Source organism: Dermacentor andersoni, chromosome 4 (genome assembly GCF_023375885.2).
Source record: "Dermacentor andersoni chromosome 4, qqDerAnde1_hic_scaffold, whole genome shotgun sequence".
Lineage (NCBI taxonomy): Eukaryota > Metazoa > Arthropoda > Arachnida > Ixodida > Ixodidae > Dermacentor > Dermacentor andersoni.
In genome coordinates this window covers 217,704,223-217,992,580 of record NC_092817.1, presented here as the reverse complement: position 1 = coordinate 217,992,580, position 288,358 = coordinate 217,704,223, and the positions used below count along the sequence as shown (strand labels likewise).

General features: G+C 47.5%; 3 protein-coding genes across 3 annotated transcripts; 1 reads left to right on the top strand and 2 right to left on the bottom strand.

The window, feature by feature from the left end:
- Window positions 1-47,929: 47,929 nt before the first annotated feature.
- LOC129386665 (uncharacterized) lies at window positions 47,930-230,133 on the bottom strand. The gene is made up of 5 exons (XM_055074785.2): window positions 229,933-230,133; window positions 209,205-209,248; window positions 150,312-150,635; window positions 76,004-76,095; window positions 47,930-48,098 (listed from the first exon to the last, which is right to left on the bottom strand). The coding sequence occupies exons 1-4, from the start codon at window positions 229,933-229,935 to the stop codon at window positions 76,038-76,040; spliced, it is 429 nt and encodes a 142-aa protein (XP_054930760.1). The 5' UTR covers window positions 229,936-230,133; the 3' UTR covers window positions 47,930-48,098; window positions 76,004-76,037.
- A 48,275-nt stretch (window positions 230,134-278,408) lies between these two features.
- On the top strand, window positions 278,409-280,606 carry LOC140212808 (uncharacterized). Its single transcript, XM_072288033.1, has 2 exons — window positions 278,409-278,641; window positions 278,724-280,606. The coding sequence occupies exons 1-2, from the start codon at window positions 278,576-278,578 to the stop codon at window positions 280,413-280,415; spliced, it is 1,758 nt and encodes a 585-aa protein (XP_072144134.1). The 5' UTR covers window positions 278,409-278,575; the 3' UTR covers window positions 280,416-280,606.
- Window positions 280,562-282,348, bottom strand: LOC126530496 (uncharacterized). Its single transcript, XM_050177773.3, has 2 exons — window positions 281,574-282,348; window positions 280,562-281,124 (listed from the first exon to the last, which is right to left on the bottom strand). Exons 1-2 carry the CDS (start codon window positions 281,780-281,782, stop codon window positions 280,629-280,631), a joined length of 705 nt encoding a protein of 234 aa, XP_050033730.1. The 5' UTR covers window positions 281,783-282,348; the 3' UTR covers window positions 280,562-280,628.
- Window positions 282,349-288,358: the final 6,010 nt, after the last annotated feature.

The window sequence follows — 288,358 nt, the reverse complement described above, 5'->3', positions numbered from 1 at the left end:
CACCAGATGCCATTCAAATAATAGACAGCTTTAGTCGGGCGTACGCAACAGCTCTGCGTACGCAAGAAATCGGCGGAGGTGACAATGCGCATGCGCAATACACAGGAGCACGCACTGTCTCTTGCTTGCGCCCGCCGGTATTCAACGCTGCGTCTGCTGCGGACTCTGCGGGCTTTGCGGGACCTTCTCGCGTATCCTCGCGTGTGCACGAGAGTACATTTTTCGATATGGCTCTTGCCGAAGATATGACTCCGGCTTGTGGTTTCACTTCGTGGCGGATGATATTACCTACACGCTTTTAGAAGATGGCATTTGGTGGCGCTGAGTAGCGCACTACCGGCTCCTGCGCCTGCAAGCCAGCAATGCCCCTCCCAACTTTTGCGTCCCGCCAACTATTGCCGTGTCGTGGCCGCGCGCTTCGCTACGTACGCACGACCTCGCGCGCTGCGTACGTGGCTGATTGCGGACGCCCAACTAAAGCTGTCTAATAAGTCGCAAGCTTTAGCTGTAACAGCAGCAGAGCACTTGTACAGCGCGCGTCTGTACCAGATGTATCGCGAGGACTGTACTCAGGCTACGAGGTAACGGGGGCGCAGCCACAAACACGTCAAATTACTTCTACATCCTTGTGCAGTACTGCAATAACGCTGCAGGACAAGAGGGGTACTGATTTCTGCATAATACTGATCGATGCGATAGGTACGCAGTGCCCCGAGAACCCCGATTGCCGATGACATATGTGCACTTAGTAGGCGAAAGTCGGCGACACTACACGACCACGTCGAATTTAATAAGTGCCCTACGATGAAATGCTGACGTTGTATAAAGGCACAGAATATAAAAATTGCGAAACCCTACTGTTAGCGTGCAGTTGGTCCCCATTATAAGGTATGATTAGAAGGAAACACACCGGTTTTAGGAACTTCGCGCTTCTCTTCTCACCATTACTTCTCCACTACCGCTTCATGCTAACCTAGAATTTTTTGAGCTCCTGAAGGTCTCTAGGTGTTACCCCATGAGTAAAGTTGCATTCCTTGCAGAGATCCACCCACGTCTATGTCTTCTTATTGAGCAAGGCGACGTTTGTTCTTTTTTTTTTTTTGCATTCCAGGATGTGTTTCAGTATCTCCACGAGGCCTATTAAAATAGTATTTTCGTCCTTAGTAAAGCACGGCGCTGGTTTCCGAGCACATGTCGACTCCGTATGCGGCATCTCCGAAAAAGGAAAACGCGTACATGCTTGCTCATATACACACAAAAATAGAAAAGTTAAAAACACAGTGGGCTCGTTGCGGCGAAACAGGAGCAACAAGCTCGACTCACTGAATGGATAGATTGCTGTGGATTCGCATGGATTGCTGCGGCTATGCTAGTTTTCAGTGCGGCGGCAATATTACGTGTATGTGGAAGCAAGCAGTCATTTATAAACCTGTAAGAAATGATTCCATCAAATAATTTGCCTATATTGATGCCGTAAAACTGATATAGGAACAAAATATGGCATGACTCTCATCTCCAGGCGCACTTCGCTTCCTATTATAAGGAGCAACGCTCGTTCTGATCTATGTGCCAAAATCCTGCAGTTGCTTGTCCAGCAAATTTTATAATTTTTTCCTTGCTTTTTAACCGTGCCATCCGAAAGAGGTCTCGGTTCTCAGGAGTTAAATTGTCATTCAAATACAGGCGTAGAAGCAGTCCCACCTGCGGGAAACCAGACAGAGCCTCGCGTGCCTAGAACCCTTCCCGCTTCGCAGAGATGTGCAATTGCACACCAGAGGGCGGGGGGGGGGGGGGGGGGGTGACTGCCTGTACGGCGACGCCGTGTGCGGCTTCGAAATCGGATATTATCACGTGGTGGTGACGTTGAAGAACACAGTAGCAATACTGTGAAAGACAAAACTAGCTTTTATTGGCCGAACCTGTGCCCCACAAAACAGGCTACACTTATAGCACAACGATAGCGGCGAACACGGTCGGCGATCGTCGAAAAGCTGATCAGCGGTTCAAGGGCGTCGGCTTTTATACAGCAGCCACCGAACGTTCCAGACTAATCGCTCGGACCCACGTGTCTTTCACAAAGTTCTACGCTATTCGTGTCACGCCATGAAATCAGATAACACAAGGTTCGACGACAACAGACAGCCGGATAGAAGCATCGATAACTTTCCAGAAACTTCGGATGCATGCAGGCGCGTCCCGCGCTGTGCGATAACATTTGTTAGACGGCGAAACGTGGTCGCCCGATAAAGATAGGCAAGTGCACGTGTCAATACCGCCCTCTTAAAAAGCATCGACCCGATGCTGCAAACAAACGAAAGTAATAAGGAAGAGCACTCGTAGCAAGGAAAACAACTAAAATAAGGAAGTTCTTCAGCCTGCGTAAAAGGGCTTCAGACGCACCACGTGGACCACTTCAGATCGCTTCCGGCGCCGCTGCGACTGCGAAATGCCGTCTGGCACGACCTCATAGTCCAGTTCGCCAACACGACGGATGATCTTGTAGGGTCCGAAATAGCGTTGCAATAGTTTCTCACAAAGTCCTCGTCGACGTATTGGGGTCCAAACCCAAACACGGTCACCGGGCTGGTACTCGACGAAGCGTCGTCGGAGGTTGTAGTGTCGGCTGTCGGTACGCGGCTGGTTCTTGATCCGTAGGCGGGCGAGCTGTCAGGCTTTTTCGGTGCGCTGGAGATAGGTAGCGACGTCAAGATTCTCTTCGTCAGTGACGTGCGGCAGCATAGCGTCGAGCGTCGTCGTCGGGTTCCTGCCGTAAACCAGCTTGAACGGCGTGATCTGTGTTGTTTTTTTCACCACCGTTTGTACGCGAAGGTTACGTACGGCAGGACGGCATCCCAGGTCTTGTGTTCGACGTCGACGTACATTGATAGCATGTCGGCGAGGGTTTTATTCAGCCGCTCCGTAACACTTCGTCTGTGGGTGGTATACAGTTGTCCTCCTGTGCCTTGTCTGACTGTACTGAAGAATGTCTTGGGTGAGCTCCGCTGTAAAGGCCGTTCATCTGTCGGCGATGAGGACTTCTGGGGCGCCATGTCACAGCAGAATGCTTTCGATGAAAACTTTTGCAACTTCGGCTGCGCTACCTTTCGGCACAGCTTTAGTTTCAGCGAAGCGGGTGAGGTAGTCTGTCGCCATGACGATCCACCTATTTCCGGATGTTGACGTCGGAAACGGTCCCAACAAGTCCATACCGATCTGCTGAAAAGGTCGGCAAGGAGGCTTGATCGGCTGTAGTAATCCGGTTGGCCTTGTGGGTGGTGTCTTGCGTCGCTGACAGTCTCGGCATGTCTTGACGTAACGGGCGACGTCGGCGGTTAGGTGTGGCCAGTAATACCTTTCTTGTATCCTCGATAGCGTCCGGGAGAAGCCGAGGTGCCCGGCGGTCGGATTGTCATGTAGGGCGCGCAGTACTTCTGGACGCAGCGTCGACGGAACAACAAGAAGGTAGTTGGCGCGGACTGGTGAAAAGTTCTTCACGAGCAGATTGTTTTGAAGCGTGAAGGAAGATAATCCGCGTTTAAATGCCCTAGGGACAACGTCGGTGTGCCCTTTCAAATACTCGACGAGGCCTTTTAGCTCAGGGTCTGCCCTTTGTTGCTCAGCGATGTCTTCCGCCCTTATCATTCCAAGGAAGGCGTCGTCATTGTCGTCGTCTTGCGGAGGCGTGTCAATGGGGGCACGTGATAGGCAATCGGCATCAGAGTGCTTTCGTCCGGACTTGTAGGTTACAGTGATGTCGTATCCTTGTAGTCTGAGGCTCTGCTGCGCCAGTCGTCCTGAAGGAACCTTTATATTCGCTAGCCAACACAAGGCGTGATGGTCGCTGACGACTTTGAATGGCCTGCGATATAGATAAGGGCGAAATTTATCTGTAGCCCAAACGATGGCGAGGCATTTCTTTTCGGTCGTAGAATAGTTGCCTTCCGCTTTTGACAACGACCGGCTAGCGTAAGCTATCACCTGTTCGACTTCGTTTCTCCTCTGGACTAGAACGGCACCGAGGCCTAAGCTACCGGCGTTAGTATGGATTTCTGTATCGGCCTACTCGTCGAAGTGCGCAAGTACCGGCGGCGACTGCATGCGTCCTTTGAGTTCTTCAAATGCGTCGGCCTGCGGCGTTTCCCGCTTGAACTCAACATCACATTTAGTTAGACGTGTCAACGGCTCAGCGATGCGTGAAAAGTCCTTGACAAAGCGCCTGTAGTAGGAACACATGCCACAGAATCTACGCACTGCCCTCTTGTCGATGGGTTGCGGGAACTTTGCCATGGCAGCTGTCTTTTGTGGGTCTGGGCGGGCACCAGATTTGCCGATTACGTGGCCTAGGAACAGAAGCTCATCGTAAGCGAAGCGGCACTTTTCCGGCTTCAGAATGAGCCCTGATAACTTGATGGCCTCTAGTACTGTCGCAAGCCGCCTGAGGTGATCGTCTAAATTTCCGGCGAAGATGACGACGTCATCCAGGTAAACGAGACAGGTCTGCCACTTCAATCCTGCTAACACTAACACCATGTCCATCACGCGCTGGAACGTTGCAGGCGCCGAACACAGTCCGAATGGCATAACCTTGAACTCGTAGAGGCCGCCTTTTCGCGATCTCTTTCGTCGACTTCTATTTGCCAATAGCCAGACTTGAGGTCCATCGACGAGAAGTATTTAGCGTTGCAGAGCCGATCCAATGCGTCGTCTATTCGTGGGAGGGGGGTATACGTCCTCCTTCGTGATCTTCTTCAGGCGACGATAATCGACGCAGAAACGTAAGGTTCCGTCCTTTTCCTTCACCAAGACTACAGGAGACGCCCAAGGGCTTTTGGATGGCTGGATGATGTCGTCGCGCAGCATTTCGTCGACTTCGTACCTTATAGCTTCACGTTCTCGCGTCAAAACTCGGTAAGGGCTCTGGCAGAGAGGTCGAGTGCCCTCCGGTTATTATGGGATGCTTTTCGACTGGTGTTGGTCGAATTCTTGATGACGTCGAAAAGCACTCTTTGTATCGTCGAAGCAGACTTCTGAGCTGCTGCTGCGTAATCACGGGTAGAATTGGATTTATGTCCAAGTCTGGCTCGGGAACTACGGTCGTCGGGGTAGATGCGGCAGAATCCGAGAGGACAAACGCATTGCTGGTTTCCAGAATTTCCTCGATGTATGCGATCGTCGTGCCCTTGTTGATGTGCTTGAACTCCTGGCTGAAGTTTGACAGCAACACTTAAGTGTTTCCTCCGTGCAGTCGAGCTATCCCTCTTGCGACGCAAATTTCACGATCGAGCAGTAGACGTTGTCGCCTTCGATGACGCCTTCTGCGTCAGCGGGTGTTTCGGTGCCGACCGAAATAACAATGCTCGAGTGAGGCGGGATGCTCACTTGATCTTTGAGCACACTAAAGGCGCGGTGACTAGGAAGGCTCTCCGGCTATATCGCATGATCTTCCGACAGCGTTATTGACTTCGACTTCAGGTCGATGATTGCGCCGTGTTGGTTCAGGAAGTCCATGCCGAAAATGACGTCCCGTGAACACTGTTGGAGGATAACGAGGGTGGCAGGGTAAGTCCGGTCGTGAATGGTAATTCTTGCCGTGCACATTCCAGTCGGAGTTATGAGGTGTCCTCCAGCGGTCCGAATTTGAGGGCCTTCCCACATAGTCTTAACTTTCTTCAACTGGGCGGCGATGTGTCCACTCATGACGGAGTAATCAGCCCCTGTGTCGAATAAGGCGGTGACTGCGTGGCCGTCGAGAAGCACGTCGAGATCGGTGGTTCTTTGTTTTGCATTACAGTTCGGTCTTGGCGTCGGATCACGGCTGCGTCGTGTTGACCTGTGGCTGGTATGGGACGTCTTCAGGTCGTCTTTCGTCGTCGTGTTCTTTGCTTCCAGACTTCGTCGGGACGGCGGCGTGTTGCTATGTCGTCGAGGTAGTTTCTTCGGAGTCTTCGTCGGCGGCGGAGGATCTTCATCAGTTCGACAAACAGCAACCGCACCTCCATCGGTTGCTGCTTTTAGTTTTCCGGATATGGGCTCGCTGACCGGCCCCGGGCTGGGCCAGTGTATGGTCGGCGCTGCGGCGACAGGTAGGGGCCTGGTGATGGCGAACACGACGGTCGTCGAGAGCTCCACTGAGTGGAGGCGAGGTAGTCGGCGATATCGCGAGGGCGTTCACCTTGCTGCATGCGCGGAGCGTTGACGGCGAACCCTCGCAGTCCCATCTCCCGGTACAGGCATCGTCGGTAGACGTGACACGCTTCTTCGCAGTGGTAGCAGAGCGGGCGAGGGTCAGGAGTGCGCCAAACGTCTGTCTTCCTCGGGTAGCTGCGCAGGGCGGCGGGTGGGCGTGCTGGCGGCGGCGGCGGTGGTCGACCAATTGCAGCGTTACAGGGCCCTGGCGCCGTTGTGGAGGGGGACCTCGACAGCGGGCGACGGCGGCGTATGTCATCGCTTGTGGCTGAGGCTGCGGCGATTCCGGGGCTACTCCGAGTTGTTGTTGGAGCTGCTCACGTACGGCGTCGGCAATCGAAGCCACTTGAGGCTGTGATGATGGGAACAGCTTCTGTAGCTCCTCCCGCACGACCGCTTGGATAGTCTCGCGCAGGTCGTCGGTGGCCAGTGACTGAACTCCCGCGTAGTTTGTCGAGTTCGTGCGGCGGTCGAATTGCTGGTTTCGCATCTCAAGTGTCTTCTCGATGCTGGTGGCCTCGCGAAGAAACTCGTCGACGGTCTTCGGTGGGCTTCGTACCATTTCGGTAAAAAGTTCCTCTTTTAGACCACGCATCAGTAGGCGGGCTTTCTTCTCCTTGGACATTTCCGGCTCGGCGTGGCGGAACAGACGGCTCATTTCCTCTGTGAACATCGCGGTCGTCTTATTAGGTAGCTGCACCCGGGTTTCTAATAGCGCTTGGGCTCGTTCTCGGCGTACGACGCTTGCGAATGTCTGCAGGAAGCCGCTGTGCCCCCAGAAACAGGCTACACTTATAGCACAACGATAGCGCCCAACACGGTCGGCGATCGTCGAAAAGCTTATCAGCGGGTCAAGCGCGTCGGCTTTTATACAGCAGCTGTCAAACATTCCAGACTAATCGCTGGGACCCACCTGTCTTCCACAAAGTTCTACACTATTCGCGTCACGCGATGAAATCGGATAACACAAGGTGCAGCGACAAAGACTGTGGATAGAAGCATCGACAACATTCCAGAAACTTCCAATACATGCACGCGCGTTCCGCGCTGTGCGATAACATTTGTTAGGCGGCGAAACGTGGTCGCCCGATAAAGATAGGCAAATGCACGTGTCAATATTTTTAATTTCACTGCAAGTTCCGAAATACCACTGCCTGCCAAAGGATTCCCATGGCTCTAAAAAACTCGCAGCAAGAATATTGTAACTCAAACGTCTATAAGGTAGTGCATTTCACTGCCCTGTTCGAGCATTCTAAAAATTGCACCATGATCTCTATGAACTTACGTTAAGAAAAGAAAAACAATTGAGGAGCCAATCGAACTAGGAATATGGCTCACTAGCGAAGCAGCTATGGTTGTCTAAATTAGGTTGATATAGAGTTTTGTTGGCGTTCAACTCTTCAGGCGTACGGATCACGGGTGGTGGTGCGAAATGGTGCAAAAATTCCTCTTGACCGCATTATCAGGCACCCTCTACGTCGCGCACTACGTGATACAGTCAAATCTCGATATAACGAACACGCATATAACGAATTATTGAATATGTCGAACTCTTCCGAAATATTTTTGTCAAACACATGTATTTTTAACTTCCTATAGCGAACGCGGTTTGGCATAAAACGGGTATAACGAACTTCGCGACGCCATGCCCTACCTCACTTTAGTAGCAGGCGGCAGGCTTCGTTGCACGACAACTGTTGTGCGGCGCAGCAAACGTTCAGGACACCTCGCAGGCGCTGACAGCGCCACAGATGCCTCGTCGTCATCGAGAGTTGACTTCACAAGAAGCACTTGCTGCGTTGGATTTACTGCGCCGCCACTGCAGTGCTATTGAGGGCAGTGGGTTTGCCCTTGTTGAGTGTTTGCAAACTGTGGAACAGGGCGTGATACGGAATGCGATCAACACCAAGAAGCAGGCCGCGATAACGCAGTTCTTTGTGCGTAAATAAATGAACGTGACCCAAGTAAGCATCGTTGGAGTTGCTGTGCCTTCTCTGATTGAATTTTGCTCCTCTTGGATGTATTTTTTACGAAATTTTATATTACGAATTATGGATATAGCGAACTAATTTTCGACTTTTTAACTGTTCGTTATAACGAGGTTTCACTGTAAATACACAGAGGTATCGCCAAAGAACTTTCACGACGCCGCTCCAAAGATGCAGGTGTTGTCGAGGCAGCTGCGACGGATCGCCGCTTAGGCCCAGGTGGCCGTTAAACCGAGCCTCGACCCGAGCGATGATATGCGTTGACCGAGGGGCAGTCCAAAAGAGTGCAAGAAACAAAACACGTTTCTTGGTAATTTGCGATTGAACATACTTCCTAGTATGCTCAATCCGAATGAAACTTGGAAGGACTAGACTTACTTTAGGCGACAAACATGGGGCTGTCCGTTTTTCTCCAGTAGAAGCCCATGTATGAACACCAGACGAGAATTGCACAATATCTACAACTTCTCTGTCAACTATGTAATTTTGAAAAGTAGAAGAACCTCGGAGTAATGTTATAGTCGTCTTAGCGGTTAATTGTTAGATAACGTGTTTCGGGATAGTTTACACCCGCCGTGGTTGCTCAGTGGCTATGGTGTTAGGCTGCTGAGCACGAGGTCGCGGGATCGAATCCCGGCCACGGCGGCCGCATTTCTATGGGGGCGAAATGCGAAAACACCCGTGTACTTAGATTTAGGTGCACGTTAAAGAACCCCAGGTGGTCGACATTTCCGGAGTCCTCCACTACGGCGTGCCTCATAATCAGAAAGTGGTTTTGCCACGTAAAACCCCATAATTTTTTCGGGATAGTTTCTATAAAGCAAGAGTTAAAGCCGTTTTCTGTAACCATACTCTCTCCGTAGACAGCCATGTATTGGCAGCAGGCGGAAATTCTGTAACGTTTAAAACTTCACTGTGAACTAATTATGACAAGTAAATGAATCTCGGCGTAATGATAGAGTCGTCTTAGCGGCCAATTTCAGTATATCTTTTCCAAGATACCCACATTAGATTGAGAGCCACACAGATATTTCGCGAGAAAGTTGGCTTTGCCGCAAGGCGTCTTTTGTTTGCCGCCAAGATTTTTCCGGAGGGTAGCCATAGACAGCTTCGCTGTAAAAATACACAGTGAAAAATAAATGGGGGGGATCGTGCTTTCGGAAGATTAGAACTGAAAACGCATGACGACTAGATAAATCATCATATAATAACCTGCGATTATCAGAGCTTGAATATTCAGACTCTTCTCTTTGACGTATACCAAACATGAATCCCATTACGAGTTTAGGAGAGCCAACTTCATCAAGTTTAAATTTAGGACGAATTACGGGACACAGCTGTTAAGTTGGCAAATTCCTAATCAGTTAAGCCTTTATACTATTCTGATTGACATCATGGAAAACTGTTCCTCTTTGCCTGCTTTCCGAAACCAGGCAAATAGATTTTTCTTAGATCGTGTATAAACCAGTTAGCAATTGTTTTCGTTTTTTTTTTTTTTGTCAATTGAACATATTTGTCATGTGAACATTTTTTTTATTGTCGTATAGGAGATCCAGTTGGATTCCTTGCTTTGTTTTCTTGTGGTCAATTGAACATGTTTTTAGTTATTATACAGCCTTAATTAGATTGATTGGAATGTGCAATTTATGTATATTGCTGTATGTGAATTGTTCTGGTCTTCCTGTAAAAAAAAATTGTTTGTACTTCGTAACTTACCATGTCGAAACTGTGCCTGCGTGAATTCAGGGTGTATAGGGCCTAGTCAGGTGACCACGTGTGTCACCTTTAGCCCTCTTCACTCGGACAACTGTATATCGTCTAAATTTCAATAAAGTACAAGTCGAAGTCAAAGAATTATAATAACGTGGTTGATGAGGACCATGTGAAATAAATGTAATACGTGATCATGAAATCGCATGGCTCGAAAAAAATCCTGCGAAAATATTGTACCACAAGCGTGTGGACGGGAGTGTAGACTTCACTGCCCTTTTAGAGAATTCTAAAACAGTGCACCATAATCTGTATGAACTAACATGAAGAAAGGAAAAAAAGAAGTGTACAAGAAATGGCGGCATCTTGCATTCTCGAGACTATGTATCAATACGTCAGCAAAGCACTGAACGCTCATGATGACTCGATCAATCATCATGAAATCAGTAGAATAACAATAGCGGGGTTGATGAGGAACACATGAATTAAACATAACACTTGATTGCTGATTCTCATGGTTTCACAGCAAAGATTGCATCGAGTAAAGTGATGAAAGAGGCTAGTTCGTGAACGTCGACGATTACGGCGCACTGAGTTGTACCCTGGCAAATAGATGACAAGAAGGGAAGAATGGCGAGGCCAGACGAAGGACAAGGTACCAATTTTCTATTTTAACTGGATAGCGTTAAGGGCCCCGTGTCGCAGAAAATCCAGCGTCAGAATAGCTTCAGTTTGGCCTAGTTCGTGTTTACTGCGTATCATATTTACCACATAGAAAGACGGGGACAGCGGAAGAGAACACAATAAATATCGCCCGTGTTGTTTTTCTATTCTCTTACGCTGTCCTCGTTTTTTATTTGCAGTCAATATGATATGCAATCCGGCGTCGGCGTCCGCATGCCGCGTCCAGCGTCAGCGTCCGGCGTCAGACGTCGTGTCCGCAAAACGATTTTCGAACCAGCCATACCCAGGCGCTCCACGTGGCGCGAGGAATTTATTGAAATAATTTAATTTCTGAAGCTCAACTACGTGGAAAAATTGTAAAGTACGACTTACACACAACTTACAGACACGATAGCATCGGATTGTAATTTGACTATACGAGAAAACATTATCTTCTTACGCGAAAACTCAAATAAATCCCTTTTCCAGCGTTTATACCATACCTAGACCGGCCACGGAGTCCGAAATTTGCGGGCAGCGCGTGGGTATCTTGCGGGCTGCGGAGCGGCGCGCCAGGTTCCTTGAAACACCTGCAACTGGCGCCCGCCTCCGCCACATCGCCACCCACGGAAGAGGCAGTGTTTCTACCAGAAAGCCCACCTTCGTGTACAGTGTTCGCGGTCTACTTTTCCCGGTAAACATTATGGTTAGATGCGCTTCAGTTGCCGGGAAGCGTGAGAAGCTGTCGGGGATCTTTGAATGCTATTGCATTTCACTCTTAAAGGTGATGCTTACGCATGCTCTACATTTTTTTGTTGGAGGACATGTTAATATGCAAAATGAAAGGGGACATGCATACACATACACACTAATGTGACCACGCTATAGGCAGAACGTGACATCCCCAGTCATGTGACAACGCGGGTAGCAGTAACCACAGTGTACAATTGCTCCTATTCCGTCCTGCGAACTCGATTTTGGCTTCTGTAAGCCTGATAGAGTGAGTGCTTATGCATGTCTCTTTTTGTATTACGAGAGCTTGCCATATTTCTCTTTCCATTTTTGTTTTCCCTTTCCGCTAACTAAGGTCTTCTCTAGTAGAGGCGAGCATTTATACTACTTACAGTGAGCCGACAAGTTGCTAGGTGCTGTTATTAGCTGACACGTGTGCTTGTGCTCCCTTAATCTGGCGTTTATACACCGATGTACACTTTCCCGTATTTGAGTGGAATTTTATGCACGACACAGCTCTGCCATTCGACGTATTCGGTCATGATGTCACAGTCTGCAATGTAGGAAGTAGAGGACGCTGATCGTGGCCTTGAAGACGAAGAATAAAAGTTTAGGTTCTTGCACTAATCTACGCATGTTCGCTCCGCCATTAAAAGCCATCTGTAAATAGACGTACGCTTCTTCCCATTCTTCCCGTAACATCAATGGTGGAGCTGCGGGGTAATCACTTGGCAAGACTGAGCTCCACAGCGGACGTAACCTGGCCGCCATGTCATCCGAAGGAAAGTCTTCAACCACGGCCCCGTCGTTGCCACCGACGGTCATCCTGGCCCATGCTCGCGACCCTGGCATGTTTTCCGGGATTGACAACATTGACGTCGATGTCTGGTTTCAGAATTAAGAACGGGTCAGCGTACACAATAGGTAGGATAATACGCTTATGCTGGCTAATATAATATTCTGCCTAAAGAAAACACCACAGCTCTGGTTCCGGACGCATGAAGAAAAGATTACAGGTTGGGATCAGTGCTAACAAAAGCTTAGAGAGTTGTTCGGCGAACCTGTCGGCTGCCACCATGCTGCTAAGAATGATCTTGGGACCCGTGCACAGATGTGCACTGAATCTGTCGTGGCGTACATCCAGGACGTCCTCGCTCTTTGCCGCGAGGTGGATAATAATATGGCCCAGGCAGACAACGTCAGCCAAGCTTTAAAGCCATCTCGGAAGACGCGTTTAACCTTCTTGTTTACAAGAATGTAGGAACTGTCAATAAGGTTATTAACAAATGTCGCCGCTTTCAAGAGACGAAGGGCCGCCGCATAGTGCAACAGTTTAAGCGTCAAATCAATACATTCCTCCTTATACTTTCCACCACCAACTATTTACACATTTCACTGACGCCATCGTTTAGCATGTTTCATATTCATGTTTCAGCTCATGTTTATTCAAATTTCATATTAAGGTTTCAGTTCATATTTTGAAGTTAACCACTTTGTTTTCTTTTTTTTTCTTTTTTTCTTTTATTACATTTGCTATAACACGCTTGATGAATTGCGCACTTATTCATGCGCCATGGGCTTTTTATGTTATCGCGTGCTTTTAACTATGTGCCATATTTATTGTCGCTATTTACGCATTGCTTAGTTCCTTCTTTTATGTGCACAAATTTTATTTGCCACGTATTATACATTTTTCTTCTGGTTGTGTATGCACTGTTGATATTTTTTTCCCTCTCTGCCTTACACAATGCCCTGCGGGCCTGTAACACACTTCAAATAAATAAATAAATACCGCAACTTCATCAACGTGCGAAGACATTTGTCCACTGCGTGAGCCCACCTCCTCCAAGAACGTCGTACGCATCGTTTAGTGAGAAATTGGCGTGACAGCGTCTGCTGTCACGCCAGTGCCGCAGTGCTTTGACGATTCCCGGCCGTTCGTGGCTCTTATTCAGTCGGTCATTCGGCAAGAACTTGCCTATGTTGGTCTTCCGTCCATCTGCTCCGCCAATCATCCTGACTTTGCTTCGTCTGCTGCCTCTGGCCCTGCTCACCGGAGCCAATATGGTCCATATCCGTGCTATCGCAACTCTACCGAATGGCGCACACATGATGAAAGACCCACCTGCTTTCTTTGTTGACGGGTTGGCCACATCTCTCGCCACTGTCGGAGCTCCTGGCCAGCCCACTATCGACCAAGATTTCTCGCCTACAGCCGCTCCCCACTGAATCCTCGCCCGCCTGCACACTCCATAGAGGTTGAAGGCGTACCTGACAAGGCTCGAGCCACTACGACTAGCCTCTCGCCATCACCACACGGTCGCCGCATACCACATACATCACCACACTATCACCACATACATCCTTCTTGGTGATCGTGTTTAGATGACGATAGTCAAAGCAGAATCACTAGCTGTCATCCTACTTTTTGACGAGAACAAGAAGGGAAGCTCACGGGTTGGAAGAGTGTTCAATAATCTCTTTAGCAAGAATTTTGTCAACCTCGCTCTGGATAACTTGTCGCTCAGAGAGGGCGACACCCGGCATGGGCGTCGGCAAACAGGTGCTGCATCGCCGGTATTTATACGATGCTTCACGACCGTAGTTTGAACCAAAGGGCGATCGTTCGAAGCTGTCCATGGCTACGGTCCAGAAAAAATATGGGGGCGAACAGAAAACACCTTGCGCCAATGCCAGCTTTCTTGTGAATGCTCTGTGGTTCTCGACAATGTAATGTACGTATCTTGGACAGCCCCATGTTTGTCCGCTAGAATACAACTCTAGTCCTTCTAAATTTCATTGAGCTAATTAACTAGGAAGTATGCTCAATCGCGAATTACAAGCAAACGTGTTTTGTTTCGTGCCCTCCTATGGACTGCACCTCGGACAACGCATATTGTCAGTCGCGTCGAGGCTCGGTTTACCGGCCACCCGCGTCTAAACGGCGCTCCGTCGCAGCTGCGTCGACAACACCTGCATCTTTAGAGCGGCGTCGTAAAAGTCCTTCGGCGGTAGCTGTTTCGTATGTAAGAGGTAGCGTGTGACGTAGTGCGCATGTTATATTTTTTTTTATTTCGCAATAATGACATATACATAATTATATGTATAGTTATGTGCCAACGTAACTTGTAGCATTATAGACGCTTCACTGGTCAAGCACCTCCACAGGGTGCAATGGCTGCACAATTTCTTCTGTTCTCTTTCATTTTGCGTGCTTTTTGCTGCTTGCCCTTATTTCCAGCCGCATCTGCACGCATACTTGCGGCAGTCAACTGCTGGGGTAGCCACTGTTTTGAAGGTGCCTGACTTGCGTTTCGATGCTCTCCCCCATGGCATGGTGACAAAATTTGGCGACGGCTTGGCTGTTACATACCATGCCAATACCTCTTTGTATAATTTCAGTGGCAGGAGTCGTACCAAATAATTTTTTTTCTCTCCTCGAATCTCGCACTATCAGCACGTATGGGAGTCAGTTAGCCTTAGGTCATTCAGCCTTATATTCAGGTCCAGATATTTCAATCACTCTTCGATTGGCATCTTCTGTGTGAATTCGAGGCCTTCATGAGCAGTTGCGAACATGTCAATGATAGTTTCTTCAGTCACTGTTTCATTGCTTTCACGCTTCAGACAAGCTAAGTAATCGCCTACGTATGTACGAGCAGATAATGTCGGTCACCTGGAACAGGGCATGCCAGTTTTCGGTCACCAACACACAAAAACGACTAGGAAAGGATAGGAACAATGCAGGGACAGTCCTTTCATTCATACGTGTGATAGCTGGAAGAAGTTCACAAAAGTAATGGCACTGCACTTGTACAAGTTCTGGAAGTTCGTGTAACCGCATTCGTCGATGGCTTCCTAGACCGGTTGTGTGACTCCAACTCTCAGAACACATTAAAAGAAGTCCTTATCATCGATTGACGTACAAGGTCCAGCCTCTCCTTGACGGTGTGGACGTTCCGCGCCACTTGGGTGAGGTCGCCGAGTTCTTCAGCGATCTTTAGCCACATCGCGGAGTCGCTGAAAGGATTGAGAGATAGAACCTCTCCTGGCATCATCATCAACTTCTTCTGGAATGTCGTCATTTCGCACGTATTGCATACGCGAGTACATGATGCGTGGGGTAGCCATTGTGTTTCTTTTTTTTGGCTTGTCCTGTCATTGCCTATTCGGCCGTCGGGCTGTAGCCTGGCCGGAACTACGTAGGTGTAGAGCGGAGGAGCACAGGGTGGATCGGGCAATTCAATATCTGGTAAACAGTCGGGAAAGGCACGCGCATGTGCAGTTCACACCCGGCAAAACCCCCAAACGCTAACGGGGCGGCTTACCGGCACAAGCTAAATTTCTCTGCTCTCTCCACTTGCCCCGTCTAGGTTAAAACACGTTGGCGGGCTAGTTGGTTAGAATCCACGGTAGAGTGTATAAGCGCGACTGGACGAGGACGAAGAAAGAAACAGATACACAGACACAGCGCTTCACTTTCAACTATAGATGTTATTTTCGCACGCGTCGATAAATATATACCGTGCGAGCGGAAACAAACGTAACAGCAAAAAGAACATTGAGTGGTACATTTCGTTGAACCGGACACGTGTGCAAGGCAAGGGAAAAAAAAGAAAAAACATGTACTACAATCGTCACAAAGACAGACCAAGGAATCGTATCTCCTTTTCCGATAGTGACACCGAAGGCTTGCTTACGCACTTTTGCTCTAATTTTGCAATCTCGTAGGCCTCTACAATCTCCCTCGTTATCCTGCTATGAGCCTTATACAGAACGGAAGTGCTTTCAAACATGGGCTTGCAGGAACAATCTCGGCAGTGAATACCCAAATTACCCGAGACCTGAGCGTCTACAGAAGCTATGCAAACAGGTTAACACAGAAAATAACAAACGGCACTCATGTTCTACCCAACATCGCAAACAATTTGTAACCTGTACTCATAACGTTGTCTATGTCATCCCACTTTCATGCGGAAGTACGTATATTGATCAAACCGGCAGATGCATCAACGAGAGATTAAAGGAGCATCAATATAACGTCACTAAGGTAATCTCGGGTCATTTGGGTATTCACTGCCGAGATTGTTCCTGCAAGCCCATGTTTGAAAGCACTTCTGTTCTGTATAAGGCTCATAGCAGGATGACGAGGGAGATTGTAGAGGCCTACGAGATAGCAAAATTAGAGCACAAGTGCGTAAGCAAGCCTTTGGTGTCACTATCGGAATAGGAGATACGATTCCTTGGTCTGTCTTTGTGACGATTCTAGTACATGTTATTTCTTTTTTTTCCCTTGCCTTGCACACGTGTCCGGTTCAACGAAATGTACCACTCAATGTTCTTTTTGCTGTGACGTTTGTTTCCGCTCGTACGGTATATATTTATCGACGCGTGCGAAAATAAAATCTATAGTTGAAAGTAAAGCGCCGTGTCTGTGTATCTGTTTCTTTCTTCGTCCTCGTCCACTCGCGCTTATACACTCTACCATGGCCCCGTCTAGCCTCCGCAAGCGAAATTCCTTCCTTGCGTTCTCCCATACCGGAGCTTGAGGATGGCGTGGCGCATACGTCGCGGACCACGCCTTCGTGTTTTTCGTCACTATTTTGCTGCGCGGCGCCCTTGTGCTGACGGCATCCCGCGCGGGCTGTTGCGTTTGTCTGGTTTCTCGCAGAGCAGGATTTCGCGCGCTGTGCACGAGAACACCAAGCTAGCAGTATAAGTCAGCGCTGCGCCAATACTGGTGAAGACGCAAGCAGATCAAAGAGAACGGCCGCGCGCTGAAACACGGTAGAAAATTACATAGTGTAAGGGAGATGACGAACGTGCGCACAGAGTCAGCAGCATCGGCAGCATCAAGCGCGCAGTAGAGGCTCGAGCTCGGGAACTGCTCGGTGCATCCCAGGACCGGCGGTCGCTACGAACCCCAATAAATCTCCTTCATAAGCGGTGGAGCCGTGTGGGATAACGTTACATTCTACCATCCTGGAACTCCGTTCTCGGACGCTACCCTCTGCCATGCCGGACGCCGACCAGCAGATTCTTCTATCGCCACCCGCCCCTTGCGCTGGCACCGTTCGCCAGCGGGAGCCTCCTATCTTCAGCGGAACCGACGACAACGACGTTGAAGAGTGGCGGTCGTCCTACGAACAGGTGAGCGTTCACAACAAATGGAATGACTCGGACAAACTGGCTTACGTATCACTCTACCTCGCGGGCGTGGCCAGTCTCTGGTTCAGAAATCATGAGAAGGATATCCGAACGTGGTCGGCGTTCAAGACGTCGATTACGGAAGTATTTGACCGACCCGCCGTCAGGAAACTACGAGCCGAGCAGCGTTTGCGTACACGCGCACAGGACACGGGTGAGACATTCACCAGCTATATAGAAGACGTGCTAGATTTGTGCAGGCGCGTGAACGCTGCCATGACGGAAGCGGAAAAGATCAAGCACGTCATGAAGGGAATCGATGATGACGCGTTCCAGATGCTTCTGGCCAAGGACCCGCGCACTGTTGGGGACGTCATCAGCTTGTGCCAGAGCTATGATGAATTCCGTAAGCAGCGAGCTCTAACAAGGCGACATCCCACACCAAATGCGGCGTCACTCTGCAGCCTGACCACCGGCCCAGAACAAGCCTCCCTGATAACCCAAATAAAGGACTTCGTCCGCGAAGAAGTCGCACGACAGCTATTTCTGGTGTCCGCCACTCAGGAGTCTGCCATCACTTTACCGTCTCATCTCCGTAACGTGATCCATGAAGAGGTCGCAGAAGCGCTGCCGGCTGTTCACCAGCAGGATGTCGTGACTACACCAGTCACTTATGCTACAGTTGCTGCAATGGTCCCTCGCGCTGTGCCCGTGCGTCACTTCCAGCAGCCTGTGCACCGCCCTCCCCCTCCCAACCCCTGGAACACCACTGCCATCGCTAACCTGTGGCGTACGCCGAACAATCGCCCTATATGCTTCGCATGTAGATGTCCCGGTCATGTCGCAAGGTTCTGCCGCCGCCGATCGCAGGCGTTCGATGACGATCGCCGAGCGCCTTATGTGCCGCCTGATTCAAATGAGCCTTACGGACCCTTCGACCCATCACCAGCTCGCTCCCAAACTGATCGCCGTCCTCGCTTCGAACGCCTCAGATCACCCTCTCCACGTCGCCGATCGCTTTCCCCTTTGCGTCGACGACCCGTCTCTAACAAAGAGGGAAACTAGACGACGCAGTTCCTGAGGCAAGAACTGCGTTAGTGTCGACATGCCGAAGTCCTCCTCCTTTACCTGCCAATTTCATTGATGTGTTTATCGAAAATGTCGCCACAGTCGCCCTCGTCGATACCGGTGCCGCTATTTCAGTTATGGATTCCAGGTTTCGCCATTCGCTTCGTAAAGTGACGACGTCTCTGTCTGGATTGTCGCTACGAACGGCGAGTGCTCAACCCATTTGCCCTACCGCTGCTTGTACTGCCCATGTGACCATACAGGACGTTTTGTACACGATTGAATTCATAGTTCCTTCATCGTGCTCCCACGCCGTTATTCTAGGATGGGATTTTCTCTCACGCCACAATGCCATCATCAATTGCGCTCGGGCTGAGATTGAACTTTTCCACTTTGGTGACCTGGTCTCCATTTGGTGACCTGGCTCATCCTGCCGCTAAAATTCTCGTGAAAGAAGACACCTGTATTCCCCCGTGCTCTTCAGCATTCGTACCACTCTTCTGTAGTACCATATCTGACGGGACGCTCTTCTTCATGCCCTCTGATCACTTTGTTACCAGAAAAGCGCTTCCTTTGCCCTTTGCAGCTCTTGACCTTGCCGCCGTTGTCAGCACGATGCCCGTTTCCAATCATCTTTCGTCGCCGCTATCACTGCTCCGCCGCGAATGCCTTGGTTACGTCGGGTCGTTCGATTCAAAACGCATTGTCTCCGTTCTCGACGAAGTGCCTTCTACTGCCGACCATGAACTGAGTGCCCTCTCCATACCCGACTCAACATGGACTGGTGTGTTCAGCCCATTCATCGCCGAAGATCTGACGCACTCGCAGTGATCTCAACTTCTCGCAGTCCTTCAGCACTTCCGCCGTTCTTTCGACGTTGCGCAAACATCCCTTGGCCGTGCATCGACGGTCGAGCATTACATCAACACTGACTCTCACTCACCGCTGCGACAAAGACCATATCGCGTGTCCGCTACGGAACGTCGCGTTATTGCAGACCAGGTCGATGACATGCTCCGTCGAGGCGTCATTAAACCTTCCCAAAGCCCATTGGCCTCTCCCGTGGTCCTCGTCACAAAAAAAGACGGTTCCATCCGCTTCCGTGTTGATTTTCGACGGTTGAACAAGATCGCGCTGAAGGACGTCAACCCCTTACCACGCATCGATGATGCTCTGGGGTGCTATGCAGGATGCGCCGAGTTTGGCGAAACTCGGGATCTTCACGAGCTCTGGCGACACCCCAAGATGAAAGCACAAATGGTACCGAGACACAGTTTATCTTTCGAGAAGCCTCCAGTTTCATTGGTTTATCTAGATTCACTCTGGGTGGCTATCATTCCTTGGGCGTTGCCTTCTGGGCGGTCGACAAACTGGGGCTCACGTGATCATACTGTCAGTGCATGGTCGCGCCTTCTTTCACTTGTTTGTCGTTCCACCGAGTGCATTACACGCACAAGTGAGTTATAAAACAAATGCATTTAATACAATATTATTAGTTAGTTTAACGTGGTTTAAAAGCATTTTAAAGCTTACAAGATGTACACTGAATGTGTATTCGACTAATTTGTAATTTAGTACGCTTCACATTATACCACGAGGGAACGCTGTGGTGGCGTCATCACATACATTCATCGGGTGAGCATGGCGGCTAAACATCGAAGAGGCCCAGTGTAAACAAACTCGTACAACGAGCTTGCAGTGCGCGACGTAGTGATCAGGCTCGACGATGACCAATATTTCTTGGATAGTTCTGTTCCTCCGTGAGCAATCTTTCCGTGCACCCCGAAAGACTGCGAATAGCTTAGGCGATTTTACAGATCGCAACGCGTACTTACAGTTCACGGCACAATCCTGAACAAACAACTTATCCGGTGCTGCTTCTGTGAGTGCGCTGAGTTCCTCCACTCTACTTGACTGCGAGTGTCACTAATATTGCATAGTGTGTGCAAAAGGAAGACAGCCGATATAGCTACGATGCGACAAGGAGGTGATGCCGACGATGGATCTCGCAACCAACACAGTGACGGAGGCATCGACAAACTGCAGATAAGTATATTTCTACTGTTTCATATTTAGCATAATAATAGTGCACAGATTAAGTCACTTTCGTAGTAACGAACTGAATGTCCTGCAGTTTAAAAAAGGCATTGAGAGCCAATGAGTGTTCGTGCTTTTACATGTACGTGGGCCCGCGAAAATATGGAAAAGATAAAGGTAACCTTCACTAACTTAGTGATATAACAGAAGTTCACCAGTGACATTCAGCCCGCAGAATCTATGGAAGAGTATCTTTATCCAGGTGAAATATCAATAGCAGGTGCTGATATAAAGCAGCAAACTTATACAAAAATTTTATGGGTTGAACAGCACATGGGAGGCATTACCGAATCGTGATCGCCACGTTACCGATATCCTTGAAAAATGTTTAGAATCGTTGCATTCTACCGGTTACGCAATATGGGACATAAACCTGGAGGTTAACAAGGAAACTTGAGAAGTCGAGGACTGTGCAGAAAGCGAAGTAACAAAAATTGTTGGAGATAGCATTAAGGCAGGAAGATAGTGGCGTAGTAAACCGTAGCAACTGATATGCTAGTTGAGATTAAGAAAAAAAAATGGAATCGGTGGGCAGGCCATGCAAATCTTCAATCACTTGTTGCCAATTTATAACAGGTGATTACATAAGCGTGACAGAATGGATGTCAAGGAGAGAGAACTGCAGCCGAGGATGGTAGAAAATTGCGTAATGGGACAAAATATGATGTTTGTAGGCATAGGATGCAATCAGCTCGCATAAGACGGGATTGTAGGGAGCGCCATTGATTTTGCAGTGAACAAAAATAGGTTTGTGGTGCTGACAGTAGAGACTCGTGAAGGTTCGAGGACACGTCAGCTGTTGGCACACAAATAAACATTACAATTGGCTCTGAAAAATACAACCCGTTATGAAAAATAAAGCAATGTTGTCCCGACAAATTGTTTTATTATGCATACACTAAAGGCTTCCACAGTCAAGGGCAGTTAGTACCAATAGTGAAATAGTGCAATAGTGCAATAATGGTTTATATGCGGTTGATTCATTCCAACAATCCACTTTTTTTGCAGCAAAACATTCTGCTGCTGGAGGCACACAACCGCCTGGTGGCAGTAGGCGAGCGCCAGGCGCATGCTCTTGAGAGTGTGCCAAGGTCCAGAGGGCTGCTCTGCAACAGTAGGATCAGTGCACTCACTGCTTTCCAGACGAGCCCCCAGAACACACCTTATAATGGAGCTTTCAGTTTATTATTTTGTTTATTATTCAAGAGCATGAATAAAATTATTGCAGTAAACATTCTGCTGTGCATATTGGGACACTTGTAACATGCACTTGATGTCTCTTCAAAATGGGCAAACACATAAGACAACCTGGATCGTGTAAATGAAAAAGACACTAATGCAGCATATACGTCATTGTGCTGTTTGTTCTTTCTATGTGCAAGAATACAGTGGGTATGATTAGCCACAAGATGAACGGTGTGTGTATTTCACAATGAGAAGACAGGAAACGGCATGACCTTAATAATGCTATCACCTATGGACTGTGCACATGAATGCAACACTCCCCGATTTAAACGTGCCATTACATGCACGTTCGATACCACATATTCTTTAACAATGTCATATATTTGCATGCACTAATTTTCACACAGCTTAAGCGCATGCATAGCTCACTTGTGATGTATCCATTTCATAGGCCAAATAATTGTACACTTTGTCCTTTTGTGTTGTATGAAAAGCGGCATCCTCTAGTCGGATACAACTTCACAAGACAGGAGAGGCCCCGCCCAGATGACCAAAGCGCAGCAGCCGATTGCCTCCACGTCTAAAGAAATAGTCCCTCTCCAATGAGCGGGTATTAGTGCTTCCAGCGGCATGACGTCAGTGTAGAGTGTGTGCCCATTGGTGCAGGCTTGTGTTCACCTGCCGTTGAAGTGCAGATTCTGCGGCCTCCTAAAGTTGTATCCGACTATAGAATCACGTAATGCCTTGCACTGGTTGCATAGACTTTAGCAACTTGATAGCACACAATGATCAGGTACATAAATCTATAAAGGCACCCAAGCAAAGCTGGCTGGCCACACTTCCATTATGAGGGGCTGTAAACAGTTCTCACCAAATATTCCCATGACATCCTTGAAAAAGAGGTGGTGTTTGGCACTTTAGAATCAAAAACAGATTACAGTGAATGTTGTGTACCACGGTAAAACAAACTGAGCTTGGTTATCTGCACAGCATGTAATGAAAGCTTGTGCTTCACATAGGAAACGAAGTGCTCTGTCCAGTAGAACTGTCGAGTTTGCTGTGGCACCTATTATGTCATTAGTGTCAACATACAAATTTTCAAAGGCCATTCGTTTCACCATTATTTTTGTATGATGGTTCTTTCAATTAGTGCTTGTATTACATGAGCAGGTGGATTTGAAAGCAAAGCTTTAATTGCAAACCTTCAGACTTCCATAATTGTGTGGCAAGGCACTGGCATGGTGTCGAATAGCTCACACTTCCTCGGTCCTGCACCAAAGAGGCCCAATGCTCTATTTGAAGATGGATCGCACAACAATTCGACGGCACACAAAGAAGAATAACACACACAGCAGTGCGTTCTGCTGTGTGTATTTCTCTTCCTCAGTCCTGCACCGAAGAGGCCCAATGCTCTACTTGAAGTTGGACCGCGCAACAATTCGACGGCACACAAAGAAGAGTAACACACACAGCAGAGCGTTCGGCTGTGTATTTCTCTTTGTGTCCCGTCGACTTGTGGTGCAATTCAGCTTCAAGCTTCTATACCGATACGAGTCTTCAACCTCACCAATGATCTAGTTATTAAGCCACAATGGCGCACATCTTTGAAATGTCCCAACACGAATTAGCTCTCCAACAAATCACCACAAGCATAAAATTTTGCTGCACAGGTGTATGCACGTGCCATATTCTGTACCACTCAACTCGCAGGAATCAAAGGGGCAAGCATTAACCAGCCTTACTGCTGCCGTTACAATCATCATCATGACACCAATAGAAAGACAGTGCTGCGTTTCAGTAAAGGGAGTGCAGGAGGGAAAGGCGTGACAGCGAGGCTTGAGGCTTACAATAAAAATAGCATTTACAAGACATGTTCAATGCCAAAATATGCTGCATATTGCTCATCCTACTTTCGCATTGCGGCAAGCTTTTACACGTTTGAGCATGTCACAGTTTCTGTAATCATTGCTCTAAAGCTGTACAAATGGTCTATTCGCTCTGCAATCTTTATTTTTATCATGGCGGGTTAAAGACCCACTTTTCATTGGCATCTGCACCACATTTCTCCCGATATGTAATTTCGCCTTGGTGGTTCACAACATCTTCACGCACACCGAGTTCTGCAGAGCATTGGATCTGCATTGTTCTACTGCTGAAGAATTAGAGCCCTATTATGAGACGAAAATATACGATTTGTCCATACAGAATGACGCTGCCCCCCCCCCCCCCAAAAGAAATACACTGAACCACTGGCACATGCACCAACAGTGAACACAGCAAACACTCTGAAGTATTTTCTTCATGCAAGCCAGCACACTAAGATTCTCAATGCATTTTCATTTTGCCATAAATGCATAGGCACAACCGGCTTGGCGCGACATCCGCATCTCGCACTGCAACAAATTGTGCAATGCCTTGCTGTTTCATAGTGTGGCCGATAGATGACGCATGACCAAAATTCAGCATTATGCATACTAAGTAACTTGTACTAAGTAATCTCATAAAAAAACCAAGTTCTTTATGAGATTAGCATTCACAGGGTACTTCACACAATTTGTGATATCCATTTATCTATTTATACTTCAGCACAATGCGTTGGCGGGCTAGTTGGTGCGAATCCTTGTCCTGTCGTCTTTCTTGTCTCTGTCGTTTTGCGCTAAACAAAGTATTTATACTTCATTAACCTCTTTCCCCAAAAAAGTGAGCCATTTGGAAGGCACCCTGATAGACAAGTAGAACAATCGGTAAAAAGTCAGCAACCAGCGAAAAAGTCAGTATCATAGGCTGCCGCATGTGTGACGTCAGAAACACAAACTTTAAGTCGGCTACAGAGAAGTGACAAATTTGGCAATATGGTGCGTCTAGACATTGCTTCAACGCTAATCACAGGAACGCTGACATCGAAGGCACCTTAATTCCTACGTACGTTGCGTCGACACACCCGACTACGTTCATAATGTTTCCGCGAAGAAGCGTTTTTATATAAATGCCCGCTCAGCCGCATTCTTCGGGAAAGCCAGCTACCGCTTCCGCACAGCCGCATCAATAAGCGCATCAGACATCTCTGACACAGAGGCTCACAATAGTTTGATGACGTCCAATGTAACGCTCGGCGCCGACGCTTCCCTGAAAACTCCCAGTCCCGTAGAAACGGAGGGCGCAGAGGACTTGCTCTTCAACGGTGAGCGAATGAAGCCCGCCACGCTGTCTCCACAGACGAGAGTTTTCGCCTAGCTCGTCACACAGCCAGCGCAATGATGTCTTCGACAGGCCACAATGACGCTGAAACTCCACGGCGGTCATGTACGCGAACGGGTCCAGATGGTCATACTGACGCTTGCTGCCGCTGGCTGCAATAACACAGGCTGCTGCTGCCGCCGCCATGTTCCCGAGTTGAACTCGGAGGGGGTTTCGCGATGTACGAGTTTAGCATGAGTTCGCCTGTCAATCAAAGCCAGAGGTCACGCCCCGCGCGAGGCATGTAACTCTTGTGCGCGCACCCACCACGGTTGGGCCATGCCCAACTTATCTTTCGGCAACAGCGACGCGGTGCCGAGCTGAGAGGCATCAACAATATTCACCACCGACATAAAACACGCACAACACACTGTCATCGGTGATGTACTGCGCACTACTATCAAAAACAAAGCGTTGACTGTCGCTGGCTTCTCGGGCTGAGATGGCCCCACAGCACGGTTTCATTGCCTGCATTGTGGCGACGTAGCGCACAGTAAATAATTATCGGCACGTCACTGTGGCTGCTTGCAAAGCGTCGATGCGCCGAGTGTGACGACGATGCTGAGGAGTGCGTATCGCAGCAGTCGTTTGAGATGGCTGCTCTGTCATCGGTGACATATCGGAGCCACAACGTCGTAAACACGATCAGCGTCCGAGAATCGCTCGCTCTTCTAGACCCAGTGCAATGGCATTTCTTCATCACAAGCACTGCGCACTCAACAGTTCCACCACCTTCCTCAGTTCGAAGTCTCATTTCATAACCGCACACAAGAGCCCTCACCTGCCAAAATGCGATTGCTGCGGTGTCGTTACGATATCCTTCTGCGATCGCTGCTGGCTCCAGCATAAGTAATCCGCAAGCACCTTGGTGCGCACAAAACACTCTAATACTGCGTACATGCGCTCAGAGGCACTTTCACTGGGCAAGCGATGACAAGCGATGAATTGTGTCGATGGGAAGCACGCACTTCTTCGCAATGCATCGCCGAGGTTTCACGCACAAAGACAAACTGGTACATTTTCACTAAACTGCGTCACTACGGGCACTACGGACCACCATTTTGCATCGACAGCCGTTGCTCCCGTATTTATGACTAGTATATCGTCTTTAGTTGGTAAAGCGGGGGCCTTAAGGCGCCTGCGATGAACAGCCGTACCACAGCGCTGCGTTTCTATTCCCCTAATAGAGAAAGAGTGGTGATCACTGACATTATTGAGAATAGCACTGTAGCGCCCCTAGGCGACTTCTCACCGTATGAACTGCCTCGTGCGTGCGACCCGCTTCAATGTATCCGCTTCTAAGCTTTCGCCTCACTGTCGCCACTCGCGGCAAGAAGTGCAAAATTTAATAATTTGCTCGATCTCCGTTTGTCATCAGACATTTCTAGCATTCAAAACTAAAAACAGACACTTAAAGAAATAAATATGTTCGTTATTTTATTTGTTGTATTTTAACGTATTCGTTTGAGCGAAAGCGTAGGTGCAAGAATGCGCCGCATGTACCCTGTTCGCATTCGATCGAGGATATAAAGATAGTTGCCGAAAGAGGAGGCACGCCCTTGACGCGCCCGGGAAAGGCGTGGCAAGCGGCTCACGGCAAGTCTGCAGACAGACAGCGGGACAGTCACGGTATTGCTAAGTTGCGATAAGCCGTTGATAACAATACGCGGCGCTGGCGAGTTTCGTTGTGCAGCCAGGGGTAGCACACTCTCAAGTTCAACAAATGGCCACAGAGGGCGAAAAAATCGACCGCGCGCCGCTGCTAACAAAGCCGACGTAGTAGCATCACTTCGGGATGCGTTCGTTAGTTCCAGCATTTCCCGGTAGAGGCGTCGCAGTAAGCGCAATTTTATCTTACAAACTTTCTCTTACAATTACCGAAGCATTTTCTTTTACATAAAAACAGGGCAAAATTATCATTGCTAATTAGATATTGTACTCTTTGTTAGTAAGTTTATTGTTTCTTCGCCATTATAAACGCAAATAGCGTTCAGCATCATCGATCTTTCACGTGACCTCTGGCCTGGATTTAAAATTTTTACCGGTATTTCCGAGTGCACGGCGGCACGGATTCATTCGTTCGTACACTCAAGACTGGTTGCTTCTTTGTTTCTAAAACTAGTTTCTTGCGCTTCGATGTCTCGCGTTATTTAACTTGGGGTGAAGTTACGTGTTTGCAAGCGGACATGTAAGCCCGGCAGTTGGGTTTCGGTCGTGAGCCATTCGGAACAGGTCTGCATCGAAACGGGAGCTGGATTTTGCTGCGGCTGACAACGGCAATAACGGTGAGTCGTTTAACACCGCTGCTTGAATCGTTATATAATATCCGTCTCATTACCTTCCAGGCGGGCACAAGTTAACGAACTAGATCCTGCATTACATATGGGCAGTGAGGATCTCAGTTGCTGTTTCCTAAATAAACCTTTTCTTGCGAGGCTGTCGTTTGGTTTACACACACAACCAGGAAAGAAAGAGCGATATTGGAACGCGCGTCTCATTTTTCATGTTATTGTAGCCGTGGTTGTAGGTGACTGAGTAGCCTTATCAATATACATATTAAACTTTGTTTTCGAGTCGGCCGCAACGTCTTTCGTCCACAAAACCGAATAATCCGTTGGTAAAATGAAGTGAAAGTACAGAATTTAATGTATTAAACAATTGCAAGCATGATAATTCACCCATATTTCGTACTTGTTGGTTCCAAATGTTCTTGCTGTTCAGATTGGTTTACCGTAGGGCATTTATTTTTGCAGTAGTGAAGCGGTGCATCACGTTCGTGCAGAAAAATAATGCATCAGTTCTAATAGCTTCATGACTTTCATGCATTTGCTTGTGGAACTAGCAGTGTGATCACTTCTAGTGTATAAATGAACCCACAAATGTTCTCATTTGTGATCTTAATAGTACTTGCGCTGTTGACATGCATTGTAGTTAGGCAGACATGAATTTTATGGACAATAGCAATATTTATTTAACATGCTGCTTAAGCACCCTAGAACAGACAGTACATTTGCATGTGTTCTGTAGTCGCAAATCATTACAACATATATGTCACACCTTTTTGCATTTCATATTGCAAAACTTTGCATTTTCAATTTCTGATTCAGTCAAAATTTCTGTTCCAGACATGCAGTAATGAGGACGGCACCAGTATAAAGCAACACACTCCACGCACTAAACAGAAGCTGCTGCCTGCTACAACAAGGTCATTGTGTGGACATTAGCTACTACTACAAGGTAAACAACACATGGTTCAGAAATAAATATGTTTGATATATGCTGTATTGGCTTGCTGTTTGCAGCAGATATGAATGTTTGTTCATATTTATGGTTCAGTATAATTGGTTCGAACATATAAAACACACATAAATTTGGCTAATCTGTGCTGTATCTCATGTGTCACCGTTTTGCCCCAACAGAGTGTATGCCAAGCACATCTTGGTCATCACAGGAGCGCCTATCTGCGCCAACAGGAAGGGGCTGGAGTCGAATTTGCAAGGCTTTTACACCAAGAACAAAGAAGCACATGCAGAAGGATATGAATGAGATATCAAGTCTGCAGAGGACTGTGTCAAGACTGAAAAGAGCTTCAGCCACCATTCCACCAACACGGACATTTGGCTGAGTCATCCAGGTAACTCAAAAAGGACTTTCTAGAAATTCTTCGTCTTCAGATGCACCTGCAACATCTGACCAAGCACGGACGACGCTGGCCAAAAGATTGAGTTCCCTCAGTTTGCCCTTAGTCAGCTTCCTAGCCATGTTAATTCCGTTTGTGCCAAGTGTGATTTTTCTTCTATAAATGCAAGCTTTCTCATTGCCCATTTTTGTTAGAGGTCATTCATCCTCATCCAAATATAAAGGTCAACCGATTCTTCGCTGATACTTAATACCAGTCACTGTCTAGCAGCCTAACATATCTGTAGCAGTATCTTCTAGTGTATGTTGTCATGCGCAATTCCTCTCCTGAAATAGCGGATGCAGCATCGGCATGCGTCTTGCATTAACCTATGCACATGTGCTATGCACCATTTTACTTTTCTTGATGTTTTTAGCCTTCAATGCTTGCAGAGCAGAGTGGCTTCTCTCTTGAATGCAAGCTTTCTCATTTTCCATATTCCTAGTCTCGTTGATGATTGCTCCTCTTCCTTGATAGCCTGGGTCTTTGTGCAAGCTACAGTGAAGTGATTGATTGCAGAATCTGGTTTTGCTGCCACACTTGGTTGTGGTAACTGTGTTACGTTTCTCAGATGTGGGGGCCTGGTCAGTTGCATTGGTAAGCAGTCCCTCGAGGTAAGCATTTGCTCCTGCAGTCCGCAAAGCGACATAGACTCCCAGTATACACACACCGTAACTGGTGCGCCCCGTTCGTTCTGGCCTGCTGCAGCCATGGGCAAATTGTGCTTGTGGCCTACCTCGGCCACGATTTGCTCAAAACGGAGACCAGCATATGTGCTTACATGGTTCGAAGTGTATGAAGTTGATAGCCGTATCGGTGGAAAGGCCCGCAAGAATGGCTGCCGAAGGTGATGCCCACAAGAGCGACTCGTCCACATTGCGACAAAGTGGGACACAAAGTGTGAGCCACACATAGCGGCCCCCGAATGAAAATAAATGTGCAGGTTGGAAAGGAGTTAACGCTAAAATGCCGGGTAGTCCATGTCGCTGTGTTAGTTGCGGCAGCAGATGCCTGCGTCACCTGATTGCTTCGCAATGGAAGTTGCTCATCTTGAACGGCAACTGTTGGTTCAAACAGGTGCGAGGCTCTGTCCGATCTGTTTGTACCGCAGGTTGTCGCTCGTTACCAGACCACCACATGTGACAAAGGCAAGCATTATGCATGTAAGATGGTTCGTAGCCAATGTATAATGTATTGTCTGAACCTCATGCGGTGACTGATTGCTGTTTAATTTTGCTGTTATGTCACTTGGTTATGGTCGCAGTGTTATGTTTTTCGAATATTGCGGCCTGGTCGGTTGCACTGGGAAGCAGCCTCTCGAAGCAAGAATTTGATCCTGCAGTCTGCACAGCGACATAGACTCCCAATTTACGCACACCGTGATTCGTGCTCCCCGTTCACCCTTTCCTGCTGCAGCCATGGGCAAATTGTGCCTCTGGCCTTTCTCGGCCGCGATTAGGCATGAACGGAGACCAGCATAAGTGCTTACATGGTCGGACGTGTATGAAGTTGGGTGGAAAGACCCGCAAAAGTGGCTGATGAAGGTGATGCCCACGAAAGCGACTTGTCCATATTGAGACGATGTGGGACACCAAGTGTGAGCCACACATTAGCGGCCTCCAAAAGAAAAGAAACATGCAGGCTGGAAAGGAGTCAATGCTAAAATTATGGGTAGTCCATGTCGCTGTGCAGGCTGCGGCAACAGATGCCTGCGTCACCCGATTGCTTTGCACTGCAAGTTTGCTCATCTTTAACAGCGACTGTCGCCGCAAACAGGTGGGACACTCTGTCCAATCTGTTTCTGCTGCTGGTTGTTGCTCGTTAGTAGACCACCACGTGCGACGAAGGCAGGCACTACGCCTGTAGGTAGGCAGCTCAATGTACCCTAAGAGACCCGTGTATGTGAATGCTCACTGTTGCCATATGGTTCGTCACCAATGTATAATGTATTGTCTGAACCTCATGCGGTGACTGATTGCTGTTTAATTTTGCTGTTATGTCACTTGGTTATGGTCGCAGTGTTATGTTTTTCGAATATTGCGGCCTGGTCGGTTGCACTGGGAAGCAGTCTCTCGAAGTAAGCATTCGCTCCTGCAGCCTGCACAGCGACATAGACTCCCAATTTTCATGCACCGTGATTCGTGCTCCCCGTTCGCGCTTTCCTGCTGCAGCAATGGGCATATTGTGCCTCCGGCCTTTCTCGGCCGCGATTAGGCATGAACGGAGACCAGCATACGTGCTTACATAGTCCGATGCGTATGAAGTTGATAGCCAGATGGTTGGAGAGGCCCGCAAAAGTAGCTGATGGAGGCGATGCCCACGAAAGCGACTTGTCCATAGTCAGACAATGTGAGACACCAAGTGTGAGCCACACATTAGCGGCCCCCGAAAGAAAAGAAACGTGCAGGTTGGAAAGGAGTGAACGGCTAAAATCTGGGGTAGCCCATGTCGCTGTGTAGGCTGCGGCAGCAGATGCCTGCGTCTCCCGATTGCTTCGCAATGCAATTTGGGCATTATTAACGGCGACTGTCGCTGCAAACAAGTGGCACACTCTGTCCAATATGTTTCCGCTGTTGGTTGTTGCTCGTTAACCTGACCACCACGTGCGACGACGACGGTGAGCCGTTTACGAGCTTGCGTCAATGATTCCAGCGTATCTCGACATGCAAATTTTACTTCTGGCATTGCACGAGAATGTACACTGCTTGACTTCTGCCAATAAAGTCGCGCGTTCTGTTCACTCACTTGTGGCTTGTTTGTAAGGGCGTCAGTAGAGGCTCTTGGCAATTAGAACGCACCAGCTACGCGGCAGAGAAGGCATTGAGGCATGCCGCATAGCCTGCAGGGCAAGCACGGCGCGTACCAGCGTACGCGACCGGCAAAAAACGGCCATATTGAATTTTGCTCTAAAAAAAAAAACAAATTTGCACTTCCGCTTCCGGATTGAGTAACGTCATCTGGCGTCCGCCAAAGTAAGTTCCATGCGCTGCCGCTGCTTATTTTCGAACCACGGTGGAAGGTACAGTTTCCCTTCTCTAAGTTTGTTTTTTATTCTATGGTGCAGCCGTCTGCGCTTGAAACGTGGAAGCAGCGTGCCGCGCAGGGTGCGCTCATGTTGTCATACGCGGCTTTTTCTCTACATATTTTTTTGCCTGCAGCCTTTGCGCGTTTCACGCTATCTCTGTTCACTGACTGCCGTCGAGCAAACTCGGGTAAAACTCGGGTGAACGAGAAACTCGGCGCATCCTGCATAGCACCCCTGGACTGTTTGCAGGGAGCCGAGCTGTTTTCTTCACTGGATTTGCGATCAGGCTATTGGCAGGTTCCGATGGCAGAGGCCGAGCGCCCAAGAACTGCCTTTGTTACACCTGACGGCTTGTATGAATTCACTGTCATGCCTTTCGGACTTTGCAACGCACCTGCTACGTTCGAAAGAATGATGGATTATGTTCTGCGTGGCCTCAAATGGAAAATCTGTCTTTGCTATCTTGACGACGTTGTGGTGTTCGCCCCTGATTTCGCAACGCACCTGCTCCGCCTCCAGCACGTACTAACTTGCTTGACCAACGCCGGGTTGCAACTTAACCTGAAGAAGTGTCGATTTGCTGTTCGTCAGCTCACAATTTTAGGCCATGTCGTGTCAAAGGAGGGCATTCGCCCGGATCCCGAGAAACAACGTGCTGTTACTGCGTTCCCAAAACCTACCACTATGAAAGAGCTACGCAGTTTTATCGTCCTCTGCTCTTACTTCCAGCGATTCGTTCAAAATTTTGCGTCAATTATATATCGCCTCTCACGCAGCTCCTTGGCGGCGCTAGAGATGTCTCATCATGGTCTCCAGCGTGTGACGACGCCTTCAAAACCTTGCACCGCCTTCTCACGACGCCACCCATTCTTCGCCATTTTGACCCTCAAGCGCCAACTGAACTCCATACCGATGCAAACGGTGTAGGCCTTGGCACTGCGTTGGCACAGCGTCAACCTGGCCACACAGAATACTTCGTCGCATACGCGAGTCGCACGTTAACCAAGGCGGAGACGAATTACAGCGTTACAGGAAAGGAGTGTTTGGCCATTGTGTGGGCGCTTGGCGAGTTTCGCCCATATTTATACGGCCGACCGTTTGACGTAGTGACCGACCACCACGCACTATGTTGGCTGTCGACGCTCAAAAATCCATCGGGCCGCCTTGCCCACTGAACATTGCGAATCCAAGAATATGACATCCGCGTGGTTTACCGTTCCGGGCGAAAGCGCTCCGATGCTGACGCACTATCCCGATCGCCGCTTCCCCTGAAGGCCAGTGGCGACTCCGCCTGCGAGTGTACATTATCCTCTCTAGACTTTGGCACTATCGCTGCTGCACAGCGTAATGATCCCTGGACTGCATCTCTGCTAGACCTTCTCTCGGATACGTCGAAAGTTCGGGCGTCACGTACGCTTCGGCGCCAAGTTCCTCATTTTGCGATTTGCGACCAGCTACTACATCGACGCAACTATGCCCCAGACGGACGCACCTGGTTACTCGTCATTACGAGAATCTTGCGATCAGAGCTCTGCTCCTCGTTCCACGTCGACCCTCAGTGTGGCCACGCGGGAGTCTTCAAGAGCTACGAAAGACTTCGACACCGCTATTACTGGCGGGGAATGTACAATTTCGTTCGAAAGTTCGTCTGCTCTTGTCATGAGTGCCAACGCCGCAAAGCGCCACCGCACAACTCCGCCGGTGAACTCCAGCCTTTACAATGCCCATCCCGACCCTTTGATCGCATGGGCATAGATCTCTACGGGCCACTTCCGTTGACTCCTACCGGCAACAGGTGGATAATCGTTGCGGTAGACCACTTAACCCGTTATGCGCAGACTGCTGCTCTACCAAATGCTACAGCGCAGGAGGTCACCAATTTCATACTTCGTCGTTTTCTCCTTCGTCACGGAGGTCCACGTGAACTTTTAAGCGACAGAGGCCGCACCTTCTTATCTGAAGTCATCGAACGACTGCTTGCTGAATGCGCCATTATTCATCGTAAATGCACTGCTTATCACCCACAGACTAAAGGTACCACGCAACGCTTTAATCGAACTCTTGGTGACATGCTCGCCATGTATGTCTCACCTAATCACTCTAATTGGGACCTAGTTCTTCCGTTTGTCACCTACGCCTACAACACCGCTACCCAGGCCACTACCGGATTCTCACCCTTTTACCTTCTTTACGGCCGTCATCCTTCGCACACAATTGACACCATTCTACCCTACCGGCCTGACCCATCTGAATGCATGCCGATCTCGGAAGCCGCCAGACACGCCGAGGAATGTCGCCAGCTGGCCCGCCCATTGACCTCGGACGACCCGAACAGTCAAAAAGCCGTTCACGATGCCCAGAACTCGACTCCCAGTTTTCTCCCGGGCGCTCTCGTTTGGTTGTTAGTGCCACACCGCACGCCTGGGCTCGCTTCAAAACTCCTTCCGAAGTATGACGGCCCATATCGCGTTCTCGAGAGAACATCACCCGTCAATTACCCGGCTGAGCCGCTAACGCCGCCGTCCGGCCTACGACGTCGTAACCGCGAAGTCGTTCACGTTCAGCGTCTCAAGCCGTATCACCATTCTACCGTCCTTCCAGAAAACAAAGTCGCCAGGATGGCTACTTTATTTCCGCGGGGCCATTGTAAGGAAGATGACGAACGTGCGCACAGAGTCAGCAGCATCGGCAGCATCAAGCGCGCAGCAGAGGCTCAAGCTCGGGAACTGCTCGGTGCATCCCAGGACCGGCGGTCGCTACGAACCCCCATAAATCTCCTTTATAATAGTTTCGCTGTCTAAGCACACGAATGCACGACGTGTCGACAAGCAGATGAAACGGAAGATCTTTCTTGCTGCGATGCGAAGTAAAACAAGAAAACGCAGACATTCGGTTTGGGTGTTTTATTGTTTCTCTAAATTTTATTTTGTCTATTGAAGCACAAGCATACACAAATAACAGATGTTGGCCTGAATAATTCTCGAATTCACGTGCCACTATGAGCGACGTCACAGCACTGCCATGTACGTAAGCACACTAGTGCGATATGCGGAGACACTCCTACTGGGAGCACGGCGCAGTAGGCACGGCGCTTCTCAGTTCAAAATGTCCAGACCTGGTAAGGGGGCCCTTTAACGCGATTTATTTACCTCGTTATATGAACCAATTCATATAAGGCGCATTTATGACTCTTCTTAATTCTTTACAGAAAAAAAAAAGAAGCCAATGAAATGTTGCGCACATACACGCTGATGCCTTTAAGGAACTCCTCACAAAAGCTTTTTTGTGCCCGTTTTCCCAAATTTTAGGCTTACGAAGGACTTGTTCAGTCTGTCCACAGATCTGAGAAGACGTCGGAGTAACTCACGGCCTGTCAACAATCGTACAGCAGCATGCAAGTGGATGCCACTTGAGAAACTTGCTGACAACCTAATATTAGCAATATTATGAGCCCTCAAGACAGATTTCTACTTCAAGTATTCACGAAACAATAGCTAAATAGATGCCTGAAAGAAATACGAACATCAACGCTACACATACTGGGGTGGCACTGGTAAAAATACATTGTCAGGCTAGTTGGTGCAGAGCTTTCAAAAAATGAAGCGCCAACGGTAACGGCCCACTAAGATGGAACAAAAGACAGGACAAGGCGCTAGACGGACAAAGCACCTTGTCCTGTCTTTTGTTCCTTCTTAGTGTGCCGTTACCATCAGCGTTTCATTTTTTGAAAGCGTGACACTGGTAGCGAATGAATGCTACCGTTTGCACCACTTTTCATCATTTACGGCTATAAGCACGAGTAACAGCATCTCTGGCAACTGCTCCCAAATTGGTATGCCTGCTAACAGCTAGCAACAACGAATTCACCACATACCGGCCACCACGGAAAGCGCAGAATGCACACGTTGTTACAAGTTCTTTTGTCCGCTCAACCTATTTGGCAATATTACGGACAGCACGCAAGCAGCTTTTTTGTTTCCCTGTTTCAACGAGAATCTTCACACACGACCTCCAACAGCAAGCTTCTGTGTGCAGCTAGCGCTCTCGAACGAAGACTGCCCTCTTTCGGCTCCGGCCGCAATTATCTTCGGGATCCATGCATGACCACCTCTGCTGCTATTGCTCGCTCTTACGCAAATACCGTATATAACTATTTTAAACCATTTTTGGTGGGTGTCCAGACCTCTTCCTTTTAAGTATGCACCATCCCGACCAGACGGGCTGCCGTCATACTCTCAACTTGACCTCTTCCGGATGAAAATATTGAAAAGTACCATCTGAAAAAAATCTCGCAGAACGAATCTCATGATGAATGTCGACGTTAATGCAATTATCATTAAACGCCCTACGTGTTACCGCAGAGACATAAAGTGGCAATCTCGCCGCCAACAAAAATACCAAATGATAACACGGGGCAGCATATCTTGTAGTTATTGCACCCCAATTCTAACACCATAGTAGGCTGCAAACTCCATAGGCTGCAAATTCATTGCAATGGTTCTGCCAGCGGCCATGCTCAACGCAGAGGCGTCTGTTGTGCATGTCCCTAGAAAAACTTGTTATGTTAGTTTTATACGTCTGTTAACCTAATAGGCTCTATCAATATATTATACCCCAGTCACACAGACACTCTCAAAGTCCTTTGAGCCAAAGATACTTCACGAGAAGACACGAGCGGTCAAATGGGCGCATAAAAGAAGGCCTAGTCAAGGGAGTCAAAGGAGTTCACGTTGTCCTTTGAAATCTCGAGGGAATACTTTTCAGGCTAGAGGACGTCCGACAGAAGAAAAAAAATTCTAGAAATATGGAAGTTCAATTTTTAACAATTTAAGCAAGTTTGACTGCATCACAGAAGTTTCTAAGCACTGAAGATTCTCCTCACACCCGCAGCCTCAATCATGAAAGCACCGGTACACCAGTGCCGGTACGGCCAGTCGCCATCAGCTTCATTCAGCAAGAGCGGGGCGCGACACCGCCGGACGCACTATGTGCTCACCTCTTCTTGTAACACAGGTTGCTCTCGTTGTCTGGCTCGGCCCGCTTGGAATGCTCGTCAAAGGTGCTCCGGGAATAAGCGCAACGGATGAAGAAGCATCGACACACGGGCCTTCCATCCAGCCGGGCGTTCTTCAAGCCGAAATCGTCTCCCCGCCAAAACTGGGGCTCCTCGGATTCCTCGTCTGGCAACCCGGAACCACAGCAACAGTATTTAACCACCCACCTATGTCGCATTCACCGGGGCGCGACACCGCCGGACGCACTATGTGCTCACCCTCTTCTTGTAACACAGGTTGGTTACATGAGCCATTGCGCATGCAGGCGAACTTCATACCCATTTTTATTTGAGGTGTCGTGCCGCAGTGACACCAAGCAATGGCCAGAGCTGGGGAAGTTCGCGATACGCTGGCCGTGCGTTGCATGGGCTCCGCATTTTTCGACCAATTCGGACTGCTACCCATCAACGAGCCATCAACCACTGGTTGTGTCTGATACCGGTCAAGTTTCCGACCACCTGGATACCGGTTTCAAGCCGAGAGGCCCGTTTTTTTGGTTTTTATCGGACTTTTGAGGCCTCCCACGTGACCGAGCGGAGCGCAGGCGCTGGGCCTGATGTTAGGTCCAGTGCTTTGACGGCGCTTCCGGGCAGCAAGACCGACACCATGGCATCGACGCAGCCTGAAATCGGTCTCCGCCACACGAATTTGCCGAATTCTGAATCAACACTGAGCGGAGTCGCCGAAAATCCGCTCGAAGCTCAAGAAATGGAAGCCGACCACCTCGAGGCCACCTCCGACCTTGAGGCAGCGGGAACCGAGGACTACGAAGGCGCCTTTATGCTTCATGAAGCAGCGGACCCAACAAATCATCCGAAGAGTGAGTACGATTGGACACTCTTCCTGACCAAGCGCCAAATTAAGGCCCAAAAACGCGGTTTACGGAACGCCGCCATATTGAAGAACGGAGAGCCCCAGGCAGGGGCAAACAATGGCAAGATGGCGCCGGCGAGTGCCGTCACAACGAGTGACGCAGCTGCCTGCGCGCAAAGCGCGAGCGCGCCAAACTCAATCGGAGGGAGAGCAACGCAGCGGCCTAGGCAAAGGGCGCCACCGCTCCCGAAAAATGACGCGAAGATTATTATTAGACCGAAGGATGGATTGCCGGTGAAGGCACTACAAGGAGCCGATGTAGCGAAAGCTATCGGTGTGGCCTGCGAAAACAAGATTAGAGGCGGCAAGGACTTTATCATCAGATTGCGACTAGGCTCCAACATCATAATAGCGAGCACACCAAGCGACGAGACCGCGAAGATAATTCGAGGAATCACCAGCTTGAGTTTCGGACGACGCTCCTTTCAAGTCAACACCTACGTCGACACCTGAAGATTGCAAGCGTGCCGTGATCCACGGGATAGACGCCGGGACCACGGAAGAATTGATGGTAAACCTGACACTGCGCACCCAGGGTGTAACCATACTGGGGGCCAGAATGCTGGGGAAGTCGAAGACAGCCCTCATTACCTTCGACGGACCCTTCATTCCCAGGATGGTCAACTGGTGGGGAGGCGAATACAAATGCCACCCATACCGACCGACGAGGCAAGTGTGCTACAACTGCGGACAGCAAGGCCACAGATCTGACGTATGTCCGACGCCGGATGCCAAGGCCTGCAGGCAGTGCGAAGCACGGAACCCGCCGGAAGGACATCAATGCCAGCCAAAGTGCCTGGTATGTGAAGGCGACCATGCCCCCGGGTCCAGGGACTGCAAGGAGCGCCTGAAGCAGTTCAAGGAGCTTCGCGGGCCGGCCTATGGCGGGTGGCAAAGCCGCCAAAAGAGCCGGAGTGGGCAGCAGCAGCAGCAGCAGCATCGGAAGAGATGGCTCTGCTCAGAGGGCGACCAGAGCCAATCCCGGAACCAGAGCCCAACAGTTCACGAAGCCGATCACGGACCAACGCTCCCCAGTCGTCCCAAGGCATCAGGGGAGGCAAGCAACCGCCGCAGCAGCAGCGGCACCAGAAGAAACAGAAGCCCACAGAAGCCCAACAACAACATTAACAACGGCAAGGTGAGCTGGGATGCAGGCCCTCCCAATCGCTTGTTCCGCACTCGGGTAACAATAGTCGAAATAACATCAGTACACACGAGACTCAGTTAGAAAAAGAAAATAAGGTCCTCAGACAGAAGGTAGAGGAGCAGAATAAAAAGATTGAAGAGCTAATGAGAGCAGTTAGGGACCTCCAATCGGAAGTGCCTCACAGGGCATCGCATCCACAAGAACAGGCATCAGAAGCACCCGAATACTTTGTCAAGTTGATGGCAGAGATGAGACAGAAATTCAACATAATAGAGCAACGAATAGAGATGCCAAATACAGACATACGCAACATGCGTAAACAAGAAAGAACACAAGTGGTCAAAGACAAATTTGACCAGCGACGTCCAACATTAGGCCTGTATTCAGATAACTAATCATGGCCAGAGCCAATAAAGGAAAAGGCAAAAACGAAAAACTTGAAATCTGGCAGTGGAATTGCAGAGGCTACCGAAGAAAACAAGGACAATTACAACAGTTCATCAACAAGCAGTTAATTCCGCCCGACGTCACTGCTCTGCAAGAGACCTGGGGCTTCACGCCAAAATTACAGGGGTATACATGCCAAGCAAACGAGGTCACTTGTCGAACAGCCATTCTGATCAGCAACATCCTTGCCGCCATAGCACACGACAAGATTGCTGACGCAGACATAGATCATGAGATTACCGAAATTATACCGAAAAAGAAGAACGGGGGAAGTACTTTTATTGTAAACGTATACAGTCCTCCAAAGCAGAAGAAGGGCAAATTCACGCACCTCTTCCACGGTGTGAGCAGGTTGGCTAAAAACAACACGCTCGTAATCGTTGGAGATTTCAACGCCAAGGATCCTAGCTGGGGATACAAAACCACGGATAAAAAGGGTACGCCAGTCAAGGAGGCGGCTGACAACAAACTGCGAACTCTTAACGGACCCAGAGGTCCCCACCAGGATGGGAAACAGCGTCCAGGAGGACACCAGCCCTGACCTCACCTTCGTAAGAAGAGCGAGACAGGCGGTCTGGGAAAATATGCTGGAAAGCCTGGGTAGTGATCATTACATCTTCAAGACGCAAATCGGAGTGGCTCACGTAAAGCGTCAGATAGGTACAGCAAAAATAACGGATTGGGATGCCTTTAGACAAGCCTGTGATGGACATCCGCTGGGCGCGATACTGTCAATCGAGGAATGGGGGAATATGCTGAAGGAAAGGCAAAGCGAGTACACCAAGGAGATTGACCGCACAAAGCAAATACCGGAGGTTGACTCTAGACTGCTTCGGCTATGGGAGGCAAGACAGAGCCTGACCAAAAGGTGGAGGAGACAGAAGCTTAATAAGAAGCTAAAGCTGAAGATTGCGGAAATTACGCAAAAGACAGAAGAGTATGCGGAACAATTGGCGAGAGGAAATTGGCAGCAATTTAGCAATTCCTTAAGCGGAACCCTGAGTACCGCCCGAACGTGGAGCATACTCAAAGCACTCCTGGACCCGACTAAAACGAAGTCGGAGAACAAGGCCATACAGAGGCTGGTTCACCAGTTTCAGGGCTCAGAGTATGAGCTCATAGAAAGAGTAAAGCACAAGTGCTTCGGGGACGGTGACCCAGCAGCCTACACGGAGTGCTACAAGGGGAAAGGAAATTCTGATCTGGACAGGCCTATAACCAAAGAGGAAGTATACGCAGCAACAAGAAATACCACTAGGAATACGGCTGCAGGCGCAGACAAGATAAATAACGCGCTGATTCACAACCTCAGTGATGAGCTGGTAGTCGAACTTACTGACTATCTCAACAAGCACTGGGCGGAGGAGACAGTACCCGAGGAGTGGAAGCATTCGGAGGTAGTGATGATTCCAAAACCTGGCAAAAAACTGCAAGTAGAAAATCTTAGACCAATCTCTCTCACGTCATGCTTAGGCAAGCTGCACGAGCGGGTGGTTACAATGAGGCTACAAAATTATATGGAGGACAACGAGCTGTACCCCCCCAGCATGTTTGGATTCCGCGCTAAATTATCGACGCAAGACGTGCTCCTCCAGGTCAAGGAGGAGGTGCTCAGCAACGTCCCACGAAACAGCGAACACGTCATCATGGCACTGGACATTAAAGGAGCCTTCGACAATGTCAACCACGAAGCCATACTCACAGGAATGAATAGCCTGAACTGTGGCAGAAGGATTCATGGCTACGTCAAGGCCTTCCTATCTAACCGGACAGCAACAATCGGCCTGGGAGCAGTCAGATCACAGCCGTTTCGCACCCCAAACAAGGGAACTCTTCAAGGGTCGGTCATCTCCCCCATCCTCTTCAACGTCGCAATGATCGGGCTAGCAAGACAACTTGAAGGCATACGGCACGCCATATACGCTGACGACATCACGGTATGGGTGAACCGGGGATCGCTCAGCGAAAAAGAAGAGTGCCTGCAAAAAGCGGCCACCTGCGTAGAAACCTACGTTAGGGCCAGGGGCCTCACCTGCTCGACGGAGAAGTCCGAGCTCCTAAGGGTGTGGCGAGGCAAACAAAATCGAACGGTCCCTACAAGCGATGAGCTCAGCCTCAACGTTTACCTCGCGGGACAACGCATTCCGGAGAAGACCACCATTCGGATCCTGGGGATGTGGCTTCAGTCCAATCAACGGTGTAATCATACTCTGACACTGCTGAAGACTGCCACCATGCAGGTAGCCCGTATGATCAACAGAGTATCTAGCAAGAGACACGGTATGAAGGACAGCGACACACTTAGGCTAGTCACGAGCCTCGTGGTTAGCAGAGTGGTGTATAGCCTTCCCTACCACAAATGCATCAACCAAGAAGAAGAACAAGCAGACGCCATACTGCGAAAGGCGTACAAAACTGCGCTTCACCTGCCGCAGCGCACGTCGACCGAGAAACTGCTGGCCCTGGGACTGCACAATACCTTCAGTGAACTAAGAGAAGCACTACTATGCTCTCAGGCACGTAGGTTGATGCAGACCCCCACGGGAAGGGTGCTCCTGCGAAGATATGGCGGCGGCAACATGATCCTAGAGATCGAACGTACCGAGGCCATTCCGGACAAGTATCGCAGTACACTGCGAGTCGCACCGATACCCAAGAATATGGACCGGAACCTGCACAAGGCCCGTAGAGAAGCAAGAGCGGAGTACGTGCAGAGAACCTTGGCGAACAAGGACAACACAAGGTATACGGACGCGGCAACGTTCGTCAAAGACGGAAGACACAACAGCAGAGCAGTGGCGTCGTTGGTTAATTCGGACCTCAAGGAGATCACCAGCGCATCACTACAGGACTGCACGGTAGTTGAGGCCGAAGAGGCAGCTGTGGCTCTGGCAGCACTAGAGGGCTATCGATCTGGCAGGTCCCTAACAATAATAATTGACTCTCAAGCAGCATGCCGTAATTATACAAACGGCAGAATTGGGCGCAGAGCACGCCGCATACTCTGCTCAAGCGACCCGGGAAACAAAGTTCAGCATACCATAATCTGGGTACCAGGGCACACTGGCATAACAGGGAACCAAGAGGCGGATAGGATAGCTCGAGGGCATACCAACCGGGCGTCCGACACATCCAGCCTTGAGGAACCCGAGTCAGTACCCTTGGGCTACTCAGATATCCTAAATTATTATAAAGGGGTCAGACTGAAGTACCCACCCCCGGATAAGGATCTAAGCAGAGAGGATGCTGTTGCATGGCGATAACTGCAGACGGGTACTTTCCCGAATCTAAACCTTCTGAATAAAATTTTCTCTACACAATATGAGGCTAAGTGCCCATGGTGCGGAGAGAAACCAGATCTGTACCACATATCATGGGCCTGTCAAAATATTGAGTCCCCAACTATCTATAAAATTAAAAACCCGAGTGCGGAACAGTGGGAGAGTATGCTTTCCAGCGTAAGCTTGAACGGCCAAAAGCGCCTAGTAGAGCGAGCTCGCGGGTTGGCCATACTCAGTGGAGCCTTGGACTAGGGCACCAACCCTGTGATTTCAGACAGAAGAATCCATCAGAAGATGGAAGAGGCCGTCTGAAGCCGCGAAGATCTCTTTTCTAGAGCCCAATAAATGTTTTCCGATCCGATGGCTATTTTTGTTTGTTAACAGTTGTACGTCCGCGGTGTGCCATGTTGCGTTGTCACAATTGCCGTTAGCTTTGTCAGGCGACGTGGAGTCGAACCTAGGCCCTGACAGCATTCAGGAATCTAGTACGCAGACTGACGCAGGGGATATATCTGCTGTCTTGCAGATGCTTACCAAGCTTCAGTCAGGTCAAGAAAAAATTTTGTCGGATTTAGCGGACATACGGACTAAACAATATGCGACTGACGAAAAAGTGAACTTGACGGAACGTGTCGACCTTCTAGAGCAAGGTCGCTCGCAGTCCAGTAACTCTTCGGCCGCTTCGAAAGCCCCGTCTGCAGAAATAGCTGCTTTGAAAGCTTCCATGGATGATTCCAAAAATAGGATACGAAGGAACAACTTTCTCTTTTTTGGTTTTGAGGATACCCCGTTGGAAACCTGGAAGCAAGCCGAAGAAACTGTTGTTGCGTTCTGCTCTACTAAGCTAGGTGTATCGCTTGACCCAGTAAACATTGATCGAGTGCATAGACTGGGCACTTGCAGTGAAGATAAAAACCGCCCCTAATTGTTCGCTTTGTTAGATTCAAAGATAAAGATGCGGTATTGGGGGCGGGTCCGAAGTTGAAGACAAGTGACATTTCCATCAGGGAAGACTTCTCTCGTTCAGTGCGCTTAGCCCACAGGAAACTTTCCGAATTTGCAGACTCGGTCCTCCTCGTACAAAATAAGGCACGATAAGCTTCGTATGGACGGACGAAACTTCATTTACGACGCTGATAGTGATAATATTGTGCTGCAAAAAAGTGAACTTGAAACGGCGTCGAACAACCCCTGGTACTGAAGTTAACGGTTCCGTCAGCGTTTTCCGATGCCGCTCCGTTGAGCATGTGCCGTGCCGTCCTTCATTCGTAAACGTTATGCTTATCAATTGCCGAAGCGTCAAGAACAAAACCGACGAGTTAACAGGGCTCGTATCATATTTTGGCCCTGACTTTGTTATCGGATCTGAACCTTGGTTGGATGAATCGATTTCCAGCTCTGAAATATTTCCTGCGGAATACGTGGCCTATCGCAAAGACCGCAATACGCAGAGCGGGCCGTTTTTGTTCTAGTCAAGCACAGCTTGCCAAGTTTCGTAATTGACTTGGGGGATAACAGCTGTGAATCTGTTTGGTGCAAAGTTGTTCTAGAACATGGCAAACAGCTTACAGTTGGAGCATTTTATCGTCCGCCTAATGACAACAGCAGTCGTACCTTTAATACCCTTTCTCATTTATTACTTACGGTCTCAACTGATTACTTTCTCTCCGGTGGTGACTTTAATATGCCAGATGCGCAGTGGATTAATAAGCTGCCAGTACTTCCTTCGTGCTCATCCCTGTCGTCGGCTTTTAACGATCTTTTCGCAACGCATGGTCTTTATCAATTCGTGAAGGGACCAACACGGCGCCATGGCAATGCCGCTTCCACCTTAGATCTTCTGATTTCAAACTCTCCTTCGTTGCTGCAATCTGTTTCCATAGTTCCCAGAATAAGCGACTCTGATGCAGTGGTTGCCCGTCTCGTTGCTCGCAAGCCGTACATGCCGCCACCGAAACCCAGAAAAGTTTATTTCTTTGATAGCGAAAATTACTCTCGTATTTCTGAAACGCTTGAGTCAAACTTCGATACTTTCTCAGAACCAAGCAGCACTGTATCTGTCTCCGAGTTGTGCTTGCTGTTCAAGGAACAACTTTTACAGCTCATTGACTTGCACATTCTATCTAAGCTTCTTTCTGTGAAACACCGAAAAAATAAACCTTGGTTTGATAAACCCATAAAGGGGCTACTTAATAAGAGGAATCGTATGTTGAAACGGTATAGAGAAAAGCCCGATCCACTGCAATTTTCTAAGCTTCGACAACTTGGTTTTGAAATCCAGATAAAAATCACAGAAGGAAAAAAGAGGTATTTTGACTCTCTTGGTTCTAGAATTAAAGAAAATCCAAAGGAACTTTGGAAACTAGTGAAATCAAACAGCAAAGACAATGTTGGTATCCCTCAGTTAATGCACAATAGTGCAGCTGTTACTAATGATAGAGATAAATCAAGCTGTTTTAATGATTACTTTGTTTCTGTGTATTCCACGCTAGTACCTCAACATCTTCCCGTCTTCTTGAGCCACGCGCTTGATGATATGCCGGATATTGATATTCACTACTTCGGAATAGTTAGCCTTCTCCAAAAATTTAAACCACACTCGGCACCAGGTCCAGATAGGATACCCAATTTTGTTTTGAAATCCTGCGCACATATCATATCAAGGTATCTAGAAGTACTGTATCACAACTCTCTTGAAACCTCAGAATTACCTGAAGACTGGAAAATGGGCGACATTGTTCCGATTCACAAAAGCAGGCCCCGTGACAGTGTCATGAATTATAGACCTATATCCTTAACATCTGTGTGGTGCAAAACCTTGGAGCACATAATTTACACTAACATCTTTACCCACCTTCAAAACAACAGTTTCTTTGTTCCTTACCAACACGGGTTTAGAGCTGGTCACTCATGCATAACTCAGTTAGTGGAATTTACCCATGACATATTCACATCATTTGACAAAAGTTTACAAACAGACTGCATACTGTTAGATTTCCAGAAAGCGTTTGACAAAGTGTCCCATGTTCTCTTACTTCATAAGCTTTCAATTCTTGGTTTACCAGAAAAAATCCTTTATTGGCTCAAAAACTACTTGACAGGTCGTTTACAAAGAGTGGTAATTAATGGCAGAGAATCAGAATATGCATGCGTATCTTCTGGCGTTCCGCAGGGTTCCGTCTTAGATCCTCTTTTATTTCTTATATATATAAATGACATTGGCACAGGAATCACCTCGAAAATCCGGCTGTACGCAGACGATTGCGTCCTTTACAGAGAAATTAATAATTATTCCGATCGAGTAGCAATACAGACAGACATAAATAAAATTCCTTCATGGTGTGACAGGTGGCTGATGTCTCTCAACATCTCAAAATGTAAGCACATTTGTTTCACCCGCAAGCGGTAACCAATCCGTACACAGTATTATTTGAACGGCTCCCCTTTATCAAAAACACTCGAAGCTAAATACTTAGGTGTGACATTTTCCGCCGATCTGACATGGAATCGTCACATTCAAAGCATCACTTTAAAAGCAGGGCGAGTACTTAATTTTATCAAACGGAACTTTAGGCACGCGCCACTAGATGGCAAAAGAACACTTTACCTAAGCAACGTTCGCCCGATCCTCGAATACGCGTCTGTTGTATGGGACCCGCATACACAAGTTGTTGTCAATAGCTTAGAAGCGACACAGAAACGTGCGCCTCGTTTCATAACCGGCATTTACTCATTTCCAAGCAGTATCACAGAAATAAAACAGCATATATGTTTGGAAGATCTTTCACTACGCCGTGTTGTTTCCCGCCTCTCTTTCCTTCGAGATATTGTCTTCAATCGCACACCACTAAACAAAGAGACTTATCTACAACCACCAACATACATATCCGGGCGCCGCGACCACTTACTTAAGATAAAAAAAAATATGCGCGCGCACAACAATATACCAAAACTCCTTCTTTCCCCGTACAATACACGAATGGAACCTGCTGCCTCCTGAACTAATTGAAGTTGCTTCTGATGTCACATTCCCCGCTGCTCTCCAAGCATATGTTTGCAGATAAGAATGCACTCGCCATTTGAAATCTTCTTTGATGTTTATGTTTTGCAATGTTAGCCAGCGTGCTGTGTCAATGAGTGTATCTTGTTACCTGGGCGAAACTTGTTCTTAGTGCTGTCTGAAGTGTTTAACCTTTTTAAGAGTGTGCAATCTTGTATTTTATATTGATTATCTGTCCTCCCTACTGTAATGCCCAATGGGCGAAGTAGGTATGTAAATAAATAAAAATAAATAAATCGACGCAGCATGGGTGGCATTTGGTTATCGGTTGTTACGCATCGAAAGGTCCACGTTCTTTTCTTCCCATCGTCAGCTTTCTGGTTTCCTTGTCACTTTTGGGTTTTAGAATACGTTACGGTTTCTGTTAATAGCTTCAGCGGAGACCACCTGGAAACCGTGTAGCATGGGCACATATGCCTTGAAATAATGTTTGTTTGAAAGCTCTATGCTTCTAACTTCCAAGTATCGTTGCATGCCCCTGCGACTGGGGTATAAGCCTAATAACTCTATCGGTCTGTCATTGTGAAAGTCAATGTTTAATTTGTGACATTTATCCTCAGACCTATACACTAATAGTCCTATGTGGAAATATGAGGGTCTGTAACCATTTAAAAAATTAAATTATGGTGTTTTACGCGCCAAAACCACTTTCTGATTATGAGGTTCGCCGTAGCGGGGGACTCCGGAAATTTGAACCACGTGGGGTTCTTCAACGTGCACCCAAGTCTAAGAACACGGGGTTTTTTTTTCTCGCATTTCGCACCCATCGAAATGCGGCCGTCGTGGCCGGAATTCGATCCCGCGACCTCGTGTTTAGGAGCTCAACACCATAGCAATAAGCACCCAGGGCGGGTACGTAGCCTCTTAGACTGCGTTAACATCAACTGCGGAGCAAAAGCACCTCAGCATTACACTGTAAAATTTTTTCACCCGTAACGGTGTTTTCTTGTTGCACTAGTAGCACCCCTACCGTTAGGGCCTTACGAAAATTTATAAAGGACGACAAAGAGGAAGTCTAACTAGACGTGCGATGACAAAACACGTAGTTGAAAACTATGTAATCATTCTGACAGCATTGGGCGCAGACAAATATCCGGCAGGAGAATTTCATATGGATAGATATGAAACTCTTCTGTCGGATATTTCTCTGTGCGCAATGCTTTCAGAGCAATTACACAGTTTTCAACTACTTCTTTTGTCACCACACGTCTAGTTAAATCTCCTGTTTGTCGTCGCCTATACATTTTTGTAAGGCCCTAAAGGTGGGGGTGTGGCCTGTCCGAAAAGAAAACACCCTTAAGGGTGCAAATATGTTCTTGCTGTGTAGATTCTGGTATACTGGACGCACCAGATACATAAAAACACACACAAAAAAAAAACAAGACAACTGCAAAACATTCCTAGAAGAATTTATTAGCTGAGAATGTATTATTGCACATTCCCTTTCGAGATCGTCAGCAATCTTGATTGTCAGAGGCCTTGGACCCGAGGATGTCCTTTTTAGCAAGTTGTGAGATCACTGCGCATAGAAATTAACACCTATAGATTCATTTAAAAGCAGGAGTGCTAGCCCTACCACTAAAGTCGTGCTGAGAAAATAGTGAGCTGGAAGTATTTGCTTCCAAATTGGAATAATGTGGCTGCGCCTCTGCCAAACTAATTTAGGACAAAGAGCCAAATCGTACCTCAAAATGTTTCACCACTGAAAAGTGACGGCTCCTGACATGAAGAACAAACAGAAAGCACACAAAAACTGCAAAAGATGTTCCGCGTATTACATCAGAACTGCGTGCAGATAAGGAAAAACTATAAGCGGAAATTTTGTACGGCATTGCCTGAGACAGGTATGCCATTGCTGCAACACGCGCAACAAACGGGTCGATGACAAAGTACTCCACTAGAAGCATACATAAGTAGACTACCTCCCAGTGGTAGAATCGGCGCAGTGAAAACACCGTACCTCGATGCGCACTAATGGATCGACATAGCCACAAGGGTAAAAAAAAATTGCCTTGCATTCTTTTGAAGTGGCAACAGCATCCACAGATGCATCCACAGTGCGCAGACACCACGGCGCCTTAAAAACGCATCGTTCATTCACAAACAAACTGGCACGCCTCGCCTTGACGCAGCGCACGCGTGCTGTGCGCAACTATGGCTACAACTACGGTTACAGTTCTTCCCGCCGGCCGTGTTTTCTTTGATGCTGCTTTTGATGTTCATAAATATTACGGCCTTTGCTATACAACAGTAAGTTAGCAGTTTAACTCATATGTGCATGCAGCATTAATATATGCTCATTTCCCAAAAGAATATACAGGACTAATGAAACTTCAGCTGTAAACCATGGCCGCAAGTATTACGCTGTCATAATAACAGGGTTGCCGCTACTGCGCCATTGTTCGTAAGCTTACCGTGCACTATAACTGTGCATTCAGAATATGACTGCTTTCTTTAAAAGGCGAAAGCCTTAAGTGGCGTACTGCAATGGCTCCTAGCCGAAAAATGCGGCGTCTTGTACAGTGATACAAAAAAGTAGACGAGTAGTACAAACTATATCATCATCAGCAATGGCTCATACCCCCCACAAAGAAATAACAATCTGGAATGGAAAATAACCCCGTAAGCAAGCAAAGGTGGAATGGCTGCATATGAATGAAGAAGCGAAAAAAAAAATGAAGGAAGAAAAGAAGAAATATCAACATCAAGATTCGCTCATACGATTGCAAAGATGCAATTACTGAATATGAATGAAGAAACGAAATAAATAAATAACGAATGAAAGAACGAAACAGCGAACGACAAAAAGAACGAAACAAGGAACGAAAGAAAGAACGAGAGAACATGTAAGATAGAACAAATAAAGACAGAAAAGAGGGGAGAAAGAGAACGAAACAAAACGAAAGCGCGATACGTTTACTTCACAATACAGCTCGTTATATCTTGCAATAAGTCTGACCCCTCCGATCGAATAACTTTATGCATTACCATGTGTGCAGGGGGCTTTCTCCTTTGCGTGTTACAGGAGAGTAACAATCTGCGGATTTTTTATTTTTTTTAAGTGGGGAAGAATTCACTGAGCTGTAAACAGTACCTGTTTCTTGGACGATTTATCAGGACGAGGTCGTCCTGAAACGTCGTCAGTGATAAAAAATTGGCAAGACCATGTAGGAGCACGTCGCTTTCGTGCATGTCGCTGACAAATAGGGGCCAATTTCACTAGCTTAGTAAAGCTAATTTCAACCCACGAATGAAGTGGGCTGCACCTTTGCGCCGCAGACTTCATGATTCAGCGATAAATTATAAACACTCCTCATGCAAGCAAGCAGTCCCCAAGTCTAATTTTTCATCAACTTTCCACCTTGCATTAAAGAAGAGCAGCAGGCGGAGCATGCAGCTTGCGTGCGCGGCTGACGTTACGCTGTGCGCCGCGCGTGCGAACAGCGCCCGAGGAGCGGGCCCCTCTCGCCCTCTTTCGGCAACTCTCCCCTTCAGTAGGCGGCCGCCTTCACCCGAAAGGTTCACCGTCGGTTCTCTTGGCTCTCGGACGCGCTTTGTTCCGCGCCCCTTTGAACCCCTTTTGTGTGGCGAATCTAGCTCGGAAGAGCCTGTGTGGAGGCGCCGCGGGCTTCCCCGGAGCTTTCACCCGTATCCTGCTACTGCCAGCCTAGTGCCTAATCTGTGTATCGTACACGAATTTTGTACATAACAGGGAATGAATTCTATTCGTTTGTACCACGGCTGGAGTCATCTCTACGTCTTGCCGCTGAGTCAGCAAACTCGCCACGGCGCGTTTTTGCAGGCGCTGTGGAGTGGGGACAAGCTACGTGTCTCCTTAGACCTTACCTAGATGTTTCCGGGTGCGTTAGCATCAACACCCACACATATCTGGCACCCAACTAGGTTTAGGCATGGCGTCGGAGCAGTCCCCTTTGCGGCCCGCGTCGAAGCCTGAGTCCTCCGTTGCGGAGGTTCAGTCGTTTGAGGCGGCACACAATTGTGCAAGCTCTACGAATGCTCTTCGTGGCAGCGCTATTTGCGCTGTCAGATGCCCAACCGCAGTGCAATCCTCCGGCCCGAGCTGCGCGATCCCTCTAACTGCGGAGCTGCTTCGTCGGGGCTGGAGGCATTCCACTCCATCGGCGGCTGCGATCCGCTATCCGGCCTCAGTGGGCCTGGCAAGCAACCTTTTCGCAGTTTTGCATGATGTCTCTCCGCCGGTCCCTTCGGGCCACAAGCATGCACGTCCCGGCAGGCACTCTGTGAGTGCCGCTCAGAGCCACCACCACTGCACACCGCAGCCGCGCTGCTGCTGTTGTCGCTCACGAAAATGGCGCAATGTCAGGCTAGTGTGAGGCCTCCCGTGGTGGACGCTAGTCGCCCTAGGCCTGCCTGCCCTGCCGAGTGATCGCTACGTCGACGGAGTGCCTTTTGTTGTTGAAACGAATCACATGGCGCGCACATCGCTAAAGCATTTGCGCGAGCCCTCAGACCGCCACCCTCGCAGGGCATTGACGTTACAGCGCTACCGTTACCGCTACTTCCGTTACAGCGTAACCGGGCCAGACCCGGACGCTTTTGACCGGCACCCCTCCGAGCCGACAGTTCCGAACGAAGCCGGGGCCCTTGTCTCCCATGGCATGGCAGGCGGAATTGAGTCACATAAGCCGGCGTCGCCACGCAAAAGCGTGTACCTGCTGGACCCTATAACGCCCATGGGTATCGCATTCAGCAGGCTTGAGCTCCTGAAATCCAAGAGGAACGATATATTCTGTCAGCAAATTTCTGAGCACCAGCTCCTTTTCCTTCTGGTTCCCTTTCATGTTCTTTTTTTACTCGTGTACAACGTCGTCATTGCCTTGGAAAGATACGGCTGTTATTTTACGGATGTAATTTAATGTCGCATCCCCTTCCAGTTTATTTCCATCTTCGTCTAGGATATGTTGCATTATTGTTCAAGACTTCCTGACTAACAAGTTTACGCGTCCCAAAGTACTCTATGCACAGCCTTCTTTTTCTCACGTCTTTCTGACAACCAACGTTCCCTTTCACCTTTTATCTTGGCCTGCACCACTATATGAACCACAGATTTTTTTCCCGGGAATCTCCCAATTTCTGGCTACATTATACTGTGGCAACAGCGCTATTTTTTTATCTACCTATGCTCTAGGGATGCTTTCTCCCGTTTGGCGATCGCTCCTCGTACCTCCGTCTTCGACCAGTATTTCGGTTTCTTTCTTTCCAATGAGCATGTTCTTTCTTTTTCCTTATTTTTGTCGTTATTACACTTTGAAGCTCACTATATTCCCACTCTTTACTCGGACATTAGCCGCGTTCTTCCTCGACTGTCGTTGCTGTATTTGGTATCTGCTAAGCGTTCGAGGAAGATGCAGCGTAGAGGTAGAACATCCACCTCGCGTGCAAGAGGACCCTGGTTCGAATCCCGGTACCACGTAATTTTCCACCAGATTAAAAAAAATCCGCGTGTTGATAAAATTGCATAAACAGTCCTGGATTGCGACCTGATCCCTGTGACCAGAACCGGTAACGCACTCCCTCACCGGAGCAGGATTGGCCACCCTAGTGTACTATATGGCCACAACCTCCTATATGAACACAACAATCAAACCCCAATCAGTCAGTCAGTCAAACAATCAGTCCCCAGCAGCTGCGAAGCAACTGACCACGGCGGCGGTCAGACATGCGACGCAGCAGAGGGTGCTAAGAATCCCTGGTTCCGGACAGGCCGCCATTGGAATTTGAACCTGGCGCTAGAACGTTATCTAGTGAGGCGAATCTAGCAGTGCTATTGGAGGAATTAGAGGGCAGTAAATGGGATATAATAGGGCTCAGTGACGTTAGGAGGACAAAAGAAGCATATACAGTGCTAAAAAGCGGGCACGTCCTGTGCTACCAGGGCTTAGCGGAGAGACCAGAACTAGGAGTCGGATTCCTGATTAATAAGACTATAGCTGGTAACATACAGGAATTCTATAGCATTAACGAGAGGGTGGCAGGTCTTGTTGTGAAACTTAATAACAGGTACAAATTGAAGGTCGTACAGGTCTACGCCCGTACATCCAGTAATGATGACCAGAAAGTCGAAAGCGTCTATGAAGACGTCGAATCGGCGATGGGCAAAGTGAAAACAAAATGCACTATACTGATGGGTGACTTCAGTGCCAGGGTAGGCAAAAAGCAGGCGGGAGACAAGTCAGTGGGGGAATATGGCATAGACACTAGGAACAGCAGGGGAGAGTTATGAGTAGAGTTTGCAGAACAGTATAATATGCGGATGATGAATACCTTCTTCCGCAAGCGGGATAGGCGAAAGTGGAAGTGGAGGAGCCCGAATGGCGAGACTGGAAATGAAATAGATCTTATACTCTGCACTGACCCTGGCATCATACAATATCTGAATGTGATCGGCAAGGTGCGCTGTGCTGACCGTAGGATGGTAAGAACTCGAATTAGCCTAGACTTGAGGAGGGAACGGAAGAAACTGGTACATAAGAAGCCGATCAATGAGTTAGCGGTAAGAGGAAAAATAGAGGAATTCCAGACCAAGCTACAGAACAGGTATTCGGCCTTAACTCAGGAAGAGGACCTCAGTGCTAAAGATATGAACGACAATCTTATGGGCATCATTAAGAAGTGTGCAATAGAAGTAGGCGGTAACTCCGTTAGACAGGATGCCAGTAAGCTATCGCAGGAGACGAAAGATCTGATTAAGAAACGCCAATGCATGAAAGCCTGTAACCCTACAGCTAGAATAGAACTGGCAGACTTTCTAAATTAATAAACAAACGTAAGACAGCTGACATAAGGAAGTATAATATGGATAGAATTGAATGTGCTCTCAGGAACGGAGGAAGCAAAAGCAGTGAAGAAAGAAACTAGGAATAGGCAAGAATCAGATGTATGCGGGAAGAGACAAAGCCCGCAGTATCATTACTAATATGGATGAGATAGTTCAAGGGGCTGACGAGTTTTGTAGAGATATATACAGTACCAGTGGCACCCACGCCGATAATGGAAGACGGAATACTCTAGAGGAATTTGAAATCCCACAAGTAACGCCCGAAGAAGTAAACAAATCCTTGGGAGCTATGCAAAGGGGGAAGGCAGCTGAGGAGGATCAGGTAACAGCAGATTTGTTGAAGGATGGTGGGCAAATTGTTCTAGAAAAACTGCCCGCCCTGTATACGCAATGTCTCATGACTTAGAGCGTACCGGAATCTCGGAAGAACACTAACATAATCCTAGTCCATAAGAAAGGGGACACCAAAGACAAAATATTATAGACCGATCAGCTTACTGTCCGTTACCTACAAAGTAGTTACTAAGGTAACCGCCAATAGAATCAGGAACACCTTAGAATTCTCTTAGCCAAATGACCAGGCAGGATTCCGTAAAGGCTACTCAACAATAGACAATATTCACACTATCAATCAGGTGATAGAAAAATGTGCGGAATATAACCAAGCCTTCTAATAGCTTTCATTGATTACGAGAACGCGTTTCATTCAGCCGAAACCTCAGAAGTCATGGAGGCATTACGGAATCAGGGTGTAGACGAGCCGTATGTAAAAATACTGAAAGATACCTATAGCAGCTTCACAGCCACCGTAGTCTTCTTTAAAAAGCAACAAAATCCCAATAAAAAAGGCGTCAAGCAGGGAGATACGATCTCTCCAATACTATTCACAGCGTGTTTACAGGACGTATTCAGAGACCTGGATTGGGAAAAATTCGGTATAACAGTTAATGGAGAATGCCTTAGTAACTTGCGATTCGCTGATGATGATATTGCCTTGCTTAGTAACTCAGGGGAGCAACTGCAATGCATGCTCACTGACCTGGAGAGGCAAAGCAGAAGGCTGGGTCTAAAATTTATTCTGCAGAAAACTAAAGTAATGTTTAACGGTCTCGGGAGAGAACAGCAGTTTACGATAGTAGCGAGGCACTTGAAGTGGTAACGGAATACATCTACTGAGGACTGGTCGTGACCGCGGATCCGGATCATGAGACTGAAATAATCAGAAGAATAAGAATGGGCTGGGGCTCGTTTGGCAGGCATTCTCAGAGCATTAACCGCAGGTTGCCATTATCCCTCAAGAGAAAAGTGTATAACAGCAGTGTCTTACCAGTAATCACGAACGGGGCAGAAACCTGGAGGCTTACGAAAAGGGTTCTACTTAAATTGAGGACGACGCAACGAGCTATGTAAAGAAGAATGATAGGTGTAACATTAAGGGATAAGAAAAGAGCAGATTGGGTGAGGGAACAAACGCGAGTTAATGACATCTTCATTGAAATCAAGAAAAAGAAATGGGCATGGGCAGGGAATGCAATGAGGAGCGAAGATAATCGATGGTGATTAAGGGTTGCGGACAGGATTCCAAGGGAAGGGAAGCGTAGCAGGGGGCGGAAGAAAGTTAGGTGGGCAGATGAGATTAAGAACTTTGCAGGGACAACATGGCTACAATTAGTACATGACCGGGGTAGTTGGAGAAGTATGGGAGAGGCCTTTGCCCTGCAGTGGGCGTAACCAGGCTGATGATGAAGCGTTAAAATGTGCGCTGTCCATTTTGGGCGTCTTGCTCTTTTTCCTAACTACAAATCTTATTTTCAGAATGATGCGTTTATGGTAACTCCCTATGCTACTATAGAATTCTTAGTCAATAACAATTTCTCTCAACTTATCATAAATTCCTTCGGTCATCATACACAATGGTCGATTGCCAGTTTCTCACTTGCCACGTGGTCTGCCCGTCCCACTATGGCCTTGCATTCGCGATAGCGAGGTAATGCTGCTCGCAAAGATCTTGCATTGACTTGCCGTTGTTGTCGGTATAGCCAATAGATCCTGTATGTGGGCATTCGTGTGACATAATAGGATAATTTCGGCGCCATTCTCGAAATCCTTTGTGTCGGCACTAAGTGTCGGCACATTCCACTTACTCTTGATTCTTTTTTCTGCAGTCATTTCCGGTCCACAAATACGCAACGCCCAGCCAAGTTTTCTTTCCACTCGTTGCACATGATAACCAAGTATGCTCTTGACATTTTGAATTTATTCTTTTCCATTTCGCTCCCTTATTGATGAGCATTCCGACTCCCCCTCCCTTTCTTTCCGACTTAGTTCTGCTGCACCCTTCCCAAACATAATTCTCAATCACTGGCGGCTCTTCCGAGTCTCTATTGTGCGCTTCTGTAACGGCCTACACCCCTATTTGTTCTCTAATTGACTGCTACTGAATCTCTACCCACATTTCCTTTCTTCCACCGCCCTGCATGTCTATGTACCCTATTGCATGACGAGTTCTCATTCTCGTTGTTCTCCTTTTTCTCCTATTGATGGCGATGCTATTCCGAGGTTGCCCTAGGGGAATTCCTCAATTACTACCTACATTGGCCTCCTGATCACCCGTGGGCCCGACAAAAAAGCAACCAAGCAATGAGCAAGTCGCCAGCCCACTTCTTGTCCAGGCCTGTCATTGAAGTCGATTAGGTCTCGTTGGAAACCACCACACCTTCCCACTTCACTCTTTATTTCTACAACATCGAAACCTTTCTCTCGGCTCATTATCCTTTTCGCCTCATTCGCAAGCACTAGGGCTCTTTCTGTTTTTCTGTCACGTACAGGCACCTCAGGCACCGTGCGCATCCCAATCTGCACCTAAGAGAACAGCTAGCGCAAGTCGTCTACCCACTTCGCCAAGTGCCGGGCTAGTCCTATTCTTTTTCTGTTCCGCACGTAATTTAGCCCATCTGCTACTTCGACAAGGTTGTGTGCGTGGGCATTTTCAGCGAGCTTTGCTTTTGGTCACTCCATAACAGCGGCCAATTTTGGTCCTGAAATGTCCCTACCGCCACTCTTTTGTCACTTTCGCCCTCTCCACAGTTGCCTCTGAGCACCTAGCTAGGTTTGAGTCACCGACGATAAGCCGTCTTACACTCTTTACTACTGCCGAGGCCTCTCCCTGCAGACCTTTGCCATCCTTTTCAGTGTGATTTCTACTTGTCAAGTGGTATTGCCCCCTGCGTTCTTGCTTTCTCTTTGTGGCCACATCAAGATAGGTGCAGCTCTTTCCCGCCAACCCCTCCCCCCATTGCGCGCATTCCACGGGCTTTGTTGGCACGCTCTGTCTTCCCACAAAGATGACTCGCGTCGAGATACTACGTTCCATTTTCACGACCTGTTTCGTTCCCGATGCCGGCCCAGTTCAGCTTTTCCCCTGCTGCCTGAAGTTATTTTTCACGGCCTTCCATGTATCAAGCTCCCTATTTAGCTCATTTTTGAACTGTTCGACCTGTTTGACAATGTCATCCTGGAACGCCTGCATTTTCTTCAGCCCAGCATCGACATCGACATCACAGTGTGTGCCGATTGCCTCTATTTCCACTCCATTCTCATCCTTCCCATCATATACCTTGAGGGACCCCCCCGCACACTGCACCCTTTACCGTCTTTTTTGGCATGTACTGCACTTGGCTTTTTCAAATACAAACACCGACGCTTTCAGAGCACGTGCCCTCTAGCAAAGCCCGATACACACAGAATGTATATCCTAAAAATCCCTAAACAAGCCTTTTCCGTTGGTTGACTTAAGTCCAGTGTTGCCCTCATTATACTGCAGATTATCTTGATGAATGTTTTATATAACACTGTATGTAAGCTAATGGGCCTACATTTTTTTTTCAATTCTTCAACGTCTCCTGTCACGATCCGCCTGGGTTCGTGAACAAAGGGGGACTCGAGGCAACCTCCGTTAGACGGACGTTCGGCAGCGTGGTGGTGATGAACGATGACTGACCACTGAGCAGCTGTGCTCGTCGGTGTTTATTGCGGTGCGGTGACCAATGTTGCCTACCGAGCCTGGCGTGCCAACGAAAATTACGCCCAAGGGGGCGTCACATGCTTGCTACACCCCTTTGCCCCCAGTTTGTTCGTCGCCAAAAAAAAAGCTTCTAAGTTCAAAGTACGCGGCTCTGCCTCCGCCCTGGCCGGGTCGACAATGCCTGCTAACCACGCGAGTAACGGTCCCATGGCCTCCGCCATCGAGTTCTGCGCCTGGGCACCGGTGTTGACGGGCCGGGGGTGTGGCAACGCCGGGTGCTGCTTGAGAGAGCCTCGCTCCATCCGGAGGGTCCGCAGTGGTCGGCCTTGTGAGTAATGCCGTGCTCGACACCGGCCCAACGGGCGCCGCACCACTGGCAACGCTTGCCGCCTCCCAGGTGGGCGGTGCTCCACTGGAAGCGACTGGTGTTGCCGCCGGTCCTCGTGCGGGCTGGAACTCTGAAGTGGCAGTTCAGGGTGCTGGCCAGGACCCGAGGCGAGGCCTCACTTGGTCGGCGTTGTCTGTGCCATGTGGCAGCTCCCGACTCTAGCAAAGGCCCAGGACGGCGCCCTTGGTCAGCAGCCAGCTTCTGCTTCAGCTACTTCAGGAGCACAGTGGATCGGAGGTCCGGATGCAAGACGTGCAAGGGTGTCTTGACCATCCTACCCAGCGGGAGCTCACAGTGGGCACGGCCAGTTACATCGTGAGGCGTGGTCCAGTACTAAAACAGTATCTGGGTGATCTGCGTCGGGGAAATCCCCAGCCTGGCTCTTCTTGAGCTTGTCCTTCATGGTTTGCACCACCCGGTCGGCTGCCCCATTTGAAGCAGGGTAGTACGACGGAAGCATCATCCGGCGGATTCCGTTATTTGTCAGCCAGGCCAGGTACTCTGTGCTGGTGAAAGCAGGACCATTGTCGGGCACGATGACGTCCGGCGACGCTGGGGCGGCGAAGACCTGTCGTAGCACTGCAATGGTCGCGCCTACTGATAAAGTGGTGACAGGTAGAACCTCCACCCACTTCGAAAAGGCCTCCACCACCACCAGGAAGTAATGGCACTTGAAAGGTCCCCCAAAATCCACATGTAGCCGGTACCAGGGTCTCTGAGGGAACGTGCAGGGGGTGATTTCTACATGACGTGAGGCCCGCTGATGCTCCTGGCAGGTTTGGCAGCTCTGCACCATGTGAGCGATGCCTTGGTTCAGGCCACGCCAGCAAGCATGGGACCAGGCCACCAGCTTGTTTTTTTCCACGCCAGGATGACCCGTGTGCAGCAATTGCAGGACTCTGGACCGGAGACTTTGTGGGATCACCACCCTGGAACCGCACAGTAGGCAGCCCTGCTGCAAGCTCAGCTCAGCGACCTTGTGGCTATAGGCCTGCTGAACCAATTCCTCCCCACGGGACACCGCCTTGACCCCCTGAGACAGGACTGGGTCCCGGCTGGTCGCTTGCAATACTGCAGATCTGGAGAGCACCTCCGGGTACGCGTGCTCCAGCATGAACACTTCAGCAGGTTCTGGAACAGCATCAGGCACCTCTGACAGGGGCAGGCGGCTCAGTGCATTAGCAGGTCCCAGGTCCCCTTTCCCGGTGGTAAACAAGCTGGTAACTGTGAGCTGCCAGCCTGAAGGCCAAGCGTACCACTCGAGGTAATGCCTGCACGGGAACTGCCTTGTCAGGCCCCAGCAGACCCAACAGCGGCTTGTGGTCCGTGACCGCCTCGAACTGCCGGCCCCACAGATACTGGTGGAAGCGTTCAACACCGAACATGAGGGCCAAGCCTTCCTTGTCCAGCTGGCTGTAGCGTTGCTCTGCAGCATGAAGCAGATGAGAAGCAAACGAAACAGGGCTTTCTTGGTCATCTTTGTCGCTGTGAGCCAGCATGGCTCCCACGCCGTGCGGCGACGCATCTATGGTCAGGACGACAGGCTTGGCAGGATCGAAGTGTACCAGCACTCGAGCCTTAATGATTAGCTCCTTGCTGCACTGGAAGGCCCGGTCCTGCTCCTTCTTCCTGACCCATTGCTGACCATGTCGAAGCAGAAGATGGAGCGGCTGTAGATGCTACGACAGGTTCGGCTGAAAACTCCTGCAGAAGTTGATGAGGCCGAGGTATCTCTGAAGCTCCTTCTTGTTCTGGGGCTTAGGCGCCTTGAGCACAGCATCAACTTTGCGGGGAGACGGGGCTAGGCAGCCTGAGAAATGACATGTCCCATGTACTCAACACTAGGTGCCAGGAAAATGCACTTTTCCAGCTTGAGCTTGACACCGGCGTCCTGCAGTCGTGCCAGGACGTTGTGCAGGTTTTGCAGGTGGTCCCCGTCGTCGCTGCCAGTAACCAGGATGTCATCCAAATACACCGCCACGTGCCTCATGCCCCTGAAGAGGTTGTCCATCTCCCTCTGAAATATGACTGGTGATGAGGCCACGCCAAGCGTCAAGCGCTTGTACTGCAAGATCCCCAAAGTTGTCGATATTGTGACATACTTGCGAGAGGCATCCTGGAGCACCAGCTTCTGGTAAGCATCTCTGAGGTTATTACGATGGTTGACGGTCGGAGGCAACGCCCCTCCCGTAGTGAACGAGACAGTCATACCAGCCGAAGAATGCCGGATTTATTCACGCTCGGAAATATAAAGAAAAGGTAAGGGGAGAGGGAAGGTGTGACAGAAAGAGTGTGCACATGCGCACTGAACGAAATAGCTTGCATGTCACGTTCATGGGTTACCGCATTTCTTCAGCCTTAGTAACCAAAACGCACAGCAGGTTTCTTTGATCGTGTGGAGCGATGTAGCTCCTGAGGTTGCGCTTCTGGTATTCTCTCAGATGTTTCAGAGGTCCTTGGTTCCTTTAATACCGGGGAACCTGTTGTTGGAACCCTCGACAGGTCGACGGCTGCTGTGGTCTCATCTGTGCTCGGCTTACGAACTTGATCCAAGTGGCGGCGGACAAGCCCTTCCGCAGTCTTAACATCCAGGAGGCGAGTGCCGGAAGTAGCTTCAACAGTGCCTGGGACCCACTTATCGCCGACGCCGTAATTTCATACGTACACATAGTCTCCCGTTGCTAAGTTCCAGCTCGAGTCATTCGCAGCTTTGGCAGGGAGGCTCTGGAAGGAAAAGACATGTCTAGTCTTGTGCGCAACCGGTAACCCAATAGCATATTTTGAATGAGAAGGGCCTCCTTGGTGTGGGGCATTTCGGTAATTGCACAACAGCCGGGCCAACGCCGTTCTGATGCAACCGCCTCCTGTCTTCTTCAAGCCTGCTTTGACGGTGCGCACGGCTCGCTCGGCTAGGCCATTACTCTGAGGGGTGATAAGGGGGCGCCCTAATATGCGCGATTCCGTTTCCCTTCATAAACTGCTCGAACTCCGATGCTGTGAATGGTGTCATGTTGTCTGACACGACCGTGCGCAGTATACCAAAACGGCTAAATAATGTTCTCAAGGCATTAATGGTGCTGTGTGCGTTCGCCTGCGACATGGGAACCGCCTCAATCCACTTTGTGTGAATCGACGACTACCAGAATCATTTTCCCTTTGATTGGTCCCGCATAGTCGATATGCAAGCACGACCACCTTACGCGCTTATGGGGCCAACTTACTGGTTCTTTCGCCTGAGGCATCGGTAACGTTTGCACGCTGTTGTGGCATGTCGCTGCAATGCGCTCGATGTGGTTGTCTAAGCTGGGCCACCAAAATAAAGACTTGGCTTTTGCCTTCATAGCAAACACGCGTTGGTGGGCTGCATGTAGCAGCTTCAGCAGCTTCCCTCGCGCATTTGTCGGCACTACAAGGCAATGACTCCAGTAGAGCACTGTCAGCAACAGACATCTCATGCCGCTTTTTGTATAACTCTGCCATTTCTTTTGTTTCCATGTCAAAACTGCGCGGCCAACCTTCCCGTGTGTACTTTCGTACCTGTGAGAGTACCTCATCAGCGACAGCGAGTGCTTTGAGTTCCTTTAACGGCACGGCAGGCTGATCCCACTGGTCCAGGGTCAGTACAATTTGGGCCTCATCCTCCTGGTCAGCTTCGCCCTATAACGGTTGAGGTAGGCGGCTCAGAGCATCGGAATTGCACATGAATTTTCCAGGCTTATGTTGCGATCGATATCGGTAGGCCCCAAGTATGAGTGCCCATCGCTGAACGCGGGCAGCGGCCATAACCGGCGTTTGCCTGTCCGCTCTTAGGAGACCCAGCAATGGCTGGTGGTCAGTTATTGGTGTGAACTGCCTGCCCAGCAGATAATCTCGGAACCTCGTGACACCGTAGACGAGAGCTAATGCCTCACGCTCGATTTGCGAATAATTCTTTTCTGCGGCATTGAGCTTCCGAGATCGGAATCCTAAGGGCTGATACCGTCCTGCAATGCGATGGAATAAGGCCGCTCCAACGCCATAGGGTGGTGCATCAGCCTCCAAAAATAACTCTCTTGCAGAGTCGAAGTGAGTCAGCACCGGAGCGGAACACAAAATGGCTTTAGCCTTCCCGAATGCCTCACCCTCAGGCCCTTCCCAAGACCATTTCGATTTCTTTTCCAGAAGTCGGTATAAGGGGCTGAGGAGCGTGGACAGATTAGGCAAGAATTTGTTATAAAAAGTGAGCATGCCCAAAAAGTACCGAAGCTCCGTAACGTTTCGAGGAGTCGGAGCCAGCTTAATTGCCTAGATGGTCTTCTCTGACGGTTGCAGCCCTGCGGCGTCGATTCTATGTCCTAGATACGAAACGGGCGGTTCGCCTAGTCAGCACTTGTCCGCCCGGAGCTTGATGCCGTATTCCCTGAAACGCTGCAGAACTACTTGCAGATTCGTATTTGGCTGATCCTTCGCATCTGCTATTAAGACATTATGTAAGTACGATTGAGCCCCTGGAAGACCTTGCAGAACATACTCAATCGTTCTTTGAAAAATCGCAGGTGCGGACGCGATTCCAAATGGCCGTCGATTATAGCAGAAGAGGCCCTTGTGTGTGTTTATAACAGCTAATTTACATGAATCTTTGTCTAGAAAAATTTGGTTGTAGGCATCGCGTAAATCCAAGATGCTGAACTGCTGTCCCCCGCGAAGCGTAGTGAAAATGTCGTCTATTACGGGTAGAGGATGCCTTTCCATTTCACAAACTGGGCTCAGTGTTAGTTTAAAATCTCCGCAGATGCGAACTGTCCCATCGCTTTTCAATGCGGGAACCACCGGGGTGGTCCTTTCTGCATAGGAAACAGGCGAGATAATGCCTAGGGCCACGAGTCGGTCTAACTCGGCAGAGACCTTGTCTAACAGAGGGAACAGAACGTTTCTTGCCTTGCAGAACCTTGGTGTTGCTGTGTATTTTATATGCAGCCGCGCGGGGGGCCCCTTGATGAGTCCCAAGCCCTCCGTGAAAAGATCAGTGTACTGCTTCATCACGGGTGCTGCTCCTTGGCTCTCGAGCTTTACTTCGGCTGACTGCGACATGATCTGAAGAAGCGGTGCCCCTTTTATTTCGAGTTTCTGCAATAAGTCGCGGCCACAAAGGCTAGGGACTTCGCCGTTCAACACTACGAGATTGCAGTCAACTGTCGCAGACTTATAGGAAGCTTGCATTTGCAGAACGCCCAGCACCAGTAGCTTTCCAAGGTAACATGAAAGAGTTAGCGCAGCCTCGCAAAACGCGGGCCACTTATGACGATGAGCTTCGTATATTGCTTTAGGCACCACGCAGACAGGCGAACCGTTGCCGATTATCATCTTCAGTGGAATTCCATTCCACGTGACAAGTTTCTGTATGGGCGGAACCAGACATTCATTACTTTTTACTGACCATATTTGCAACGCATTGCTGCCGTTGTCTTCAACTTCAGCTAAACATTCGGTTATCGCCAAGGTATCAAGGACGCGAACTGTTCCCGAGCATACTCGCGCCAACTGAGCTTGTCGCCCGCATTTGTAACACCGGCGCCTTCGCAGCGAGCACGCAATGACTGATGCCCCTGTCTGCCACAGCAGCTACATTGTTGCACTGATATACTCGGTTCATTCCTTGATATGGCGGGTTCCCCTTTCCGCTGAAAGTTGAGCTCATTGCCGGCGTCACCTTCACTGTTCATCTGTTGCGAACCTCGCTCAGCGCTTTGTGCTGCTAGAGCAAGTGCTTCGGTTTCCGCAAGAGTCAAATCCTTTTTCGCTAGTAGCTGCTTCTGCAAGTTTTTCGACCGCAATCCACAAGCGATGCGATCCCTCAGCATTCGCTGCAACTTCGAAGAGAAATTGCAGTTATGGGCTATTCTACGAATCTCTGCGATAAACGCCTGCATAGCCTCTCCTTCTTGTTGGCTTCGATGAAAGAACCTGAAACTTTCCGATATCTGGTTAGGAGACGCATCATAGTGCTCATTCAAGGTTGAAACGACTTCTTCATAGCTTAGCGAGCTTGGTTTTCTAGGTCCTACTCTGCCACAAAGAATCTCCATGGTCCTAGATCCTAACGCCGCAACCAACAAGGCTCTCTTCTTGGCGTCGTCTGTAACCTCGTTTGCTTCAAAGTAAGCGTCAACTTTTACGAGATATGCGTGCCACTTATCTGTGTCCTCTAAAAAATCCGGAAGCTTGAGAGCCATGGCCGCGGCTGGGCTGATGGGCGTCTTCGTGTCGTGGCTGGTGCCCGGCCGCTGTTGCGTATCCGTGGGGGTTTTCGTCGCCACTGTTACGATGGTTGACGGGCGGAGGCAACACCCCTCCCGTAGTGAACGAGACAGTCGTACCAGCCGAAGAACGCCGGGTTTATTCACGCTCGGAAATATAAAGAAAATGTAAGGGGAGAGGGAAGGTGTGACAGAAAGAGTGCGCACATGCGCACTGAAGGAAATAGCTTGCTTGTCATGTTCATGGGTTACCGCAGAGGTCCAAGCTTGGTAAACTTCTGTCCACCGGACAACGCTGACCAGAGATCTTCAATCCGGGGCAACGGGTACTTCTCGACGGAAGCGACGCGGTTGATGCTAACCTTGAAATCTCCGCAGATCTTGACACTGCCGTCTCGCTTGAGGACTGGTGCGATAGGAGCGGCCCATTCTGGCGTCTTGGCGGGCAGGATGCCCTCTCGCTGTAACCGTTGCAGCTCCTGGGTGACGCTATCCTTCGAGTTGAACGGCAGTGGGCGAGGCTTAAAAAACGTGGCCGGGCTCCCTCAGGTACATAGGTGCCAGCCGTCGTGCCGGTAAATGTGCCCATCCCTGGCTGGAACAGGTACTTGAACTCGGTCAGGAGCCTGGGGACGTATTTCACCATATGTAGGCTGGCTTCCTGGTACTCTGGCAGATGAACGCCCAGTGCGAAAATCCAGTTTCGGCCCAGCAGCGTCGGCGACGACCCCTTGGTTAAGTAGAGGGGAAGGGCTTCCTCCCTGTCGCCAAAGCGAACGCTGACCTGTGCCTGACCCTGGACCTGGGAGAGCTGTCCGGAGTAGTTGCGCAGCATCGCGCCCGAAGCCTCGACGAACACGCCGGGGAAGGTACGCTTGAACCGTTTCCCGGCCATGACAGACACGCTGACCCCTGTGTCCAGCTCCATGGAAATGGGGTGCCCGCAGATTTCAGCGGACAGCATGTAGGCCGGTACAGACGACAGTACAAGGCCTGTGTACCACATGTCGAAAATCGGTGGGTCCTCAGCCACGACGAGGAGCCTGGCCGAGGAAGACCTTGAGCCTGCTGCCGCACGCCCCCGCAGCGTACCCTTGCGACGGCTACCGTGGCCGCCCGCCTGTGTGGTACCTGGGCTTGAACCAGGCTGCTACTGTTGCTCTGTGCTGTTCGTCCTCCCTCTTTGGCATACACGCGCAAGGTGCCCAGTTTTCCCGCACGTAAAGCATTGTGTTTGAGAGAAGTGGCACTGTGAGGGGTAGTGGGCACCACCACAGCGACCGAAGGTACTGCCTTTTGTCGCCAACTTGTTGACCGCCGCTTCCGCCGACAGTGAACCAGTCGCACGGGAAATCTCGCCGGCGTCCTTGGCGGCAGCTTCCATTGCGAACGCTGCCTTCACGGCGTCGTCCAGCGAGGGGTCGGGAAGCTCCAGGAGTCGCGTCTGCGTGGCGGGGTTGTTGATGCCGCAGACAAAACGGTCCCGGAGCAGCGAGTCCAGTGAGTGCCCCGAAAACGCAGGCACTCGCTAACCCGCGTAGCACAGCAACGAACTGCCTGAGGGTCTCTCCTTCTCGGCGGCTCAGGTTGTTGAAGCGGAAACCCTCTATTAGTGTGGACGGTGCTGGATTGAAATGCAAGCACAGTATGGCGTAGAGCCCACCCAGCGTCTTAACATGTGGCACGGCTGGCTTGAGAAGGTCGAGCAGGAGACTAAAGGCGTGGGTCCCGCAGCTGACCAGGGAAATGTCCCGCTGTTTGTCCTCGGGTGTGTCGTCAGTCCGGAAGGACACGTGGACTTGTTCCTCGTAAATTGCCAAGGCGGACCCATCTCCCTCGAACGGCTCGAGTCTTCCGTATGGCGGCAGCAACGGGGTCTGTGCTTCGCCGCTCGCGGCGGCTTGGGACGATCCATGGGTACACGATCTCATCCTCGTTGCCAGTGTCACGATCCGCCCGAGTTCGTTAACAAGGGAGGGCTCGAGGCCCCCTCCGTTAGACGGACGCTCCGCAGCGTGGTGGCGATGAGCGATGACGGACCGTCGAGCAGCTGTGCTCGTCGGTGTTTATTGCGGTGCGGTGACCAGTGTTGCCTACCGAACCTGGCAGGCCACCGAGCCTGGCGTGCCAACGAAGATTATGCCCGAGGGCGCGTCACATGCTTGCTTCATGTCCCTTTTTGTGGATTAGTATTTATATTGGCCTTCTTCCAGTTCTTTGGGACTCTTAAAGTCGATAGACAGTTCGTATAAAGGGCGGAAGTTTTTCAAGCATAATGTCTCCTCCATCTTCGATTAAATGAACCGTTATTCCATCTTCTCCTGCCGCTTTTCCCCGTTTCATGTCTTGCAATGCCCTTCTAACTTCATTGCTCGTTATAAAAGGAGCCTCTATAACCTGTTCACTGCTACTTCGAATGGAGATAGCGTGGCTGCTCTGGGTACTGAACACGTCAATATAAAGTTCTTCCGCTGCCTTTACTATATCTTCGGTATTGCTGATGTTACTACCCTGCTTATCGTTCAGTACATACATCTTGGTTTGTCCTATGCCAAGTTTGCCTCTGACTGATCACATGCTGCGTTCATTTTTTACTGCTTCCTCATTCTTTCTCACGTTATAATTTCGAATATCACTTATCTTCTCCTCGTTGATCAGTGCTGACAGTTCGGCAAATTATATTTGACCTCTTGAGTTCGACGCCTTCATCTTTTGTCGTTTCTTTATTTGGTCCTTTTTTACATGGGAGAGTTTACCTACTGGCTGCCTTAGTGCTTTATCATCATCATCATCATCATCATCATCATCATCAGCCTGGTTACGCCCACTGCAGGGCAAACGGCTCTTCCATACTTCTCGAACAAACCCGGTCATGTACTAATTGTGGCCATGTTGTCCCTGCAAACTTCTTAATCTCATCCGCCCACCTAACTTTCTGCCGCTCCCTGCTACGCTTCCCTTCCCTTGGAATCCAGTCCGTAACCCTTAATGACCATCGGTTATCTTCCCTCCTCATTACATGTCCTGTCCATGCCCATTTCCTTTTCTTGATTTCAACTAAGATGTCTTTAGTCGCGTTTCTTCCCTCACCCAATCTGCTCTTTTCGTACCCCTTAGCGTTACACCCATCATTCTTCTTTTCATCGCTCGTTGCGTCGTCCTCAATTTAAGTACAACCCTTTTCGTAAGCCTCCAGGTTTCTACCTTGTACGTGAGTACTGCTAAGACACACGCGTCTTACACTTTTCTCTGGAGGGATAATGGCAACCTGCTGTTCATGATCTGAGAATACCTGCCAAACGCACCCCAGCCCAGTCTTATTTTTCTGAATATTTATATCTCCAGATCCGGATCCGCGATCACTACCTGCCCTAAGTAGATGTATTCCCTTACCACTTCCAGTGCCTCGCTACTTATCACCGGCTTCCTCCGTTCCTGAGAGCATGTTCAATTCTATTCATATTATACTTCCTTATGTCTCCTGTCTTACGCTTCTTGATTAACTTCGAAAGTTTTGCCAGTTCTATTCAAACTGTAGGGTTAGAGGTTTTCATACATTGGCGTTTCTTAATCAGATCTTTCGTCTCCTGCGATAGCTTACTGGTATCCTGTCTAACGGAGTTACCACCGACTTCTATTGCACACTCCTTAATGATACCCAGAAGATTGTCGTTCATTGCTTCAACACTAAGGTCCTCTTGCTGAGTTAAAGCCAAATACCTGTTCTGTAGCGTGATCTGGAATTCCTCTATTTTCCCTCTTACCGCTAACTCATTGATTGGCTTCTTATATACCAGTTTCTTCCGTTCCCTCCTCAGGTCTAGGCTAATTAGAGTTCTTACCATCGTATGGTCACTGCAGCGCACCTTGCTGAGCCCGTCCACATCTTGTATGACGCCAGTACGAAGTCTATTTCATTTCTAGTCTCGCCGTTCGGGCTCCTCCATGTCCACTTTCGGCTATCCCGCTTGCGGAAGAAGGTATTCATTATCCGCATATTATTTTGCTCCGCAAACTCTACTAATAACTCTCCCCTGCTATTCCTAGTGCCTATGCAACATTCTCCCCACTGCCTTGTCTCCAGCCTGCTTCTTGCCCACCTTGGCATTGAAGTCGCCCATCAGTATAGTGTATTTTGTTTTCGCTCTACCCATCGCCGATTCCACGTCTTCGTAGAAGCTTTCGACGCTCTGGTCATTATGAGTGGATGTAGGGCCGTATACCTGTACAGCCTTCATTTTGTACCTCTTATTAAGTTTCACAACAAGACCTGCCACCCTCTCGTTAATGCTATAGAATTCCTGTATGTTACAAGCTATAGTCTTATTAATCAGGAATCCGACTCCTAGTTCTCGTCTCTCCGCTAAGCCCCGGTAGCGCAGGACGCGCCCACTTTTTAGCACTGTATATGCTTCTTTCGTCTTCCTAACTTCACTGAGCCCTATTATATCCCATTTACTGCCCTCTCATTCCTCCAATAGCACTGCTAGATTCGCCTCACTAGATAACGTTCTAGCGTTAAACGTTGCCAGGTTCATGTTCCAATGGCGGCCTGTCCGGAGCCAGGGATTCTAGCACCCTCTGCAGCGTCGCAGGTCTGACCGTCGCCGGGGTCAGTTGCTTCGCAGCTGCTGGGAACTGAGGGCCGGGGTTTCATTGTTGTGTTCATATGGGAGGTTGTGGCCAAGTAATGCACCAGGGTGGCCAATCCTGCTCTGGTGAGGGAGTGCGTTACCGGTTCTGGTCCCCGGGATCAGGCCACACTCCTGGTCTGTTTATGCAATTTTATCAGAGCGCGGATTTTTCTTTTTTTAATCCGGTGGAAGATTGCGCAAGTGCCTTATCTCCCACTTCAATTGCCGCTTTTGAAGCCAGCCAAGATACGCTTTCATTAATTATCTCTATGTCATCTTCATCTCTCTGTTCTAAGGCTTCATATTTGTTCGCAAGTGCCAGCCTGAATTGGTCTTCTTTTACTCTTACTGCGTCTAGGTTGGCCTGCTTTTTCTTGACCGATTTTACTCATTCTCTCTTCAAACTGCCGTGAATCTTAGACCTCACTAACCAACGATCAGTACACCTTTACCATAGCTAACACTTCTACATTCTGCACTATGTTGGGATAGGCAGAGAGTATGAAAACAATTTCATTTCTTGTTTCACCATTAGTGCTTTTCCAGGTCCACTTTTTGTTCCTACGCTTCCCGAAGAAGGTGTTCATTATTTGCAGCTTATTCCTTTCCGCGAATTGCACCAATATCTCTCTTCGAGTCTTCCTGGAATCGATGCCGCAGTTGCCAAACGCTTGTTCACCAGCCTGCTTTCCCCTACTTTTGCGTTGAAGTCACTCATTACTACACTATACTGAGTTTGTACTTTTCCCATCGATAATTCGACATCTTCATAAGACTGACCTAGTTCATCATCATTGTGACTAGAAGTCACAGCGTAGGGTTGTACTACATTTAATTTATACATCTTATTAGGTTGCATTATGACTACTGCTTCCTCCTCATTATTGCTGTAGAATTCGTCAACGATACCCGGTATGTCCTAGTGGATTAGGAATCTTACTACGTACTGCTCCTTATCTGGAAATCTTTTATGGCAGAGAACGTGCCATTTTTAAGCCCTGCATAAGCCTGACCAGTTGTAACCTAAAAGCTATGATATCCCAAACAAGAGCTGATAATTCCTCAAAGAGGGCTGCTAAGCTTCGGATTTTTAAATGTCGCCAGGGTCAGTCTCCATTGGCGTGGCCTGTCCGGATCCCGAGATTCTCAGCATCCTCTGCTGCGATACAGGTCTCACCGTCGAATTGATCATCTGCTCCGCAGCTGCTGAGGACTGAGAAGCCATTCGTTTACGAAATGTGTCCTTTTTGAGGGAGTGACCGAATACGGCACCACGGAAGCCAATTACTGTTCTGGTGATGGAGTGGGTTTTGTTGGAGGTTAGTGGGTCTCCTCATTTGTTGCTATCTGGATTAGTATAGTGCCACTTGCCCTCGGCATGTTTTGTCGGTGTCGGGCGCCACTCCAAGCCTGGAGATGTTTTGCACTGTAAGAGGTGAATTCAAGCTTCCCACCATCAGATGAAAAAAAACGAGGATTTTAACTTGTGACTATGGCAAACGACCGTCCAAGCTAGCCAAGTCAGTTAGCCATTTTCGTAAATCTCACATGCCTTAAAACATGCTCGAATTACCCGCGATGGACGAGTGTTGCTGATCGCGATAGGTAGCGAAAGTTAATATTTCACAATGGCTCTAAAATCGTGGTTTTGCAATCTCCCGTATGCATGCGGCCATGAACCTGTTGGGCACACGATATATTTTCGGCGAATTTGAACAGCACTTAAAACGCGTGTGAAAAGGTTTCAGTGCTTAGCCGCGATCCACGAGTCGCTTATGCATGGAGATGTACCCATCAGCTTAGTCTCGCGTCTGCGTGCCTCTCGCATCGGAGAAGTCCTTTCAGAACGAGTCAGAAGTGCTACGCCCTTGTCTTTTAAACCACCGAAGGCCGAGCCATCGGGTTTGAGACGGGTGCACTAGCGTATACATATACCGAAATATATACCGAAACTATCGCTCACGGGCTAACCCTAAGAGTGGCGGTCCGCCAGAACAATATGGTTCTGAGCGGCGCGTAAGACAGGTGACCTTGAAAGCGTCTTTTCTGTATGCTTGGACAGCGCTTATACGATGCCTCCTTTAAGCTACAGCAAACGCGTCTGCGAACAGTGAGACATGGTTTGTACACTTAACACGGGGAAGCAAATGACGTCCCTCTTGCCATCGCACGAAAGACGATGTCATAATTCTCTAAACAGCACTAAACAATGTATCTAGAGAGGAGAGGAATAATTGTGTTATACACCGCTTTGAAATATACGACTCATTTGCTAGTAGGACATTTGCAAAACCCTCGTAGACATTGTAGCTTATTGATAGAAGATGTCAAGTCACACACCAGATTTGTCAGCTTTAAATGCTACAATGGATGCTCTTGACAAGACTGCGATATCTCTTTTCGCCTCACAGTAAGCGGTTTATCAACTTGATGCTTCTATTGTAAAGTAAAGCTTACCAATTTTCCGGAATTTCTATAAAACATTTCATGTCGTAAATCAAAATATTGCTTCCCACATTCAGTCGTTTTTACCTTTCTCTCTCAAATGCAGTAAATTTCTTTCAAATTTGAGCTGAGGGTTGCCTCACAAAAGCATTTCTGCGTTTCGTACATATCTGAATAGGTTGCGTCTGAGCTGGTCCCTAGCTTCCTCTGTCTGATTGAAAACGAGTGCTAGGTCCTACAGCCTCACCACCATTCCTCCGCCTAGAACAGAGCTCGCGGTGTTTCAGCCTTGATTGATCTTGCTAAGGCTGCAGTACCCCGTTCTTCGCCTGCTTTGAACGGCTTTATTACGGCTTAAGAACTCTCTGCACGTACCTCTCAGCGTGCTTGTGCATATTTTAGCCGTAGCCCAAGCGTGTTCGGCTTTTTCTCTTCTCAGCCAAGTATGGTTGCACAGCGAACAGCAAGTGAGTGAGTTATGGTTACGTTCGGCTGGTCGAAATCGAGTACTCTGAACGCATTCGACTGGTTCTTTGACAGCGCTCCGAGGCGCGCTGATTTTCGACCTGGTATGGCCACCGAAATCTGCCAAAGGTCTGTCACGTGGCTCCTGCGGCTTCCATGGTTCGTGTAGCGTTGGACGCGGCGGCATGCGAGTGCCTCAGCGTCTGCGTGCCTTATTTGTTTAGTGTATTGTATTCTATTGTATTGTAGTGCAGCGGTGGCGTAGAGGCAGAGCATCCGCCTCGCGTGCGAGAGGACCGTCGTTCGAATCCCGGTGCCGCGAAATTTTCCACCGGATAAAAAAGGAAAAAACAGTCCGCGTGTTGATAAAATCGCATAGACAGGCCTAGAGTGCGGCGTGATCCCGGTGACAAGAACCTTTAACGCACTCCCTCACCAGAGCAGGGTTGGCCACCCTGGTGCAGTACTTGACCACTACCTCTTATATGAATACAACAATCAAACCCCGGTCCTCAGTCCCCAGCAGCTGCGAAGCAACTGACCACGGCAGCGGTCAGACATGTGACGCAGCAGAGGGTGCTAAGAATCCCTGGATCCGGACAGGCTGCCATTGGAATCGGAATCTGACAATGTTTAACGCTAGAACGTTATCTAGTGAAGCGAGTCTAGCAGTGCTATTGGAGGAATTAGAGGGCAGTAAATCGGATATAAGGGGCTCAGTGAAGTTAGGAGGAGAAATGAAGCGTATACAGTGCTAAAAAGCGGGCACGTCCTGTGCTACCGGGGCTTAGCGGAGAGACGAGAGCTAGGAGTCGGATTCCTGATTAATAAGAATATAGCTGGTAATATAGCTGGAATTCTATAGCTATAACGAGCGGTAGCAGATCTTCTTGTGAAACTTAATAAGAGGTACAAATTGAAGGTCGCACAGTTCTACGCCCCTACATCCACTCATAATGACCAGAGCGTCGAAAGCTTCTACGAAGACGTGGAATCGGCGATGGGTAGAGCGAAAACAAAATACACTATACTGATGGGCGACTTCAATGCCAAGGTGGGCAAGAAGCAGGCTGGAGACAAGGCAGTGGGGAGAATGTTGCATAGGCACTAGGAATAGCAGGGGAGAGTTATTAGTAGAGTTTGCGGAGCAAAATAATATGCGGATAATGAATACCTTCTTCCGCAAGCGGGATAGCCGAAAGTGGACGTGGAGGAGCCCGAACGGCGAGACTAGAAATGAAATAGACTTCGTACTGGCGTCATACAAGATGTCATGGCGTCATACAAGATGTGGACGGGCTCAGCAAGGTGCGCTGCAGTGACCATACGATGGTGAGAACTCTAATTAGCCTAGACCTGAGGAGGGAACGGAAGAAACTGGTATATAAGAAGCCGATCAATGAGTTAGCGGTAAGAGGGAAAATAGAGGAATTCCAGATCACGCTACAGAACAGGTATTTGGCTTTAACTCAGCAAGAGAACCTTAGCGTTGAAGCAATGAACGACAATCTTCTGGGCATCATTAAGGAGTGTGCAATAGAAGTCGGTGGTAACTCCGTTAGACAGGATACCAGTAAGCTATCGCAGGAGACGAAAGATCTGATTAAGAAACGCCAATGTATGAAAACCTCTAACCGTACAGCTAGAATAGAACTGGTAGAACTTTCAAAGTTAATCAACAAGTGTAAGACAGCTGACATAAGGAAGTACAATATGGATAGAATTGAACATGGTCTCAGGAATGGAGGAAGTGTAAGAGCCCTGAAGAAGAAACTAGGAATTGGCATGAATCAGATGTGTGTGTTTAGAAAGAAAGCCGGCAATATTATTAAATATGGATGAGATAGTTCAAGTGGCAGAGGACTTCTACAGAGATTTACGCAATACCAGTGGCACCCACGACGATAATGGAAGACACAATAGTCTAGAGGAGTTTGAAATCCCACAAGTAACGCCGGCAAAAGTAAAAAAAGCCTTGGGAGCTATGCAAAGGGGTAACATCAGCTGGGGAGGATCAGGTAACAGCAGATTTCTTGAAGGGTGGTGGGCAGATTGTTAAAACTGGCCACCCAGTATGCGCAATGCTTCATGACCTCGAGCTAACCGGAATCTTGGAAGAACGCTAACATAATCCTAATTCATAAGAAAGGGGACGGGAAAGACTTGAAAAATTATAGACCGATCAGCTTACTGTCTGTTGCCTACAAACTATTTACTAAAGTAATCGCAAATAGAATCAGGAACACTTTAGACTTCTGTCAAGCAAAGGACGAGGCAGGATTCAGCAAAGGCTACTCAACAATAGACCGTATTCACACCATCAATCAGGTAATAGAGAAATGTGCGGAATATAACCAACCCTTATATTTAGCTTTCATTGATTACGAGAAAGCGTTTGATTCAGTCGAAACCTCAGCAGTGATGGAGGCATTACGGAAACAGGGTGTATATTAGCCGTATGTAAAAATACTGAAAGATATCTATAGCGGCTCTACAGCCACCGCAGTCCTCCATAAAGAAAGCAACAAAATCCCACTAAAGAAAGGTGTCAGGCAGGGAGATACGATCTCTCCAATGCTATTCACAGCGTGTTTACAAGAAGTATTCAGAGACCTGGATTCGGAAGATTTGGGGATAAGAGTTAATGCAGAATACTTCAGTGACTTGCGATTCGCCGATGATATTCCCTTGCTTAGTAACTCAGGGGACCAATTGCAATGCATGCTCCCTGATCTCGAGATGCAAAGCAGAAGGGTGGGTCTAAAGATTATTCTGCTGAAAACTAAATTGATGTTTAACAGTCTCGGTAGAGCACAGCAGTTTACGATAGGTACCCAAGCACTGGAAGTGGTAAGGGAATACATCTACTTAGGGCACGTAGTGACCGCGGATCCGGATCATGCGACTGAAATAATCTGAAAATTAAGAATGGGCTGGGGTGCGTTTGACAGCCATTCTCACATCACGAACAGCAGGTTGCCATTATCCCTCAAGAGAAAAGTGTATACCAGCCGTACTCACGTACGGGGCAGAAACCTGGGGGCTTACGAAAAGGGTTCTGCTTAAGTTGAGGACAACGCGACGAGCTATGGAAAGAAGGATGATGGGTGTAGCGTTAAGGGATAAGAAAAGAGCAGTTTGGGTGAAGGAACAAACGCGAGTTAATGACATCTTAGTTGAAATCAAGAAGAAGAAATGTGCATGGGCAGGACATCTATTGAGGAGGGACCTGCCGCCCTCTCGTTAATGCTATAGAATTCCTGTATGTTACCAGCTATAGTCTTATTAATCAGGAATCCGACTCCTAGTTCTGGTCTCTCCGCTATGCCCCGGTAGCACACGACGTGCCCGCTATTTAGCACTGTATATGCTTCTTTCGTCCTCCTAACTTCACTAAGCCCTATAATATCCCATTTACTGCCCTCTAATTCCTCCAATAGCACTGCTAGACTCACTTCACTAGATAACGTTCTAGCGTTAAACGTTGCCAGGTTCATATTCCAATGGCGGCCTGTCCGGAGCCAGGGATTCTTAGCACCCTCTGCAGCGTCACAGGTCTGACCGCCGCCGGGGTCAGTTGCTTCGCAGCTGCTGGGGACTGAGGGCCTGGGTTTGTTGTGTTCATATAGGAGGTTTTGGCCAAGTATTGCACCAGGGTGGCCAATCCTGCTCTGGTGAGGGAGTGCGTTACCGGTTCTGGTCACCGGGATCAGGCCACACTCCAGGCCTGTTTATGCAATTTTATCAACACGCGGATTTTTTTTTTAATCCGGTTAGACTCATGTTAGACTGATATAAATACTGTAAATAAACCCATATTCCTCGTTCTCGATGAGAAGCAGTCCTTCACTTCATCAACGTCCTCAGCGTGGATAAGTTGGACGACAGCATGGGCCAGCTACCTTCGAATTCATGCCGGACTCCAATCTTGACAACGGATCACGAGCGATGGGATTGAGCCCCCAATCATGACAGTACGGACTGGATTCCAAGGAAAGGGAAGCGTAGCAGGGGGCGGCAGAAAGTTAGGTGGGCGGATGGGATTAAGAAGCTTGCAGGGACGACATGGCCACAATTACTACATGACCGGGGTAGTTAGAGAAGTATGGGAGAGGCCTTTGCCCTCCAGTGAACGTAAGCAGGCTGCTGCTGCTGCTGCTGCTGATGATGATGATGATGGTTTTATTGTATTGTATTTCCTATTAGCGCCTGCGATTGTTCTGGCGAGTGGCTGCACGTTCAGTTCAGGTACGCTGTTTCTAGCTCTCATCGAGAGCGCGTTCCGCACCGTTGCAAACCTAGTTTGAGCGCGGTCAGAGCCAGCTGAATGTCAATGAACGAATACTAATTTTATGTAGGTACAAGGGTTGTTCGTCCTTCATTTCCCGTAATGACAAAGGCATTAAACTTACTGTCCCACGACCAACATCGGGCCTTGTACAGTGCCTAACGACGTGCTCCAATTGGGCGCCCCGCTTTTGGTCCCTGGTGATCGGAACTGTTTCTGCAACAGTGGCAGAAAAAAAGAGAATAAACCCGAGTTATTTCGCTGTTTTTTTTGTGTGTTATGTCGTGACCTTTGTCGTAAAATTGCTTCAGTTAGATATTTCAAGTAGCCAGTATGCCACATCTTAACTGACGACTAATCCGGGCGCGACATGCGACACAGAGAGAGCGAGAGCTCGCATGGAATGCATCGCGCTGTCGCGTGTTAAACTGGTATTAAGTACATTGCACCATCTGCCTCAATGTATCTTAGTGCCAATGCAGAAACAGCAGCAGCAAGGTAGTACCAAATGTATGTTCCGCTCGCAGGCGAAGCAATGAAAACCGTGCCAAGGCTTAGCGCATCTTGTTCTAACACTGAGAAGACATGGCGCGAGACAACCAAGACGCGTCACTTGGAGGAACACGTACCCAAGCGTGTCACAACGCTCATGCGATGACGAGCAGCATTAGTGACATCGCACGTAGTTGCTGCACGAGATGAGAGTGGCCAAGAACCATCGGCGTTTGTTAGTGCGCAATACAAGCATTATATAGATTGACGTTTACACAGAGGTCTATTGCTTCTCTATTGCCCCTATATTGCTCCCAATTTTTGTTAATGACCTCCTTATCATAAACATTTCCGCAATAAAAAGACGACGCACACAGGAAGGGAAGACAAAGACGCTCCCTCCCCATGAACTTCTTTCATATAACTTTTCTACGGTGACTGCGCAGTTTATTGTGTCTTCACTAACACGTCTGATCAGGCCACCATGCAAACCGACATTAACTCCATATCTTAGGGTGCTCCGATTGGTTAACAACCCTTAATATTGTTACGGAGATCTTCGGAGCAAAGACAGAGCCACTGCCTCGGGTGCCAGGCGCACATATTGAAGCGAGCACAAGTGCGGTTGGGTGGTGCTCGGAGCAACGGTGAATTGACGCAGTTCCAACTGAAGAACGCCGGTTGCGCAGTTGATGAGAGCAGAATGATTAGATAAAAAGTCCAATCCAAGGATACCGTCGTGAGGGCAGTTCTCGATCACAACAAAGGTAACAGAAGTAGGGCGGCGGGCTATATGTAAACGCGCAGTACACATTCCAAGCACAACAAGCGCGCCGCCGTCGGCCACACGAAGCACTTGTGCAGCTGCTGGGAGAGGAACTTCTTTAAACGTCTACGTAGACTAGCACTCAGCACAGGTACGTGGGCTCCAGTATCGACGAGTGCTTGGACGATTGTTTGGACTTTAGTCGGCCTAGCGCCCAGGGTTTTCTCTACCTTTTCACCAGTACTTGGACAGTACAAAGAAAGACGTACACCGACCAAGTAAAACTTATTTAAAAGACAAGGCGTTTAAGCTCCCGTACGGGAGCCTTGTTCACAATTGGGGGAAAAAGTTGAAGTGCCTGCTTAAATAGGTTTTACCATGTGGCGCAAGCACCGCGCGTAAGACGCAGGAAGGGTTCCTTCGTTTCGATTGAGCATGTGTTCTGTAGATTTTATCTCGAGAGACTTCAGGGGCAGACATGACTTCCAGTTTCTTTTCTGGCAGATTAGACTATATTTCATCCAGTCAACACTGTGCGTAGTCGTTGCCGCGTGCTCTGCCAATGCATTTGAAGCCACTCTTCTCTTACCGACATTGTTTTGATGTTGCCGCAGCCGCTGTTTAAGGTTACCCGTCTCCCCTATGTAGACGCAATCGCAATCCGCACAGGGAATCCTGTAAACAACGCCAGGAAAGGCTTCCTTCGGTAACTTGTCCTTCCCACTAACGAGTGCGTGACTCAGTTTGCTCACAGGAACGTGAGCCACCTCAACGTCATATATACGCAGCACGTGCGATAAGGTCTCGCTTATCCCGTGCACGTAAGGAATGGAAGCGCGTTTCTTCAGACGGGCACTGCTCCCTTGGAAAGGGTTTAATAAACGGTGCTCCATAGCATTCACAAGTGCAGGGGGTAAACCGCTCGACGAAACATCTTTCCGTGTTGTCTGCATGTCGGAATTTATGTCTCCAGGTTTCGTGCAAATGCGGCTCGTACGGCCCAACAGAGAAGCAACTACTGACCTCTTGTGAGGGTCGAGGTGCACAGATACGAAGTTCAGGTACCGGACAGTGTGTGCACTGTTTCTGAAAACGTTGAAAGAAAGTGCACCATTGCTTCCTTTCACCGAAACGTCCAAAAAAGGCAGTTTCCGGTTTGTCTCCATCTCAAACATGAACTGAATGGAATCTGCTTGATTGTTTAGATGCGTGGTGCAAGCTTCCAACGCACAGCGCTTGATTACGCAAAAATAGTCATCAACGTAGCGTAGAAACATTCTTGGTGATGTGCTGAAAGAAGCGAGAGCGCGACTTTCCAGCCATTCGACTGTCAGATTCGCAGCGGTCACCGAGACAGATGCACCCATTGGTGCGCCGTGAACTTGCTTGTAGATGGCCTTACTCAAACAGACGTACGTGTTTCCCACGCAGAATTTGAAGAGACTCTTCAAGTCGAGGACCTCCAACGGCGAGCGTTCCGGTAGACACTCGCCGTTTCGACATGCTTCCATGTTGGACACGCTTTCATGAACATTTCAGTGGGAATGGAAGTAAACAGAGACACAATGTCAAATGAAACCATCACCTCGTCGTCGTCGAGGACGATCCCGAACTTTTTCAACTAGTTCGCTGGAGTCTCGCATATGTATTATGCCTTTTCCGACGAGAGGGGACAAAATTCTGTGCAGGAAGCCGGATAGGTTCTACAGGGGCAAACAAGTAAACTTAATTATGGGTCGCAAAGGGACATCCGGTTTGCGCATCTTCGTTAAGCCATAAAACGCAGGGGGCGCACCATTATGGCAAAGAAGCGATTAGTAGAGGGACTTGTGCTCGGGAGCACCAAAGTGGAACACCTCCGCTAGGAGTTTCTGTAGTTCTTTCTGTACCTTCAATGTAGGGGCCCGGGTGAGCCGGGACTCTACAAGCAAATCCATCATTCTTCTTTTGTGCACGGCCGTACCCAGGAGAACTGTGGCATTCCCCTTGTCAGCAGGGAGAATAACGATTTCGGAGTTCTCACGAAGCCGCTTGAGTGCACTGCGTTCCTCAGCAGAAAGTGGTGACGCAAATATCCGCTGATGCAACCGAGAGAAGACACCGATAACGCGGGTGCGGGCCTTATACCGGTGGAACTGATGAACTTGGCTGACGGCTTGGTCCACAGCGCAAACCGCCTTCCTCACGTCCAGGGGAGGACCAACATTGAAGTTCAGGCCTAGCTCAAGAACAGGAGACTCAGCAGGATCAAATCTGTGCGAAGACAGATTGTGTGCCGCGGCAGTCGCGCCGTGCGGACGATGTGTTTTGGCTGCGTCAGAGAGTCTGTGAAGTTTGACTTTGTGCGTAAACTCGGCATGGCGTATCCGTATCTTGACCTGGTCGGTGTATTTGGTCGGTGCACGTCTTTCTTTGTCATGTCTCATCCAGACCAGACGGGTTTCCGTCAAACTATCGATTAGAATGCTTGGAGAGGTACGCGGTCTATTTTAATATCAACTACACTTCTCTTTGTGGGTACAGACAGAGCATTTGCTGTAGTAGTAGGCTATGCAGCACCGCCTCCGAGCGCTACAACTTTATTTTTCCGAATTAGTGCGCCCGAAAGCCCCAGGGGACGAAAGGCGACGTGGCTGTGGCGAACGGGAAGATGGGCAACGTGTTTGCGGTGAATTAGATTGGTGACCGCGCGGTGATGTTGAGCGACTGTACCACGTGTTCCAAGCAGAGTTGTTGGCAGTGTTAGACTCAGCGCGGGCGAAACATTGTGGGCACTTCGATCAAAACGGCTCAGGCTGGTCGGCTTGACAGGGGTTGAGGGCCATGAGTTGCGACAGTATCGGAAGACATCACCAATGCGGTGACATGTGAAACTTTTCGACTCGTCGTCCACAGTCCTCCACTCAGTCGGTTTGCGATAACGGGGAGAGAAGCGTCGCGGTGGAGCGAAAATAGCAGAAGGGCGTTCCTTGGCTTTGGAACTGGTGACAGGACTTACAGAATGTATACCAACGATTTCAAGTTCCTGGCGAACGATGGCTCGTACGAGGGGAACTGAAAAGAGGTAGCACCAGGGCTACGAAAACAGAAAGCTGTGAGTGCCGCCGCATCGAGTTCACGTCAAACAGTTCGCACCACGTCCTCTGATGGCGACGCATGCAGCTGTGCAGGCTGATCTCCACACGTCGACGTCGCGGCAGTATTGGGAAGTCTGGCGAATGTTTGAAGGATGCGTCGGCTTTTGGCCTGTTCGAATTGTCGGCACTCTTTGATAATAGCATCAACTGTCGAGCAGCTTTTGCACATAAGCAGATTAAAGGTGTCTGTAAGGTCGCTCTGATTGTTCGTGTTCTTAAGTGTCACGAATCGGCCACGTGCGGTGTGTATAGAGAGGGGGTTCACTCCCCCCCCCCCCCCATGTCAGCGGGGCAACCGTTTCTGTATTATGTGGGGTCACGGACCACGCGGTGTTGGATGACGCGTCGCGGCAGGCGCCAGGCGGGCGAGTGCCGATTCCGGAAAGTCGGTATTGTGCGCAGGGCGTTGGCAGTCTGCCGACGGTCACACGAGCCGCACCGACCTGCCTTGAAAGGGACAGCTGTACACGGTATCGTGGGCCTGGCGCCCGAGTGCCTGACTAATTGGAGGCGCCGGCGAGGTTAAGAAGGGCTTAGCAAACTTGACCCCGTGCCGCATATACGGAGAAGGAATCTATTCTTCTACGCGTCCGGAACGCAATCGCCAGCCGTGTTGTTGGGTGCGACTGCCTGTGGGGTGTCGAAGGTCAGCTTACAGTGCACGCTGTAGGGGTGCGGTGTACACGTGAAGAGTGCATTCGGACGGCGGCGTCTTGTAAACACGCACCCGGAGAACTTTGTCTTGTAGACAATAAGTTTGAAGGACAAGGAGGGCCATCCGTCTCCCACACGACCAAACTTTGAGTACAGCGGCACTACGTGGTGTCGATGCCCCTGCTTCCGAGACATTTGCGGCCTAGACGCCGTTGGGATTTGAAGCGGTCTAGCGATAACTTGTTCGGGCCTGGCGTGTTTTGCTGAGCCCGTCACTAACTACGTAGAAACGAGAGGGCAACGGAGTTTTGGGGAAAAAGGAAAAGAGCTTTGTTTTCCAATATGTTTATTTTTAAGAGCAAGCCCATCCCTCTGGGTTGTGGCGTAACAAACGGTTGACTCTGATTGACAACTGAACCTGTGGGACGGGCCAACGGCCCTACCGCCTTTTTTTTCTTTGTATATTTGGGCTATAAAAATCGGGACGACATGCTGTCCCTCAGACTTGGCTGAAATCAGGATTGCTGATAGATCAGTGAGCCTCCGTACTATGTACGTTAAAACGAGTCTGGGCTCTAACAGTCATTGAGACAGTCGATGAGTGAGACTTTGTTTCTCAATTGTTCATGTTTGTAATGTATTTGTTTTACCTGCCATGTATATAGAAAAGTTCAACTATAAATATTTCTTGTACATCTGATCTGCATCGTTTCCTGCCTGCGTTTGATCAACAACTGCCGATCATCGTCCGAGAAGCTTCAAGTTCCAGCGGTGAAGCGAGGACAGAGAACGAACGAAACCTTACTGTGTCGTCAGCGATTCCTTTAAGCACATGCGCGACCTTCTCCGCTTCTGTCATGTCGTGATCGGCTTTACGACAAAGCGCCAGCACGTCCTAGATGTACGAGACATAAGAATCCACGACGATTGGGCCTGGGATACCAGTTCCTGCTTTGCGGCAATACTTACGGCCAGCTGGTTTGTCAAGCAGCTCCGGTAACTAATCTTTCCGTAAGTCCCAGCTGGTTAGCTCCTCTTCGTGATTTTCGTACCACACATTTGCCGTGCCTAATGGGTAGAACAACAGGTTAGCTAGCATAAGTGCAGGGTCGTATCCGTTGATTCTACTCACGCGTTTGTACATAGCCACCCACTTTTCAACGCCGGCGCCATCGGTCCAGCTGAAATTTCCGGATCCCTTGGGTTGCACAACCACAAGCGAAGGGCACAGCGACGTACCTCGCGACGGTAATGTTGGAGGCGGCCACAACTGTGATCCTGCGTGCTCACCGTCATTCATGGTGGGGACGGTGATGCCACGTCCACCACGGAGCTCCGTTTCCAGCCGTGCTACCCAGCACTTCCCACCAATATGCTACGGGAATGTTAGTAATGTAGACAGGCTGTATTTACAATATACATACAACCAGAGTCAATGTGATTCAGATGGCAGACCAGCCACAACGCGCCGCAGCCAGCGTCTCGCGATCTTCTTCCTTTCTCTTCTTTTATCCTTCCATAACAATGATGTTACTGGAAGGAAGAAGCGTGCGGCTATTCACAGATGTATTTTAATGGCGGAGCCAACAAGCATAGAACAGCGAAAGAACAACTCTTCTTCTTCATCTACAAGGCCACCATCAGCGTCCTCTTGTTCCCGCATTACAGACTGTGGCATCACCCCCGTCGCAAAAGCACCTTATTGGTGCGGCTCATCGGCCCGAGAAAGGTATGATTTGAGGCGGCTCGCGTGGATTATGTCAGAGAGAGGTGAAGGCACGGTGACATCTAGCGGAGACACGGTATATGTGACCTGGGTCACCTGGCGAAGGATGCGATAAGGACACTTGTATCGCGAGAGGAGTTTCTCCGAAAAACCAACGCGCCGAGTTAGATACAAAACTAGCACAATAGCACCTGGTTCGTACTTTACGCCTTCATAGCGCGGGTTGTAACGGCACTTCTGGCCTCTCTGTGAAGCAGAAAGATGAATGCGGGCGATCCGGTGTGCTTGGGTCGATGTGGCTATGCCATCGTGAGTGTACTCTGTCGGCGAGTCGAGTGTGGTCGAAAGGACAGCCTCGAAGGGCAAATTCGGCTTCGACGGCCTGCCCCTGTTGTTCAGCAACCCATGTCCTCAGCTCAGCGCCCTCTAGGCCTAACTGTTTGGCTTGTTCTATCCACTTGTGAAACTCCATTCCTTCCAAAATGCAGCTACACCTCCAAAACTTGCGCGCTCACCATTCGCATGCACGGGCATTCGACATTTAGCAATATAGTGTCAGTAGCACTGATCGATCAATCTGCAGGATTCTCGTTCTTCGTTCACTGTGCTGCTTTTGAACAGAACGTGCTGTCTGCAGGCGCCAGTTTAATGTCACGGCTTCTCACCCGTTCGCCGCCGGAGCGAAGTCGTCGACGGGGCATTTAGGCTGGTTGGTCGTTCTGTACTCAAGTGAACACAGCAGAGAAGTCAGAGTCGGGAGAAAGAGAGAAAAAATATTTATCGAATGATAATGAGACAAATCAAAAGAAAAACAAAAAAAAAACAGAACACAAACACACATGCACTTAATCTAAATGAATGATGAATACAAGAGAAATACAACGAACAGTTAACAGCAAATATAGAAATTAACACTACACAAAACATACTTAACGGTGATCAACTAAACAGTGTTCAAAAGAAATGAAATGATGGCACCCGTATGGGAAGGCAGCAGCAGCAAATCCATAGAGCGTGGAGTCCGCGGCCGAGCTTTCCCGAAGAACGCTGGCAAGCCGATCTCGTTGCGGTGGAGGCGATTACTGGGCTGGGTTTCCCGGGAGTCTAAGTCTGACGTCTCCCCTCGAGCAGGTTGAGCTAGCTTCTGGGGAACTACCGGGAGCTTCGTTGTAGACGATGGTTTGTCGTATTTTACGTCAACTAGTACTTCGCAGTTCAGACGCGGCTAGGCGACCCAAGCGATACTGGACGGCACTAGCTCTTTGACGCTTTTCAGCAGATTGTAGGCTCAGCTTCTAGACTGCTTAGCTCGGTCTAAAACCTGCGGTTATGTAACGTGTCCTTACCCTAGTTCCCTGTGTTGGGGAAGGGCAGATATCGGTGACGATTCAATCTAGTTCACCCAATTGTTGTCCCGCCTCCTCTCAAGGTCTTGGCCGCGTCCCTTTTAATCAGGGGCGAGGGAACGGGTGATCCCCCCCTGCTGCTAGGGGTCGCGCACTTGTATTGCCCCACACACGCACACTCTTGAATCTACGGCGGGCTTGTGTTGTTCGTTCAAAAACACAGGAGAAACGACGGCAGGGGGCAATACAGCGCGGTCGGCAGACACACTGTCCGCAATTCATGGACACAGGATTGCGCAGAGATACCACACATTTCGGAGTATTCGCGCCCCTGCTTTCTTAGTAGGCTTCTCAATGCACGCGTGGGGCAGAGAATACACAGGAGTTCCTACAAAAAGGTGTCGGGGCGTCACGGTCGCGCCCACGACAAGAAGACAACAATCTCTAAACCTGCCTTTGGCTTCGCTCGGCCGCTTGCCCGGGTGATCTGCAATAAACCGCCTTGCTTGTCGGTCTCTATTTCCACGGCCTTTTGTCGACCGTTGGTCGGTGCTTCGCCGAATCGAATAATGCCGCACCGTGACATCGGCTCACGGCCGAAGAGGAGATAGAAGGGTGAGTACCCAGCTGTGTCGTGGCACGATGAATTGTATGCGAACGTGACAAATGGTTGAGCAGTGTCCCAGTCGCGATGATCAGAGGAAACATACATTGCTAGCATGTGAGTTAATCTGCGCTTCAGGTGTTCGGTAAGACCGTTAGTTTGAGGATGGTACCCGGTAGTATGCTTGTGTTTAGTAGCACATGATCGAAGTAAGTCGTTTACGACTTTGGCAAGAAAGTATCTTCCGCGATCGGTGAGAAGTTGACGACGTGCACCATGGTGTAAGGTAATGCCGTGAAGCATAAAGTCAGCGACGTCTGTAGCGCAACTGGTCGGTAGGGCTCTATTAATGGCATAGTGGGTTCTAGCTATTTCCGTCATTTGGTATTAGGAATGGTCCGAGAAGATCAACGCCAGCGCGAAAAAAAGTGTTTTTCGGTATATCCAAAGGCTGCATCAGCCCAGCAGGATACACAGCTGCTCTACCGACAGACGCAGCGGTTGAGACGGGGCCAGAAAAACCGTCGCTGAATTCGGCGATAGGTCCGAGTCACGCCAAGGTGTGCAACGGTGGGAACTTCGTGCAGTTGCTGGAGTACAATCTGTCGAAGATCAGACTGAATGACGGTTAGGAGCTGCGGCCCGTCGGGGTGCGTGTTGCAACCATACAGGTTGCCTTTTTGTAGCACGAACATGGGAAGGGATGGGTCAGATGGGTCAGACGGATCAGAGAGCAGGCGTTCGATAATGTGCCCTAACGATTCATCGCGTCGTTGTTCAGCACCAATGTCTTTCAAGGTGGAGAGCGAAAGAACACAGATCGGTGCGTCATTCACTAAACCGTTAAGTGCATCAACGAGATGACGACGCAGGCAGTCAGCGTCCTGATGGAGACGACCCGACTCGTAGACCACAGGGCATGTGTATTCCTGCAGCCGTAGGGCCCAGCGACCGAGGGTATCCGGCGGGATCCTTGAGGGAAGAAAGCCAACAAAGCGCGTAGTGATCGGCTGTAACTGTAAATGGTCGACCATATATGTTGGGTTGGAACTAGCCCAGCGCCCAAATGAGGGCGATACACTTGCGCTCTGTAATCGACTAATTGCGCTCAGCTGGAGAGAGGAAGCAGCTGGCGTAGGCGATAACGTGGTTGTGCCCACATTGGCGTTGAGCTAAAATTGCTCCGATGCCGTAGCCACTGGCGTCAGTGCGGATTTTTGTCGGAGCGGAGGAGTCAAATACGCGAGACCAGGAGGTGTGGCGAGCAGCGTGATGAGCTGCGCGAAAGGAGACGCTTATTCAGAGCCCCAGCAGAAAGTCACGTCTTTCTTGATGAGGTCAGTCAGGGGACGGGCAACATGGGCGAAATTTTCCGCCGACCTGCAAAAGTAAGAGCAAACGCCAAGAAATCTTCGAACATCTTTGGCACAAGTTGGTACGGGGAAATTCTGCACAGCACGAACTTTAGCGGAGTCGGGGCGGATGTCTGACAAATCGACGAGATGTCCGAGCATGGTTATTTGGCGGTGACCAAAGGGGCACTTGGACGAGTTGAGCTGCAAGCCAGCGGTGCGAAATACAGAAAGTGCAGATGAAACTCTTTCAGGATGGGCCGAAAAAGTTGAAGAGAATATGATGACGTCCTCCAAGCAGCACAAACAGATGGACCATTTCAAGCCGCGCAAGAGTATGTCGATCATCCGTTCAAAGTTCGCCGGGGCATTGCACAAGCCAAAAGGCACTACCCTTCACTGATATAGGCTATCTGGTGTGACGAAAGCGGTCTTCTCACGGTGCATTTCATCCACGGCAATTTGCCAATATCTAGAGTGAAGGTCTATCGATAAAAAGTAAGTGGCACCGTGGAGACAATTCAGAGCATCGTCAATACGCTAAAGTGGATATGCATCTTTTTTCATGATCGTGTTTAGATGACGATAGTCAACGCAGAATCGTCAGCTGTTATCCTTTTTTTTTTTGACGAGAACAACAGCGAGAATGTTCTAGTACCACCTTTCAATGTTGACGAATACGACTGAAGCAAAAAAAAATCAATTACGTAGAAGTCACAGCTTGCGTTTTCAATTACGAGAAGAAGTTCGAGTTAGGAGGGACGTTCCGAAACTAGCTTCGATATGCTCTGTCCTTTTTGCAAAAGAGAAAAGGGCACCCTGCCGCACATCTCGGCAGAGTGCACAGAACTAAGACCCCCCATCCTCCCCTTCCCACCAACACCCCCAATCCCCAACCCCTTGAGAGATGGGAGACCTGTTCTCGGCGAATGTAAGGAAACAAGTTATTAGTGCTTGCGAATCTGTGCTTCTGTGGTTCATTATTTTCGTACAGAAATGAATTGACAGGGTGCGGCGCGAGTACCATAACTACGGCGAGCGCTCTCTTTTCCACGTCGGCTGCTGCGGTGCCTGGTGTCATGTTGGGTTACGCAGGGAAATTCGCGCCGCGTGCACCAAGAGACCGCGTGCTTGTCAGTTTCTCTTTGTCGCCTGCTATGTGGTGTGCTATGCCCTCGATTGTCGAACAGTTTTCGCTGGCGCTGAGCGAATTAACGTTCCCCGATAGTCACGTCGAGTTTGGCTCTACAGCACGCGATACGGCGAAGCCAGTTGCGGCACTCCCAAAGCTTCGCTTACAGCTGTGCAGCAGCAATTTGTCTGAGCAAGAAATTCCACTGCTTAGTTGCCCAGCAGCTTTAAACCGTTGGAAGTTAGCTTTCCTTTAATGGATATTTTCTAGAAAATGAAGCAAAAGTAAATAAAACCCTAAATTAGCCAATTCTTAACAAGGTTAAAAAAACTTTCATCGATCAAGAAAACTAGCTCTAAAAACTGATGCCTAGTATTCTCCGCCAGCTATTGAAAAACCAGCGATGCTTAACAATCAAGTTCGAATCTTTAGTGCTCCGATATATTCGTCTAAATGTGCTTATTAAATTTTGGAAGCAGGTTTCTAGTTGAAATCCTGCAACCAAGTTCATGATTATTTTGCGCTTAGTGTTAAACTGACGATTTATTTATATGTACGTACGTCCATGTCCTGTCCTTCACTTAAATCGTCAGAGTAACACTAAGCGCAATATAATCATGAACGTCCCCCAACTAGCCCCCTTCATTGCTTTACTAACTGCAACCAAGTATATTAAGAACTGACCATCACGGATTAAATGTCCTATTTCCTAGCAGTGCTCAGCATGGCGTCACGATAGGCACAGCGCATAGCATGACGCAGCCTGATGCACGATAAGAAAAAGTCTGCCCTCCAACCTTCCGCCAATAAATGCCGTGCGCAAGGTGGCGCGAATTTGATCCGAAGTGCACACCACACTTTGAACAAACACGCGAGGAACACAAATGCTGGCTCTCCCGTAGTCGATAGTAGACGTAAGCATGAAATGGATACCGCCCAAGCAGATTGGTGGCAGCTGACACTAGCCACGATCGCAACGGCGCAGACCACCCCACGCCATACTGTGCACTGCTCCACATGGACGCAATAGTTTCCTGTCACAGACAGACCCTCATTGCAAGTAACGTCGCGGTCAAACAGCCATTCGCGGCGCTTGACGTGCCCCAGAACTGGCAGACCTCTCTCGTTGAAAAAGATGGCAATCAAGCGCCCTGTATCTGCCTTTTGAACGTCGCTATTGCAAATTAGAAATGACGCATAAGCGTACTAGAAGTTACAACTTGAGTGATATCGTAAACAAACATAATTGGGGAACTCGGAAGCAATATTTTTGTAACTTTCGTTTTTCATTTCATTTTATTACCTTAAGAACGCGCGAAGGGTGTTACATTATATGGGTGGGAACAAATATACCGATGAGTTATAGTGTTCAATAGAATGAAAATTGATTTGTAATAATGTTCACGAACGTGGATGAGGACGTAAAGACAACGCTGTCGTTGGATAGGTCATTCCAGTTTGCTGCAACACGGGAAAGAAATGAGGTGTCAAGAGGGACAGTGCATGCATGTGGCCGGGAAACTTGAAATGGATGACGCATGCGGTGAGATATGCGGGCTGGTTGGACAATGTAGGGTTCGCAGAGTAGTGAACCGCGGAAAGACTTGCGAAATAAGACTGGCAATACGGTGACGGAGTGACAGTTGCAATAAACCCGATTCCGCTTTCAAAGATGTAACACTGATGTCGTATGAATATTGACACGTGTACTTATCTTTATCGGGCAACCACGTTTCGCCGCTTAACAACAGTTATCGCACAGCGCGGGACGCGCCTGCATGTATCCGACGTTTCTGGAAAGTTGTCGACGCTTCTATCCGCGTGTCTGTTGTCGCCGAACCTTGTGTTATCAGATTTCATCGCGTGACACGAATGGTGTAGAACTTTGTGGAAGACACGCGGGTCCCATCAGTTAATCTGGAACATTCGACGACTGATCTATAAAAGCCGACGCGCTTGACCCGCTAATCAGTTTTCCGACGATCGCCGACCCTGCTCGCCGCTATCGTTGTGCTATAAGTGTAGCCGGTTTTTGTGGGCACAGGTTCGCCCAATAAAAGCTAGTTTTGTATTCCACCGTATTGCTTCTTTCTTCACCGTCACTACCACGTGACATCTGGTGGAGGTGCTTTTCGTCCATGTACAGGACGCCCCCGACAAGCCGTGATCCCAGCCCAGACCACAAACAGAACACCAACGTAGTCCCGGACCACCGAGCAAGCTGCCGTCTTCAACAGCTGCCCCCGGAGCACGGACTTCTACCTGAGAAGACCAAGAAGATTGTGGCCAAGGCAACCGCAATGGCAGCCCCAGCGTCCCCCATCGTGCTGCAGCAGCCCAGGGAACCACCAACGTTCCGCGGTTCCACATTTGAGGACCCGGAAACCTGGCTGGAAACGTATGAGAGGGTCGCTACGTTTAACAACTGGGCAAGCGACGACAAGCTACGACATGTCTATTTCGCATTGGAGGACGCCGCCAAGACGTGGTTCGAGAATCGAGAAGCCACCTTGACGACGTGGGACCTCTTCCGAAGCGGCTTCCTGCAAACATTTCAAAGCGTCGTGCGAAAAGAGCGAGCCCAAGCTCTACTGGAGACAAGAGCGCAGCTGCCGAATGAGACGATCGCGACTTTCACTGAGGAAATGAGCCGTCTGTTCCGCCACGCCGACCCAGAAATGTCCGAGGAGAAGAAAGTACGTCTACTGATGCGTGGTGTAAAGGAGGAACTTTTCGCCGGTATGGTAAGAAGCCCACCGAAGACCGTCGACGAGTTTCTTCGTGAGGCGACGAGCATCGAGAAGACACTGGAATTGCGGAACCGGCAATTTGACCGACGCACCAAGCCAACAAGCTACTCCGGAATTCAATCACTGGCCACGGACGATTTATGCGAGACCATCAGGGCCCTCGTGCGCGAAGAACTGCGCAAGGTCTTGCCATCGTCGCAGCCTCAAGTGGCCTCGATCGCCGACATCGTGAAAGAAGAGGTGCACCGATCGCTAGGAGTTCCTGAGGTGCAACCACAATTACCGCAGCCCCAGCCAGAAGCGATGACTTACGCCGCCGTCGCACGCCGTCAAGCTCCCCCTCCGCGACAACGCCAGGGCCCTGTAACGCCACAATTCCGTCGTCCACCGCCGCCGCCGCCAGCACGCCAACCCGTCGCCCAGCGCACCTACGCGAGAAAGACGGACACTTGGCGCGCCCCCGACCACCGCCCGCTCTGCTACCACTGCGGCGAAGCCGGCCACGTGTACCGCCGATGCCCATACCGCGACCTGGGATTGCGAGGCTTCGCCGTGAACGCACAGCGCCCGAGGGAAGGTGAACGCCCTCGTGACATCGCCGACTACCTCGCCGCTACTCAGTGGAGCCCTCGACGACCGTCCCGTTCGCCGTCACCAGGCCGCTACCTGTCGCCGCAGCACCGACCATACACCGGCCCAGCCCGGGGCCGCTCTGCGAGCCCATATCCGGAAAACTAAAAGCAGCAACCGATGGAGGTGCGGTTGCTGTTCGTCGAACTGACGAAGATCCTCCGCCGCCGACGAAGACGACGAAGAAACCATCTCGACGACCTAATGACGACACGCCGCCGTCCCGACGAAGTCAGGAAGCCAAGACTACACCGACGAAAGACGACTTGACGAAGCGACGTTCCAGCTTCAGTTCAACACGACGCAGCCGTGATCCGACGCCACGACCTAACTGCAACGCCAGACAAAGAACCACCGACCTTGACGTGCTTCTCGACGGCCACGCAGTCACTGCCTTAGTCGACACAGGGGCCGATTACTCCGTAATGAGTGGACACATCGCCGCCCAGTTGAAGAAGGTTAAGACTGTATGGGAGGGCCCCCAAATTCGGACCGCTGGAGGGCACCTCATTACGCCGACTGGAATCTGCACGGCAAGAATTACCATTCATGACCGGACTTACCCTGCCACCTTCGTTATCCTGCAACGGTGTTCACGAGACGTCATTCTCGGCATGGACTTCCTGAACCAACACGGCGCAATCATCGACCTGAAGTCGCAGTCAATAACGCTGTCGGAAGATCAAGCGATACCATCGGAGAGCCCTTGTAGTCACCACGCCTTGAGTGTGCTCGAAGATCAAGTGAGCATCCCGCCTCGCTCCAGCATCGTTATTTCGGTCGCCACCGAAGCACCCGCTGACGTAGAAGGCGTCATCGAAGGCGACCAACGTCTACTACTCGACCGTGAAATTTGCGTCGCAAGAGGGATCGCTCGACTGCATGGAGGAAACACGAGAGTGTTGCTGACAAACTTCAGCCAGGAGTTCAAGCACATCAACAAGGGCACGACGATCGCATTCATCGAGGAAATACAGGAAACCAGCGATGCCTTTCTCCTCTCGGATTCTGTTGCATCTACCCCGACGACCGCAGTTCCCGAGCCAGACTTTAACATAAATCCAAGTCTCCCCGTGGTTAAGCAGCAACAGCTCAGAAGTCTGCTTCGACGATACAAAGACTGCTTTTCGACGTCATCAAGGATTCGACAAACACCAGTCGCAAAGCATCGCATAATCACCGAAGAGAGCGCTCGACCACTACGCCAGAGCCCTTACCGAGTTTCGACGCGAGAACGCGAAGCTATAAGACAACAAGTCGACGAAATGCTGCGCGACGACATCATCCAGCCGTCGAAAAGCCCGTGGGCGTCTCCAGTTGTTTTAGTGAAGAAAAAGGACGGAACCCTACGTTTCTGCGTCGATTATCGTCGACTGAACAAAATCACGAAGAAAGACGTATACCCCCTCCCACGGATAGACGACGCATTAGATCGGCTCTGCAATGCTAAATACTTCTCATCCATGGACCTCAAATCTGGCTACTGGCAAATAGAAGTCGACGAAAGGGATCGCGAAAAGACCGCCTTCATCACGCCAGACGGCCTCTATGAATTCAAGGTTATGCCATTTGGACTGTGCTCGGCGCCTGCAACGTTCCAGCGCGTGATGGACACAGTTTTAGCAGGATTGAAGTGGCAGACCTGTCTTGTTTACTTGGATGACGTCGTGGTCTTCGCCGGAAATTTCGACGATCACCTTAAGCGGCTTGCGACAGTATTAGAGGCCATCAAGTCATCAGGGCTCACCCTGAAGCCGGAAAAGTGTCGCTTCGCTTACGATGAGCTTCTATTCCTAGGCCATGTCATCAGCAAATCTGGAGTGCGCCCCGACCCGCAGAAGACAGCTGCCATCGCAAAGTTCCCGCAGCCAATCGACAAGAAGGCAGTGCGCAGATTCCTTGGCATGTGTGCCTACTATAGGCGCTTTGTCAAGGACTTTTCGCTCATCGCGGAGCCGCTAACACATCTACCGAAATTTGATGTCGAGTTCAATTGGGAAACGCCGCAGGCCGACGCATTTCAAGAACTCAAACGACGCATGCAGTCGCCGCCGGTACTTGCACACTTCGACGAGGACGCCGATACTGAAATCCACACTGACGCCAGTAGCCTAGGCCTCGGTGCCGTCCTAGTCCAGAGGAAAGAAGGACTTGAACGGGTGATATCGTATGCTAGCCGGTCGCTGTCAAAAGCGGAAAGCAATTATTCTACGACTGAAGAGGAATGCCTCGCCATCATTTGGGCTACAGCTAAATTCCGCCCTTACCTCTATGGCAGGCCATTCAAAGTCGTCAGCGACCACCACGCGTTGTGTTGGCTAGCTAACTTAAAGGACCCTTCAGGACGGCTGGCGCGGTGGAGCCTCAGACTACAAGAATATGACGTAACGGTAATATACAAGTCCGGAAGAAAACACTCCGACGCCGACTGCTTATCACGCGCCCCAATCGATCCCCCGCCGCAAGACGACGTGGACGACGACGCCTTCCTTGGGATAATAAGCGCGGAAGACTTCACTAAACAGCAACGAGCAGACCCGGAGCTAAAAGGCCTCGTCGAGTATTTGAAAGGGAACACCGATGTTGTCCCTAGGGCATTTAAGCGCGTGTTGTCTTCGTTCACGCTACGAAACAACCTGCTCGTGAAGAAGAACTTCTCACCAGTCCACGCCAGCTACCTTCTTGTGGTGCCGTCAGCGCTCCGTCCAGAAATACTGCACGCCCTACACGACGATCCAACCGCTGGGCACCTCGGATTCTCCCGGACGCTGTCGAGGATACAGGAAAAGTATTACTGGCCGCGTCTGACCGCCGACGTCGCCCGTTACGTCAAGACATGCAGAGACTGTCAACGACGCAAGACACCACCGACAAGGCCAGCAGGATTACTACAGCCTATCGAACCTCCTCGTCGACCATTCCAGCAGATTGGGATGGATTTGTTGGGGCCGTTTCCGATGTCAACATCCAGGAATAAGTGGATCATCGTGGCGACGGACTATCTCACCCGCTTTGCTGAAACCAAAGCTCTACCAAAAGGCAGCGCAGCCGAAGTGGCGAAATTTTTCGTCGAGAACATTCTGCTGCGACATGGTGCCCCAGAAGTCCTCATCACCGACAGAGGAACGGCTTTTACAGCAGAGCTCACCGAAGCCATTCTGCAGTACAGCCAGACGAGCCACAGGAGGACAACTGCCTACCATCCGCAGATGAATGGTCTCACGGAGCGCCTGAACAAGACCCTCGCCGACATGTTAGCAATGTACGTCGACGTCGAGCACAAGACGTGGGACGCGGTCCTGCCGTATGTCACCTTCGCCTACAACACGGCGGTGCAAGAAACAACACAGATCACGCCATTCAAGTTGGTTTACGGCAGGAACCCGACGATGACGCTCGACGCCATGCTGCCGCACGTCACTGACGAGGAGAATCTTGACGTCGCTACCTATCTCCAGCGCGCCGAAGAAGCCCGACAGCTCACCCGCCTACGGATCAAGACCCAGCAGCGTACCGACAGCCGACACTACAACCTCCGACGACGCTTCGTCGAGTACCAGCCCGGCGACCGTGTTTGGGTATGGACCCCGATACGCCGGCGAGGACTCAGTGAGAAGCTGCTGCGACGCTATTTCGGACCCTACAAGGTCATCCGACGTATTGGCGCACTAGACTATGAGGTCGTGCCAGACGGCATTTCGCACTCACAGCGGCGCCGCGCACGATCTGAAGTGGTCCACGTGGTGCGCCTTAAACCATTTTACGGACGCTGATGAACTTCCTTTGTTTGTTGTTTTCTTTGCTACGAGTGCTTTTCTTTGTTACTTTCGTTTGTTAGCAGCATCGGGTCGATGCTCTTTAAGAGGGGGGTAATGACACGTGTACTTATCTTTATCGGGCAACCACGTTTCGCCGCTTAACAACTGTTATCGCACAGCGCGGGACGCGCCTGCATGTATCCGACGTTTCTGGAAAGTTGTCGACGCTTCTATCCGCGTGTCTGTTGTCGCCGAACCTTGTGTTATGAGATTTCATCGCGTGACACGAATGGTGTAGAACTTTGTGGAAGACACGCGGGTCCCATCAGTTAATCTGGAACATTCGACGACTGATCTATAAAAGCCGACGCGCTTGACCCGCTAATCAGTTTTCCGACGATCGCCGACCGTGCTCGCCGCTATCGTTGTGCTATAAGTGTAGCCTGTTTTTGTGGGCACAGGTTCGCCCAATAAAAGCTAGTTTTGTATTCCACCGTATTGCTTCTTTCTTCACCGTCACTACCACGTGACAATATGAAGAGCGAATAAATCGGGCTGCTCTGTTTTGAAGTGATTCAAGTGCGTTAATAAAGAAGGCGTTACGTCGGTTTCCAATGATGCGTGTTCTAACTTCGATAAGTATAACTTCGACAAGCGTTTTGTATGCTGGTAATTTTACGGGTTGGAGGGGCATGGCGGAGATGACGATGCAAGAATCGAAGTGTCTTATTAGCAGAAGAAATTACATTCGTAATGTGCCGGGCCCAGGACAAATCGTTAAATAGGGTGACATCTACGTATTTATATGATAGGACAGACTGTACATGGATATTGGCTATTGTGTTTGGGAAATCAAGCGAATGATGGTGGCGGTGGAAAGACAGACGTTTACATTTATCAGGATTAGGTTACATTAACCAATCGTCGCACCATTCCTAAATGCTGTTAACGTTGTCCTGAAGCATTTCTGGGTCAGCGGTATTAGTAACAGTTTGATAAGTCACGCGGTCGTCGGCGAACATGCGTATATTAGAAGATACTTTGGTCGGTAAATCATTGATGAAAATGAAAAATAGGAGCGGACCTAGTACTGACACCTGGGGGACGCCGGATGTTGCAGGTATGGCGGGGGAATTGCGATTGTTAACAGCAATAAACTGTAAGCGAGTAGTCAAATATTCTTCGATAAATTTTAAGATACCGGGCGAGATATTCAAAAAAGGAAGTTTTAGAAGTAAGCGCTAATATGGAACCTTGTCGAACGATATTGCAAAATCTATAAAATGGCGTTGGTCTGTCGGTTAGAGTCGATATTAGTATGTAAATCATGAACAAAGATATCCAGTTCCGTTTGACATGAGAAACCTTTCTGAAAGGCGTGGTGTGAAGAATGGAAAATGTTGTTCAGGACGAGGAAGCTTATATTATGTGTGTAGATGACGTGCTCTGTGAGCTAGCAGAGCACGCTATAGTAAGAGAAATGGGATGGTAATTAAGGGCTGAATTTTGTTACCTGATTTGAAGACTGGAATGACCTTTCTGGTTTTCGAGTCATGTGGCAGTTGGTTAAATGAAAGTGACTGTGTGAGAAGTAGACGTAGAAATTCAGCACAAACATCGCTACTGTTCCTAAGAACATTAAAGTTAATACTATCAACGCCAGAAGCGAATAAAACTTTTACGTTTTCGATTAGTAATTTAGTGTATTAGTAATACCACTCGCATTCCAGCCAGATGGTTGGAATGGTGTCATTGCATGCCCGATCCTTGAAGATGGCGTAGAAAGTGGCGTGTCTTCTTCGTTAGCAAAAACGGACGAAAAAGCGGCGTTGAATACGGCAGCGCACTCAGCGTCAGTCATGAATGCACCTGTTTCATCTGTAATGGTTATCTCGGGTGTGTGATGCTGGGTTACGATTTGCCAAAATTTCTCGGGGTTACTGGTAAGCATATTAGGTAGCTCCAAAAAAACTACGCTTGGCGTCACGAATTTCAGTCAGACATGTTTGTTCGGCCTCCAGGTATTTCGCCCGTGCGTCACCCGTTCCCCGAGTCTTGCCTAGACGGTACAATTGTTTCTTCTTGTTTCCCAAACTTTTCAATGTGTTTTTAAGCCAGGGCTTCTGTGAAACGCGAAAGCTCTACTCGGGAATAAATTTCCGCGAATGCTTCTACAATGAAAACTAGGAGCAAGAACTTCATTAAATTGCAATGAGTTCATTATTTATCGTCACATAATTTCCCTTGTCATGCAGACGGAGAGTTCTGTTATATTTCCGGCGCAGGATCGGTGTCAGTTCAAAGAGAGAGAGAGAAAATGATAAATGAAAGGTAGGGAGGTTAAAAAGCTAGCATGAATTACTTTGTGGTAGCTAATCTAAGAGAGGTAAGGAATGGACTGAACGTTTTTTCGTAGATTAGTTAGAAGAAGGTCTAAAATATCTAAAAAGGTCTAAACGCTTAAAACATGTACACTTTAAGTGGGAGAAAAAACGAATTGAAAAGGAAAAACAAAACTGGGACGTCGGAAGCAAAACAAAGCAAAATTTGGGACGATGATTCATGCGATGATCAATTATTTTATTTACGCACTGCAGCTTCTACTTGTAACGTAAGTTCGGACAACTATTCGATGGCATTTATAGCAGGATTAAGTCGGTTCCACAAGCTACTCTGAGGGGGAAGAATGAATACTTACACGTGCCGTTGGTTACGTGTCTTGGAGCCTCAGAAAATGAAATGTACCTGGACACATCTATCTTATAGTTATTTTTTAGAAGCTGAAACAATAACTTCAGGCTAGCGTGTTTTGCTCTGTTAGATAGCGTTTGCAATCCAGACTGCCTTAGAAGATTAGTCGGTGAGTCAGCTAGTTTATATCGGTTGTGAATGAACCTCATAGCCTTTCTTTGTACTGCCTCTAATTTTATTTCAGTCGTTGTATGAGGAAATAAAACTGTTTTTGCATATTCGAGAACTGGCCTAGCGAACGTTGTGTAGGCCAGTAGCTTCGTTGATCTCGTAGGTAGAGCAAGGCTTCTTTTGAGGAAGAATAATTTGCGTAATGCTCCTGCGGTGATATTCAAAATATGCTTATCCCACCTGAGGTCTGAGGTTAATGTAACTCCCAGGTAATTATGTTTTTTAACTTTAGTTAGTGATATGCCATTAATCTCATGTGTAAAGTTAGACGGTCTTGTTTTCATTGTTATGGTCATGGCCACAGACTTTTTTACGTTAATTGACAACTGCCAATTAGAGTACCAAATAGCTAGAGTGCTGAGGGATGTATTAAGTGCGATGTGGTCGCAATAATTAGTGATTTCGCTATAAATAACACAGTCATCGGCAAACACTTTTATATTACAATCAATGTTAGCTGTGATGTCATTAATATAGATTAGGAAGAGTAATGGGCCAAGAACTGACCCTTGGGGAACTCCGGAAGTAACGGCAACAGTGTCAGATAGCATTTTTTCGTAGATCACAAATTGTGAACGATTGCCTAGAAATTCTTTTATCCAGGCTGAAAGGAGCCCTATCCCAACAACACTTTCAAGGTTAGCGATTAATTTGTTATGGCATACTCAATCAAACGCCTTAGATAGCTCAAGTAAAATCATGCCAGTCTGGCCGCGGTGATTGGCAGTAAATGCAAAAATGCGGACCAGTTCTGTCAGTAAAGGGTTACTGTTGCTAAACCACGGCGAAAGCCATGTTGATAGGGAGACAAGAAGCCAATGCTCTCTAGAAAAACCGTTACGTGCTTTAAAATTATGTGCTCTAGAAGCTTACAGGATGCACTAGTTAATGAAATGGGTCTAAAATTTGAAATTTATGCTGTGTCGCCTGATTTATGTATACGTATTATCTTTGCAATTTTCCATTCGTTCGGTAGTTGTGAAGTCGCGAGTCATTTACGAAAAATTATGCCGAGGTATCTACTACACCATTCTGCATACCTTTTCGGAAAGTCGTTATATATATTGCTACAAGCCTGTGGTGTTTGATTGATTGAACGAGGCGCGTGGGCGCCATCACTCGAGAAAAGAGGAGGAAGGACGAACTGGGCTCGGCGCTGCGAATCTAACCGGTCAGCGCTACAATCACTGTTGTAAATATAACCTGTAAATAGTTGCTCGTCTTACGACTCGTCTTTCGCGTAACACTGTGGTAGAGTTGGAACGCTCCCCGTTCTCGCCACGGGGCTCCGAAGCAGCCGCACCGTCATCTTCTCAGCCATGGGTTCCGATGGAACCACCCCGTCGCCTCCTACACCTGCGGTGCCAACCACAACGTACGCTACGGTTACTAGTCTCCGTGATCCTGGGACATTCTCCGCCCAAAATGACGTTGACGTCAACGACTGGCTCAGCATGTATGAGCGTGTTCGCCAACGCCACCACTGGGACCCTACCACCATGTATGCCAATGTGATCTTTTATCTGGACGGGACATCGCGTGTCTGGTTTCACACCCATGAGATCAACCTCTCCAGCTTGGACATTTTCAAGGAGCGACTTCGCGACCTATTTGGCAACTCGTCAGGTCGCCAACAGGCTGCCGGAAGAGAGCTTGCCACCCGTGTCCAGTCGTCGACCGAATCGTATGTCTCCTACATACAGGCAGTGCTCGCGGTTTGGCGGAAAGTCGACGAGCACGTGATCGAGGTTGAGAAGGTGGACCATATCCTAAAAGGCATCGCGGACGACGCCTTCAATTTGCTCGTCTATAACGACATTTCTACCATCGACGCCATCGTCAAAGAATACCGCCGCTTCGAGCTAGCCAAAAGCCGCTGCGTCGTCCCACAGTTTTCCCGGCTCCCAAACACCAGTGCCACGTCCTCTTGCTCCACTCTTACCGCCACTCGACCATTTCACGAGAACGTCACACGTATCGTTCACCGTGTGATTGAAGCGGCAAATCTGGCCCCCCTTCATCCACGACCCCCTGACGGTACCTTTGACCAAGTGGCCCCCACTGTTTCCGTTATTCAAGCAGTTGTGCGGCAAGAAATTGCAAACATTGGCATGCCTACCGCCTGCCCTGTCTCCCGACCTGATTCGGCCCCAATTCCCATGTCCACAACCTGTAATGACCAGCATTTCGCTCCCAGACCACGCAATACTGCTGATTGGCGAACCCCAGACGACAAACTGATCTGCTTCCGCTGCCACCGCGTTGCTCATATATCCCGCCACTGCCGCACCACCTGGTTGCCGCCGTACTGGAGCTCCTTCCCTGCTCCTCGCCCATACGCCAACGCTCGCCGTTATTCACCTCGCTGTCTGTACCCTACTCCGTGCCATCGCCGTCGCCTCAACGCCGTCGCTTCCCGTCACCCCAAACTCGCCGCTTTTCCTCGCCAAACCGACGGATGGAAAACTAGGCCATGCATCTTTTGGAGGTAGTGCTGAGTCACGTTCGTCCTGTCGAAATCCTCCGTTGACGCCCCTCACCAACACGAACCTAATTGTAGTAGACGTAGATGGCGTTCCGTTGACGGCATTAATTGATACTGGAGCCCAAGTTTCCACAAGGAGCCCTAACCTATGTCGTGGCCTCAAAAAAGTTCGTACACCTGCCATCACTCGAGCCGTACGCGTCGCCAATGGCGCCACTGTTGCCGTCAGGGGTATGTACACTGCTGCCATAGCAATTTCTGGCCGCCACGTTCACGTCCTGTTCACCGCGCGGACCAGTTGCCATCACGACCTAATCTTCGGGCTCGACTTTCTGACGACGCATTCTGCCCTCATTGACTGTTGGACCGCTACGCTGTGCCTCGAGCTTCCTATTCTTTAGACGTTCGCCCCAATCAACCGAACACACTCTGCACAACAGCGTTTGTTCGCTTACCTCCAAAAGCTCTAATCTTCGTCGAATTGGCCTCAACGGCAACCGTGCGTGATGGCGACTATGTCGTCGCACCCATTCGTGATGTCCTCCTGGCGCGCGACATCTCTGTGCCACAATCCGTCGTAACTCTTGCCACTAATTGAATGTTTCTCCCCGTTATCAATTTTGGCTTGACGAAGCAAGTGTTACCTGAAGGCATAGCGGTGGCAACACTCCGGTCAGTGACAGACGACCACGTCACTGCTTTTGCAGCCGACGCGTCTCCAGATCCTCCTGATTACCCGCAGGATGCCTTGAACCTCGACGGCCCATTATGTCCCATGGTCGCTCCGGACCTCGCACTTGATCAAGCAGCCGCCCTATATCGCATTTTGCTTTCTCATCGCGACATATTTGACACTGAAAATCGACCACTTGGTCAGACGTCCCTTGTTAAGCACCGGATAAGCACTGGTGACACTGTTCCCATTCACCGCCGACCGAATCGCGTGTCCGCGGCAGAGCGGCAAGTTATTCTGCAGGAAGTAAACAAGATGGCTCGCCAGAGACATTGTTGAACCCTCGTCGAATCCTTGGTCGTCACTGGTCGTGCTCGTCAAAAAGAAAGATGGCACGTGGCGTTTCTGCGTTGATTACCACCCCCTAAACCAAATTACTGAAAAGGACATTTACCCTTTACCACGAATCGACGACGCTCTTGATTGTCTTCCTGGTGCCAAATACTTTTCCTCCATCGACCTTCGATCTGGTGATTGGAAGATTTCCATCGATGAGCAAGACCAAGAAAAGACTGCTTTCGTCACTCCAGATGGCTTCTACCAATTCAAGGTTATGCCGTTCGGTTTTTGCAATGCCCCCACCACATTTGAACGAATGACCGACTCTGTGCTTTAAGGTTTCAAGTAGTTAACTTGCCTTTGTTACCTCGACGAAGTCCTTGTTTTTACTCTTAGATTTCAGACGCACCTTTAGCACGGGGCAGCTATCCTTGATGTCTTCCGCAAGGCTGGGCTCCAATTAAACTAATCGAAGTGCGACTTCGGGCGCCGACAGATTATGCGTGCTGGGCCATCTCGTCGATGCTTCCGGAGTACATCGCGACCCGGAGAAGGTTCGAGCAGTAAATGCTTTTTCTGTGCTTCAGTCTGTCAAAGACATCCGGAGTTTTCTGGGGCTCTGTTCTTATTTCCTACGGTTCGTGAAAAATTTCGCAGCAATCGCTCAACCGCTCACTGAACTTCTGAAGAAAGCCGTGCCTTTTACGTGGGGTTCCCCTCAGGCCTTATCATCGTGATAAGGTCTTATCCTGATAAGGCTTTATCGCTATTCTCGCCAATCGACCGGTCTTGGTCCAATTTGACTCGTCCACACCTACAGAAGTCTGAACCAACGCCAGTGGTTATGGGATCGGTGCCGTCTTATCGCAACGCCAACACGGACACGACCGCGTTATAGCTTGCGCTAGCCGGATCCTGACAACTGCAGAGCGCAACTATTTGAATACTGAGCGCGAATGTCTTGCTCTCGTCTGGGCTGTTTCAAAGTTCCGCCCATATTTATATGGCGAGCCCTTCACAATAATCACAGACCATAAAGCGCTCTATTGGCTTTCGTCGCTCAAGGATCCTACTGGCCGTCTCGATTGTTGGTCTCTCCGACTACAAGAATATCCCTACACAGTGACTTACAAGTCGGAACGCCAACACCAGGACGCAGGTTGCCTCTCTCGCTACCCAGTCGAAGACGCGACCTCTACGTCTGATACTGACATTGACGCCTGTGTTCACTGCGTTTTTCCATTGCTCCATGTCGCTGACGAGCAGCGCCGTGATCCGTTCTTGCGTATCATCATTGACCGCCAGGAATCGTCCCTTGCTGACAGTTCCCTTAGCTCATTCACACTTCAAGATTGCGTACTCTACCGCCACAACATTCACCCCGATGGCCCTGCATTACCCCTTGTGATCCCTAAACACCTTCGCTTGGCTGTTCACCCCGAACTTCACGACCCCCCCACTGCTGGTCACCTGGGTGTGTCATGTACCTACGACCAGATCCGGCGATCCTTCTTTTTGCCAGGGCTTTCTCCCTCCGTTCGAAGATACGTAGCTGCGTGCGAGAAAGGCCAGCGACGTGAGACACCATCGACGCTCCCTGCTGGATCCCTTCAACCACTCTACATTGCCGCGCAACCATTCGTTCGGGTTGGTTTGGACTTGGCCCTTTTCCTCTTTCTATCTCTGGGAACAGGTGCATCGCTGTGGCCACGGATTACGCCACGCGCTACGCCATCACCCGAGCGCTTCATACAAGCTGCGCCACAGATGTCACCGATTTTCTTCTACGCGACGTGATTTTATTACGTGGAGCTCCGCGACAACTTCTCATAGAGCATGGCCGGACATTCCTATCAAAAGTTATCGTGCACCTCCTACAGTCATGTGCTAAACACGTCATACCACCCCCAAAGAAATAGACTTATGGAGCGTCTCAATCGCACTCTCACAGACATGCTCGCGAAATATGTCTCTTCAGACCACACTGACTGGGGCCTCGCTGTGCCGTTTGTCACATTTGCTTATAATTCCACACGCCACGACACAGCCGGTTAATCCCCATTTTCCTTCTGTTCGGCCGAGAACCAGCACTGCCCCTCCCCACAACCCTCCCTGTTCACGCGGCACCGACCAGTAAATGTGCAATCGACGCGATCGCCCGCTATGCCCACGCAACGGAACTCGCCCGTGACCGCCTTCTGGAATCCCAACAGACCCAAAGGCACTTTTACGACTAGTGACACCGAGACGTGCACTTTCCGCCTGGTTCATTGGTGCTTCTATTGTCTCCGTAGCGTAAATCAGCCTGTCAGAAAATCTGCTGTCTCGTTACAATGGCCCATACTGAGTGCTTCATGCCGTGACTACCGTCACCAACGAGATCGCCCTGACGCCCCATCTGCTCCCCAGTCCTGTGATATCGTGCAACTTACGCGACTGAATCAGTATCGCCCTCCCAGTGGTTACATTCAGACGCTCCGGGACGTCGCTTCTGCCGCCGGGGATTATGCTACACGCGTGTGATATTTGATTGTTTGAAAGAGGCGCGTGGGCGCCATCACTCGAGAAAAGAGGACGAAGAACGAACACGGCTTGCGCTGTGAGCCAAAACGGTGAGAACTGCAACCGAAGTTGTAAATATAACCTGTAAATTGTTGCTCGTCTTACTGAATCGTCCTTCGCGTAACAATATGTTATATAAGTAGTTCATATATGTGAATTAGAATGTTTGTAATAAGTCCGCTTAGAAAGTTATTGAGCTGATGGCGAAAAACTTGATTGTGATATGGCGGCCTGTAGCAGACGCCGAATAAAGCTGTGTTTGGTGTAGCTTTAATGTAAAGCTTTAGCATTTAGAGTTCAGATCAAGTGCTAACTAGTGAACATGATAGCTCGATGTCGTATCGGGGCCAAGGTTCAGAAGAGCCGATAACATGGCATTCGCAAGGCTGATAAACACTTGCATGATGAAAAGGAAAGGACTAGTCGCCTGCGCTGATGCGCAGACACCGAGCCCACAGAGTGCTGCTAATGGTTGCTGTACTTTTATATCCACAGTTGAGGATGATTGCAGCGATGAGGCCAAGCAGGTTAACTCGGGGGACTGGTATATTGGTAGGAACGTTTTAAAATAGTAAGTGTTGAATTCGGGGGGATTGCAGGCCAGCGTGATACCGCCGCTGTAGTGAACTGCAGTGGGCGATGTCGTAGCGGGCAAAGGGCCAGCAGACCCAGTAACATGACGTGCGCAAGCACGTTAAACACTTGCAAGATGAAAACGAAAGGACTAGTGGCCTGGGTTGATGCACAGCCACCGAGCCCTAAGAGTGTTGGAAATGGTTGGTGCACTTTTATATCCACAGTTGAGGATGACTGTAGCGATGAGGCCAAACAGGTTCCTCGGGGGACTGGTATATCGGTAGGACCGTTTTTAAATGTTAAGTGTTGTATTCGGGTGAATTGCAGGCCAGGGTGACACCGTCACTCCAGTGATATGCAGCGGGCGATGTCGTAGCGGGTAAAGGGTCAGCAGAGCCGGTAACATGGTATGCGCAAGTGTGATAAACACTTCCATGATGAAAACGAAAGGGCTAGTGGCATGCTTTGATGTGCAGCCACCGAGCTCACAGAGTGGTGGTAATGGTTGGTCATCTTTCATATCCACAGTTGTCGATGACTGTAGCGATGAGGCCAACCAGGTTACCTCTGGGGACAGGTATATTGGTAGGAACGTTGTTAAATATGAAGTGCTAAATTCGGTAGGATTGCCGGCCAGGGTTCGCTGTAGTTCACTGTAGTGAACTGTAGCGGGTGATGTCGTAGCGGGAGCAAGGGTCAGTAGAGCCGGTAACATGGCATTCGCAGGCTGACAAAGTGCATGATGAAAACGAAAGAACTAATGGCCTGCGCTGATGCGCTGCCACAGAGCCCATAGAGGGTGGTAATGCTTGCTGCGCTTTTATATCCACAGTTGAGGATGACTTCAGCGAAAAGGCCAAACAGGTTACTCGGGCGACTGGCATATCGGTAGGAACACTTTAAAATGTTTAGTGTTGAATTCGGCTCGATTGCAGGCCAGGGTGATACCGTCACTGCAGTGATTTGCAGCGGGCGATGTCGTAGCAGGGTCAAGAGTCAGTAGAGCCGGTAACGTCACATTCGCAAGGCTAATAAACATTTGCATGAGGAAAAAGAAAGGACTAGTGCCCTGCGCTGATGCGCAGCCACGGAGTCCACAGAGTGGTGGTTATGGTTGGTGCGCTTTTTTATCCACAGCCGTTGATGACTGTAGCGATGAGGCCGACCAGGTTCCTCGGGGGACTGGTATATCGGTAGGAACGTTGTTCAATATAATGTGTTGAATTCGGGTTGATTGCAGGCCAAGGTGATAGCGCCGCTGTAGTGAACTGCAGCTGGCGATGTATTAGCGCGAGCAAGGGTTAGTAGAGCCGGTAACATGGCATTCGCAAGGCTGATAAACACTTGCATGGTGAAAACGAAAGAACTAGTGGCCTGCGCTGATGCATATCCACCGAGCCCACGGAGTGGTGGTAAGCTTGGTGCACTATAATATTCCCAGTTGAGGATGACTGTAGCGATGAGGCCAACCAGGTTCCTCGTAGGACTGGTATATGGGTAGGAACGTTTTTAAATGTTAAGTGTTGAAATCGGGTGGATTGCAGGCCAGGGTGATACTGTCGCTGCAGTGATGTACAGCGGGCGATTTCGTACCGGAGGAAAGGGTCAGCAGAGCCGCTAACATTGCCTGCGCAAGGATTATAAACACATGCATGACGAAAACGAAAGGACTAGTGGCATGCGCTGATGCGCAGCCACCGAGCCCACAGAGTGTTCGTAATGGCAGGTGCACTTTTATATCCGCATATGAGGATGACTGTGGCGATGAGGCCAACCAGGTTCCTCGGGAGACTGGTATATCGGTAGGAACGTTTTTGAATGTTAAGAGTTGAATTCCGGTGGATTACCGGCCAGGGAAATACCGCCGTTGTAGTGAACTCCGTCTGGCGATGTCGTACCGGGGAAAGGGTCAGCAGAGCCGGTAACATGGCATGTGCAAATATGATAAACGCTTGCATGACGAAAACGAAAGGACTAGTGGTCTGCGCTGATGCACAGCCACCGAGGCCACAGAGCGGTGGTAATAGTTGGTGCACATATATATATATATACAGTTGAGGATGACTGTAGCGATGAGGCCAACCAGATTCCTCGTTGGACTGGTATATCGGTAGGAACGTTTTTAAATGTTAAGTGCTGAATTCGGGTGGATTGCAGGCCAGGGTGATACCGTCACTGTAGTGAACTGCAGCGGACGATGTCGTAGCGGGGTCAAGAGCCAGTAGAGCCGGTAACATGGCATTCGCAAGGCTGATAAACATTTGCATGATGAAAATGAAAGGACTAGTGGCCTGCGCTGATGCGCAGCCACCGAGCCCACAGATTGGTAGTTATGGTTGCTGCACTTTTTTATCCACAGAAGTTGGTGACTGTAGTGATGAGGCCAACCAGGTTCCCTGGGGGAATGGTATATCGGAAGGAACGTTGTTCGATATGAAGTGTTGAATTCGGGTTGATTGCAGGCCAAGGTGATGGCGCCGCTGTAGTGAACTGCAGCTGGCGATGTCGTAGCTGGCGAAAGGGTCAGTAGAGCCGGTAACGTGGCATTCGCAAGGATGATATACACTTGCATGATGAAAAGGAAAGCACTAGTGGCCTGCGCTGATGCGCAGCCACCGAGCCCACAGAGTGGTGGTAATGGTTGGTGCGCTTTCATATCCACAGTTCTCGATGACTGTAGCGATGAGGCCAACCAGGTTACCTCGGGGGACAGGCATATCGGTAGGCACGTTGTCAAGTGTGGAGTGTTGAATTCGAGTGAATCTCAGCACAGGGGGATGCCGTCACTGCAGTGAAGTGAAGCGCGCGATTTCGCAGCGGCGGAAAGGGTGAGCAGAGCCCGTAATATGGCCTGCGGATGTATGATAAACACTACTATGATGAAAATGCAAGGACTAGTGGCCTGCGTTGATGCGCAGCCACCGAGCCCACAGAGTAGTGGTAATGGTTGGTGCACTTTTATATCCACAGTTGAGGATGACTGTAGTGATGAGGCCAACCAGGTTCCTCGTGGGACTGGTGTATCGGTAAGAACATTTTTAACTATTAAGTGTTGAATTCGGGTGGATTGCAGGCCATGGTGATACCGTCGCTGTAGTGAACTGCAGCGGGCGATGTCGTAGCGGGGGAAAGTGTCAGTAGAATGGTAACATGGCATTCGCAAGGATTATAAATACTTGCATGATGAAAACGATAGGACTAGTGGTCTGCGGTGAAGCGCAGCCACCGAGGTTACACAGTGGTGGTAATGGCTGGTGCACTTCTATATCCACAGTTGAGGATGTCTGTAGCGATGAGGCCAACCAAGTTTCTCGTGGGACTGGTATATGGGTAGGACAGTTTTTAACTTTTAAGTGTTGAATTCTGCTCGATTGCAATCCACGGTGATACCGTCACTGCAGTGATGTGCAGCGGGAGATGTCGTAGAGGGGTCAAGAGTCAGTAGAGCCGTTAACATGACATTGGAAAGGCTAATAAACATTTGCATGATGAAAACGAAAGGATTAGTGCCCTGCGCTGATGCGCAGCACCGAGTCCACAGAGTGGTTGTTATGGTTGATGCGCTTTTTTATCCACAGCCATTGATGACTGTAGCGATGAGGCCAACCAGGTTCCTCGGGGGACTGGTATATCTGTAGGAAAGTTGTTCAATATGAACTGTCGAATTCGGGTTGATTTCAGGCCAAGGTGAACGCGCCGCTGTGGTGAACTGCAGCTGGCGATGACTTAGGTGGAGCAAGGGTCAGTATTGCCGGTAACATGGCATCCCCAAGGCTGATAAACACTTGCATGCTGAAAACGAAAGAACTAGTTGCTTGCGCTTATGCGGAGCCAGCGAGCCCACGAAGTGGTTGTAATGGTTGGTGCACTTTTATATCCACAGTTGAGGATGGCTGTAGCGATGAGGCCAACCAGGTTTCTCGGGGGATTGGTATATGGGTAGGAACGTTTTTAAATGCTAAGTGTTGAATTCGGTTCGATTGCAGGCTAGGGTGATACCGTCACTGCAGTGATGTGCAGCGGGCGATGTCGTAGCCGGGTGAAGAGTCAATAGAGCCGGTAACATGACATTCGAAAGGCTAATAAACATTTGCATGATGAAAACGAAAGGATTAGTGCCCTGCGCTGATGCGCAGCCACCGAGTCCACAGAGTGGTTGTTATGGTTGGTACGCTTTTTTATCCACAGCCGTTGATGACTGTAGCGATGAGGCCAACCAGGTTCCTCGGGGGACTGGTATATCGGTAGGAAAGTTGTTCAATATGAACTGTCGAATTCGGGTTGATTTCAGGCCAAGGTGAACGCGCCGCTGTGGTGAACTGCAGCTGGCGATGACTTAGGTGGAGCAAGGGTCAGTAGAGCCGGTAACATGGCATTCGCAAGGCTGATAAACACTTGCCTGGAGAAAACGAAAGAACTAGTGGCCTGCGCTGAAGCGCAGCCACCGAGCCCACGGAGTGGTGGTAATGGTTGGTGCACTTTTATATCCACAGTTGAGGATGACTGTAGCGATGAGGCCAACGAGGTTTCTCTGGGGACTGGTATATGGTATATTTATTTATTCATTTATACAATACTGCAGGCCGAAATGAGGGCCCAAGCAGGAGGGGCAGAATACATAAATATTTACGTATGCTCGGAACAGCCCAATGCCCAATGTTCGGAACAGCCCAAAGAAAATGTTGCGGGGAAAAAAGTTGTCATGCCTTATGAGCACGCGTTGTGACATCGTTTTAAGAAGGTAGGGGCCAAGTATGGTGTGAGGGTCGTCTTTTCTGCTCCGACGAAGCTGGGTAAATTAGGGGCAGCAGTTCACAAGAAGCAGGAAGGCTTTAAAGGGATGCTGCATGCAAGGTAAATCATGTCAATAAGTACATCAGTTGCAAGAAGGGCGCTGTCTGCCAAATTCCTTTATCTTGTGGTCAAACTTACATACGCCAGACAGGCTGTTGCATCAATATTAGACTAATGGAGCATGCCAATTCATTGGTCAAAAAAGACACTAACTTGGCAAAGCATTGCAGTATTTGAAAATGCGTACCTTTCTTTGACGATACACAATTGTTATTTTTTCGTAGTGACAAGTCTACCAGAGAAGTCGCTGAAGCATTCCATATCATGAGAAAATCTAATAGTTGCGTCAGCAAAACATCTTTAATCTTGTCAGCGAAAGAAATTACATTGCTGCATAAAGGGTAGATTGAAAGCAGGTACATCGCGCGCGTATGTTGGCTGTCCGGAGTTTGTATCTGATCATCGATGTATGACCGGGCGCATGCGTGCCCAGTTTTGTACGTATAAGTTGACTTCTTACTTCGAATAAATCAGTTGTAAGTTCAGCGCCCTGTTTGTCTCTTCCTCTTTCTGGTCCTGTCGTCTAGCGCTGTTCGAATTTTATTGTTAACAAGTTCAAGTTTTTCAGCAACGTGAGTTTGGCACAGGGACTATACTTTTTTGCAGTATTCAGCCGTGGCAGAATGACAGACGTGTAGAGTGCTCAGAAAACCTCAGGTCCACAGGGAAGGGAGACACGGGACACAAACCCAAGAATGCGATGACCCTTAGATGTAGTCCTGGTGACATCTGCAGAAAAGTCTAGAGAAGGGCTGAATGTTACACCCAGAAAAGGAAGGACCCGAACAGGCCTTATAGGGCTGCCTCTGAGGAAGTAGGTTGCACAGGCATCAGTCTTGTTGTGGCTGATACTCACGGCAGCAATTTTTGCAGTGTTACTACATAGTTTGTTATCATAGGCCAAGTCGTTCACCTTTACGGAATGTATTCATTTCAAGCGCGTATGCTGTACACCGGCATAGTGTTGCAGTGGAACTGTTAGCTTGTGAATCAAACACATACTGCGAAAATGCATTAGGAATTTGGTTTTGAGTTTATCTTTTTTCTGACTACAGTTTATAATGTCGCGGCGAGAAACATTTTAGCGGAAGCTGTTGAGATTTGGGCAGCTTAAGCATACCGACTGCACAAAGCACTGATGACACCTTTTCACCTTCCCCGCAGTGCACTCGCACCATCTTCTCTCTCCGTAAGCAAAAAATGAGATCACTAGCCAATTACAGTTTCATAGATTCCGTAGACGTTACTTCTTAAGCAGGCATCGAAGCAATCCTGGCATACGCGGCTACATGCATAGGTCTTGCATGATGCAGGTCCTCCTATGCGTTGCACATGGTGCGCATATTGCTAACAAATCATTTCTTTTTACTGTGCTTAAGTATAAGGACACACTTACTGGAACATGACTGCGCTGTGTCCTGTTTCATTCTCAACTAGTCCATGCACTTGAAAAAAGTGAGTGAAGTAGAACTGTGGACTTGTACCGAACTGGATTCGCATGCCGAATAGAATAGCGTACTGTCATGTGAAACCGATGGCGTGGCTGATGACGGACCTACTTCCAATTGTACGGCGACTAGTGCCTTTCGCTTTCGAAAGTTATCTTTGCCACTGGAAACAGCACAGAGTTGACCCGTTAAACTTGAGTCAGCTGAGACGACATAGAACACGCGGCGGTTCACCACCCAAAGTTCCACACAGTTGATTCATCACATCGTACATCGCACACCCCAACAAAATCAGGAGCGCAATATTTGAGATCGCTGCAGCGCCAAACGGAAATGAAAATTAATTTCCTTCGACAGAGTTTTTCAACTGGCCTCGTCCACTCGCCCTTGTTGTGCCATACTACGAGCACCACGTGGCTACCCCGAGGTGACGAGAGCTCCCACTTCTCCGCGACGATCAAGAATTCGACACGGGAGGCGACTTCAAGAAGCGCCCAGCCACCTCCACGACGAATTAAGAATTCGACGCGGGCAAGATCATCACCCTGCCCCGCCTAGTTCCTGCCAACAAGGTGTCGCCGAAGGGATTTAAGGGAGAACTGGCCAACTGTGACGTCAGAGAGAGTCGCTTGCAGCCGCCCAGTCGGTCTGATGCGCCCCTACTGCTACCTGTACGCTATCATTCACTATCTGCAAATATTGTATAAAGTTTTCCTTTTCTTCTTCGTCTGCGGAAAGAGTCCATCTTTCGTCCTCCACCACGAAGTCACAACACCAGTTACGAACTCGATGGACGCGCTAGGCCTACGCGTATCGTAAGCAACATCGTAGGTAGGCGAGTGCTGATTATCCAGACTGCCGAGTTCGGAAGCCTGTTTCCATTCGTTTCGAGCACGGCAAACTACACCTACACCAAGCACAGATGCTGCGACAATCATGATTTGATTGGATGTTTTAGCAGACGATGACACTAAGACCGGTGGAACCCAGTGGGCAGGCTGGATTTGTCGGCGTCGTTCGAAGTCGGTTCGGATCCAAGTCGCACTGTCGCAACCTACAGAGGTCGGTCGTGTTGTTGTCGGCCTACTATCATAACACTGCCTTTCAGGAACACTGTGGCACACGTGGTGCCTCCAAAGAAGTCTGACGAAATATTAGTGCCGGCGTCTCCGTATCGGCGGTCACCAAAGGCAGAGCAGCCGGAGGCCTCACAGCCTCTGATTGGTTGACGGCGGTGACGCATCGCAGTCTCTGATTGGTGCACGCCGGTGAAGCGTCGCCGCGCGTCGGCGCATTTCTAGCATTGCTGTTCGACAAAATCTCTGCGCGTCGCCACGCTTCGCCGTGTTCCTCCTGACCAACGCTTTTGACGCATTGGCGCGCGCCGAAGCTTGCCGACGCGTGCCAGTGGTTGAGCCTTTAGACTCTGCCGGACGCTAGAGGCAATGCCGGGGCACCAGAAGAGCCGGTACGCTTGACAAAAGACGCTTGACAATATATTTACGAGATATATACAATGGGCCAGGCATACAAGATGGAGACCGCGCGTACGACTATCGGCGGTCGTGGTCCCTTTATCAGTTCTTTCATCACCTTTCGCTCCTCCTCGTAGCAATATGTTTGGGCACGCTTTTGGCTCCAAGCTTCACGACATAATTAATGGACTTTGGTGTCGCCATCGTGGTCCAAGTTCGTTACGTTAGGAATCTATTCAACGCCACTAAGCAGTGCTATCGCTTAGCCGATGTGTGCCCTGCGGACATACTCGCATGAATTAACATACACGTGACGTCTTGTTTGACGCTCAGTAATTTTGTGTCTGCCGCCGAGATATGCGCGAAAGGAAACGTGCCACTCGGCGAGAGAAAACGCAGCCGCGCGTTACGATGTCCAGTACGCTGAAGCGAAGGGACGCGAGACACCGTGAGCCGAATCGTTCGCCGAGTTTGGCGCGGCGTAGGCCGGAAGCAGTCGCGCCTATGTGAGCACCCAAAATTAAATTTGTACTGCGAGCCATGGTGACGTTCAATAGGCGAAATGTTGTGAGTGCCGCCCCGCTGCGCTATAGCCTTCGCAGCGTAAAACATTGAAGAAGGAGCGGAAGTACCATGAATGAGATCTGATTGCCAATACCTCCGCTTCCGTTGAACGCATTCAAATACTTTTGCTGCAATGTATCTATGAAATGATGTGTTTTAAAATCAGTAGCATTTGTCGAATTCGACAGAAAAGTTGCAGTTTCGCGCGAAAGGCGAAACATCGATTACGAAAGCAAGTTAGTGGACGAAGTAAGGATGGTAGTTTTATCGGTCTTATAAAATTGCAAACGTAGGCATACTAACTAAATAAACAAGCCCGACGCCACAGCGGTGAAGGAAACATGAACACATCTCACGCACTGACCGCGAAAACTCGCTTTCAAAACAGTAGAGCATGAAGAAAAAAAAATTTAGAGAGAGGACACTCGGACAAATCTGACCTGAGGAAATGCGCCATGATGACGTGAGAGCCTGATCTTCCACACTGCCGCTAGCTGGCGCAAGTGGTAACAAAATTTGTTTAAAATTAAGTTTACACACAACGTTACATTTTTGAAATTTTGTTCCTAATCAGGGTACAGACTTTTACTTATGTAACAAGTTGAATAGTTGTGACTGTACGTTTTAGTGGATTTTTAATGCACAATATAAAGCACGAAATAATGCACGACTTGTCCAGCCGCAAGGCATTTGCATTTCAGTGCGCTTCAGCAGCGTGTAGCCTCGTGCGAACTTGAATTCCTCTCGGCCTCGTTCTAACTTCACTCTCTCGCGCGGAGGAACTCTCTGCCGCTTCCGCATCGGCATCGTTCTTGAATCTCGAACGAAAGGTAGGACGTTCTTTTTTTACCTTTCTTTGTACTTCAAACGCTGCGTAGCTTCAACGAAATTATTTATTAATTAAGTTGGTGCATGGGAATCTCCCGGCCTGGTTCTTGCCCTTTACTGGGAATACAGCGGTTCGGGAAGCTAACCCGTCCACTTGGAAAATTGCACCAATGGCAGGGGCCAATTGGAAATGATTTTTTAAGAGTTCTGCTTTAACTCTCCGCACAAACGCAATTTCTGTTCAAACAATCGGCACTACTGATTAGTAGTTGTTGAGGAAGACTAGAGCTGATTGTACATCATCAGTTAAGCAACTCCATTTATATGAAAGCCTTTTTGGCAAAGGGGCGCGAGTGTTTCTGTAATCTGCAAAAATTGTGGTAGTAGACCCTACCAATTATCTATATTTTGCTATGTTTGACATTTGTGTATGAGACTGCAATTGCATGTACAACTGCAAATTATCTGTTCTTTGGATTTCTTTTAGTTTACCATGGAGTATAAATTTGTTGTGTGGTTGTTGTACCATTACTTGTTCTGCGTTTTTTTTTATGCCTGGCAACATGTCCTTTCCCTGCAAACAATCTGTATTGTATTGCTTTCCTGTTGTGTTATATTTGTCAGTGTTCATTAATGTGCTTGTAACCTGCAAGAGTTAGAGTCACATTGAACTTATTACGTTTAGAGCCATGGAAGAAATATTTCTTCATTTATAAGGTGTCTCTTTTAGATGGCTCCACAAGAAGTTCAGCAGAAAGCAGAACCGCTAGTATTACCTAGCCTCTAACGGTACTGGTAAGTACAGTGTAACACTTTAAAGAATTACATTTTTGCCTTTAAAAGCATGCAGTCAACTAGCTGAGGACAATATAATACAATAGACGCTCTAACAAATGTATGTAAGCATCGTAATACTGTGCGGATTTCCGTTACCGCGAACAACGCATTCCAGCATTCAAACTGCAAGCTCATATCGGTGTCCAAGAAACCGAAACCGGACGTGAGGGGTAGTGTTCCGTCTAGCGGCTTGGTGTGCTACAGTCAATTAGGCCACTGGTTTCTCTGGGACTATCCTCTCTTTGAAAGTATTGCCTTTCCCTATGGCTAGAGTGAGGAAGCACGGCAGCAGCAGCGAGCGAACTGACCTTCGTGCTGCCGCTCGCATAAAAACGAACTAAGCGGCGAAAAACAGCCCACGGTGGACTGTGTACCCGTCGCAGACGGCTTTCAACATATCGGGACGGGCGCGCTCCGCTGCCTCGGCCTACCGGAGTTGAACGCGGCCCATCCGTGCGCCCCAGAGCCTTGCTTCGTGACTAGAGTGGCACGAGCGGCTGCGGCGGCGCATGCTTTGCAGTGAGGCGCGCGTCAAGGTCACTCCGTCGGAAAATGTTGGCGATAAATCTCGGAAGGGTCATTCGTGCTACTTCGCGCGCTTCTATATGCGTTCAGACCTCTGAAGCGGTGTTTATAATTGAATATGACATGCACTTATGCGTTAAGAATATATCTCTTTATTTCACTTTTTTTAATGCCACTCGGCGATCGCGGGTGCATCGCGGCCCCATTGTCCGCTTTCATTCTACTATGTTATTGCACGGTTCCCTTGGGAGAACAAATATTTTTGTTTTTCTTCAAGCAGTATGTATCTCCTGTGTGTGTTTTTGCGCACGCAGCTTTTCATTAGTAGACCTTGCGAAGCACAGACGGAAAACATATACGTGAAATTCCTGCTTGCCACTTCAAACAAATAAAACATACCTGCCCCATCCGGTGCCCTCTACAAAGATTTACAGGAAGTATTCTTAGGGAAATAGAGAAAAGAAACTGCAGTGCGAAATTCTGTTCATGTTTCTGTCTTCCTCGTGTAACAGAATGCGAAGTAATTGGCACGGGTTCTTTTATTTGGCCGGACCTGGGGCGCCGAAAACAGTTTTAGGTAGCCATTATATATTATTTATTATTTATTTATTTACAGGATACTACCCGCCTTAGTCTTAGGCCTTGGGCAGGAATGGACAGTGTGATATACAGATGAACAAAAAATTAACAGCAAAAATAATTACGAGAATTCAATACATTGAAATAGACATATTCCCTGATCCGCAAAAGCTGTACAGAGCATGTTGATAACAACGCGATATTTATAACAAGGAGTCGCATTCATACTGGTATGCTGAAAGACATCGCGCATGCTCGGTAGGTTGAGCAGCAAAAAATCTACAAATAGTAATGACAAGCAAGTGTAAATAGCACTTGCATATATTGTAAATCAAAAACGAAAAAGAAAAATTACATTCATACCTACATATACATACATATAACATCAAGTCTAAATGCTATTCAGCTGGTTGCAAAATGACTGGACGGTCGGGCATTCCACTGTACTGGCAGAGAACGCATTCCACTCACCTATCGTCCGAGGAAAACACGTGTATTTAAATACGTTTGTTCTGCAAGAAAATTCCTTTATTTTCTTCGAATGATTAGATCGTGTTACACGCCTAGTGACTAAAGTTATATACATATCCTTATTTATCCCCAGCATATCATGGTAAAGCAAATACATGTATTTCCGACGGTCCCTATATCGCCTTACTTTTGATGTTTCCAGGTTGGTTATGTTAATAAGAACAGTTGGAGATACGTGCTAGATATATGCTAATCTTTGGCCCGTAAGGCGTGTGAAATTTTTCATGCCGTCCATACTCAACAACGACAACAACAACAACAACAACAAAACGAGGCGCAGAAGCTTAATTAGTGGCTACACAGTGGATATGGCGTTGCGCTGCTGAAATCGAGCTCACGGGTACAAACCATGTCGCGGAAATCGATGAGAAGCAAATGGAAAAACACTCGTGTACTTCTGTTTAGGTCGCATTCAAGAACCCCATGCATTGAGAACTGAACAGGGTTCCTCATAATGCCATCAGACCTAAAAAGCCACACTTTGTTTTATAATAATAATAGTAATAATAATAATAATAATAATAATAATAATAATAATAATAATAATAATAGTATAGCTGCGTGCTTCGGATTTTTTTCTAGGGGTGTAAACGAAAGAAATTATTGTCGAGTCTGATTTCTGACAATAACGTATCTTTTACGCTTATCTTATATTTCATACCTAAATGTAATGCCGTTCCCAACTGTACCTCCGCTGAACTATAAGCAGCTTCTGCATTATAAAAGGCTGCTTTCAGTTATCCGGTCCACTATCATAAGGACAACAATGAAGCAAAAGAAGGATTGGCATGCCTCACACACACGTAGACATATTTGTAGATCTACTGTGCTCATTGAAGAAGATAAGTGTGGTACAAGATTGGGCACTCAGTTTTACTGTTGCCGACATGGTGAGACTGGCACAGAGATCTTTTGCTTGCCTGAATCAAGTTAGCAGATTTACAGGCTGCCCCAAAACGGTGGGCGTTTACATTGAGCGACAGCTAGGGACTTATTCAGCAGAACCGATTAGCAGCCGTGCGTTAATTCTCTCAGGAACTGGTGCGCCTCTGCGCAACAGCCACGCTGTTCCAGCAACTCAGTCATTAGGAACAAGGGTCCTCACTTGCATCGGTCCCTCACCTCCGAGGCTTCGAAAGTGCTGTTATGCGTTCCATTCGAACGGGAAAGGCTATTGGACATTTTTTATTGTGAATTCCGAAGTCGAATGCGATCGGAATAGCAAGCACCATACGATTAGACTAGTATGTATTTCTACTTCATTTCGCCTGCGGACACGTTGAAGGAGATCGCCAGACGAGCCACAGAGATTACATTGGTAAAGACTTTCCGCTCTCCCCTATTCAGTCTGTGTACAAAGGCAATATCTTTCCCTAACACTGCTGTTCTTATTAACGTCTAAAAAATTGCCTTGAGTCCTTTTCTCGGAAAGTCGATTGGTTCACCTGGGGCTGGTGCAGCTTCTAAAGGAAACACGCTTATTCCGGTCGGGAGTTCTCACTTTTTCAATCAGTGCATTTAGAATATTTGATAATTTTTCTCTCACGAATATGTCATGGATATATGTGTCTGTGTACCCTTAGATTCACCTAGAGATGCATTCGTCATATGCATCTCTTCGCGCCACGGTGTACCTGGTTTACTTCTCTAAAATATTCTTTTCTTTCATCATCATCATCATCATCATCATCATCATCCTATTTGATAGGCACGGCAGGACGAAGACCTCTCCCTGAGATATCGAATTACCCCTGTGCTGCGCCAACCGATTCCGACTAGCGCCCACGAATTTGCTAATCTCCTAGCACCACCTAATCTCTGCCGTCCACGACTGCGCTTCCCTTCTCTTGGCACCCATTCTGTAACTCTAATGATCCACCGGTTATCTAACCTACGCATTACATGACGTGCCACCTTAATATTCCGCCAACAAGAAGCGCGCGTAAAAGAGCACGATATCAATAAAATTTTTTTATGCAGCTTTATGTTGCAGATAGGCGGCTTCTGTTGCAGAAATTACGTTTTCCTTTAAGACACCTTTGTTGAAAATAGCAGTCAACTTGGCTAAAACTACAATTGGTAACGGCCGGCAAGAGTGGCGGGCGCACCAAGGCAAGTAAAAGCATCAAAAAAATTTACTGCACAGACTTTCTTGCAGAAAAACTGGGCGTCTGCCACTGTCCGCGCGACGAATGCGCGCTTGCTAGCAGACGACGCACTTGACAACGACAGCAAAATTGAAGACGTCATGTTGTATAAGCTGAAATATGTATACATAGCAAAAAGGTGCCAATATAAATTTCCACTTGAAATAAAATTTCATTATAAGAGCGTACACGCGCAATCGGTCTCAGCGCCAGCAGCGCACTGACGTTGCGAAGTGCGTCTTCGCCCCAATCCATTTAATATCCAGTTCGCTCGCAGCGCCCTCGCACAATTTTTCCACACGTGGCGCCTCAGCGGGAGAGCGCCATTTGTTCCACTCGACCATTGTCTAGTATACTCTAGAGTGACGGAAGACAGCGCGCTTCCTCTCTGCTTTCCTGTTTTGCGTGCGCGAGACTGAGCCGCGGTTGTCGGCTCACCCTCGCACACTTTCATTCGCAGATACAGCATACGGCGCGCGGCGACGATTTCATCTCTCTTGTCAAGAGGGAAAAATGGGCGAGTTGGTTTGGAAGCACGGCTAAATTCAGAGCGCAAACTACTGGTGGACAAGGTAAGGCACAAGACAGGACACGGCGCTTGTGTCCTGTCTTGTGGTTTTGCTTGCGTCCCATAGTGCACGCTCTGAATTTGACCATATCCCTCTGGACTTTATGCGGAACGGCAGATATCTGCCTGGGGTGTCCATGTAATTGCTATCACAATAAAAGTGTCGCACGGACGTATCCTTTCAAGCTGGCAAGAATCATCATATTCATTGAACTGCTGCCAACGCTCTGCTAGCTTCCTTCGAAGTCCCTAAAAGGAATGATGCTGTGACCATTAGTTGCTTGAAGCCAACCAGACACAGAGTGACACCCTGTGCCCTCCGTCGTACCTGTTTAATTTTAACGCGACAGCGTTAAGGAGCTCGTGTCGCAGAAAAGTCGGTGTCGTCGGTGTCGGCGTCCGCGGCGTTGGCCGTGAGCGAAAAATCCAGACAGGCAATTCATAAATAAAAACAACTTGCATCATGGGGTGCGTGGGAACCGAACCAGGGTCTCCGGAGTGTGAGGCGGAGACGCTACTACTCAGCCACGAGTTCGATGCTTCAAAGCAGTACAAAAGCGCCTCTAGTGAATGCGGTGGTATCTCAGAAGCGTGCCGTAGAAAGTTATACTGCGGTGTATATCGGTAATTATGAGCATGTAACTTACAGAAGTTGCAGTTACACGAGTAGCGGAGTACGTTCCCGCTACATTTCTTCTGCGCTTTCCGCACACGCAGAGCCATCTTACGGCAAACACAGAAGACCCCCTCCTCTCATTGTACGGCGCTGCCCCGACAGGTGGCGCGCCACGCGCGCATTGGGGCTGTGCGGGGACCGCTGCGAGGCGCGTCGCGGCCCCGACTCCCTCTCCCCTGACGACGCTTCGCCGTGCTCCCTCGCGGGTTGCAGAATCAGGCGTCCTTCCTTTCTTTAGATCACTATCTATATATCTCTCTGCCCGTGCCGATCACGACGTTTGGCTGGCGTAGATCGTTTCCCCCTCCGAGACACCGAGTTCTTTGGTTCGTTCCGCTTGCTCAGGCGCACGTTTCGCTGCCGCGCCGAACGCTGCGTTGCTCCACGCTCACCGCGTGATTGGTGGGTGCAAAGTCCTATGCGGGGCGCCTCGTAAGTGATCGCTGCGCCGTAGCGCATCGTCTTACGCCCCTTGGCGGGTCGACGGGAACGCTGTCGCGTTTCACTCTTGAAGGCGAATCTTAAGCATCCTCCAATTTTCGGGCTCATTCTCACTGTGTAAGCATGAAGCAAGCCGCCATTTGTTTACCTCGCCAAATGAGCAACGCATAGTGCATGGAATGGCGCTTCAGTCTCTCCCTGCCATAGAGTTTGGCGCTAGTGTCTACGGGGGCACACCTGAGCGTTGTCTCAGCCTACAATGGAATGATGGGAATGAGAGCTTCAGATTGACTTTCGCCTTTGCTTGCGGCGCAGTAAACGAAGCGATACTAAAATATTTTCGCGTAAAATGTAATTTTATTTCTGCTATATCTTATATCATGGAAATAATATTACATAAACATTGTATGACTTTGAGATTGAAGCATGGTTGACCACCAGGGCACATCAGGGTAGATAGAGCGTACTAGAATGGGGGAGTGGGTTGAACGGAGGCCACTGCATGCGGCGAGAGTGAAGCAAAAAAAAACATTGGAATTTGTGGCGCCGCCGCCTTCTTTTGAATTTCCGGCCAAACCGGTGCCTCGGCGGCGATGCAGCGGCGGCGGTTACGGCAGCGCCGAGCTGTCGTCTAATCGGCGCACCATTGTGCTAACGTTTTTTACGTCATTTTCTAATTAATTTCGGTACCTATGATGTGCGAAAAGAAATGGAACAAAATTACTGCTTTGCCATGGATGAAGATTGGAAGACGGCATCGTCAAACCATACCGTCTGCACGATGGATACGCGAGAAGACGGTACGTGCATATGCCTAGATTTGACCGCTCGGTAGAGTGTTCCAAGGATGAGCACACGTGGTACACACCTCTGTGAAAGAAATACTGTTGTGTTGTCTGTTGCGAAACCGCATACAGTAGATTGAAAGGTCAGGCCAAGCTTTCGCTCTTCGAAGTTCCTAAAGATAAAGGAAGGCGCCGCATTCGGGAGCAGAATCTGCACTGTATACATCAATCGGCCTTTTGGAAGCCACCGACTCCTTTTGGGAGTTGCACATTGAGGCAAAGTACGTACTGAGGCATTATGGAGATATCATTGAAGGCCAGGTAGTATCTACACAGCGCGGAAAGCATGCTCTTCGGTCTGGTGTGGTACAAATAATATTACCGTATCTTCGGAAGTATATCTACAAGCGGCCCACACGCGAGCAGCCCACACGAACGAGAAAGGTCTCACAAGCAACAGATGAATGCCGGTCATCAAAGAGAACGCCCCCGCTATCAGTTGAACATTGACATTTGAGGCATGTGACAACGGAAAGTTGCGCGAGCTCGAAGACAGACAACCTATAACACGCTTCTTAATTCGAGCAAATACAAAGAATGTGTTTTGCTTTATTCACCCAGGAGACCTGGAAAACCAACTACGTCTCAGGCGTGTGACGCATAAAAAGAGGGAAATAAACTGCTATTCCGTAAATGTTTTCAATACAGATAATTAACCTACAAAACGATTTGCCGCACCTAACGAATAATGTGGCTTACATTCTCCCTAAACGTCAAATCGCTGTCGTTAAGGCATGGAGTAAATTTGGTCAGGATTCCATATATTGCCTTGAGGAAGGCTTTACTGGCCGCGAACTTCCGATTTCGCTGTGGCGGTGCTCAGAGGAGGCACATGACGTCACAACGCGCGCCTCGCCGCGAATATTTCTCTCTCTCTCGCTCCCTAGTCACTACTGCGCATGCGCCACTAGTAGCACCGAGCCACGTGCAATAAACTTTTTTTAGACAAATGTTACTAGAACCGAGCAACAGTCTATTGAATTTTTTATACCGTTTTCAAACTTCTTATATACTTCAAACGAACATCCTGTCGACTACTGACCACCTATATTGAATTGAAACCTTTTTTACAAACTTTGTTTAGACAATGAATTAACATGCTTTGGACACTAAAAGCAGGATTTACTGACAATTTTCATACTTCTTGGAAACATTTTAGTAACTTTTTGTTGCTCGATCTAGGAACATATTAGTAACATTTTGCTAACTTTCTTTCCTTGATCTATAAGCATCCTAGCAACTTTCTATCACGGCCTAGTAACATTCTGCCACCTTTCTGTGGCTCACCCTAGAAACAGTCTAGCAACCATTTTAGTATGCTTTAACTGTGCTAGTGACATTTAAGCAAACTTCTCCGGCATTTTTTTTTTATATATTCTAGTGCTATTCCAGTGTAACCTTCAACATGGGTAGTATATATAAATGTATTTGTCTATGAACAAAACACACCAATCTTTTTGAAAACTAACATTTATTTAGCACATTTCAAAAACCGCGTGCGAGCATCGATGACGTGTTTTTGATCTCCCCTGTCGCAGCGTCGAAGTGCCTTGCTGTGTAGCCTAAGGAAAGAGAAAAAGTAATAAGAGTTAGTTTAGCCTTATGTCTCTGTTGATGTATCGGGGCAGGACCGCACACAGGAGTCATCCAGAAGATTTTAACTTCAAATTACGAGTTGAAGCGAAAATTTTAGTTGTCTGCGCTGTCACACATACTCAGAATGGCGTTCACACGCCTTGGGTACAAAGCCTCTTTTTGGGTGACATCCTTGTGGGCATTGGAACGCCGCCCAAATAGAGACTTGTGCTCTAACTCTTCTGGGCTGAAAGGAACCTTCAGGAGGCCCCGGGCCAATCTTGAGCCTGAGTTTTTTGCGTCTCGCTGCAGTCGTGCCAGCCTGGCCTTATGAAGGAGGATTCCTTCACCGAGGTCTACCTGAAAACAGAAAGCAAACATTAGTTCTGGTTTTCATGCTTTGTAACTAAAACATTTCTCTTTCCACTGCTATAATATTCGACAAATGATAATCTCTTATTCATGCTTTAATACAGTAACATAGGTGACTTTGCAAGAAAAGCTGTGGTTTATATCTTTAGGTCTCTCAAACACTTCCAGTGAGTCAGGATGCAATAGAAATGTAATGGCTTCATTTGGCATTGCTGCATCTAGCCATTCCAGTTCCCATAAAACTTGCAGCAATTGCTGCCCCATTTCACTATTCAGAAGTGAAGTGTGTTTCATGTTTTCACTTTATTTTAAGTGACCTCAGCTGCGAATTCTAGCAATTATGTAAGCTTTGTCACCAGCTCACCTTTCGTCCTAATTAGCCAGTTTTTCATTTGGGGCACTTCAGCTCTTTCAGCCAGGCACATTAGGATAACTCCTGCTCCTGGCCGCAGCCCATTTGTTCGTACGTCTCCTGCTCTCCCAATCATGCACTGCTGCAGCAGATTGCGCGCTAGCCTTTACAGCATCATCATCAGAGGCAGCTCACCATGCTAGTGGCTTGAATGGGTAAGGTGTCGGAAGGGTATGCCAGAGGGAGTGTCAGGCTGAAATTATCTTACAGCCTTTGAAATTATGACGTTGAATTTGACTAGGTGAACATCATTCAGGACTATACAAGATCTCTGCAACAACATAATGCACCGCACTGGTTAGTGCCAACAGCGTTTCATCAACATATCAGTGCACTTTCTGCATGTGCAGCATCTGCTTACAATCCCGTCACAAATGTTCTAGGCTCGTGCAGAATAGCTAGTTCAGATGCCACACTCAGGTGGTTGGCAACAGCCAATTTTGCATGTGTATGTGCAGTACTGCTATGGCAGATCAGCCTTACAATTTGGCGATTGGCATGTAATAGAGTACATGCCATTTTCAGACGAGAATTCCTATACAAAATAGGCTTGTGCGTGGGGTTGTTGAAGCCCAATTTGACAAGCGCTTTGAACACAGTGACTTTCGGCATACGCCTTCATATATTAAGGAGGAGCACTAAATTGTGACCGAACATCATGTTTGTTTCTCCATATATGAAATAAGCAATTTCTGTCATACGATGAAGGTTGTGAAACCAAAGAGAACGTAAAGTGTGCGGCGATGCCACCAACTTTGATTGCGGTTAGCCACATGCACTGAGCTGTTGATCACTATAGGAGGGTTACGTTGTCTTCAAAGGACAGTATTCGACCTAGAAAAAACAGGACCCTTCGTTTGCAGAATAAGCAACCAAAACAGGCAAAAATGGAGCAGCGGGGAACACTTTACTTGCCCTCTTTACCATGGCCATAATGAGGTGTAAAGTTTAAAACAAAGAAATTTGGTCTCATATTCTTTCCCCAACGTTTTTCTACAAATAAATGAAGAAAAGAGTTTTGAAGGAATAACTTATATGGCTAAGATGTCTTAATGTTTCCATTTAGTGTCCGTTTTGTGACGTGGGCCAGGAGCTCCTGAAAGTCGTGCTGCTTGTTTCAGAAATGAAGTAGCTCTAATTTTTAATAGAACCAGAATTAAATGCATCTGCAATCAATGTAATGGAATTGTTGAAGCAGTACTGCTGCACAGAATGTGAACTGTTATATGTAGGAATTCTGCAGTTGTGAGAACTGACCTAAAAGAAGGAAAGTAGCCAAAAATCAGTTGCAGTAGGGATATAGGAAGTTTAGGACAACCAGAGCCACACTAATTGCCAATAAATGTGGTGACATCACTTAAGCTTTACACCCACCTTTAAAGGCAAACTTGGAAGATCCTTCAGTCTTCTTTGTGAGAATGATTTTATATATAACAAAATTGAAGTGATTCGCACTAGACCTAGCTGCGCGGGCTGCTCGCCTATAGAATATTAATCTCAATAGTGTCTTACAAATAGTCTACTGCTCTGTATTTTATAGATAACTTCTGAACAGGTTCTTAGAACAAAGTCTTCTTATTGGGTAAAGTCATTGACAAATTTCGAGAAAATTTGCCAAATTCTATATTTTCTGGCTAGTACAGTGGAGAGAGAGAAATTAGATGCGAAAGGGAGGGAGGTTAACTGGAAGACAGATATTCAGTTTGCTACCCTACACTGGAGAACGAACAAAGGCAGACAAAAAATAATGCACATTGTGCATTACAAATGAAGGCTATGTGTATTTCACAGGAATGTTCCACATCCACACTTGCACTACACTTAAGAGTACAACATGTGAGAGTTTGCAGTAGCTGCTCCATGCAGAAGGCTTTCCTAATAAATGAACAGCAAAGTTTTGTGCATTTTCTACTAGATAAGAATAGTTTTGATAAGATAAAATGACAGAAGACAACTAATATATGATGTGTTGACTGTAGAAAAAAGGAAATTGATTGACCTTTTAAGTTCTCGCTATATCGCAATTTCCACGGGTCAATTACCCCCACAACAGTCTGCCCCAAAAAATTGCATCAGCTTCTTACTTTTGGTGCGGACACGACGGCGACGGGTTCAGCGCCGCCGGTACCACTTGGTTTATCAAGAATGTGTTTCAACCTCCTTACCATCCTTGAGGAGTCTGCAAAAAAGAAAACCAAACTGTGAACAAGTGAATTGTATCTTGGTTGGAAGTGCACATATTGATCTGACTACGCCAGCCAATTCTTAACGCGATTCAGGTGTTGGTGATGATGTTCCTAGTGATTACTGCTGCAATGCCCTTTTCTATCTCAACAATTTTTGACACAGGTTATTTACGCACTAGCGCAGAAGCACATGGACGAAAGAAAAAAACGGGACACAGTGCTAACTATCAACTGAGTGGTTGTTGCACGAGAGGAAATATATATATATATATATATATATATATATATATATATATATATATATATATATATATATATATATATATACATATATATATACATATATATATATGTATATATATATATATATATATATATATATATATATATATATATATATGTATATATGTATATATCATTGCACAAGAAAGGAAGGGAGAAGGAAGACACAAACAAATCAACTCAGCAAGATGAACTCACAAAGGCAGTTATTGTGACAAAAACATTTCTTTCTCCGATAAGGAGACTGATGGGCAACTAACACAATCCCTATTCCTAATCTCTGCAGCTTCTACTATTTCTCTCGTGAACTGGTCAGGATGTCTGGCCAGCGATTGAATGCGATAAAACCGGAGGCTTGCATCTGCAGCGTGCGCAATGTCCGGCAAGGTGGCCTGATAGGGGTAGTCTTTCAACGTTGTTCCCGTGTTCACGTAATCGCTCATTGATGCATCTACTTGTTTGTCCCACCCACTCTTTGCGACAATCCAACGGGTTGCAGTAAACCACCCCTTCAACACAAGAAATGGTTTTTGGTGGGTCTTGCTGCACCCACGTGGCTTGCGCGTATCCGCGTTTACCCTTGTGCACAAACTAGACAGCTTCGAAGGAGCAGGGACGCTGATATCTACACGGACAAATTTCCAGAACTTTTTCAGGTTGTCACTAATCTCATGTAGGTAGGGCAAGACGATTACTTTCTTTTTTAACTGTGTCACCTTGTCAGTGGCATTGCGAATGCTGCCAGCCACGGTGGTCAATATATGCAACGGGTAACCTGCATTTAACAGATGTGAGACCTTGTACTGAAAACTTCTCTGAACAAAGTGCAGGCTGGACTTCGAAAGGGCGTTTTTGAAGCATAAATTGACATTACCTCATTTCACTAGCTTTGAATGAGGTGAGTATGCAAGAATGAGTTTTTTGCCTCTAGGCTCGTAAAACCAACAAGAGGCAAAAAACCCATCCTTGCATACTCATCAGCTCATTCATGTCCATAACCATAGCGTATTACAAAGAGTATTCTATATTATATTTGACAGTTTACTGCTGAACAGGAATTTAGAAGAAATGCTCCATACTAAATAGAGTTATGAACAAATTTCAAAAAGAGTAATTGCCAAGTTCTATATCTTCTTGCTTGTACATTGAAAAAAACTAAATGCACAGAATGCACCATGAAAGAAATCTATATGCACATTTATAGCAACGTTCCAGAATTACTTGCCCTATACTCAAAAGTATAATGAGCATGTAAATTTCTTTTTTCTCGGCCAGATTGAACTTTGGCAGACATGCAGCTGAAAAGCACTTTGCTTGATGCAAATGGAAACTCGTGGGATCAAATGCTTTGGCAGAGCACGCAGCAATGATGAAGTACAACAGTGAGTGCATGAACTCAAGTGCGATTGGCCAGGAAACAAACTGAAAGCCACACCTGTACCTGTGAGGTCCCTAGAGATGCAATCGACAGGACACACGCTTATCGAAACGAAGGAACCCTCTCCGTGTTATGCGCGACGCTTGCGTCACATGCTAAAACCTGCCTAAATAGGCACTTCTACTTTTTTGCCCCGTTGTGAATAAGGCTTTCGAATGGAAACCAAACTGTCTATCTTTTAAAGTTTTATTTGATTAGTCTATGTCATTCTTGGTCATGTTTCATCTCGACTAGACAAGCTTCCATCAAATTCTCGATGATAGAACTTGTGTGCGAAAGCATTCAGCCATTTTTGCTTAAACCATGTATTTGGGTGGTAGAACACATTTTTCTAGGTGCTCTAGATTGCATTATTCGGAGTCTGAAACCTCAATTCGCTAAGAGTGCAACAAATAATTACACTATATAAAAGAGTAAATAGTTCTAAAATTAAGTGCAGGGCAGCTTGAGCTTGAAGCAAGCCTCCTTGCGACATCTTGGTAAATACGAGGGAAAGTAAAATCAATTCTTCGTATTACACATAAGTAATTACAAAGAACAAGCCTTGCCAACTGAAAAGGGGCAAAGAATTGAAGAAAAATTATGGATATGTAACAGTGAATTGTCAGCATTCAGCTGTGCTGTCATGATATGGCTTGCAACTACTGCACTGGGCTAGTTGTTATATGATTCAGCAGTTTCCTATACCACGTTACCAACTCAACTTTCTGTAATGTATAAAGGAGACCAGCTTCTAGCCTGAAAGGAACCTGCACTTGGGACTCATAGTGAGCTTCTAACATTAAAATGTTAATGCTAAGTTTGACGAATTGAACTTTCTTACTGACTAGGAATGCAGCAGCTACATAATAAAGCAAGAAAATATATTGTTTTATGCAAATGTTTTTAGGGTGTGAAGTATGGCATGCAATACATAAGTGTGACCGACTGCAGGGAAGAATATAGGCACGCAGGCAATAGTGTGAGAATTTAACTCCATATTACTGCATAATGAAAAGATAAAAATGATACACGTCTGGACACCTCATGCATCTGAATGATGTACATAGAAAGGCAATTTGGCTAGATAATTATAGAGCCTGTATGGAGTGGAGTATAGGATACATAATTACTTGGGCCCCCCAATTATATGCAACTCAGAGGAGGCTACTTTGGTAACTTGATTGAAATAGAGGCGTTCCAGATCACCAAAGGTAAAATTCAAGTAATCGGCCACTAGAAATTCCGAAAATGGCACATATAGTAAAATGATTGCATATTACACAAACGTGTGTTACAACTCACAAGGTAGTGACAGTCTTGTACGCACCTTTGTGAAAGCATGCAGATCAGGTGCTTTGTCGTTGTACTGCCCAGCTTTCAGCAGTGCAGCGGGTTCCTGTGGGGTGTAGGGATGCCTCCAGAATCCGCATAGACTTCAACAGTAAGAAATGTTTGTTTATTGCACTGTGAAGGTGGAAATTTGTGATTTACCAGTGCCATGTGGAATTGCAAAGAGTGTCTTACATAGCCAGCTGCATCAATCTGCGTCTGGTTGTACAAATCTATCTTCGTTATATCTCAGGAGGTTATACTCCTATTTTGTAACAAGTAAAATTTAGCCATAATCATCAATATTTATTTATTTATTTATTTTAAAATACTGCAGGCAGCAATGCTGCCCTAGCAGGAGAAGGTTACATCAAGTGCAATGACAAAGATTTCACAAAGGAATCTACATTTGCACAATCAACAACAGACGCTGGCAGGCAATTCCACTCTTCAATTGTGAGCGGAAGAAAAGACTTCTGAAACATTTTCGTCCTCGTAAAGTACGGGCGGATAACATTCGCGTGATTAATTCTAGAAGACCTGTGTTGTGAGCGGGAAAGATAAGTTTCGCGGGGGAGACCGATTTTGTTCTGATATATCAAATAAAGCATTTTTAGTCTCGCAATCTTTCGGCGTACACGGAGGGGTTCCCGATTCAGTCGCTGCAACATGTCAGTTACAGATGAAGATACCGATAGTCGGATACAATAAATCGGACAGCGAGGCGCTGAATTCGTTCTACTTGTGCGATATCTTTAACGTAGTATGGGTCCCATACTGCGGAAGCGTACTCAAGGACTGGTCGAACCAAACAAAGTGCGATATGCCTCGAGTTTAACACTTGACGGCGAGTCTTTTAGTTTCCTGCGCAAAAAGCAAAGTTTATTGAACGCTGTTGTACAAACGTTCTTTAAATGTTTGTCCCATTTTAAGTTGCTTGTGATAGTTAGTCCTAAATATTTGACAGACTTTGCCGATTTAATAGCTTTATTAGCAATGTGGTACGTATCAGACAGTGGCCTTTTCTTTGTGGTTATTCTCATGGCAACTGTTTTATCGAAATTTATTTGCATAGCGTTTCGTTCGCACCAGTCCGCGAGTGTACAGAGGCTATTGTTCAGTAGTGGTTGGCAAGAGGAGCTATTGACAGCACTATACATCACTCAGCCATCAGCGAACAATGTTATTGTAACAGAATTATCGATGTTAGAAGCAATGCCGTTTATATAAATTGAAAACAACAGAGGACCAAGCACTGAACCTTGTGGGACCCCAGACAATACCGGCAGATCAGTAGACCTAACACCCGCACACTCCACAAACTGTATAAGCGACTACTCAGATAAGCCTGCAACCACAATATCAATCTCTCAGGAAGCCCAGCATCCCTTAATCTGTCAATGAGTAAAGTGTGTGGCATACGATCAAAAGCTTTTGACATGTCAAGAAAAACCGCATCTATCTGCCTACAATTATCTAGAGCTGAAGCAAAATCATGTATAACCGAAATTGTGTAGTTGCTGAGACAGTCCTCCGGAAACCATGCTGATACTCAACGAAGAATTTTTTTTATTCAAGGTGCTGAGATATATGGTGAGCTATTACATGTTCCAGCAATTTACAACATGTACTTATTAGAGAAATCGGTCTGTAGTTACGAGCTTCTAGCCTGTTTCCCGATTTAAATAGAGGAACTACTCTTGCCGTGAGCCAATCTGCGGGAAAGGAGCATTGGTTAAGTGATGCGTTAAACAGAACATAAAGGTAATGGGACACAATCTCCGAGTACCGTACAAGGAAGGCGTTCGGTATGCCGTCAGCGCCACTTGACTTCTTCATTTTTATATTTAAAAGAAGAGAAAGTATTCCTTCGCGACCAAGAACTAGGTCAGGCAATGAGTTTGCAACGGGCGGTAGGTCAGAGAATTGCGTTCGTAAATATTGAACATTTGGTCTTGTAAACGCTTGGTGAAAAGTAGTGTTAAGTTCATTTACAACAAAAGTAAGGTTTGTACACATATTACCATTATTCTTTAGATAATTCACGCACGGTTGGGAACCTGAGGAGTAGTGCCAGAATTTCTCAGGATATTCCTTCAAGAAAGCTGTAAGAGTTTGGCCGTAAAAATTACCACGCGCAAGCTTCAATTTAGTAACCAGCTGTCCTTGAAGGGCGGTTAATGCTGACGTAGTTTTACCCTTCCTTTTTCGTTTAATACGCCGCTTTAGATGGATTATGTCCCGACTAATCCATGGGTTCCGACGGTTTGTGATCGTTCTACGCAAAGGAACAAACCTGTCAATGCATGACGACACTAATTTCTGGAACTCGTTCCAAAGATGAGAAACATCGGCACCATGCTCAAAATCAAAAAGTGAGAGATGCACTGCATCTAGGACAGATTCATCATCTGGAGATGAAAAGTCATGAAAAGTTGCTACCGAGGGAGGCGTTATCGTGCTATTGATTTTTAGAGTAACTTGAACAATCTTGTAGTCACAGATACCATCGGAAGTAATAACTGAGTAATCTTCAGGAAAATTTTTCAGAAAGACAAGGTCAAGAATCGATTGCACAGTTGCAGTGGTGCGAGTCGGAATAGTGACTGTTTGTTTCAAGTCAAGAAAAAATTCTTGACTTGTTCGTTCTCCACTGGAGAACGAACAAAGGCAGACAAAAAATAATGCACATTGTGCATTACAAATGAAGGCTATGTGTATTTCACAGGAATGTTCCACATCCACACTTGCACTACACTTAAGAGTACAACATGTGAGAGTTTGCAGTAGCTGCTCCATGCAGAAGGCTTTCCTAATAAATGAACAGCAAAGTTTTGTGCATTTTCTACTAGATAAGAATAGTTTTGATAAGATAAAATGACAGAAGACAACTAATATATGATGTGTTGACTGTAGAAAAAAGGAAATTGATTGACCTTTTAAGTTCTCGCTATATCGCAATTTCCACGGGTCAATTACCCCCACAACAGTCTGCCCCAAAAAATTGCATCAGCTTCTTACTTTTGGTGCTGACACGACGGCGACGGGTTCAGCGCCGCCGGTACCACTTGGTTTATCAAGAATGTGTTTCAACCTCCTTACCATCCTTGAGGAGTCTGCAAAAAAGAAAACCAAACTGTGAACAAGTGAATTGTATCTTGGTTGGAAGTGCACATATTGATCTGACTACGCCAGCCAATTCTTAACGCGATTCAGGTGTTGGTGATGATGTTCCTAGTGATTACTGCTGCAATGCCCTTTTCTATCTCAACAATTTTTGACACAGGTTATTTACGCACTAGCGCAGAAGCACATGGACGAAAGAAAAAAACGGGACACAGTGCTAACTATCAACTGAGTGGTTGTTGCACGAGAGGAAATATATATATACATATATATATATATATATATATATATATATATATATATATATATATATATATATATATATATATATATATGTATATATCATTGCACAAGAAAGGAAGGGAGAAGGAAGACACAAACAAATCAACTCAGCAAGATGAACTCACAAAGGCAGTTATTGTGACAAAAACATTTCTTTCTCCGATAAGGAGACTGATGGGCAACTAACACAATCCCTATTCCTAATCTCTGCAGCTTCTACTATTTCTCTCGTGAACTGGTCAGGATGTCTGGCCAGCGATTGAATGCGATAAAACCGGAGGCTTGCATCTGCAGCGTGCGCAATGTCCGGCAAGGTGGCCTGATAGGGGTAGTCTTTCAACGTTGTTCCCGTGTTCACGTAATCGCTCATTGATGCATCTACTTGTTTGTCCCACCCACTCTTTGCGACAATCCAACGGGTTGCAGTAAACCACCCCTTCAACACAAGAAATGGTTTTTGGTGGGTCTTGCTGCACCCACGTGGCTTGCGCGTATCCGCGTTTACCCTTGTGCACAAACTAGACAGCTTCGAAGGAGCAGGGACGCTGATATCTACACGGACAAATTTCCAGAACTTTTTCAGGTTGTCACTAATCTCATGTAGGTAGGGCAAGACGATTACTTTCTTTTTTAACTGTGTCACCTTGTCAGTGGCATTGCGAATGCTGCCAGCCACGGTGGTCAATATATGCAACGGGTAACCTGCATTTAACAGATGTGAGACCTTGTACTGAAAACTTCTCTGAACAAAGTGCAGGCTGGACTTCGAAAGGGCGTTTTTGAAGCATAAATTGACATTACCTCATTTCACTAGCTTTGAATGAGGTGAGTATGCAAGAATGAGTTTTTTGCCTCTAGGCTCGTAAAACCAACAAGAGGCAAAAAACCCATCCTTGCATACTCATCAGCTCATTCATGTCCATAACCATAGCGTATTACAAAGAGTATTCTATATTATATTTGACAGTTTACTGCTGAACAGGAATTTAGAAGAAATGCTCCATACTAAATAGAGTTATGAACAAATTTCAAAAAGAGTAATTGCCAAGTTCTATATCTTCTTGCTTGTACATTGAAAAAAACTAAATGCACAGAATGCACCATGAAAGAAATCTATATGCACATTTATAGCAACGTTCCAGAATTACTTGCCCTATACTCAAAAGTATAATGAGCATGTAAATTTCTTTTTTCTCGGCCAGATTGAACTTTGGCAGACATGCAGCTGAAAAGCACTTTGCTTGATGCAAATGGAAACTCGTGGGATCAAATGCTTTGGCAGAGCACGCAGCAATGATGAAGTACAACAGTGAGTGCATGAACTCAAGTGCGATTGGCCAGGAAACAAACTGAAAGCCACACCTGTACCTGTGAGGTCCCTAGAGATGCAATCGACAGGACACACGCTTATCGAAACGAAGGAACCCTCTCCGTGTTATGCGCGACGCTTGCGTCACATGCTAAAACCTGCCTAAATAGGCACTTCTACTTTTTTGCCCCGTTGTGAATAAGGCTTTCGAATGGAAACCAAACTGTCTATCTTTTAAAGTTTTATTTGATTAGTCTATGTCATTCTTGGTCATGTTTCATCTCGACTAGACAAGCTTCCATCAAATTCTCGATGATAGAACTTGTGTGCGAAAGCATTCAGCCATTTTTGCTTAAACCATGTATTTGGGTGGTAGAACACATTTTTCTAGGTGCTCTAGATTGCATTATTCGGAGTCTGAAACCTCAATTCGCTAAGAGTGCAACAAATAATTACACTATATAAAAGAGTAAATAGTTCTAAAATTAAGTGCAGGGCAGCTTGAGCTTGAAGCAAGCCTCCTTGCGACATCTTGGTAAATACGAGGGAAAGTAAAATCAATTCTTCGTATTACACATAAGTAATTACAAAGAACAAGCCTTGCCAACTGAAAAGGGGCAAAGAATTGAAGAAAAATTATGGATATGTAACAGTGAATTGTCAGCATTCAGCTGTGCTGTCATGATATGGCTTGCAACTACTGCACTGGGCTAGTTGTTATATGATTCAGCAGTTTCCTATACCACGTTACCAACTCAACTTTCTGTAATGTATAAAGGAGACCAGCTTCTAGCCTGAAAGGAACCTGCACTTGGGACTCATAGTGAGCTTCTAACATTAAAATGTTAATGCTAAGTTTGACGAATTGAACTTTCTTACTGACTAGGAATGCAGCAGCTACATAATAAAGCAAGAAAATATATTGTTTTATGCAAATGTTTTTAGGGTGTGAAGTATGGCATGCAATACATAAGTGTGACCGACTGCAGGGAAGAATATAGGCACGCAGGCAATAGTGTGAGAATTTAACTCCATATTACTGCATAATGAAAAGATAAAAATGATACACGTCTGGACACCTCATGCATCTGAATGATGTACATAGAAAGGCAATTTGGCTAGATAATTATAGAGCCTGTATGGAGTGGAGTATAGGATACATAATTACTTGGGCCCCCCAATTATATGCAACTCAGAGGAGGCTACTTTGGTAACTTGATTGAAATGGAGGCGTTCCAGATCACCAAAGGTAAAATTCAAGTAATCGGCCACTAGAAATTCCGAAAATGGCACATATAGTAAAATGATTGCATATTACACAAACGTGTGTTACAACTCACAAGGTAGTGACAGTCTTGTACGCACCTTTGTGAAAGCATGCAGATCAGGTGCTTTGTCGTTGTACTGCCCAGCTTTCAGCAGTGCAGCGGGTTCCTGTGGGGTGTAGGGATGCCTCCAGAATCCGCATAGACTTCAACAGTAAGAAATGTTTGTTTATTGCACTGTGAAGGTGGAAATTTGTGATTTACCAGTGCCATGTGGAATTGCAAAGAGTGTCTTACATAGCCAGCTGCATCAATCTGCGTCTGGTTGTACAAATCTATCTTCGTTATATCTCAGGAGGTTATACTCCTATTTTGTAACAAGTAAAATTTAGCCATAATCATCAATATTTATTTATTTATTTATTTTAAAATACTGCAGGCAGCAATGCTGCCCTAGCAGGAGAAGGTTACATCAAGTGCAATGACAAAGATTTCACAAAGGAATCTACATTTGCACAATCAACAACAGACGCTGGCAGGCAATTCCACTCTTCAATTGTGAGCGGAAGAAAAGACTTCTGAAACATTTTCGTCCTCGTAAAGTACGGGCGGATAACATTCGCGTGATTAATTCTAGAAGACCTGTGTTGTGAGCGGGAAAGATAAGTTTCGCGGGGGAGACCGATTTTGTTCTGATATATCAAATAAAGCATTTTTAGTCTCGCAATCTTTTGGCGTACACGGAGGGGTTCCCGATTCAGTCGCTGCAACATGTCAGTTACAGATGAAGATACCGATAGTCGGATACAATAAATCGGACAGCGAGGCGCTGAATTCGTTCTACTTGTGCGATATCTTTAACGTAGTATGGGTCCCATACTGCGGAAGCGTACTCAAGGACTGGTCGAACCAAACAAAGTGCGATATGCCTCGAGTTTAACACTTGACGGCGAGTCTTTTAGTTTCCTGCGCAAAAAGCAAAGTTTATTGAACGCTGTTGTACAAACGTTCTTTAAATGTTTGTCCCATTTTAAGTTGCTTGTGATAGTTAGTCCTAAATATTTGACAGACTTTGCCGATTTAATAGCTTTATTAGCAATGTGGTACGTATGAGACAGTGGCCTTTTCTTTGTGGTTATTCTCATGGCAACTGTTTTATCGAAATTTATTTGCATAGCGTTTCGTTCGCACCAGTCCGCGAGTGTACAGAGGCTATTGTTCAGTAGTGGTTGGCAAGAGGAGCTATTGACAGCACTATACATCACTCAGTCATCAGCGAACAATGTTATTGTAACAGAATTATCGATGTTAGAAGCAATGCCGTTTATATAAATTGAAAACAACAGAGGACCAAGCACTGAACCTTGTGGGACCCCAGACAATACCGGCAGATCAGTAGACCTAACACCCGCACACTCCACAAACTGTATAAGCGACTACTCAGATAAGCCTGCAACCACAATATGAATCTCTCAGGAAGCCCAGCATCCCTTAATCTGTCAATGAGTAAAGTGTGTGGCATACGATCAAAAGCTTTTGACATGTCAAGAAAAACCGCATCTATCTGCCTACAATTATCTAGAGCTGAAGCAAAATCATGTATAACCGAAATTGTGTAGTTGCTGAGACAGTCCTCCGGAAACCATGCTGATACTCAACGAAGAATTTTTTTTATTCAAGGTGCTGAGATATATGGTGAGCTATTACATGTTCCAGCAATTTACAACATGTACTTATTAGAGAAATCGGTCTGTAGTTACGAGCTTCTAGCCTGTTTCCCGATTTAAATAGAGGAACTACTCTTGCCGTGAGCCAATCTGCGGGAAAGGAGCATTGGTTAAGTGATGCGTTAAACAGAACATAAAGGTAATGGGACACAATCTCCGAGTACCGTACAAGGAAGGCGTTCGGTATGCCGTCAGCGCCACTTGACTTCTTCATTTTTATATTTAAAAGAAGAGAAAGTATTCCTTCGCGACCAAGAACTAGGTCAGGCAATGAGTTTGCAACGGGTGGTAGGTCAGAGAATTGCGTTCGTAAATATTGAACATTTGGTCTTGTAAACGCTTGGTGAAAAGTAGTGTTAAGTTCATTTACAACAAAAGTAAGGTTTGTACACATATTACCATTATTCTTTAGATAATTCACGCACGGTTGGGAACCTGAGGAGTAGTGCCAGAATTTCTCAGGATATTCCTTCAAGAAAGCTGTAAGAGTTTGGCCGTAAAAATTACCACGCGCAAGCTTCAATTTAGTAACCAGCTGTCCTTGAAGGGCGGTTAATGCTGACGTAGTTTTACCCTTCCTTTTTCGTTTAATACGCCGCTTTAGATGGATTATGTCCCGACTAATCCATGGGTTCCGACGGTTTGTGATCGTTCTACGCAAAGGAACAAACCTGTCAATGCATGACGACACTAATTTCTGGAACTCGTTCCAAAGATGAGAAACATCGGCACCATGCTCAAAATCAAAAAGTGAGAGATGCACTGCATCTAGGACAGATTCATCATCTGGAGATGAAAAGTCATGAAAAGTTGCTACCGAGGGAGGCGTTATCGTGCTATTGATTTTTAGAGTAACTTGAACAATCTTGTAGTCACAGATACCATCGGAAGTAATAACTGAGTAATCTTCAGGAAAATTTTTCAGAAAGACAAGGTCAAGAATCGATTGCACAGTTGCAGTGGTGCGAGTCGGAATAGTGACTGTTTGTTTCAAGTCAAGAAAAAATGAATAATCGAGAAGTAGGCGTGCATTGTCAGCATCATCGGGCCCCGAGATAGCGAGTACATTCCAGTCTATGCCTGGGAAGTTGAAATCGCCAGTGAGCACCTGCTTGTGATTTGGTTTGAGCATGCGCTCTAGGTAAGCGGCCAGTGCTTCCAGGTATGACACATTGCTTTTTGGTGGCCGGTAAACCAGGCCAAACAAGGTAGAAATATTTATGTAATTAATTTAGCACCAGACACTTTCATGGTTTCGAATGCCCTCAAGCTCGACACATTGTACTTCATCTTTTGCTATTATAGTCACGCCCCCTCCTCGTCCTTCGCGATCGCGTCTTATTATTTTGTGGGAAGGCGGAATAATTTCGTAATCATTATTATTAGGTGTAAGCCACGTTTCAGTTGCGGCAAGTATATAAGGGTTGTGAAGAAAAACAATGTCTTCAAGCTGATTAGACTTATTGTCAAGACTTCTTGCATTAAGCAAGACCATTCAGAGTTCTTTCGTTTCGGGTCAATTAAATGTCCGTGTAGATCGGGATTTATGAAGCGCGACAACCTGCGAGCTTACTTCGTCCCATTCGTATATCTTGTCGTCTACACGTAGCCAGTCATAGTCCAGTGAAAGTTTTCGCGCCTCATCTTTAAATTGCTTACCATACCGCCAAAGATGAGAACGCTTAGTCAGCGTAGCCTTACAGTAATCGTGACAGACCGATATACCTGTTTTCTTGAGCTTAAAGCAATTATTCAATACAAACACTTTTTCATTGTAGTCAAAGAAATTAAGCAAGACAGGCCTAGGTTTATCACCGATTCTACCTATTCTGTGTATCCGTTCGACTGTGTTGGTGGTGACACCTAGTTTTGCAAAAATATGTCATCAAGAACCCGCTTTCTCAAGTCACCAGGGCTCTCATTTGTTGGTTCTTCAAGGCCAAAAATTATTAGGTTCCTTCGTCGACTTCGGTCTGCCAAGTCATTTAACTTCTTCTGTTGATTGTTCTGTATGTAAAAATACTGAAAGATATCAATAGCGGCTCCACAGCCACCGTAGTCCTCCATAAAGAAAGCAACAAAATCCCAATAAAGAAAGGCGTCAGGCAGGGAAATACGATCTCTCCGATGCTACTCACAGCGTGTTTACAGGAGGTATTCAGAGACCTGGATTGGGAAGAATTGGGGATAAGAGTTAATGAAGAATACCTTAGTAACTTGCGATTCGCTGATGATATTGCCTTGCTTAGTAACTCAGGGGACCAATTGCAATGCGTGCTCCCTGATCTGGAGATGCAAAGCAGAAGGGTGGGTCTAAAAATTAATCTGCAGAAAACTAAAGTAACGTTTAGCAGCCTTGGAAGAGAGCAGCAGTTTACGATAGGTAGCGAGGCACTGGAAGTGGTAGGGGAATACATCTACTTAGGGCAGGTAGTGACTGCGGATCCGGATCATGAGACTGAAATAATCAGAAGAATAAGAATGGGCTGGTGTGCGTTTGGCAGGCGTTCTCAGATCATGAACAGCAGGTTGCCATTTTCCCTCAAGAGAAAAGTTTACAACAGCTGTGTCTGACCAGTACTCACGTACGGGGCAGAAACCTGGAGGCTTACGAAAAGGGTTCTACTTAAATTGAGGACGACGCAACGAGCTATGGATAGAAGAATGATAGGTGTAACGTTAAGGGATAACAAAATAGCAGATTGGGTGAGGGAACAAACGCGAGTTAATGATATCTTAGTTGAAATCAAGAAAAAGAAATGGGCATGGACAGGACACGTAATGAGGAGGGAAGACAACCGATGGTCATTAAGAGTTACGGAATGGATTCCAAGGGAAGGAAAGCGTAGCAGAGGGCGGCAGAAAGTTATGTGGGTGGATGAGATTAAGAAGTTTGCAGAGACAACACGGCCACAATTAGTACATGACCGGGGTAGTTGGAGAAGTATGGGAGAGGCCTTTGCCCTGCAGGGGGCAGAACCAGGCTGATGATGATTATGAATGAAGGATGTTGATTGTTTATAGTTTCTTTCAAAGAGTTGACCTCTGACCGTAACTGAGCCAGTTGTTCTGTGTGTTTTGCAATAACAGTGAGTACGTCGTTTAGTTTATCAAACCTATCGTTCATTGTTTTTTCAAGAGATGTTTGTGAAACAGAAACGCTGGTTATCGAGGCCTGCAAGGTTTCTTGCATGTTTTTATACATTAGCGCAATACCAGAAGGTCCGGGATTCACTTCTACATCCCCAACCAGCAATAGCAAAAGTACATTCCACGCTTCATCAATCAGTGACAAACATACAGCCGGGCACGGCAGGACAATAATGAACCTACTATCGCTACGAAGACATAGATGAGCGTTGCACACCAACCTGTACAAAAAGGAGCAACGGATTCATCGTTGTGCTCACGAAGGTCCCGCCATGCCCTCTGATGTGATCCCCGTCGGCGTGGTTTATATATCCCAGTGGCGGCGCTGTTGTCATGTCTGACTGGTCTGGCCTCGTCATAAAAGCCCGTCTTCCGTAGGTGAGCACGTAGTCTTGAGCGTCGGCGATCATTGTCGTGATATCCGATGAATTGCGAACTGGTATGGACGCAGTCCACAGCGTGACCTGTACATAAAGGAGCAACGGATTCATCGTTGTGCTCACGAAGGTCCCGCCGTGCCCTCTTACGCCTAGTTAGCCTGGTTACGCCCACTGCAGGGCAAAGGCCTCTCCCATACTTCTCCAACTACCCGGTCATGTACTAAATGTGGCCATGTTGTCCCTGCAAACATCTTAATCTAATCCACCCACCTTACTTTCTGCCGCCCCCTGCTACGCTTCCCTTCCCTTGGAATCCAGTCCGTAACTCTTAATGACCATCGGTTATCTTCCCTCCTCATTACATGACCTGCCCATGCCCAATTCTTTTTCTTGGTTTCAACTACGATGTCCTTAACTCGCGTTTGTTCCCTCACCCAATCTGCTCTTTTCTTATCCCTTAACGTTACACCCATCATTCTCTTTTCCATAGCTCCTTGCGTAGTCCTCAATTTAACTAGAACCATTTTCGGAAGCCTCCAGGGTTCTGCCCCGTACGTGAGTACTGGTAAGACACAGCCGCTATACACTTTTCTCTTGAGGGATAATGGCAACCTGCTGTTCATGATCTGAAAATGCCTGCCGAAAGCACCCCAGCCCATTCTTATTTTTCTGATTCTTTCAGTCTCATGATCCGAATCCGCAGTCACTACCTGCCCTAAGTAGATGTATTTCCTTACCACTTCCAGTGCCTCGCTACCTATCGTAAACTGCTGTTCTCTCAGGAGATGCAGTGGTGGCGTGCAGGTAGAGTGTCCGCCTAGGGTGCAAGAGGACAATGGTTCAAATCCCTATGCCGCACAATTTTCCACCGGATTAAAAAAAATCCGCGTATTGATAAAATTGCATAAACAGACCTCGAGTGCAGCCTGATCCCGGTGACCAGAACCGGTAACGCACTCCCTCACCAGAGCAGGATTGGCCACCCTGGTGCAGCACTAGCCACAACCTCCTATATGAATGCCAGGATATACATAGCTAAGGCATAGCATGGTGAGCCTTAGTTAATCTCGCTTGCAAGTCCAGGTTAGTCTGGTTGTCTAGTTATGTTGCGGCGTTTAGCCAGTCATGCGGCGCGTTGTTCGTCTGTTTCCTGAGCGATTCGTTTCCTCTTCATCTTGTTCCGATGTCGATTCCAGGCCTCCTCCTGCTTATCAGAATTGTCGCCGCCCATATTAATTGTCGCCTCAACTGTGGTTGCGGCGCACGCGAGCTCTCCTTTTAAATCTTCCGACATGTTATCAGGCATGCGACGCAGCTGGCGAAGCGAGCGGAGGGGAGCGCAACGAGGAACGTGGTCTGACGTTATACCAAACGGCGGCGGCAGAAAGCGCGGCGCTGCGCAGCGGCGGGCACCTGTGGCTCGGTGCTACTAGTGGCGCATGCGCAGTAGTGACTAGGCAGCGAGAGAGAGAGTGAAATATCCGCAGCGAGGCACGTGTTGTGACGTCGTGTGCCCTCCTCGGAGCACCACCACAGCAAAATCGCAAGTTCGCGGCCAGTAAAGCTATCGCTTTGAAAGGGAAGCAGACTACAAGCGTGATCCATATGATTGCGTGGGTAAGCCTGCTCCAGGTACGATCATGCTCGAATGCCACTGCAACGCTGCATTCGAGCGTGGCTGTGCTGCTCTTCGGCGAGCTCCGACGCTACCTGCCGGCGCCTACGGCGCCCGCGGCCGTGGCGTTCCGGAGACGTAAAGTCCCTTGGTAATTTGAAAGTACCGCCACCCTTTGAACTTTCTCGCCGCCGCCCGACCTCCTCACCTTCTCCTCGCCCCTTGCCCGTCCCCCCCTCCCCGCGGCAACGCGCCTTGCTCCCGTTTTTCTGCACGACGATTGGTCTGCCTGCCCTTGCTCTTGGAAACGCGCGGATCTTGAGTTTTGATTGTGTTTTTCGTTCCCGACATATTTCTCCTCAGCTCGGCTTGGTCGGCGTTTTAGCTTGGCGTAGCGAACGTTGTGCGCGGTGTTTGCTGCTCTATGTGCTAGCACTATGCCGTGATGTTGTGCATATAACCGCAGCAAGAAGCCTGAAGATGATTATGCCGTTTTTATGATACCACAAGGAAAGCATGACAGCTTGCACAGAAAGCAGTGACAGCATAACATTGACCGAAGGAACTTTGTTCCAACAAAGAACAGCGTTGTTTGGGAGAGGTGAGGCGTCTTTCTTATTGCTCGTAGCAAAGCACCCCGTAATGCTGCCATTTTTGTCATTCTACCGGCCTGCTCACCAGCGTTCTTGTTGGGGCAATTTGTACGTTGCATAAAATGCCTTTGTCTTCAGTATGGTTAATATTTCTTTGCGGCTCCATCACCTCGCACGTCTCCAACTGTTGTTATTCAGTCGGAAACGCAGCACTATAGATTCTGCTTTCCGTTTCGAACAATTATGTGCGAACCTACAGCCTCTCGATCGCACTTTTCGCGATTGTTAGGATCATTGCCTGTTTTACTGAAAATTGAAATAGCGGCTTGTAGAGGAGCTCATATTTCTAGCTTACGTCAATCCGTGCGTCAGTCAGATACGATGAATACAAGCCCTGAAAAAGTTAGTGGCAAGTATATCCGTGGTATTGCAGCTGATGAGCGTTAGCAAGACCACATTGCGTTGTTTTCAATTTTAAGGCAAAAGCCTTTAGATCTCTATTTTTCCAGGTCCCGTTGTGAACAGAAAATATCACGTGACTCAAGAAAGGCCAGAGGTGACGCAAAGCATGTCCACCCTTTTATAAGATGATGATTAGCCAAGTTAGTGATTTATTAGTGATCGAATTAAGGTAGCTTACGGAGGATAAAGGTGAATTAGGGTGGATTATGGGGGATTGAGGCGGATTAGGGTATATTAAGGTGGATTAGGGTGTAGTAAGCAGGATTAAGATGTATGAAAGACGATGAAGGTGTATGAAGGAGCATTAGGATGTATTAGGGTTGGTTAAGGTGAATTAGGGTTGATGAAGGAGTAATAAAATGAATTAGGGTGGATTACGGTTAAGGAGGATTACGGTGCATGAAAAAGGACTAGGGAGGATTAGGGTGAATTAAGGTGTTTGAAGGATTAAGGTTGCTAAACATACTCTAATAAACCTTAATCCATTCTAATACTTCATCCACCTTAATTTTATTTTTATTTTATTTTCAATACTGCCAGTCTCTTTATCGAGACCATAGCAAGTGGGCATATTGTTACAATGTAAGCGCTGATACAACATTATTCATAGAACATGTGAATACAAAGTACAATAAACTGGATACGCTACAGTAGCTTCACAGTACAGTCTGGAAAAATACAAAATGCAAAAAAAAGATAGACATCGTTTCATGCATACAATTTGTGAAGCCAGCTATAACAATAAAACATGTTATAAATACAATAAATTGTCATTCAATACAATCTCATGAAATATAAATGCAACACAACCATTTACAACTTAACAGTGCATAACTTAATACAATCTAACATAACATAACATAAGAGATAGATCTAAACAATGCAAAAAAGAAATTTGCATAAGAGTAAGATATTTCTAGCAGTCATTCCTTATTCTTTTCTATCGTGTTACTAAAAATTGAAGGCGAGTCTATATCAGCTATTGCTGAGTCGAGGTGGTTCCACTCCCTAACAGCAGTAGGGAAAAAAGAGTATCTGAATGTGTCCGTTTTACAAGGGTACTCAACTAACATTTTATTATGCTTATGGCGTGAAATACGGGACGTAGAGAAAGTGATGTATTTTGAAGAATTTATGTTAAAGCGGTTGTGCAACAGGTTGTGTATGAATTTTAGCCGAGCTTGTTGTGCTCTGTTTACCAGTGTGTCCATTCCGGATGAAGCCAGGAGTTCTGTGGGCGAGTCAGTGGTTTTGTACTTGTTGTGAATAAACCGTATTGCTTTCCTTTGAACTTTTTCCAATTCGGCTATGTTTGTCTTTGTGTGAGGAAACCAAACCGTGTTGGCGTATTCTAGTACTGGCCGCACAAAGGTTTTATAGCATAGCAGTTTGATATGACTGGGAGCAGATTTCAGGGACATTTTAAGGAGGAAAAGCTTACGGGTGGCTGCTGAAGTGATGTTGGCAACGTGCTTATTCCACTTCAAGTCTGATGCTAGAGTCAGTCCTAGATACTTGTGTTGCTGAACATTAGTGAGGGATGTACCATTGAGAAGGTAGGTGAATCCTGACTTAATCTTCTTTGTTGTTACTACCATTGTCACTGATTTCTTAATGTTGATAGACATTTGCCATTGTTCACACCAGGCATTTATCTCGTTAAGGCATCTGTTCAAAGTAAGGTGATCTTCATAACTTCTTATTTCTTTATATATAATGCAATCATCTGCAAAAAGCTTTATGCTGCATGCTATGTTATTGACGATATCATTGATGTAAATTAAAAATAGTAAGAGCACCAAGACCGAGCCCTGGGGAACGCCAGATGTGACAGGAACTGCATCAGATGATGCTTCATCATGGAAAACGAACTGTGAACGTTGTGATAAAAAATCCCTAGTCCAGGCTGTAATGCTTCCATTTCCAATAATTGACTCCAATTTTGCAATTAGCTTGTTGTGACACACACAGTCGAATGCTTTGCTAAAATCTAGAAATATTATATCTGTTTGACCGCGGTTGTCAATAGTCTGTGCTAGGTCATGTATAACTTCAGTCAATTGTGTTACTGTTGACATCCCGTGCCGAAATCTATGCTGGTTGGCTGTTAGTATGCCATTCTCTTCAAAATATGTTGTTAGGTGTTTTAAAATTATATGCTCTAGTATCTTGCACGATGTACTGGTTAGTGATATCGGTCTGTAGTTGGAAGGAGAGTTTGTGTCACCTTATTTATGGATTGGTATTATCTTTGCTTTTTTCCAGTCATCTGGCACACGTCCGGTTGAAAGTGATATGCGATAGATAATGCCAAGATACCTGCTGCACCATTCTGCGTATCGCTTTAAGAATTTGTTCGGCACGTCGTCAGGGCCACTAGATTTTTTCGTGTCTAATCCGAGTAGGAGGTTAAAGATTCCTGAGTCAGTTATGTTTAGTGAGTCGATGGTGAAACCTGTAGGAATTATTGGGGGGACAAACCCGTTATCTGCAGTAAATACCGATTGGAAGTACTTGTTGTATGCATTAGCTTGAGAAACTTTCTCATCGTGGGGTCGTTCTGGCGTGATTACTTTGCGTGCACGGAAGTGATTACAAAATCTGTGGGGATTACATTTTACGAAGTTAGGCAGGGTAGCATTAAAATATTCTTTTCTGGAGTGGCTTAGTTTAACTTTATGTTCTGCCTTGGCGGTAATCAATTTTGATGTCTCAAGTAATTGATTTTTAGTCTTCTTCAAAGACCGACCTAACCTTTTCACTTTTCGTTTGGCATGAATTACCTCACGCGTTACCCATGGGTTCTATTTGCGCGATTTTCTTGTTTTTAACGGTATAAATTGTTCAATGCAGTCATGTATTACTCTCTTAAACTTAATCCAGAGGGAATTTGCGTCTGCCGAAGGTTTGCAAGCCATTTCCGCAAAATCCGTGAATTGATGTGTCATGTACGTCAAAATACTGGCGTCGTCCGACTTCGCAAAGTCGATAACGGTGCTTTCTAAAGACCTTTTTTGTATGCTAAACGACAGAGGTAGGTGACATATTGGAATATCGTGGTCGGATATACCTTCAACAATACTAGTGTGTATTTTGTTTACAAAGAAGTGGTCAGAGAGTGATCGGCCCTTTTTCTCGTTAATGTACCTTAATCCATATTAATTAACCTCAATCCTCCTTCACACTCCTTCATCGACCTTTATCCACCCTAATCTTCCTTAATGCAACTTAATCCTCCCTAATTCTCCCTAATGTTCATTCATTGGCTTTAATCCACCCTAATCCACAATAATCCTCTTTAGTGACCCTAATCAACCTTCATCGACCTTAATCCACCCTAATCCTCATGAATGCTCCTTAATCCACCTTCATCCACCCTTATTTTCCTTAATGCACCTTAATCCATGTTCATTCACACTTATCTACCTTCATCGACAATAATCCACCTTAATTCTCCTTAATACACCTTAATCCTGAATTCTCGGTAATACAATCACTACTCAATCATTCCTTTGCTATCAGTAACCATCTCTTATACACGGCTGCACATGCTTTGGTTCGCTTCTGGCCTTCGTTCGGTCACGTGATATTTCCTGTCGCTCAAAACGCGACCTTGAAAAGGGATGTGCCAAAAGCAATAGTAGATCCGACGCACAAAGTAAAATATCTTATCATGTGGCAGAAAAAATGTCTGGAGTATAGAACTCGCCTCAAATCTCCTTTTACATCTCTATACCTGGCTCATACGGCGTTAAGAAAAAATTGGCAGAGGCTTAGCTTGGCTAAGCCTAGTGGATTGCGAAAGCAATCTTCTGTTCAGGCTGTAGAGTTCCATAGTGCTCATCGTACGTGTAGACGCAGTCTCGTCGCCATTTAAAGCATCTATAAGGTTTGCTGTCGAACGATCAGGTGTCGCCAAAGTCGCGTCAGCATTGAGAGCATGCATGATACTTGTAGATGCACCCAGATCAAGAGCTGTTGAACGCATTCGCCTGGCTGCATAATATTGTCACGTGGTCGTGACGTCCAGGAACACAGTAGAAATACTGTGAACGACAAAACAAACTTTTATTGGGCGAACCTGTGCCCACAAAACAGGCTATACTTATAGCACAACGATAGCGGCGAACACGCTCGGCGATCGTCGAAAATCTGATCAGCGGGTCAAGCGTGTCGGCTTTTATAGAGCAGTCGTCGAATGTTCCAGACTAATCGTTCGGACCCGCGTGCCTTCCACAATGTTCTACACCATTCGCGTCACGCGATGAAATCAGATAACACAACGTTCGGCGACAACAGACAGCCGGGTAGAAGCATCGATAAATTTCCAGAAACTTCGGATACATGCAGGCGCGTCCCGCACTGTGCGATTACAATTGTTAGGTGGCGAAACGTGGTCGCCCGATAAAGATAAGTACACGTGTCATTACCCCCCTCTTAAAAAGCATCGACCCGATGCTGCAAACAAACGAAAGTAATAAATAAGCACTCGTAGCAAAGAAAACAACAAAATAAGGGAACTTCGTTAGCGTCCGTAAAACGGTTTAAGACGCACCACGTGGACCACTTCAGGTCGTGCGCGGCGCCGCTGTGAATGCGAAATGCCGTCTGGCACGACCTCATAGTCTAGTGCGCCAATACGTCGGATGACCTTGTAGGGTCCGAAATAGCGTCGCAGTAGTTTCTCACTCAGTCCTCGTCGGCGTATCGGGGTCCATACCCAAACACGGTCGCCGGGCTGGTACTCGACGAAGCGTCGTCGGAGGTTCCAGACTAATCGTTCGGACCCGCGTGCCTTCCACAATGTTCTACACCATTCGCGTCACGCGATGAAATCAGATAACACAACGTTCGGCGACAACAGACAGCCGGGTAGAAGCATCGATAAATTTCCAGAAACTTCGGATACATGCAGGCGCGTCCCGCACTGTGCGATTACAATTGTTAGGTGGCGAAACGTGGTCGCCCGATAAAGATAAGTACACGTGTCAATATGCACGCCGTTAAGATAAACGTTGTTCCCGCTCTTCATGCGTTTCTTCCGCACGCCGCCGCTTCTTAGCAGCCGCACATCGTTGCAGCTTCACCTTATACACATCATCCGACATACCGCGGAGACTTCGCTGGGATGAGACGAGCCGAGATGGAGGGCCGCTTTTCCGTAGCTGGCATGACGTCACGTAGAGCGAGCGCCTCCCCCACGGCAGCGGCGCGTGGAGGATTCACTGGGACGATCGCGACGAGCCGAGTTGGAGGGGCCGCTTTTCCACAGCTGGCATGACGTCACACATAGGTCACGCTAAAGGTCAGTGGTGGATTCTCCGGGACGACGGCCAAGAGCGGAAACCTCGAGCAGCATTGCTTTCGCAATAAAAACCAGCCTCCTCATAAACGTTCCCTCCAGCATCATAGATGCTCTTATCAGCATTTCTCAAAATCCTTCAACATCACTGGGGCGCGCAACTGGCCCAAAATAACATGCCTCCATAGAATGCTGCTGCCCGTCCGCGAGAGCCCAGGAGAAAAAGCGTGCCGTGCGCAGCCGGCGGGCAAGGAGAATTGAGGAGGAATGCGCCGCAAGGAGGAGAGCGTCGCTACTTTCAAATTATCAAGGGGCTTTAAGGAGAAGGCAACCGTGGCGCCACCTGGATTTTCAATAAAAAATGCCTCAGCGTGGGAGCCCTCGTTGGACCCGCAACCCCATTCACGGAGGAAAGAAACAAACTAGGAGGGAGCGTCACGGAATTCTGCTAGCCTCGCGAAGCCGTGACACCATCTGAAGCCGTCCCTCCTGCTCGCCGGGGCCTTGTGCGCGGTGCTTTCGGTTAAGAATAGGCCCACGTTGTTGCTGGACCATTCGCGTTTGTTTGGTACATGATCAAGACTAGTGGCTTAGTGGTGCCTGCCGTCGAAGGCACGGAGGCGCGAAGGAAGTATAACGCCCTCGGGTGCTACCACGGGCGTCGTCCTTCGCTTCAAACGAGTTGCCTTGAAACGCGGAGAAAGACTGGGGAGTCACACTCGTGGCGACATAACTTTCAAAGCATCACTTGCGCTTACCACCGCAGCTAGTCGGTGCTGTCATCTCTAAAACCGTGCAGGGTATGCCGGCCCAAGCGTGGTCTACGGCTTCGTGAAATCAGCTGTCGTGTACCTGAAACTCCGGTGCGTATTTTCTTGCAAATTTTTGTTCCGCGGTCTAGCGCCTATATAGTATGAAATAATATATTTCGCGAGATAATATTTGGCGTGCGTTTGCTTAGTAAAGGGTTCTGCTTTGCGTCTTTCGTTGTGAAAGAAATAAATAGCATTACCCTGCAATCTACACGCCGAAGTATAGCCCTTTCTTGAGATTTATGTGCACTATTTTGTAAGATTGTATGACGCGACGTCCTTAGCTGGTTGGGACGTGCCTGTTGAGTTCTCGTCGGACTGTTGAGAGGCAGAAGGCATTGAGCAGAACGACAGCGTCGACTGGGACCGTCTACCATAAGAGTGGGCCGGCACAGCCTCAACTATGGTCGGAGTCCCCGGCTCGCCCTGCCATCGTTCGGAACAAGATGGGGCGAATTCTTTTTCACATAGATAAGCAGTCGCTGGGAAACCTGGACGCTCACTTGAGCGCCTGCCAGGAAAGATTGTTCCCCAGAAAGATCAGATTGTTCTCCAGGAGATGCCCCCAAACACGACGAATCGCCTTCCGAAGGGCGGCTTGGTTGCTTTCACACGTTTGCAGGGCGAAAGGTTTCCTTGTTTCCTTGAAAGCGTCGCGAAACGCGGCCAGCCTTGCTTGAGGTGGTCGTCCCGGGTTGTTAGGCCTAATGCCGATGCCTTCGTTCGCTACTGCATTGGCGCCTGTCTGCTGCTTGCTTAAGCGGCGAGCCATGTGGTGCTTCGGCGGTTTACATGATTGACATAACACAGACTCGACGGCTTCACACACTTGAATTTCTTCACTAAACTTCGGCGTGCGTTTTCCACGCCGACTATGTGCGCATATTCCAAAAGCCCCGTAGCAGACGCAACCAAAGTGAGCCGACCAAAGCTACCGCTTGCCTATCACGTGAGGGCCTACGACCCATCATCCCATTCCTCTAAATTTTTTGAGTAAGCTTCAAGATTGTCACGTGACACTCCCTCCTAGTATTTTCCTTCCTCCATGGCCCCAATCTAGTACACTCTAATCAGGGTATGCCTTGTTCTGGAATTCTGTTCCCGGTTTAGCGCCAGTGAATAATTATTTATTTATTTTTACAACAGCAACAACAACCATGCATGTACGTATATAAAACTACTCATCAGGTATCTACAGAAATAAAAAAAAATTGTATTATGAGAAAGTGTTGCGCCTTGAGAGGAATGCTACAAGTGTCGTCTGCTACGACGCCTGCTCGCTGCGAACGCGAGACTTTTCACGCAGACGAGAGGCACTTGCAAACTCTCTCGCTCTTTCGAAAGGTTGCGTAGGCTGTCACGATTGCTGAACGTGTTCAAGTATTTTTAAGTACATCTTCTGCAGTGTCTGTAGTCTGCAGTGTCTGTAGTCTTCTGTAGTCTGCTGTGACGCTTGCGGCTTCGTACGAGTATGCTCCATTAAATTCTATACAGACGTACTGCTTCTTCTGAAGCGTGCAGCAGCATCTGGTATGGCGTGGCTTTGCGCTTACCCATTTTGCGACAGCAGACTACAGCCAGAGACCACCAACCTTTTCTACCACAAGTAAGTTTTTGTTCTCAAATGTCCTGACACACATTTCAATGAGCACATAAACGAGCAATGCGTAATGAAGCCCTCAATTATACAACTAAGTACAACTGTCTATGTAGTAAACAAAGTGCGTTTTAGAAGCAGTCAGCGTTCTGTCTATTGCACTCTACATCATTGGCAGTTACTGGCAGGCTATTATAAACCCAGCATATGTGTGCAGCTAAACTTTACAGCTTTACAGCTAAACCACGCTAAGAGCGACTGAACGAAAGATGTAAAGTGCAATGGTAAGGGATAGGAAGAGAGCAGTGTGGATGCCAACGAGGAAAGCCGATATTCCGCTTGACATTAAGAGAAAATAATCGGGCTGGGCAGGCCATGTAATGCATAGGGCATATAACCGGTGGACCGGTAAACACGGGCCCAATCAGTCATCCCCCACGAAAGCACCAGTAGAAGCACAGTCGCGACACATTTTAATAAAAGCCCCACTTAAGCTTATTAGTAGGCACGCCACATTTTCCACGTGCTTTAAAGGTTCTAAGCATGGAACATATATGTAGTATCGTGCTTATATCAGTGGTGCCTTCTTCCTGCTTTACTGAAATTTGATAAAGCACGTAACGCTACAGCGCCAACCTAACACACGTAACAAACCAATGTCGAAACGATCAAACACGTTCTTTCATATTTTACGATGCCGTCGCTTTCCCGTCAGGGCTTCGACGCCACACCACGACACAAACATCGTCCCAGTCGCTGGCCCTGCGCATTATCGCCACTTGGAGCAACAGAACAAAAGCAGAGAGCTTTGCGTTGCCCTGCTTCAATGCGGGTCATAACAAGTGCGCTTGGGGCGACACCAAAACTGCCAATACATACCTGTACACTAGTTCGCCAATCAAGAGAATATCAGTTCGTAGCCTGTGCTTCCCATGATGGTCGAACGATCGCAGCACCAGAGTTTCCTCTAGTTATAGTAATATGAAACTGCATACTCGACGCTTTCGACCGCACCTCGCAGAGGCAGGCCTGTACAAGCTCTCGGCGTCAGTGACCAGCTCCTCCTGGATGAGGCGCATCAGCGCCACCAGCGACAGCGGACTGGCCGCGTCCTCCGGCTCTTCGACACCAGCGGCCTGGAACGCCGCCGTTCGGAAAGCAGCCGCTGCACGGCGCTCCAGTGCTTCGTCCTCGGGCGCTCGACCGCTCGACGAGCGCGTTGACTGGCGGGTGTTCTCGGCGGACATGGCGTCCAGGATGGCATTCTTTACGAAGTCCAGCACTTCCTCCACGCTGTCCTCGGGCACCGTGAGGCTCATCAGCTGCCGCACTACGGCACTGCAGCGCAACGAAGACCCTCGGGTAAGAGAATATGGAAAAACGAAGGCAATGGAAACACAGAAAAAAAAACAATAACAGTGAAGGGGAAGGGAAATGGCAGCCATAATGGAGCAGAGAGCGCTATGGGGATACAATAGGTACGAGGTGCTCCGGGGTATGTGTAAAGGTGTAATGGTTCCAGGACTTACTTTTAAAACTGCGGTTATTTGCTTTAAAGCAGGGATACAATCAGGCCTTGATGGGAACCAAAGGTCAGTGGGACGCCTCGCAATGGGCGCTCACGGGAAGACTACAAATGAAGCTGCGCAGAGTGATATGGGCTGGACTAGTCTTGAAGTGAGGGAAGCTCGCAGTAAGATTGATTAAGAAGAATGACTGAGGAATATGGAAGAAAGTGAATGGGCTGAGAGAGTGTTCAGGTATCTGTACAGGAAAAGCATTGATTCACAGCAGAGGAATATAACTAGGAAGCTTACCAGCAAGTATGTGGCCTGTACGATGGGCAACACAACCAAAAAGAACGTTAAGCGGAAAGTCCGAGAGGCTGAAACGATATCATGGCTGGCGGCAATTGAGAGAAGCCTGCCGTGAGTAACTACTTAAAGGCTCCTCCTAGGTCTGGCCATTTTAGCTGACAAGCGCAGAGCATACATTGCGCGATAACAATCTTGTCTGCAACATCGCTACGCGCCGCGGAAAGATCTGAAATTTCAATCCGAACGCCATTTCCCTTTTCACTCACGGCCGCCGCACTTCAAGCCGGATGGTGACGTCCCTGCGCCCCTGCGGCTACGCAATCGTGTCCGCAGTATGACGTCGCTCGTGGTGACACGTGACTTCGAAAATTATTGAAGACAACATCTGTTATCTGTGCGATGTGTTGTTGAATTAACGAATTGAAATTTAGAGAATTAATAAAACACACAAACGGAATGTCTGCGTGTTCTTTTGTTTTACTTCGCACCGAAGCAAGAGAGATGTACTTCCGCTTCGTCTGCTTGTTTCCATGGTCGTGCTGTCACGCGCGCAGGTACCAAAACGATGCCATTTTCTACCGGGTTCCAGCGCGTGATCACGCTCTGCGATCGGCTTGTTTAGCCTCAGTATTCGTGTAGCACTGAATTATACTGCTAGCCATGTTTCCTTGTGCACAGCTCACAAAAGCGTGCGCTGCGCGAACAAGAAAACAGCTCGCGCGCAGCCCGGTCAGCGGAAATGCGTAGCGCAGGGGAAAAAAAGCGAGGAGAAAAAATAATGAAGGCGGGGCCTGTGATGTATGTGTCACGTGATCCTCGAGGTCTGGTATGGGAGAACGCAGGGAAGGAATTTCGTTTGCGAAGGCTACACGGGGTGAGTGGAGAGAGTGTCTTGCTTGGCAGTGGAGCCCGCCTGCTGAAATCGTGGGTTCGCGGCACTGAAATATGTATCTCGGCTAATAATGAGCCGATTTGAAAAATTTTTGCGGCACAACGCTCCCTAGGGGACACATAATAACTTCCAGCGTATAACCGAAATTTGCTGTGGGGCCTGGACAGGGGCTCATTAAGAGGAGAAAACGAAATCAGGAAAGAAACAATTTATGATAACTCAAAGGAAGCTCATTACTTTTCGAAGCGACATGGGGATGCGTTACAACACGCATCTAAAAAGCGAGATGTCAGAAGGAATAAGAAGCATGTGCTCGCTGCGGTAAAGCTAGGGAAATGATGGAGCATTTTTCATTAAAATGTGAAGACGTCTGACCAGCGGTCGATTTAGGCCCCACTGGCCTCCTTGAAGCCTTTGGGTTCAGCGAGAGCAGTGGAAAAGTAAACATGTCCGCAATAGAGATTAATAAGAGGCGATTGGAAGATTGCTGGAAGAAAAGTAGGGAAACGACAAAAAGCGGCGAGCTACAAACGCAAAGTTCGCAATAGAGGGTCAGAAAATTTGGTTTTGGTAGTTCATAGGTTTTTTCTTTCTTTTCTTCTTTTTTTTTATGGGGTTTTACGTGCCAAAACCACTTTCTGATTATGAGGCACACCGTAGTGGAGGACTCCGGAAATTTCGACCACCTGGGGTTCTTTAACGTGCACCTAAATCTAAGTACACGGGTGTTTTCGCATTTCGCCACCATCGAAATGTTCTTTTCTGCTTTAACCTAGGTAGGATATTAGGCAGTATAATAGCAAGAGCTTGGTGGCGCAACCGACCGCCCCGTTCCAAAAGGGACGCTCATAACATCCATCCATCCATCCGTCCGTCCGTCCGTCCGTCCGTCCAAATTCACGTCGTCATGCTCGTTTATGTCACCAAGTATTTTAACTTTTTCACTGCCATAAATATCCTAATTTCAGGTAGCCTTTCGATTCATTGTTCTTCTTGCATGTCTAGTACAACTAGATGCAATTTATATTATGAATCATGAAATTCTGACTGAACCACTTATCTTTGAAATGAAGTAGGTAAACAGACGATAACGTAAATCGCTTAAAAGATGTGGTCCATAGGTAAGACGAGACACAAATAGCGCAATTTCAAATTGTTCTTTGAAACAAGTTATTTTTTCTATTTGTTCACATATCGACTTCGCCAAATTTGATAGCTGCACTGTCATAGCCCGGAATTGTAATGATGGGCAAGGCCTATTATCAAGGTAAGTCGATGTGGGAAGAAATAGAAAAATTTGTGAGTGCAGCGTACCCACGGTTGACAGAAAAGGAACTTTGGTTTTTGGATACGCAATGGGTGCAGTGGGCACGCCAAGTCTGTAAGCGCATGTAAGTGACGACGGGAGTTTCGAATAAACAAGTTGGAATTTGCGCAATGTGTGTCTCGTCGCACAGCTATTTGAAGCGCATTTACATCATCGTCATGTCAAACCAACTCGCCCATCTAGGTCTACTGACTAGTTGAACAGAGCAACAGCGCATTCTACAGGCAAATGGAATGAATACGCCGTCAGTGTCGTATACTCTCGAAAAAAATCGCGCGTGTTCCACGTGCGGAATTGGCGGCCATGCATGTTTTCATTTGATTTGTACGCTCTATGTTTCACATACTTCTATAACCTCTATCCTTGCGCCACCCTTATACAGGTTTTGTAGAGAGATTAAAAATATGCCGATGCACTCTAAGACGACGTGACCAAATGCATGTTGCTCACTTTTGTATGTAATGTGTACCGCTATATTTAGTATGTTGCTTATTAGATAATTAGTCAAGATTATTTACCAACTGCAGAAGCAACGAAGTTAAGCAAGAAATTTAAATTAGAAAGTTGTACAGCGCTTTGTGAAACGTCCGTTTATACAGTTTCTAACTTTCTATCTATTCAATATTGGTGCTTTTCAGCTTATTGCAGTTGCCCGCGAAACACAAAAAAATACCACACGACATTTAAAAAAATTAAATTACGGGGTTTTACGCGCCACAACCACTTTCTGATTACGAGGCACGCCGTTGTGGAGGACTCCAGAAATTTCGACCACCAGGGATTCTGTAATGTGCGCCTAAATCTAATTACACGGGTGTTTTCGCATTTCGCCACCATCGAAATGCGGTCGCCATGGCCGGGATTCGATCCCGCAACCTCGTGCTCAGCAACCCAGCATCATAGCCACTGAGTAACCACGGCTGGTACCACATGACATACCCGCTTGTGTGCCCTGATTGCAGTGCTTCCAAACTGTCCGCGCACAAACGAACATAGCATTTAGTAGGGCGCGCAGCCGCTAAAAAGGGGACAGGGAAATGCGCAGAGCGCAGGTAAGTGCACCAATTCTTCGTTAACTTTTGTTCATGTTCCCTGGCTCGATCATTCAGGTACCGTCCCGTCTGCCCTACGTAAGATTTTCCACACAAAATTTCATGCATTTTTTAGACCTAAGCATGTTGTTTGCTAAAGGCCACGAATGCTGGCAGTACTTCCCTCGCGCACAGAAGGGTTCGGTGCCATGTGGCTCCTCGCAGTCAAACATTGTCAAACGAGGGGTAGCGATGCTCTGCTTAGAACCCGCTCTCTGCAAGTCGTGTGGGCACAGGATGCAGCTTGCCTTTGACGATCAGGTTTCCCGGCTTAAGACGACAGGGATCCCTGACTCGATGGTAATGCCAGTGATGGAAACCCTCCTGCAGAAGCTAAAAGGATCTCGGGGCAAAGCAAGACGACTACTATGGCCGTAACACATGAAGTGGTACCGCACGTTCACAGGGTCACTCACAACCTAAGCAAGATGGCAGGCTGATTTGGAGTCCCCCTTTGCTTTTCAGCCCCTTTTAAGCTGTCGCGGTTCTGCCCTCGCTCCTCGGGAGATCCTAAAGGAAGGCAAGGCTGTGACATTAACGATTAGCATTATGAAACATCGTTCCAGCGCACAATTGAACACGGACGAGAAGAGAAAGGCATCCACGAACCGGTGTTCTTGTGTCTTTCTCTTCTGTCCGTGTTGAATTGTGCGCTGGAACGATGTTTCATAATGCTAATCACAACCAACTAGCCCGGCTGTCCATACTTAGTGGCATTAACCATACCAAGCCGTGTGCAAACAGCAATGTAGGAGTTGTCTATGAAATCCCCCTGGCGTGTGGCAAGTCTTACATAGGGCAGACGGGACGGTGCCTGAATGATCGAGTAAGAGAGCTTAAACAAAACTTAACGAAACAGGAATTGGCGCACTTGCTTGCCCACTGCAATGCCTGCCCCTGTGAACAACTTTTCAAGGAGATAAAGATTCTGGGGAGGAGTCAGGACTAGACTGCACGCGAACTGATGGAGGCATATCACATACAAAAGAAAGGCCAATACTGTGTTAGTGATACTTCTTAGGTTGTTTCAATCGGTGATATATTTTTTTGATAATTGGTTTCCTCGTTATGCTGATGAGTGTTCTTGTTGCTGCATTCTGCGCATGTTCTATTTGTCTATATATTGCCACGGGTTGCCGTGAATAAACCAGTTGAAAGTTACCGCCCGTGTCGTTTTTGTGTTCTCTTGCGTTGTACCAGTTTCTATTTGTGGTCAATATAACATGCAGTAAACACGAACTAGGCCATACTGAAGTTCTTCTGAAGCATACGTCTCATATAAGGAGAGCTAAGGACGATTACAAGTTACCCTCCTCCATAGCCATGGATTTTCTCTTCAACTCGTTCGCCGAGGGATCGGGGCTAACTCCGGCTTCACTGGCTCTATGTCACGATGGCATGTCGTGTCGTCTACTTCACGGTTGACTAGGAGCAAGCGCGCGAAGCCTCTCCAGCCTCTGTGCCAGCTGCATGACAGTTGACCCCAAGCGAGTACTAACGAAGCAGCCTGCGTTGCGAGCATTCTGTCGCATCGCCGAACGTGTCTGGTGTTCCGGTAACCACAGGTGAGCTGGGCGTTTCCACGTATCGGTGGAGGCATAAACTCAAGCTGATGAAGGAACTTCGCGTAGACCTACGTGAGTGGCCTGATCGGTCTGCACGGTCCCAACACCTGTTGAGGCAGAGATTAAACGGTCGCAGAAAGAGATACTGTAGCTCTAAACAAGTGCAAACCATTTTAAACATTTGTAAAAATAACGTGCTGACGATCACGCTCCCCCGAAAGACTTACACCAGCAGCAAAGAAGAACACACTTCGTTGCTGCTCCGGTGTTAGGCTGGTAAGTAAGTAAGTACTTACCACTTACTTACTTACTTACCAAGCAAAGCAAAGCAAAGAAAGCAAACAAGCAAGCAAGCAAGCAAGCAAGCAAGCAAGCAAAGCAACCAAGCAAAGCAAGCAAACAAAGTAAGAAAGCAAGCAAAGCAAGCAAAGCAAGCAAAGCAAGCAAGCAAAGCAAGCAAGCAAGCAAGCAAGCAAAGCAAGCAAGCAAGCAAGCAAGCAAGCAAGCAAGCAAGCAAGCAAGCAAGCAAGCAAAGCAAGCAAAGCAAGCAAAGCAAGCAAAGCAAGCAAAGCAAGCACGCAAAGCAAGCAAGCAAGCAAAGCAAGCAAGCAAAGCAAGTAAGTAAAGCAAGTAAGTAAAGTAAGTAAGCAAGTCAGTAAGTAGGTAAGTAAGTAAAGTAAGTAAGTAAGTAAGTAAATAAAGTAAGTAAGTAAGTAAAAGTAAGTAAGTAAGTAAGTAAGCAAGTTTGTCCCTAGTCCCTTTTAACACAGGGCAGGCGATTTAGGAACCACAGGAAAAATACCGCTTTTTACTGTCTCTCACAGTTTATTCATTTATTTATTTATTTATTTACTTACTTATTTAGTTTGGGCCGAATTTTGCTTCGATAGAGGCGAGTCGTTGCACCCAGATGGTCTTTATGCCCTTCTACCGCAGGTGTAAGTATATTCGGCGGCTGTAATTGGCTTCGGGCATAAATTTCAACCTACCCATGTATTGTAATTTTGACCTTGCTTCTCGAATTTCAAACGGTGATCACTCCATTTCGCCTGTTATTGCGGTATCGGCTGTGAAGATGTTTCCTCCCAGCAGCCATCGTCCAAGTTCGTTCTGGTGCCGGTTTAGACATTTTATTGCCTGTGTCGAGTATGTTAGTGAATCAGTTGCGTATGTTGTTGCTGGGACTGCGAGTGCCTTCCACAGTGTGCTACCAACTGAATAAGGGTTGTACGAGTATCGGGCCAGGTGCCATACTCGACCTTTCAGACGGTTCGATTTCTTTATTATGAAATCAGTTTGTTGAGGTTACGCTTTTTTGTCTGATGTTTCAATTCCAAGATACTTATAAGTTGCTGTCTTTGTTATAGAATTTCCTTCTAGGGTGAATGTCAATCTTTCAGATTTTGTGTTTAGGCACATCCATTGCGATTTTTCTGCGTTGAACTTGAGGTAGGTCTCAGCCGCAACTCGGGAGATATCTAGGAAGTCCTGTAGGTCTGCTGAAGACTCAGCCAGAAGCATAATATCATCAGCGAATGCTAAGCATGAGATATTCGTGTAGACCTCTTGGTGGACTGTTGTTGTTGCGGAGAGCCTCACTCCATATAACTCGTCATTTAGTGCTTTCCGGAGGTCGTTTATATAGATGTTAGATAAGGTCGGTGATAAAGGACATCCCTGCTTTAATCCGGCCTTTAGTTTCACTTTCCGAGATTTTAGTCCATGGACTTCATAAACTACTGTGCATTCTTTTAAAGTACTTTCAGTAATTCAATAATTCCTGGTCCAATTTGATGATTTTAAGCTTTTCCCATAGTTTAATATGTGATACAGAGTCGTAGGCTTTTTCGACATCTAGGAAGGCCATATACAGTTGCGATTTTTCCGTGTACTTCGTCTCGATTATTTGCGTGAGAGTGAAAAAGGACATAGATGAGATGAATATATATATATATATATATATATATATATATATATATATATATATATATATATATATATACCAGAAGGACAGCAGTTCTGGGTCCGGGTAAATATTCACAGTGAAGCAGACGTGCATATGCAGCGGTTTATTGACGATATGGCCGGGGTCCGGCCTTCATCAGAATCCTATGGGTATATATATATATATATATATATATATATATATATATATATATATATATAGAAAATTATCAGTCATTGCTCTCGTAGTATATATAGCCCTCTGGGCCGTTCTTTTTTTTTCGAAAGTGGTCCTATAGTGTTATTATAATTACACGAAGGTATTTCGCCCTCGTCAGCAGCAGTCCTTGAGATAGTTACTCTGGCTAGCTTCCCACGCTATGCGTGCCGCCCTCGCACCTGTTTAAGCTTTTCCTAGATGCTAGAGTTATACTATGTCCGCGCCACCTTGAGCGATCGTAAAGCACGTTTTCTGCTCTTGGCCGGCAGAAAAGGGAGGCATTGTTCCGGCCGCAAAGACCTCAACGTCTCAGTATGGTGCCTGGTGGTGGTCTCGTGTGGACGCTGCCCTCTCGGTGAGCGCATATTCCCCCTCATCTTTTAAAAGGTTCAATACTCACAAGCATTTGTCTCGCAAACAATACTTATTTCAAGGGAATTTTCCACGTCTCAATAATTTCTCTCGTCGTATTCCAGTGCTGATTGCCGTGTTATCGTTTGTTAACGAAGCTTTCCCTCAAGTCTAAATATTTTAAGGCAGTTTGTCGTGTGCGTATCACGGCCACGTACGCTTATATCGCCTTCCGTTTCTCTACCACGCGTATGCTTTAAAACCACGGCGCTGCAATTTTGCTTCAGAGACTTTCCTTTCGTTCCTTCTTCTCCTCCCTTAGACTGGCTCTCTGAACTACTACACGCAGAGACAAAGGAACAGCGCTCGCATTCGATCCCATAGATGAGATGAATATATATATATAGAAAATTATCAGTCATAGCTCTGTTAGTATATGTAGCCCTCTGAGCCGTTTCTTTTTTTTCGAAAGTAGTCCTATTAGCGTTATTATAAATACACGAAAGTATTTCGCCCTCGTCAGGAGCAGTCCTTCAGATAGTTACTCTGGCTAGATTCCCACGCTATGCGTGCCGCCCTCGCACCTGTTTAGGCTTTTCCTAGACGCTAGAGTTATACTATGTCCGCTCTACCTTGAGCGATCGCAAAGCACGTTTTCTGCTCTTGGCCGGCAGAGAAGGGAGGCTTTGTTCCTGCCGCAAAGCCCTCCGCGTCTCAGTAAGGTGCCTGGTGGTGGTCTCGTGCGGATGCTGCCCTCTCGGTGAGCGCATATTCCCTCTCATCTTTTAAAAGGTTCAATACTTACAAGCATTTGTGTCGCAAACAATACTTATTTCAAGGGAATTTTCCACGTCTCAATAATTTCAGTTGTATTCGAGTGCTGATTGCCGTGTTATCGTTTGTTAACGAAGCTTTCCCTCAAGTCTAAATATTTTAAGGCAGTTTGTCGTGTGCGTATCATGGCCACGTACGCTTATATCGCCTTCCGTTTCTCTACCACGGGTGCGCTTTAAAACCATGGCGCTCCAATTTGGCTTCAGAGACTTTCCTTTCCTTCCTTCCTTCTCCCTTAGACTGGCTCTCTTAACTACTACACGCAGAGACAAATCAACACCGCTCGCATTCGATCGCATAGATGAGAATATATATATATATATATATATGTATATATATATTGTCACGTGGTGGTGACGTTGAATAACACAGTAGCCATACTGTAAACGACAAAACTAACTTTTATTGGGCGAACCTGTGCCCACAAGACAGGCTACACTTATAGCACAACGGTAGTGGCGAACACGCTCGGCGATCGTCGAAAATCTGATCAGCGGGTCAAGCGCGTCGGCTTTTAAAGAATAGCCGTCGAATGTTCAAGACTAATCGTTCGGACCCGCGTGCCTTCCACAAAGTTCTACATCATTCGCGTCAGGTGATGAAATCAGATAACATAAGGTTCGGCGACAACAGACAGCGGATAGAAGCATCGATAACTTTCCAGAAACTTCGGATATATGCAGGCGCGTCCCACGCTGTTCGATTACATTTGTTAGACGGCGAGACGTGGTTGCCCGATAAAGATAAGTACACGTGTCAATACCCCCCTCTTAAAAAGCATCGTCCCGATGCTACAAATATAAGAGAGCGAAACACAAAAGGACACTTATTAAACATAAGCAACAAAACAACGAAAAGAAACAAAGTTCAAAGGTCAGTTACGCGAAGTCCCAAAGTTCATCAGCGCTGGTAGTACGGCTTGAGTCGCACAACGTGGACAATTTCAGGTAGTGAGCGGCGCCGCTGCGGTAGCGAAATGCCGTCTGGCACGACCTCATAGTCCACTGCGCCAATACGTCGGATGATCTTGTACGGTCCGAAATAGCGACGCAAAAGCTTCTCGCTAAGTCCCCGTCGGCGTATAGGGGTCCAAACCCAAACACGGTCACCGGGCTGGTACTCGACGAAGCGTCGTCGGAGGTTGTAGTGGCGGCTGTCGGTACGCTGCTGGTTCTTGATGCGTAGGCGGGCGAGTTGTCGGGCTTCTTCGGCGCGCTGGAGATAGGTAGCGACGTCAAGGTTCTCCTCGCCAGTGACGTGCGGCAGCATGGCGTCGAGCGTCGTCGTCGGGTTCCTGCCGTAGCAAGGTCTGACTACGGGCTAGTTGGAATTCCATGGTATAACTCGTCACTTACAGCGCAAACATAGACGGAGGACAAAAAGGACGACGTAGACAAGCGCTGTCTGCCAACTGATTTTTATTTTTCAGAACCAAACATATATACCCTAAAACACCAAGACAAAAGCGCCCTCTAGAAGCAACACCCGACATGAGAATGCATTCAGAATTTTACCTAAGATGAACGAGAGCGCATGTGCGATCTCAGGAAACCCAGTTCTTTTTCTGTTAGTGCGATAGATGGCTTACTAACCGAGTCGTCATCGGCAATCGCTGCTGCTTCAATGATAATTCTAGTAGTTTCATTGGGATGCCTAGCCAAGATGGTCGTCTCCTCAAAAATTGGGACGCAGCCGCATTGTGCGCAGTGAACCCCCAGGAAGCCTTCCCGCCCTTTGCGAACTTTATTGCTGTGTTCTTGTAACCTAACGTTGATACATCTACCAGTCTGTCCTATATAAGACCTACCACATTTCAGGGGAATCTTATGCACTATACCTTTCGAACAACCTGTAAACTTCTTCCTATGATTAATGCTGCAAATACTACGTTTCTTAGCCGCAGGATTGGTTCTGACGCAAAGCTGGGCCAGTTTTTTTTTGGAGCAGAGAAGACAACGTCGATACCTGCTCTTTGTCCTATTTTCTTAAGTTTGTGGGATATTCCATGGACATACGGGATAACAGCTGTTTTTTTACTTCGTTCATGTACCTGAGACTCAAAGCTGTGAGGCTCGCTGTTAAACTTATTACGCAAGCTTTCCGAAACTGAGACCAGAAGGTTGCTCGGGTACCCTGCAGCCCTCAACCGAGCTACCTGTGCACTGAAACTGGGATCTATCAAATGATAACATGATTTCGTTAGTGCATTATGCAAGCAGGCCTGAACGATACCTCTCTTAACGATTTTTGAATGGGCAGAGTGAGGAGAGCTTTGTAGCCGCCTCTGTTCGCCAAGTGTTAGACCTGTTCGAAGAATGCTTATCTCCCCTCACAATCACTCATGAGCTTCAGGATAATGGGTCTCTTAGGTTTTTAGATTTGAAGTTGTCTTTTACCGAGCAACATGTATGCTGGATGTACGAGCCGCGAGCTAACAAGCCTCTGTTATCGTATGCATCTGCCCATTCAAAAATCGTTAAGAGAGGTATCGTTCAGGCCTGCTTGCATAATGCACTAACGAAATCATGTTATCATTTGATAGATCCCAGTTTCAGTGCACAGGTAGCTCGGTTGAGGGCTGCAGTGTACCCGAGCAACCTTCTGGTCTCAGTTTCGGAAAGCTTGCGTAATAAGTTTAACAGCGAGCCTCACAGCTTTGAGTCTCAGGTACATGAACGAAGTAAAAAAACAGCTGTTATCCCGTATGTCCATGGAATATCCCACAAACTTAAGAAAATAGGACAAAGAGCAGGTATCGACGTTGTCTTCTCTGCTCCAAAAAAACTGGCCCAGCTTTGCGTCAGAACCAATCCTGCGGCTAAGAAACGTAGTATTTGCAGCATTAATCATAGGAAGAAGTTTACAGGTTGTTCGAAAGGTATAGTGTATAAGATTCCCCTGAAATGTGGTAGGTCTTATATAGGACAGACTGGTAGATGTATCAACGTTAGGTTACAAGAACACAGCAATAAAGTTCGCAAAGGGCGGGAAGGCTTCCTGGGGTTTCACTGCGCACAATGCGGCTGCGTCCCAATTTTTGAGGAGACGACCATCTTGGCTAGGCATCCCAATGAAACTACTAGAATTATCATTGAAGCAGCAGCGATTGCCGATGACGACTCGGTTAGTAAGCCATCTATCGCACTAACAGAAAAAGAACTGGGTTTCCTGAGATCGCACATGTGCTCTCGTTCATCTTAGGTAAAATTCTGAATGCATTCTCATGTCGGGTGTTGCTTCTAGAGGGCGCTTTTGTCTTGGTGTTTTAGGGTATATATGTTTGGTTCTGAAAAATAAAAATCAGTTGGCAGACAGCGCTTGTCTACGTCGTCCTTTTTGTCCTCCGTCTATGTTTGCGCTGTAAGTGACGAGTTATATCCTGCCGTAGACCAGCTTGAACGGCGTGATCTGTGTTGTTTCTTGCACCGCCGTGGTGTAAGTGAATGTTACGTACGGCAGGATGGCATCCCAGGTCTTGTGTTCGACGTCGACGTACATCGCTAGCATGTCGGCGAGGGTCTTATTCAGCCGTTCTGTAAGACCATTCGTCTGCGGGTGGTAGGCCGTTGTCCTCCTGTGCCTTGTCTGACTGTATTTCAGGATAGCTTGGGTGAGCTCCGCTGTAAAGGCCGTTCCTCTGTCGGTGATGAGGACTTCTGGGGCGCCATGTCGCCGCAGGATGTTTTCGTCAAAGAATTTCCCCACTTCGGCTGCGGTACCATTGGGCAGTGCCAATGGTACCAACGGAGTCGAACAGGTGATAGCTTACGCTAGCCGGTTGCTGTCAAAAGCGGAAGGCAACTATTCTACGACCGAAAAGGAATGCCTCGCCATCGTTTGGGCTACAGCTAAATTTCGCCCTTATCTTTATGGCACGCCATTCAAAGTCGTCAGTGACCGTCACGCGTTGTGTTGGCTAGCGAATATAAAGGATCCTTCAGGACGACTGGCGCGGTGGAGCCTCAGACTACAAGAATGCGCACTCCGATGCCGGTTGCCTATCACGCGCACCCATTGACCCGCCGCCGCAAGATGACGAGAATGACGACGCCTTCCCTGGAATGATAAGCGCGGAAGACTTCGCTGAACAGCAACGGGCAGACCCGGAGCTAAAAGGCCTCGTCGAATATTTGGAAGGGCACACCGGCGTTGTCCCCAGGGCATTTAAGCGCGGACTATCTTACTTCACGCTTCAAAACAATCTACTCGTGAAGAAGAACTTCTCACCAGTCTGCGCCAAATAACTCCTTGTTGTCCCGTCAGGACTTCGTCCAGAAGTATTGCACGCCCTACATGACGAACCGACCGCTGGACACCTCGGATTGTCCCGGACACTATCGAGGATACAAGAAAAGTATTATTGGCCGCGCCTAACCGGCGATGTTGCCCGTTACGTCAAGACATGCGGAGACGTGGTTGCCCGATAAAGATAAATACACGTGTCTATATATATATATATATAATTATCATTCATAGCTCTCGTAGTATATATAGCCCTCTGGCCCGTTTCTTTGTTTTCTAAAGTAGTCCTATTGGCGTTATTATAATTACACGAAGGTATTTCGCCCTCGTCAGCAGCCGTCCTTCAGATAGTTACTCTGGCTAGCTTCCAACGCTATGCGTGCCGCCGTCGCACCTGTTTAAGCTTTTCCTAGACGTTAGAGTTATACTATGTCCGCGCAACCTTGAGCGATGGGAATGGAATGGAAAACTTTATTGTTTCTTTAAGATATTAGCGAGTTGAGGACGAAGTCTTCATTCTTGAAAACTTTGGGTCCTCTTCAGCCTTGGGTGGGCCCTTAGTCCAGGGCACCACTGAGTCGGGCCACCTCGCTTGCGTGTGCTATGAGGGCCCTTTGGACCCCTAGCTCGCAGCTGGTGAGCCGGCTCTCCCATTGCTCCGCACTTGGTGTTGTATGTTTGTGGAATGTCTTGTTTCTCTCGCATTCCCATGTGATGTGATATAGTGTTGGCCTTGCTCCGCACCACGGGCATACGCCGCAATATTGTGTGGGGAACATCCTGCTTAGTACGTAAAGATTTGGAAAGGAACCCGTCTGCAGTCTACGCCATCCTGCGGCTTCCTCCTTCGTCAACGCTTTGTGTGGTGGGGGGTATTGGAATCTTCGCCCCCTATATAGGTTTAGCAGCTCTGAATAACTGTCCCCGCAAGTAATCTGAGGCTCTCCCGGGGGGACTGAGGCGCCCGCTCGGATGGTGAAGCCTCGAGCTAAGCTGTCCGCCCCTTCATTGCCCTGAATCCCTGCGTGGCTTGGTATCCAGATTATGTTGTGTGTAGGTTGTCCTTCATAGAGCGGTGCTCTACTAAGGATCTTGAGTGCCGTGCTGCTTATTCTACCCCTGATATAGTTTCGGCACGCCTCTTGTGAGTCTGTTAGGATGTTGAGGGATTTTCCTATCCTGTATCCTTCCTCTGCTGCCAGTGCAATGGGGGAAAGCACGTTTTCTGCTCTTGGCCGGCAGAGAAGGGAGGCTTTGTTCCGGCCGCTAAGCCCTCCACGTCTCAGTAAGGTGCCTGGTGGTGGTCTCGTGCGGACGCTGCCCTCTCGGTGAGCGCATATTACCCCTCATCTTTTAAAAGGTTCAATACTTACAAGCATTTGTCTCGCAAACCATACTTAATTCAAGGGAATTTTCCACGTCTCAATAATTTCTCACGTCGTAATCGAGTGCTGATTGCCGTGTTATCGTTTGTTAACGAAGCTTTCCCTCAAGTCGAATATTTTAAGACAGTTTGTCGTGTGCGCATCATGGCCATGTATGCTTATATCGCCTTCCGTTTCTGTACCACGGGTGGGCTTTAAAACCGGGGCGCTGCAATTTTGCTGCAGAGAATTTCCTTTCCTTCCTTCTTCTCCTCCCTTAAACTGGCTCTCTTTACTACACGCAGAGACAAAGCAACAGCGCTCCCATTCGATCCCACAGATGAGATGAATATGTATATATATATATATATATATATATATATATATATATATATATATATATATATATATATATATATATATAAATAGAAAATTATCAGTCATAGCTCTCGTTGTAGTATAGCCCTCTTGGCCGTTTCTTTTGTTTTTCGAAAGTAGTCAGTCAGTCAGTTTTTATTTGCACGAAAATCACATCATCCTGCGGGTGGCAGAGACTAAAGGCATGATTGCCTGACGAGGTCTCGCCACCGTAACAAAAGGAGCAGTCTACAGCAGTACAGCAGAGAGCTGGTAACAAAAGAGAGGCGGCGTTACAAATAGTACACGCATACAGCCTACATCATACATACATCATACATTCTATACAATAGGGGTGTACTTAAACACTATGGAAAGTTTATTTTTTAGAAATCACATTGAAGATTCGCTCATATCTCAAAATTACTTAAAAGGAAGTCAACAATTGAAACGGAAACTTACATTTGTCATTATAACTTAACAATTTCAACGAAAAACAGAATCGACGGAAAACAAAATGGACCGCAGTTCACGTTTGAACGTTTTTCTGGGTAGGCAGAAATCCAAAATAGAAGCACAGTTATTTAACATGTCTATTACCTGATATTCCAGATGTTATTTTCCGTAATTTGTTCTGACTTTTTTTATTTCTGCGTTTGGGCTTACGGATATCATATTGCGCCAAGACAGGTGTGTAAATACTGTGGAGTTTCTGTTTATAAATTTGCTGTGCCAGTATCCATAAATAGACTTTATTTGCAGGTAAAACATCAAATCTAGGAAAAAGTGGTTGTGTCGGCAACAAACTAATAGGGCCGGTGTGGTTCACAAAAATCCGGAGGACACGTTTTTGGAGCAGCTGTAGCCTATCGTAGTTCCCTTTTGTCGTTGTCCCCCAGACCAGAATGCCATACAAAAGTTTAGAATAGAACAGGGAGTAATATAGTGATTGCGTTAGCAAAGGGGTAGAAGAGGAGCTATTTTTCTAATACATCCAACAGCCTTCGCGAGTTCGGAGAGCAGATGATTGACATGGGGGGTCCAAGACAACTCTTCACTCAACCATACCCCAAGGAACTTTTGCACGCTTGCTTGTTCTAAGTTATGTCCTCTGTACTGTAAGTTAATCATTTTTATGCTTATTGATTGGCTTAAATATCATGTACTTTGTTTTTACTGCATTCAACTGAAGTTTGTTTTGTTGCAACCATGCGGATAAGTCATTTAAATACAGATTAGCCGATTGCTCAATGTCATGCAGTGTTCTACCTGTAAAGAATAAACTAGTGTCATCTGCAAACATGGTTATTGTGGGTGTTCTTTGTAGTTCCGTAATGTCATTAACATATAAGAGGAAAAGTAACGGGCCTAATATCGAACCTTGCGGGAGACCTAGTTTAATGTCAAGCTGTTTTGAAGAACTACAGTCTATTTTAACAAACTGACGCCGAAACGATAAGTAGCTCTTGATAAGGTCCAATGTGATACCTCGAATTCCATAGCAATCTAATTTTATAGCTAAGATTTCGTGGTCAACGGAATCAAAAGCTTTGCGCAGAGCGAGAAATATGCCTAAAGTAAAGAGCTGATCTTCAAAATTTCTGATTATTTGCTGCTTGACGGCAAGAAGAGCGTCCTGAGTTGTCTTGTTTTTCTGAGAACCATACTGTGAGGGTGATGTTATATAATACTTGGTTAGATATTTTGACAGCCTGTTATTGATTGACAATTCGTAAATCTTTGAAAACACCGGTAGCACTGAGATCGGCCGGTAATTAGTAATATCGGCAATTGTACCTTCCTTGTGTATTGGAATTACTTTGGCCAGTTTTAATTTATCTGGGAAGACTCCAGTAAAAATTGTGAGACTAATGAGATAGGCTAGGGCAGGGCTGATAATGACACTCGCTTTACAGGTTCAACTTTAATTTCATCATACCCACTTGCGACATTATTTTTTAAGCATAATATAAGACCATTGATTTCTCTTTCGGTAACGGCATCCAAAACAAATGAATTTACTCGACGAGAAGGCCAGTAGAGCCCACTTTGTTGAATAGACGGCTTGGGTACGGCTCCATTAATGAAATACTCGTTAATTTAATCTGCTAGCGTCTTGCCTCCTATAGAGTCATTGACTACTATTTGGTCAGCCTTAACCGGTGATGGGTTCCTTCCAGTAAGGTAATTTACCTGTCTCCAGATCTGTGCCGGATCCGTTCTTATCCTAGCAAACATTGCTTCATAATATGCAAGTTTGGCTTTCTTTATATCAGCGTTTAATTGATTGCGATATTTTTCAAATTCTTTGAACAAGTCACCGTCTGTGCATTTTATGAATTTGTGGAACATATTATTTTTCTTCTTTGTGCGTTTTAGCAGGGCGGTGTCAATCGAGGGCTTTTAATCTTCCCATTGCATTTCTTATACTCTCTCAGTGGAAACGCATCACTGTAGCAACTAAGAAAGACCCGAAGAAAAACCTCACACGCAGAATTTGCATCCTGCTGTAAGTACACATTTGACCAGTCTGCCCGCTCAATTAAACAATGAAATTAGCTTAACGATGAGTCGTTCACCACCCTATGTTCAAGCCTGCTGCGCTTATAGTTCGTGGTTAGGATGTGTTGTGTGGCAAAGAATATAGGCAGATGGTCACTGATGTCACATGATAATGCCCCTGCTTTGAAATATGATGCATTCAGGTTTGAAACACATATATCTATGGAAGCAGAACTTTGTGAAGTAATTCGGGTTGGCATAGAAATAGCATTTTCGCACCCATAAGAGGATAAGAGATTCATCAAGTCACGCGCAGAAGAGTCGCCGGCCAACGTGTCGATGTTTACATCTCCCAAGAGAAAGAACTGCTTATTAGTATTAATACAATAGATTATTACATTTTCTAAATGCTGTAGGAAATGCCGCTTGTATCCAGTCGGTGGTCGGTACAGATCAGCAATTAAAAACGTGCTGGTTTCCACCGTTAGGCACTCTATACCCCTATTCATAACAATATGATATGCATACTTTCGCTGTAGATAAATAATCAGGCCACCACCTCTACCAGTTCTGTCTAATTGTATTGGAATGTAATCAGTAAAACAAGGAGAAGGCTCATCTTTGCTTAACCATGTTTCTGTGAATATGAATGCGTCAAAATTAACTTGCAGGGACTTTAGCCAAATGTCCAGCTCATCTTGTTTGTTCCTCATGCTACGGACATTTAAGTGTAATACGGAAAAACATGGGTGTAAATATTGAAGATTTGATTTTAGCGTGGACGATTCAGTAATGAAAGAGGATGAGTTGAGCATCATACTGATTAAATGAAAAACCCGGACCAACACAATGGCGTCTAAGATTATTTTATGCGGGTGATATCTTGTTTGTTTGCAATTCGAATAGCATCGGTCTGTTCATCTTTCCGTGCCAAAATTTTACCCGAGCTGACCCAGACGTATTTCCATCCGGCTTTTTTCTTTCCGCAAGGGCAGCCCCAAGAAGTTGCTTGTTCTGTCCCGTTAAACGCTCATTCACGTAAATGGTAGTGATGCCTGTGCCCTTATATACCACATCTTCAGATGACAGCTTCTTTTTTTTGACTTGGCAAGGAACGTGTTGCGCTTGGTTCGCGATATGAACCGCACAACGATGTTCTTATCCTCTCTGCGGGCCGTGGGCACCCGGTGGCAAATGTCGATATCAGTATCAGTTACCGCTTCACCAAGAAGTTCACCGATCTTTTTTATCACTGAGGTCGACTCGAGCTCCTCTGGCACAACCCTGATTTCTTTTCTAGCTTATTACTTCGCTGATATTGTTCGAGCTCGTCCACTTTCTTTTCAAGTCTCTCGTTTTCCGCTTTGAGATGTTGATTCTGAGCTCTTCACGCTTTTATTTCTTGATGTAACGCCTTGATGTCACCAGTAATTGCCTTAACTTAATCACAGGTGTCGCTACAGAAGCGCAGACTATCTTTTATTTGCCTCATTTCAGCCCGCATTTCCCTGCGGAAGTCTGAAAACGCACTTGCGAGTTCCTTTTCTTCTTTCTTTGAAATCGTGTGCCCACGTTAAAAAGCAGTCAAAAAACAAAATATATATCTATTTTTGGTTGTCCGGCAGCAGTGCAGCAAGCAAGGTAACTACTATAACGTGTCAAGGTCGTTTGTTCTTACCTGTAACGATATACAGGAACACTTAGTCGCACTGCTCGCTGGGTGCACTGCTGCCGGACTATTGGGGTTATTGGGTGTCATATTGGGGTTAATATAATTACACGAAGGTAATTCGCCCTCGTCAGCAGCAGTCCTTGAGATAGTTACTCTGTCTAGCTTCCCACGCTATGCATGCCGCCCTTGCACCTGTTTAAGCTTTTCCTAGAGGCTAGAGTTATACTATGTCCGCGCAACCTTGAGCGATCGGAAAGCAGGTTTTCTGCTCTTGGCCGGCAGAGAAGGGAGGCTTTGTTCCGGCCGCAAAGCCCACCACGTCACAGTAAGGTGCCTGGTGGTGGTCTCGTGCGGACGCTGCCCTCTCGGTGAGCGCATATTCCCCCTCATCTTTTAAGAGGATCAATACTTACAAGCATTTGTCTCGCAAACCATACTTATTTAAAGGGAATTTTCCACGTCTCAATAATTTCTCTCATCGTATTCCAGTGCTGATTGCCGTGTTATCGTGTGTCAACGAAGCTTTCCCTCAAGTCTGAATATTTTAAGGCAGTTTGTCGTGTGCATATCATGGCCACGTACGCTTATATCGCCTTCCGTTTCTGTACCACGGGTGCGCTTTAAAACCACGGCGCTGCAATTTTGCTTCAGAGAATTTCCTGTCCTTCCTTCTTCTCCTCCCTTAAGCTGGCTCTCTTAACTACTACAGGCAGAGACAAAGCAACAGCGCTCGCATTCGATCCCATAGATGAGATGAATATGTATATATATATATATATATATTGTCACGTGGTGGTTACGTTAAGAACACAGTGGCAATACTGTGAAAGGCAAAACTAGATTTTAATGGGCGAACCTGTGCCCACAAAACAGGCTACACTTATAGCACAACGAAAGCGGTGAACACAGTCGGCGATCATCAAAAATCTGATCAGCGGGTCAAGCGCGTTGGCTTTTATACAGCAGTCGTAGAATGTTCCAAACTAATCGTTCGGACCCGCGTGCCTTCCACAAAGTTCTACACCATTCGTGTCACGCGATGAAATCAGATAACACAAGGTTCGGCGACAACAGACAGCCGAGTAGAAGCATCGATAACTTTCAAGAAACTTCGGATACATGCAGGCGCGTCCGTCGCTGTGCGATTACAGTTGTTAAGCGGCGAAACGTGGTCGCCCGATAAAGATAAGTACACGTGTCAATACCCCCCTCTTAAAAAGCATCGACCCGATGCTGCAAAGAAACGAAGTTAATAAACAAAAGCACTCGTAGCAAAGAAAAGAACAAAAATGACGAAGTTCGTCAGCGTCCGTAAAAGGGTTTAAGGCGCACCACGTGGACCACTTCAGATCGTGCGCGGCGCCGCTGTGAATGCGAAATGCCGTCTGGCACGACCTCATAGTCCAGAGCGCCAATACGTCGGATGACCTTGTAGGGTCCGAAATAGCGTCGGAGTAGTTTCTCACTGAGTCCTCGTCGGCGTATCGGGGTCCAGACCCAAACACTGTCGCCAGGCTGGTACTCGACGAAGCGTCGTCGGAGGTTTTAGTGTCGGCTGTCGGTGCTCTGCTGGCTCTTGATTCGCAGGCGGGCGAGCTGTCGGGCTTCTTCGGCGCGCTGGAGATAGCTAGCGACGTCAACATTCTCTTCGTCAGTTACGTGCGGCAGCATGGCGTCAAGCGTCGTCGTCGGGTTCCTGCCGTAGACCAGCTTGAACGGCGTGATCTGTGTTGTTTCTTGCACCGCCGTGTTGTACGCAAAGGTTACGTACGGCAGGACCGCGTCCCACGTCTTGTGTTCGACGTCGACGTACATTGCTAGCATGTCGGCGAGGGTCTTGTTCAGGCGCTCCGTGAGGCCATTCGTCTGCGGATGGTAGGCAGTTGTCCTCCTGTGGCTTGTCTGGCAGTACTGCAGAATGGCTTGGGTGAGCTCTGCTGTATAAGCCGTTCCTCTGTCGGTGATGAGGACTTCTGGGGCACCATGTCGCAGCAGGATGTTTTCGACGAAAAATTTCGCCACTTCGGCTGCGCTGCCTTTTGGTAGAGCTTTAGTTTCAGCAAAGCGGGTGAGATAATCCGTCGCCACGACGATCCACTTATTCCCCGATGTTGACCTCGGAAACGGCCCCAACAAATCCATCCCAATCTGCTGGAATGGTCGGCGAGGAGGTTCGATCGGCTGTAGTAATCCTGCTGGCCTTGTTGGTGGTGTCTTGCATCGTTGACAATCTCGGCATGTCTTCACATAACGGGCGACGTCGGCGGTCAGACGCGGCCAGTAATACCTTTCCTGTATTCTCGACAGCGTCCGGGAGAATCCGAGGTGCCCAGCGGTTGGATCGTCGTGTAGGGCGTGCAGTATCTCTGGACGCAGCGCTGACGGTACAACAAGAAGGTAGCTGGCGCGGACTGGTGAGAAGTTCTTCTTCACGAGTAGGTTGTTTTGAAGCGTGAACGAAGATAATCCACGCTTAAATGCCCTAGGGACAACGTCGGTGTGCCCTTCCAAATACTCGACTAGGGCTTTTAGCTCCGGGTCCCCTCGTTCTTGTTCGGCGAAGTCTTCCGCGCTTATTATGCCAAGGAAGGCGTCGTCACAATCGTCATCTTGCGGCGGTGGGTCAATGGGGGCGCGTGATAGGCAATCGGCATCTGAGTGTTTTCTTGCGGACTTGTACGTTACAGTGATGTCGTATTCTTGTAGTCTGAGGCTCCACCGCGCCAGCCGTCCTGAAGGGTCCTTTAAGTTAGCTAGCCAACACAACGCGTGATGGTCGCTGACCACTTTGAATGGCCTGCCATAGAGGTAAGGGCGAAATTTCGCTGTAGCCCAAACGATGGCGAGGCATTCCTTTTCGGTTGTAGAATAATTGCCTTCCGCTTTTGACAACGACCGGCTAGCGTAAGCTATTACGTGTTCACGTCCATCTTTTCTCTGGACTAGGACGGCACCGAGGCCTAGGCTACTGGCGTCAGTGTGTATTTCGGTATCAGCGTGCTCGTCGAAGTGCGCAAGTACGGGCAGCGACTGCATGCGTCGTTTGAGTTCTTGAAATGCATCGGCCTGCGGCGTTTCCCACTTGAACTCGATGTCACATTTAGTTAGCTTTGTCAGCGGCTCAGCGATGCGTGAAAAGTCCTTGACAAAGCGCATATAGTAGGCACACATGCCAAGGAATCTGCGCACTGCCTTCTTGTCTGTTGGCTGCGGGAGCTTTGCGATGGCAGCTGTCTTCTGTGGGTCGGGGCGTACTCCTGATTTGCTGATCACGTGGCCTAGGAACAAAAGCTGATCGTAAGCGAAACGGCACTTTTCCGGCTTCAGAGTGAGCCCTGATGACTTGATGGCTTCTAACACTGTCGCAAGCCGCCTAAGGTGATCGTCGAAATTTCCGGCGAAGACAACGACGTCATCCAGGTACACAAGCCACGTCTGCCACTTCAGTCCGGCTAACACCGTGTCCATGACGCGCTGAAACGTTGCAGGCGCCGAGCACAGTCCGAATGGCATGACCTTGAACTCGTAGAGGCCGTCTGGCGTGATGAAGGCAGTCTTTTCGCGATCTCTCTCGTCGACGTCTATTTGCCAGTAGCCAGACTTAAGGTCCATCGACGAGAAGTATTTAGCGTTGCAGAGCCGATCCAATGCGTCGTCTATCCGTGGAAGGGGGTACACATCCTTCTTCGTGATCTTGTTCAGTCGACGATAATCGACGCAGAAGCGTAGGGTTCCGTCCTTTTTCTTTACCAGGACTACAGGAGAGGCCCACGGGCTTTTCGACGGCTGGATGATGTCGTCGCGCAGCATTTCGTCGACTTGTTGCCTAATAGCTTCACGTTCTCGCGTCGAAACTCGGTAAGGGCTCTGGCGGAGTGGTCGAGCGCTCTCTTCGGTTATTATGCGATGCTTGGCGACTGGTGTTTGTCGAATCCTCGATGACGTCGAAAAGCAGCCTTTGTATCATCGGAGAAGACTTCTGATCTGTTGCTGCTTACTCATAGGGAGACTTGCATTCACGTCGAAGTCTGATTCGGGGACAATGCTCATCGGGGTAGATGCGGCTGAATCCGAGAGGACAAAGGCATTGCTGGTTTCCACAATTTCCTCGATGTATGCGATTGTCGTGCCCTTGTTGATGTGCTTGAACTCTTGGCTGAAGTTGGTTAGCATAACTTCCACTTGCCCTCCGTGGAGTCGAGCGATCCCTCTTGTGACGCAAATTTCACGGTCGAGCAGTAGATGTTGGTCGCCCTCGATGACGCCTTCTACGTCAGCGGGTGTTTCAGTGCCGACGGAAATATTAATGCTGGAGCGCGGCGGGATGCTCACTTGATCTTCGAGCACACTCAAGGCGTGGTGACTACGAGGGCTCTCCGGCGGCATCGCTTTATCTTCCGACAGCGTTATTGACTTCGACTTCAGGTCGATGATTGCGCCGTGTTGGTCCAGGAAGTCCATACCGAGAATGACGTCTCGTGAACACTGTTGGAGGATAACGAAGGTGGCAGGATAAGTCCGGTCATGAATGGTTATTCTTGCCGTGCAGATTCCAGTCGGCGTGATGAGGTGTCCTCCAGCGGTCCGAATTTGAGGGCCTTCCCATGCGGTCTTAACTTTATTCAACTGGGCGGTGATGTGTCCACTCATTACGGAGTAATCAGCCCCTGTGTCCACTAAGGCGGTAACTGCGTGGCCGTCCAGAAGCACCTCGAGGTCGGTGGTTCTTTCTCTGGCGTTGCAGTTAGGTCTTGGCGTCGGATCACGGCTGCGTCGCGTTGACCTGTGGCTGGTATGTGACGTCGTCAGGTTGTCTTTTGTCGTCGCATTCTTTCTTTCCAGACTTCGTCGGGACGGCGGCGTGTTCGTTATGTTGTCGAGGTAGTTTCTTCGGCTTCTTCGTCGGCGGCGGAGGGTCTTCGTCAGTTCGACGGACAGCAACCGCACCTCCATCTGTTGCTGCTTTTAGTTTTCCGGATATGGGCTCGCTGACCGGCCCCGGGCTGGGCCAGTGAATGGTCGGCGCTGCGGCGACAAGTAGCGGCCTGGTGATGGCGAACGCGACGACCGTCGAGAGCTCCACTGAGTAGCCGCGAGGTAGTCAGCGATATCGCGAGGGCATTCACCTTGCTGCGGGCGCGGAGCGTTGACGGCGGAACCTCGCAGTCCCATCTCCCGGTATGGACATCGTCGGTAGACGTGACCCGCTTCTCCGCAGTGGTAGCAGAGCGGGCGGTGGTCAGCAGCGCACCAAATGTCCGTCTTCCTCGCGTATGTGCGCTGGACGACGGGTGGTCGTGCTGGCTGCGGCGGCGGCGGACGACGGAACTGCGGCGTGACAGGGCCCTGGCGCGGTCGCGGAGGGGGACCTTGACGGCGCGCGACGGCGGCGTAGGTTATCGCTTCTGGCTGGGGTTGCGGTAATTGAGGTTGCACCTCCGGAACCCCAAGCGACCGCTGAACCTCATCTTTCACGATGTCAGCGATCGAGGCCACTTGAGGCTGCGACGACGGGAAGATCTTCTGGAGCTCCTCTCGTACGACTGCCCTGATAGCCTCGCGCAGGTCGTCGGTGGCCAGCGATTGAACGCCGGCATAGTTTGTAGAGTTGGTGCGGCGGTCGAATTGCCGGTTTCGCATCTCGAGTGTCTTCTCGATGCTAGTGGCCTCGCGAAGAAACTCGTCGATGGTCTTCGGTGGGCTTCGTACCATACCGGCGAAAAGTTCCTCCTTTACACCACGCATCAGTAGCCGGACTTTCTTTTCCTCGGACATTTCCGGGTCGGCGTGGCGGAATAGGCGGCTCATTTCTTCCGTAAAGATGGCAACGTTCTCGTTTGGTAGCTGCACTCTGGCGCCCAGCATAGCTTCAGCCCTTTCCTTGCGCACGACGCTTGTAAAGGTGCGCAGGAAGCCGCTACGGAACAGATCCCACGTTGTCAAGGTCGATTCCCTGTTCTCAAACCAAGTTCTGGCGGCGTCTTCTAAGGCGAAGTAGACATGCCGCAGCTTGTCGTCGGAGTCCCAGTTGTTGAACATCGCGATGCGTTCGTAGGTCTCCAGCCATGATTCCGGGTCTTCAGTCGCTGCTCCATGGAAGGTTGGTGGGTCCCGAGGTTGTAGGATAACGGAGGACGCTGGGGCAGCCATTGGGGTTGTTTTGACCACGATCTTCTTTGTCGACTCAGGTAGAAGTCCGTGCTCTGGGGGCAGTCCTTGAAGTCTGCGGCTAGCACGCTGGTCTTGGACGATGTTGGTTTTGTCCTCGGGCTTGGGGCTTGGATCGCGGCTTTGCGGGGGCGTTCGGTACATGAACGCACTAGCACCTCCACCAGATGTCACGTGGTGGTGACGTTAAGAACACAGTGGCAATACTGTGAAAGCCAAAACTAGATTTTATTGGGTGAACCTGTGCCCACAAAACAGGCTACACTTATAGCACAACGAAAGCGGCGAACACAGTCGGCGATCATCAAAAATCTGATCAGCGGGTCAAGCGCGTCGGCTTTTATACAGCAGTCGTAGAATGTTCCAAACTAATCGTTCGGACCCGCGTGCCTTCCACAAAGTTCTACACCATTCGTGTCACGCGATGAAATCTGATAACACAAGGTTCGGCGACAACAGACAGCCGAGTAGAAGCATCGATAACTTTCCAGAAACTTCGGATACATGCAGGCGCGTCCGTCGCTGTGCGATTACAGTTGTTAAGCGGCGAAACGTGGTCGCCCAATAAAGATAAGTACACGTGTCAATATATATATATATATATATATATATATATATATATAGAAAATTAGCAGTCATAGCTATCGTAGTATATATAGCCCTCTGGGCCGTTTCCTTTTTTTTCGAAAGTAGTCCTATTAGCGTTATTATAATTACACGAAGGTATTTCGCCCTCGTCAGCAGCAGTCCTTGAGATAGTTACTCTGTCTAGCTTCCCACGCTATGCATGCCGCCCTCGCACCTGTTCAAGCTTTTCCTAGATGCTAGAGTTGTACTATGTCCACGCCACCTTGAGCGATTGGAAAGCACGTTTTCTGCTCTTGGCCGGCAGAGAAGGGAGGCTTTGTTCCGGCCGCAAAGCCCACCACGTCTCAGTAAGGTGCCTGGTGGTGGTCTCGTGCGGACGCTGCCCTCTCGGTGAGCGCATATTCCCCCTCATCTTTTAAAAGGTTCAATACTTACAAGCATTTGTCTCGCAAACCATACTTATTTCAAGGGAATTTTCCACGTCTCAATAATTTCTCTCGTCGTATTCGAGTGCTGATTGCCGTGTTATCGTTTTTTAACGAAGCTTTCCCTCGTCTAAATATTTTAAGGCAGTTTATTTATTTATTTACTTACATACCTACAGCGCCCAACGTTGGGCATTAGAGTAGGGGGAAGGAATATACAAATGATGGAAATACAGATGATTGATGTTAGAAAAGGATACATCTAATACACAATACAACAAAATATTGATATTGAAAACACAGTAATTAACACAACATTATACCTAAGGTTATTATGAAATACAATATAAGTACACTTTAATACATAATACAACGCAATGGTATTGTTAATAATAATTATAATTACAATGAAGTAATGGAAAAAAGCACAGCTAGCAAGGCAAAAAGCCGCGGACAGGAAAGGTTAATCTCCTATTCTGTCCGAAGCGAAACACATTTTAGAACTAAAGATATAAATGCTTCGACAAGAAAGTTTCGAACACAGATGGCGTTGCTGTAACAATTTCGAGCGGCAGTTTATTCCAATCATGTACAGTTTTTGGAAAGAAGGAATGCTTATATATGTTGATACGGCATTTGTACTCTTGTATTTTTAGCGGATGATCTGTTCCAGGTGATATGTAGCTTGGGTTCTTTATGTATGTGTCCCTGCACAAACCAGTCTTGCCTGTGTAAATATTGAAGAAAAGTTTAAGTCGCAAATATTTCCGTCAGATCTCGAGAAATGGCCATCCCAAGTTAACACGTATTTGTGATGAGCTCTGAGTGAAATCATAGTTCGCAGTAACGAACGGGGCGGCGCGTTTTTGTATTGCTTCCAGTTGGTTAATGGCTGTGTTTGGCTCTGGGTCCCAGGCAGAGCTGCCGTACTCTAACATCAGACGAACGTTTGTTAAGTAAAGCATTTCCTTTACCTTATGAGGGGCTCTCCAGAAATTTCTTTTTAGAAAATTTAACATACGACTAGCCTTAGACGCCACGCTCTCTATATGGTCATTCCAAGAAAGATTATTTTTAAAGACAACGCCTTAGTACTTGTAACTACTTACCTCGATCAATGGTTCAGTGTTTAGAAAGTAGTTTTTAACAAGTGGTACCCTCTTGTTAGTGAAGCGAATGACATTGCACTTGGCAGAGTTTAATTTCATGCTCCAGCTGTCGCACCACGTGGACAGTATTAGAAGGTCATTTTATAAGGTACTTGAATCGGCAGGGGACGTAATGGCGCGATATATGCAACAATCATCAGCATACAGACTGGAAAGATGCGTTCCTATGTCATTTATGAATATTAGAAATAACAGTGGGCCCAAGACGGACCGCTGTGGAACGCCCGATAAGACTTCAGTCTCTGATGAGGTCAGTCCTTCAAGGACAACACGCTGCTTTCTACCAGTAAGATACGCCTCAAGCCATTTCATCAGTGATGCTGGAATTTTGATGGCAGACAGTTTTGTGAGTAGAAGGTTATCTGCAACAGAATCAAAGGCTTTCTGAAAATCGAGAAATACGCAGTCAACCTGGTGTCCATTATTTATTGATGATGCGATATCATGGCTGAATTCGATTAGCTGAGTGTCACATGAGAATCCCCGGCGAAACCCATGTTGCGTGGGGCAAAAGAATCCGTTGCTCTGTAAGTGACTCATTAAGTTGGTATAAATTATATGCTCTAGTAGCTTACATGAGACGCTAATTAGTGAAATAGGTCTGTAATTTTTTGTCTTTGTCTTGTCGCCGCCTTTAAATACAGGTACTACGTTACCACTTTTCAAATCTTTAGGCAGGGACCCCTCTTCGATGGATGCCTGAGAAAGAGTTACTAGAAATGGGGCGATGGATGCAGCACAGTTCTTTAAGACATAGTTTGGAATGTGATCAGGACCCGATGCGGAGCTAGCTTTAACGTTCTTGAGCAGTGAAGCAACTCCCTGTTCTGTAATTTCTATGTTTTCCATTTGTTCGAAGTCGGTACGCATTGGTAAGTCTTTCACATTAGCAGCAGTGCCGGAAAATATTGATTGGAAGTAGTGCTCAGTTTTGCTGGTTACGTCATCACCATAATTTACGTCATCTATAGTATCAGGCACAGCTACTTTGTTGTTCCTTTTACTTTTGACATACTTCCAGAGATCTTTCGGATTAGATTTTATTTTGTCACCTAATGTGCGCAGGTATGTAGCCTCAGCGTTCCTCATTTCTTTGTTCATAGTCTTGCTTAGGGCTTTCATCTTAAGATACGTGTCGGAATCCGGGCATGCGCAATATTTGCGATATAATCGGTGCCTTCTGTTAATAATTGATCGAAGGTTGTGGTTCATCCATGGCTTATCAGATTGCCGTCGGGACGATACGATGCGTGATGGGACGTAAATTTGAACTAATGACAATAGCTTAGCTTTAAACAAACACCAGGCAGAACTAACGTCGATGTTTGAGGTGTGTCGACGAAATTCAGGTAGAAAGCCGTCAAGTTCCAGAGATAGGGATGAGTAATCTGCTTTATTATAAAAGAACACCTTCCCTGGCGGTGGGCTTTCCCGGCGCATAGCAGTACACGCTAGTTTTGCAGTAACGACTTCATGGTCGCTTATACCGGGAATTACGGTGACGCTGGACACAAGATCTCGATCGTTGCAGAGGAACAGATCAACTATGCTTTCATTAGCTGATCCTAACCTTGTTGAGCGCTCAACAAACTGGAACAGAGAGTTGGCTTTTATCAGCTCGCAAAATGCTGTGCAGATAAGAGACGAGGAATTGTTTTGCGGTTGAAAGTTTTCCCATTTAATATGGGGAAAGTTAAAGTCGCCACCAAGAATAATATATGTCGCGTTTAACGAGAGCATGATGTCATTCATTTGAAACAAAGGCTCCGGTGACCTGCAGTATGGGGGCCTGTAGAACGATGCGATTGCTACAGAGTGGCCGTTTGCGAGCATCACCCTACACCAGACCGTTTCACAAAGGCAGCTTTCTACGTTGATGGGAGTGCTGCTGAGACTGCTGTGGATCAAAACAAAGACGCGACCACCGTGGCAGTTGCGGTCTTTTCTGTAAACAGTGTAGTCTGACGGAAATAGTTCGCTGTTGTAGACTGAACTATCTAACCACGACTCTGTGCCAATGACTACATGTTGTTTTGTCGATTCCAAAAGAGTTTCAAATTCATGTTTTTTTTGTTCTTTAGACTACGACAATTCATGACAATGAAATTCAGGCTGTGAGCCGTCTTCCGAGATGTACCGAACTGTGATGGCTATCCGTCTAACTCGATTACGTTATCAGAACCAGCATTATACTTGAAGGTTGTGGTGTGAGTATCATGGCCACGTACGCTTATATCGCCTTCCGTTTCTCTACCACGGGTGCGCTTTAAAACCACGGCGCTGCAGTTTTGCTTCAGAGACATTCCTTTCCTTCCTTCTTCTCCTCCGTTAAGCTGGCTCTCTTAACTACTACACGTAGAGACAAAGCAACAGCGCTCGCATTCGATCCCATATATGAGATGAATATATATTGTCACGTGGTCGTGACGGCAAAGAACACAGTAGCAATACTGTGTAAGGCAAAACTAGCTTTTATTGGGCGAACCTGTGCCCACAAAACAGGCTACACTTAAAGCACAACGAGAGCGGCGAACACATTCGGCGATCGTCGAAAATCTGATCAGCGGGTCAAGCGCGTCGGCTTTTATACAGAATCGTCGAATGTTCCAGACTAATCGTTAGGACCCGCGTGCCTTCCACAAAGTTCTACAGCATTCGCGTTAGGCGAATGAATCAGATAACACAAGGTTGGGCGACAACAGATTGCGGATAGAAGCACCGATAACTTTCCAGAAAGTTCGGATACATGCAAGCGCGTCCCGCGCTGTGCGATAAGATTTGTTAGGCGGCGAAACGTGGTCGCCCGATAAAGATAAGTACACGTGTCAATACCCCCCTCTTAAAAAGCATCGTCCCGATGCTCCAAATGCACGAGAGCGAAACACAAAAGGACACTTATTAAACATAAGTAACAAAACAACGAAAAGAAATCAAATCCAAAGGGCAGTTACGCGAAGTCCCAAAGTTCAACGCTGGTGGTACGGCTTGAGTCGCACAACGTGGACAATTTCAGGTCGTGAGCGGCGCCGCTGTGACAGCGAAATGCCGTCTGGCACGACCTCATAGTCCAGTGCGCCAATACGTCGGATGATCTTGTACGGTCCGAAATAGCGACGCAAGAGCTTCTCGCTCAGTCCTCGTCGGCGTATAGGGGTCCAAACCCAAACACGGTCACCGGGCTGGTACTCGACAAAGCGTCGTCGGAGGTTGTAGTGTCGGCTGTCGGTCCTCTGCTGGTTCTTGATCCGCAGGCGGGCGAGCTGTCGGGCTTCTTCGGTGCGCTGGAGATAGCTAGCGACGTCAAGATTTTCCTCGTCAGTGACGTGCGGCAGCATGGCGTCGAGCGTCGTCGTCGGGTTCCTGCCGTAGACCAGCTTGAACGGCGTGATCTGTGTTTTTTCTTGTACCGCCGTGTTGTACGCATAGGTTACGTACGGCAGGACCGCGTCCCACGTCTTGTGTTCGACGTCGACGTACATTGCTAGCATGTCGGCGAGGGTCTTGTTCAGGCGCTCCGTGAGACCATTCGTCTGCGGATGGTAGGCAGTTGTCCTCCTGTGGCTTGTCTGGCTGTACTGCAGAATGGCTTGGGTGAGCTCTGCTGTAAAAGCCGTTCCTCTGTCGGTGATGAGGACTTCTGGGGCACCATGTCGCAGCAGGATGTTTTCGACGAAAAATTTCGCCACTTCGGCTGCGCTGCCTTTTGGTAGAGCTTTAGTTTCAGCAAAGCGGGTGAGATAGTCCGTCGCCACGACGATCCACTTATTCCCGGATGTTGACATCGGAAACGGCCCTAACAAATCCATCCCAATCTGCTGGAATGGTCGGCGAGGAGGTTCGATCGGCTGTAGTAATCCTGCTGGCCTTGTCGGTGGTGTCTTGCGTCGTTGACAATCTCGGCAAGTCTTGACGTAACGGGCGACGTCGGCGGTCAGACGCGGCCAGTAATACCTTTCCTGTATTCTCGACAGCGTCCGGGAGAATCCGAGGTGCCCAGCGGTTGGATCGTCGTGTAGGGCGTGCAGTATCTCTGGACGCAGCGCTGACGGTACAACAAGAAGGCAGCTGGCGCGGACTGGTGAGAAGTTCTTCTTCACGAGTAGGTTGTTTTGAAGCGTGAACGAAGATAATCCACGCTTAAATGCCCTAGGGACAACGTCGGTGTGCCCTTCCAAATAGTCGACGAGGTCTTTTAGCTCCGGGTCCCCTCGTTGTTGTTCGGCGAAGTCTTCCGCGCTTATTATGCCAAGGAAGGCGTCGTCATCCTCGTCATCTTGCGGCGGTGGGTCAATGGGGGCGCGTGATAGGCAATCGGCATCTGAGTGTTTTCTTCCGGACTTGTATGTTACAGTGATGTCGTATTCTTGTAGTCTGAGGCTCCACCGCGCCAGCCGTCCTGAAGGGTCCTTTAAGTTAGCTAGCCAACACAACGCGTGATGGTCGCTGACCACTTTGAATGGCCTGCCGTAGAGGTAAGGGCGAAATTTCGCCGTAGCCCAAACGATGGCGAGGCATTCCTTTTCGGTTGTAGAATAATTGCCTTCCGCTTTTGACAACGACCGGCTAGCATAAGCTATCACGTGTTCATGTCCATCTTTTCTCTGGACTAGGACGGCACCGAGGCCTAGGCTCCATGTCCACTTTCGGCTATACCGCTTGCGGATTTCTATAGGAGTTCTATAGAGATTTATACAGTACGAGTGGCACCCACGATGATAATGGAAGAGAGAATAATCTAGATGAATTCGATATCCCAGAAGTAACGCCGGAAGAAGTAAAGAAAGCCTTGGGAGCTATGCAAAGGGGGAAGGCAGCTGGGGAGGATCAGGTAACAGCAGATTTGCTGAAGGATGGTGGGCAGATTGTCCTAGAAAAACTGGCCACCCTGTATACACAATGCCTCAAGACCTCGAGCGTACCGGAATCTTGGAAGAACGCTAACATAATCCTAATCCATAAGAAAGGCGACGCCAAAGACTTGAAAAATTATAGACCGATCAGCTTACTGTCTGTTGCCTACAAAGTATTTACTAAGGTAATTGCAAATAGAATCCGGAACACCTTAGACTTCCGTCAACCAAAGGACCAGGCAGGATTCCGTAAAGGCTTCTCAACAATAGATCATATTCACACTATCAATCAGGTGATAGAGAAATGTGCGGAATATAACCAACCATTATATATAGCTTTCATTGATTACGAGAAAGCATTTGATTCAGTCGAAACCTCAGCAGTCATGGAGGCATTGCGGAATCAGGGTGTAGACGAGCCGTATGTAAAAATACTGAAAGATATCTATAGCGGTTCCACAGCCACTGTACTCCTCCATAAAGAAAGCAACAAAATCCCAATAAAGAAAGGCGTCAGGCAGGGAGATACGATCTCTCCAATGCTATTCACAGCGTGTTTACAGGAGGTATTCAGAGACCTGGATTGGGAAGAATTGGGGATAAGAGTAAATGGAGAATACCTTAGTAACTTGCGCTTCGCTGATGATATTGCTTTGCTTAGTAACTCAGGGGACCAACTGCAATGCATGCTCACTGATCTGGAGAGGCAGAGCAGAAGGGTGGGACTAAAAATGAATCTGCAGAAAACTAAAGTAATGTTTAACAGTATTGGAAGGGAACAGCAGTTTACGATAGGTAGCGAGGCACTGGAAGTGGTAAGAGAATACATCTACTTAGGACAGTTAGTGACTGCTGATCCAGATCATGAGAGTGAAATAATCAGAAGAATAAGAATGGGCTGGGGTGCGTTTGGCAGGCATTCGCAGATCATGAACAGCAGGTTGCCATTATCCCTCAAGAGAAAAGTGTATAACAGCTGTGTCTTACCAGTACTCACGTACGGGGCAGAAACCTGGAGGCTTACGAAAAGGGTTCTACTTAAATTGAGGACGACGCAACGAGCTATGGAAAGAAGAATGATAGGTGTAACGTTAAGGGATAAGAAAAGAGCAGATTGGGTGAGGGAACAAACGCGCGTTAATGACATCTTAGTTGAAATCAAGAAAAAGAAATGGGCATGGGCAGGACATGTAATGAGGAGGGAAGATAACCGATGGTCATTAAGGGTTACCGACTGGATTCCGAGGGAAGGGAAGCGTAGCAGGGGGCGACAGAAAGTTAGGTGGGCAGATGAGATTAGGAAGTTTGGAGGGTCAACATGGCCACAATGGCCAGGGTGCAGCGGTGGCGTAGAGGTAGAACACCCGCCTCGCGTGCAAGAGGTCCGTGGTTCGAATCCCGGTGCCGGCAATTTTCCACCGAAAAAAAAAAAAAAAATCCGCGTGTTGATAAAATTGCACAAACAGGCCTGGAGTGTGGCCTGATCCCGGTGACCAGAACCGGTAACGCACTCCCTCACCAGAGCAGGATTGGCCACCCTGGTGCAGTACTTGGCCACAACCTCCTATATGAACACAACAATCAAACCCCGGCCCTCAGTCCCCAGCAGCTGCGAAGCTACTGACCACGGCGGCGGTCAGACCTGCGACGCTGCAGAGGGTGCTAAGAATCACTGGCTCCGGACAGGCCGCCATTGGAATATGAACCTGGCAACGTTTAACGCTAGAACGTTATCTAGTGAGGCGAGTCTAGCAGTGCTATTGGAGGAATTAGAGGGCAGTAATTGGGATATAATAGGGCTCAGTGAAGTTAGGAGGCCAATAGAAGCATATACAGTGCTAAAAAGCGGGCACGTCCTGTGCTACCGCGGCCTAGAGGAAAGAAGAGAACTAGGAGTCGGATTCCTGATTAATAAGAATATAGCTGGTAACATACAGGAACTCTATAGCATTAACGAGAGGGTGGCAGGTCTTGTTGTTAAACTTAATAAGAGGTACAAAATGAAGATTGTACAGGTCTACGCCCCTACATCCAGTCATGATGACCAGGAAGTCGAATGCTTCTATGAAGACGTGGAATCGGCGATGGGTAGAGTGAAAACCAAATACACTATACTAATGGGCGACTTTAATGCCAAGGTAGGCAAGAAGCAGGCTGGAGACAAGGCAGTGGGGGAATATGGCATAGGCACTAGGAATAGCAGGGGGGAGTTATTAGTCGAGTTTGCGGAACAGAATAATATGAGGATAATGAATACTTTCTTCCGCAAGCGGGATAGCCGAAAGTGGACGTGGAGGAGCCCGAACGGCGAGACTAGAAATGAAATAGACTTCATACTCTGCGCTAACCCTGGCATCATACAAGATGTGGACGTGCTCGGCAAGGTGCGCTGCAGTGACCACAGGATGGTAAGAACTCGAATTAGCCTAGACCTGAGGAGGGAACGGAAGAAACTGGTACATAAGAAGCCGATCAATGAGTTAGCGGTAAGAGGGAAAATAGAGGAATTCCAGATCAAGCTACAGAACAGGTATTCGGCTTTAACTCAGGAAGAGGACCTTAGTGTTGAAGCAATGAACGACAACCTTGTGGGCATCATTAAGAAGTGTGCAATGGAAGTCGGTGGTAACTCGATTAGGCAGGATACCAGTAAACTATCGCAGACGACGAAAGATCTGATCAAGAAACGCCAATGTATGAAAGCCTCTAACCCTACAGCTAGAATAGAACTGGCAGAACTTTCGAAGTTAATCAACAAGCGTAAGACAGCTGACATAAGGAAGTATAATATGGATAGAATTGAACATGCTCTCAGGAACGGCGGAAGCCTAAAAACAGTGAAGAAGAAACTAGGAATTGGCAGGAATCAGATGTATGCGTTAAGAGACAAAGCCGGCAATATCATTACTAATATGGATGAGATAGTTCAAGTGGCTGAGGAGTTCTATAGAAATTTATACAGTACCAGTGGCACCCACGACGATAATGGAAGAGAAAATAGTCTAGAGGAATTCGAAGTCCCGAAGGTAACGCCGGAAGAAGTAAAGAAAGCCTTGGGAGAAATGCAAAGGGGGAAGGCAGCTGGGGAGGATCAGGTAACAGCAGATTTGTTGAAGGATGGTGGGCAGATTGTTCTAGAGAAACTGGCCACCCTGTATACGCAATGCCTCATGACGTCGAGCGTACCGGAATCTTGGAAGAACGCTAACATAATCCTAATCCATAAGAAAGGGGACGCCAAAGACTTGAAAAATTATAGACCGATCAGCTTACTGTCCGTTGCCTACAAAATATTTACTAAGGTAATCGCAAATAGAATCAGGAACACCTTAGACTTCTGTCAAGCAAAGGACCAGGCAGGATTCCGTAAAGGCTACTCAACAATAGATCATATTCACACTATCAATCAGGTGATAGAGAAATGTGCGGAATATAACCAACCCTTATATATAGCTTTCATTGATTATGAGAAAGCGTTTGATTCTGTCGAAACCTCAGCAGTCATGGAGGCATTAAGGAATCAGGGTGTAGACGAGCCGTATGTAAAAATACTGAAAAATATCTATAGCGGCTCCACAGCCACCGTAGTCCTCCATAAAGAAAGCAACAAAATCCCAATAAAGAAAGGCGTCAGGCAGGGAGATACGATCTCTCCAATGCTATTCACAGCGTGTTTACAGGAGGTATTCAGAGACCTGGATTGGGAAGAATTGGGGATAAAAATTAATGGAGAATACCTTAGTAACTTGCGATTCGCTGATGATATTGCCTTGCTTAGTAACTCAGGGGACCAATTGCAATGCATGCTCACTGACCTGGAGAGGCAAAGCAGAAGAGTGGGTCTAAAAATTAATCTGCAGAAAACTAAAGTAATGTTTAACAGTCTCGGAAGAGAACAGCAATTTACAATAGGCAGCGAGGCACTGGAAGTCGTAAGGGAATACATCTACTTAGGGCAGGTAGTGACGGCGGATCCGGATCATGAGACGGAAATAACCAGAAGAATAAGAATGGGCTGGGGTGCGTTTGGCAGGCATTCTCAGATCATGAACAGCAGGTTGCCATTATCCCTCAAGAGAAAAGTGTATAATAGCTGTGTCTTACCAGTACTCACCTACGGGGCAGAAACCTGGAGGCTTACGAAAAGGGTTCTACTCAAATTGAGGACGACGCAACGAGCTATGGAAAGAAGAATGATAGGTGTAACGTTAAGGGATAAGAAAAGAGCAGATTGGGTGAGGGAACAAACGCGAGTTAATGACATCTTAGTTGAAATCAAGAAAAAGAAATGGGCATGGGCAGGACATGTAATGAGGAGGGAAGATAACCGATGGTCATTAAGGGTTACGGACTGGATCCCAAGGGAAGGGAAGCGTAGCAGGGGGCGGCAGAAAGTTAGGTGGGCGGATGAGATTAAGAAGTTTGCAGGGACGGCATGGCCGCAATTAGTACATGAACGGGGTTGTTGGAGAAGTATGGGAGAGGCCTTTGCCCTGCAGTGGGCGTAACCAGGCTGATGATGATGATGATGATGATGGCCACAATTAGTACATGACCGGGGTAGTTGGAGGAGTATGGGAGAGGCCTTTGCCCTGCAGTGGGCGTAATCAGGCTGATGATGATGATGATGATGATGATGAGGCCTAGGCTACTGGCGTCAGTGTGTATTTCGGTATCGGCGTGCTCGTCGAAGTGCGCAAGTACGGGCGGCGACTGCATGCGTCGTTTGAGTTCTTGAAATGCGTCGGCCTGCGGCGTTTCCCACTTGAACTCGACGTCACATTTAGTTAGCTTTGTCAGCGGCTCAGCGATGCGTGAAAAGTTCTTGACAAAGCGCCTATAGTAGGCACACATGCCAAGGAATCTGCGCACTGCCTTCTTGTCGGTTGGCTGCGGGAACTTTGCGATGGCAGCTGTCTTCTGTGGGTCGGGGCGTACTCCTGATTTGCTGATCACGTGGCCTAGGAACAAAAGTTCATCGTAAGCGAAACGGCACTTTTCCGGCTTCAGAGTGAGCCCTGATGACTTGATGGCTTCTAACACTGTCGCCAGCCGCCTAAGGTGATCGTGGAAATTTCCGGCGAAGACAACGACGTCATCCAGGTAAACAAGGCACGTCTGCCACTTCAGTCCGGCTAACACCATGTCCATGACGCGCTGAAACGTTGCAGGCGCCGAGCACAGTCCGAATGGCATGACCTTGAACTCGTAGAGGCCGTCTGGCGTGATGAAGGCAGTCTTTTCGCGATCTCTCTCGTCGACTTCTATTTGCCAGTAGCCAGACTTGAGGTCCATCGACGAGAAGTATTTAGCGTTGCAGAGCCGATCCAATGCGTCGTCTATCCGTGGAAGGGGGTACACATCCTTCTTCGTGATCTTGTTCAGTCGACGATAATCGACGCAGAAGCGTAGGGTTCCGTCCTTTTTCTTTACCAGGACTACAGGAGAGGCCCACGGGCTTTTTGACGGCTGGATGATGTCGTCGCGCAGCATTTCGTCGACTTGTTGCCTAATAGCTTCACGTTCTCGCGTCGAAACTCGGTAAAGGCTCTGGCGTAGTGGTCGAGCGCACTCTTCGGTTATTATGCGATGCTTTGCGACTGGTGTTTGTCGAATCCTCGATGACGTCGAAAAGCAGTCTTTGTATCGTCGAAGCAGACTTCTGAGCTGTTGCTGCTTAATCACGGGGAGACTTGGATTTATGTCGAAGTCTGGCTCGGGAACTACGGTCGTCGGGGTAGATGCAACAGAATCCGAGAGGACAAAGGCATCGCTGGTTTCCTGAATTTCCTCGATGTATGCGATCGTCGTGCCCTTGTTGATGTGCTTGAACTCCTGGCTGAAGTTTGTCAGCAACACTTTCGTGTTTCCTCCGTGCAGTCGAGCGATCCCTCTTGCGACGCAAATTTCACGGTCTAGCAGTAGACGTTGGTCACCTTCGATGACGCCTTCTACGTCAGCGGGTGTTTCGGTGCCGACCGAAATAACAATGCTGGAGCGAGGCGGGATGCTCACTTGATGTTCGAGCACACTCAAGGCGTGGTGACTACGAGGGCTCTCCGGCGGTATCGCATGATCTTCCGACAGCGTTATTGACTTCGACTTCAGGTCGATGACTGCGCCGTGTTGGTTGAGGAAGTCCATGCCAAGAATGACGTCTCGTGAACACTGTTGGAGGATAACGAAGGTGACAGGGTAAGTCCGGTCGTGAATGGTAATTCTTGCCGTGCACATTCCTGTCGGCGTAATCAGGTGTCCTCCAGCGGTCCGAATTTGAGGGCCTTCCCATGCAGTCTTAACCTTCTTCAACTGGACGGCGATGTGTCCACTCATGACTGAGTAATCGGCGCCTGTGTCGACTAAGGCGGTGACTGCGTGGCCGTCTAGAAGCACGTCGAGGTCGGTGGTTCTTTGTCTTGCGTTGCAGTTGGGTCTTGGCGTCGGATCACGGCTGCGTCGTGTTGAACTGAAGCTGGAACGTCGTGCTGTCAAGTCGTCTTTCGTCGTCGTATTCTCTGCTTCCAGACTTCGTCGGGACGGCGGCGTGTCGTTATGTCGTCGAGTTAGTTTCTTCGGCGTCTTCGTCGGCGGCGGAGGATCTTCGTCAGTTCGACGAACAGCAACCGCACCTCCATCGGTTGCTGCTTTTAGTTTTCCGGATATGGGCTCGCAGAGCGGCCCCGGGCTGGGCCGGTGTATGGTCGGCGCTGCGGTGACAGGTAGCGGCCTGGTGACGGCGAACGGGACGGTCGTCGAGGGTTCCACTGAGTGGCGGCGAGGTAGTCGGCGATATCGCGAGGTCGTTCGCCAATCTGTGGTCGCGGCGCGTTAACGGCGAACCCTCGGAGTCCCATCTCCCGGTATGGGCATCGGCGGTAGATGTGCCCGGCTTCTCCGCAGTGATAGCAAAGCGGGCGGTGGTCGGGGGCGCGCCAAACGTCAGTCTTCCTCGCGTAGGTGCGCAGGGCGACGGGTGGGCGTGCTGGCGGCGGCGGTGGACGACGGATTTGCGGCGTTACAGGGCCCTGGCGTTGTCGCGGAGGGGGACCTTGACGGTGGGCGACGGCGGCGTATGTCATCGCTTGCGGCTGAGGCTGCGGCGATTCAGGGGCTACTCCGAGTTGCTGTTGGAGCTCTTCACGTACGACGTCGGCAATCGAAGCCACTTGAGGCTGCGGTGACGGGAACAGCTTTTGTAGTTCCTCCCGCATGACCGCTCGGATAGTCTCGCGCAGGTCGTCGGTGGCCAGTGACTGAATTCCTGTATAGTTGGTAGAGTTCGTGCGGCGGTTGAATTGGCGGTTCCGGATTTCGAGTGTCTTCTCGATGCTGGTGGCCTCGTGAAGAAACTCTTCTACGGTCTTCGGTGGACTTCGTATCATTGCGCCGAAAAGTTCTTCCTTCACGCCACGCATGAGAAGGCGGACTTTCTTCTCTTCGGGCATATCCGGGTCGGCGTGACGGAACAGGCGGTTCATTTCTTCCGTGAATATGGCGACGTTCTCGTTAGGTAGCTGCACTCGGGCGTCCAGCATAGCTTCGGCCCTTTCCTTGCGCACGACGCTTGTAAAGGTGCGCAGGAAGCCGGTACGGAACAGGTCCCATGTTGTCAATGTCGACTCCCTGTTCTCGAACCACGTTCTGGCGGCGTCTTCTAGGGCGAAGTATACATGCCGCAACTTGTCGTCGGAGTCCCAGTTGTTGAAAGTCGCGATTCGCTCGTACGTCTCCAGCCAGGATTCCGGGTCTTCAGTTGCTGCTCCATGGAAGGTCGGTGGGTCCCGAGGTTGTTGCAGGACAACGGGGGTCGCTGGGGCAGCCATTGGGGTTGTCTTGGCCACGATCTTCTTGGTCTTCTCAGGTAGAAGTCCGTGTTCCGGGGGCAGCTGTTGTAGACGACGGCTTACTCGATGGTCCGTGACTACGTTGGTGCTCTCTTTACGGTCCGGGCTTGGATCACGGCTTGTCGGGGGCGTCCGGTACATGGACCAAAAAGCACCTCCACGTCTCCAGTACACGTGTCAATATGTGTATAGAAAATTATCAGTCATAGCTCTCGTAGTATATATAGCCCTCTGGCCCGTTTCTTTTTTTTTCGAAAGTAGTCCTATTAGGGTTATTAGAATTACACGAAGGTATTTCGCCCTCGTCAGCAGCAGTCCTTGAGATAGTTACTCTGGCTAGCTTCCCACGCTATGCGTGCCGCCCTCGCACCTGTTTAAACTTTTCCTAGACGCTAGAGTTATACTATGTCCACGCAACCTTCAGCGATCGGAAAGCACGTTTCCTGCTCTTGGCCGGCAGAGAAGGGAGGCTTTGTTCCGGCCGCAAAGCCCTCCACGTCTCAGTAAGGTGCCTGGTGGTGGTCTCGTGCGTACGCTGCCCTCTCGGTGAGCGCATATTCCCCCTCATCTTTTAAAAGGTTCAATACTTACAAGCATTTGGCTCACAAATCATACTTATTTCTAGGGAATTTTCCACGTCTCAATAATTTCTCTCGTCGTATTCGAGTGCTGATTGCCGTGTTATCGTTTGTTAACAAAGCTTTCCCTCAAGTCTAAATGTTTTAAGGCAGTTTGTCGTGTGCGTATCATGGCCACGTACGCTTATATCGGCTTCCGTTTCTCTACCACGGGTGCGCTTTAAAACCACGGCGCTGCAATTTCGCTTCAGGGACTTTCCTTTCCTTCCTTCTTCTCCTCCCTTAAACTGGCTCTCTTAACCACTACACGCAGAGACAAAGCAACAGCGCTCGCATTCGATCCCATAGATGAGATGAATATACATATATATATATATATATATATATATATATATTGTAAGGAAGATAACGAACGCACGCACTGGCTCAGCAGCATCGGCAGAATCAAGCGCGCAGCAGAAGCTCGAGCTCGGGAACTGCTCGGTGCATCGTAGAACCGGCGGTCGCTACGAACTCCAATAAATCTCATTTACAAGTGGTGGAGCCGTGCTGGGTAACGTTGCACTCTACCATCCTGGAACTCCGTTCTCGGACGCTACCCTCTGCCATGCCGGACGCCGACCAGCAGACTCTTCCACCGCCACCCGTCTCTTGCCCTGGTGCCGTTCGCCAACGGGAGCCTCCCATCTTCAGCGGAACCGACGACAACGACGTTGAAGAGTGGCTCTCGTCCTACGAGCGGGTGAGCGTTCATAACAAATGGAATTACTCAGATAAACTGGCTTACGCATCATTCTATCTCGCGGGCGTGGCCAGTCTCTGGTTCAGAAATCATGAGAGGAATATCCGAACGTGGTCGGTGTTCAAGACATCGATTACCGAAGTATTTGACCGACCCGCCGTCAGGAAACTCCGAGCCGAGCAGCGTTTGCGTACACGCGCACAGGACACGGGTGAGACATTCACCAGCTATATAGAAGACGTTCTAGATTTGTGCAGGCGCGTAAACGCTGCCATGACGGAAGCGGAAAAGATCAAGCGCGTCATGAAGGCAATCGATGATGACGCGTTCCAGATGCTTCTGGCCAAGGACCCACGCACTGTTGGCGACGTCATCAGCTTGTGCCAGAGCTATGATGAGTTGCGTAAGCAGCGAGCTCTGACAAGGCGACATCCCACACCAAATGCGACGTCACTCTGCAGCTTGGCCACCGGCCCAGAACAAGCCTCCCTGATAACCGAAACTAAGGATTTCGTCCGCGAAGAAGTTGGACGACAGCTATCTCCGCTGTCCGTTACTCAGGCGTCTGCAAGCACTTTGCCGCCTCATCTCCGTAACGTGATCCATGAAGAGGTCGCGGAAGCGCTGCCGGCTGTTCACCAGCAAGATGTCGTGACTACATGACTCACTTATGCTACGGTTGCTGCAATGGCCCCTAGCACTGTGCCCGTGCGTTGCTTCCGGCAGCCTGTGCACCGCCCTCCCCCTCTCGTCCCCTGTACCACCACTACCGTCACAAACCCGTGGCGTACGCCGGGCAATCGCCCTATATGCTTCGCCTGTAGGTATCCCGGTCATGTCGCAAGGTTCTGCCGCCGCCGATCGCAGGCGTTCGATGGCGAACGCCGCGCGCCGTATGTGCCGCCTGATCCGCCTGCGCCTTACGGATCCTTCGACCCATCACCAGCTCGCTCCCAGACTGATCGCCTTCCTCGCTTCGAACGCCTCCGGTCACCCTCCCCACGTCGCCGATCGCTTTCCCCTATGCGTCGACGGCCCGTCTCTAACGAAGAGGCAAACTAGACGACGCAGTTCCTGAGGCAAGAACTGCGCAAGTGTCGACATGCCGAAGTCCTCCTCCTTTACCTGCTAATGTCATTGATGTGTTTATCGAAGATGTCGGTACAGTCGCCCTTGTCGATACCGGTGCCGCCATTTCAGTTATGGATGCAAGATTTTGCCGTTCGCTTCGTAAAGTGACGACGTCTCTGTCTGGATTATCGCTCCGAACGGCGAGTGCTCAACCCATTCGCACTGCCACTGCTTGTACTGCCCGTGTGATCATACAGGACGTTTTGTACACGATTGAATTCATAGTTATTTCATCGTGGTCCCACGCCGTTATTCTAGGATGGGATTTTCTCTCACGTCATAACGCCATCATCAATTGCGCTCGGGCTGAGATTGAACTTTTCCACCTTGGTGATCTGGCCTCCATCGATGCTCATCCTGCCGCTAAAATTGTCGTAAAAGAAGACACCTGTATTCCTCCGCGCTCTTCAGCATTCGTACCAATCTTCTGTAGTATCATATCCGACGGGACGGTCTTCTTCATGCCCTCTCATCACTTTGTTACCCGAAAAGCGCTTCCTTTGCCCTTTGCAGCTCTTGCCCTTGCCGCCGGTGTCAGCACGATGCCCATTTACAATCATCTTTCATCGCCGCTATCACTGCTCCGCCGCGAATGCCTTGGTTACGTCGAGTCGGTTGATTCAACACGAATTGTCTCCGTCCTCGACGAAGCGCCTGCTACTGCCGTCCATGAACTGAGTGCCCTCTCCGTACCCGACTCAAGATGCACTGGTGTGTTCAGCCCATTCATCGCCGAAGATCTGCCGCATTCGCAGCGATCTCAACTTCTCGCACTCCTTCAGCACTTCCGCCGTTCTTTCGACGTTGCGCAACCCTCTCATGGCCGCGCATCGACGGTCGAGCATTACATCGACACTGGCTCTCACTCACCGCTGCGACAAAGACCATATCGAGTGTCCGCTACGGAACGTCGCGTCATTGCAGACCAGGTCGATGACATGCTCCGTCGAGGCGTCATTCAACCTTCCCAAAGCCCATGGGCCTCTCCCGTGGTCCTCGTCCCAAAAGAAGACGGTTCCATCGGCTTCTGTGTTGATTTTCGACGCTTGAACAAGATCACGCTGAAGGACGTCTACCCATTACCACGCATCGATGATGCTCTGGACTGTTTACAGGGAGCCGAGTTCTTTTCTTCGCTGGATTTGCGGTCAGGCTACTGGCAGGTTCCGATGGCAGAGGCCGATCGCCCGAAAACTGCCTTTGTTACACCAGACGGCTTGTATGAACTCACCGTGATGCCTTTCGGACTTTGCAACGCTCCTGCTACGTTCGAAAGGATGATGGATAATGTTCTACGTGGCCTCAAATGGAAAATCTGTCTTTGCTATCTTGACGATATTGTGGTGTTCGCCCCTGATTTCGTAACGCATCTGCTCCGTCTCCAGCATGTACTCACTTGCTTGACCAACACTGGGTTGCAACTTAACCTGAAGTGTAGATTTGCTGCTCGTCAGCTCACAATTTTAGGCCATGTCGTGTCAAAGTAGGGCATTCGCCCGGATCCCGAGAAGCTACGTGCTGTTACTGCGTTCCCAAAACCTACCACTATTAAAGAGCTACGCAGTTTTATCGGCCTCTGGTCTTACTTTCGACGATTTGTTCGAAACATTGCGTCAATTATATCGCCTCTCACGCAGATTCTTGGTGGCGCTAGAGATCTCTCATCATGGTCTCCAGAGTGTGACGACGCCTTCGCAACCTTGCGCCGTTTTCTCACGACGCCACCCATTCTTCGCCATTTTGACCCTCAAGCGCCAACCGAAATCCATACCGATGCAAGCGGTGTAGGCCTTGGCGCTGTGTTGGCTCAGCGTCAACCTGGCCACACAGAATACGTCGTCGCATACGCGAGTCGCACGTTAACCAAGGCGGAAACCAATTACAGCGTTACAGAAAAGGAGTGTTTGGCCATTGTGTGGGCGCTTGGCAAGTTTCGCCCATATCTATACGGCCGATCGTTTGACGTCGTGACCGACCACCACGCACTATGTTGGCTGTCGACGCTCAAAGATCTATCCGGCCGTCTTGCCCGCTGGGCATTGCGAATCCAACAATATGACATCCGCGTGGTTTACCGTTCCGGGCGAAAGCACTCCGATGCTGACGCGCTATCCCAATCGCCACTTTCCCCGAAGGCCCGTGACGACTCCGCCTGCGAGTGTACATTATCCTCTCTGGACGTTGACACTATCACTACTGCACAGCGTAATGATCCCTGGACTGCATCTCTGCTCGACCTTCTCTCGGATACGTCGAAAGTTCCAGCGTCACGTACGCTTCGGCGCCAAGTTCCTCATTTTGCGATTCGAGACCAGCTACTATATCGACGCAACTATGCCCCAGAGGGACGCAGCTGGTTACAGGTCATTCCGAGAACCTTGCGATCAGAGCTTTGCTCCTCGTTCCACGTCGACCCTCAGTGTGGCGACGCGGGAGTCTTCAAAACCCTACGAAAGACTTCGACACCGCTATTACTGGCGGGGAATGTACAATTTCATTCGAACGTTCGTCCGCTCTTGTCGTGAATGCCAACGCCGTAAAGCGCCCCCACACAACTCTGCCGGTGAACTCCAGCCTCTGCAATGCCCATCCCGACCCTTTGATCGCGTGGGCATAGATCTCTACGGGCCACTTCCGTTGACTCCTACCGGCAACAGGTGGATAATCGTTGCGGTAGACCACTTAACCCGTTATGCGGAGACCGCTGCTCTACCAAATGCTACAGCGCAAGAGGTCGCTAATTTCATACTTCACCGTTTTCTCCTTCGTCATGGAGGTCCACGTGAACTTTTAAGCGACAGAGGCCGCGTCTTCTTATCTTAAGTCATCGAACAACTGCTTGCTAAATGCGCTATTGTTCATCGTAAATGCACTGCTTATCACCCACAGACTAACGGTACCACGGAACGCTTTAATCGAACTCTTGGTGACATGCTCGCCATGTATGTTTCACCTGATCACTCTATTGGGACCTCGTTCTTCCGTTTGTCACCTATGCCTACAACACTGCGACTCAGGCCACTACCGGATTCTCACCCTTTTACCTTCTTTACGGCCGTCATCCTTCGCACACAATGGACACCATTCTGCCCTACCGGCCAGGCCCATCCGAATGCCTGCCGATCTCGGAAGCCGCCAGACACGCCGAGGAATGTCGCCAGCTGGCCCTCCGATTCACCTCGGCCGACCAGAACCGTCAAAAAGCCGTTCACGATGCCCAGAACTCGACTCCCACTTTTCTCCCGGGCGCTGTCGTCTGGTTGTTAGTGCCACATCGCACGCCTGGGCTCACTTCAAAACTCCTTCCGAAGTACGACGGGCCATACCGCGTTCTCGAGAGAACATCACCCGTGAATTACCTGATTGAGCCGCTAACGCCGCCGTCCGACATGCGACGTCGTAACCGCGAAGTCGTTCACGTTCAGTGTCTCAAGCCGTATCACGATTCTACCGTCCTTCCAGAAACCTAAGTCGCCAGGATGGCTCCTTTATTTACGCGGGGCCATTGTAAGGAAGATAACGAACGTGCGCACTGGGTCAGCAGCATCGGCAGCATCAAGCGCGCAGCAGAAGCTCGAGCTCGGGAACTGCTCGGTGCATCGTAGAACCGGCGGTCGCTACGAACCCCAATAAATCTCCTTTACAATATATATTTATATATATATATATATATATATATATATATATATATATATATATAGAGAGAGAGAGAGAGAGAGAGAGAGAGTGAGAAAATTATCAGTCATAGCAGCAGTCCTTGAGATAGTTACTCTGACTAGCTTCCCGCGCTATGCGTACCGGCCGCAACGCCCTCCACGCCTCAGTAAGGTGCCTGGTAGTGGTCTCAAGCGGACGCTGCCCTCTCGGGGAGCGCATATTCCCCCTCATCTTTTAAAAGGTTCAATACTTCTGCATGCAGGCCTTTAAGCCAAACATGTGTTGTTCACCGCCGTATAAACACTGGAGATACGAATCCTATTCGTCGGCGTTGCTATTATGTATCTCATGCTGAACGTCGAGTCATCCAATCAGAAGCGGCCAAAATTCTCCGCAAAGAGGTCATCGAGCCATCTGCCAGCCCTGGGGCTTCGCCTGTCGTCCTTGTGAAAAAAAGTATAGTACCTGGCCTTCTTGCGTCGATTATCGCCACTTAAACAAGATCACGCGAGAAGACGTCCGCCCACTACTACGCGTCGATGACGCCTTGGACTGCTTCCACGGAGCTAAGTACTTCTCGTCCATCGAACTTCAATCCGGCTACTGGCAGATTTCAGTTGATGAAATGGACCGCGAGAAGACGGCCTTCATCAGGCCGGATGGCTCGTATCAGTTCAAGGCCATGCCCTTTTGCATATGCAATGCTCCTGCGACATTTGAACGTGTGATGGACTCTCTTCTTCGAGGCTAAAAATATACCACCAGTCTTTGTTACCTTGACGATGTTATTGTTTTTTCTTCCACGTTAGGCAGCCACCTTACCCGACTCGCTGCCATTCTTTCGGTCTTCCAATAATACGGCCTCCAACTGAACTCCACGAAGTGTCAATTCGGGCGCTGTCAGATTACCGTGTTGGGACACCTCGTTGGCGCATCCAGTGTCCAACCAGATCCGGAAAAAGTTCGCGCTGTACGCAGTTTCCCTGTTCCCTGCTCCACGTTCTGCTTCTGACGTGCGCTGTTTCTTCGACGTGCGTTCTTACTTCCGCCGTTTCGTCAGAAACTTCGCCGACGTTGCTCGGTCTTTGACAGATCTTCCAAAGAAGAACACACCGTTCTCATGGGGCCCGGAGCAGGCTCACGCGTTCGCCGCTCTCATCGGGTTTCTGACCTCCCCTCCCATACTTACCCACATTGATCCTTCTGTGCCGACCGAAGTCCACACTCACGCAAGCGGCCATGGCATCGGCGCTGCTCTCGCCCAACGACAGGAGGGTACGAAGTGCCTGATAGCTAACGCCAGCCGCCTGCTGTCACCTGCCGAGAGAAGTTACTCCATCACCGAGTGGGAGTGCTTAGCTTTAGTTTGGGCTGTCGCCAAGTTCCGGCCATATTTGCACAGGCTCATATTTTCGGTCGTTGCAGACTACCACACACTCTGCTGGCTGTCTTCCCTGCGGGCAAGGTTTGGGTATGGGCTTGTTGGTATTCCATGCTATCAATCGTCACTTACAGCGCATACATAGAAGAGGTACAAAAAGGACGACAAAGACAAGTGCTTGTCTTCGTCGTCCTTTTTGTCCCTCGTCTATGTATGCGTTCTAAGTGACGATTGTTCCCTCCGGGACCCGACAGGACGGCTTGGTCGCTGGCCTTTGCGGCTCCATGAATTTGGATTTATTGTCAATTGCAGGGCTGAACACCTCCACGAGGATGCTGACTGCCTCTCTCGTCACCCCGTGGATCCTGCCGATCCTACTGCACGTGATCCGGTGTCACGCGTGATGGCTTTGGCTGACATGACCGAGATGCGCGCTGAACGACAGCGCGACGCATCCTTACAGTCCATCATCGCCGGAGTGCAATCTGGCAGCACCGACGGCACGTGCCACATGTTCGTGCTGCACGACAACATACTCTATCGCCGCAATATCAATCCTGACGGCCCTGAGTTGCTCTTTGTCCTCCCTCGTCATCTGTTACCCGTCGTTCTCGAAGAACTTCACGATGCACCGACGGCGGGGCACCTTGGAGTTTTGCGTACATACGACCGCGTACGACGCCAGTTCTTCTCACCAGGTCTCTACCGCTCTGTGCGTCGTTATGTCGCAACTTGCGAATTGTGTCAGCATCGGAAGAAACCTCCCCTGCCATCTGTCGGACCACTGTATCCAATTGAAGTACCTATGAACCGTTCTTTCGCGTAGGCCTTGACCTGCTTGGCGCTTTTCTGACGACGACTAGAGGGAATAATTGGATCGCCGTCGCTACACTTTACGCGACACGCTACGCGATAAAAAAGGCGTTTCCGACTAGTTGCGCAACAGACGTCGCCGATTTTCTCCTCAACGACGTCATTCTCCATCATGGTGCACCTCGACATTTGCTAACAGACCGGGGCCGCTCGTACTTGTCTCGAGTTGTCGACGACCTCTTCCGCTCTTCTGCCACTGAGCACAAGCTGTACACCGCCTAGCACCCACAAATGAACGGTCTTACGGAGCGTCTCAACCGAACAATCACAGAGATGCTGTCGATGTAGGTCTCCAACGATCACCACCAGTGGGACGCCACGCTGGCCTACGTGACGTTCGCCTATAACTGGTCCCGACATGACAACGCAGGATATTCACCCACTTATTTTTTGTAAGGTCGCGACCTCACATTCCCGTTTGACACCATCCTCCCTTCTGTGCCACGTGTTGCAAGTGAGTACGCTCGTGAAGTCTTCGGTCGCGCTCACATGTCACGTCAAGTCGCCCGATCTCGTTTATTGGCCTCGCAGCATATATAAAAAGGGCGTTATGACCGGTGCCATCGAGATGTTAAGTTCGCGCCAGGTACTTTGGTGCTCCTTTGGTCATCATGTCGTCGGAGTGGCCTCTGCCAGAATCTTCTCTCTCGCTACACAGGGCCTTATGAAGCCCTACGTCCTGTTAACGACGTAAATTACGAGATTTCGCCTCTACAGCTTGAAGCATCCTCAAGTCCAACGCCTGTTGACGTTGTGCCCGTTTCGCGGCTGAAGTCATATTTCGCTCGCAATTCTTTGCCTACCATGCGCAGAGACGGCGCTTTACCACCCGGGGGTCCTGTTACGGAAGGATGAAAGAAGAGAAAGGAAGAACAAAATCGCGAGACGGCGGCTGTTGCGTGTCGTTGGTGGTCAGCCATCTTAACTACTCTGCCTGATCTTGTATATATATTCTAAATACAGTCTTTCTACAGTCTCAACATCCCCGTAATAATATTATGCGAGTACATCCATAAAAAGCACAATTATATACTGCAATGATAAAGTATGTACTAGTATATTATTTCAGTGCACTAGGTTCTGTGCAATGAAAAAAAAAGGCATGAATTATGGAAGTGCAATAAAGTGCTATGTGCGTGGTCACATGCATTGTGCTGTTAATTTCTTCTGAGTTTTAATAAAGGTGAGCTACTGTATCCAATGTTGTGTAATAAAATAATATGCCGCAACAATTATTTGCGTGCCTCACAGAACAAATTTTGAATATCTTTCTCAGTCACAACAGCATAGTTGGCTGAAAACAATAAACTGGTATTGTTTGTGGTGACTTGAAGTGTATAAATTGCGGAAATGACCTGTATCTAAGTATATATATATATATATAGATATATATATATATATATATATATAAAACATGGAAGCTTCACCTGTGGAACGCGCATGCTATCGCATACGATCATTAAAGTATCTACCAGGCTGTCTGATATAAAGAAGCCCACAACTGAGAGGGATCTTATATATGCATAACACAGGTGCTGTGCATGCGACACTCTTGTTCTTTCCTAGATGCTTCTCACCACACGTGCCTTCTTCCGAATTGCCCTTTCCCTCCATTTCGCAGTTTTGAAAGCATGCAGGGAGCAGAGCATGCAATGTCGATACCATATTTGCTTGAGATTTTCTTGATAGTATGCGAAATCTTATGCAGGTAAGAAACAACTACACACTTTTTCTCGGAATCCATTTCTTGGAAGAGAACACTGTTTTCTGTCTTCGGAAGCTTCTTGCCAAGGGATTCAGCAACTCCTCTTAACAGTGTACTTGGAAAAACCTGCCATCCCAGTCCCTCCACTTCGGATGCGAAACTAGCTTGCAGCTTATGAACGCGATTTTAGAAGCGCTGATCTCAGGCAGGCAGAGGCTAAACCCCTATTTATCACCTCAAAATGGGAAGAGTCGAAAGTCAAAAAGGCTTTTTTAGACCTGACTTGGACAGCCCAACACACATGTTGACCTTGACTAAAAAAACAGCTTCAAGTCTAAAAACTGAATTGAATGAGTTTGCGGAAGCTCCAGGGTGGATTTAAATGGGAAAAAAACAGTCACAAAAGGCAAAGGACAAGAAGAGATGTTCACACCACAGCGACTGGACTATCACCTGAGCTTTATTAGAAACGGCATAGTCCCAGCAAGGCCAGCAGAGCAACAGCAGCATCACTAGTTACAGAGCAGTGAAAAGACATCACATCTATCGTGACTAACCTAAAAAAGCTCATTCGTTTTAAAGTAAGCGCACCGAGGTTGAACTAGTCATTTTCAGATAGTCCAGTCGTTGTGGTGTGAACTCCTTTTCTCCTTTGTCTTGTGTGACTGTTTTTTTCCCTTCAACTATGTATCAACTGGCCCCATGTCAGCCCTTCTGAATTTAAGAAGGCTAGAACAACTTGAAAAACCCCTTAAAATTTCATCAACTACTTCAGCAAGCACGTCATTCGGCGATAGTTTTAAGATGATTAAAAATCATCTACCTATCTAAAACATTTACATTTACAAGGGATTAGTAAGCTTAAGCTCATGCAAGCGGTCGAAATGAGCAAGAAAAATTTCACAAAGCACCGCATGCCGCATGCATCTAAAGGCCCTTTAATCGTCCATCCCAAGATTGTTTCTATCGCCACTATTTCTGGTTGAATCGTGTCAATGCGACCAGTGAATAGTATCCAGCTTTAACCGGCTCGAATTATTATTTATGTCTCGAGAGCTTCGTTATTGGCCGCCTTCGTAGTATCATTAGCCAAATAAGGCTCCCAGATCTTACTGTTTCTTGTTATACCAACGGTGGTAATGGCAGAACGTCGCCGTATATTACTTCTATATCGCGGGCCTCATAATGATCATGTGTTCTGATTTAGGGCCCTTTTGATTTTTGACTTCGACGAATTTCATGTCGAGTTCAGTCTTTCCTCCGCCAAACGATACCATGGTGATTTTTTGACTTCTTTTCACCTCGCACCCTAGTTTTCACAATAACCTCTGTAGGATGAATGTCCTCTGACTCCCATTGCCCAGCATAATCCATGCGTAGCACCCGATATCTTCTCCTTCCATCCATGAAAAATCTGCCTGCAGCAGTACGCACTTGTACTCGCCGGACTTGCATGTTACGGGACTTGACGCCTAACCACTTAACTTGGGTGCTCGCACGCAGCCCTCCACCACTCTTCGGCTGTTGAGTCGAATGGCCCAAGTGTACGTGGTCGACGCACGGATGTTACGTGCCTTCCTTTGAATGCCTTGCAATGCACGTTGGCGCGGCATATCTTCCCCGTGTGGTATAAGGCTTCGTGCATCTGAAACATCCTAGCTACCGTTGCAAAGCTGCTTTATTATGCTCCAACGTTATGCTTCTTCTGCAATGTTCAGTGTAATGCCTAGTCACGTCGCCGAAAATGCACTATTTCAGCGCGGTGCTTTGAAGCGAGAACGCCCATGTTCGTCTCGAACTACGTAGTGACTGGTTCGCGTCGTATTTCTCCTCGCGTGTCGCTTCTCTACTACGTATGTGGATGTTCAAACACTCCATAATATATTTTATGTTACGCCTGCTCTTTGCTGATGTTTAGTGTGAACCCAACGTTGCTGATCTGTTGCCACTGCTTTCTCCATTTCATTAATCTCCTATTTCTATCCTCATGTCCTTCGGTAGTGCAGTTTTCATGACAGGCACTATAACTGTGGAGTAACTGTCCATTGCCACCCCGAACGACTTCAAAGCTCTTATGTTTACTTGCAACTTTTGGAATGGTTTCTTCAATTCATTTGTATCTTTCTAACTCCCCACTGGTTTGCCGTTTGCAAGTTCTTTCACGCTGGCTTCTCTTAAATTTCTTTCAGAAGGGTGACTGCCTGCACGTAATTCTCCTTGGAGAACTGTAAGCCTTCTACTAGACACGTTGCCTATCCGTTGAGTGATGTCAGAAGGTAATTAAATTTCTGGCACTTGGGCATGTTCATTTTATTGTGGACTCACATCGTGAACGGATGCCAAAACCTCGACCGCGCTGTTCTTTTCACATCAAAATTAATCATCTCAAGCCACAGTAACCCAACTAACTCTTGCTTTTCCGTGACGTGGTTAGTAGTATGTTCACTTGGCCCGTCACTATACCCGTATTTTTGTGTCGCTTACTCCAAATCTCGGATTCTTTCTTCTAACTTGATCGTCGCTGCGACAGTCTTCATCTAATTGTGCAAAACATTTTCAAATTCTGTTTCCGCGCCTTCCATTTCGATGAGCAATTCTATGTGGGAGTTCACCGGGTTTAATGCGCGACGCACTCTTCATCTAGCGTAAAAGCGTCACTAATTGCCCTCGGTCGGTGTCTTATGCTATCTTCTTATCAATTTAGCAGGTAAGCGTTGTGCCATGTGCTCTAAGCCTGTTGCGCTTCTTCGACAAAACTTGGCTGTTCATGATTTATATCGTGTTGAAAGCTGAGTGTGAAAGCTGAGTACAGCTGAGTCGGCCAACGATCATCGATCGTGGTCCTTTCGGTGACGCTTCCCTATTGAGCCAGACAGCACTGTCCCGTTCTTCAACCTGTTAAAGCGAAGGAGGTCGAAGGCGTCGCGTCTGTCTCCGGGTATCCTGGTCACTGCACCATGTTTCGGAAGAACCAGAGGTACCGCAGAAGCAATGTTTTTTTTTATTGATTTGAACAAGTGCAAGAAAAAAATTAAAGCGTACCTCCGGCAAGCGGTTCTTCTTTTGTCGCCTCCCAGTTGTAGCTTGAATCTGTTTCGTACATATCGAACCGTTATCCCGCTTACGTGAGTCGCTGGTCCATGATCGAATGAGTAGCGCATAGGGCTGCTGTGTTGAAGGAACATGGTTCAAAACCAACCATCGGAACGACTTGGGACACTGAGTATGTGGCGATGTGTACACATGCACCGTCCTTCGACAAACCTCTTTAATGCCGAGATGGGTCACTGTAGATGCGAGACTGGTGACGCACCACTTTTAAATTGATCTCTTTGACGGCGGCTTGGAGCACTGGGTATGTGCCCCTCGGTCTGCGCTGGTCTTCGATGAACCTCTGTGATGCGAACTTGAGTCGCTAGCTTTGTGTCAGTAGGTGTGAGCCGCGCTTTAATGAAAGCCTTGGACACTAACCCGGCTAACGCCCATGGGCCACTGCGCATGCGTCGCTCTGCAATGACAAAAAAAAATCCTTTAAATTTCTCCGATGGGCGAAATCAAACGCACGTGAGACCGTTTCCATGAGCACACGAATCCGACAATTTAGCAAGCTGCGCCACAAACGGGTCTTTCAATGAACGCCTTTTGCACCAACGCTTTAGTGAGTGGCGCCATGAATGCGCTGGGCATGTGCGGCTCTTCAATGAACCTCTCGGCAACTTGGATCGCTACGTATGCGTCACTGTGTGTGCGGCGGCAAGTGAGGGAACAAGGCTCAGCGTTCGCGTTCACTGGCGCGCCACGCGTCTCGACTCGGAGGCCATGCGCGGACTTCTCGGCAGCGCCACGAGATGCAGTACGGTGTGTCCAGAAATAAATACGAGAGACCTGCCCCACTTCCGCATGACGCGTATCTCAGCCGTCGCACGCACCGACGCGTCATGCATTTCGGAGGTGGGCCACGCGCAGGCATTGCGGCTGCGCCACTAATAGATGTGCAGTGTGCTTATGGCCTACTCAAGCGCCAACAAAATAATCTAAAAATGAAACAAGCAGAAAGCTGCAATCACGAGACATAGAGCACTTTGGGGCTACAATATACGCGAGGTATCGCAAAGAATTTGGAAAAATTTAATGGTACCTGTGCTAGCTTTCGCGAGTGCCATTACTCGCAGTAAATCAGATATCCTGTTAGGTTTCGAGATTAACCTGAAGGTGGCCTGCTAAGTTTGAGGGCCCACAATAAAAACAAAAAGGATGCAGTTTAAGGTGACATGGGTAGAGCTCCCTTTGAAGTCCGAGAAGCATAGAGCAAGATCAGTATAGAAGACTAAGGAACACGGATAAAAATTAATGACCTGCGAACATGCAGAAATGTTTGCACCTCAAAAGCGTGGACACAGAATAGAGAAAGAAGTCAAGAAAGTTGGCAACCAAGTAAATAAAAGTGTAAAAGGGAACCGCTGACAACCACAAGTCACCAAAAGCAAAGTGATAGAAACCAATACGGTATATCGGATGCAAAGTATTGAAACAACAAAAAAAAACAGTGTATCACAAAAGTGACAGGAAAGAAATCAGAAGGGAAAATCTTTAGGATAAGCACAGTGGAGTGCCGGGCTATTGAGGCCAAAGCTGGCTTCATAAGGATAAAAACACAACGGAGCAAATACACGCCACAACGTTGGCCATGTGTGATTGCCGAGGTCATACAGCTCTGTCAGCAGTACGATGAGCTGCGCAAGCAGCGTGCCTCAACACGCGCTGCTCAGCAGGACACCGCGGATCTATCTCCCCTGGATTTAGACCGCAGTGCTGCCGACATATCTGCTTTAATGCCGGAGATAAAGGAGTTCATCCGCCAAGAAGTCGCACACCAACTCTCTCTGGCGACTAGCACACCCGAGTCGTCGACAACCTTGGCTGCTTCGCTTCATCACGCACTTCAGACGCAAGTTGCCGTGGCGCTGCCACCTGCCTCTCCTGCGCAGCCTACTGCTGGAGCACTAACTTACGCAGACGCTGTCGCCGGCCTTACGCTCCTCCGGCTCCTGATGCCTACCGGGCCACCTGCACCTTCCATGTGCCGCGGCCACCTTCACGTCTGATTCCCGTACCTTACTCGGCCGCTGGAGCCCCTGTTGTCAACCCGTGGCGAACACCAGATAACCGGCCAATATGCTATTCCTGTCATTTTTCGGGCCACGTAGCACAATTCTGCCGCCTTTGCAGCCTCCGTTTACCTGACAGCTTCAAGCTACAGGCCTGCTCTACTTCCGCGTCATGACCCTCCTCTGGACTCGCCTTACAGTCACCCACCCCCCTTCGATTCACGCCGGTCACCTTCCCCACGTCGCCGATCCATTTCCCCCATGGTTCGCCGATCCAGCCCTGCAGCCTGAGAGGAAAACTAACAGTCGCAGTTCCAGAGGCAAGAAGTGCGTTTCCGTTGAACTGGAGGCACTGGGGCATGGTGCTGGTAAAAAGAGGAAGACGACCAGAAGCGCTTACTTGCCCGTTTCGCTATAGCACCGACTTTTTTCAGCCTACCGCTGAAAACCTAGAACATGTACTGCTAGGCGAACACCCCCATTGGACTTTATTTATTGGGATACCTTCAGAGCCCATAGGGCGTTACAGAAGGGAGTGGGAACAATAAATAGGAAATAAAGAAACACAAAGCAAATATTAGGTAACATATTCAAGCTCATATTTAAAGTCACTGGGGTCCCTAATAGATACAGTGGAGGTGGGCAAGTGGTTTCAATCATTAGTACTAAGTTTGAGGGATGAAAGAATGAAAGTGTTAGTTAGTGTGACAACAAAGAACAAGCACTTTATAACGATGGTCAATACGAGGTGATATGAACGAAGGGTGGGAAAGTAATTCTTCATTAAGACGAGGGCTATGGTAGTAAATCTTATGAAATAATGAGAGGCGTGCTATTTTCCTGCGTAAGGAAAGGGGTGGAAGCCGTAACGCTGTTTTCATATATAAAACACTGGAAAAAGGGGAGCAGTTGGAAAAAAATGAAGCGTGTGCTACGATTCTGCGCAGCTTCAAGGTGACTAAGAGTTTCAATAAATAGATCCCACACAGCTGATGCATATTCTAGTTTGGAACGAACAAAAGCTTTAGAAAGAAGGAGTTTAAGAAGGGGGTCATCGAAAAATTACGGCGCAGGTTAGCATTACTGATAATATAATTAATGTGTGGTTGCCAAGACAGGTTAGAATTAGTGTGGACCTCTAAGTATTTGTAAGTAGTCACTTCTGCAAGAGGGGAACCATTTATGTTATACTCACAAACGTTAGTGGAAAGTTTACGAGAAATTTTCATTAGTTTGCACTTCATTGCGTTGAGTTTCATTGTCCATGCGTTACACTAATCAGAAATATTGTTAAGGTCGATCTGTAGTAGCGAACGTGTCATTATGATAGGAAATCATGCGATATACAACACAATCGTCTGCAAAAAGCCTAATAGAGGAATTAACACAATCAGGTAGATTGTTTATGTAAACTATAAAAAGAAGGGGCCCACGGACAGAACCTTGGGGCACCCCTGAAAGGACAGGACAGAGAACAGGATCGTAGCCATTAGCAAAAAGACCCCTCCACCCCCCCCCCCCCCCCCCCCCGCCGTGTAGAATTCTTGATTCGTCGCGGAGATGGCTGGGTGCTTCTTGAATTCCCCCTCATCGAATTCTTGATTCGTCGCGGAGAAATGGGGGCTCCCGTCGCCTCGATGATAGGCACGTAGTATGGAACAACAGCGCACGGCTATCGCCGATCGTCGTCTTCGACAGTCCTCTCATTATCGTTCACTACTGCTGCGCCTCGTAGCATGACTCCCGACCGCGAAAGCGCCATTTTGGCGCTTGGTAGGTATGAGTGATCTCACTTCAGTCGAGCGACATGAACGATATCAGAGGATAGAGGTGTGGAAGTATCGAGAGGTTGTAACTCGTAGGCCACGTCTGTCACTTCACGCAAGGCACGGTATGGGCCTCAGTAGGGCGAAACCAGATTCTCACAAAGTCCAGCTCGCCGTGGTGGTTTCCAAAGAAGCACGATGTCACCAGGGTTATAGTGGGAATCGGGGAGGCTAGCGTAATATATGCGTCGTTGGCTTTCTTGGGAAGTGGTCAGAAGCAGGCGTGCAATTTCACGTGCCTCGGTAGCTCTAGATGTTACATTTCGGGCATATTCTGACGTTGTATCGAGAACGGCTCGGAGGATCGTGTCAAACGGTAATATAGAGTTTCGCCCATACAAGAGAAAAGGACGGAGAGAAACCCGAAGAATGATGGCGGGACGCATTGTAGGCGAATACGACGAATGCCAGAGCGGTATCACAGTCACGGTGGTCTGTAGAGACGCACACAGCGAGCGTTTCTGTGATAGTCCTGTTGGGCCACTCTGTTAGGCCGATATCATCATTGTTGTGAGCACCTAAGCGCTAAAGAAGAGTCCCGCTGCAGCACACGCCTCATACATGCCTCGTTTGGATAATGGCAATAAGTAGCGCCGCTCTATTGATTCCATGCTAAACGCATTAGCATCGACAGTCATCGTGAGATGGGTTCTGCTGAACTTTCTTTACAGTAATGATATTTATTGCTGTTTGAGAGGCGGAAGGTTGATGTAGTAAGTTCACCGGCTCCATAATTTACTTTCCCTTATGAAAAATGCGATGAAATCACGATGACCATTCCTATTTGTGTCCCACCATGTCCTCATTTTAAGATTAGCGAGATATAAAATGAAAACATACGTTAGCAAAATAAGCGCAGCTCAGTGAGACTCACTCACAAATTGTATTATATGCTTAGGACTCACTGAAACTCAGGCTCACTAAAATGCTACTCATCCAGCTTCACTCGGACTAAGACACACCAAAATTCTGCTCAGCCGGGCTCACTCACACTGACAGTAAGAGCTTGGTCTGAGTGAGTTTGCGATCTAGCAATAAAAATAATTTTAGATGTGCGCTGCCTATAGGAATGATGTTTATGATATTTTAGTCATCATTGTTCATACGTTGGTTCTGCATACCCAATAAGTTGCTGAAACAAATTTGAACGACTGCAAAATATTGTTCAGAATTTCCCGTAGAGAATCATAACACAGCCGTGAATTACGAAAAATAGTAACTAGGCAAAATTTATGGTTTCTTGCTCGAAATTAGCTTTTAGACTTTGACGTTGACGCTGTGCGTACTAATATATCTCGCTCGTAATGACCAAGACGTGCGTCATCTTATTCAGCGCACTGTGGCTGACACCTCGCAGGGCGTGCGCTACGTCAACAGTTTGAAGAATAGCGTTTAATCTGGCTTCCATGCGTCGCTTCGTCTATGGGTGTAATTTGCAGCTGGCTGAGGAACCCCGCCCCTCGCAGGGTCGCGCGAATGTGTCGCCTCGTGCGTGACGTGCGGCTCACTTTCCTCGCTTGAAATCATTGCGTCTCGTCGTGACATCACCGGGTTTTGGGACCTGCTTCCTCATTCACGAAACCGCGCTCGTAGCCTTGTCCTTGCGGCAGCTGTTTCTGACCTGACCGTGCGAACAATGCGACTTCCTCGAAGCAATTATGCCAAACGGACCAAAGAAACTTACCCGTCTTCCAGGACGAGCGGTGGATGCTTTGCCTTCTGGGCCGCCTGCGCATTTCGAAGGAATCATCAGTGACATACTCACATTAAGGAAAGCAGAAAAGAGTGTCCATGTAAGTGCCGAAAAGAATGAGAGATCGCACCCACCAACAAGTATGCCCACGTGCCACGGAACAAACTCTACAGGCGTCAGAATTTGGCACGAGTCAAGGTGAGGGTCATGGGAGACAATAAGGCTTGCGTCATTTTGATGTCGAAAAAATTTCAGCAGAATCCATCTCGTGGTGAATGGCGACGTTAATGGTATTAGCATTGTAGCAATGTAGTGCTACAGCTGACTTCATCAGTTCTTGCCTCTTGTTCTAGTCTGTCTGGGCACTTACCCAGTGCCACATACCCATTCTGGGGTAATTGGACAAGAATGTTCCCATACGTAGGGCCCTATAACGTAAAACTATTCCAGTATGTTTTTATTCCAATCTCCTCACCTCAAATTTGCGTAACCGCCAACGCAAGGATCGAGCGACCACCCGCAGGATCGTATGAACAGACTAATCAAACGCTCTCCTCGTTGATAGGAGGTGACTTTTGTTTCTTTGCTTGAAAAACGAATAACATTGCCTACACTGAGCGTGTTGTCTTATCTAATTGGCTGACAAAAGGCGAGGAGCACGCCCGAAGGGAGAGGGATTCTATGGGCCCGAGCCACTGCACTGAATATCGATAACCGGATTAAGAGGGTAGTGCCGGCGTCTGTGATTGGTCCGCTTTCCCTTACTTAGCTTTGTATGGCTCGTCGAAAATCGCGGCGGCATGCAACGGAAGCTTAAGAATCACGCCGAATCGGATCCTCAGCAAAGAAGAGTTGGCAGAACGAGGCCTTAAACGCGCCGAAAGTGCTCGAAAACGTTACATGGCCACGAAAAAAAGTTTTATTATACGCAGTTAAACCCATGCTCTCCGGCAGGTGCGGGTCGCCAGCGTCTGCGCGATCGGCGGCAGCCATCTTTTATTGCTTTCGGAACGGGGCAGCCTGCTGCTATTCAGAAGAAAATTCAGTTTTGTTCGGTATATTTATGCTTCTTTATCGCGTACACGTCACTTTGACGGGGTGAGTTTCTGCGGTTTTGTGACATCGCATGACAGGCAGGTGAAGTGGGTGCAGCCCGAAAACTTTTGACCAATAGCTGAAGGCTAATGGTGAAAAGGGGTCGAATCAGAAATAACTATTTTTCTTTTGTTCCATGAAATCATGCGTAATCAGTGTGTACACGTCATATCACATGGGGAGCTATCATGGTTTTCGTGACGTCGTGTGACAGACAGATTAAATGGGGGCAGTACAGAAAAGGTTTTGACCAATCGCAGAGGGCTGATTGCAGAATCGGAATAGAATAGTTTGGAATGGCTTTACGTCATAACGCCCCTAGTGTCACGCGACCACTTGAACACACCGAATCAACAAAGTTCCGGCACACACCCAGTGGCCAATGCCCAGTTACACCTTCAGCGCCCCAAGTTGGCGCGAACAAAGGTGCGGGCAAATGTCATACACATCCCAAAGTAGGCGATGTTCCCAAAGAACAGGAATCCCATTAATAGCCATCTGCTTCATGTCCCAATGTAACGCAACGCCAACTGCTCGGTGCAATGTTTCAGTTTACCAAAATATGAAAAAGAAGAATAGGCAGGTTACGGAGTCTAAACACCAAGCGATAAGAAATTAAAGCGGCAACTGGGGTGATATCTGTCAGGCGATTGTTGAAGCCATAAAAAACAGGTACGGGAACACATTCAGCCATAGCCTTAGCAATCTGGGGCGTTACTTCCAAAGGAACATCTCGCGGTTCTTCATTCACTTATATACCACTGCTTATTGCTGAGAAGAAAATCGCTTGTCTAGAGATCTTTGAGTGCTCTGGTTAAAAAATTAACCAGAGCCACTCACTACGCCGTCCATATTATTACATGTGTGCCTTTATGAATTTTAGACCAATTAATGAATACCTAAATGGTAGTGCCACATTTTACTGGTAATCTAGAAAGATATTGGTCGTTGAACTTCGTTCCTTCTACTCAACGCGATCTTCCTGCAGGCGTGTTTGGAGAGTTAGCGTACTTGAGATGGCGAACACCACGACGCATGATAAGTAGCTTAAGAATCGCATGATCAAGATTATACAACTCTGACCATGCATGATCATAGTCGCATAAGAAAAGGGCGGCCTTCTATGCAGCACTAAATTTGTTTACATTCAACTGCAATATTATCTTATTCCAACCCTTGTAGAACAGCACTCGCTATTGTTTGTGCCGCGTCACAAGAACCTTGTCGGGAGGTTCGATGCCTTACTTGTTTTCTACTCAATGCATCACGCACGAGGTTACATACTTAAACGTAACCGGTTTCGTCATCTCTAAAGATACCGCAGATAAGAAAGCTGCAGAAAGCAAATGCTAATATTGACTGTGTGAACCGCGTTTTAATGCGTTCGCATTCTTCGGGTACCTAACGCATTTCCCGGGGGCTATGTATGTATGTATGTATCTATGTTGGGTACTAACTGTTTTCCCGCCCAAGAAGGTCACTGGATAGTTCATGGTCCAATAGTTACAGCATCGGCCTGGCTGTGCAGAGGGAATATGGCTTGAATCCAATTGTCAGACCAGAGTGAGTCGCTGAGAATGTGGCTAATGCGTACCGCTCTGCAGCGAATCTCTTTCACGCCGACATGAGCCAACGTATATGTGGGAATGGGTATGTACGCTCTTCAATGAAATTTAGTTTTCATTGCACTTTGAGTTTCATTCAGTTTTCAAAGAACTTTGACTTGGAGCACTGGGTATGTGCCAATTGGTCTGCGCTCATTTTCAATTAACCTGTCTGATACGAACTTGGGTCAGTGGGTATGTACCAATAGGCGTGTACTGTCCTACAATGACAAAAAGAAAAGATCCTTTAAATTCCTCCGCTAGTGGAGGGTGCGAACCCACGTCACAAGTGTCCCCTAAGCACACCAACCCGACGCTTCAACAGACTGCGCAACAAATGCACTGGGTACGGACCACGTTTTTATAAATGTCTTCCACGTTAACCCTTGAGGGACCTGCGCCATGAGTATACTGGGTATGTGTGGCTCTTCAATCAGTTGCTCCCCAATTTGGCTCAATGAGTATGTGCCACTGTGTCACTGGCTGTACGGCAAGTGAGGAAACAATCCTCGGAGTTCGCAGGCACGCTTGTCGCTCCACGCTTATCTCGGAGGCCATTTCTCCGCAGTGCTACTAGATGGCGCAGTGTCTGTAGAAAGAAAGAGATGGTGGGGATGGTGCGGATGTACATGGTGAGGATGGAGAGGGCGCTAGAAGGAAGTAATATCAGATTTAATCTCTCATACAAGCAGGCGGGTACAGTAATAGAGCAGCAACTCCCAGGTTTATTTTATGCGGACGACATTGTGTTGCTAGCTAACAAGCAAAGTGATTTGCAACGTCTGGCTAATATCTGCGGACAGGAAGCCAACAATTCAGGTTTGAAATTTAGTGTTAGAAAATCAGGTGTTATGGTATTCAATGAAAACAGTCAACAGACAGTGGAGATGCAGGGCCAAGAAATACCTCGGGTAACAGAATATAAATACCTTGGTATATGGCAATGGATATATGGAAACACAGGAAAAAACCATAACAGTAAAGGGGAAGAGAAATGCAGCCATAATGAAGCACAGAGCGCTATGGGGATACAATAGGTACGAGGTCCTCCGATGCATGTGGAAAGGTGTAATGGTTCCAGGACTTACTTTTGGAAATGCGGCTGTTTGCAATAAAACAGGGGTACAATCAGGCGTCAGGCAAGGAGATACGATCAAAAAGGCGTCAGGCAGGGAGATACGATCTCTCCAATGCTATTCACAGCGTGTTTACAGGAGGTATTCAGAGACCTGGATTGGGAAGAATTGGAGATAAGAGTAAATGGAGAATACCTTAGTAACTTGCGCTTCGCTGATGATATTGCTTTACTTAGTAACTCAGGGGACCAACTGCAATGCATGCTCACTGATCTGGAGAGGCAGAGCAGAAGGGTGGGACTAAAAATGAATCTGCAGAAAACTAAAGTAATGTTTAACAGTCTCGGAAGGGAACAGCAGTTTACGATAGGTAGCGAGGCACTGGAAGTGGTAAGAGAATACATCTACTTAGGAGAGGTAGTGACTGCTGATCCAGATCATGAGAGTGAAATATTCAGAAGAATAAGAATGGGCTGGGGAGCGTTTGGCAGGCATTCGCAGATCATGAACAGCAGGTTGCCATTATCCCTCAAGAGAAAAGTTTATAACAGCTGTGTCTTACCAGTACTCACGTACGGGGCAGAAACCTGGAGGCTTACGAAAAGGGTTCTACTTAAATTGAGGACGACGCAACGAGCTATGGAAAGAAGAATGATAGGTGTAACGTTAAGGGATAAGAAAAGAGCAGATTGGGTGAGGGAACAAACGCGCGTTAATGACATCTTAGTTGAAATCAAGAAAAAGAAATGGGCATGGGCAGGACATGTAATGAGGAGGGAAGATAACCGATGGTCATTAAGGGTTACGGACTGGATTCCGAGGGAAGGGAAGCGTAGCAGGGGGCGACAGAAAGTTAGGTGGGCAGATGAGATTAGGAAGTTTGGAGGGTCAACATGGCCACAATTAGTACATGACCGGGGTAGTTGGAGGAGTATGGGAGAGGCCTTTGCCCTGCAATGGGCGTAATCATGCTGATGATGATGATGACAATCAGGACTCGACGGGAACCAAACGTCAGTGAGTCGCCTCGCATTGGGCGCTCACGGGAAGACTACAAATGAAGCTGTGCAGGGTGATATTGGCTGGACTAGTTTTGAAGTGAGGGAAACTCGCAGTAAATTTGAGTATGAAGAACGGCTGAGAAATATGGAAGAAAGTAAACGGGCTGGGAGAGTGTTCAAGTATCTGTACAGGAAGAACATTGATTCACAGTGGAGGAAAAGAACTGGGAAGCTTACCAGCAAGTATGCGGCCTGTAGGGTGGGCAACACAGCAACAAAGAAGGTCAAGCGGAAAGTCAGAGAGGCTGAATTAATCTCATGGGTGGCGGCAATGGAAAAGAAACCTGCCATGAGTAACTACTTAAGAGGAAAAAACGAAATCAAGAAAGAAACCATTTATGATAACTCAAAGGGAAGCTCATTACTTTTCGAAGCGAGATCGGGATGCCTTAGAACACGCGCCTATAAAGCGAGATATAAGAAGGAAGAAGAAGCATGTGCTTGCTGCGGTAAAGCTAGTGAAACTACGGAGCATGTTTTATTAGAATGTGAAGACGTCTACCCAGCGGTCGATTTAGACACCACTGGCCTCCTTGAAGCCCTTGGGTTCAGGGGGAGCAGTGGTAAAGCAAACATGATCGCAATAGACATTAGTAAGAGGCGACTGGAGGATTGGTGGAAGAAAAGTAGGGAAACGACAAAAGACGGAGACGTACAAAAGCACAGTTCGCAATAGGGGATCAAAAAATTTGGGCGTGGTAGTGCATAGTGTTTCTTTTTTCATTGTTTAACCTAGGTAGGATATTAGGCAGTATAGTAGCAAGAGCTTGGTGGCGCAACTTACCGCCCCGTTCCAAAGTGGACGCTCATAATATCCATCCATCCATCCAGAAGCGTGACAGTGGAGCCCAGTTGCCGCATTAAGCGTTTCTCAGCATTAACAGGTACCGGCTCCCCGTGCATGGCGCAGGTCACGCGCAGGCTTCGCGACGGTGCCGCTAGATGGCTTTGAGTGTTCGCAGGGAACTGCTAAAGAGTAGTTCAGCTGCAGTACACGTCTCACACATAGCTAGTTTCGACGGTGACGATACGATGTGTCGCTATTATGATTCAATGCTAAGCGCATTACCGTCGACAGTCATAGTGACATGGAGTGCTGCCGATTTTTTTCTGATCTGCAGATGCCCTGCTGAAGTAAAGACACACTTGGAATCGTAAAACAGCTCAACAAGACGAGACACCAGACGAAGCAAGACACCAACACAGCGCTGTTGTTCTTCGCCTGGTGTCACGCCTTTTTGCGCTGTTTTTAATTCCAAGTATGTCATATGAACTCGGCCAAGCTTTCACTTTAACATTAAAGATAAAACTGTACGGGAGCTCTTAGAAGCATATAAAATTGAAATCAAAGTTTGTGTTGCCAAACTTCAGTTTCCTTATACTATGCGGAAATGAGATTGCTAAGTTCTTGCTATTGATGGTTCGCCTCCTGCTCCTCCTGTTTTTCCGTCAGCTTCACGACGTTTTGCTGCGTGGATGCTACAGGAGTGCAGAGCGCTAGATAGAGGTAGGTGCACATGTAGGTGCACATAGAGGGTGAACCAGCGATCATGCACCAAATTAAGAAAAGGTATGGAATATTTTAAGTAAACAAAAGCAAGTGAACGTTGCTTATAGTCTAGTTGAGAAACCGCGAGTACTTGTTTTGTTAACTTACATTCAATTGATAAATAAAGCACTTATCGAACTATTTCCTTGTTGTTTTAATTGTCGAGATGCTAATAGGGTATAGTAAAGGTTCGTAGAAGGCAAAAAATGAAGTGTTTCCAGGAAGGTAGACCAAGCGTGCTTATTTTCCCCGGCAGATAGAGAAAGCCTGCGAGAAAAAAAAAAGAATTTACGCAGAAACTTCTCTGGGAGTCATCTAAGTATGCATAAGCACTTAGCGACTTGCTGACTTTTCCGCAGCCTGGTGCCGTTATTGATGGTATGAAACTCGATCCGATGAAAACAAAAACAGCGCTGCGGTAACACGAACTGCTGCTGACGGCGAGCCTAGGTGAATTTAGGAGGCAAGCACTGCAAGTGGCGGCGACAAATGCGGTGATGACGTCGCGATCATAATAAGCCGTTATCGCTTTCTCGCGTCTTATCCATCCGCGTCGAACCATTGTGAACCGTGATCACTGAGGCGGCGGCTGCGTATGGCGCGGCCGCATCTGGAAAGCAATCTGCGATGGCGACAGACAACGCAGACGGCTGAACATCCTCGTGAGCTCTCATGTGTGTCTGGCCGCTGAGTTCGCGTTGGACAGGCCTCGATTATTCGGTATGAAAACCAAGGAAGAAGAGGAAAACATTTATTTGCAACGGTGTTTTTTCCGCATCACCGTAAATGCGTTGCCCTGAAGAAGTCAGAGATGAGTACCATGCTTTCCCACTGAGACTGCTTGATGGCGCTTCTATTCAGCACGGGCGTGCGGTCACATAGTAATTTTCATAATTCGCAGACATTTGCAGGAAACGTAGCCACGCTGTGTGTACGTTGCTCACATCACTTTGACGTGTCTTACGATTCTAGTTACGTCTCAACGCGGCCAAGGGCTTTAATTGGGCGATTACCACGAGGCAACCCAACCCATTCATCAGCGCATATCCAGAAGTCAACGCAGCGTTGATGCCGATTGTTCACGCGTCAACAAAAGACCCCTCTACCTAAACCTGACAACTTGAACTAATGAATAGTGCCAACGTCGAATGCTACCGTGTGAACGGCTTCGGCCTCGGATCCCCAGATTGCTGAATATTCGGGGGCGAAGGTGCAACATCGGAGGAGAGTTCGGCGGAACGGTGCAATATTATGGGCCGAATATTGCGACCGATAGGATGATAGTGATTGGCCGCGATACAGTCATCAGATTCCCTAGTCTAGTCACCTAGGCAAGAGGACAATATGAAAAGCGGATACCTTTTGTGCATTGGATCTGCCGTGTCCTCGTGTGAACTCATACGTTTAATGCGCTCCTACACGGAGTGGGCTTCCGTATCTGGAGCCGGTAAACAACCACCTGATTGACATCACTGCCACAGAACATGTAAAAGGTTGGATAATCACTTTTAATTAAAAGCCGCAAATCAGTGACAAAAAAGTACTGGTAGTTTTTGAGCAAGACTCTGAACAAGGTGCATTTGGTTTTATTCATGTAGAAGTATCCGTGTTCTTTCTTTCTCGGCGCGTAATAGCTGGCACAAGTAATCTGTATATTTCAACACAGGGTTTTCAAATATAAAAGCTGAAAGTATGCGCTACGCGTGTCTGGTTCTTTCTATTTTCCAGGCTCTTTAAACGTTTTTACACGTTCGTAACACTCAACCAACTCGCCCAACTGTGTTTTCGCTATTTCCACTCACTGCATGTAACGCGACAGAACAATTTTTATTCATCGAGGAGTTTCAGACTTTCTTATTTATAACTCAGTTGTTCTTAGCGAGAAACTGATTATGCATTTGGAATAAGAATGTCCGGCTTCTTGATGAAAACCTCCGTATGTTATTGTGCCGGCAACTTTAATTTCTGGGCCAGGAGAGGACACAAATGGCGGCTTCACGGTCGCCATTATGAGCCATGCTTGCCCTCGAATTCGCTTTAACGTTGCCATGTTTTTCAACTGCTGCGACGGGAAACGGAAGCTGGCGGGAATTATTTCTATGTGCTTTCATCATTATGATGAACCTCTACGGAGATTGTCGCTCTTGGAGTAAAATTTTCTTGTCAAGTCATGGGCATCAGTATGTTCACGATAATAGGATAATTTGCAGTTATGAAAAAATAAATGTCATGAAACCGTTATTGTAGGGGCTGCACTACGGCTGCACGCACAGCCACCCGACTGTTGCCTACGAAGTCCACTGTGCCAAGGTGAATCGCTGAAGCAGTGCCTGGTACAGAATTTTGCAGCTGCACGTGCTGACGTGCTGACGTGCAAGCCGTCAGGTTCTGCACACCTGCAGCTCCAGCTGCTTTTGATGCTCCGTGCGACGAATACGGTGGAGTGTTCTTGTGGAAGCTTGCCTAATATTACGTAGCTAGTGTGCAACGGTGATTAACTGGAGAGTGTCACTCCCGGTATGCGAACTTAAGAAGTTTCAGTTATTGTGGTAGCGCCAGATCGAGTGTAAATGGGCACTCTTTCAAATTCGGGACGTTGTTTTAAGCCAGCAGCCGTTTTTGATCAGAAATTGTTTTAAGCTGGGCCCCACCAAAACACTGTCTGGCGTACGTATATCACGCAATCACCATCACGCAAATACGCGTGATATCCTAACTAATGGTTAGGATATTAGGCACATATCCTACTACAAGGAGTAGTACTACTATAAGGAGTACCGAGCAGACGGCGACGGCTATTCCTGCTCATTTCGCTGTGCAGATCGCGCTGTGGCCAAGCAGCTTCACCACCGGACTGGCCCCGCACGCGCACACAAACGGATCGACGCCGGTGGCCGCAGCTGACCGAACGTCAGACAGCGGCAAGCCCCGATCACTGCCGAACCACCTCAACAGCGCAGCTACCACGACGCGGATGCGGTTATGCCACCGCAGGCGAGCACTCGCCAGTGGTCGGCACATAATGCGGGACGCTTTACTGGACTTCGCAGCACCGACAAGAAGCCGATGCTCGCTCGTTCTTTGCTGTTTTTGCTGTGCAGGTTAGTCACAAATGTTCGGTACCCTCTTTCACGGGATAATGATGTGACTCTGTTGGTGCTGGCAAGTCCACACTTTCATCTTGTCATGGTTTGTGACTGCTACAATGTATTTAGGCTACTGGTACTAACATCTAGTGATGTTGAGCTTAATCCCGGTCCGACATGAGACACAGGATCGGATACTCGCCCAGCAATGATCTTTTAAAGCAAATTCTGAAAGAACAAACTAAAACAGACAACACATTAAAGACACTGGTCTCTAAATTCATAAAGCTAGAGCGAACAGTGCGTAACACGGAAACTAGACTTACATTTTAAAATGATATGCAACGTTCTTAACCGATGTGAAGAAAAAAATCAGCGCCCAAGCACTACGTACAGATGGCTAACCAGTGCAGATGAAACGCGTGGCCCCGTTGTTTATCACTCCGTTAATCCCGACGGTTCATTAAATGACGCTTTGGTAGGCTGCCGGATCCTCGGTACGCAGTTGCTGCTTGCGCTCAGCTGCACGAGCTTGTTCTTGTGCCCGGGCCGCAGCATCGCCCCGGCGTAGACGAGCTCGTTCCCTGTTCTGCTCGCAGCGTCGCTGATCGAAAGCTGCCTGCTCCTGAGAAGTACGTATGACGCGTTGCCTGCCTATTTCGGAGCCGGAATGAAACTGCTGCGCGCGCGCTCGCCAGCGACGGAGAGCCACGGCATCACTACTGGCGCTGCCGAACGCGCGCCTGTATTTCTCTCTTTTTTTGTTCGTGCATGCGCATGGGTTTACGCCGGAAGAGATTTTGGCGTACAGGTGACAGACAAACGGGCGGACGAATCGGCTAGCCAATACAGCTCCTCTGTAAAATCGGCCGAATTCGAAAACAAATGTGATGCCACGAAAGATAAAATCCAAAGAGTGACATTGAAATTGGACAATTTAGGCAGAAGAAATATCCCTTCAAGAATTGTACTCCTTGATGTGTTCATTTTTTGTGTATTTTACTTTCTAATATTAGTGCCTTACGTTAAGTTTTATTCGTGTAATTTTCTTAAGTGTACCTTTGTGGCCTTTCATTAATTCAGTTGTTCCTTTTTCATGTTTTGATCTTGGTAGTAATGTTGATGAGCCCTGCATTGAGGCGTATCCTGTGTATTACACTTTAGAAGGCTGCTTACTCTTTTTTTTTTTTGCCTTGATTTTGTAACCCCCCTTACACAATGCCCCCATAGGGCCTGTAAGGTATTTTAAATAAATAAATAAAAAAAAGAAGACAACGCAACAACTTGCTTATCTATGATGTACTGCAAGAACCTAACGAAAATGCAGCCTTACTTGAAAAGAACGTGAAAGAAAACATTTTGAAAAACACGCCTGGGATTGAAGTAAAAACTATTGAAAGAATCCACAGGATAGCCACCCGCAGATATAATCAAGAACGTCCTGTCACCCACCGACTGTTTGGTTATAAAAAAAAAATACATTCTTGCTATTATAAACTTAAAGACACACTACTCTCTATTTCCAAAGATTTTTCTAAAAGAGTAAAGCAAATACGCGCGCACTTGTGGCACTCTGCGCCAAACGACGAAGCAGAAGGAGCGAAAGTTAAGCCAACGTTTGTCAAATCGAAAATTGATGGGAACGTTTATACTTGGGGCCCATTAACGAATGCTATGACTGAGATATCGCGCAAAACAAGTCAGTCGCGAAATATCCCTTCAACTTCGAGTATGCAATAAAACTAACAAAAGATGCAAATTGACAGCCCATCACCAAACCACTCAGAATTCTTTCCCTTAATGTTCGAAGCGTAGCAAATGCATCTGATCAACTATAGAATCTAATCTATTCTTATCAGTGTAATGTTCTATTAATAACAGAAACGTTGCTTAACTCTGAAGTACGTGATTCCGAAGTTGTTTCTTCTTCGACGTAATAGTTCTGCGGAAACCCGCAAGGTGGAGATAAGTAATTAGTTAAGTGAAAATGAGACATCCACCCCATCGTAGCAATTGCTACAAAGGAAATCCATAAGAGTTCCTCAAAAGAAGAGCCTCGCAGTCGAAGAAAAATTCCTCCTGGTCAGCGACTCGAACCCCGGACCACCGCCGCTTCAGGACAGCTGCTCTACCATCTGAGCTAACAGGCAGCTAGCAGAAGGCAGGGCGAAGCCGAATTGGTCAACAACTCAAAGCAAAGTAATAGTTTGACATAATAGTTATGCGGAAAGGCGCAAGGTGGAGATAAGTAATTAATTAAGGGAAAGTTTCATATCCACCTTTGTAGCAATTCTAAGATTGGCTGGATGTCTCATTTTCCCTTAATAAATTGTTCCTTCTTCGTACAGACTGTTTCGCAAGGACGAGGTGCCGTGTGGCAATAGCTTTTAAATATGACATAATATCATTAAAACGTGATGGTATTCTTGCCGGTGATATCGTCTGGTGCAAAATAACATATTGAAACCAAAGTATAACTACATTATTTTTTTTATTTCAAAGTACCTTACAGGCCCGAAGGGGAGAATTGAGTAAGGGAAGCGTCATTGAAGAAATGACAAGAGAAAACAGATATATGAGCGCTCACGCTATATGATGGTAGGCAGCGCAATTACTTATGGAAACACTGACCAAATAACCAAATATTAGAAGCCCTAACTTGAACCGAATTACAATGCAAAAAGCGCATACATATGAGCCACGAAGACAGAAAAAAAGAGATTAGACAAAAGAAAGTCATCACGTTCCATGCCAAGCGCGCCACTCATCCTAGACTATCATCCACACCTGCTAGATAACTCTTTTCTTGTGAGCAGAATTGGCGCCTGTCTGTTCGTTGGGCGGCGAGCCGCATTCACGTAACGTGAGGTGGTTCGGTGCGTTACTGGAATGACATAACAGAATGCGACACACGCTTCAACTTTCACTAACCTGAGCGTGCACGTCTGCCATGCCTACCATGCGCGCCTATTCCGAAAACCCCGCAGCAGACGCAATAAAATCAAAACGACCATGGGCGCTATAACGTAAAACTATTCCAAACTTTTCTATTCCAATTCTGCTATCAGCCCTCCACGATTGGTCAAAAACTCTTTTCGACCACCCCCACTTCACCTGTCTGTCACGCGATGTCACGAAAACCGCGATACCTCCCCATCTGATATGATGTGTACACACTGATTATGCATGATTTGACAGAAAAAAGAAAAACATTTATTTCTGATTCTACCCCTTTTGGCCATTAGCCCTCGGCTATTGGTAAAAAGTTTTCGGGCTGCACCCACTCGGACTGCCTGTCACGCGACGTCACAAAACCGCAAGAACTCACCGCGTCAAAGTGACGTGTACGCGATAAAGATGCATTAATATGCCGAACAAAACTGAATTTTCTTCGGAAGAGCCGCAGGCTGCCCCGTTCCGAAAGGAATAAAGGATGGCTGCCGCCGATCGGTCAGACGCTGACTACTCGCACCTGCCGGAGAGCATGGGTGTATTTGCGTATAATAAAACTTCTTGCGTGGCCGTGTAACGTTTTTGAGCACTTTCGGCACATTTACCCCCTCATTCTGCCAATTCTTCTTTGCTGAGGGTCCGTTTTAGCATCGTTCTTGAGCTTCCGTTGCATGCCGCCGCGATTTATAACCAGCCACCGCAAGCTAAGAAAGGGAAAGCCGACCAATCGTACACGCCGGCACCACCCTCTTCATCCGGCTATCAACTTTCAGTGCAGTGGCTCGGCCCTATCGAATCCCTCGCTACTTGAGCGTTCTCCTCGACTGTTGTCAGCCAATTAGATACGAGAAGCCGCTCAGTGTAGGTAATGTTATTCGTTTTTCAAGCCAACAAAAGTAACCTCCTATGAACGAGGAGAGAGTTTGATTGGTCTGTTCAGACAACCCTGCGGGTGACCGCCCGGTGCCTACGTTGGTCGTTACGCAAATTTGGCGTCAGGAGATTGCAATAGAAACATATTGGAATAGTTTTACGTTACAGGGCTCCATATCTACCGCTTGCATATCACGTGGCTAGGGCCTATTTCTTTTCTAAATTTTTTATCATTAGGCATCAAGATTGTCATATGGCGCTCTCAGTATTTTTCTTCCTCAATGGCTACGGAAGACGGTGTGCTCCCTCCCGGCATTCCTCCCTCGCGCTCGCGATATTGAGTCGCCATTATCGGCTCACTCTCGCCCGTGTTCCCTCGCACATACAGCAAACGGCGCGCCGCGAGGATGTCATTGCCCTATGAATTGCTACGGAGCATCATGGCGACAGTGATGGCGATGGCAGAAATGCGCGTGTCCATATAATTGTTACCGCGATAAAATAGATTGAACAAAGTTTCACAGACCAATATAACGTGGCGTGGCACCACAGTTAGTTCGCTACTCTGGCTTGGCCGCCTCAAACGCTGGCTTCCGCCGGGCTTCCGCGCTTTTTAACTGGTTCAACGGGTCAGTTACGCACATTGCATTCTCTACGTTAAAGGTGCAGCTTCCTTTGGTTAAGTGATCAAAATATTAGCATAAGAAGTTAACAAACAAAGGTACCAAGACAGGGGAAATTTCTTGTACTTACTAACTGAATGAAAGAAATGATAAGTTATTAGAAATCAAAGTGGATGAAAAAACAACTAGCCGCAGGTGGGGAACAATCCCACCTCTTCGCATTACGCGTGCGATGCTCTACCAATAGAGCTACCGCGGCGCCGTTCTCCCATCCACTTTGTGGAGTATTTATGTGTTGCTACTGGAACTAACCCTGCAAGTGTCAGCCAGTGCCACCACTCACAAATCTTGGCAGCGGATGCGGAACATCATTTCTGCCGCAGGCGTAACGAGTACGGGATCTACAAAGACATGAAGGACAACTTGTTGGCAACTTTGTTAGCTTCTTAAGCTATTATTAATAAATATCGAGCCCCTTGGTTGAACCCCTTTTTTGTCATTCATTGCATTACGAGGGTCTCCAATCCGGCATGACCGATGCCTTCAGGTAGCATGTGTGGGTTTATTGACCAGTTGCCTTCAGCCAAACAGATCTGTTCGTATGTTCGTATGCTCGCAGAACTGTTAGTATGTGACAATGGCTCGGATATCAATCAATACTGCTTATACTGTGTACTACTTCCGTTGTCTGACTAGATGGTTTGGTATTTCAGAAGCTATTCCAAGCTATCCCACATGGGAAAATTCACGACCGAGCCATTTGCCAAGCCGCCTGGTTGAAGAAACGCAGTTTGCGACGGGGTAAGAAATCAGCACGTTTCATTAAGCTTGGCGTTACTTTTTATGCAGAAATTTAAACTACACTGATGTTATCAACTAAGTCAGCTTCGTGTAACATGTTTACACCTCAATAAAATTGACTGTTACTTCTATGAAAGAGTTAAAAAATTAAATTATGGGGTTTTACGTGCCAAAACCACTTTCTGATTATGAGGCACGCCGTAGTGGAGGGCTCCGGAAATTTCGACCACCTGGGGTTCTTTAACGTGCACCTAAATCTAAGCACATGGGTGTTTTCGCATTTCGCCCCCATTGAAATACGGCCGCCGTGGCCGGGATTCGATCCCGCGACCTCGTGCTCAGCAGCCCAACACCATAGCCACTGAGCAACCACGGCGGGTTCTATAAAAGAGTTAAGTGCATGGTATGGAAATAATAATTTGTCTTGAGGTTCTAATCTCCCCTTACGTCAACTGTCGCATGTGATCTCCCAATACCTGTTGATAATGGCCAGATAACTGCCAAGGACCATTTATGCCTGCTGTTGCGACACCATGTTTTACTGTGGTCATAGGGAAGACTCGTGCGTTTTAAACACAATCTCAAGCCTAAACCTGGGGAAGCACTTTCGTTCCTACACGAGATCTTTCCTGTCAGACAGAGAAGCCACCATTAAGATCGGGGACCTGACTTCAGACATGATCAAGCTGGGGTCTAAGGGGACGCCACAAGGGGCAGTCATATCCCCAACCCTCTTTCACCTCGTCATGATTGGTCTATCCATGACACTCTCTGCTATTGACGGTATCAGTCATACCATCTACGCAGACGACGTTACCATCTGGTGTACGGGAGGTAGTGACGGACAGGAAGAGACGGCCCTGCAAGAGGCGATTGATGCTACTTAGAGATATCTAGAGTGCACGGGCCTTCGGTGCTCACCGCACAAGTCGGAACTGCTACATTATCGACCCAAGCGCAGAGGCCCGAGACCAAAGGGATGGAAGCCACTCGCCGAATGCGACATAACACTGCGCACAAACGACGGAGGCTATATTCCGAGGGTGGATGCTATCCGGATTCTCGGCATGATGGTAGAGTCGAGTGGTTGAAACAACCAGACAGTGCTGCGACTCACTAAGAATACGGACAATGCCATCAGACTAATCAGAAGAATGGTCAACCGGGAGCAAGGCCTCAGAGAAGATAACCTCGTGAGATTGGTACATGCGTTCGTAATGTGTCATTTCACTTACGTCGCGGCCATGCACAACTGGCAAAGATCGGAGAGGGATAAGCTCAATACATTAATCAGGAAGGCAATCAAGAGAGCTCTCGGCCTCCCCATATACACTACCACGGAACGCTTACTTCAACTTGGCATGCATAACATGCTAGAGGAAATAGCGGAAGCACAGGAGAGGGCCCAGTTCGTCAGGCTATCTACCACACAAGCTGGAAGACACATCTTACAGGAGCTGGGCGTTCCACCCAGAGTAATCAAAACAAAGTTTTGCAGCATCCCTCGAGAGCAGCGGGACCGCATCACTGTCGCCCCGATCCCACGAAACGTACATCCATACCACAACGTGGGAAGATGTCGGGCGCGCGCGAAGGCTCTCCTGGAAAAGGCTCGTGAACGGGCTTCGGAGAACAGTTTCGTAGACGCAGCGCGCTACGCCGACGGACAGGCCTTCGCTGTAGTTAGCATAAATCATGAAAGGCAAATAACGAACGCAATCTCAATTCGGACGACGTCCTCTGAAATCGCAGAGCAGGCTGCAATAGCGATGGCGTTATTGGACGACAAGAGGACATCAGTCTACAGTGACTCGATATCAGCTGTTAGGGCATTTGCCAAAGGAACCATATCCGAGCTGGCCCTAGGGATATTAGGAAGCAAAGAGCCACACACATTGATCTGGTTTCCAGCCCACATGGGAGAGATCGAGGGTGCCCCGCCCAACCTCAATTAGTCGGCACACAGAGCTGCGCGAGGGATCATCAACCGCGTAGCTACCGGGCAGCGTGACGCCGGGGGTGCTGACAATCGGGACTCTCCTTCCTCGTACACCGAAATTACTAAGCACTTTTACTTGGCTCGGAGGATCTACCCCCTCCCACATTGCAAACTCAATAGACCTCAGGCTTTGACACTAAGGCTTCTACAGACGGAGGCATACCCAAACCCCCTACTTCTTCACAAGATGTACCCCGAAATTCAGACGACAAATGCATGTGCACTATGCACTGACTTAGCGAACTTACCTCACATGCTCTGGAGATGTCCCGCGTTACGCGGCGACGAAAGTAACACTTCCTCACGCTAGGACACTGTCCTACACAGCCCCAACCTCGAAGAACAGTTATGGGCTGTCCAACGGGCTCGCGACGCGGCGGAGAGGCTCGGCCCCTCTGTCCTGACGTGGGAGCGGCCCGCTGCGCGCTAGGGCACGCCCTAAAGGACCCTAATAAAGTTTTTCATCCATCCTTCCATACATAGGGAGACTTGTATACACTTTGATAAACTCTACTATAGAGAATAAATACATTTTGGATACCCCAAATAAAGTATGACATGCAGTTATTGCAGTTGTAATTGGTGTTCAAGTCCACTTGCTTACAAGATTCAGAGTGAAGGAAAGCTATAATAGCTGTTTACTTCCAGGCAGCAAAAGAACACGGGAGATGCTTTGGGTGAACATGAATGGGCATTTTAAATTATAAAGCGAATTACACCGGTTTTCTAGCACTATACTTTTGCTTGTATTTTTGATGCCTGCACTTCCTTATTTTTGGTCCCTGCATGATGCTCCTTGTTTGTGTTGTACTTGCTTTTCGCGCATTTTTTCAGGTTTGCGAGGACATTCCCTGAAAGACAGGCATAAAACAAGCAACTGTACATCGTAAGGGCTAATTGAATTCCTAGAATGGTGTAATTTCAAAAGTGACATATTGAGCTTGCATAGCATCAGTCCTATAATGCTTGAAAGTGGTGTGTGCAACGGAAACTATGCCGTCACATACCCTCAACTGCTGACAATGGGGAGAAATCTCCTTTTGCATAGTGTCCTCACCATCTCTCTAACATTATTAAAGCGAAAATGAGCCATCCACTCAATCGTATCAATTGCTACGAAGAAAAGCCATACAGGTTCCTCGAAAGAAACTCCTCGCAGTTGAAGGAAAATTTCGTCCTGGTCCGCGACACGAACAAGGGACCACCACCCTTTCCTTCAACTGCGAGGCGTTTCTTTCGAGGAACCCATATGGGTTTCCTTTGTAGCAACTGCTACGATTGGGTGGATGTCTCATTTTCCCGTTAATAATTACTTATCGCCAACTTGTGGGTTTCCGCATGACTATTACGTCAACAAAATTTGCTGCTGGGCTAGTTGGTTCATGCTTAACAACTGAATAATGGTAAGCGCAGATCCAAGATGGAACAGAAGATAGGCAGACAAGAACAGGATAAGCGCTAACTCGCAACTAAATTTTATTCTGAAGACTTCGTCTACTTAAGTAGGCAGCAGACAAGGATCGCGCCAGCGCACTGCTCATCAATACAACCAATGCATCCTACCAAGAAGCGCATAGATAGACCACATACTACGCAAAAATAAAGTGGTGTTTTTCTGCCCATAAACATTGTTTTGAAATCCTGGCTATGGAAGAGGCATTTTACAGTATGTTTACAAGACTTGAATGTGCCTCATTCAACAGCCTTGTGTGCTGCACAAATTGTTCTTTTGTTAGCAGTACACCCCGATTTCTTTAAAGTGCTGTTTTCTTGCAAAATATAATAATGCTTTTGGGAGACCACTCCTTTTTGAACAACTTAATTCCGGCACAAAAATTCCATGGCTGCCATTTGTATACATTGTTTGCACGCCATACACAGGCTGTGAACATTGTACCGTCATAACTTTTATTACAAATTGTAGAATCTATGCAGCAGCTTTAATTTATGTATTCCTTTGCAAACGCATGCATTTAGCACACAATACTGAACTTTTTACAAATTAGTAGGTTCTGCTGTGTTTTAAGTTCGAAGCAAAAGGCAGTTACGTTCAATGCAGGTGCAGTCGACCGATTCGTTAACAGCACTGCGGGAGCGTCGACTGGCCGGCCGGTCAGCGGCTTCTAACGGCGCGAAGCGATGAGACCAGCGAGACTAGCGCATGTGCACCAAGTTCACTCGAAGCGCAAGCTTCGCCTGCTAGGCTATTTCTGCCAGCACAACACAACACCTGGCACGAATAATTCAGCGCAAGTTTTCCAGCTTATTGGTGGTAGCAGGAGCGTGTACCCCTGACTTGCATCCTTCTTTTTCTATTTTTGGCGTGTGCTCCTTTAGTGTGCATGCACAGAAAAATAATGAAGAAGTCGCGCAAAGCTGCGATGCAACAGTATCACAAGGGCGAGAAAGAGTAGCGCAAGAGGGGATTATCAGTTTTTCGATCTGGTTTCAGATGTGGCACTTCAACTCATTCTCCTTTTCTTGCGCGCTTTGTTCTTTACGTTATGATATGTGCAGACTACAGCGGCATATGTTATAAAAATTACATGTCCGGGTTCACGCGCACGTGCTGTCTCCAATAAACAGGGAAGATTCAAGTGAGATAATCACGACAGCGGTGGTGCCATGCCTGTAGGAAGAGCCTAGCTGACGAAACATGTGCTTCGAGTGAACTTTGTGCGCATGCGCTATTCTTGCTGGCCTTGCTGGTCACTTCGCGCCATTATAAAAGCGCTGACCGGCCGCCCAGTCGACGCTCGCGCAGTACTGTTAACGACTCGGTCGAATACATTTCCTAGAAATCCTGAATCGCGTGACAGGTTCTAAGAAAATCATACCAGTACCAGCGATCTGCATTAGCGCACGATTAACATATGCATTAGTTAAGCTTTCTTTTTATGCAGTGCAGATTGCATATTTTCTCGGGCAAGCAAAATAAGCCTTCCTAGGTAAGTTCTACACGTAGTCTAACGAACAGCATGCCAAGACTTCCCCAAGACGAATGCGGAGGGAGCATTGACTTGGCTTCGGGAACGCTTGTGGACTTCTAGGGCTCTTGCTCAGCTTGTACAAGGTGCATTGTAGACAACTTTTTGGCTTGAAGAAGCCCAAATGTGATGGGTTTGTGCTACCTGATTACAAGCAGATGAGGTGCCACCCTCGACTGATCCTTGAGGTCAGTGTATCGCACTCATCTCCGCAGCTGCATCAAACGTGCCACATCACGTCTGCTGTCGCGAAGCTGTAGAGATAAAGCGCATGCGAGTCCCCCTACAGGCGCTCTATAGAAAGAGATGACGCGAGTCTGTGTCATCCAGGGCACATATAGGATAATTACCCTATGAATGGTATCTGGATAGCGCAGCAAAACATGGACACAGGATGAAACGACAGACGCAGACAAGCACTCCCAGGTGGTCAAAATTTCCGGAGTCCTCCAGTACGGCGTTCCTCATAATCAGAAAGTGGTATTGGCACGTAAAACCCCATAATTTAAAAAAATAAAAAAAACGATTCTCTTCATCAGTCATTTCTACCTGTGTCCGTGTTTTGCTGCGCTATCCATATATCATTCCATGATGACAGACCAGCAAACCCATATTTCCACCCTCGTCAATTACCCAATGAACCCTTTCATAGTTGTAAGACAGTCTGCCACAGTAATGACGGCGCAGTAACTTTGACGTGCGTAGGAACACAATTCGTCTATCGCGAATCACAAAAAAAAATGAAGGCGTCACTCTTGTGGTGACCCCATGCCCAAGAGAAGTCCCAGCACGCACAGCATTTGAACTTTGACCGGTGCCGCCATTCGCTGGGCTACTGCGCCATTCAGAGAAGCGCACTTGCGAAGTAGGACATGAGAAAGTGCTAAATCACAGTGCAACCTCAGTGCCGACAAGTTACGGAACTGAATCATGCAGAGACCTCGAGTTTTGATAAGTGCTTCCACTACTATCCATTCGAGCCAACAACGTGTGTAATGATCCTGGGCTCTCACCATGTTCTGCAGAGGTGTCCGGGCTCCGCGGAAAATTTCACTTCTTTTTCTTTGTCCACGTGGTGTCAGCCACACTCATAAACAGGCATGAGGGTTTTGCTATCTATAATAAATTTGATGACAATGTATGTCGTCACTCCAGTTCGTCGCACATTCGTCTTTCACTTAGTATAAAAGCTGCTAAATATATTTGGCAATAATGAGCTTATTTTAGAAACATGCTGCAGCAAAAAGCATTTCACTGCATTCATTTGAGGGTATCTGTGTGGAATCAAAGACTGACCCACATTTCCTGCGCTCCTTCTTCGTTTCGAACTTTCCTCACTTCAATTTATGCAACAAAATTACAGATTATAAATTCATTACCTCAACACATAAGTAAAGTCTGCCCGACTCTTGTACAGTCGCCGTGAGTGGGTATGCGCCAAGCTCATCAAGGTCATCATCATCATCATTATCATCGTGGGCTTGTACTGCGCAGTCTACGGCGGAGCGGGGCGGTGCCCGCATCGCTCCGCCCCCTGAAAGTTACCGTGGCGGGCCGTTGAAATTTGGTTTTGTGTGTTTACGTAGAGGCTGCGCGTTCTGGTTTTGGCGGCTACGACACGCTTACCTCAGACGCTGTGCCTCAACTTGCGGTTGAACACGAAAGTGTCCATCTGCTACAAGGGCGAGCATTATCGCTCTAGATGTGGCAATAAACCTTAATAAATGTCTTCAATATAGTTCAAAGAAACCGAGTAGAATTCTCTCTGTGACCGACACGTAGTGTTCCGCACCAGTGGCCCTGCAGGCTAGGTCCTGTCGCATGTGCGGCGGTTGGTTGGGAACACATTTGTTCGACTTATCTGAGCCTTTAGCCGCTGCGGTGAAAAAAAGAGAGGGCTTACGAGAGGCATGCGAAGGTTGACGACTGGGCGTGTTGGTATAGCATATTAGAGGTTAGATTGCGCAACATTTTGACGAGACACAGAGAAGAGAAACCCACACCACATAGCGCTACTTGCAACTATCGTTTAATTCCCTTTTCAGTGGAATAAATACAGGAAGATACTCAGGGGGGAGGGCGGTAGCGACAAAAAACAAAAAACAAAAATTGTTTTGACAAACATGGCCATCTACCAATGCCAAGCCGGCTTTGTCATTTGATCGTTTTTGCTGCACTTGACGAAATTTAATTTCAGATTAGCGCGTGAGGAAATCTAATTCCTTTGCACTAAGGGAGACTGAGGGCGTGCTCACGCACATACTTTCTAAACGCGCAATCTCAGCGGCCTCGATTATCTCTCGCGTTATTGGGCTGCCATCTTTGCTCACAATCTTACAATTCTTAAAGAATGGCCGACATCCGCAATCTCCACAATGTATCCCAAGGTGTCCGGCGACTGTTTTTTTAAACGTTACAATCATGTTCCTTTAATCTTTCGTTTAAACATCGTCCGGTCTGTCCGATGTACTTTCTGCCGCACTGAAGTGGAATGGAATATACCAATTCTGACAAGGGGTATTTGGCTTACTCTTTTGACGTCAAAGACTTATTTTACTCTATTCCTCGCAAAGAGCTCTTGCTGTGCATTGAACAATGTATTGACAAATACGGAAACGTTGCCTTTCAAGATGATTCACAGATGCATGTTGAAGCCTTTTTATAGTTCTTGTCCATGTATTTAAAATCCACCTACGTGTCTTGGAAGGGAGCCATTTTCCTTCAAAAACAAGGAATATGTATAGGTTCGTCTATCGCACCGATTCTGAGTGACCTGTTCCTAGCCAACATTGACAGAACCCTAGCGGCACGCCTCATGAATTCACGGGTTGCTCGTATGTTCAGGTTTGTTGATGATAATTTAGTTTTAGTGAACAACGTTGAAAACAAGAATCAGTCGATGTTGACACACCTTGAAAGAATTTTCAGAGAGGGGCTAGAGCCATTGGTGATCACAAGTGACGAGCCAGACGGTGGAGCAATTAGGTTTCTTGACTTAAAACTAAGTCTGGGCTCCAGTCATTGTTGTTGGCAATACGAACCGCGTGGAAATAAGCCTCTTTTGCCCTTCGAATCTGCGCATTCCAAAATCGTAAAACGAGGCATAGTTAAGTCATGCTACAGAAACGCCTTGCAAAAATCGTGCCATCATAGCATTGCTGACAGCTTTCGGGACCAAACGCGCAAACTCGCGGAGGCCGGTTATCCTTTCCATGTATTAGTATCTGTGGCACAATGTTTGCTCAAGGAAATCGGAACCAGGGTACCGCTATCTGGGAAGGAGCCTCGCGGTCCAAGCACACGAGCAAAAATAGTGGTGATGCCGTACATTCATTCAATCGCACACCGAGTAAAGAAAATTGGTAAAAGATGCGAGGTAAAAGTGGTGTTTTCCGCACCGGAAAAATTGCTGAGCATGTGTGCAAAGGTAAACCCAGGTGCCACACAAAAACGAGGCTGTGAAACACAACGCAGAAAGAAGTTCGTCGACTGCACTGAAGGAGTGGTATATTCTATTCCACTTCAGTGCGGCAGAAAGTACATCGGACAGACCGGACGATGTTGAAAAGAAAGATTAAAGGAACATGATTATAACGTTTAAAAACAGTCGCCGGACCCCTTGGAATACATTGTGGAGATTGCGGATGTCGGCCATTCTTTAGGAATTGTAAGATTGTGAACAAAGATGGCAGCGAAATAACGCGACAGATAATCGAAGCCGCTGAGATTGCGCGCTTGGGAAGTATGTGCGTGAGCACGCCCTCAGTCTCCCTTAGTGCTAAGGAATTAGATTTCCTCACGCGCTAATCTGAAATTAAATTTCGTATCCTGTTCCTTTTTTTGCGATGTCAAGTGCAGCAAAAACGATCAAATGACAAAGCCGGCTTGGCATTGGTCGATGGCCATGTTTGTCAAAACAATTTTAGTTTTTTTGTTTTTTGTCGCTACCGCCCTCCCCCGTGAGTATCTTCCTGTATTTATTCCACTGAAAAGGGAATAAAACGATAGCTGCAAGTAGCGCTCTGTGGTGTGTGTTTTCTCTTCTGCGTGTCTCATCAAAATGTTGCGCAATCCAACCTCTAATACGAGAAGCTGTCGCCAAGTGGGCTACCAAGCAGCGAGTGTGGCGTTGGTCCTGTTGAGTGCCCTGTCTTGCTCAGGTACGCCACGATGTTGGTCTCCCACCGGTGGTTGCACTGGGTCCCGGAGAGCAGGCCAGAGTTGCTCTAGCGACGATGTTTGCGCTGCGCACGCCCATGCGTCAAATGATGGCCAGTGGCGGGGGCAGGTGTCAGGATAGCTGCATTTCCTAGTCATCGACTGATCTAGGAGAAACGGTGTCAGAGTTTCCTATCCCGATGCGCCTTCTGACCACAGCATCCATGCGAGAAAGTTCTTAGGAAGGAATACGGGGTATGGATATTGGGTTGACGACAGCGGCCAGGCAAGCAGTACGTCTTCCTCCGGTTTCCCAGCTAGCAGGGGAGGTTCAATATTGAATGGCTTGGACGAGGTTCAGATGGCTGGCTATGAGCCTCTTTCACTTGCGCGGAGAGGAGGTGCATTCATGATTATATTGCGCTTAGTGTTACGATGACGACCGTGAAGGACCAGACGCGGAGGTACGTAGCGCAAACTACCAACTTTTAACACTGGTAAAGAACGTGTTTATATACAAGGAGATATGGCGCGGGGGGGGAGATACAAAAAGATGTGACAAGGTGTCGACATGTGATGATACTTTGGACAAGAAATACAGCGTTCCCTTGCACCCGTTCGCCCTGGCAAACTCGACTTCAGCTTCGATCAGGCCGATGGACCGAGTGCTTACGCACATCTCTTTGTCTTTGGCTATCGCAAGTGCCTCCCGTATTTCTCACTCTGTTTTTGTTTTTGATGTGCCAATGACTGTGGTGCTTTCTAGTAGCGGAGAGCATTTGCATCGTTTGCCGTGTGCAGCCAAGTTGCTAGGTGCTGACAGAAGCTAGCCAGAGATACCGGTGGTGTGCAGGAATCCATTCGATTATGACTTCGTGACCAATACTTTTTAAGGTATGCGGCTTCTTGTCGGCGATTTCGGAGAGGTTTGCCGGCGTAGAGGATATTCATCATCATCATCATCAGCAGCAGCGGCAGCAGCAGCAGCAGCAGCAGCCTGGTTACGCCCACTGCAGGGCAAAGGCCTCTCCCATACTTCTCCAACTACCCCGGTCATGTACTAATTGCCGCCATCTTGTCCCTGCAAACTTCTTAATCTCATCCGCCCACCTAACTTTCTGCCGCCCTCTGCTATGCTTCCCTTCCCTTGGAATCCATTCTGTAACTCTTAATGACCATCGGTTATCTTCCCTCCCCATTACGTGTCCTGCCCATGCCCATTTCTCTTTCTTGATTTCAACTAAGATATCATTAACTCGCGTTTGTTCCCTCACCCAATGTGCTCTTTTCTTATCCCTTAACGTTACACCTATCATTCTTCTTTCCATAGCTCGTTGCGTCGTCCTCAATTTTAGTAGAACACTTCTCGTAAGCCTCCAGGTTTCTGCCCCGTACGTGAGTACTGATAAGACACAGCTGTTCTAAACTTTTCTCTTGAGGGGTAATGGCAATCTGAGAATGCCTGCCGAACGCACCCCAGGCCATTCCTATTCTTCTGATAATTTCAGCCTTATTATCCAGATCCGCAGTCACTACCTGTCCTAAGTAGATGCATTCCCTTACCGCTTCCAGTACCTCACTACCTATCGTAAACTGCTGTTCTCTTCCGAGACTGTTAAACATTACTTTAGTTTTCTGCAGATTAATTTCTATACCCACCCTTCGGCTTTGCCTCTCCAGGTCAGTAAGCATGCATTGCAGTTGGTCCCCTGAGTTACTAAGCAATGCAATATCATCAGCGAATCGCAAGTTACTAAGGTATTCTCCATTAACCCTTATCCCCAATTTTCCCCAATCCAGGTCTCTGAATACCTCCTGTAAACACGCTGTGAATAGCATTGGAGAGATCGTATCTCCCTGCCTGACGCCTTTCTTTATTGGGATTTTGTTGCTTTCTTTATGGAGGATTACGGTGGCTGTGGAGCCTCTATAGATATCTTTCAGTATTTTTACACACGGCTCGTCCTGACTGATTCCGCAATGCCTCCATGACTGCTGAGGTTTCGACTGAATGAAGCGCTTTCTCGCAATCAATGAAAGCTACTATAAAGGTTGGTTATATTCCGCACATTTTACTATCACCTGATTGATAGTGTGAATATGGTCTATTGGTGACTAGCCTTTACGGAATCCTGCCTGGTCCTTTGATTGACGGAAGTCTAAGATGTTCCTGATTCTATTTGCAATTACCTTAGTAAATAGTTTGTAGGCAACGGACAGTAAGCTTATAGGTCTATAATTTTTCAAGTCTTTGGAGTCCCCTTTCTTATGGATTAGGATTATGTTAGCATTTTTCCAAGATTCCGGTACGCTCGAAGTCATGAGGCATTGCGTGTACAGGGTGGCCAGTTTCTCTAGAACAATCTGCCCACCATCCTTCAACAAATCTGCTGTTACCTGATCCTCCCCAGCTGCCTTCCCCCTTTGCATAACTCCCAAGGCTTTCTTTACTTCTTCCGGCGTTACCTGTGGGATTTCGAATTCCTCTAGACTACTCTCTCTTCCATTATCCTCGTGGGTGCCACTGGTACTGTATAGATCTCTATAGAACTCCTCAGCCACTTGAAATATCTCATTCATATTAGTAATGATATTGCTGGCTTTGTCTCTTAACGCATACATTTGATTCTTGCCAATTGCTAGTTTATTCACTACTTTTAGGCTTCCTCCGTTTCTGAGAGCATGTTCAATTCTATCCATATTATACTTCCTTATGTCAGCCATCTTACGATTGTTGATTAACTTAGAAAGTTCTGCCAGTTCTAGCTGTAGGGTTAGAGGTTTTCATACATTGGCGTTTCTTGATCAGATCTTTCGTCTCCTGCGATAGCTTACTGGTGTCCGGTCTAACGGAGTTGCCGCCGACTTCTATTGCACACTCCTTAATGATGCCCACAAGATTGTCGTTCATTGTTTCAACACTAAAGTCCTCTTCCTGAGTAAAAGCCTAATGTAGCTTCATCTAGAATTCCTCTATTTTCCCTCTTACCGCTAACTCCTTGATTGGCTTCTTATGTACCAGTTTCTTCCGTTCCTTCCCCAAGTCTAGGCTAATTCGAGTACTTACCATCCTATGGTCACTGCAGCGCACCTTGCCGAGCACGTCCACATCTTGTATGATGCCAGGGTTAGCGCAGAGTGTGAAGTGTATTTCATTTCTAATCTCGCCGTTCAGGCTCCTCCACGTCCACTTTCGGCTATCCCGCTTGCGGAAGAAGGTATTCATTATCCGCATATTATTCTGTTCCGCAAACTCTACTTATAACTCTCCCCTGCTATTCCTAGTGCCTATGCCATATTCCCCCACTGCCTTGTCTCCAGCCTGCTTCTTGCTTATCTTGGCATTGAAGTTGCCCATCAGTATGGTGTATTTTGTTTTGACATTACCCATCGCCGATTCCACGTCTTCATAGAAGCTTTCGACTTCGTGGTCATCATGACTCGATCTAGGGGCGTAGACCTGTACGACCTTCAATTTGTACCTCTTGTTAAGTTTCACAACAAGACCTGCCACCCTCTCGTTAATGCTATAGAATTCCTGCATCTTACCAGCTATATTCTTATGAATCAGGAATCCGACTCCTAGTTCTCGTCTCTCCGCTAAGCACCGGTAGCACAGGACCTGCCCGCTTTTCAGCACTGTAGATGCTTCTGTTGGCCTCCTAACTTCACTGAGCCCTATTATATACCATTTACTGCCCTCTAATTCCTCCAATAGCACTGCTAGACTCGCCTCACTAGATAACGTTCTAGCGTTAAACGTTGCGAGGTTCGTATTCCAATGGCGGCCTGTCCGGAGCCAGGGATTCTTAGCACCGTCTGCTGTGTCGCAGGTCTGACCGCCGCCGTGGTCAGTTGCTTCGCAGATGCTGGGGACTGAGGGCCGGGGTTCGATTGTTGTGTTCATATAGGAAGTTGTGGCCAAGGACTGCACCAGGGTGGCCAATCCTGCTCTGGTGAGGTAGTGCGTTACCGGTTCTGGTTACCGGGATCAGGCCACACTTCAGGCCTGTTTATGCAATTGCATCAACACGCGGATTTTTTTTCTTTTCTTTAATCTGGTGGAAAATTGCGCGGCACCGGGATTCGAACCACGGACCTCTTGCACGCGAGGCGGGTGTTCTGCTTCTACGCCACCGCTGCACCGCTCACGCTCTATTAGCGGAATGCCTGTCTACGTAAGCGTTCTCGATGAGAGGCGTCGCATGTTGTCGGCGACTAGTCCCATTGAAGAAGGGCCAAAAGATATACCGACCAAGAGAACTGAAAATTTAATGGCGTTTCGGCTCCCCATACAGGAGCCTTGTTCGTAATAAAACCGATAAAAGAGACTCAGCTTTTTAAGTACGTTTCAGTACGTCAAGCAAGCAGCGAGTGAATACGGTCGGAAATGTCCCGTCATTCCTAGTCAGCGTGTGCGCCGTGGTCTGTATGTGCAAAGATTCTAGATGCAGGCGTGACGCAAGCTTCTTTTCGCTGGCCAGAACACGTGCACTTGCTCAGTCCATACTGTGGCCTGTAGATTCCACTTGTTCAGCAAGGGCACCCGAGGCCACGTGCCGTTTCCTGACGTCATTCTCATGTTGTTTCACACGTTTTTTGAAGTCACCTCTCTCACCGATATACTTGTAATCGTGAAAAAATTTGGCACTTTCCGTGCCAAAACCACGATCGGATTATGAAGCACGCCGTAGTGGGGGACTCCAGAAATTTCGACCACCTGGGCTTCTTTAACATGCACCTAAATCTAAGTACACTGGTGTGTTCGCATTGCCCTCCCTCGAAATGGGGCCGCCGTGGCCAGCATTCGATCTCGCGATCTCATGCTTAGTAGCCCAACACAATAGCCACTAAGCAATCACGGTGGATATTCTTGTAATCACAGTTCACAGTATATCACTGAGACAGGTGACTTCAAGAAACGTGTGCAACAGCATGCGTATGACGCCAAGAAACGGCACGTGGCCTTGAGTGCCCTTGCTGAACACGTGGAATCTACAGGCCACAATATTGTCGCGGGATAAACAACAGAGACAGCCAAGAGTCCAGGTCATTACTTGAACCAGACAAAGAAAACTTTCTCCTCTTCTATCAAACTCCAAGCGCGTACGTGGCCACTGCGGATGGCTCATATGTCATGGCATGTGTCATTACCGCCTGCCTAAAGAAGCATCGTCTCGGTGGTGTATATAAGGGTAAAAAATGAGAGTTACCATATAAACGAAAGAAATGTGTCGTAACGCGAAATAACAATCTGCAGATGTCAAAACAGGAATGAAAAAAAAACGGTACATAACAGAAAAGAACAAAGAAATCAACAACAAAAAGAACGATACTAAGTCGTCAATGTAACTTGAAAGAGCGTAGGCTAGGGCATGTTGGTATTCCATAACTGAGGTTCTTTAGCGCACGAAAAAGGACCAAGGACAGAGGCAATAAAGACAGTGTGTCCGCGTCTTGCCACTGTCTTTCGTCCCTTTTCGTGCGCTAAAGAACCTCAGTTATCGTCAATGTAGTAAAGTCACTCGACGATCGAGTCCCGGCGCGGAACATATTGTAACGGATACGAAAGGCAGGTACAAAAGAAATTAGAGCAGACGAGGAGAACGAAGAGTTTGAGAGGACGACCCACGCTACGACCACCCTACGATCACGCTACGATCATCGTCGATCTCCTGTAAATAAAACCATTTCTTCACAACTCTTCGTAACAGTTGTGGTGGAAGGTGCGGGGTAATCGACACCCTAAGACGGAGGCTGAACCACCAGTTCTTCGACGGAGCCGTCGCCTTGCTGGACTCAAACAGAATCCACCGGATTGAATATGTCCTACGACGCAGACGAACAACGGCCCATTCCAACTGTTGCACCGACCAGTTCCGTTCAACAACTGAGAGATGCGCGTCCCTTCGTAGGAAGATCGGACGAAGACGTAGAGGAATGGCTCATCCATTACCACCGGGTGAGTGCCGCTAACAAGTGGAACAGCACTTCTCAGCATTCGAACGTCGTCTTTTTCTTTTAACGGATACATCGTTGGCGTGGTTCGACAATCACGAGGAAACTTCAGAACATGGGACAGATTTGTTTCGGAAATCAAAGACCGATTCGGCGACTCCACAACGAAAAAGAAAAGGGCAGAACAGACACTCTGCAAGGCGCGCAAGTGCCAGGCGGAACCTGCAAGACCTACATTGAGGCAGTAATAAAACTATTTAGGATGGCGGACCATGGAATGCCTGAGGAAGACAAAGTCGGGCACATCCGAAAAGAAATTGCTGAAGATGTTTACAGGTTTCCCATCGCAAAAGACACCCTGGCTTCCGTCGCCGACATCATTCGGCACTGTCGCACTTTCGAGCAACTGAAGACAAGGTGCATCATGCCGATGTTTGGCAGGCTAGCCAATGTGACGACAGTTGCAAGCGTAGATAGCAACCAGCCCCTCGATCTTGCACCAACGATCCGACAAATAGTTCGGGAAGAGCTGAGCCTGCACGTGCAAGTGACACACCCAGGCACTCACAGATTCCACCTACTACCAGATTTCGAGCCAAACTTGGCATTCTTCTCCCCGTATCCTGCGGCGAGGGGCATTGAGGATTATGAACTCGCGGCGCGAGAGCAGCCACGTCTTTACGATAGAGGCTCTACTTATGACGCTCGGCCACAACAACAGTCGCATTTTTACCCCGAGGCCCTGTGACTTCTGTCAGGCAGCGACAACAACTGCACCGACCCTACTAACACGAGTGACTTATAACCGATATAACGGATTTCAGCGAGCAGCAGGGACGCGTTATCCACATGACAACAAACTTTCTCGCCACCTGCAGCAGCGTAGCATTCGTTTCGAGGAAGATGCTGTGCACCGCGACCCTCCCAAATGCGGTTCCAAAGCCCATATAACTCGGTATTGTCCCCAAGGTCGTCAATCGCAAAGCACCCCACCAATGTTCTCGCCCCCCTGAAACCCGTACTTCATATGACTTGCGGACGACCGATTTTCCTCCAATGGACCGTTTCTCGCACTAGGCCAGACGCAGCGATTCACCAGCATCTGAGCGAAGTTTGACGCCATCAAATAACCGTCCCCGTCACTCTGCACCGTTCTTCTTCACCGCCGGCGGGAAACTAGCATCCGCAGCCAATGGAGGTGAGGTCGCCGGACGGTCTTTGCAAGCAATACCTCTGCCTATCGTGATGCCCAAAAACAAAGTGAATGTGTCGATTGACGGAATACCGACCATGGCGTTAGTTGATACTCGGGCGACTGTGTCTGTGAAGAGCCTCGCTTTCAAAAAACCATCTAGGCCACACGGTTATGTTTTCTTGGAACGACGGTATTACCTTTCGTGCAGTAGGCGGCGAGTGGCTTCATCCCCTTGGTGTTTGCGCTGTGAGTGTATTGTTGGCTGGAAAAGTGTTTGTGTCGGAATTCCTTGTTCTTTCTCGTTTGCACAATGTTATTCTTGATATCAATTTTCTTGAACAATACGGCGCTTCCGTAGACTGTGGTTCCGCCGAAATATCGACGAACAAGTTATTTATATCATCACATTCGGAACAAAGCTCACGTGGCGAAGACAGGGACATAGACACACTCAGTGTTCTTGATGAAGTGATTGCAGCATCGTGGTGCCTGACGCCCGTTCGTGTTTCTGCAACTACTGTTGACGCTATGTTTACCTTTTAGTTAGGCTTCTCCGCATAAACTTTGCAAAGATATATACTTCTGCCCTGCTCTGTCTTATGCACGACGAAAGGAGTCGCCACATTGTGGGCGCTGAAGCGTTCCGCCACGCCGGTTGTCGTCTCTCGCGGTATGAAAATCGCTCTTCGATGAAGCAGCGTGTAGCTCAATAGCGGCACTAACTGTAGCCGTCATTACAACTTGCTCTGCTTGCGATAATCACCATTCTGAAGAGTTAATGCTTGGCATGATCAGCAAGGCTATCTGTACATCAGAACACAAGCACTGCTACAGGTCCTTGCCAGGCGTGAGGCTGCATTTGGCTTCACGCATGGAGATGCCGCCGCAGAGGGTGCTAAGAATCCCTGGATCCGGACAGGCCGCCATTGAAATCCGAACCTGGCAACGTTTAACGCTAGAACGTTGTCTAGTGAGGCCAGTCTAGCAGTGCTATTGGAAGAATCAGAGGGCAGTAAATGAGATGTAATAGGGCTCAGTGAAGTTAGGAGGACAAATGAAGCATATACAGTGCTAAAAAGCGGGCACGTCCTGTGCTACCGGGGCTTAGCGGAGAGACGATAACTAGGAGTCGGATTCCTGATTAATAAGAATATAGCTGGAAACATAGAGGAATTCTATAGCATTAACGAGAGGGTGGCAGGTCTTGTGAAACTTAATAAGAGGTACAAATTGAAGGTCATGCAGGTCTACGCCCCTGCATCCAGTCATGATAACCATGGAGGTCGGAAGCTTCTATGAAGACCTGTAATGCGCGATGGGTAAAGTCCAAACGAAATACACTACACTGATGGGCGACTTCAATGCTAAGGTAGGCAAGAAAGGCTGGACACAAGTCAGTGGCGGAATATGGCATAGGCACTAGGAATAGCAGGGGAGAGTTATTAGTAGACTTTGCAGAACAGAATAATATGCGGATAATGAATACCTTCTTCCGCAAACGGGATAGCCGAAAGTCTACGTGGAAGTGCCCGAATGGTCAGACTAGAAATGAAATAGACTTTATACTCTGCGCTAACCCTGGCATTATACAACATGTGGACGTGCTCGGCAAGGTGCGCTGCAGTAACCATACGATGGTAAGAACTCGAAATAGCCTGACTTGAGGAGGGAACGGAAGAAACTGGCACATAAGAAGCCGATAAATGAGTTAGCGGTAAGAGGGAAAATAGAGGAATTCCAGATCATGCTACAGAACAGGTATTCGGCTTTAACTCAGGAAGAGGACCTTAGTGTTGAAGCAATGAATGACAATCTTGTGGGCATCATTAAGGAGTGTGCAATAGAAGTCGGTGGTAAATCCGCTAGACCGGATACCAGTAAGCTATCGCAGGAGACGAAAGATCTGGTCAAGAAACGCCAATGTGTGAAAGCCTCTAACACTACAGCTAGAATAGAACTGGCAGAACTTTCCAAGTTAATCAGCAAGCGTAAGACAGCTAACATAAGGAAGTATAATATGGATAGAATGGAACATGCTCTCAGGAATGGAGGAAGTCTAAAAGCAGTGAAGAAGAAACTAGGAATTGGCAAGAATCAGATGTATGCGTTAAGAGGCAAAGCCGGCAGTATCATTACTAATATGGATGAGATAGTTCAAGTGGCTGAGGAGTTCTATAGAGATTTATACCGTACAAGTGGCACCCACGAAGATAATGGAAGAGAGAATAGTCTACAGGAACTTGAAATCCCACAATTAACGTCGGAAGAAATAAAGAAAGGCTTGGGAACTATGCAAACGGGGAAGGCAGCTGGGGAGGATCACGTAACAGCAGATTTGTTGAAGGACGGTGGGCAGGTTGTTCTAGAAAAACTGGCCACCCAGTTTAAACAATGCTTCAGGACCTCGAGCGTACCGGAATCTTGGCAAAACGCTAACATAATCCTAATCCATAAAAAAGGGGACGCCAAAGACTTGTAAAAATTATAGACCGATCAGATTACTGGCCGTTGCCTACGAAGTATTTACTAAGGTAATTGCAAATAGAATTAGGAACACCTTAGACCTCCGTCAACCAAAGAACCAGACAGAATTCCGTAAAGGCTACTCAACAATAGACCATATACACACTATCAATGAGGTGATAGAGAAATGTGCGAAATATAACCAACTCTTATATATAGCTTTCATTGATTACGAGAAAGTGTTTGAATCATTTGAAACCTCAGCAGTCATGGAGGCATTACGGAATCAGGATGTAGACGAGCCGTATGTAAAAATACTGAAAGATATCTATAGCGGCTCCACAGCCACCGTAGTCCTCCATAAAGAAATCAACAAAATACCAATAAGAAAGGCGCCAGGCAGGGAGATACGATCTCTCCAATGCTATTCACAGCGTGTTTACAGGAGGTATTCAGAGACCTGGATTGGGAAGAATTGGGGATAAGAGTAAATGGAGAATACCTTAGTAACTTGCGGTTCGCTGATGATATTGCCTTGCTTAGTAACTCAGGGGACCAACTGCAATGCATGCTCACTGACCTGGAGAGGCAAAGCAGAAGGGTGGGACTAAAAATGAATCTGCAGAAAACTAAAGTAATGTTTAAGAGTCTCGGAAGAGAACATCAATTTAAATCAGGTAGCGAGGCACTGGAAGTGGTAAGGGAATACATCTACTTAGTACAGGTAGTGACTGCTGATCCGGATCATGAGAGGGAAATAATCAGAAGAATAAGAATGGGCTGGGGAGCGTTTGGCAGGCATTCTCAGATGATGAACAGCAGGTTGCCATTATCCCTCAAGAGGAAGGTGTTTAACAGCTGTGTCTTACCAGTACTCACCTACGGGGCAGAAACCTGGAGGCTTACGAAAAGGGTTCTACTTAAATTGAGGACGACGCAACGAGCTATGGAAAGAAGAATGATAGGTGTAACGTTAAGGGATAAGAAAAGAGCACATTGGGTGAGGAAACAAATGCACGTTAATGACATCTTAGTTGAAATCAAGGAAAAGAAATGGGCATGGGCAGGACATGTGATGAGGAGGGAAGATAACCGATGGTCATTAAGGGTTACGGACTGGATTCCAAGGGAAGGGAAGCGTAGCAGGGGGCGGCAGAAAGTTAGGTGGGCAGATGAGATTAGGAAGTTTGCAGAGAGAACATGGCCACAATTAGTACATGACCGGGGTAGTCGGATAAGTGTGGGAGAGGCCTTTGCCCTGCAGTGAGCGTAACCAGGCTGCTGCTGCTGCTGATGATGATGATAATGATGATGGCCACGATGATGATGATGATGATGATGGAAATGCACCCCTTCTTCTATCGCCCTCCCTCGCTTGTCTCAGAATAGATACCGGCTCAGCACACCCCATCCTCCAGAAACCCTACCGAGTGTCATCCTCCGAGCGCAAAGGTATTGCAGAACATGTCTAGGAGGTGATGAACTGAGGTGTTTTTCAAGAGTAGTCATGTCCACGAGCAGCCCCAGTAATCCTGGTCCGAAAAAATGATGGCTCCAGGAGATCCTGCGTGGATTACAGACGCCTAACGTAGTGACGAAGAACGACGCCCATCCGCTACCGCGAATCGATGACGTCATTGATTGCTTACGCGCTGCCTCTTGCTTCTCAACACTTGATTTGCGATCGGGGTATTGACAAATGCTTATGGACCCTGCGGACAAGGAAAGGACCGCTTTCATGACTCCAGATGGCCTATTCGAATTTGATGTTATGCCTTTTGGCCTTTGCAATGCTCCTGCCCTTTCGAAAGATTCATGGACACAGTACTACGTGGGTCTAAAGTGGGAGATGTGCATGTGTTACCTCCATGATGTTGTAATCTTTGGCTGCACGTTTGAAGAACATAACCAACGCCTCAGCCTTGTTCTCGACTGCATCGAGAAAGCTGGACTGGTTCTAAACTAAAAAAAAGTCGGTTTGGCGAACGTCAAACACTGGTCCTGGGACACTTAGTCGACGAGGTTGGCGTCAGACCCGATCCTCGTAAGACTGAAGCGGTGGGCTCCTTCGAGCCACCGCACTCAGCACGGGAACTTCACTCATTGATTGGCCTATGTTCTTATTTGCGTCGTTTCGTTCCCCGTTTACATTGTTTGCCCGTTGACAAGTATTTTACGACAAAATGCGGCCTTCAATTGGACACCAATGTGTGACGCATCACTCTCTCAACTGAAGTTTATACTAACGTCAGCGTCTCGCGTCACTTCGATCCATCTTGCCCGACTAAGTTCACATTGATGCTAGTCGAATCGGAATAGGAGCGGTGCTTGTACAACGTCAAAGTGGCGGAGAACATGTCGCACATGCCAGCCGTTGCCTGAGCAAATCTGAACGCAATTATACGGTTACGGAACAGGAATGCCTGACATCTGTTTTCGTCGTACAGAAGTTTTGGTGTTATCTTTACCGTAGACCATGCAGGATTCTCATCGACCATCATTATTTTTGCTGGCTGGTCGGTTTGCATGATTCCTCTGGTCACCTCGCACGTTGGGCACTGTGCCTCCAGGAATACGACTTTGTGGTATCGTACAAGGGTGGCCGTCGTCACGCTGACGCAGACTGCCTCTCTCGGATTCCTCTTGCGAATACCGACTGCGATGCTGAGAATTTTGACGACTGTCTCGCTGCTGTTACTTCTTCGTTTCCATGACCCGGCAGACTTTCACAGAGAACAAGGGAACGATCTTACCCTTGAGCCGCTTTTTGTCGCCGCCCGTGCTTCTCAAGGCAGCGGTCGCATTACTATGTGTCATAAGTTGCTCTAGAAAAATAATTACTCAGGGGATGGAGTGCGTTTTCTGCTTGTTGTCCCCGAGAGTCTGTCCCCGTTTTACTCGCTATGCAGGACGATGCGACATCCGGCCATTTCGGCTTCGTGCGAAAGCTGCACCGCACGCAGAAGCGTTTTTACTGGCCCAAGGTGCGCGAAACAACCAAGCTCTATGTCGCTAGCTGTCAAACGTGCTAACGTCACAAGGGACCGACCGCCGCAGCCCCGGTTCCTCTTCTGCCATTGATATCGCCCAATACGGTGTTTGAGCAAGTAGGCATTGGCCTTCTGGGTCCATCACCGTTATCTAACAATAACCGTTGGATAATTGTCTGCGTGGACAATCTTACACGGTATGCAGAAACTGCAACCGTGCCCTCTTCGACCGCTGAATGCGTGGTGCTTTTCCTGCTGCATTCCCTGGTCTTTCGTCATGGCCCACCACGTGTCATCATCAGTGACCGCGGTCGCCAGTCCACTGCTGATGCCATTGAAGAGTTACTTCATTTGTGCACTTCACACTTCCGTAATTCCACGCCGTATCATCCACAGACCAATGGCCGCGTTCTAAGGGTAACCAGAACGCTGACCAACATGCTTGCCATGTACATTTCCTCCAGTCATGGGAACTGGGATGACGTGCTGCCCTTCATCACTTACGCATAAACACGGCGAAACACGACACCATGAACTACAGCTCATTTAACTCCTGTATGCAAGGTTACCGCGAAGCCCTCTGGTCACTTTCTTACCCTTCATTCTGCACAATGACGATTCCGTATCGAACACATTGTGTCTCGCCGAAGAACATCGTTGAATAGCTCGTCTTCGTACTCTGGCCTCTCAAGTCGTTCGACAGAGCAATACGACGACCATCAAGTACAAGTATCGTTCGAAAAAGGTGATTTGGTGCTCCTTTGGACACCGCAACACAAGCGTGGATTGTTCCCAAAGCTCTCGTCACAATATTCGGGCACATTTGTAGTTGTGGACCGCCTGAGCCAACTCGCTTACGTAATAGCTCGCCTCCTGTGCAAGGGTCGGCGATCGAGCAGAACTCAGCTGACTCATATTACTGCAGAAGAGTACGCATTTTGGCTGGTTGGTTCATGCTTACAATCAGTAAAACAGCGCTAAACAACAGGACAAGGAGAGGGACCCAGACAACAGCGCTGACTAAGAACCACGTGTTTTTATTCTTTCAATCAGCATATATATATATATATATATATATATATATATATATATTCCACCGCTATCTCAAAGCACAGACTCAACAGAAATTCAGCATCGCAGGGGAGTAAAATGCAATTAGTGCGATAGGAAGGCAATCTCCTTCGGAAGGAGCGTAACAGAGAGAACGCTTACACATGCTTCGCCGCTAACATGAATGTGGAAAGCTTCGGAAATAAGACTCGCGCGGTCATCGCCCTATCTTGACAGATTGGTGACATCATTAAAATACGGTTTGCAGCCGCATTCATTCCGATGCAGCGATAACTGACCATCTCTAGCTCGCTTTTGAACTTTGAGTGTTCACGCATGCGGTCATTGATGCAGCGCCCCGTTTGGCCGATTTAAAAACGCTTGCATGAAAGACGAATCTTATTGAGGTTTTTAAGGTTTATAGAGGTTTATTTATTGATTTCTTTCTGTACATCAGCAGAAATCGAAGCAAAAGCAAAAGGCTATACAGCCTGACAGAGGCTTTTGCTCCGAGATACAGTTCAGCAAGCAGGCATAAGCATACATAACATAATCATTGAACAATCTAAATTGACTCTAGTTATACAAAACAAAAAACCAACAAATATCACAGAGCAAAGAAACAAGCAGATCGACATACATATGTTGTGACAAGCAGCAAAAAAGAAAAGAAACAATGTGTGCTAAGAAATAAAACACAGTGTACATTGAGTAAGGTAAAAAAAAGTCAATACACATGGAGGTTGTAATCAACACTTAAACAGTAATTAAACAAATTCAATGCAATTTTCAAGAAGAAATTGTTTAAACCTCTTTTTGCAAATTTATTTAGGTCTAAAATGTTGCCAAGTTTATTAAGCAGAGTGGGTATTTGATGCAGAATATGCTGCCGACCATAGGTAGTTCTGATTTTTGGTGTTCTTATACTTTGTGTACGGAGGCCATATTGAACACATCCAGAAGAACTGCACGTGGGGTATAGCTTATTATTTTGGATATGCAGAAAAAGCTTGAGATAATAGATTTGGTTAGCTTGCAATATGAAATGTTTTGTAAATAGCGGACGCGTGCTGAGACCTTGCGGCTGACCATAATATCCCTCAAATATTCGTAGCACCTTTTTTCGTAATGTGAGTAATGTGGTATAATTCTGTGCTGTCGTTGTGCCCCAAATCAACACGCAGTAACTAAGCCTGGAATAGAATAGCGTATAATATAGCGCTTTCTTGGGCCAAAGTGGTAATCATTGACTTAACCTGTACATACATCCAACACTTTTGCTTAATTCTAATGCTAATTTATTTACGTGTTCATTCCAAGACAGGTCTTCCTGGAACCATACGCCCAGAAATTTTTGAACCTTAACTTGCTGAAGCGCCTGGCCCTCGAAGGAAACAATTAAGCTTATATTCCCTGGCTTATTGATAGGTGCACACAATATGTATTTAGTTTTACTCGCGTTTAGCCGTAACTTCTTGACTTTAAGCCAACAAGACAGCTTACTTAGATAGGTATTTACACGTCCTTCAAGGTTAGGAATTGAAGCACCAGTAAAAAAATGTTAGTGTCATCGGCGTACAGAATTATTTTAGGAGAATCCGGAGTGCGACACAGGTCATTTACGTAAATTATAAATAAGAGTGGACCGAGTATAGATTCCTGTGGGACACCTTTGTTCACCTTAGCATGCGAGGATGTTTCCTGATTAATAACAACATACTGGTAACGGTCTGTCAAGTAATTTTGTAGTAATCTATTGGCAACACCACGGACGCCGTAATTATTAAGTTTTTCTAGAAGAACGCTATGACACACGGTATCAAATGCTTTACGGAAATCTACAAACAGTTCCAGCGTGTAAAGCTTTGACTCGAATTTATTTAGTATCTCACTTTTATTATCGAGTAATGCAAGCTCGGTGGATTTGCCTTTTTGAAAGCCGAACTGGGCCTTACTTATGATATTATACTTCTTAAAAAAATTTTGTAATCTGATATTAATAGCACTTTCAAACACTTTCGACAGTATCGGAAGTACCGATATTGGCCGATAATTTGCAATTTCTTTGTCATTACCACCTTTGAAAACCGGACACACACGAGCTATTTTCAGTTGATCAGGAAAAACTCCAGTAGAGAAAGTTAAGTTAATAATATATGAGAGCGCAGTTGATATCACATCAGCAACGTATTTTATTGGCATAGGTTTGATGTCATCATGTCCTGCCGCACAGTTGTTTTTAATCTTGGTTATTAATTCTTCAGTCTGACGACATGAAATAGAATGCAAAACTATGGAGTTAGGTAAACGACGGTCCTTTATCGATAATCTTGGACCATCGTCATCACATATCTCATCGTAACCACAACTAGTAGCGAAGTAATCGTTCATTTCAATTTCAACCTCTCTGTAGCCAAGGCCGCTAGAGTTAGCTAGAATGCTAGGGACGTGGTTTTGTTTTATTCGACCGGAAAGATTGCTAACTTCGTTCCAAATTCTCCTGGGATCATTACTTATTTTGCAAAATAAATTCTCATAATATCTGAACTTAGCACACCTTAGTTCATCATTTAGCTGGTTTCTGTATTTTTTAAACTCAATAAATAAATTTTAGGTCGCGTGTCTTGACAAATTGATGGTACATGCTCTTCTTCTTTTTTATTTTTTTAAGTAAGATATTAGTTATCCAGACTTTTCTAACTTTCTGCCGTTTTACGTACCTTACAGATACCTGGAAAGCATCATTATAACATTTCATCAGTTCAGACAAGAACACTTTGTATGCCAAGTTAGGATCCTTTTCCCGGAACACGTGATTCCACTCGGTTTGAATAACATGATGCCGGAATACTTCTAGTGTCCTAGCGTTGATCTGGCGTGACCGCACTTTTTCATTAGCTTCGCGACTATCATTGGAAGAAGGAAGGGTACAAAAGATAGGTAAATGGTCGCTTACTTCCACAACCAACACTCCAGCAACGCAATTCGGCGGGTGTATGTTCGTCAAGCAGATATCAAGCAAAGTCGCAGTCTGCGCAGTGAGGCGGGTTGCCTTAGAAATAACATTTTTGCAAGCAAACGATTTCGCTAGTACTGTTAGCTGCCGTGACGATGCATCCTGAGATAACATGTTGATATTCACGTCGCCCATTACCACAAATGGAACGCCAGTGTGACACAAATATTCCAGCACGTCTTCCATGAACTTGGCAAATCCAGATTTAGTTCCAGAAGGTGGTCGATAAACGACAATAGGAAATGCTTTTTCTAGGTGTATCATAAGACACTCTACAACCTTGTTATAATAAAAAATTGGGAGATAACTTCATGTTTTAATGACTGCTTAACGTAAATAGCCACACCACCTCACAGTCACAACACACAGTCACAACAGTCACCAACAAACCTCTGTCTGTGCTGCTTTTTACAACTTTTTTTGTTGTTCTCAGTCAGCCGATCGACTTGATGGCAAAGGCAACCTCACTTATTTCTGGCAGAGAACAGCAACCTAACGCCTGCCCTGCTGACAACATTTTTGAGATTATGCGTAACCTCGTGCACATATGGGATAACCGCAACCATTTGCCGTGAGCGATTCTCAGATTGAGTAGCTGCCGATTGCTTTCTTTTATGGCTTGTTGCGAGGCTTTGGCCGATTCTGGTTAAAAGTGGTAGCGGGAAACCTGCGAGCTTGAGCCTGGCTACTTGCATTTTGAAGCTTGCATCCACTTGGTGGTCACAATACCTGATGAGGGCTACCTTCATGCAAGATCTTACAGTACCGCGCTTGACTATGTTTGAGCGCGCGGAGGAAATGGGAAGAAGGCTCTATGGAACCGAGGAGCGTAACCCCAACATACATGATTGCTTGAGAACGATAGCTCCAAGTATAACAAGCGTAGCTTGTCATCTGACGGATGCTCCGTTATCAATTCAAAGGAATCCAGAACTATGCGAAACAGGTCAAATAATATAGCCGCGGCAGGCTGCGCGTCAATAGCGTTAGTATCGTAAAAAATTAAAAAGTCATCAACATATCGCATCACTTTTACAGGGCTCGTCTAGCTGAGCTTAGTTCCAAGATTGCTGTCATAGCTGGCTAATAATATGTCGCTAAGAATAGGGGCAATACATGAACCGATGCACACAGCTTTCTTCTGTATAAAAAGCTAATCCTCCACGGAAACGAAAGTGGAAAGTATGCAAATCATTAAGAGCTATAAAAATCTGTCGACATTGATGCCACATGCATTCTGATATCTAAGAACAACGTATTTGTCAATGCACTGGCCGACTACAATGCATACATCTTTTTGAGGCAAAAAGTAATATAAGTCATTGGTGTCCACGGAAAAAGCTCGGACAGCGTTTGTACATTCCTCACGGAGAAAGGGGGAGTCAGTTGGCGTCTTTACAAGGAAGGGGTCGTCGATGTCGAGGAGGCACAAACACCTATCCAGGAGCACTCCCACTTGTTGTTGCCAGGTTCCGCTCGTTAATGGTGTCATTCTGGAAATTCATTCTAAGTGCATACTCCTTGTAAAATTACCGGCTACAATTCCTAAAAACTTTATTAGGAACTGAGTTTTGTTAATCAGCTGACTATGGTGTCTTGATTTCTCATGCAAGTAATATTTGGCACTCTGTATCTAGAATTATGTTAGCTGCAACAGCCACTCTTTAATAAATTCCATGAAACTTAAAGACAACCACCCTGCATACCAGGTCTTAGTTGAGTGCTGTGGGCTCAAGCAAATCGTGCCATAGTTATAGTACCACTGGCTACCTAATAGAGAAAGCAAGTACCTTTTTTGAGTGTTCTTATTTACAGTCATGTCAGTCTGCTTGTACATTTATTTATTTAGGTATTTATTTTTTTTAAAATTATCCACACAGACTACATCTTCGGTATTCAGTTTTGTTATGGTGTCAAGCTGCAGGAAGCTTGTACTGTAAAATAGTTTTTAAGAAGTTTCTGATGTTCTCAAACTACAAATGGTTGTACATTTACACAGATGTTTGGTTACAAATAAACAGTTCACTTAAAAAAATGGGTTTTGTCTACATCAGTTCAGCACTCTTCGATTTTGTGGAGGACCATTCACTCTGGCAATTGAAAAAAGTGGTATAACTGTACTGCTAGCAGTTTTACAATATGGTTTATTACAGGCAACCTAGGAGCATGCTTTTGAGCCCAGGGTGACAGAGGCCTGCGATACGAAACGCCTGTATTTAAATTTTATCCCTATCCTCTCACAGCAAACATACCAACGTGACATCAAAGGTAATTATATGCAACATAGCTTAGCGGCATTTTAAGGAGAGTGCAGGTTTAAACTGCTAAATACCCAGTGGGGCACAAAGGGCTTTAAACATAATTTGTGTTGATGCTCAACAGATCTGCAACCATTCTTCCATGGGCTTTCAATATTGACGAACAACACGTTTCAACAATACCTCAATAGGCTTTCAATTTTGAGACTCAGCACATCTTCAACAATGCTTCAATGGGCTTTCAACATTGACAAACAACACATTTCAACAATACCTCAATGGGCTTTCAATTTTGAGTTTCAACGATGCTTCAATGGGCTTTCAACACTGACAAACAACATATTTCAACAATACCTCAATGGGCTCTCAACATTAACAAACAACACATCTTCAACAATGCTTCAATGGGCTTTAAACATTGAAATACACTATAGTTTCAACGATATGCCAATGATTTTTCAAATTGGGAGGCCACAATGATGTTTCGACAAAATGTCGCGGGCAAATTATCAACACTTGTCAACAATTTCCTCAATGATGTTTCAACAATTCCCCAATGATCTTTCAAGGTGATTTGTTGACGTTGAACGATGATATTTCAATAACCTTTCAACAATTTTTTTATAAGGGCAGCGTGCATAATTGCTGTTTAGACGACTGCAGTACAGCTCCTTTTTTAGTAAGTAAGGTAGTTTCTGTCGACTGCCCTTTCACAACACCATACTACGTTCTAGTGATCAGCTTGTGTTTCATTAGAGACGATTTCACCCGGACATATAGCAGTTTTTTCTACCTGTAGAAAGAATGGGCAACACTGATATTGGTTGGTAGTTTTTAACGCGTTTTTATCACCACCTTTTTCCAAAACGATTACCTCCGCAACCTGAAGTTTTTTCGTTGGAGAATATTAAGTTAAAATGTCTACTAATGCAGGCAAAATCAAGTCCAGGACATGTTAATTGGCGTGATCTCAAATCCCTCAACTACACGACATCGACTGTTATTCATAGAGATAAAAGCAATAAATACGTCATTTTCCGTAGTAGGCAGTAAAACGTACATTCATTAGTCCTGCAGACAAGGTAATTAAAAAATTATGGTCAACCGCCTCATTTGATAAAACTTTATCTCCATATGTGACTTCTCTTAAAGTCATGTTTCCAACTCCTCTTCCGGGAAAAACAGTACGCCTCTAGGCAACACGGGATTTTTTTATTACGTCATTATTTAACAAATTACGTAAATATTGTCTTTTATGTAAACATGTAAGTTCTGCAAATACAATATGTTTGTATAAAGCCGGCAGTGTTCTGTAGAGCTTCTTCCTGCTGTCCCACTGAGACTTCAGTCAAGATTGGTGGTGTGGTGTTCAACATCTTGGGAAAGGTGCGCATAGCAAGGTTGATTAGCGTTGGTGCTATGACAGATCATTGAGGGGCATTCACATTGCAGCGGATGACATTGCAGAGAATGAAGAGGAAAGGCAGGGAGGTTAACCAGATATGAGTCTCCGGTTTGCTACCCTACACTGGGGATGGGGGATGGGGGTTAGAAAGATGACAGAGAGGAAAACGGTAAAAAACGGGGGAAAAATACGCACACATGGAGACACACACACTAAAAGGCGTTCCAGTTAAAGTCGTTCACACAAGCCGGTAGATCGGCAAAAGCGCAATAGCGCTTGCACGGCCTTCTTCTGTGACGGTAGGTCCTTTCGATGTTGTCGAATTCTTTTTTCGGATAGCGGTTGGTCGTCCAGTTGGTCAAGTTCGTGGCGAAGGCATGCCCTCTGTGGACTGTACTGCAGGCAGGCGCACAAAATATGGCCAATTGATTCTTCATGGCCGCAGTGGTCACAGGTTGGGCTGTCGGTCATCCCTATGCGGAATGTATAGGCTTTCGTAAAGGCAACGGCCAACCAAAGTCGATATAAAAGCGTGGCGTCTCTACGGCGAAGCTGTGATGGCGCTCGAAGATTTAGTGTGGGATCAAGTGAGTACAGTCGCGTATTTATTAAATGTGGCTCATTTCATTGCGACGCGGTGCACTGCCGAGCAAGGAGGCGGAGCTTCCGTGCTGCGTCAGTTCTAGAAAGAGTAATTAGGACGTGGCGCTCCTCAGTATGGACTGAGCGCGCAGCATGATCCGCCCGTTCATTGCCGATAATCCCGCAGTAACCTGGAAGCCACTGAAAGGTTATTTCATGACCTACATCACTTATATGTTGTAACGTGTCTATAATATGGAATATTAGTTGTTCGTGCGGTCCGCGCCGTAAAGGTGACAGTAGAGACTGCAGTGCCGCCTTCGAATCACAGAATATTGTCCACTTGTGTGGTGGTTCATCACCAATGTGATGAAGGGCAGTAAAGAGCCCTGCGAGCTCTGCTACCACCGATGTTGTTGCGTGGGTCGTCTTAAATTTGATTGTTGTAGCTTTCGCTGGTATGATGATTGCCGCCGCGGAGCTGCTTGGAAGGACAAATCCATCAGTGTATATATGCTAGAGTCACGGAAGTTCTCGTACAAATATAGTAGCGTGAGCTGTCTAAGGGCTGGCGATGATAGATCAGCTTTTTTCGAGATACCAGGTACTGTGATGTTGATTTTTGGCTGAGCGAGGCACCATGGAGGAATCGAAGGTCTCGCAGCCGGAGTGAAATAAGCCGGCAATGATTCATCATATGCGGTTATCGTTTGGCTTAAAGATGTGTGTGGTCTGTCCGCTGTTAGGGAGGCCAAGTGGTGACGAGGCGTCCTGGCCAGATACCTTATATAGGTTCTGAGTACTTCAATTTCAATGTGGGTCCTGACAAGGTGGTCTCCAGCGATTGCTATCGTAGCCACTGTTGAAGCACTCTGAGGCAGGCCTAGACAGATCCGGAGCACTTGACCCTGAAGACTTTGTATTGTGCGTAGATTTGTTTTACCTGTGTTGTTTATTGCTGGCAAGCTGTATCGCAGAAATCCTAGAAAAAGCACCCTGTACAGTTGCAACATGGCACTTGGCGACATTCACCAGGTCTTGCCAGCGAAAAACTTGAACAGGGGACAGATGCCTGTCAACCGTTTTTTCACGTATGATACGTGTGGGCTCCATGACAAGCCCCTGTCGATTATGACACCTAGAAACTTGTACGATCGGACCCGTCGTACTATTTGGCCATTTGTCATTACACTGTAGTTTGCCATGGGTTTGCGCGTAAATGGCACTAGTGCGCATTTATAGGAGGAAATTTCCAGGGCTCGATTACGGAGGTAGATAACAGTTTGTGTGGCGGCTCTCTGAATTCTCGCTCGCAAATGTAGGCGTGTTACTGCAGACGTCCATATGCAGATGTCATCCGCGTACATTGATAGCCTGACTGTAGCTGGCACGTGCTCAAGGAGAGCAATTAGTTTTAGATTAAATAACACAGGGCTAAGTACACCGCCATGGGGGACGCCGCGGTAGCTATAATGTAGACAAGTATGGCCTTCCTCGGTGCTTACAAAAGAGGATCGCATGCATAGATAGCTCCGTATCCATTGGTACATCCGACCACCTACTCCTACCTCTGCGAGAGCAGAGAGGATGGCTTCATGCGTAACGTTGTCATACGCCCCTTTAACATCGAGTAATAAAGAAGCGCAGAGACGCTTCCGGCATTTCTCATGTTGATGTAGGTGAAGCGAATGTAGGTTGAACCAGGTCGACGACGTTATCGATCGATGATCGACCGCGTCGGAAGCCCGCCATGGCATCTGGGTAGGTGTTGTGGTACTCCTAATACCACTCCAGGCGTCTTAGGACCATTCTCTCCATTACTTTGCCCACACAGCTCGCCAAAGCCATCGGGCGATATGATGAGAGTTCCAACGGCGACTTGCCAGGCTTCAGCAGTGGAACAAGGCGACTTGTCTTCCAGGTTGTTGGTAGTGTGCCATCTCTCCAAGATTCATTGTACACCTCAAGGAGAACTCCTCTCGCTCGCTCCCCCAGGTGACACAGAGCTCGGTAGGATATTCCGTCAGGTCCTGGCACTGATGTGTGGCTACACAAAGCTAATGCTGCCTTAGGTTCATGGATTGAGAATGGTAGATCTATCCGGTGATCACGTGGTGGCGGACAGCTACTCGAAGGCGATGGAATGTTGGTAGCTGTGAGTTGGCCGGATAATCTGGTGCAGAAATCCCCAGCCGCGTCAATCTCCCATCTCTTTTGAGAGAGGCCAAGCGCCTTGAATGGGAATCGCTGTACGGGGAGTGTCCGGAGACCGCGCACCGTTCTCCATAGTTGTGATAAAGGCTTGCGTAGATCTAGCGACTCACAGAAGGCAGTCCAACGTTGCGATTCCAGCTTGTCTAACCGGCGCTGTATCTTTTTTTGCGTGCGCCTGGCGGTCCATAAATCGTCCGTTGTCTTCGTACGTCGGTATCTTCGTTCAGCACGTCGTCGGATTGCTTGAAGTCGTTCTAGTTCCACATCAAGTTCATTCAGTTTCGAAGAGCATTTGAGAGTACGCATAGTGTCTTGCACCGCGCTCTTGATTGCCTCTTCCAAGTCGAAAGATGGATTGGCGTTGCGGTGTTCTTCCATAATTGACATAAATTGAGGCCAGTCCACTCTTTGGATCGTATCCCGTATTTTGGAAGGGGACAATCCTCTGATCTTGATGTACGTGGGGATATATGGTCGCTTCCATGCGTCTCTTTGCCCGCAAACCACCCTGCACGTCTGACAAGGCTTCGTGAGACGAAAGCCAAGTCAAGACAGCTGCTTCACGTGGAGCCACGTAAGAAGGTAGGACTTCCATCATTCAGCAGCCAAAGTTCATTGCTGGAGGTGAAAGATACCAGAGCTCTGCCTCTTGCGAGAGGGGGTATGAGCCATGGTATGTGCTGACGTGTCTCACATGTGCTCCTCGATTTTCCGGCAAAGGCCCGGTAATTCACCCCAGCTCATGCCAAGGTCTCACACAACGGCATCCGTGAAGTTACAAGGACCGTGTGGATACCGAAGTCTGAGGTGCGGAACCATTTCTCTCCGATTTAGGAGGATTTTTTCTACGAGCACAGTGTCACTGCGAGCTAAGCCTGAAGAAAGTAGGGCCTAGCGGCCGTGCTTAGGCTTGGTCCGGCGGGGCCATCGACCTTGCCGGGGACCTAGAGGCGAAGTGCTTCAAGAAAATGGCGTCCGCTATGCGTGTGGAAGTGGAGGGTGAAGAAATAATGCCGGAGGAAGTTTCCGAGAAGTTTGGCTGGCGCGTCGCCGGGGAGAAGAAGACCCAAGAGCAAGAGAGCAAGCTAAGTCTAACGCCGGCCAACGGGGGGGCCGGCGGCTGCCGGGCATCTTCGACCGAAGCGGATGTAATGTTTTCGGTAGAGGAGCTTGAAGCTGCACTGGCGACTTGCAGACGCTCTTCGTCACCTGGGCCGGACGACGTTACCTACGCAGTGCTCGCCAATCTTGGACAGAAAGCACGACTGAAGCCATTGCGAGTCTGGGCGCAATGGTTTGGGTCCACGTGAATGGAAATGCAGCCGCTTGGTTCCACTTTTCAAACCTGGTAAATCACCGTTAGATTTGTCATCGTACCACCCCATCGCTCTGGCCAGTTGCATCGGGAATATAATGAAAAGAATTATTTTGACGCGCCTGGAATGGTACCTGGAAAATCATAACTTGTACCCACATGCTATGGCTTGCTTCCGGCGTGGGCGCTCATCCATAGATAATGTCATCGATTTGGTCACGTTTGTTCAGCATCAAAAACGTCTGAAACGACTCACTGCGGCATTTTTCCTTGACATAAAAGGTGTTTATTACAATATAGCACAGTATAACTCTCTCTCCGACCATAACTCTGAATGGGCATGACATTCCTGCCTCCACTTGTGTTTCTTTCCTCGGCATCAAATTAGATCCCCACCTTAAGTTTACTAACCACATTGCACACATCAAACAAAATACAGCATTTGGCATTAGAGCACTACTCAAATCACGTGCATTTTTTTCCAAAGAAGCATTATTATCGTTATACTTCGCTTTCATTCATAGTCATATCATTTATGGTATCGTTTCTTGGGGTAATACTTATCATTGTCATCTTTCCTCTATTCAGCACATTCAAAATCAGGCTATCGGCATTATAACGCGAAGCCATTTTTTCTCTAACGCCTCTTCCCAACTGCGTACAAACCACATTCTTCAAGTTACTGATTTGTTTACCTATCATTTAGCGATATTATTTTTCAAATTACTAACTCAACAAGTTTCTTACAACTTTGTTAGTTCTGATCTCCTTTTTAATCCCAATAACACAAGGTTTGCAGCACAAGGAAATTTCTTGTTGCCTTTATGTCATACTAATTATGGAAAGATGGCTTCCTCTTTTCGCGCGCTTAAACTTTGGAACAGTCTTCCATATTCCATAAAGTTGTCAACTACCTTGTACTCTTTCAAATATGAACTCAAGGATTATTTGCTGTCTGATTAATTTCCTACAATGTTATTTTGCTATTTAGAAGCTGTGGAATTACCATTGATTGTGCATTTTTCCTCGTCCTTTTGTTTCTTATGTGTGTCGTCACTCAGTTTCTTCGTTATATTTTGCTTATTTCATGATTTGTTTCTCTGCTCTGTATTCCGCTTTATTTTTTTGTATAACTTCTAATCCAAGGGTCCCGGTGCAGTCTCTGACTTTGGGACCCTTGTCTGTATACCATACTTTGTCACAATTTGTTATGAACGAGTAATAAACTGAAACTGAAACAGCAACTGAAACTATGCCGTTATAGATGCTCTGATTGAAGCCGGAATCGGTGGCCGCACTTTTCAGTGGCTGTGCAGTTTTTTGACCGACAGGCATTTCTTCGTGATGACTGAGGATGGCGCCACGACTCCACACCACACCTTCCGTGGAGTACCATAAGGCGGAGTATTCAGCGCGACGCTATTCAACCTAGTGCTCGTTGGCCTAGTCAGATGCTTGCCCAACACACTTCAAGTATCAATATATGCCGCGGACATCTTCATTTGGGCGTCTGCTGTAGCAAGACTGCAGGTGCGAGAACGGCTACAAAAGGCAGCTACGTTAACATCACTGTACTTGCGAAAACAGAACTTAGAGCCGTCTTCAGAGAAATGCTGCCTTGTTACATTCGCTCGGAAGGCAATGAAGCGTTACTCTGTAAGTTTCAATGGGCAAGCAGTTGTAAATACACGGAAACACCGCTTTTTAGGGGTAATTAGCGACCGCGCCCTATTATGTAGTCAGCACGTTTCATACCTAAAGAAGAGGTTAATGATAATAATACATCTCAAATTTCTCGGCGGATAGTAATGGGGCACATCGGTGCAGTCAATGCTGCAGCTTTATAAGGCCTTGTTTATCGGTTACGCAAGATAACTGTGCTTGGTAAAACCTGCAAAACATACCTGCGTGTCCTACAGGGACTACAAGCTCAAGCCCTAAGGATGTGTTTCGGCCTTCCGAGGTGTGCGTCTACAGCGGCAACGATTGTCATAGCTCCGCATCACCCAATATCAGCGGACATGGCAAGCGACGCTCTCAGGGCGCATATTCGGCACGTTGCCCGACTACCATCTCATCATATTGCCGCTCTACCCGCAGAAAGGCCAAACGCAACATTCAGTCGTATAATTGTTGCCAATCGTACCTCATTGCCATCGAACTACATGCCTGCAGCAAGACCATCCTCACCTTTATGATGCCTGCACAGACCTGAAATACGCCTCACCATTCCAGGAATCATTGAGAAAGCGTCGTTTGCCCTGAAGTAGGCCATATTAGAACTTTTACATGAGGTGAACAGTGGCCGCGTACAAGTTTACATGGATGGCTCAGTCACATCTGCAAGTTCAGCTGCCGCTGTGATCATACCAACAGGATCCGTCAAAATACAGCTAAAAATATCACATGTCCCATCAACGACAGCTGCTGAACTGGTAGCCCTGCGTGTGGCTCTTCATTTCATTCAGGAGGAACCACCCTATGCATGGTCAGTCTTCTGTGATTCCAAGGCAGCCCTAAAGAGTGTACTCTCAGCATTGCGCCATGTATCACATGAGCAGCTTGTCGCAGAGATCAGAGAAGTCCACCATCGCATAGTTGACGAAGGACACGATATAGCATATCAGTGGTTGCCTAGTCTCTGTGGAATACATGGCAATGATCAAGCAGACGCAGCTGCCCGATCTGCTTATGACGGCGTCAACTGCGTTGCCATTCCTCTTTCGAGAGCCAACGCAGCGAAAAAGCTTTCCGCACTTGCGCGTGACCTGACATTAGCTCAATGGAATTCATCTGAGTTCACAAGTGCACGCCTTCCTACCCTGCACCCAAATTTAAAGCTCCGTATTCCACCCCAGCTTCCACGACGTGACTGCACCCTTCAAGTCCGTCTATGGTTTGGAGTAGCATTTTCAAATGCGTACTTTTTCCTTATCTCGATGGCCAACAGCCCACTTTGTGACATTTGCACGTGCAATGAAACAAACGCGCATCTCTTTTGTGAGGGCCCTCTTTTCAACCCGCAAGGAGCAGTCCTCTCAGCCGCCCTAGACAAACTGGACAAGCGCCCCATGAAAGAAAACAACATCCTTGGAGACTGGCCTACGCGAACATCAGCGCGATCCGCTATGAAGGCGCCGCTGTGGTACTTAAAAGACACGGGACTTTCTGACAAATCGTGACTGCACACTGTGTGACGCAGGATTGTACGGTGACGCTGCGTAACACTAGGAACGCCTTTGGGGGATGCGTGACAGTGCCCACAGAAACAGTTCGTGTGTACGTGCGTGTGTGTGTGTTTAGGTTTTTTTATCCTTCTCTCTCTCACATATCGTATCCCCTTGCCCCTCCCACAATACAGGGTAGCCAACCGGAGATAATCTGGTTGACCTCCTTGCTTTTCCTTTGCCTTTCTCTCTTCATCTCTCTTTGTAACTGGCTGATAATGGCTGTTTGAGACATGTAGTCGTAAGCCTTGGAAAACGCCATAAAAGCAGCAAGTGTTGGCAGGCCATCCCCACTGTAATTATCTATGTGCCTTAGCAGGTCCAGCACATTGCCTTGAACGTAAACGCTGCCAAAACACAGTCACGGCCGACGGTAGTTTCCTGCCCTGCTCGAAGTACCAAGCGAGTCTTGTGCTGCATTCCAGTCAAGTGAGTCCAGAGCTGCAGGATTCCTTCCAGGCTTCACAACAGATACCACCCATGCTACGTTCTCTAAATGTGGTATATCCCCTCTGGCCCACATTAGGTTAGAAAATGTCAGCAAATCTCATCTTCTCTGAGCCGGTAGGTTAATCAGCACTTGATTACTGATAAGGTCAGGTCTCAGTCCACAGTGGCGTCGGAGGCTGCTAATAGCTAGTTCCAACTCTCGCAGTGTGAACGGGGCGTCCTTCAGAAGTGAATACAGTGACGGAGACGGGTTGGTTGTGCCGGCTGACTTGAGCAAAGTCATTCGCTATTGAAGCGAGCGTGTTGCGTAACTTCGATACTAGGGCTTCAAATGGGGGTATAAGTTTCCATCGCGGGCATTAATGACCCCCAATAGCCTTTGCACTGGCGTGAAGACCGACAGGCTTGCAGAAAATGCTGCCCATAATTCTCTTCTCCGCTTCCCAGTGTAACCGCGAATCACTGATTTAATTTTGTATATACAGTCTTCATTACCAAAGCGGCGGCATAGAGGTAGAGCATCCGCCTCGCGTGCAAGAGGACCATGGTTCGAATGCTGGTGCCACGCAATTTTTCACTGGATTAAAAAAAATCCGAGTGTTGATAAAATTGCATAAACAGGCCTGGAGTGCGGCCTGATCCTGGTGACCAGAACTGCTAACGCACTCCCTCACCAGAGCAGGATTGGCCACCCTGGTGCAGTACTTCTCCACAACCTCCTATATGAATACAACAATCAAACCCCGGCCCTCAGTCCGCAGCCGCTGCGAAGCAACTGACCACGGCGGTGGTCAGACCTGTGACCCAGCAGAGAGTGCTAAGGATCTCTGGGTCCGGACAGGCCGCCATTGTAATCTCAACCTGACAACGTTTAACGCTAGAACGCTATCTAGTGAGGGAAGGCTAGCAGGGCTATCGGAGGAATTAGCGGGCAGTAAATGGGATATAATAGGGCTCAGTGAGGTTAGGAGGACAAATGAAGCATATACAGTGCTGAAAAGCGGGCACGTCCTGCGCTACCGGGGCATAGCGGAGAGACGAGAACTAGGAGTCGGATTCCTGATTAATAAGGATATAGCTGGTAACATACATGAATTCTATAGCATTAACGACAGGGTGGCAGGTCTTGTTGTGAAACTTAATCAGCGGTACAAATTGAAGGTCGTACAGGACTACGCCCCTACGTCCAGTCATCATGACCAGGAAGTCGAAAGCTTCTATGAAGACGTGGAATCGGCTCTGGGTAAAGTCAAAATAAAATACACTCCACTGATAGGCCACTGCAATGCCAGGGTAGGCAAGAAGCAGTCTGGTGACAAGTCAGTTGGGGAATATGGCATAGGTTCTAGGAATAGCAGGGGAGAGTTATTAGTAGAGTTTGCAGAACGGAATAATATCCGTATAATGAATACCTTCAAGCGCAAGCGGGATAGGCGAAAGTGGACATGGAGGAGCCCGAAGAGTGGGACTAGAAATGAAATAGACCTCATACTCTGCGCTAACCCTGGCATCATACAAGATCTGGACGTGCTCGGCAAGGTGCACTGTAGCGACCATAGGATGGCAAGAACTCGAGTTTGCCTAGACTTGAAGAGGGAACGGAAGGAATTGGTACATAAGAAACCAATCCATCAAATGGGCTAAGAGGGAAAATAAAGGAACTCCGGATCAAGCTACAAAACAGGTATTCGGCTTTAACTCAGGAGGAGGACCTTAGTGTTGAAGCAATGAACGACAGCCTTACGGGCATCACTAAGGAGTGCGCAATAGAAATCGGTGGTAACTTCGTTAGACAGAATACCAGCAAGCTATCGCAGGAGACGAAAGACCTGATTAAGAAATGCCACTGTATGAAAGCATGTAATCCTACAGCTAGAATAGAACTGGCAGAACTCTCCAAGTTAATCAACAAGCGTAAGACAGCTGACATAAGGAAGTATATTATGGATAGAATTGAACATGCTCTCAGGAACGGAGGAAGCCTAAAAGCAGTGAAGAAGAAACTAAGAATAGGCAAGAATCAGATGTATGCGTTAAGAAACAAAGCAGGCGATATCATTACTAATATGAATGAGATAGTGCAAGTGGCTGAGAAGTTCTGTAGAGATTTATACAGTACCAGTGGCACCCACGACGATAATGACAGAGGGAATAGTCTAGAAGAATTTGACATCCCACAAGTAACGCCGGAAGAAGTGAAGAAAGCCTTCGGAGCTATGCAAAGGGGAAGGCAGCTGGGGAGGATCAAGTAACATCAAATTTGTTGAAGGATGGTGGGCACATTCTTCTAGAAAAACTGGCCACCCTGTATACGCAATGCCTCATGACCTCGAGCGTACCAGAATCTTGGAAGAACGCCAACATAATCTAATACATAAGAAAGGGGACGCCAAAGACATGAAAAATTAGAGACCGGTCAGCTTACTGTCCTTTGCCGACAAAGTATATTCTAATGTAATCTCAAAAAGAATCAGGAACACCTTAGGCTTCTGTCAACCAAAGGACCAAGCAGGATTTCGTCAAGGCTACTGAAGAATAGACCATATTCACACCATCAATCAGGTGATATTTAAATGTGCAGAATATAACCAACCCTTATATATAGCTTTCATTGATTACGAGAAAGCGTTTGATTCAGTCGAAACCTCAGCTGTCATGGAGGCATTATGGAATCATGCCGTATGTAAAAGTAGTGAAAGATATCTATAGCGACTCCACAGCCACCATACTCCGCCATAAAAAACAACATCCCAATAAAGAAGGTCGTCAGGCAGGGAGATACGATCTCTGCAATGCTATTCACAGCGTGTTTACAGGAATTATTCAGAGACCTGGATTGGGAAGAATTGGGGATAAGAACTAATTGATAATACATTAATAAATTGCGATTCGCTGACGATATTGCCTTGCTTAGTAACTCAGGGGACCAATTGCAATGCATGCTCACTTATCTGGAGAGGCAAAGCAGAAGAGTGGGTCTAAAAATTAATTTGCAGAAAACTAAAGTAATGTTTAACAGTCTCGGAAGAGAACAGCAATATTAAATAGGTAGCGAGGCACTGGAAGTGGTAAGGGAATTCATCTACTTAGGGCAGGTAGTGACCGCGCATCCGGATCATGAGACGGAAATAATCAGAAGAATAAGAATGGGCTGAGGTGCGTTTGGCAGGCATTTTAAGATCATGAACAGTAAGTTGCGATTATCCCTCAAGAGAAAAGTGTATAACAGCTGTATCTTACCAGTACTCACGTACGGGGCATAAACCTGGAGGCTTACGAAAAGGGCTCTACTTAAATTGAGGACGACGCAACGAGCTATGGAAAGAAGAATGATGGGTGTAACGTTAAGGGATAAGAAGAGAGCAGATTGTGTGAGGGAACACACGAGAGTTAATGACATTTTAGTTGAAATCAAGAAAAAGAAATGGACATGGGCAGGGCATGTAATGAGGAGGGACGATAACCGATGCTCATTAAGAGTTACGGACTGGATTCCAAGAGAAGGTAACCGTAGCAGGGGGCGGCAGAAACTTAGGTGAGCTGATGAGAATAAGAAGTTTGCAGGGACAACATGGCCACAATTAGCATATGACCGGCGTAGTTGGAGAAGTATGAGAGATGCCTTTGCCCTGCAGTAGGCGTAGCTAGGATTATCATTATTATTATTATTATTAGCAATCTTTACGTGTGTCAATAAATGTTATTATTATTATTATTCTTATTATTATTATTATTATTATTATTATTATTATTATTATTATTATTATTATTATTATTATTATTATGACGACGATGACGACGACGATGATGATGATGATGATGATGATGATGATGTATTCATTGGTGGGCTACCCTTTGGCCTCAACAGCCTTCGTTCCGCTCTTCAACGGGCAGAGAATGAATGTTTGTGCTTAAAGTTCTGAGCGAGGAAATGATCGGCTAGCTTCAGCTGAGCACACCTAATCTTTTGCTACGCAGCATATCCGCGAATAGGGGCGAGAACACAGATCGTTGTTTGGAGTCCGCGTTCTGTTCACCGCGTGCGATCGACCTAGGCCGCGTCGACTTCGTCAGCCGCGCAAAGTCGGCGCGGCCTACGCCAATCGCGCGCGGCGAAAATGAACGCGCGCTCCGAAGACGATCTCCGATCTCGCTCCTGGTTTCCAGAAGCTTCGCTTAGACCGTGCCTCTGCGTATCCCAACACGTCACGGGGCAGAATCTTCGGCCAGTGGTTCGAAATTCAGCAATGTTTACGAAAACGGGAAAATGGTCGCTTCTCATTTTATCTTCACCCGTCGTTGATGATGTGAGGATGTCCGCTGACTGCAATCTCAAGTCAGTGACGCTGAAAGAGGCCGTCTGTTGAAAAACAATTGCCGTCTGCCATTCATCACACACACTCTACCAGTGTCTAAAAAACTAACAATCTGCTTCCCACGAGCATCAATTCCCTTGTAATTCCAGACATTATGGTGCATATTAAGGTCCCCGTATACAGCCCTCGGAGCTGGGCGCGGGCTGCAGAGGTCTGTTATGATTTCTCCCATCGAGACGTTCTTACGGCACCTCACGTACACAAACGCCACACGGACAATTCAGATTCCCAACGGCACTCGTACAGCAGTTACCTACAAATTACTGCACCAAAGGTGTTGAACTGGCAGGATGAAATGCGGTATGTCATGTCTGACATATGTCATGGCGCATCCATCCGGAAATCTCGGAATACTTTGGTTTTTACGTGCGACATAACCAGCCACTGATCCGGAACTTGGAAGGGCAGCCACGGACAGGGCCAACATTGGCACAGACATGTTGCGTAATAAAAGCGACAGTTCAGGAAAGTGACACCCAAGACCTGTACAGTTCCAATGCATAAGAAGCGGCACATTTAGGTCAAATGGTGAACATTGTGTCCTTAGTACTTTAATAGGCTCGAGCCGGAGCTCGAAATCACTGACTCAGGAACTCCGACTACTTCTAGCATGTCCTTGATCGAGCTGGCCGGCATCTTCTCTTTGCGTGATCACGGGGCCTTGAAGAGAGCACGTGGCACCTATTCACTGTCGTCCTGTTGCGTCTTTTCACCGCAACGCGAATGTGGTAGCTTCAGTGCAGACATATAAATTCGCTGTTCCGCTGGTTCAGAAGTCTCCTCGTATACGGCGCCTTCTGCTGAATGATTTGACTGCTTTAGTCGCTCCGCTGGGCGGTGGCACCACTGCCTACTGGCTTGGCGACGTAGGCTTTAGGCTGATAAGTCATGATCGCTCTTTGAGGTTCCTGTAACGTCGTCTGACTCTCTGCGACTCGTTTTTTTTTCTTCGTCTTAGTCTTTTCTTCCTTTGCCTTTGCTGCCAGGATAAACATGTTCTTTCGCTTTATTGCCGCTGCCTGCGTAGGACACTCGCTCTAACTAGCTCGGTAATCACCACTACAACTTGGGCAGCCACAAAGCGCACATGTTGTTATCATGCATCACTACACGTCCCTTGCACCGCTTCTCACCAAGGCAGCATTTGCCACATGTCCAAGCGCTGACACTTGAAGCACCGAAGTTGCGTCTCAACGTAGTCAATGGTCTCATGTGTTGGGAAGCCCTAGTTGATCTTCTCTGGTGTTTGGAGCCAACTTAGGAACTGCGGTGTTGGTTCGCCTGCGCACATTTATTGCGTGCTACAGCGTGAAAGGCGTGTTTATGGCTTCATCCTCTGCAGTCGGGTCATACCTCGCTACGCAGGGTTTGGATGTCTGCGGGAAGAATACCTCTCTCGACCTCTCTGAAAGTTCTTCATGGCTAATTACCTAGCGTAATGCCATCCTTGCTGTTGCATCAAGAGTCTTGCGCTGGCCTACGAGTGAGCGTAGTAAACTCCACTCTTGCCGTATGAGTATTTCCGTTAACACTTTCGCATGCCGTCATCCATTGATTCGAGGCTAATGTGCTTCTATGCTGTGCTTTAGCGCGGTGGATGTTCCGATGCCATCTGTTCAGGTTCGGCACCGTGCCGAGATTTCCTATATCTTGATAAAAGTCGCAGTTCACGTCTATTTTCATAACGTGATCAGGGACGTATTGCGATCGGGGTGGTCAGCGTGTACGCGGACTTTCTTAGTTACTCGCTGCTTTGCGTTTAGTATCTGGCTTCCTAGATTCAGCATGCTCATAGAGGGCGCACCTCTAGCATTTGACGATGCGGTCCCAGTGAGTAAAGTATGTGATCCTTGCGTGCATCAGTGATCTTACCCTGTGATCTTGTGCATGTCTAATGCAAATATAGATAAGCATGCACATGTGGTCGGTTCCGATACAGTCATCATTTACTTCCCACATCACAGCTTTTGGGTGCGATGCCCAAGGAAGGCATTTGCACTATGCATTTGCACTAGGCATTTCCACTATGCGGGGTAGGTCTCTGGAGTATTTAGCAAACTCAAGCAGAATGCTGTGGCGTCCGCCAAAACGTGGTATCCTAAGCTGCTACATTTTTCATAGCCTAAAATAACGTGTTGCGAGTCCCTGCGCAGCACAACATAGTCATGTGGGAAAAGGTTGCGGAACTGAAACACGAAGCTCATGTCAATCGGAGGCTGCCTCCTCTACCGCCTTCCCTACTCTGACATTGCATTGAGGACGAATATCAGCACTCAGCAGCCAGCGACGAGCTTCATGCGGCAGCGGACAACACTCGTTGTGCCAGTGTTTCATGCCTCTCTGTCAAGCTGCACGTTCAGGAGTGCTTTTTCACATATATCGCAGCCATGACAGTTTACATGGTTTCGTCATTTAGTGACTACTCCCCGACCTGGCAACGTGAGCAGAGGGACCGTTCACTTCTTTAGGCACTAGTACAGATGTGTCAAGAAGGTTTTGCTCAATATAGAACCGCTAAATCTCGTCGGCTTTCTTTTTCTGGAGTGATCGGCAATTCCACTGCAATACAGTTATTCACAACGTGCCACCTGGTAACAGTGGCTGGAGCATGTTCGCAGCCACTTTACTATTGTGCTGAGGATGTTGAGATAGCTTGCGTGGCGACTTGCGTGACTGGATGCGCCGGCGCACCGAATGTGACAGTTCCCGACAGCATGAGATGTACCACTGGGACCATCACGCATGTTTTCAGCGATCTTTGCACTCATTGCAGAATAACTCGTTCAAGTTGTCTGACCTGCTGCTCAAGCATGGCTTCAAAGTGAATGAGTGTGTCCCTAACAGGAGTCGTTGTGCCTGCTGGCATTCCAGCTTTGATATTCGTAGCACGTTTCACGGGCGCGTACGGAAGCGGTGGCAAATCGTCCTGCGTAGTCGCTGGGGCACGCTGTGCGTTTGTTATACGAGCCAGTTTGGCGAATGTAAGCTTGCAATCCTCTGCTGGAGCGGCTGCAGGTTCTACTGTCGGTCACGTGTAAAAGGATCGTTGTGAGGCTGTTAAGGCATGTCGAACCTCAGTACCACTCGCGGAATACTCAGTATGTAATCTTTGCAACGCTCTTCTGCTGGTTATTGCTTGTTAAAGATGTCGCTGCAATAAAGGATGCAAGAAATGGACCATTGCACTGAGCCTAAAACATTGTCGGGATAAAGGAGACGCCAGGCGGACAGGACAGACGCTCACTAGGAACTCAGTGAGGGTTAATTGAAACTTTGCTATGAGCAACAGAAGCATGCATACGCTGAGTAACACGCACATTCACCTCGGATGAACCGGGTTTCAATGAATTCTCATTCAGTTCCAAATGAGCGTTTGTCCTGTCCCCCTAGCATCTCTTTTGCCGACAAATTTTTCCTGTACGCGAAATGATCAATATGCAACACCAACTAGATGAGCAGAATTTAAAAAAAAAGTGCCTAAGCCCTCGTTGGTGCATACTTGACATAATTAATTAAGGAGTGCAAGCAACAAACCCAACACGAAAGAAAAGAGGGCGGACGCGGGACAAGCGCTACTCTCTTCTGTTTGCACGTTGCAGCCTCTTTGGCGCTGCGTGCTCTTGAGCGGCGCCTTTTGGCAACGTCTCGGTTAACATCATTTCGATTTGGGCATTTCCTGTGGCTAAGTGCTAGGGCGTGCTAGCATCCACATCATGCTAGGTCTCCACAATTTCAGCACTTGGCGGGGCGTTCTGGTGCGACAAGTCCTCTTCGCGTTGCTTTTGTCTGTATGTGTTGTATCCTGGGTTGTAAGCTTAGGGCACTGCTCCCTACGATGCCCTACGTGATGGCACGTGCCAAACAATATGACTTTTGTGTGGTATGGCGGCACCCTGATAGTGAGAGATCACAGCCCGGTGCCATATATTAGGCAAGTGCCATCAAACGCTGTGAGAGAAGTCGCCTGGTCGCCCAGTGGTAGTGCGCTAATTGCACTTCCACCAGTGAAAGCTTTCCTTGAGCCCGTTCGAGGTTAGGCCTCCAGTATTTTATAGAGCAGCTGTTTGGCGGCCGTTCCTTCGTTGAGCGTCGGCATCGGCATAACCGCGCAAACGCGCGCGCTCGTCATCGCCTTCTACCACAGCTGGCACGTTGGTTCCCCTCGGCGTAACCGCGCGAATGCGCTTGTGTCATTGCTGGCGCTTTCGTCGTCTTCTTCCACAGCTGGATCGGTGCTGCTCATCATGCTAGCGTTACCATACTGCCCCTCCCTCTGCACAGGCGCTGACAACACTGGCTCAACGCCAGTCAGTTCGGTGATTTCGGCCTCAAATTCTTTGCCTCAGTATATCGAGAAATGAAAACACATATAAAGCGATCAAACATATATATATATATATATATATATATATATATATATATATATCCTTGCCAGCACTGCCAGGTATGCTGTGCAGGTGACACGGGAAAGTTTAAAAGAAGGCTACAGCAGCCCCGCAGTGATGTCGCGAAAGGACACGCGGTTTCCAGCGCCCTGGCATCACGAGAAGACTGAACACAGTATTAACTGGCATTCGGCTTCTATCATCGAAAGAGAGAAAAAATTATCATCCCGATTGCTCCTTGATTCATTCTGCATACAATCTACTACTAACACGATAAACTGGACACAGGGACCCCTCCCTGAGTTGTACCCAAGCGCATTACGTCTTGCGACGCATATATAACAAAGACCATCATGCATTCGTTCATTGTGAACAAGGCACCCGTATTGGGCGCCGAAATGTCAATCTGTGGCTTTGAATTTTTTTCATTTCGCGAGTGTGCGGTTATTAAGCCACAGCCACATATACAGCTGCCCTCAAATTTGGCAGTAAGAAGTATGGTAATCACCGGACATTTTTTTTTTGCCTCATTTGGCTTTTCTCGGCTGCTTTTTATGTTTGAAATTAGACTGCCGCCCCCACCGAGAGGCAGGCATTCAGTCTCGAGAACCACGTTTCTGATGGCAGGGTCAGTGACGTCAAGGGCGAGGGGGTTGCCGTGCAACAACATGCGAGTAATAAATTCCTGTCCGTTTCCGATAGGGAGAGTTGAATTTCGAGATGCGATTCGAGAGCCGTTAATACGCGCAAAGTGCTCGTTTGGTTTGCGACACACTTTTTTGGGTAGGAGGATGACAGTGAGTCGTAGTGACTGGGGTGTAGGCGGAATGTCCGTTGCAGTCCTTCTGGATTGCGGGGTTTTATTTTCTTATGATTGACAGCACGTCGTTCATAGTTAGTTTAAATGGAGTCGTGAACAACCCTGATTCGATTCTCGGGCGCGTTGGGGTTGTTCTTATGCTCGTGGGTTCGAGCTTGCAGGGAAGAGGCGCTTGAGCCACACTTACTACCGCCGCTATACCTGGGAAGTGGGAAATGCCACCGCACGCTCCGTTCTGTCCGTCTGGCGCAGTAGGACTAATGCAGGCTTTAGTAGGTGCAGTGCATGCTTGACTTGCGTTGTGCTCGACGATCTTGGTCGTTTGCACGGGACCGAAGCGGTTTGACTGCGACAGGAGAGGATGTGGACAATGAGGTGTGATAGGCTGGTCAGGCGTTGTTAATGTGTTCGTCGGGCCTTCAAGAACCAGAAGTTTGATGTCTTCCTATGGTAGCTCATTGCGCGAAATTATGGAGCTATTCGTGAAGACCATGCAGCGAGCAACATGGGAAATGAGTATGCGTGGAGCCCACTGCGGGTAGACTCACTGGCTCGCTTCTCCGTGACAGAGCAACTCTGGCGATTTCTCGAGATCAACGGATGTGAATGAAATTTGCTAAGTGCGTTGTTCTGCGCGCATCCATCATCTCTTGAAAACATCATGCTTGAAAGTTGCGCAGATTCTTGACAAATTAATTTCGTTTATTCTCGTGCAGCACCTGCCTTGCCTGCCCCCAGCTGCTGGCCACATTGCGTTATGACGCGAAAGGATATTTGCGCAGAGCTTGCTGCGAATTATTCGCGGACGACATGGACGAGGAGTGAGCTAGGCTTTGGCGTGAGATGTTGCTGTCACGAAACGTTGCGCGCTGCGTGCACGCGCAAGAGATCGGAGGCAAGTGGTGTGGCATTGTTGGCTGCACGAACTTCAGCCCTGGCCATTGGCACACACAGTTTGAGCCGATGTCAATCGTGTTATGCCGAGTTCATTCCTATCCAAGTCGTTGAGTTCGTGCGTCTACTGCTCGCGCATCTGGACGACTGACCTGAAGCTTACTAAACCATTAAGATGAAGAAAACAGGTCCTATAGTTCAGCTTTGACCATACACATAAGAAATAAACCATTTCTTATTTCGTACAGTGCAGACGCATAAAGCTAGGAGCGGCAACAGAGCGCGCTATCAACGTCGGTACGTACCTACGTCGCGGTTCTCAAAGGCGGCAAGTCACATTCGCCGGCATTTCCTAAATTAAATGTGACTACTTATATTGGTGTATTTCTACGTATTCTTATGCTGACTCGTTATTTAGGTTTTGAAGTGCACTGTTTGCCTGGTATCTCACATAAGCAGCAAGCAGCGTTAACTACCAACGGTTCCCACAGGACAACTGCGCGTTCTCTAAATAAATACGCGCAATATCCTATCGATGCCTACTTTACGGAACACATTAATTGTGTGCATGAATAGAGCACGAAGAATCATAAGTAGGCAGCATACCAACGCCTCCTGCTCGATATATTTTGGAAAGTGTGCAGTCGCTCTTATACGCACAACTCAGAGTGATGAAAAGGCGTTTACATGCACAAAATCTGCGTGTGTTGCTAAATGTTCTGATATTAATTGGTGTCACTCATGAGCGGCTAGCGTTGTATCTCTCGCGAATGACGAGCGGTCGCTGTGCACCTGCCGATGTAAACAAATACACCGGTCGGTGCTTAGGCTATCAGTGGCGTCCTTGCGGGATACAAATGGGGAAAGTCGTGCTCCAAATCTTATAGCGAGTATGCGAAGTGCTTCCGTGAAAACGAGTGAAACACATAAAATAGCAAGCAGCACGTAAAAAAAAACCGATGGTTAGGTGTACCCCTGGTCTTCATGTAGCAAACGGATTTGTTGCGCATGGGCGCTGGCTCCTGTGGTGGCAGGTAGAATACGAATGCTGATTTGCGGCTGTTGAATTCGTCGGAATCGTAGCTGTCACAGTTTGAGAAATCAGAAGAGCTCGCGCAGCTGACATAGTCACGCGAAGGTCCGGCGTGGTCACAAATCAGCTGAGCGTCTAATCGCCACCGGTTTCGTTCGGCTCGCTGGCGAGACCGGCTTGCCCTGTGCGCCTTCGCCGCTACGTGCCTCTCGTCACGTCACACGACGAGGTTCGCTCGGCTGCTCGGTGAACTTTCGGTTTCGTTTTTGCGCTTTCTGGCTTATTGAAAATTATTTTCGAATTTGCGGAACAATCCTACTATCAGACGCATTACAGGGGTGTCTCCGGAACCTAAATATTCCATTACCTTCATCATCACCATCATCAGCCTGGTTACGCCCACTGCAGGGTGAAGGCCCCTCACATACTTCTCCAACAACCCCGGTCATGTACTAATTGTGGCCATGTCGTCCCTGCAAACTTCTTAAACTCACCCGCCCTCCTCACCCGCCCTCCTGTGCGGTAATTCCTCTATACTATTCTCTCTTCCATTATCGTCGTGGGTGCCACTGGTACTGTATAAATCTCTATAGAACTCCTCAGCCACTTGAACTATCTCATCCATATTAGTAATGATATTGCCGGCTTTGTCTGTTAAGCATACATCTGATTCTTGCCAATTCCTAGTTTCTTCTTCACTGCTTTTAGGCTTCCTCCGTTCCTGAGAGCATGTTCAATTCTATCCATAATATACTTCCTTATGTGAGCTGTCTTACGCTTGTTGATTAAATTCGAAAGTTCCGCCAGTTCTATTCTAGCTGTAGGGTTAGAGGCTTTCATACATTGGCGTTTCTTGATCAGATCTTTCGTCTCCTGCGATAGCTTACTTGTATCCTGTCTAACGGAGTTACCACCGACTTCTATTGCACACTCCTTAATGATGCCCACGAGATTGTCGTTCGTTGCTTCAACACTAAGGTCCTCTTCCTGAGTTAAAGCCGAATACCTGTTCTGTAGCTTGGTCCGGAATTCCTCTATTTTCTCTCTTACCGCTAACTCATTGATCGGCTTCTTATGTACCAGTTTCTTCCGTTCCCTCCTCAGGTCTAGGCTAATTCGAGTTCTTACCATCATATGGTCACAGCAGTGCGCGTTGCCGAGGACGTCCACATCTTGTATGGCAGCATAGTGGTCAAAGCATCTCACGCATCTCCATTTGCCTATTTTACAGCTTTCCCGCTGCCATCTTCAGCAAGCGACCTACACGAGACAGTCCGGGAAATTTTGCCGCTGCTCCCGGTTGTGCTGATTCATCTCAGCGCATAGGGACGACTGCTGCTTCTGCGCATTGCCAGCGTCTGGACACGTGTAGTTCACCGGTGTATCAGGACACTGCGGCCTTTGGCGCTGTCAGCGTCACCGGACTGCTTAAAGCGAGCTATCCAGCGGGCGTGCATTTCTTTCGCAGCAGTGGCAGCGTAGTGGTCAAAGCATCTCGGGCGTCTACATTTGCCTATATTACAGTTTGGTGTTTTCTGCACGTGTGCCATTGTTGGTCCTTGTTTCTTTTTACTCAGTAGCTGCCCCTCTTGCTTAGTTTTTACTTCGCACCTTTCTTTTGAGTGTGTTTTTGTCTGTGCTGATACTGCCTTGAGTCATGCAAACGTCAATCAATGATTTCAGAGATGAACTACAGCGGGAGCTAAAGACAGTCCGTGAGTCTGTAGAGAGGGAGTTCCGCGCGCAGATGTAAGCACTGCGAACAGAGATTCGTGATGATGTTCGCAGTATGGATCAAATGAATGGTGTCTTCGAAGACATTCGACAAAATTACGACGTCATCAAGGCGGTAAACGCTGAGCTGAACGATGAAAATAGTAAGCTACGCGCTGAACTTGATGAAATCAAGAAATGCCTTGCAGACGCGGATTTTCGTTTGCAACACTCCGAACAATATTCGAGGAACGAAAATATCGAAATGAAAGATGTCGGGGAACGGCCCAACTAGGATGTAACTGCTGTTTTTTTTTTTTTTTCAAACTTGGACAGCTTTCAGGAGTGAGCGTTGCACCAGTTGACAGTGAGGCTTGTCGCCGTGTTCGTGCAAGAAATAAGCCAGGCTGCATTAGTGTACAATTCCCATGACGATAGAAGCGGACAATAAAACAGCACTAAACAACAGGACGAGGAGAGGGACACAGACAACAAGGCTGTCTAACAAACAAGTGTCTTTATTCTTTCAGTCAGCATAAATATACTCCGCCGCTATCTCAAAGCACAGAATTCAGCATGCACAGTGGAGAAAAATGCAATTAATGCGATAGGAAGGCAATCACCTTCGGAAGGAGAGAAATAGAGGGAAGCCTTACACATGCTTCCCCGCTCACATGAATGTGGAAAGCTTCGGAAATAAGACGTGCGCTGTCGTCGGGGTATTTTGACAGGTAGGCGACATCTTTAAAAGACGGCTTGCAGCCGCATTCATTGCAATGCAGTGATAACTGACTATATCTAGCTCGTTTTTGAAGTTTGTTTGAGTGTTTGCTCCTGCAGTCATTGATGCACCACCTCGTTTGGCCTGGAAAGGAACCAGTCTTTCTGTGTTTTTCAGTGCCAAGGCACACAAAGAACTGTGCCCCTTTCGTACCATTGTTTGAGCGCGGAGCCTGGCAACGACAACTGGCAGTGTTCCTGCAAAGGTTATTGTGCCTCCTGGACATCGATGACCCCTTCCTCATAAAGACGACAGGTACTGTCTCGACCTTTCTCCCTGAGGAATGTCCAAGGGCTGTCCGAGCTTTTTCCGTGGAAATCAAGGACTTATATTACTCTTTGCCTTAAGAAGACGTATGCATTGAAGTCGGCCATTGCATTGACAAATATTGTGTTCTTAAGTTTCAGAATGAATGTGGTATCAATGTCGACAAATTTTTAGAGCTCCTAAGGTTTCACATGCTTTCCCCTTTCGTTTCCATGAAGGATAAGCTTTTTATACAAAAAGGGTGTGTGCATCTGTTCATGCATAGCCCCTGTTGTTAGCGGCATTTAATTAGCTAGCTATGACCGCAATCTTGGAACTAAGCTTAGCCAGACGAGCACTGTGAAAGTGATGCGATACGTTGGTGACTTTTTAATTTCTTACGATGCTAACACTGCTTACGCGCAGCCTGCTGCTGCTATAATATTTGACCTGTTCCGCATAGTTTTAGATTCCTTTTGATTGACCACGGAGCATCCGTCAGACAAGCTGCGTTTCTTAGACTTTGAGCTACCGTTCTCAAGCAATCATGTATGTTGGGGTTGCGCTCCTCGGTCTCATAAGAGCCTTCTTCCCTTTTTGTCCGCGCACTCAAAGATAGTCAAGCCCGGTATCTCAAGAACTTGCATGAAGGCGGCCCTCATCAGGTCTTGTGACCACCAAGTTGATGCAAGCTTCGAAAAGGAAGTAGCCAGGCTGAAGCTCGCAGGTTTCCCGGTACAGCTGGTAACCAGCATCGCTGAAAGCCTCGCAACAAACCTTAAAAGAAAGCAATCGGCAGCTACTCAATCTGAGAATCGCTGCCGGCAAATGATTGCTGTTAACCCCATATGTGCACCAGATTGCGCATAATCTCAAAAAGGTTGTCAGCAGCGCAGGCGTTAGGTTGCCGTTCACCGCCAGAAATAAGTTAGGTAGCCTGTGCCATCAAGTCAATCGGGTGACTGAGAACAATAAAGAAAGTTGTAAAAAGCAGCGCAGACAGAGGTTTGTTGGTGACTGTTGTGAGTCTGTGGTTTATAAGGTTCTTCTTTCATGCAAACGTTTTTAAATCGGTCAAACGGAGAGGTGCATCAATGACCGCATGCGCAAACACTCAAACAAAGTTCAAAAATGAGCCAGAGATAGTCAGTTATCACTGCATTGCAAAGAATGCGGCTGCAAGCCGTCTTTTAAAGATGTGACTTATTTGTCAAAATACCGCGATGACTGCGCAAGCCTTATTTCCGAAACTTTCCACATTCATATGTGCGGCTAAGCATGTGTAAGCGTTCTCTCTATTTTGCTCCTTCCGAAGGAGATTGCCTGCATATCGCGCAAATTGCATTTTTCTCCCCTGCGCATGCGAAATTTCTGTTGATTCTGGGCTGTGATGCAATTGCGTAGAGTGTATACGTTGGACGGAAACCTTAACTTAAGAGAAAATGTCATGACCTTAGTTTCATCTGCATCAATATCCATCTTCCAGACGCGACACCACTCAGCTAATGTGGGTAAATCTGTCTATAAATTACAGAATCATCGGCGAAAAGCCTTATTGTTGAAGTTATATTCATAGCTATATCATTAATATATGTTAGGAATAATAACGAGCCTAACACTGACCCTTGAGGCACCCCTGACCTAACGCGGCAGAAAGAAGATTGGTTGTTATCAATAGTTACTGATTGAGAGTGACCACAAAATAATTCGCTAATCCACTAGGTAAGTTTTTAACCTAACTTAAGGCTGTTTATTTTCATGATTAGCCGTTTATGGGGAACACGATCGAAGGCTTTCGAGAAGTCGATAAATATTGCGTCAATATAAAGCGAATTGTGCAAAGAGTCATGTAGGTAAGTGGTTAGTTCGAACTGCGTTTGGCAAGACCGTTTGTATCTGAAGCCATGCTGATTTTTTAATACCAGATTATTTGTATTAAGATGACTCATAATGTGGGAGTAAATTATGTGCTCAAGGAGTTTACAGCAAACTGATGTCAGTGAAATCGGGCAGTAATTGCTTGGACATGAGGGCTCACCAGATTTAAATATGGGTATGATATGGCCAGACTTCCAATCATCTGGAACACAGCCGGTATTAAGATACTTGTGGAAGATTAAACACAGTAAAAACGATGATACGTGGGCAGTAAGTTTCAGTAGTTTTGAGCTGATGCCATCCGGTCCAGGACTGGAGCTAAGTGGGAGCCTGTCAATAGCCCGTGATACACCCGCTGCAGTAACGGTGATGGGTTCACTTGGGTGAGTTATTGTAGAAAGAGAGACGGTACAAAACTGATCGAGTGGCGGTTCGTCGGTAATAGTTTGACTGAAAGTATTGTTTAAGAGGACGCCACATGCTTCACTGGGCACAATGCAGCCATCTGCGTCCTTTAGGGTTACTACAGTGTACGTATCTTTAGGGTTAATTACATGCCAAAGCTTTATTGCATCAGATTTTAAGAAAGTGCGCAGGGTATAATTGAAATAATGATCCTTACCTTCTTCAATTGCTTTTTTTCTGATTCACGAGCTAATTCTTTATATTTTTTAACGCATCATCGGTTTTGGTTCGCGAGGCCTTATTATACACTCTTTCTTGTTTATTCAGGCAATGTATCACTTTTTTTGCAAACCAGGGAGCAGTTGTTCTTGATGTGAATGAAATCTCAGGGATGCACGTATTTTCGATTTTCTTAAGGAAGTCACCGAACACTGTCCAATTGTCATTAGTTGTTCGAATAATAAATTCGTTTCAAAAGGAGCTTGCAAACTCGGTTAGCACGCTATTATTTTTCCACAACCTGCCTTTTTGTAATTAAGTATTCCCCTGCTTTCAACACACGCTATCCCAAAATGATATGATGGATCTGCAGATCAAACCGGTAAAATTCGTTGTTGAACTGATCGCACATCGCTTAACGCATATAATACGGCGGTTTCGGAATTCAGCGCCACCTATTGAGAACGACAGCGACTATGAGATCGGCGCCATTAGTTGGGCGAAGTAGGCGTCTCCGCGCACTGACGAAGCGGACCGGCAAGCAAAACTATACTGAGCGCCGAAGTCTTCATCTGCCTGCCCGACGAATTTCCGTTGAATCCGGTTCTCCTCGGCATTCGGTAACATGCCTGTGCATTGCTGCGTGCCGCTTTGCAACCAGCGAGGAGTTCTGGACGACAATGGCTCGAAGGCAAGTATGCGTGTGTATACATTTCGTTTACTGTTTGTTGCGTCTCATGCGCGCGCCTTACGTCGCTTTTATCGTCTTCCAGGTGTCGTTCTTCTGTTTTCCGAGGGATCCGCATCTGAAGAAGAAATGGATTGTAGCTATTAAGCGCGATGAAGGAAAGCTTTTTGTCGTGACGAAGCACACAAAGGTGTGCTCGAATCACTTCACCACCGACAGCTACTTGCCGAATGTAGTCGGCGATCGGCGTTATCTCCGGGTTGACGCCGTGCCGAGCGTGTTTGCCTTTGGAAAACCCAAGCCACCAGCAAGAAAAAAACCGAAACAACGACAACAGTGTGTCGCGAAAATGAAACTGCTTTCCGCCGTCGGCCAGGCTAGCAGCTCCGGGTTTGCGTCACAACCACCGCTTTCTCCTAGTAGTGATGTCGCCGCGTCGCGGGATTCTTCAACAGCTGTTGAAACTATGGACGCCACAGAGTGTGCAAGTGTTTCAAAGCCGGCCAGTGCGACCCACGCCCGAGACCACGAAGTGTGTGATTGTGCATGTGCAGTTAGAGTGTTGGAGCTCGAGAAGCAGCTTTCTCTGCTCCAAATGCGCATACACCAACTGGAAAGCGACCTAGAAGGTAGGACCGAAGAGGTGAGGTCTGCGAAAGCAAATGCAGAGCGAGTGCCTGAGCTCGAGACGCAGCTCTCTCTGCTTGAAGTGCGTATACAACAACTGCAGAGCGACTTGGAAATTAGAACGAAAGAGGTGAAGTCAGCAAAAGATGTGCTTTATAAAGCTCTAAGAGAGTATGAAATACTCAATATGGAAAACAAAAAGCTTGATCGGCATAAAAGCAGGCAATTTTCTGTCGAATGCTTCAAGGACAGCCCTGAGGACATTAGTTTCTACACTGGACTTTCAAACTTTGAATCATTCATGTGCTTCTTCCGTTTGATAAACCCCGGTGAGAGTGCGGAAAATATAAAAGTATGGTCTAGGAGCTATTCAAGTTCATCAAGTAATGCAGGGAGGCCGCACATGCTGACGGCTAAGGACCAGCTTTTTCTTGTTCTCGTCAGGTTGCGCCTTGGGCTTTTCGAAAGGGACCTTGCCTACAGGTTCAGGGTGTCCATTGCTACAGTATCCAGAATATGTACCACATGGATCAGCTTTATTTATTTGCAGGTTGGCCAGATGGACCTTTGGCTGAGCAAAGACAAGGTTGACAAGGCCATGCCAGCCATTTTTAAAGAGCGATACCCATCAACAAGAGCCATTATCGACGCGACAGAAGTGAGATGCGAAGTTCCAAGCTCTCTGGTCCTTCAGTCGGCAACCTACTCAACCTACAAGTCAACTAATACAATGAAGGGTTTGGTTGTCATTTCGCCTGATGGAACGATCACGTTTCTGTCAAAATTATTTACAGGGTCGGTGTCAGACAAAGAGCTCGTTGAAAAAAGCGGGTTTTTAAAACTCGAGTTTGAGCCTGGCGACTCGGTAATGGCCGACAAGGGCTTTAAGATACAGGACCTGCTCAGTGCAAAAGGAGTTGCGTTGAACATTCCCCCTTTCCTTCGGAGACAGCACCTTACTGAAGAAGAAGTTAGACAAACAGAGGAAATTGCAAGTCTCAGAATACATGTCGAGCGGCGCATTCAACGTATTAAGGCATTTCATATTTTTGACAGGCCCATCCCACTGTCAATTGCACCAATCATTAATGAAATTTGGGCATTGTGTGCATTCTTAAGCAATCTTCAAAGTCCTTTAATAGCAACTTAGGATCTGCAGCAGCAACAATCTTTCTGCAGTAATGTGGAAGGTGTCAGTTCAGTACTACATAACCTTCGCAGTGACTGCCAAGCTAGCATGGCCAAAGCAATGACCACATGGCTTCAATACTCGTTTCAAGAAAAGGATACAAGGCATTGTCAATAGTATCACAACTTTATTAATAAATACATAAATGCTCATTCATTTTGTAATCTCTCGAATTCAACATCCATTGTTCGTACTGCATGTTTTTGCCAAGTACGGCAGAAGTGTAGAAAAGTAAAAGCTGTCCAACCTATTTTTGCATTTCTGCCATTCACTTTCACTGAATCGAATTCTTTCGACAACTAGAAATTGTGGAGCATACATGACAAAATCAGCCCAAGTAAGCCCTGAAAGGGCCATCTGCCCAAGAACCTGATAATAGTAATAGTGGGTGCGGTTTAGCCTGTATGTGCCGTAGCTGTCTTTCACAAGGCACGAGCCATGAGTGCTTGGTATTTTCAAGTCTTTCATTGAATATGGGCACTTAACTTCGACAATACCATGAGGATTCGGTTCCTCTGGGTCCCACACCACACGATCAGGCGATGCACCGAGCCATGGGCACGTGGGATCCACTATAAGGCCGCAGTGGAAAGTCTGAATACTGTGCTGGAAGGTTCGGAGGGTTGTTTCATATCTCTGAACAGCCATGGCTTCGCTTGAAACTCCGTACCTGAAACAGAAATACCATGATGCAAGTTCTGTCTTTTACTTGCATTCTGTGATACAATCCACGTTAGGCAGTACATACGGTATGTATACATATGCTAATATTGTAACGATGTTGAGGAGCACAGGTTAATAAAATGATATTTATTAAAGGCCAACCTGTACCCACGACTAAAAGCTTGATTGACAATATAGTGTGCAAAGCTAATCCCATTTCCAAGGTTTTCGATCAATGTGTGACAACAGGTGCACATGTGTAATCTGTTAATAACATTGTACCTGTACATTCATTAGTGCCAGTCACCTGTAGCCACCGTGATTCACTGGAAGCAAGATTATCCATAGCAGATGTAAACAAGGAAGTGCCTCGCCTGTACACTTTGTCTTGTGCTATAGTTTTCACTTTGTTATGAACTAACTTGGCCAATAAATTGTTTTTGGACCCGTACTTACTGGATGGCCCTTACTCTAGACAGATCTCGGTCTGTGGTAAGGTTCTGCAGGCCTTTCTCTGTCCAATTCTCACGTGTAACAGCAACACCAAAATTCGAAGCAGTCAAGCGGTTTTTGCGAGCAGCTTTCCATGTCGCACTTTGGCTCTGCTGGCGAGAGGTCTGCTCAAGCTGGCGAGCTTCATCAACGGACAGCATGAGAGCCTGCATATAAGGGTGCAGCACATGTTAGAGTTAACACACTGAAAGCGGACATAACAGAGTCAGCATAGTTTTGTAAACTAATAAAACTGTTCGGTTGCTAAGCAGAAGAAATAGTGTTATGAAAATGTAGGTTAGTTAGCATAAGTAATGTATATAGTAAGTAGCAAGAGCACACGTTGAAAAACACACGGGCACTACTTGGAAGTCGTGCACAATGTTATTGCATTTTCTGGCTTCATTCCATGCTACATGCATGCTATGAATAGGCTCTGCTTGCAAGAGGTCTGTTCAACCTGGTGAGCTTCATCAACAGACAGCACACAAAAGCCTGCGTGTAAGGTTGCAGCACATGTTAGAGCTAACGCACAGGAAGATATAACCACAGTCAACATAACTTTGTAAATATTATGTTTGGTTGCTAATAAGCAAAAGCGTTATAAACGTGACGAAGTGGGTTAGTTAACACAAGTTATGCAGCACGTAGCAAGAGTATGCTACATAGGTCGAAGACATAAAGAAGCGAAAGATGTGCACAAGGTTCTCGTGTTTCCTGTGCTTTATTCCATGCTAAATGCCGGTACATGCATGTATGTGCTTGCCTCGATTACAGCCTGCTGCATTGGTGGCAGGCCCACGCACGACACAACAGTGTTTAAGGGTTCTGGAAAAAATGCTGGCTGCATGGGTGTCAACTCTGTAGTCAACCCAACCTGAATTTCTGGGCATAAATAGGTGGTGAAGTCATGTGGTACAAGTGGTTTCTGACTCCACAAGAGGCTGCCTTCACACGCCTCGCCGAACAAACTGTCTGCTTTCTTTAGTGTTGCAGACTGCCAGTGATCCAAAAGTGGACTCGCAGTATGTGCAGCCATCTCTCTTGCGAACTGCCTCGCAGCTTTCTGAACATCTTCTACGCTCCTCGGTCTTTTCCTCGCTTCATAAAGACGCGATTGGAGCGGGTAAGAAAGACCGTCTGGCCGTGCGGCTCTCCAGTCAATTTCGTCGACGCTAGAAGCCGGTATTTTGTGCCCCCGGGGCCTCCTCCAGATTTGTGGCAGTTCCGTACATGACATTTCCGGCGGAGCCTCTGCATACCCGTTATCAATAAGTAGCACAAGGACTTTCAACAGTCCCATGACATGGTGACATGTGCCGTTCTCTCTAGCAGCGCACTCGCATGTACACTCTTTCACAAAACCATCGTGCGTCAGCAGGGCGGTCACGGCATATGGTGTTGAAGTCTTCTTTTGGCTCCTGAAGCACTTGGCACGTACGCGCACGAGCGTGGAATCACTGCATCGAAGTAAGAAGGACAAGTTAACTTCTGCTGGCGCCAGCATAAACGCAGTCATTACAGCTGTCATATCGGGCGACACGTTATCCTTCTGCACGGCAACATATCACTTCGCAAACGCATGTGAATCAGCCTGTGTGCCTTATGAACGGTCGTTGTATCGTTTAACAACAAAAACGCTAGCAAGCAAGCGAAAAGAAAATGATAGCGAGGATACTTACTGCGTTGTGAATGAACGTGTTTCAATCGTCGAGCATTGGACGTATGTAGCTTTCTGCGACGAACTTATGGCTGCGCAGTGCAGTGCGGTTCCCGACGCTTCTCGACGTGCGATACGCCTCTATTTTGCCTATATCAAGGCTTTTCGGTATGACAGCGAGGCTCTTGGACCACGACATGCTGCTGCTGTGCGTCAACCTAGCGACCAGCGAACACACCGCACCGCTCGCACAGACCAACTAATGGCGGACAACCCATAGAGTAATAGAGTGACAGCACGGGGAGCCTCCTGTGTCAGTGTTGCCAGACTGAATTAGGAAAAGGGTCTATTAACAATTGTCTTTCATGTGCGGTATTTCCTCGTAAAATGCAATGCGCAAAAATTGCAGCAATTTACAAAACAGGTGATAAGAATGATCTTACGAACTACCGTGCAATCTCCATTCTACCAGTCTTTTCAAAAGGTCATGAAAAAAAAATTTTAATGCGTTTAATTTCATTTACTGATCGCTATAACATGCTACCTAACTCGCAGTACGGCTTCAGGAAAGATAAATCTACCGAGCTGGCATTGCTCATGCAAAAATAAATAATACTTGAAATGTTCAAAAGTCAGAGCTTGGTCTTTGGTATCTTCTGGATTTCACAAAAGCATTCGATGATATTAATCCCAACATACGTATGAAAAAATTGGAGCACTACGGCATTCAGGAGAAAGCTCTGTCACTCTTTTCATTGTACCTACAGAATCGGTCGCAGTTTGTCGTGAATAATGGTCACTCTTTTTTAGTCAAACCAATTAATTTAGGTGCTCAACAGGGAAGCATTTTGGTATTTTTCTCTGCTCTTTACATTAACGTTATTGTTACCATTGATCATACCGCCAAGTATATATTATACGCTGACGATACTAGCCTATTTTTTACCGGCTCAGAAGTCGCATGACTATCTTTTCGCGCAAATGAAACACTTCATCGCATTCGCTTGTTGGCTACAAATAATGAATTAAAGCTAAACATTAGTAAAATCAAAGCAGTTTTGTTTCATCCACGAAACAACTTCTGCGAAATCTCACGACTACTGTTAAACTATTTACAAATAGAAGTTGAAGAATGTTTTAAAACGCTTGGCGTCATTTTCTCCAATAATTTGGCCTCGGCTACTCGCATCAATTACCTAACGGAAAAACTGTCCAAAGTAATTGGTCTCATGCGTCGACATAGCTTTACGTTCCCTCTTTCTATTAATAATACTTTCTACAATGCTCTTTCTTCTACGCTAAACTATGGTGCACTCTTTTGGGGAACAACTAAAGAAAATATGAAGAGACTTCTTTCACTTCAGGAGCGTGCAATACGGCTTCTTTTTGAAGCTCTTTACCTAAGTCGCACACAGGACATGTTTAACAAGCCTAAGATTGTTAACATACAATGTACGTAGAATTTCACACTACTTCGACAATATTATCTGGAAATAAACAAGAAAAATTACCTTCTAGAATGATTGGCGAGGTTGCAAAAAAATTCCTCTGCATACAACACACGCTATCCCAAAACAAGGAAAGTTGATAGGTGCCGCACTACCTACTGTAAGCAAATGTTAAAGTGCACTTTACCGACCTTGTTAAACGAGTTGGCCAAAAATGGCACGGATATAGAATTGATCTCTTTGAATCAGCTGCGTAACATGTATGTATAACTCTCCATCGCTCGATTTTTTGTTGAAACACTGCGTGTATTTTCTGCACTTCTGTTTCTCGTTTCTGATTCAGTGAATTTCCCAAGATGTTTCTGCATATTCATGGATTTTCTTTACGCTCATATTTGCCTGCTGTTTGCATCGTTTTTGTAGTATCTGTAGTTTTCGCATTTTCTGCAAATTGATTTTCTCCTCTACTTTTTGTATGAAATTCATGCCGCTCTATGCCATGCTATGGTGCATAGACCCAGCCAAGCCTTTTCGCGCTTTTTGTCCGTGATCCAAACATCTGGCGGATGTTCAATAAAGCTAAATTTAATTGAATCCTATTAGCTTGCAGTTCTTGCACCACAACCTACCATACACATTAAAGTGAGAAGTAAAAACAAAGCAAGATGCACAAGAAGGGTAGAGAGACAGAAAAGTAAAATACGGCATTTCAATTCACTGCCACAATATTACATATTAGCACACAACTGCCACATCTGAGACAGAAAGCAAGAATAAGACAAAAAGAGCAAGACGGAATATAAATTTTATGAATATTAAGACAATTTATTAACCTTGGTAGCCTAGGGTGCACCATTTCCGTTCTGTAGATAGTGCACGAATGGGGTATGTCCCAATGCCCGGTATTTCTGGTATTGCAGGTAGCTATGTTGCTTTAATTGAGCCACACAGCTAAACGTATTTTACTGTCTTTATCTCTTCAATTTTATGCGGAAGTATCAAACGATGCTTTCGGAGGGCCTCCACCTTCGGTGTCTTATGTTCATGAAATAAAAATGCCCAAGCAAAATCATGTGGCAAATAGCGCCAGAAGCCTCCGTTTGCAGAATATACGTACAACCGGGCATATCACAATTTTTGCGTTTTAGCGCATGATAAGGGGCGAGAGACACAAGTGTACGACGCAGACGACGCGGACTTCTGTCTCTCGTCCCGTTTCGTGCGCTAAAAAAGTAAAATTTATGGAATACCAACATGCCCAAACATACGCTCTTTCGGGCATATCATCTTCGGAAGTCCTACCTCCAAAAAAATAGCAGTAATATAAATGGCTAAGAAAGGGCAAATTATATGTGAAGCATTTAATAGAACGAGTGACGTGGTTTAAGGGATAAAAATCTTCCGGTGATTCGACAAATATTACCTGCAAAATAATATCTGTGTGACTATGCCTGGCCATGATGCACGGTCAAGAAATACACCTAGGTTATACTGAATTAAGTTCAAGTTTAGGATGATTAATTATTAAATCTTCCCTAAAGAAATTGGTACGTTTTATTGTGGAGGAATACGGTTTTAGTCCTCGCGGAAATTATAGTCAAGCCGTTATCAACTGAGCATGCATGGAATTTATTCAAAACTGCACTAGTTCTTGAAACCAGCACGGCAGAGCTCCTAGATGGAAAAGTAACACTATGTAGTCAACATAGAGTACTGAGTGTTTATTTTGGCCAATGTTTAAGACATGCGCTGCAGTAGCCATCAGCAAAACTGCAGTGACACCCCGATGTAGCACTGCAGAGAAGCCGGCACAAATCAAGAAGACGACGAGCGCCGAATATCGGAGTTGAAAAATTTCATTTCGGCACTTTGAACCGAGGGACAGTTCATATTTTTTTAATACATCAAGTGTCGTGAACATTTCTGTCATTGCAGGTACTTTTAAAGTCGTTAATACTGTTATGGCCGTTCGTAATGTTATTATTGACCTTGACGTATTCACAGATCCAGCCACAATAAAGGTACCATTGCATCATCATCATGCACGCCTGGCTTGACGAAGCCGTAAGAAAGCATGGCCCGCTGCATGGAAGTGAGTATAATATTGTCTCACGTCTAGCATGATTCATTCACAACACTCAAAAAGTGTTGCAGGGCCCAGATCAGGGAATCCCGCAAACTAACCACTTGCTTTTCTTGTTGCCCGTAGGCATTGCCTCCATCGCGAACACTGAAAACTTTTTTCCTAATCATGAGTGGCAATGCATGAGCCCTTATAACGTGGGATCAATATCAATAAGCTTTATTATTCTGCGGCGCACCGTTATTTGAGGTAACTTAAGGAGAATTCATTTGAACCAAAGGCGAACTAGCTTGTGGGGTCTCACACGTGCTCTCGGGACAAAGGAGCGACAACACAGTAGTGCAAACAATCAAAAGGGCTATTGGACCTTTCATACACTAATGTCTGCTGCCCGATTGACAGTCTACAGAACCAGCTCATGGGCGCACGGCAAATCGAGAAACTCTGGCGCACCGCGACCGGATAGCGAGCGGATATGTTCGCCCCATGCTGGAAACCTAACTCATTACGCCTGTTTCACATCATGCGATTTTCGTCACACCAGAAGTGCGATTTTCGTCGTTCGCGACTAAAATCGCAGTGGCCGTGCCAACCCCCCGATTTCCGGCAGCGACCAACCGGTTGGTCGTACAGTCGCACCGTCGCAGCGATCGCTGCAATTTTCCGTCGAAATTGCGCGGAGAGCTATTTCGCCGGTTTGTTTTGGGAAATGGTGTCTCGCTCAACAAGTGCATTGCATCGAGACGTGCATTGCCGAATTTGGTACGTATGCGAAGGGAGAATAAATAACGTGTACCGCAAATTCAATTCTCCCATTTCTATGCTTTCGCTGACACGCTACGCAGCAAATTAAGTGCATTTTCACGTTTGCTTCGTACACCTTTGCGAGTTCCCACGAGACGACATGGCCTTTTGGGGTCTTGACAATTTTTTTTTCTTGAATAGCATGCAAAAATCGCCGCGTATGGAGAAGCTTAAATAATTTCCACCTCAGCAAGGGCAAATGACAAGACAGCAATGTACCCGAAATTTCAACATTGTGCTGAACGCGGTACCGTTCAGTTGCATTTTCTTGTCGGTTTTCAGGCGTGAATTTTCCGATCCATCTTCAAAAGTTATCTTACCTAACTTACTTATTAAATTTGACAGAGTAAACGTGTAGGCTCCCATAAAAAATTTTATACGATAGCATTACATCAGTGGCTTGAATAAACAGCGTTGTTAATTTGTTTTCCAATATTACATGCACGTTATGTTGCACCTCTTCTCTGGATAATTTTTTTTCTTGCACATAAACCAATAAACATTGAATATGTTACTGACTTTGTATCCTTACTGCACCTGTATTAACATTTGCTTTGAACGGTATATAACTGTACAGTTAGTAAATTGAGTAAATTATTCGCTTTCTATATTGGCACAGTGACAACGTACCCTCCTGCAGAGTCATGTAAAACTCTTGCAAAAATGCGAAAAGCAGGCAAACAGCCTGTTCTTGTGGCGATAAAACAGTAGAAAACGACACGTTAAAGCAAAATAAATCGAAACTGTGCAGTGA

Excerpts from the sequence above, each read along its gene's own strand:
- LOC129386665 (XM_055074785.2), bottom strand. Across the intron at positions 150,636-209,204 it reads CCGCTCGTCCTGGAAGACGG|TGCCGTAGTGCGGCAGCTGA; the intron begins GTAAGTTTCTTT and ends GTTGCGCTGCAG. Across the intron at positions 76,096-150,311 it reads TACAGGCCTGCCTCTGCGAG|AAACAGTTCCGATCACCAGG; the intron begins GTGCGGTCGAAA and ends CCACTGTTGCAG.
- LOC140212808 (XM_072288033.1), top strand. The coding sequence starts at position 278,576 with ATGCCTGTGCATTGCTGCGTGCCGCTTTGCAACCAGCGAGGAGTTCTG. Across the intron at positions 278,642-278,723 it reads TGGACGACAATGGCTCGAAG|GTGTCGTTCTTCTGTTTTCC; the intron begins GCAAGTATGCGT and ends ATCGTCTTCCAG.
- LOC126530496 (XM_050177773.3), bottom strand. The coding sequence starts at position 281,782 with ATGCAGGCTCTCATGCTGTCCGTTGATGAAGCTCGCCAGCTTGAGCAG. Across the intron at positions 281,125-281,573 it reads TCTAGAGTAAGGGCCATCCA|GTACGGAGTTTCAAGCGAAG; the intron begins GTAAGTACGGGT and ends TTTCTGTTTCAG.